Source organism: Bos indicus x Bos taurus, chromosome 26 (genome assembly GCF_003369695.1).
Source record: "Bos indicus x Bos taurus breed Angus x Brahman F1 hybrid chromosome 26, Bos_hybrid_MaternalHap_v2.0, whole genome shotgun sequence".
Taxonomy (NCBI): domain Eukaryota; kingdom Metazoa; phylum Chordata; class Mammalia; order Artiodactyla; family Bovidae; genus Bos; species Bos indicus x Bos taurus.
Window position 1 is genome coordinate 15238982 of NC_040101.1, and position 287827 is coordinate 15526808.

The 287827-nt window shown below is 44.7% G+C and overlaps 1 protein-coding gene across 4 annotated transcripts; it reads left to right on the forward strand.

Annotated features, from left to right (window-relative positions):
* The first annotated feature begins 10146 nt into the window (after window positions 1–10146).
* Window positions 10147–242646, forward strand: GFRA1 (GDNF family receptor alpha 1). 4 transcript variants are annotated; one of them, XM_027528621.1, is made up of 11 exons: window positions 10147–10247; window positions 10827–11120; window positions 11953–12246; window positions 13504–13587; window positions 79618–79632; window positions 170331–170667; window positions 203865–203974; window positions 206782–206916; window positions 210715–210896; window positions 238547–238600; window positions 239530–242646. In XM_027528621.1, exons 2-11 carry the CDS (start codon window positions 11081–11083, stop codon window positions 239683–239685), a joined length of 1407 nt encoding a protein of 468 aa, XP_027384422.1. In that variant the 5' UTR covers window positions 10147–10247; window positions 10827–11080; the 3' UTR covers window positions 239686–242646. The 4 variants fall into 4 exon arrangements, with proteins under 4 accessions (XP_027384422.1, XP_027384423.1, XP_027384420.1 ...); XM_027528619.1 differs by lacking the exon at window positions 10147–10247 and adding an exon at window positions 10417–10526; XM_027528620.1 differs by lacking the exon at window positions 10147–10247 and adding an exon at window positions 10544–10704.
* Window positions 242647–287827: the final 45181 nt, after the last annotated feature.

The following is a 287827-nucleotide window of genomic DNA, read 5'->3' on the forward strand; positions in this document are numbered from 1 at the left end:
GCTGACCACAGGTTTCCAGAAATGAGTCTCTTTTTGGTAAGCTTGATGCTCATCTGCTCCAGGACATGCTTCTCTGCTCCAGAAATGGTGTAATCTGCAGCCCTTTCTCCTTCCAACCAAGTGACCACAAACTCAGTTACATGAAAATAAAATTGGCTGAAAATACTTTCAAGCTATTTCTCCCACGGATGCTGGTGTTTGACAGGGGGCACTAAGTATAGCAAAGCCTTAAAGATGGATCCTCAGCCAACAAAGCAGAGAATCATTTCTGTAGGATAGGAAGCTGTCCTGAACCCTCAGGTGAACCCTCTACGCACTCTAAATTGGAAGCATTCAACAGCAGCCTTAGTTAGTTCACTGAAAGGCTGCACTGACTTGATGTTCTTCACCATTTCTCATTTCTTATTCTTCATTTCTTAGTCTTCACAGTGATTACAGTGAGAATGACTCAGGTTAAGCCAACTGTCTCCTAATATTTTGCAGAGGCATATAGGTGAAGGGATCTAGGGTAATAATTCAAATCCGTATTTCCATTTGTCCATACTGTGTTTGGCTTTGATCATTCTTTAGCATTTCATGAAAGGATCAATTAGACAATTCACCAATCATTGTCACAGACATGTTTATATTCCACACCTAACAATTCAGTGCACTAGGGAGTGTAGAATATAAAAACGTGGGTTTTGCCCTTCAGAACATCATGAATCTTGGATTAATACTGTGGCATAAGGGGAAGGACACAGGACTTAGAACTTGGCTCTTTGACTAAGAAGCTGGGTAGCCTTGGGCTAATCAGTCTTTGGTAAGTCATTAAACAATCCTGAGCTTCAGTTTCCTCATCTGCTCAATCAAAAAAAAATCTTCTCTCTATCACCAAGTCGGTATCAGGATCAAATAGTGTGATTGAGTTCATGTAGAAGTGGTTGATAAACTACGAATTGCGTATGCTTGTGTATATGTGTGTGTGCGTGTGTGCATATGTACTTATAGAACAGGAGAAAGTGATTGCATTTAAGAAAACCAGCGTGTTTAATAAATGATGGCAATAACCCAGCCCCATTATGGGGAGCAGTTACTGCCATCCTTTGCTTCAATGATGGTGCAATTAACTTAATTAACACATACCTCTGCGGTGAGTCTGCTGAAATAACACTTTGCCTTTTCACATGGCCCAGCCTTGCCAGCAAGGCGTCTCCGACTCATGCATCTTCCAAGTTGAGAAGCCAGAATGTTAAATGGTTTTGAGTTGGTATGCAGAAAACAGAATTCCAGAACTCCCAAGTCGAATTACCTAGAGAAATATTAGAAACCTCATTGAAAACTTGTAGAATAAGGCAGACACCTTATTGGGAAAGATGGAAGGCAAAAGGGGAAGAGGGCAGTAGCGAATGAGATGGTTAGAGAGCATCACTGACTCAATGGATATGAATTTGAGCAAACTGTGGGAGATGGTGAAGGGCAGGGAAGCTTGGCTGCTGCAGTCCATGGTGCTGCAGAGTTAGACACAACTGAGCAACTGAACAGCAACACAAGCAACAACAACAAAGGCCGACACCAATGCATCCTAAAGTGGAGGTATGGGATGGTTGTGACCCCCTAAGGAAGTCATCCCCACCAATGCCAGAGTAACTTCCCACAGAGACAGCATCCCATCCTTGCGTGTGAAAGTGAAAGTTGCTCAGTCGTGTCCAACTCTTTGCGACCCCATAGACTATACAGTCCATGGAATTCTCTAGACCAGAATACTGGAGTGGGTAGCCTTTCCCTTCTCCAGGGGATCTTCCCAACCCAAGGATCAAACCCGAATCTCCCGCATTGCAGGCAGATTATTTACCAGCTGAGCTGAGCCACAAGGGAAGCCCAAGAATACTGGAGTGGGTAGCCTATCCCTTCGCTAGCGGATCTTCCCGACCAAGGGATTGAACCAGAGTCTCCGGCATTGCAGGCGGTTTCTTTACCAACGGAGCTATCAGGGAAGCCCTGCATGAGGTACAAACAAAAGAGCTTTCCGCCCATCATGATAGCAACAAAGGCTTTGATAAATGAGAGTAAGTCTGTGCCTAGATAAGGAACAAGTCTGAGGATTGGCCACTTTGGTGTAGCATGGAGCCCTACTAATAGCCTTGACTGAACGCTCTAGAGGAATGCTTTAGGGAGACCTGGGATAAAGGGCATAATACTTCTCTTTGGGGGTCTTTAGTTTCATTCTAGTCCTTCAGAGTAGCTGAAAAGCTCTCAAGAATGTTCCTTCCACTCCATGACCCTCTCTTTCCCCCTTTTCTCAATTCCATGGTTCCACTCATTTTCTATCTTTCTACCTATCTCCTGCGACTCTGAAGAGCTTTATTTTTTATTTCCTTTCATGTTGACAATTCACCCTACACTCCTTTACCATATTGATTATTTCAGGCACACAGCTCATCAATGAGATTACATTTCCCTTCAGCGCCGATGTTCTTCTGTTATTTCCCACACCAATGGAGCAGGTGGCTGGTCCATGATAGAGTCTCAGGAAATAATTGCTGGATTTCTTTTTCTTTCTTTTTCTTCCATTAGAAATTGGATGGACTAGTTCCACCAGATTGGCTGCTTGTATTGGAGACACAAGGGCTTTCCTGGTGGCTCAGCGGTAAAGAATCCACCTACAATGCAGGAGCTGGAGGAGACACGGGTTTGATCCCTCGGCCAGGAAGATCCCCTGGAGGAGGGCAGGGCAACCCACTGCAGTATTCTTGCCTGGAGAATCCCATGGACACAGGAGACTGGTGGGCTATAGTCCATAGGGTCACAAAGAGTTGGACATGACTGAAATGACATAGCACAGCACGGCATTGGAGACCCAATATAACAGTGGCTTAATAAGACACATTTATCTGTCTCTCACATAATGCTACGGAGATGGAAGGTCCAGGGTAGACAGGCAGCTTTGTTTCAGGAGGTCATCCTGGGGACTCAAGTCCCTTCTGTTTGCCGCTCTGTTTCTCTAGTTGCTCTTCTCACCTGCCTGGTCAAATGTAACACACCGAGCAGCAGGATGGAGAACAACAGAAAAATGTAGAGTAAGGATGGCCCTCAGAGATTCTTTACATCCTCTCTGTTACCTCTGATTCATCAGTTCCAGGCCACAGGACCACAACTGGCTGTAATGAAGGCTCAGAAGTATAATCTTTATTCTGTGGGGGTCAGATGTCCAAATAAAAATCAGAGCTTTAATTAATTTCGAGCAGTGATTTTCAAGGTTTTTAACCATGATTCACGATAAGAAACACATTCTACATGACAATCCAATACAGGCATCAGACACATTCAGAAATTAAAAGTTTTTTGAAACTATTTTTACCCCTTCTCTGGGTAACGCATTTTTATATTTCATAAATGTTCTTTGTGACCAATGAATGGAGCATGGCCTGCAATTTGAAAGGTACTACTCTGAAAGGATGAGAGAAGAATCCTAGCGGGTAGTTAGGAGTCTCTATTGGGAAGGAAGTATTTGGGTCTGACCTTAGGCAAGATCAAGTGCCCGCATCCTTTGTAGTGTACATCACAGTACTATTCACAGTCCTGGATGTATACAAGACAATAAATAAGTCAACCAAAGTAATCAGACCACGAATCAATTGGGCAATCAATGAAATCTTAGAAAATAAAGGTGAATCTCTACTGACGCTTGAGACAGAGTACTGAAGGCTAGAGGGGGCTTTCCACCAAGAGACCCTCTAGGGATGGGAAAAGAAGAAATTATTTTTGTCTCTTATTATGGGTTATGTGCAGATAAAACACTCACACAAATATCCATCCTATTGATCCTTCTGTATTTTAAGCTTAACAGATAATTCAGATCAAAACCAAATTGATCTTGTGTTAATTCTTTGTCATGGCCTCAAATTTATGAACTGTGTCAAGGGCAGTCTCACATTTTCATTGCTCTCGTGTATCTCCTAGACCATCCTAATTTACTTTTGTGCTAGAATAATCTATATAACAGATTTGTCATTCCTTCGATACATTTCAAGTCTGGGGAAAACCTCATACCGTGTGATGTTTTCTTCCTTGACAGTTTCAACTGACTTTTGTCAGATTTTTGACAGGGGAAAATAAAACCAACAACGCGAAGAACATTACACTGCATTTGTTTTCTGAGCAACAGTTTTGGATGAGTTTGAAATGACTTTTAAATGATGTCACAATCGATGCTTTAAAACAGGCCCAAATCCTTTGTGCTGCAAGCACTGTTGGCTTAATTAGTTCTGGTGGGGGCCGCATCATTAACTGCCGGCTAATTTTGTTAGTGGGCTCCTACTGCAGCGCTGCCAGAGGTTTTGGTTTTGGTAAACAGTGCATTTCCATGGCATTCATTGAAGGACGCCTGGGTAAGTGGCAGGACAAGGGTGTGCTTTGCTACAGAGCTTTTCATTGTTGCAGGCAGGGCCTCCGAACCACTCACTCCCAAGTTTTTGGTTGTCTTTCCTGCTTCTCTGTTTCATCACTGCTGGGAGAGGCCCCATCCTACCACTTTAGACCTAATGAGTAGCAAAAGAAGTCAGAAGTTTTTACTGCCTTCAAGGCTGCTAAAAGGCTTTTGAAGAAATGAGTCAGTGTTTTCAGGCTTGTTTTCATTCCACGTCCCAAAGCTCATCCGGATCGGCATCTGTGTTTGCTGCCTCCGGAGAGTGAGAGGCTAATTACTGGACAAAGCTGGGGATTAAGCTTCCCTCTTGCCCTCATGATGGAACAGTCCCTCCGGAACAGGGTTTAGGGCTTATCAGGAGAGCGGTGGAGAGAAAAGGTGTTTCCTCAGTGCAGCCCTTCCCCATCCTTTCTGGATAAAGAGGAATGAAATGTACAGGGCTTTTCATCTACCACTTTTGGCAATTGCTAAGAAAACCTCACAAGTCCCCTGCAGATGGGGTATCTCTTGCCATCTAGCCAAGCAATAAGACATGACAGGCACTTTATTGCATCAGAGCTGCACACCTTGAATGCATTTTGTGGCATAAGGCCAAAGTACAAATGACTTCCAACTCTCACAAAATGCAATATTCGTTCACAAATGCATTAAAATGCATTGGCTTATTACTACTAAGAAATGAAAAGTGCTTGAAAACTAAGGAGGAAGTGAGGTTTCCTACCAGAGGCTCCTAAGGGTCAGGCACCTTGACAGCCAATAAGAAGCTTCCATTTGCAAATGATGTTCAAAAGACATACCTTAATATAGTCAGGCTGGAAAAGGGCTCTGAAATCTGAGAGCAACGGGCTCTTTCTATACCCACAAAGGGCAAACGTTGATGTACAGCCCTAAAGGGTGAAATTGGTGCTGCCATATTGACCCTATGCCAGCCTCCTAGATTTGGATGATTTCTAATATCTCATTTTCCTGAAAGACCGCACAAGGTCTTGCATGTTTATAAGAGAATTGCTAACACTCTGGATCAACTTGGCTTCTAAAAATTTGCTTTTGAGGATGAAGCCTACAGGTTAACTGTAATCTGGCCCTTCTAAATTCTTCTCTCCTAGAGACACATTTCTAGATGATTAGAGAACTTCAGGTGGGACTGTTACTCTGCCTCTGGCTTTATGCCTTAAAATATGACCTAAGGCAAGCTATCATTTCCCAGAAATGAAATATGTCATATGTTACTATTAAAATGAACCAGAAAAACAGCATTCTGTTACAATAATGGTTTGTTTTTTTTTAAAGTAAATGTCAAATCCCCAAAGGAATAATACATATTTGATACTATTATTGAAACAGCAATACCAGCAATTGCATGAGGTACTTATATTTAGTATTTTTCCTATAGTAAAGGGATTTTATGTAAATCTTTCAGTAGAATTATTGTGTCAGAGGAAAATGAGAAACAGCCTCACTTATTATGCATGGCATCAGTACATTTCTTGGAGGTGACGGTGTGTCCGTTATCACTCTAAATGGTGGGGATGCAAAAATAAAATGAGTAGAAAATGTTCCTGCCTTCAAGGAACTCACATTCCAGTTGAACATGCAGATATAGCAACCAACTACAATGCAATGTCACAGTAGTTGTGATAAAGACTCCAACTGGTCCATGAGAGGACACATTATAAACAACGATTCTTCCTAACCAAAGTCCTCACTATCCTTAATGACCTGTTAAAGCTTAGCTGGATATTCACATATCAGGATGAAAAGTGCATATGATGGAGATAGAACAGCATGGGCAAGCTTGTAGCAGGAAAAAAAAAAAAACAAACCATGGCACATTTAGGTAATAATGAGCAGTTTCGAGTAGTTACAGAGGTAAGCCTGTCAAACTGCCTAATGTCAAATACTTTGATAGACTAGTCTGAGTTTAAAAAAAAAAAAAAAAACCTTGAGTGATTTGTGAGCAGTATAATTTGACAAAATGAATGTATTTTGCATTATACTCTATAGGACCAAGGCAGTGAAAGTAGGAGACAAAATACTGCATGGAATAAAACTGTCATACTCACCATGACTCATCTGTTAACTTATGAAAATACACTTACATCAAGAAATGCAAGAAAATTGCTCACTTCACGTGCTTATGGGTGGATTGAACCTAATTTTGTAGCATTAAACCAATTTCCCACTGAGAAAACATGTCACAGAGGATGGCATGAACCTTTATAATTATTAATAATATTTGATATTTCAATGTCACCTTTCATCCTGAGATCAGTCCTGTACACATGGGAACAGATAAGCTCCAAAGAAACAGAGATAATACTAATACAGTATTTCACACTGCATTTCTATCTTTTAAATTCCAAGGACTTTTCAGCCATGTATGTTTCTCGCTTTTAGAAAGTAGTGGGTATAGTTGCAAAGCAGAGGTTTTTTTGAGCTCCTACTATAAGAAGTTTTAGGTGGTATAAAGGCCACATCTTTCTGCACACAGCTATCCTTGGCAGATCACTTCCCTTTCCTTAGTTTCTTTACCTGTTGATATTCTTCTGAGAATCAGCAGTGGGCTATGTTCTCATGGATTCTCCAACTTCCTTAGAACGATTAACATCATCATCATCATCATTACAATAATGATGACTACTGTTGCTGCTTATAAAACACTCACTTTAGGCCTGCTTTGTTCTACTTTCTGAGAACTTTATATACACACCACATTAAATAATTTCACACCAACATTATAGAGTAGGACTGTTCAACAGAACTTTCTGTGATGATGGACATGTTCCATATCTATGCTGTCCGATATGGTGGCCACTAGCCACAGAGGGATATTGGGTACCTGAAATATACTTAGTGCTACTGAATAGTAAAAAATCTACCTGCAATGCGGGAGACCAGGTTTGATCTTTGGGTCAGGAAGATCCCCCGGAGAAGGGAATGGCTACCCACTCTACTATTCTTGCTTGGAGAATTCCCTGGACAGAAGAGACTGGCCGGCTACAGCCCATGGGTTCAAAAAGAGTCAGATACTGTTGAGTGACTCACACACAGTGCTACTGAGGAACTGCATCTTTCTTTTATTTAATTTTCATTGAAATACTCACATGGCTAGTGAACTTTATATACACATCACATGAAATAATTTTACACCAACATTGTAAAGTTTTGTTCAACAGACCTTTCTCTGGTGATGGAAATGTGGCTAGTGACTATTGAGTTGGACAATACAGTTATATACTTTGTGGCTCATTTTTTTAAAACCCCATTTTCATCATCAGTAAGAACTTAATGAAGACTAGAGTGAGTGAAAAGTTCAGAAATATCTCAAAGCTTACAAATATTTTAAAAGAAGTTCTATATTTTACATTTGGAGAACTTTTATTTATATCTGCTCCCTGTCAAAATTTGATTTAAAAAATGCCCGTGGAATGGTAGGAAAGCACAGGATAATTTAACAAAGAACCCTTATAAAAGACGTGGATGATGTCCTTAAATGAAATCTCATTGTCCTCCAACCATTCCATATGGTCTGCAATGACAAGCCCTAGTCCATCCATCCGATTACTTCCAAACGGAGATATTCACCACTACTTTTAAAATGGAGTGATCAAAGAGAGTTTTATGTTTTGGGTGTCCATGGAGAAACAGTCTTCAGATAAACTCTTAATTCACGTTTCTGCAATTCTCTCCACTGAAACCACCTCCCCAGGATTTCTCTAGTCTGTGTGTGAAAATATGGAAATAAACTGTTTTGACGTGGAGAAACTGATTGGAAGACTTAATTGCATTTCCGCTTAGTCCACTCTGTAACTTAGACTGTTACCACTGCCAGAGACTGAGACTGCAAGTAGCCTTTGGTTTGAACCATCTGTCGCGAAAATGTGACATATGTTTGCTTTGTTTACTCAACAACCAAGCGTAAACTGATACACTGAACAAGAAATCCGTGTGTGGTGTGGCTGTGTGTGTGTGTGCGCGTTTGTACGCGCGGCGCGTGTGAGGAGGGGGTGTGCTTGTTAAGGGTTTCATACCCGCCCCCGAGGAACACGTGCACAGGAGCGCAGATCCGTCGGATGTCCCCTCGGTTTGGAGCCAGTGTTGTTGCCCCCGCGCACTCCAAACAAAGCGCAGCCCGCAACCCAGCGGCCGCCGCCGCGATGAGGGACACGCCTGACTGATGTGTAGTTGAACGGAGAGCTACGCAGCCCTCCGCTTCCTTCCTCCTTTCCCCCCGCCCTTACACCCCGGCCCCAAACTTCAACCCAAGCCCCTGCCCTTTTCAATTACCCACCCTTCCGTCGATCAAATTGACCGTCTCTCTCTCTCTCTCTCTCTCTCTCTCTGGCACCCCATTGTCTAGTACGATGGGTTTGCATATTTGACAGATGGGCTCATCTAGACTTGATGCAAAACTCGGCTTCCTCAAGAGGTGAACTCAGACATCAGCAAAGATCCCATATATAAGTCCTGAGCGGCTGGATGAGCTTGCCACCGCGAGCTGTTGCCCAGACCCCTCTCTGGACCCAGTGTAGACGTTGGTGCCCCGTGCGCCCCCCGGCGTGTGAAGAGGGGAGCGTGTTTTCGGGGCGGGGTGGGGTGGGGGTAGGGGGTCAGCAGCCTGGCTGAGAATGAGTGGTCCCAGGGGTTGGGGTCGAGGGCTGCGCGTGTGAACCTTTAAATTTATTATTATTTTACATTTTACTCTTGAAACAGCCAAGATGGAGGTCGGCTTATAAATTTCCCAAAGCTAGGTCTAACGCGGTTGAAATGCAGTGGGCCAGGGGGTGCGCTTTTGTTTCCTTGTTTAGGCTCGAGAAGAGAGGCAGAGACTGCGTGTGCACGTGCGAGTGTGAGTGTGAGTGTGAGCGCGTTGGCGTGGATGACTGGCTGGACACATCCCGCGATCGCAGCCCCGAGGGCCAGGGTCTGAGTGTGTGTTCTAACACGCCAAATCTTGAGTCACAGCCGCGGGTGACGTGGGGAGAAACTTTGCGTTGAGAAGAGGCGCCTGGTTTGATTGTGCTAAGAGGGAAGGAAGAAAGAGGCCTTGTGTATTGTGCGTGTGTGTGTGTGTGTGAAAGAGAGAGAGAACAGAGAGAGAGAACAGAGAGAGAGAGAGAGAGACTAGCGGCGCTCGCTGCTGGCTGCATAGCGCTGTGCGTCCTGTGCGCGCTTGCTGGATCCGGCCCTGGGTCCCACGGCCCATGAGTGTGTGCATCTACGGCGTCCTTGCGGGCGAGTATCTGAGGGGCTGGCGGTGTGCTGCGGGGTGGCGGGAGCAGGAACAGGCAGAGGGTCCTCCGGCAAAGAAATCTGGCCAAGGAACCCGCTGTTCGCCGCGCAGCTCCCAGTGACCACTAACATCCCTAAGGGACCTCCCGAGCCGGGGGTCTGCTCGGAAAACACCCTGGCCCAACTTGGTCCTCTGCGCTCTCGAAGATTACCGCATCTTTCTTCCTAGTGCAGAGAAGTGAGATTGGAAAGGGAAGGAGGGGGCGAGTACAACCCCCCCCCCCCCCCCCCCAGTAAATAAATAAATAAACTGGCATCTCGCCGCAGCTGGTTAAGTCCAGGTTGGTAGCATTTGGATAGATTTCTCCCATTCTGTCGGTTTGGGAACCCGTCGCCTCGCCCTCATTCCCCTCTACCCGTCTTGTGGGCGTCCCTGAACTTTGGGGCGCAGCGTCTTGCGTGGCGCGGGGCTGCACCTGCCCTGGCGCTCCAGAGCTGTGGGCCCTGTGCGCTCGGTCAGGGTGACGGCGATGATGCGCGCGACTCCGGGGCGCTGGGCTAGTGTCTACGCGGCGCGGATGCCAGAAAGCCGAGGACAGCGCGGCGGGTAGGGGCGCGCGAGCCGGGTTTCAGCCCCAACCGGGACATCGGTTCCCCCTCTCGCGACTGCCTCTGAATGGAGGCGAGCCTGAGGAGGAGGAGATACGGCAATGGGGGGCAGCGATTGGTGGTTTGGGTGGAGAGGGCCGGCTGAGCCAGAGAGCTGGCGCGAGGAGGGGGCGGTGAACTTCCCGGGAGAAGGGGCTCTTTCCGCGCCAGGGTTGGCGAGAAAGCTGCCGCCGCCGAGTGCTTCGACTCCAGGCAGCGGCCGGCTCGCTCTCGGAAAGTAACGTTATTTATTTATTTGCTTGCGTTCGACCTCTTGGATTGGACCCAGTAGACACCCCCTTGGACTTTGGGAACCCGCGTCTGACCTCTCCAGCCTTTACCCTGCGCGTGCGGGCGGCTCCCGGGAATACACGCACATGCACCCCCGGGGGCCCCCTCCCCGTGCCCAGATCCGGGTAGGGGTGGGCCCTTACCCGGGCGCTAAAAAGTCCCCCAAGGCAGGAGCCAGGGAGGGGAGAGGGGCGGGGGAGGCTCCAGCGCTCTCCGCTCTGGTTTCAAAGCACGCTCTCCCTTCCAGGTTGGGTCGGACCTGAACCCCTAAAAGCGGAACCGCCTCCCGCCCTCGCGCCAACCGCCCGCCCGGAGCTGAGTCGCCGGCGGCGGTGGCGGCGGACGGACCGGGGAGTTTCCTCTCGCCCTGGATGGAGCTGAACTTTGGGCGGCCAGAACAGCGCGACCGTCCGGGGATCACTGCATGCTGAGCTCCCTTGGCGAGACCGAGCGGCAGGCCGGGATTTTCGGGGGGGCGGGGACCAGCTGCGCGCCGGCACCATGTTCCTGGCGACCCTGTACTTCGTACTGCCGCTTCTGGGTAAGTCGAGGCCGCCGCTGGCTTTTTTACCTGCGGAGTCTTTCCGGGAGCACTAGCGGCAGCAAACCACCCCCACCCCCCAATTGTGTTGCTGGTGCGGTGGGGTGGGAGCGGGAAGTTTCGTTGCTGAACCCCCAGCAACCCCGGCTGGGGAGTGGGGCGCGGGCGGCGCGGCACTTGCCCGCAGTTTCTCTTCCTTGGTTTTTGTTTCCTACGTTTTGTATTGACCTAGCCTGCGGGCAATGAAAGGGTCTGAGCCCTCCAGCCCCGAGCCCGACGCTCCTTGCGAATCCACGGGAGCTCGCGGAGGCGCGGCGGGCAGGTTGGGTGTGGACGAGTACCCGACCAGGAGAGCAAAGTTGGAAGGGAAAAACTTTTTCCCCAATAGCATCTCAGGGCTCCCCACCGGGCGGGCCGGGGACCAGGACTCGCCCTCACCGTGGCCAGTGCCCAGCCCGCTGCTCTCGCCTTCCGAAAGCCCCTGGGCTTCAGTCGGGCCGGGCGGAGCGAATGGCTGGAACCGGGGCCGGCGGCCCTGGAGGTCGAGCGGACTCTGAGGCCGGTGGGTCCCGGGGCGGCAGGGCCGGCGCTCGCGATGGGCAGCGCTGGCTCGCGAGCAAATCGCGAGAAACCCGCAAGCTTCGGGATGGAGTAGGGGGAGACCGGTGGCAGGAGGTGCCGGGGCGGGAAGATGGACTCTGGGGCGTAGCGGGGCGGGCGTGCCGGGTTTGCCGGGAGCCCCAGAAGCAGGGTCCTGCGCGCGTCCTCCCTCCCCGCGGGCGCGCCGTGCCCCTGCCCCGCCGCACTCACGCGCCCTCCCCTCCGCCCGCAGACGTTCTCCTGTCGGCCGAGGTGAGCGGCGGGGACCGCCTGGACTGCGTGAAAGCCAGCGATCAGTGCCTGAAGGAGCAGAGCTGCAGCACCAAGTACCGCACGCTCCGGCAGTGCGTGGCGGGCAAGGAGACCAACTTCAGCTTGACCTCGGGCCTCGAGGCCAAGGACGAGTGCCGCAGCGCCATGGAGGCCCTCAAACAGAAGTCCCTTTACAACTGCCGCTGCAAGCGGGGCATGAAGAAGGAGAAGAACTGTCTGCGCATCTACTGGAGCATGTATCAGAGCCTGCAGGGTACGCGCGACCGGCTCCTCTCCCCTCCCCCAGTCCCTGAAGGCAGCGGGCCCCTGGGCCCCGGGGTCTGGCTGACCTCATCTTCCACTCAGTTCTCCCCAGCTGCAGAATGAGGACCTTTCATGGGCCCTCAGGGACGTCGGCAGCTGGTGTTTGCTGCCTCCCTAGCAGCTCTGTCGGGGCCTGGTTGTTGGCAAACCCGTGATGGGGTGGAGGGACATCCCAGGGACCCCTGCTGACCTCTCTGAAACTTGGTCAGAACATCGGAGTTAGGAATCCATTAAAGGCCGCCTCGAGGAACCTGCGACTTCCCTCCAAGGAGGAGCACTGGCTCCACAGGATAATCGGAAAGCTTGCACTGCGTCTTCTTGCACTGCGTCTTGCTTGGAGTTTCTCTCTTCTCCCCTTTTATTCTGACACAAGATAAAGAATTCAGAATAAAAAGTCTAGTGGAATCTATTCTATCTTTACCATCCCTCCACCTCCAAACCTGATCAAAGGCAGATGTGGGGGGAAAAAAAAAATTGTCATCTTAGATGATCTGAGTCTTGAACCAGCTAGTGTGGTTCAGCCTTGGTTCATACAGAAATGACTTAGAGAGGGACAGGTCTACTTGTTACAGTCATTCATTACAATGGCAGTTTTTTGGTCCTTGTGTGCAGGAGGTGGCTCATGTTTGTAAATCTAACACAAACATTCAGTGCCTTCATTCTCCACTGAGACTCTTGCTGAAAATCTGTGATATACAGATTTGACCTCTCAGCTGCTACTTCCTCCAGAACCTGTTAATGAAAACCTATTTCAGAGGCTGACTGTTTAATAGCCAGAGTACCTGCTTTCTGACCGCATGCCATGTTTTGGGAGCAAAAAAAAAAAAAAAAACCAAAATCGGGGGAGTGGGGGCTCTTTGGGGTCACCTTTCTTCCATTGGCTCCTGAAGGCAATCTGGGCTTGTGACGTCACTGATTCCTTCCTCTTTGGTTTCCTTCCTTTGCAAAGAGTGGGAGAGTTTTCTGGCAAGATCAGCCTGGGTTGTTCTCCAATGTTTTCATGGCACTCTGGGGAGAGCAAGGACAACAGAGGCAGAGGGAATGAAAAGAAATAACCAGAGCCAAATAGATGCATTTGAAATCTTTGAAAGTTTCAGCATCTTTTTGTTACACAATCATAACACAATTAGAATTCAGATTCAGTAACAAAAACTGCCTGAAATATGCCTGTTTTCCAATCTGAGCCCAGTCTTTCTGTTGTTTTTAGGAAATGATCTGCTTGAAGATTCTCCGTATGAGCCAGTAAACAGCAGATTGTCTGATATATTCCGGGTGGTCCCATTCATACCAGGTAAGCAGATTCATACTTCCACTCTGATGCCTTCGCCGGCTTGAAATCCGTTGGCTTGCGTTCCCTTTGGCTCTCAAGCAGTGTATAAGGAGATAGTTGAATGGCACAGTGTTTCTGGGAAATTAGAAACAGGATGATGATAATGAAGAGGCAGAATGCCTAGAGATGATTGTACGACTTGAAAGTAATTCTAAATGAAGTAAATGTGGTGTGGTGGTTTGAAAGAGGTTGGAGGGAAGTGACTTGGTTGAATTTCTTCCCCCCGCCCCCCGCAATAAAATATGATTGGCCAACTCTTGCAAAGGGAGTGCCACTTCTGTCTGTAGGTGGCAATCGTATTCCCTTCTTGCTGCATACTGTACACAGTGCCTCCCTGGAAATGGGATCTATTTAAATGATGCTGCTTTACTTTACAAGATGCTTGAAGATCATCTTAGATTGTTGAAGACTTGGACAGACTCACGTGTCTGCCTTTGACTGAAAAGATTAAGCTCTACTATTTGTTAACGTTTTTTTGTTTTGTTCTTAATTTTTCCCGAGCAAGTGTGTGCATATATGAAAGAATATGTTCCTGCCCTTTCAAAAGTGGTCTCACTTCCCGTGGTTTGTTTTGTCTTTGCAAAGCTACATTTGGTTTGGAAGTGAACTTAGTTTTAGAATTAAGTTTTCCATAACATCTGCATTCAGATAGCCCCACAAATAATGAGTGAGGCAGTGATTTCCCTTAATGACATACAGATTCCAGACTGATGTTGTCTTTATTTGTTTACAATTAAGACTTTCTCAAGTATACATGGCCATCACAAATTGTATGTTTCTTGGTGATTAAACGTGGTGGTTCACACTGAATGTGATTCTATGAGATGGTGGTTTGGTCCTGGTGAGCGTCTTCTAGTGTTCTAAATGTTTTATGCTTTCCTGCAGAAAGTCATAGAACCAAGACAGTATGTAAATACTGAAATTATGTGTGAGTGTATTATACACACATTCACTCAAGACATCCGTTGAGCACCTGCTGCATTCTCACCATTGGGAGTTTGGCAGTGAGCCAGATAGAAGGCATATCTGCTCCCGTGAATCTTAGAAGCAGCCAGCAACTGGCATTTATTAAGCTCTTGCTTTGTGCCAGGCACTGTTTAAGATCTTTTCATCACTGGCTTATGTAGTCATCATCAAGTGTGTCTTACATATTGTTATTTCCATTTTACAGATGAGATGATTGAGGCAAGGGGAAGTTAGGAAACCAGCCCAAGATCACAGAGCTCCTAACTGGTGGAACCAGAATTTAAACTCAGATTTATTTGCAGGGTTTTGTAACATTTGTCTCTTACTGCTCAGACTGTGCTCCTCAGACCATCAGCATGAACTGATGTCACCTGGAAGTTTGTTAGAAGTATGGACTCTCAGGCTACTTCCCAGAGCTGTGGGATGAGCATTTACATTTTAGGAAGCTCCCTGGGCTGAGTGCTTTATATGCTCAAGAAACTTGAGAATCACTCTTCTCTATTATTTTTTTGGTTCAGAGAAAAAGTGTGTGTGTATGTGTGTGTGTGTTTGTGTGGCCTCTTTCTGGGATAAAATATAAGAGGACAAGTTTAGTGTCAGAGACATTCATACATGATCCTAAATAATGTTGATAGCTTATACCCCAAATCCCTATTAATGTTCTCTGTCCCTTCGGCCCAGCCAGGACAGTGGCTCAGACAGTGTATCAGGAATGTGCAGACAAGAGTGTATGACCATCAGAGTTTTTGTGTTAGCAGATCAGTAGGAACTAGGGTGGGGTACCAGAAACCTGGCTGACCTTCCTGGTACCGAGAGGGGCAGTGCCTCCTGCTGGCTGCCTGTGCCCTGGAAGCATTACTGCTCAGTCTTTGTACCAATGCCTGGAAGGATATGAACCCTTCTCCCCTGCTGGGAAAGTGAGAGTAAGGAAATAGGTAAGGAAGAAGGTTCATCTGGGTTTTAATTTCAAAACTGTTATGAACTATAGGGCTGTAATAGACTCATTTTACTCTCTCTGGGTCTCTCTTTTTTTGGTATAATGAGACCATTGAAGTAAAAATCCCCAGTCCTAACAGTCCATGATTCTGAGGGTAGATTGAGGTCATCTCCAAAATCCCCCCCTTTTCAATCCTTGCATTCTTTCTCCACTTAAAGTGACCTGGCCATTCTTGGATACCACTGGCTTGTCTGGTTTTTTTTTTTTTTTTGATGGGTATCAAATGCTTCTGCCTGGACTAAGTCCCACCCATTCAGTTTTTTGGATCGCTCTCTCACACAGATATGTTTTCATAACAAATATGTTGTAAGACCCAGCCTGCTGAGGACCCAGAAGTCATAACTCAGAGCCAGGAAGATCTTGTCTGGAGCTACATTTTATATCTCAAGGGCATTGGATTTAGGTTCCAGCTGTAATGAGCTTTGACCTCTACAGTGACTGTGTTCCTTAAGTGGGTATAGGAGAGCCAAATGGAGCCTCGAGAGGTTTCGAGCCATTGAATAATGCATACGATCCAGTTTGGCATTTGTAGGATGGAGAGGGACAGAGGATCGGGATGATGAATGCTGCTCTTCATGGTTTGAACCTGAGTTTCTAGAACATCTCTTCTGTTTTAAGAATGTCTCTGAGGAAACTGGGACAGCAGGGCCTTTGCCTTTTACAGATAGGGTAGCCATCAGAGTTTCCATATTTGGGTGTCTCTGCCCAAGGTGAAGAGAATGTTTATCCACATACGCTAAGGGTGAGCTGAATCCTTTCACTGAACAAGACATGTTTGACGTTCTTGCATTTCCATTTTCCTTGGACTCATCAAACCCACAGCCATCATTGGCACTGTTTACTTGATCACTAGTTAAAAGGCCATATGGAGATATTATCAGTGATGGGAACAAGGAAGGGACCAAAAATAAGGTAATGTTAAAACTGTCATCTGAAGCCTGAACTGCAGAAGGGAAATCAAGCAGGCTAGTGTGGTGAGAATTGAGGTAGGAAGTTGGAGGGATTCTTCTCCTGGAAGCACAATAGCAGAAGTGGAAGCATTGGCCTCCAAGGCACTTTGAAGGGCTCTGGGAAGCGCCCTTTCTGCGGGTGGATGCTGGTGTGGTTTTTAGGGGTCCCACCACACAGTCAAGAAAGTGAATCTGTGAAGGAAGAAGTGAGTCAGTGCAAGAGGACGTCGGAAGAGAGGCCCAAACCCAGGAAAGTGTCTTGGGAGCCGAGAGGGCAGAGCTGTGTGGGTGCTCAGAGCGTCGGAGGTTGGAGCTGTCAAGTGATAATTTCACACTGTGACTCTTAGCCATGCCTTTACTCTTTCACTTCCATTCTGCTTTGCCTTTTCTTCCTCACAAAAGTTCAAATGCAGCAAGAAATAAATAGTAATTTGAAAGGAAGATGAGCCTTTTAGCGCTGTTTTTGGACTCTCTGGAAGGGGAGCGCAAAGCAGTGAGAAATTTGAAAAGTGGAAGTGGAGTGGGTGCTGAGAAAAGCCTGGAGATGGAGGATCAGAGAGTGGATATAAGCCCCTCGAAGGCAGCAAGAGATATTTTTTAAGAAAGGGCTCCAAGGTTTTAAAGTATTGATTGGGAGGTCGGATTTTGAAGACAAGAGTCAAGAAATGTCAGACCTTCTTCAGGGGTAATCAAAGTCAATGGTATTTGCAAACAAGAGTCAAGTGGAGAGATTGTGGGACAAGACTGGTGCCAGTATTTGAACATTCTTTATCTGCTTTGGTGAAAGACAAAGTTCTAGTTCTTTGGCTTTGCAGCCATTTCCCTTCCAAACTCCCAGAGAGTGGCTTAGATTTTCAGAGGAAACCTTAGGATCTTGAGGTTGGTTCCCATGTAATTGGAAATGGCTTGCCGCAGCATCAGATGCCCCTAAGCTGTCCTGAGTCTGGCTCCTTTTTGAATGATGCTGTAAATCATGAGCCAAGTTTAATATTTCTGTTTTAATGCACCATCATATTTATGTAACTATTAAATGAAAAGTTTCTTAAAATGTTTACATGTTGAAGAAGAGCCTTATAAGACCATCTGCTGTCTTGTCAAATCATGACAAGAGAGAAACGCGTGTAAGTACTAGCTGCTAGGGGTGTGTGGTGGTCCTCTCCTTTTCATTCAGCTCTCTAATCGTGTGTCCCTGTGTTGAGAACCCTTATAAGTCTTTTGTTCTCTATTCTGGTACGTATTAAACTCCTTCACGGGGCTTCCAGGCGGTGCAGTGGTAAAGAATCAACTTGGTAATGCAGAAGAAGCAAGAGATGCAGATTGGATCCCTGGGTTGGGAAGATGCCCAAGAGTAGAAAATGGCAACCGACTCCAGTATTCTTACCTGGAAAGTTCCATGGACAGAGGAGCCTGGCAGGCTGCAGTCCATGGGGTTGCAAAGAGTTGGACACGACTGAGTGACTGAACACACAGCATACGACCATCTTCCTAGGCCACCTTGGCTCTGCCCTCCCTCTAGAAGCCACTGCCCCTCTCCAGTCAAGCTCACCGAGTAGACCATTCCCAGGTATTGCATGCATGTTTGCTTTCCCGTGCTTTGCCTTTGGCTTTGCCTCTGTTTGGAAGGTTTCTATTAGTTCTTCAAGACCGAGATCAGGTTTCATCTCTGAGGGCCGTGCTGGAATTCCCCCAGACAGGCACTTCCACTCAGGATTCTCTCACGCTGCAGTTCGCGCTTGCCTTTATGGTAGCTGTTATTCACAGCCTATCGAGAGGACTTATTTATGCGTCTGTCTTTCTCACTGGAAGGTCGGGGATTTGCTTGAGATGCCGGGTGTTTGCTCAGCATCGAGCATCCTTCCCGGCTGTGAGCAGGCATTAGCACAACCATATGTGCTAAGTCACTTCAGTCCTGTCCGACTCTTGCAACCCCATGGACTGTAGCCCGCCAGGCTCCTCTGTCCATGCGATTCTCCAGGCAAGAATACTGGAGTGGGTTGCCATTTCCTACTCCAGAGGATCTTCCTGACTCAGGGATTGGACTGGCGTTTCTTACACCTCCTGCATTGGCAGGCAGGTTCTTTCCCACAAGTACCACCTGGGAAGCCTTTATCAACCATAGGTGGTTGAATATCAGAGAACAGATCTAGTCCAATCCTTTGCTTTTACAAAATTGAAGTTCAGAGATGGGAAGCCATTTGGCCTGGGCCACATTACTTGAGGGTCTCCTCCAGAACCTTTTCTTGGATCTGGTACTGCCTTAGAGCATGTCGGCATTGACCTCTTTCTGTTCTGCCTACTGTCTGAACAGACATCATCTATCTCTGGGACCTCAGCTTCCATGGACACTATGACTCAGAGCCTTCCCTCCTACTCCTCTCCAGCCTCTCCTGAGCTCTAAACCAGCATTTCCAGTTGAAACCCAGCTGAATCCATCAGGATATATATATCTCAGTTACTTCAAACTCAGTGCATCCAAAATGGATCTCATCATCTCTCCCCTTTTCTCCTCCTCTCCCTGAGTCTCTTGTCTTACGTAAAGGCATTGCCTGCCTAACTCGTAAGCTTTGGAATCATCTCCACCACCTCCCCTCCCCTCCTCAACTCCTCGCGCTGGACCCATCACTAAGTCCTCCTGAAATTACTTGCTGTTTTTTGAATTGCCTTTCTCTCCATTCCCTTAGTCTACCTATCTTACCTTTCACTCGAGCTTTGCGTTGGCCTTCTTACTGGCTCCACGCCTGTGTCTAGTTTCTCCTTGTTCAACCTGGCCACCCATTGCCAGATGTTACCTTAGCACCTTGGTGACTTCCAGGAGTGATCGGGTTTCAGTCTCCCTTGTTAGATTCTTCTATTAATCGACTTCCCATCTCACCCCAGTCGCCCGTGTCTAAAGAAACTAGGTTGACCAGCTGCTGTCCCACCAGCCCTCTGGGCAGCTTTGTGCCTCTTTCATCTTTGTATGTGCTGGTGCTGGAGAAGGGACACGTGCTCCAGAATTGCACTCACCTGGGCGGATCTCCAGCTCTGCCGCTTGTTTTGGGCAGGTCATTTGATCTCATGGTACCTCAGAATCCTTGGATATAAGATGAGATGGTGATACTACCTCCTTTACAGGTTCTTGGGAATTAAAAAGGCTATATGTAAAAAGCCTTGCCTCCTGCCTGAAATATAATTGGTCCTCAGTAAAATCTCAGTCATTTTTAATACTGTGCCAAGGCCGTGTTAGCTGTCAGCTCACTCCTGACTCCAAAAGTGGGGCTCGTTTTCGACACACCATATTCCCTGGTCAGGGCTTCCCAGGTAGCTGAGTGGTAAAGATTCTGCCTGCCAATGCAGGAGATACCGGAGACGTAAGTTCGATCCCTGGATCGGCAGGATCCCCTTGGGGAGGAATGGCAGCCCACTCCAGCATTCTTGCCTGGATAATCCCATGGACAGAGGAGCCTGGTGGGCTTGAGTCCATGGGCTCACACAGACTAGGATGCGACTGACTGACTGAACATGCACACGTGATTCCCTGATCGTGGAACCATGATTCTATGTCTAGAAAAGCATAGCAACCCCAAGCTTTCAGAAAGGCTGCTCATCAACTGGCTTGGACAAGAAAGAAGAAATCTATCCACTATCAAAAGGGCCCTGGAGGAAAGCCCTAACTTTTAATAACCCAATATGAGTCTTAAATCCCCCCTGGGGAGGGTCTTCCTTTTGCCTGCTCTGATCCCCCTGTTCCTCTGGGGCCGGATCCTTCCTTTGGCTCTTGCTGCAGCTGGCTGTCACCCCGGGTGGGAGCTCTTCCTGTACTTAAGGATTCTTGTGATCAGCCTACCCTTCTCAGCTTGACTGATTCCCATTCTTCTAACCTCTCCCCATAAATCTTCTCTGCAACGCCCCTCATAGCGGGAAGAATTACTGCTGCCTGAGAAGGGCATGCCTTCAACCTGGGAAAGGCTTCCGTCTCCACAGGCCCTGCTAAGTACACTTCCATTTCACTTTCACAGACCGCTACTTTTGGCTTTTATTCTCTCACTCTCCGGCCCCTCAGCGATCCATGTTTATGGTACAACAGTAAGAAATTACAAACAGGTAGGAAAGGAAAGCGAATTTAAACCATTCATAGTCTCAGCTCCCAAAGATAACCGCTGTAAACATCTGATATGAGCCTTTGCAGCTTTTTTCCTATATATATGAATATATATAACTGTGTGTGTACATATATATTTATCTTTTTTTTTCTTTTTTACAAAAATGAAGTCATAGTCTACACCTGCTTTCTTATTACCTGCCTCATGACCTGAGGAATCTGGGTCACTGACCCCTTCCTAAGGGCAAGCTTTATTATTTAGATGAACTGTCAACCTTGAGAAGTTCCGTGAGTAAGGCCTCAGGTCTTTGCAGTGTCTTGATACTTCTGGCAACGGCAGGAATGTTCCAGTGCAGGCTGTGGAAGTAGAGACAGTCAGATATTTTGCATAGAATTACTGTAGGTCCCGTTACCCAAAGAGGGGAGATAAAACATTGGTGAGTGACAGGTAATTGCATGAACTGAAGATTGTTACAAGGTGCAAAATTATTTATAGCCAATATGTCTGTCCTCATTCCTTCCCCTTAGTCTTCTGAAGTATTTCTTTTTGCCACCTCTTAATTTTTCTGCTGTCGAAGCTTATTTTTTCCAAAGGATGTCCTTTTTTTGTTGTTGTTGCTATTGTCTGGAATACAGTGGAGAATCATCAAGAGACGTCATCAGGATCGTTTTATCCAAAGAGCGCTGGTCCAGGAATCAAGAGCCTGTGTTCTGCCTCCAGCAGCTAGCCAGTGACCTTGGCAAGTTTTTGCCTTTCCAGAGAGACACCTTCTCCTTTTGTAAAATGAGGGCAGCCGCTGAAGATGACCTGTAATGTCTTCCTTCTTTCTCTAAGGGCCTGACTATGGAATCTTGTGTTATTCTGTGACTTACTGTTTTTCTATCCGGCCTTTTCTTCCTACCAGAGAAAATCATCATCTCGCCATATACATTTTCATATTAATGACATTTGTAAAGCATGATTTATTCAATATGTACCTTACTTTGCACCAGAGTGTATTTAAAGCATCTCATTTGAATACATGCAAGAAGATAAAATAAGAAAGTGGAGAAAATAAAGAAGAGGGCAAAACGAGAGTAGGAAAGAGAAAAGGAAGCCAGGAGTGAAGACAAAATGCATGTCATAAGATTATATTTTAACAAATCAAATTATTGGAAGTACAGTGTGAAAACAAAGGGATAGATATAATCCCTGATGGAAGATGCCATAGGACTTTTGGAGGTCATTCTAGTCCAATCCTTTTATTTTACTGATAAGAAAACTGAGAGTTCCATAAATTTCCAGGACGGTGAAACATAAATTGTCGAGGACAGTGATGACAAGTAAAATTAGGTATGTGTTTGTTTTTAAATTGATATTTGAAATTCTCCATCTCCTGGCATTTCCTCACCTCCTTTGAATTGTCCTTCACTCGCTCCTCAGCCATGCACCCTTTTAGTTTGCCAGACTTTGTTCTCACAGTTAGAGCGAGAAGCACAGCCTTTGACTTCAGTTAAAGGGTTGGCTGTCCATTGTTTCGGAATTATTTCAGAACAAGGGTTAATTAATAGGTCTCTGTTTGGCAACAGAACCCAGTGGCCAGAATGTACATTTTCTTATCTTTTGACCCCCTTCAGAATTGTCTGCAATGAAAACTAAGAAATTATTTGTTGCTTGAAGCCTGCCCAGCCTTCACATTCAAAAAAAAATTAATCTTTTGTCTGGATTTTTTTTTGTTAAAGAAACTAACCACTTCCCGTAATTTAGAGACTCAACTAGCTGGGTCAGTGATGAGAACGAATGGGTAATTTGCATAAGGGGCTAATTTATTATGTCCCCTGGGCATTTCTTTCATCTCTCTTCCCATTCTAATTAATGTTCTAAGAGGGTCTATCACCATATCAGAAATTAAGGGTGAAAGCAGCCATTGTTAACCTTTATTCTTATGATTTTTTATCTTCTGTGATCTTTTAACCATTTTCTTTTCATATCCAGGGATTTACACAGATAGAGCTGGGAAGTGCAGGGAGAGATTTTAGGGGTGTGCTCTTTTCTGATCTTTCTTCAAATAGTGGGTTGTTGTAAAAATAAAAATGACTCAGGGTAGCTTTCCAACCACAGAGGGATTTGTAAAACACACAGAAGGGTACAGTCATGGTGCAGAATTGTTACTGAATTTGAGCCCCTTAGAAACATCTATATAAACATGTATATACACACGCACAGATAGAGATATATTTATATATCTGCCTGTTCATGTGTATATGTGTGTATTTATAGCATATGTGAGTGTGGATGTCTGTATTATTAAACATTTCGCCTCTAAAAGATCTTCCTTGACACGTGTTTCAGTCGGTTCTGGCTGTGACAAAGACAGCTGTGTGTGAGAGAGTGTGACACAGCTGAGGAAAGGCAAGAGAACAAGCAATTTCTTCGAAAATCAATTGCAATTTACTCCCACTAAATTGGCCCACGGTCCGCCCCGTCCGAGCATTAGCATATGACAGACTTTTAATCATTTGGTCAAATGGCCTATTTCTGGTCAAACCACAGTTGCCTCTGGGGCTCTGCCCTTAGTCCTAGAGCTGTATTGTCTCTAGAGCTGCTGTCTCTTTAAAGAGGATCTAACTGTGGGGAGAGGAGTTCCTAGGGGAGGCCCCGCTGAGTGCCCTCAAGGCCATTATTTCCTTTTGATTCCCACCTATGCTAAAAGGTGAGCCTTCCTGGTGGCTCAGACAATAAAGAATCTGCCTGTAATGTGGGAGACCCAGGTTCCGTCCCTGGGTCAGGAAGATCCCCTGGAGAAGGGAATGGCAACCCACTTCAGTATCCTTGCCTGGAGAATTCCTTGGACAGAGGAGCCTGGCAGCTTACCAGTCCATGGGGTCCCAACGAGTCAAACTTGACTGAGCAGTTAGCACTTAATAGTATGCGAAAAGGTAGGTATAATATTCTGATTCCTGAAAGGGAAACCTGAGATCAGAGAGGATGATTAACTTTCTCAGCACCACACCGCCATTAAGTAGAAGAGTTAAGTCTCACATCTTATTTCTGCATCTTCAAAGCCTGTGCTCTTTCTACTGTTATGTGATGAAATTTTAAGCACAGACCTGATCCTTTATTAAGGAGGAACCTACGTAGTTCCTGCTGTCTTCCCTTAATTCCCAGTTTCCTTTCCTCTGTCTTCTACCTTAAAGCACTATTTGACAAAAAGCCTTTAAAGTTGAAATATAAACCAATATCTATTATTTTAGTACTTAGCCCTGCATTCCGATGGGTTCTTAATTGACAAGTAAAATCCAGAACACGCGTGCTATTAAAACCATTCCTGCGGAACTGCAGAAATATTAACCAAAGAAGCAATTTCTGGTTTGTATCTTTTTTTTTTCATTTCAGTGTGAGATGGAAGGATTCTAAAGTAGAGCAGAATGCCTAGAGCCATTTTTTTTGTCATGTTGTTGTATAAATAGCATTACACAGTGGTAAAGAAAGGAGTACATACTTTAGTCCCACTTTAAGGTGACCTAATAGGCTATTCATTTGTCTTCCATCATATTGGTACCACTTCCCTTGACGTCCCTCTGATGGTGTAAGAAGCACCATGCCAACTGTTATTCCTGTTGCCCTGTGTACATTATTGTTTTGTGTATAGTTAATAGTGTATGAAAATAAGTATTGATTGCATTCTTTGTAGAAATAGGCCAGCAGGTTTCCTAAAGCCCATGTTTATGAAATGTTTCATTGATTCCGTTAGTATGAGTTTCAAATAAACTCTTGATTAAGAAGATACCAGGAGATCAGAGAATTATGGAGAGTTCTTGATGGAACTATTATATTTTCATATGTTTAGGAATGGCAAGTGGGATTTGAATGGGAGGAGTGACCAGGTGAACTCTAAACATACTCCTGATGGAAATGGTTACCCTCCCCAGGAGACCTTAAGAAAAATAAAAATAATAATTAGCAACAGCTGTGAGAGGCAGTGAGCTAGGTGTTTTACACACAATAGCTTGTATTAACCTTGTTTAGTAGAAGGTGCTCTTAGCCCCACTTCCTGGCTGAGAAGACTGAGACCCAAGTAAGGAACTGGCCCGAGGGCACATGCCTAAGAATGGGTGGAGCTGCATTTTCACCCAGGAGGCCTGCTCCAGAACCCATGCTGTAGTGTCTGTCTGCATCCATGTAACAGGAGAGATAGTCCCTGAAAGTCAAGAGCACAAACTGCATGAAGTCATAGACATTTTGTGCTGAGTTATATATATGTGTGTATGTGTATGATCGGAGAAGGCAGTGGCACCCCACGCCAGTACTCTTGCCTGGAAAATCCCACCGGCGGAGGAGCCTGGTGGGCTGCAGTCCATGGGGTCGCTAAGAGTTGGACACAACTGAGCAACTTCACTTGCACTTTTCACTTTCATGCATTGGAGAAGGAAATGGCAACCTACTTCAGTGTTCTTGCCTGGAGAATCCCAGGGATGGGGGAGCCTGGTGGGCTGCTGTCTATAGGGTTGCACAGAGTCGGACACGACTGAAACGACTTAGCAGCAGCAGCAGCATGTGTATGATATACACAGGTAATATATATTATATATAAAATAAGTACACTATAACGAAGAGAAGAATTGGTTGGTTTCTGTGATCTCTGTTGACTTTCAGTATTTTGGTGTGATAGAGTGGCATTTCTGTCAAATTCATTCATCACATACTTATTGAGAATGTATGATGAGCCTACTGAGAGGCCTAGGTGATTCAGACCCTACTGTTGCCTTTTAAGATTTCTTTTTTCTTGTTTTAGGGATAGGAATAAAACAAAACAAAATAGGTTATAGGTATATAACAAAACAAAAAAAAATAGGTTTTATGGATAGGTATAAAAAAAGCAGATTATGTTGCAAAATGGTAGGCAAATGAGTAGAACTCCGTACAGGCTCAGATGTAGCCCTAAGGAGAGAATATTTGACTAGATGGAGAAAAGGCTTCTGAAGGGGACTTTGAGCTGGGTTTTGAGGAGTGGATAGAAGTTTCCTACCTAGAGATGGTGTGGGGGGAGCATTCCAGGCAGGGGCAACAGCGTGGGCAAAGATGCTGAGTGTCCAGGTTGCAGTTATAAGCTGCTGGAGACGTCAGTATGAGCAGTGCTGGAAGACAAGCTGGGCAGAGATGTGGGTTTTTCACGCTCAGAGGCTTGGCCTTTGTCTCAGCACAACCAGGGAAGGATGACGGCTCGTGTATCTTAGCACAATCGGGATTTTTAGGTTGAATCGTATGAAATTGCCATTTTTGCAGGTCAGCATGGTAGAATAGCACACATTTCATATGGCTCAACCTAATATAGTTTTGTGTCATAAAAGCACGTAGGGTTCTGGATGCTCCCAGACTGGAGAATGACATAGGGTTAGGGTTTGTAACTCCTCATCTCAGAAAGTACCTGTTTATCTCAGCTCCTGATGGACACAGAGCAAGTGTAGGTCAAGTTTAAGCTTCTCTCTTTCAGACCTTCTCCCTGGGGGGAGAAGATGCCAAAGGTACCCATTGCACACAGCTCCCCATTTAGGTGCTCAGGGCGGGCAGAAGAGCTGGAGTCAGTGAGGCCGCCTGGACCTCACAGGGTGGGCTCGGAAAGGGAGTGGGGCGCCTGGAGAGCAGGTCACAGCGGGACTGAGTGCAGGAAGCAGGGTGGTCTGGGGCCAGGTTATGAAAAGTCTTCATGCTGTTATAGGAGACATATTGACTTGTAGCAGGAGAAAGGGTGTCCTGGAAAATTGTTCAGTGGAGCCCCTTAGCCACTGAGTGATCTGGCTGGTGAAAAGGGTTAGCCTGGAGGTCACTGGGATTGTGGACAGTTTTGGATCCCCCAGAGGAATGGCTCCCCACCTGCCTGCTTTTTTTTTCCCCCAAGATTAAATGTATCTATTTTTGGCTATGCTGGATCTTCATTGCTGCACGTGGGCTGTTGCAGAGAGCGGGGGCTACTCTCTGCGGTGCATGGGCTTCTCATTGTGGTGTCTTCCCTTGATGTGGAGCACAGGCTCAGCACATGGGCTTTGTTGCTCTGAGGCATGTGGGGTCTTCCTGGAGCAGGGATCGAACCTGTGTCCCCTGAATTGGCAGTGGATTCTCTACCTCTCAACCACTCCAAGCTTCCCTCTTAGCTCAGTCGGTAAAGAATCTGCCTGCAATGCAGGAGACCTGGGTTCAGTTCCTGGGTTGGGAAGATCTCCTGGAGAAGGAAATGGCAACCCACTCCAGTATTCTTGCCTGGAGAACCCCATGGACAGAGGAGCCTGGCAGGCTTTGTAGTCCATAGGATCGCAAGGGTTGGACACGACTTAGTGACCAAACCACCACCATCTCAACCATTCCAATGCTTGCCGTCTACCTTCTGCAGTGCCTAAATCCAACCCCAGTGCTGTCCTCCAGCCTGGAATCAGGATGGGCTTCTGCTTTTTGACTTGGGGACAGTGGTCAGTCATGGGTCAGGTTTGATCTCCAGGCCAGAGTTGTCCTCCTGGCTGGGAGAGATGGCCCTGCTCACCTTGTCTGTGTCCACCTGTTGGGAGGACTTGATGTATGGGCTTGTTTCTGCATTTCTTTTCTAGATACTCTTTAATCCTTCTGGCTCCCTAGTCCTGGGTCTCACTTGGCAGTTTTCTGTGCCACATTCTTGACTTGCTTCAGAACGTTTTGCAAGAGTCTGTCTGAATAAAAACTCAAAGATTCTAAATGCAGGGAGTTGTCTTAATTGAAAGAGATGCCCGCTAACCCCAGGGCAAGCCCAGTGAGAGAAGGATGAGGAAGGAGGGCCTTTGGGATTGCAGCCAGTAATTGCTGAAGCTCACGGAGTGGTTCCTAAGAAGAAACCAAACCCTCTCTGTCGTTTTTTGAGCCCAGAGTGTGTTTATGATGGTGTTTTAATGATACCGCTGGGGTGGGAGCAGGAAGAGGTTGTACTTTGCCCTTTATGGCTGCTGCTGATCTCCTGTAAGAACGCACCCAGAGCCAGGGACCTTTTTGCTCAAGAGCCACTGGGCAGACCATCTGTATTCATTCCGGAGATTGGGGTGGGGCTGGGGAGGGGCAGGGGAATGAGGTCCCAGTGATCCTAGGAAATTATGGAATGCAGAATAGCAGTGGTAAAGAGCAAAGTCTTGGGGTTAAACACACCCAGATTTGAGTTCCACATGCCAGCACTTACTAGCTGTGGGACCCAGGGTTAATAGAGACTCGGCCTATAAGTGGGGATAATAATAGTATCCAATTCATAAAGTTATTGGCGGTAACACTTAGGATGAGCACTGAGAAGTGCTTGGGAAATGGTAGGTGAATGACTGCCAGGAGCTTCCTTTTATATGTGCCCTAACTTCCTGCCTTCTCCCTCCTCTCCCAATTTATTGGCATGAAACAGGAATAGTAGATTATCTGAGTGGATGTAGATTTCTTTTCTGCTCTGAAAGGAAAAAAAAGACACCAATAGCTATGCGGGAAATGATGATCACCAATTCAGTTGAGTCCAAAACACCAATTATCTTCTCTAAAAATAATAGTAGTTGCATTCTCTGAGAACCTCCTGTGTGCCTGGCACTGGGCTAGTTGCTGGGGGGATGGTGGAACCAGGAAGAGGATGCAGGGCACAGGGATTGGCACAGGGAGCCGGAAGGAAGAGCCACAAAGGGAAGTAGGATGCATTAGAGAGAGGAAAGCTCTGGGAGACAGAGGTGGAGTCCAGGTGAGCCAGGGTGCGCTGGTAGAAAGGGAAAGGAACCCAGCAGAGAAATTAACATAAGATAGGCTAGCCCTGTGTTCAGCAGCTGTGAGCAAGCTGCAAACCTAGTGTGTCTTTTTCTTGATTATTCTCAAGAATGTTTTAAAAAATGTGATGTTTGCAAACAAAGCAGAAACAGTCGAAGCATTGTTTTCTATTAGCAGTATAAGGTTCACTGGCTATGGCTGTTTTTTCATCCTTGTCTTCCAAATTGTAATTTTAAAAGATGAGGCATTTCATATTCAAGAGTTTCCTTTGTCTGAAATAAATTATTCATTTCTACCCACTTTTAGAAACAATGAACATAATACTTAATGCATCACAATTAAGCGGGTGTAGCTTCGTATAAAATTATGTTCTCTGCATCTTGGTGGCAAACAGAGCAGCGTATCCTATATCTTGTCGACATTTGTTCCTCATAAGCAAAACATAAAGAAGGAGAGACTCTGAAATGTGTTTTCTTTCCCCTCCCGATGGAGGAGGGGTAACTTTAGACCCGACCAGTCTTGTTTTTGACATTGCACAGCTGCTGGGGGCTGTGTCACTGCAGAGAAAGTGAAGTTACTGCCTCTATATTGTGCGCGGGGTCAGGTGAGGGTCAGGATTCTTGAGCACTGCCCATTCATCTCAGCCCCCTTTGTCTGGGTTTGCGATCCCTCTAGAATCCTCTCTGAGAAGAGTATTGCCTGGAAATGACTTCCTTCTGGATTTAGTGGCAACTGCTTCCTGAATGCTGGCCGGTTGGTCACACAATGCACTGTTTCTGAGCCTCTGGCATTTTGAAGTACCTTTTTCTTTGTGTATGTGACAAGATTCTACCTTAGGGAACTAGGCATTGCCAGCAAGGATTGAGATGTCCATCGAAAGCCTGTTCAGTCTTGAAGGGGATGGTCCCCAGGAACTCAAGTCCCAGCTGAGAGGTCAGAGTCAAAGCCGGCTATGATTGCCAGAGAGCAATTGTGAAGAACATCACTTGTGAAATGCCTGCTGGCTTCCCAGCAGTAGGATACCAGATGCCTCCTTAGATTATTTCATTTCATCCTGAGTGTTGGCCTGGGGTGGGGTGGAAACATTATTTCCATCTTATGTAAGAAGAAACCCAAACTCAGAAAAGTCAAGTGACGTGCCGAAGGCCACACAGCTAGTTTTTGGAAGATCTTGAATTCATGCCAAATTTGTCCAGCTCCTAAGATCTGGGTTCTGATAAGCTCTTCTGCTTGTTGCTTTTTTTAATTGTTAGGTCAGAAACAAAAGCAACCAAATGCAAGATGGGTTCTCAGTTAACTCTGGTCTCAGCACTATTCGAATAGAAACAATAGTATCTTTCTAATTTTAAAGAGGGTTGAAAGGTAGCTAGTAGAGCTTCCCAGGTGGCTCAGCGGTAAAGATTCTGCCTGCAATGCAGGAGCTACAGGAGATGTGGGTTTGATCCCTGGGTGGGGAAGATCCCCTGGAGGAGGGCAGGGCAACCCACTCCAGGATTCTTGGCTAGAGAATCCCATGGACAGAGGAGCCTGGAGGATCACAGTCCATGGGATTGCAAAGAGTTGGACACAACTGAAGTGACTTAGTTCACACCCATGCACAACTTAGTGACTGAGCAACAGCAACCAGGAAGATGCCCTGGACTTGGCCAAAGGTTTTCCCAGATACTTCCCTGCCCTTGAATTCTGGTATAGTGTGTTGAGTACCTGCCTTGGCTGGACTGACTGTGTCTGGCCTGTGGGTGTTCTCAGGGTCTCTGCTTCCACCTCCGTGCTGATGCAGCTCCTCTGGACTTGATTCTGAGTCCCTTGCTCTGACCAGTATCTCCCTTGGAGTCTTCGTACTCAGTTCGAGGAGCCCTCTTTGAGTCTCTTTGAGCTAAGTCAATCCAACTTCATGCTGGGTGGTGCCGCCAAATATTGGAGTTATTCCGGTCGTAACTCAGATGTGCTCCATGTTAAATTCGCCTCTCTTAAACCAGGGGGAACCAGGAAGAGGCTTATTTAGAACCTTTAGGGAGATACTTTCATAGGTTGGGGAGAGCAGTGCCCAAGTGGAAAGAATGTGGATTTGGAGTCAGACCTGGGTTTGCATCCTGACTTCATCATCTCATAACTTTGGCAAGTTATTTACCTGCATTAAGCCTCCATTTCTCACTTTTTCCAGTGTGGATAATATCTACGCTGCAGGGTCATTGTGAGAACTGAGTTGTGAGACATTGTGTTTAAGTAGAAATGATAGAGGGCTTCCCTGGTGGCGCTAGTGGTAAAGAACCCACCTGCCAATGCAGGAGACACAGGAGATGCAGGTTCGATCCCTGGGTTGGGAAGATCCCTTGGAGAAGGAAACGGCAACCCACTCCAATATTCTTGCCTAGAAAACCCCATGGACAGAGGAGCCTGGCAAGTTACAGTCCATAGGGTCGCAAAGGGTCAGACATGTCTAAAACAACTTAGCACATGCACGCAGAAATGATAGAAATTCTTACTTAAAAAAAAATCATGATTCTTACTAAAAAAAATGAGAACTTACTCCTCAGCCTCAAGACATTGCACTGCACCCAGGGAGAGGGTGACAGTCCTGTGCCCAGCCTTCTGGATTTCCCTCAGACCAGGTGACTGCTTTCTGCGGACCTCCTGGTATATCTGCAGTTGCCACCTTGAGCTGCACGGTGACCAGTGGCCTGGTTCAGCTCATGAAGCCAAGCTGCACTGGCTGTTTCTGTTTTCTTGCTGTTATCTGAAATCCTGCCTTACAGCTCCTTGATTTCCCCAAACATTCTGCAGCCTGGTGGAGTAGGGTCGGTCCTGGACTTGTTCCTCTGTGCCCTTGCCCTTAATTAAGAGAAAGTGCAGCACACACTGGTAGACCTTCCAGAAAGTGCTCTTACGCCGATCCTGTGGCTGCTACTGTCGGGGTGCACCTTGGAGAGTGCTTCGTGGGTTCACATGCCTGGTGAGGATGCTGAGTTGAATGTAGAATTTTCCTATCAGGAGCAAAACCAAAGAGCTTTTTAGATAAGCGCTCTGACGTGGGCCAGAAACGCCGGGCAAATATTTACCCTACATGTAAAACACTCACTAAGTTAAATGTTATTTAGAAGCCCTAAAATAGAAAAATTTACACTCAGGGTTTTATATCTGATGATTGTAAAAAAAAAAAAAAAAAAAAAAAAACCGATTGCTGTTTCCCCTTTCCTCTGAGCTGCTTTTTGTAACGTGGAATGACAGCAGAGCAGTACCCTCCTGGCCTGCCCATTCTGGAACTTTCCCTCTCAGTCCACCTTTATCCCATGCCCCTTTTAGACATGTACCCTTCCCTCCCACTCCCATCCCCAGTGACTCTGCTCTTCTGCTCTGGATGCCCTGAGTTTGGACCTGGCACCACCTCATCTGTCCCTCCTTGTGGATCTCCACGTGCCAACTGTGGGATGCTGGCTTTGGCAGACTTCCCTCCCCACTGGTTTCCAGCTTCTGTTGACTGGGTTGTTTAAACTCCAAGAAGACCGGCACTGGGGGCCTTGAGAAGGTCTATGCTGCTGTCGGACACCTGGGTTTGAGACTGAGCATCCCATTAAAAGAGTTACTTTCCTTTGCTAGGCCCCTCTGTTCCTCTCTGGCAAAGCAGTGAGAGGGCTGTGCTGGTGGTTCTGACCTGGCATCATAGAGCATTACGTACCATCATCGTCCTATGGGGGAGGTTTATGATATCCTGATGGCTCTCCCCACCCCACCCCAGGTGTGCTGTCTTGGCTGAAAATTGTTGGGCTACAACTCCATGATTTCCATGGGAACTTGTCGGTTTTGACCTGCCTTGTGGTCTTTGATGCTTTGTCAGGGATCTTAGGATGACTTCTTCCTTCCATTCATCAACCAGTTTTTACCGAGTCAATTGTCTGTGGGCTGGACACAGAGCTAGGTCCTGAGGACACAGCATGGGTGAGACAGATGGGGCTCTGAACTCAGGAAGCTTATGGTCTAGTGGAGGAGGCGTAATGAGTTCAAAGAAGTTAGTGGTTTTTGATAACAGTAAGTAATATGAAGACGATAGACCAATATGACAGCAAATAGAGGGGAGAGGGTAACCCCACCGCACCAGGACAACAGGAGGGCCTCCCTGAGCAAGTGACTTTGCTCGGAGCCCTAAATGACAAAGAACTACCCATCCTCAGCACTGATCGGAGTGCATTTAGCACAGTGCAGAGGCCCCCGGGTGCCCTCTCTGTGAACAGGGAGGCCAGTGTGGTGGGAGACTTGTACCGTTTTGCCGGTGATGGTCTCTTGCTGCTGCCCTGGGCAGGGGGCCAGTGATGGGGGCAAGGCTGACACTGGGGGTCAGAAGGGAGCCACGGTGGAGGTGGGGGTGCAGGGAGCACTAGGAGGCTTTGGAGCCACGGTTCCTGCTTTGGGGAGGCACATTCATGCACCTTACACGAGAAAGGTTCCATGTCTCCGTTAACTGCTCTAGAATTCTGAGGTATGAGCAGAGCAGCTGCTGGGGTTGGACCTGGAGGCTTTGTGTTTGAGTGTTTCTGACTTTGCTCTGTTGCCCTCCTGATACATGTTTTGAAAATATAATTCTCGAATGAGAGTTCTCCTTCGAGTCTGGATTTATGGTTTCCATTGATTAGCCTCTTTTTTAAAGACAATGAAATGGAAGTTAATTGTAGACCATTGAGGATGAAAGAGTCTTTTCTGATCCCCAAGTCCAGGCCTATGGCTGATGAATTGATGACTGGACTGGAGACTAGAATGGTTGAGGGGCTTGCTAAGGGGGCAGACTGATCCTGGGGCCCAGTCCCACACTCATGCCTCTCCCAGCTGATATATGCAGTGTGTCCGAGTAAGTCATGCCTGAGGATGGGGAAGTTGAAGGCATGATGACTCTGTTCCGGCGGGCATCTGACTTTCCTTGGAAGAAGAATTTTTAAATAACTGAGTCCCTGTCTGCTTCGTCTTGCCCCTCATCTTGCCTTGTTCTCTTCCAGGGAGGGTGATAGATTCTTAAGCCACTCTGCTTTTTTGCCTGTCCCTCAAACACATTGAGTTTGTTCTGTCTCAGAGCCTTTGCTCTGGCTTCCCCTGTTTGTCTGGAGTGTTCTTCTGCGTTATCTTCCTTTGGCTGATTCCTCGTCATTTTCAACTCAGAGGGCTTCCATAACCACCTAGATAAGTAATTCGCTTTCCCCTCCTTCCTTATTCCATCTCCTTATTTCATTATCTTCACAGGTTTTACCACTGTCCAAAACTTTGTGGTTGATTTTCTTGTTTGCCTATTTCTCTCACTTGAATGTTAAGTTGCATAAAAGCAAAGACCCCGTCTGGCTTGTCCTTTTCTCTCTCTTCAATCCGAGGAAGCCACATTTAGGCACCTAGCAAAAATTTGTCGAATGAATAAATGGGTGAATGGATGTACAGCGAGCTAGGGCCAGGTAGGTGAAGACAAATTATTCAGTACTTCTTCCATGCCTAGCACTTGGGTGGAACAGAAGTGTACAAAAACTAGGCTGGGAACTTTAACAGTTTTGTTAAAGAAGTACATCTATTGGATTCTTTGTCTTATAAATGGTGGAAAACTCACCCCTAAGAGGCTTGAATGCTGAATTACTACCTTTTAGATTATGCAAAATATCCAGAGATTAAGTGGGTTTATGTTATGTATGGATATGAGAGTTGGACTGTAAAGAAAGCTGAGCGCCAAAGAATTGATGCTTTTGAACTGTGGTGTTGGAGAAGACTATTGAGAGTCCCTTGGACTGTGAGGAGATCCAACCAGTCCATCCTAAAGGAGATCAGTCCTGAATATTCTTTGGAAGGACTGATGCTGAAGCTGAAACGCCAATACTTTGGCCACCTGATGTGAAGAACTGACTCATGTGAAAAGACCCTGATGCTGGGAAAGATTGAAGGTAGGAGGAGAAGGGGACGACAGAGGATGAGATGGTTGGGTGGTATCACCGACTCGATGGACATGAGTTTGAGTAAGCTCCAGGAGTTGGTGATGGACAGGGAGGCCTGGTCTGCTGCAGTCCATGGGGTCACAAAGAGTCGGACATGACTGAGCGACTGAACCGAACTGAAGTGAATGGCGAACACTGCACCAAGAACATGGCTTCTTGACCTCTGGCTCTTGGATCTGCTCTTGGTATTGAACCGTCCCCTCCAGGGGTTGCAGGGTGACATCTTCCTGCCACCGCATACTCCTCCCTCATGGTCACAGAAGGTCCTCAGCATTTCCAGACCGTAAAGCCTCACATGTGCCATCCCTGGCTAGATACTTGGTATAATGAAGAACACAGACAGATTGGCTCTGTCCTCATGGAGTTTATAGTCTAGCAGGGGAGAGAGACACAATCACATGCATAGAAAGTTCCAGGTATAAAGAATGCTCATAAGGAGAGACAGGTGGGGCTGTATAAGAGCCAGTAATGGGGGTCAGACTTGGTCTGGGTGGGAAGAACATTCTAGGCAGGGAAGGGAGAGGTTGAGGCCGTGTGATGTGAGAGAGCAGGCGATGAAGGAGACCAGTGGGAGCTGAGACTGAGGAGCCACCTCCGGCTGGTTAGACTGGGCGGGGGAGGACTGGCCTGCACACGCAGCCTGTGTGCCTAAACGTCAGAATGCACCGTGGCAGGAACTGTGGGGCTGCATAGTTTTCTCAGCCCACTGTCGTCATTGTCACATTTGGGAAGGACTGACTACAGTCATCTGGGAAGAAGAGGCCCTGAGCCCAAGCTCTGGTTTCCAGGGCTTTCGCTCATTTGCGTTTCAGAAAGAACCCCCTTTTCTTTGATGCCCTCTGCCCTCCCAGGCTTGGTCTCCTCAGTTGTGAACTGGGGTCACACTCCGCCTGCCCTGGGTACTTCCTCGGCCCATCACAGACAGGCGTGAGATGACACGTGGCCTGCGATGCTTTGTGAACTGCATGGGTCAAACCCAGGTTGTTTTGATTTTCCTTCAACTCTGGGGAGAGACTGGATTCAAGACAGCGTGAAATGATGAGCTCCAGAACTCTGGGACCCGAAGGAGCCCGAGGGAGCTTTTTGGTTGACGGCTCCTCTTTTCTCCTCCTGCCCCTTGGTCCCCAGCCCACCCACATTCTACGAGGAATTTGAGACTACAAGTCTGTCTCATTCAACCTGTGGAACACACAAATGGCTCCTCAGTTTGCCTTCTATATTTTTCTTTTTTCTAACTTTTTATTTTGCATTGGAGTGTGGCTCCGCGGTAAAGAATCTGCCTAACAATTCAGGAGATGATGGAGACGAAAGTTCAATCCCTGGGTCTGGAAGATCCCCTGGAGGAGGGCATGGCAACCCACTCTATTATCCTTGCCTGGGGAATCCCATGGACAGAGGAGCCTGGCGGGCTACAGTCCATAGAATTGCAACGAGTCGGACACAACTGAAGCAACATCCACATAGTTGATTAACAATATTGTGTTAGTTTCAGGTGTACAACAAAGTGATTGAATCGTACATATACATGTAACTATTCCTTTTCAAATTCTTTTCCCAGTTGGGTTGGTACAGAATATGGAGCAGAGTTCCCTGTGCTGTGCGGTAGTTCTTTGTTGGTTATCCGTTTGAAGCTATTACATGTAAAGCTGATGTGTACAAAAGCATGACTAAATAACTGATGAATTCTCCAGGTGTTTTCTGATTCTTTCTCTGGGCTAGGCGCTGTTCTGTATGTCGAGGATACAGTGAGGAACAAGCCAGGAAAGGGCCTTGCCCTCAAGGAGCCAGGGGGAGACAGATGATACAGGGATGTAGAATGAAAGCAAAGAGAGGAGAGAGAGATGAGAGGAGCAGAGGGTGAGCACTCGCTTAGACACAGAAAGCCTTCTCTGGTGAGATGTTTGACCTGAAGTAACCGTGGAATCTGATACAGTGTTTGAGGAACCAGCCAATGCCCAGGCCCAGGGCTGGGGAACTGTTGGATCCTGAACATGGCGACTGATGGGAGGACAATGGAATGAGCTGGGGTAGAAGAGCCAGCTGGTGCTGGTGACATGGTTGGAGGACTTGCTGGGCTATGATAAGGATTTTGGGTTTGTACCACCTGGGACGAGAAGCTCTTGGAAGGACTGTGAAGGGTTTGTTGTAGTTGTTGTTCAGTAGCTAAGTCATGCCCCACTGTTTGTGACTCCATGGACTGCAGCAAACCAAGCTTCCTTTTTTTTCACTGTCTCTCAGAGTTTGCTGAAATTCATATCCATTGAGTCAGTGATGCTATCTAACTGGCTCATCCTCTGTGGTCCCCTTCTTCTTTTGCCTTCAATCTTTCCCAGCATCATGGTCTTTTCCAATGAAGGATTTGTGGCAAGATAAAGTCATGATCTTATTTGTCTTAGAAGTAGCACTCTTGATTGCAGATCTTGCCTCTGGTAGGACAAGAGGAGAAGCCGAAAACCCAGTTAGAAGACTGTGTAGCATCAACCCTTGAGCCAATGGCAGCTCACACTGGGTTAGTGATTTGGAGCAGTTAGATTCGAGAGATGCACAGGACTTACTTATGGGTTGAGTATTAAGGGTGGGAGACAGAGAGAAGGCAGGGATGACTTCTTGGCAATGTGGGTGCTGTCATTTAGCTGGGTGAAAAATGGTGTCATTTTCTGAGATGGGAAAGACCAGGGGTGAGTGCTGTTATTTTCTCTGGGACGTGAGGATTTAGGATTCCATTTTGGACATGTTAAACTTTAAAATGCTTTTAGTCTTCTGAACAGAGGTCTTCCTCTCTGGAATTCAGTGTTCACAGGGCTGTTCATCTTGTCCATGTTTTGTGCTTTGCTGTATATGTTTTTTCATGAATGATAGTCCACTGTGGGTGGGCATTTAGGTTATTTCTGTGTTTTTGAGGTTACAAATAATGCCACAATAATTTTTTTTTTCTGGCCTTTCTGTATGTATATGGCAGAATTTATACTTGGAAACAGAGCTACTGGGCTATGGGCCATGTACATTTTATTTTTGGTAACAGTTTTATTGAGATATAATTCACTTACCATATAAGGGGATGTATATTTTCATGTGTTTTTAAATCTTCCAAAACCACTTTCATTGTTTTTACGTAGTCAGTACATTTTTCAATTTACTAACATATTTAACTGATTTATTTGCCAACCCTTCTGGGTGTTCTTTTTGCTGATGCATATCTTTTAATAGTTATTTCATAAAGTATCCATGCCTAGTAATTGCTGCCCTTTTTTTTCTTTCTAAAATCATAGACAATATTTTTAAATTTTAGATCTATGGAAAAGCTAAGCAGATGGTGTAGAGGTTCCTATATAGCTTCCTCTTCCACAGTTCTCTAATTATTAATATCTTGCATTAATGTGGGACATTTGTTACAATTAATGAGCCAATATTGACATGTTATTATTAACAAATGTACTGTTCCCTTTTTCTGTTATGTAGTTCTGTGGGTTTCTGACAAATGTAGAATATCTTGTATCCACAATTACAGTATCATGGCTTCCCTGGTGGCTTAGCAGTAAAGAATCTCCCTGCCAGTGAGGAGATATAAGAGACAGGGGTTTGATCCTTGGGTCAGGAAGGTCCCCTGGAGAAGGAAATGGCAACCCATTCTGGTATTCTTGCCTGGAAAATACCATGGACAGAGGAGCCTGGCGGGCTATAGTCTATGGGGTTAAAAATGAGTTGGAGAGGACTTAGCAACTAAACAATAACAGTATCAAATAGAATGGTTTCATCACTCTAAAAATCCCCTCTGCTACATCTGGTTATTTTTGCCCTTTCTTTGAGCCTGTGGCAACCACTGATCTTTTTACTGCCTCCCTAGTTTTGTCTTTTCCAAAATGCCACAGGTTGGAATTATACAACTTTCCTCCATGTCTTTTTGTGAGTTGGTAATTCATTTCTTTTTATTATTGAATGATAGCCATTGTCTGCATGAGCCACAGGTGTTTGTTTTTTTTTTTTTTTTTAATCCATTCACTTATGGAAGGATGTCTTCCTTCTAGCTTTGGTTGCTTTCAGTTTTTGGAGATTACAAATAAAGCTGTTATAAACATTTGTGTTGAGATTTTTTGTGGTGGCTATAGCTTTTCACACCTGACCTGCCTCTTGAGAAACCTATATGCAGGTCAGGAAGCAACAGTTAGAACTGGACATGGAACAACAGACTGGTTCCAAATAGGAAAAGGAGTACATCAAGGCTGTATATTGTCACCCTGCTTATTTAACTTATATGCAGAGTACATCATGAGAAACGCTGGGCTGGAAGAAGCACAAGCTGGAATCAAGATTGCCAGGAGAAATATCAATAACCTCAGATATGCAGATGACACCACCCTTATGGCAGAAAGTGAAGAAGAACTAAAGAGCCTCTTGATGAAAGTGAAAGAAGAGAGTGAAAAAGTTGGCTTAAAGCTCAACATTCAGAAAACGAAGATCATGGCATCTGGTCCCATCACTTCATGGCAAATGGGAAACAGTGGAAACAGTGTCAGACTTTATTTTTCTGGGCTCCAAAATCACTGCAGATGGTGACTGCAGCCATGAAATTAAAAGACGCTTACTCCTTGGAAGGAAAGTTATGACCAACCTAGACAGCATATTCAAAAGCAGAGACATTACTTTGCCAACAAAGGTCCATCTAGCCAAGGCTGTGGTTTTTCCAGTGGTCATGTATGGCTGTGAGAGTTGGACTGTGAAGAAAGCTGAGTACTGAAGAATTGATGCTTTTGAAGTGTGGTGTTGGAGAAGACTCTTGAGAGTCCCTTGGACTGCAAGGAGATCCAACCAGTCCATTCTGAAGGAGATCAGTCCTGGGTGTTCATTGGAAGGACTGATGCTAAAGCTGAAACTCCAGTAGTTTGGCCACCTCATGCGAAGAGTTGACTCATTTGAAAAGACCCTGATGCTGGGAGGGATTGGGGGCAGAAGGAGAAGGGGATGACAGAGGATGAGATGGCTGGATGGCATCACCAACTCGATGGACATGAGTTTGAGTGAACTCCGGGAGTTGGTGATGGACAGGGAGGCCTGGCGTGCTGCGATTCATGGGGTCGCAAAGAGTCGGACACAACTGAGCGACTGATCTGAACTGAACTGAACAGCTTTTCAACTCATTTGTGGACATAGCTTTTCAACTCCTAAATACCTAGGAGTGCAATTGTTAGATTATTTTTTCGTGTATAGTTAGCATTGTGAAAACTGCCAAACTGTCTCCCAAATGACCATGCGTTTTGTGTTCTCACCAGTGATGCATGAGAGTTCTGTAGCTCTGTATTCTCATCAGCTTTTGACATCGTCAGGTTTTTGGATTTTAGCCACTTTAATTGATGTGGAGTGATAGCTCATGGTTGTTTTAAACTGTAATTCCCTAGTAGCATATGCTGTCGAACACTTTTTCATACGCTTATTTGCCATCTGTGTATCTTCTTTGGTGAGAAGTCTGTTCAGATTTTTACTTATTTTGAAAACTGTGTTGTTTGCTTTCTTATTATTGATTTTTAAGAGTTCTCTATATGTTTTATATGTAATTTTTAAAATCAGTTATGTGTTTCGTTGCATCTTTTTACACTTCAAAATGTCTTAATTTAGTCTTCATTTTTGGATAATTTTCCTGAGTATAATACTTTAGTTTGACAGTTAGTTTCTTTTAGCACTTTTACAATATTATTCCACTGCTAGTTGGCTTCTGTTGTTGCTGATGTGAAGTCTGTTGCCAGTCTACTGATTGTTTCTTGGAGCAGCCTTTTAATTTTTATTTCAAATTTTTCTTTCTTTCTACTGAATCTGAATAGTTTACGGTTTCCCTGTTGTTTTCTATTCACTGATTTCACTGATATTTGGGTAGGATTTGTTTTTAATTTGTCCTGTTTGGTAATAGGTATTATTCTGTCTTTTATCTGAACACCTGTACCTTTGTGTTGTTCTGGAAAATTCAGTGATGATCTCTTCCAGTATGTCTCTGTTCTTTGAATTCTCTTCCTTTTAAACTTCTGTAAGACAGAGGTCTTACTCTTTCCTCAATTTCTCAGAACTGTGGATCCATATTTTTATTTCTGTATTTCTCTGAGTTCTTCAGCCCTGTCTCCCTAGTCATTCTCTCTTCTATGTTTCACTGAACTCATCTATGGAAGTTTTTATTTAAACAGTATATTTTCATTTTAGAATCTCTGTGTTTTTAAAAAATCTTATTTTTTGAGCTGTGTTCTGGTGGCTCCCGTTTCTCTTTCTGTCTCACTGAATGTATATTTTTAAAAACTTTCACACTCATCTCTTCTCTCATTCTTCCAGTTGCTGCTCCTATCTACTTTCGTGTAGGTTTTAATATTTCAACTATAAGTTTATCTGTAGTGACAATGGCTTTCCCTCGAAGTACTGCAAAATTCTTGAAGGCAATGTAACTTGGCATAAACAGAGTCAAGTCTGAAGTTTTGGAAGCGTGTTTTAAAAATTTGACTAAAAACAGAAATCATTTCTTTTAAACTCCACTATCTATAAAAAGTCACTTAAGCAGAGAATGACAATTTGTCCCCTCCCCAGACGAATGCATATTAAACAAAACATGTCCTTAACGGCTCTTCTTTGCTTCTCTCATTATTTTAGGAGAGAAGGTATCCATGCAAATAGGTTTTTTTTTTAAATTGCAATATAGTTGATTTACAATGTTGTGTTAGAAAACAGTTTTTAATAACAGAGAGCCCCTTCAAAAATTGCTGCCTTCTTATTCCAGAAACCAAATTCAAGACCATAGGCTGTTGAGGTAATCTCTATTACTTGGCTGGGCTTTATGGATTTTATGGGTTTGGAACTCACACATCATGTGAAGAGCATTCTTGGGACTCCGCACTCTTAAAAGATTCAAGCTTCTTTCTGTGTCTTGCCCCAGGCTAGTGAACAGAGATACTCTGGGTCTCTTTTCAAGTTCTAGAACTTCTGGGTCTCTGGTTTCATGCAGGGAGGGCTTTCAGAGTTTTCTGGTCAAAGGTCTGTGACCATGGTGGCTGTTCCCTCACATCCCTCCAACAGTGTACATTGCAATCACCAGTGTACATTGGGTTGTACGCTGGAATCATTGGAATTCCATGTAGGTTGTACATGGAATGTACAATTCAAAATACATTGGAATCACCCGGGAGCTTTAGTATCCTGAAACCTGTACCTCACCACAGAGATTTTTTTTAAAGCTTCTAGTTGATTCTAAATGTGCAACCCACATTTATTAAGTTGAAAATTATTGCCTTATAAATATATACCAAGGCTTCCCAGGTGACTCAGTGGGTAAAGAATCCTCCTGCCATTGCAGGAGACATAAGAGATCTGGATTTGATCCCTGAAGTAGGAAATGGCAACCTGCTCCAGTAATCTTGCTTGGAAAATCCCATGGACAGAGGAGGCTAGCGGGTTATAGCCTATGGTGTTGTAAAGAGTTGGACACAATTGAGCATATACACATAAGCATGTGCCCAGTTCCCCAGATTTTTTTCTAGCTTTCATGAGTCTTTGTTGTTGTTTTTGCATTTAGTATTTTATCTTTTGGGGGAGGGTCGGGGAGGAGTTTATATATCTGCATCTGTTCGGGTTATCGTATTGACCGGAAATGAGAAGCACCACATTTAAACCAGTGTGTTTAGATAATCGGACTTAAATAGAAAGTTTCAAGAGGCCTCTCTGGCTTGTTGAATTCTTCGTGCAATTTTTAATTTCTCTGAAAAAGATAAGTCTTTTTCTGGAGCCCTCCCCTCTTCATTCCTTTCAGCATGTGTGCTTATCAAATATCTTTAATTAAAATGAATTTATAGTTTGGGGCTGCATTTGAGTTAGTGGCATTCTCTGCTTCTCCTTTGTGATATGAATATTTGAATATTTTCTGTAGTTGGAGATATATTCCAAAATAAGTTAGATTTGGAGGGGGGACACATGGGAATTATGGACTTTTGGGAGGGGGAAGAAAGCTGATAGTTCAAAAATCAAGGTGAAAAGAAGTGATATTTAGAAAGGAGGTCATTTTTCTAGCTGATTTAAGAAATATATTTTTGAAGTGAAAAAGGAAGCAATTTTTGAAGGGATTCTTTGTTACTAAAGCATTTGCTTTCATAGATAATTTCTCTCCTGAAATAATCAAATTAGGGCAGTTTTAAGGATTTGTTTTGTTTTATATGGATTAGGTTTTGGGGATAAATTGTCATTATCTGTGAAAGTGACTTTTTATAGGAGGTGGAGTTTAAAAGGAACAATCTCTGCTTTTAGTCAGAATTTCAAAACAGGTTTCCAAATCTTCAGACTTGACTGGTCTGGTCTGTGTTGAGTTACATCTGCATATAATTGTAACCGTAGACACTTGTGTCCCTAAGTATGTACATCTGCAAATGATTGTATTTTCAATTGCCAATGCACAGGTTGGGTTTTAGGCTATGTCTAAATAAGAATAGTGGAGAGATGAAGCAATTATCTGGATAATTCAAGCTAAAAAAGAAGAGTCCCCCATATTATATCTTCACTTTTCTGGATATTTCACTTGAGAGGATGTTTTGATTGAAATCATCTGGGTAATTGCCTCAGTTTTCCACTTCACTTTGTATGTGTAAACACAGCTGTTGTATGATTGACTTTTTTCTTCCAATTTCCATTTTGGAAAGCACCATTTTTCAATGTCGAAACTCTTGCTTATGGATCGTATACTTGAACCTACTTTTCATATACTTGGGTACTGTCTGCCTTCTAGGGAAAATGGCTGGGTAGCAGGTTGATTTTCCTGCACCTAAGGTTGAAGGAGCTTCTTTTTGAACCTCGTGATATTTCTAGCTAACCTCTAGAGAAATCAGATGTCTAGCCAGTGCTATCAAGTCCTGCACATTAAAAAGGCTTCGGTCTTCACCTGTATCTAACAATCACAAATAGCATGGCAAATACTCCTGTGTTTAGAAAAATATCCAATTTGACCATCCTATCAGTTCCAGATGGTACCTGCTTCTGATGAGCCTCTGTTTACTGCCAAAGTGGAGGCTCAGCCAATGCATTTTAATTCCGTTCCCAAACTCATCTGCATTGTGCAGCAATACAGATTAATACCCGTGGAGCTGCTGCTTGGATCAGCTGAGGATGCTAACGCGGTCAGGGGGACAATGATGAGATTCTCAGTGAGGAGGTTTCGGAGACCTTCAGAGACTCTGCATTGTTGCATCAGGGTGAGAGCACGATAAGAGCTGAGAAATTGTGTGGCTGAGATCTGTTTTGACAGATTTGGTTCTCCAGGGCCCCTCTGCTTTCTCAGTCTCTTCCAGGCAATTTGAAATGCTCACAACCAGAGAGTTGGACCAAAGCATGGGGACCATGAACCTCCTGGTGACAGGTTCTTGGAAATGTGTGAATTCATTTTTTCCCCCTGTTGTTGATTTTTAAAGTTCTTTAAGTTCTGGCAAAAGACACCCTGATACTACAATGTCTGAGAGTATTGTTTTTCAAAAATGCACATGTTTTAGAAATCCAGTGTATCGTTAAATTATAAATTATCCATTATGTGAAAATAGTTGCATCTTAAGTAAGGACTTGCTTTTGAGGATTGAGAGCCATTTTATTAATCACTTAAGTACTTTAGCACAATGATTGAGAGCATAAGTTCTGGAACATATGCTTTTGTGCATGCCTGCTAAGTTGCTTCAGTTGTGTCTAACTCTTTGAAACTCTGTGGACCATAGCCTGCCGGGTTCCTCTGTCCGTAGGATTCTCCAGGCAAGAATACTGAAGTGGGTTGCCACGCGCTCCTCCAGGGGATCTTCCCAACCCAGGGATGGAACCCGTGTCTCTTACATCTCCGGCACTGGCAGACAGGTTCTTTACCTCCACCACCACCTGGGAAGCCCTATATGGTTTGATAACCAGGTCCCAATTCCTTAAGTCTTAGCTGGATAATTTAAACCTTTCTGTTTCATCATCTGCAAAACAGGATGATCTTGACATACCTTTACGTACCTTATGAGATTGTCTTGAAGATTAAAAGCTTAGTGTCTTCCCTGACATAGAGTGAGCACTCAGATGGTTTCATTCATTTATTCCTTTTAGTCTACAAATATTTGTGTGGTTACAGAGAAACATAAGATTTAGTCTCTATCCTCTGGCAAGCCGCTCATGGCTAATAGGTTTGAAAGGCAGGTGAAAGCTACCTGCGATACCCTATGATGAATGGTAGACAGACATACCCTTTCTAGTTGTTTCCTGCCTATATGAAGACCTTCTTTTTTCCCACTCAAATGTCATTTATGTGTCCATAAACGGAAAATGTTCAAAGTGAGTCATTCACTCTTTGGGTTCTTTGGTTTTTGAGAGAAGCTAGGACTCAACCCCTTGAAGAGAAATCCATCTTTAGGAAACACCTCTTTGTAAATTTAGTTTTGTTTCTGTTTATGGAGAAGAAAATAGCCATGGGTACAAAGATTTTAGTCTTAATTTTTGCTGCCTGGGGAGATGGCTGAGGCATTGTCTGAGCCCAGAAAGAATAATGCGAGGATAAAGCGGAGTCCGTGAGCCCAGGGTTGGGAGGTCTCACCATCCAGCAAGCACAGAGCTGTGGAGCAGTTAAGTCACAAGGATGCGAGTAAAAAGCCAAGTGTGTTAGGTTAGCCTGGCAAAACAGTAGGAGCTTTGTTCTAGGATTTAGGATTATGGCAGCTGCTTCCTAAGACTCAAGTCACTTGGATTTTCTTGGTGGCTTGATGAACCAGATACAGAATTTTTAAATGCAGTGGCTTCCCATTTTTGATAATATACCATAGAGAAATCAAACACCTGCTGTAGACGCCTCTTTTTCTCTCGCTGAAGGTGAAGTGCTCTGATTTCCCAGATCCAGCAAGTCCTAAGAGATACATTGTGGCCTTTTAGTCTGATGACCCTCAACTCATCTGATGAGGATCCCTGCTAATAGGGCTCCACTGTGCAACATTTTCAAGATTGCATTTATGGTTTTGCTCAGACTTAACTCTTCAAAAGTTTTGATAAATCCTGGGAGACTTGATTGTCCGCTTTGCTATTGTTGTTAGATTAAAAAAAAAAAACCCAAATATAAATTATCTTTTAATGAAGACCAGTAACCTTCTTTTGTTGATGATGATACTTGTCTATAACAAGATAAATAATCATTTTAATTATTACCATGGCATGGGAAACTACTTTTTCAAAAGAATTTCATTCTAAGTACATGACAGACTAAATTAGCATTTAGGAAGTATGAAAAGGAATTCATTGTTAAGTTACGTTTTTATCTTATGTCCTATCTGGCTTTCTTTCTTTAATTGAATGTTATTATTTTGGACCACATAATATTTGCTCTGGGTAAAATAACAATAACTCATTAGATTCACTGCCTCTGCATGAGATCAATAACAAAATTTCCATTATTTATTTTCCCAGAAGACCTTTAGACGCTGCACTTGCAGCATGGTATAAAGGAAAGGGATTTTTATAATGATTTACTTTAAAAAGATTTTCACCTCTGATATATATCCGGCAAAGACCCACTAGAATTGCACTGTGATAATAATAATTATAAAACAAAAATGTCAAGAAATTGTTCTGTTGTGATCTGCATTTTGACTATGAATGAAACCTGATAAACACAGGCGTGCAAAGCATAACAGTGTTTAGACACAGGCTTTGTTCACACAACATTTATTAACATGATGTGTTAGAAAGAACTATGTCTATAAACATTTTTAATGGAAACCCACAAATGAAGATGAACGTGTCTGTTGATTGATTGGCTGGATGTCGTCTGTCTCTTTCTCTCTGGACATCTTGGTAAAATGCATTTTTCTGTTTGTTTCTAACATAGCTGAATGTGGCTCATGATATTCCTGCTTTGAGATTTCTGTTCTCCGTGTTTCAGGGTGAGCCCAGTTGAGGAACTGAAAGGCAAACACATAATCTTCAGAAATTTCTCACTTTAGGGGAATTGCAAATGTTAATCCTATAGCTAGCACGCTAGCCTTCAAGATGGGCAAAAATGATAGATTCTTTTTTGGTATTGCAACCTTTAAAAGGAATGGCCATTTGTTTTGCATGTCAATAGTTTGGAATTAAATGGGGAGGAAGAGATTGAACTATTCTGTCTCAGGAAAATCTGTAATGTCGCATGGATTTTAGATTAAATGGATTAGATTAGAATAATTGGAGAGGACATTATTTCTTCATTGAGCAGATGACAACCAATTAAGTTGTAATTCTGAGCCCTTGTTGAATAAATAACTCTTATTATCAAACACGACAGCAAAGGATCAGAGGCAGGATGGGTGTGTGTTTCTCCAGGCAGTCACTCACTTTCCAGAAATTTCACATGTATACAGAATACACAGAGAGAATGTAGACACAGCATGGTATATGTCATGTTCTGAGTCATTTTAAGTCTGGTTCATCTGAAGGCAGGCATCCCATGTCTTTGGAGGGGCTGGAAGGCTGAGTGCAGATGGTGATGTTTGTAATGTTCTCCTAACACAAGTCAGGAGAATTAAACCCTTCTGATACCTTGTGAGGTCACAGGGAGGTTACCTTCCTGGCCAGTTATCCCTGGGGCCTGTAGTGTTGAAAGACACAGCTTTCCTGTTGTCAGATACTGTACCTTCCCAGCAGCTGCTCCCGAGGCCTGTGAAGAAATCAGCTGTGTTTGAACGCACTTAATGTTGTATATAATTCTGGTGTTAAATTTATTGGACGGCTGAGCCGAACGTAAAACAGGGTGTAAAAACAAGGCTACATGTGTCAGCTTTTTGGCACATTTGGAAGGAGCTGAAGGTTTGGGGGATGTCTGCATTGTAGAGGAAAATCGGCTGTGAAGTCCGGGAGTGATCTGGAAGTTGGCTGTCTAATCCTCAGTGACGCTCAGATGTGTCGTTGTGGCCCCCGGGGTCTAGGCGCAGGTGTTGTTTGGCCCCAGGAACTCTCTTTTCCCACCTCCTTGTGACCTTCTTGAGCAGCCCTTTGGGGCTTTTGGCCAACAGAGGAGATGTTGCATCCATTCTAGGATGTCCTTTATCCAGAATCTGAATAGGATTAAACAATGTACAGGGATCAGGCAGGACCCGGGAATGGCTGAAAGTCTTTGTTCTGCTGTTACGATACAGTATACAGAAGTAGATGTGGGTATCTAAGGGAGTGCAGAAGAATAGTGGTTAACAGGGAAGAATGCAGGAAAGAAAGAGTTGCTCCTCTTGCTGTTTTTTCTTTTTTCTTTTTATATTTTTTGCAGTTTTGTTGGCTCATTAATCTACTCATTAAATATTTATTGAGTATCTGCTACATGCCAGGCATTGTGCCAGGCAACAAACACAGCAAATTGCTTAAGAGTTTAGGCTTGAATCGAATCAACTTGAGTCCTCTCTCTGCCACATACCAACTGTGTGACTTTGGACAAGTCACTTAACCTCTCTGAGCCATAAGGTTTCTCATCTGTAAAATATCATAGTGTAAGCATCCATGTGTCTATCAGTAGAAGTGTGGTTAAATATATTCTGGTTCAATCACAGAGTGGAATTCCATATAGCTATAAGAAAAGTATGAGATAGTTTTCTATATAAAGATCTCCAATATAAGTAAAAATTTCCAAGTGCAGAGCAACTTGTATAATATGCTACCTTTTATATAAAACATGAGACATATATACAACTGTGGTTGGATACATAAGACACGAATAATAATAGTTATATGTGAAAGGCCTTCCCTTGTGGCTCAGTGGTAAAGAATCTGCTTGCAATGCAGGAGATATAGGAGATGCAAGTTTATTCCTGGGTGGGGAAGATCCCCTGAAGGATGGAAATGCAGGAAAGGAGGAAAGGGCAACCCACTCCATTATTCTTGCCAGGAAAATCCCATGGACAGAGGAGCCTGGCAGGCTACAGTCCATGGGGTCACGAAGAGACAGACATGACTGAATGACTAAGCATAGCACATGTGAAAGGGGTGTGGCAACTTGGCCTCTGGGGGACTGCAGTGGGAGGGAGACTGTACTATATACCTTTATGTTGGTGTTTTTAAAAATATTTTTATACCATGTAAATATATTGCCTCTTATAAAATAATGATAGTAGAGCCTTGCAAGTTAGTTCTGAGGATTAAATGAGATCATGCACCTCAAGTTCTTATCCAAAGCCTGGCTCAAAATAAGCACGGGTTATGTTGCTGTGGTGGCAATGTTGAAACAAAGTTACATGTAAGAAGGAAGCCTTTCCTATGAAGTGGAGAAAGGATACTCACAGGATATTACCAATGTGGTGCCTGGGAAGGTATAAAACCTTCTGGGAGCCTAGTTGAGATTGTTTCCTCAGTGTCTTGGGGAAGAGATAGGGAGCCTTGCAGAGGTGATGACAACGCTGCTGCTGCTAAGTCGCTTCAGTCGTGTCCGACTCTGTGCGACCCCTGAGACGGCAGCCCACCAGGCTCCCCCGTCCCTGGGATTCTCCAGGCAAGAACACTGGAGTGGGTTGCCATTTCCTTCTCCAATGCATGAAAGTGAAAAGTGAAAGTGAAGTTGCTCAGTCATGTCCAACTCTGAGCGACCCCGTAGACTGCAGCCTACCAGGCTCCTCCGTCCATGGGATTTTCCAGGCAAGAGTACTGGAGTGGGGTGCCATTGCCTTCTCCAGGTGACAACGGTATATACCTTCAAATCCTTTCTTGATTAAATAAATGTGTCATTTAGTTCTAACAGCTGCTTCTTCCCTCATATGGGATACCCACAGTGGATATTTAATTTGTATATATATGGAGGATTTATTCAGTAGTTTTCACTAGTTGCTTGGTTTTAATCATATTTTCCCCCACCTCTGGGTCTGTTTTTCCTCAGATCACCTGTCTCCTGGAAGGCAGGAACCATATTAATTTAGCTTGTTTTCTTCCTAGTGATTTGTTCTTACTTGGTAATTTTTATAAATATGAAACAGTATGTACTTTTCTCCTTTTGTATCTGGTCCTGGCAACCTTCTTTTTGGAATGGAAGGAAAATTTTCCACCCGGGGCCCTGTTCCGTGCTGAAAGGGAATTGTTGTTCTCCGTTCTGTGGTTCCTGGCAAAGGCATTGCCTTCAGGATCCTTCTGGGGAGTTATTTGGTGAGGCAGGGGAGGGAGTGGCAGCCCCATTGTTTTGGGGCCCCTCCCCTCGGGGGACATTGGGTAGGGGTGGTTATTCTCAGCAGACACTAGGGGGCGCCCACGTTCATCTCCTGCTGGTTATGTGTCTCCAACAAATGCCAAAGCAATGGTAAATAGGTTCCGGTCAGAATAGACGTGACCTTTATGGCTCCCTTTACTGGATTCCTCCTCTGTCACTGTCCTGAAGGGCAATGGCAAAGCTCACAGGGGTGATGTCTTTCTCAGTTTACCCTATGGATTGAAGCCCGCCAGGCTGCTCTATCCATGGGATTCTCCAGGCAAGAATACTGGAGTGGGTTGCCATGCCTCCCCTCCAGGGGATCTTCCTGACTCTTATATCTCTTACATTGGCAGGCAAGTACTTTACCTCTAGCACCACGTGGGAAGCCCTTGGGCTGCCATAACAAACACCATAGACTGGGTGCCTTGACCAATAGAAATATGTTTCTCACTGGAGGCTGGGAAGGCCAAGATCAAGGTGCCAACAAGGTGTAGGTTTCATTCTGAGTCCTCTCCTCCTGGCTTGTAGGTGGCTGCCTTCTCTCTGTGTGCTCAAATCATCTCTTCGTGTCTGTTGGTAGTTAGGGGGTGGTTGGAATGTGGGGAGCAAGCTCTTTCCGGTGTCTCTTCTTCGAAGAGCTCTAATCTCAGCATGAGGGTTCTCATCTCTACCTGACTGCCTCCCAAAGGCCTCATCTCCAAATACCATCACACTGGGAAGTGGGGTACCAGCATGATGCCATTTGAGGGGAGGGTGGTCATAGACATTCCGTCTGGTAGAAATGGACATCTGTCAGCTTTGGGGAGGGAAAGTTGCTGAAACTGATTCTGGTGGACTCTGCCATCTTACTCAGTGTGGGGCAGCCACTGGCTGGATCGACTTCTTTGGTTTGGATTGGGGTTCCATGTACTGGGGGTGGGTTATGAGTTAGCAAAATGTTCGGATATTCAATCAGATGTGGTCAGCACCATTTCACTCGTTGTTAGGGAGAGTACATGCACTTGGAGATTTATTTCTTAAAAAAAGAAATCTGTGGATCAGAAAATGAAACTTTGATTAACAGCCTGGAGCTCCTTAGGAAAGGATGTACTTTCAGACAAGCTACAATGGTCCTTTCAGCTACACGTGTCTTCCCTTTGACTGGCCTTGGCAAACCAGCTCCAAGGGTTTGGTGTGGTTTGGTTATCTGATCTCTGAGAGGGGTACAGATGATCCTGACTCAGTGGATCTGGAGCTTGAAGACTGATTTTCCTAGTGCTACTCTGGGTTAGTGGTGTAGGTCCTTGTGTAACTTCAGCTCCATGCAGAGGCCCTGAGTAATACAGTTTTTGTATGTCTGTAGTATAATTTACATTACAGAGTGTTTGTGTATATAAGGGGGACAGTAAGAGATCAAATGCATAATCTAATGGAGGGAAGAGTTTACAGGCCCATGTCTATGAAGAATTAGCTAATCTGGACCCCAATGAGTGGACCTCCCTTGAGTGAAGTCTCCATTGCTATGTATCCTGAGTTTAAGCTCTACTCTGAGGATTCAGAAATATCCACCCCAGGTGAAAAAGGCTGTCTAAATGTTAGGATTCTAGCCCTGATTTCCCCACACCAGTTGGAGCTGGTTTCTTCTTTATGTTTGTCCTTTTATATCGCTAGATCCCAAGATGCTCTCCAGTTAAAATAAGTGGTGTGACTTAGTTAAATGAGAATTCAATGAGTTTCTGTAGCTGGAAGTTCTTCCCAGCTCTTTAAAAGTTACACTGGACAGGGAACAAAACAACTCAGAGTGGGCATTTTCTTGAAAGGTAACCAAAAATCAGTGATCGTGGGGTCATCAGAGCACTTTTCTGGATTAGCACAAAAACTCTGCATGCAGCAGAGTTGTAAATGTAAGTGCAGTTCTACCTATTCCCAAAGAGTAAAGAGATTTAAAATGCTTATTTAACCCAGGGGCTGAGGAGCGAAACAAAAGGAACCATATCCAAAAGTGAATCGATTAGCAGCTGCCCATTCCAGGCATCAGTTATAGTAAATAAAAGACTTTTCCCCAAAGCCATGTTAGTGAAGTTTAGGGAAAATAAATTCTTTTTTCCCCCTTTTATGTGAGATGGACTTTTATACATAATTTGTGTTGGGGGGAAAAAAATGAAAAAGTGTGTTGTGTTAAAAGAAGCCAGGCAAAGTATTTAGATTGTTGAGTTTTCAAAGAGGAAGCCATTTGGGCTGAATAGGAGAAAGATGCTGATAGATTGGGAGTGTCTCATGGGTTGCGGCTCTGGCTGGGAAGGAAGGAGGAGCCAGGTGAGCAAGGGAGCAGGCAGGCTGTGCCTCTGTGGAGCCCTAGGTGTAACAGGGCTTGGTGGGAGAGGGTCACCAGAGAGGAGAGTGAGCCCTGGGTCCTTAAACCAGGGAGACTCAGCATCCTAGCTGGGCCAGGCCAGGTTGCAGCAGTATGCGCCCTGGGCATCTGTGCAGGGAAATCATTAGCTGGATTGCTCTGAGATACTGGGGATTAATCCTGGGAACTCCCTGAGACAAATAATCCTTATAATTTAATATGCTCACACACTGCCAGGTGTACTCAGAAATCTGACTCACTCAATTCAATGTAACTATACTTTTTGAATTATCACAACATAGAACAGAAGGGAGTGTCTTAGAATTCTGGTTTAGGCCAGAACTTAACTTTTTCTTTGACCTGAACAAGCAAGCTGTACTGAAAGGTCAGAGATCTCCTAAGCAGGAAAATACCTGAGAAGTGGGCTTTCCAGGAGTTCCCTCTGAAGTGACTTATCAAGATCAAGATGGCACTTCACACTGATGATGACCCTTAGTTGTAGATCCTGGGAACATCTGAGCCTTTGGGGCCCTTGAATTGGAGATGGTCCCATAACCTTCCTGATTACTTTTTTTTAAAAACACCTTTGAGGAGTTTAATGATTAAAATGTGTTCCACTTCAGAAGACTTCAGAACAAGCTGTAAAAAGTAATTTGCAATTCTTCCTTTCTCCATATCTATGCCGAATGTGGTGTTTAATTACTCCATAATAGCTTTTTGTTCTGGTGATTTGTTACAAAAATAGACAAGTTCTTTATCATCATTAAACACCAGGATTCGTGGTTTTTTTTTTTTTTTTTTAATTTGGAATCATTTAACTATTTTAAAAGGTTTAAAGAAAAATCCCGAGAACTTTTTTTGAGATATGGAATTTTAAACACAATGCCTTGATATTTGCAATAAATGAATTCATTAAAATGGTGTATATTTAAAGAAAAGTCAAGGCACTAAAATACTCATCTCTTTAAATCACCCAATAGCTACTTAAGACAAGATTCTGGAGGGTGGCCAAATGATACTCTGTGATGTATATTCCCTGGGAGGATGAATTCTCTGGTGTTTTTATTCATGGTATTTCTGAATAGTATGGAATATGTTTAATCTTTAACCTGTCTATTCTAACAGTTTCCAGAGTTCAACAGCTGTTCTGGATAGTTTGACATAAAGAGGCAGCCCTCTTATCTGAAACTCTTGACCTTTGAGTCCTCAGATATTTGTTGAAAAGAAGAGAATGTGAACCATTGAGGAAGAGAGAGGTTTGCTTCCCCTCTCTCTTCTCTTTGGCCATCCTTTCCATACCAGTAATAATATCATCATTCACATAGCCATATTTTGGGGGGGAAAAAAATCCCTCTGAAATGGTCCTCTTTGCAGATGGAAGTGCAGTTGATTCATATCTTGGCTGAATTCATTTTAAATAAGCTTGTGTGCCCAGGTCTTGATTTAGGTGCTGTGGAAATGTGAAGTAATGCCTGCCACAGAGCATTAGCTTTTATATTGTCGTTAGAATTTAAATTTATGGGTATATTCCAACAGATTATTTTTCTTCACTAAGCAGGTGAGTTGGGAAAAACTTGGCAGCTGGTTTTAGTTAAGACAAAGATCTTGATTTGGAAAGGGAAAAGGGAATACTACTTTTTAAGGCTGGGAAAGGAAGACATTATTTAATCAAGGTAGCCTTCAAAATAAGAAACTTTCACCTGGATTTACTTAACATATATCATACATTAGAAAAAATACTTTACATAAATTATGTCTTTTGACTCCGCAGTGAGATCCAAGTGATTTTTGGACTAGTTATCTCCATGCTTTTCATGATGCAAAGGCACATTTGCTGTGATGTGTACAGATTTGTAACTTTGTATCATAGCAGTTTAGAGCTAGATGGATTTTTAGCAATTACTTAGTTCAACCTCATCAGTTTAAGTATGTGAGGACTGAGGTTCAGGAAGTTAATCATAAGTTGACTCATGTCAGAGAGTGGTGAACAAGCTGGGACTAGAAATCTAGGCTCCTAGGCTCCAGACCTCCCAGACTCAGGACTGTACAGGGACCCACTGCCATTGCCAATCCCCATACCTGTCTCTGGAAATCTCTTAAAGCACAGCTGGAAACAGTTCCCTGTTCAGAAGGCTTCATGGTTCCCCTTGGAATGAATTTTAAATATATATATATATAACAACATTTTTATAATGGAAAATAATGTCCAAACTTCCCTTAACATCATATTCAGTGCCTTCCCCAACCTGGAATCTAGCCCCCTCTTACCTTTCTAGCGTCCTCTCTGTTTTCTTCTGCCCTAAGAACACTGAGACGCTCTGTGTTTCCACATCCCCGTGTTTTCCTTCGGCTTCTGCTTTTGGAGTGTATCTTCTCTCTGAAGCATACTCAGTTAATTTCAGCGCGTGCCTGGTTGCTCAATCTTTTCTGATCTTTGTGACCGCCTTAAACACTAGTCTGCCAGGCTCCTCTGTCCATGAGATTTTACGGGCAAGAATACTAAAGTGGGTTACTATTTCCTTCTCCAGGGGATCTTCCTAACCCAGGGGTTGAAGCTGTGTCTTGTGCATCTCCTGTACTGTCAGGTGGATTCTTTACCACTGAGCCACCTGAAGCCCAGTAATTTCAGTGGCTGCTGCTTATTTAGAACCTTTCTAGCTGACAGCTTTGATACAATTCTTATTTTCTGTCTTACAATTGTGTGTATGTGTGCACATGTGTGTGTGCAGGCCTGATTTCTTTAGTAGAATGTGGGGCTCTGGCCTGTTTATATGCATGGCTTCTGTCTAATAGTTGCTCAATAAATATTTCTAGAATTGAAACCAATCTTGTTTATGTCACCAAGAACCCGTCCCTGTACTAGTTAGAGAAGCTAGATTTCAACTGAGAATCTCATACACACACACACACACACACACACACACACACACTGTAGCACTTTTTAAGAAATTTCTGGGGAACAAGTATTTTCCATCTGGAAGGCTGTCCAACATAGTGAGAAGAACCTGGATGCTGGCATGAGAAAGGCCTGATTCTGAATTCAAGCGCCTTTATTTAATCGCACTGTGACCTTGAACATGTTATCAGTCTCAGTTTCCTCATCTGGGGATAATGAACTCGTCTTTTAGGGATGCTATTGGGATTAAATCAGAAAACACGTATGCAGTACGTTGAATAGGGTAGGCACTCAGGCAGTGGTGCTGAGAATCCCTTTGGTTAGGAACCATACTTTTGACAAGTTTGTCTGTTCTCAGTTACCCTATTTGCTATTCAGTGATTTGCTCTTTGGGTTGATGAAATTAAACACTGAGACCTCCAGAAAGTTGTCATATAGGTGGATGACTACTTCCTTGGATGGATGATGTAGTCAAGTACAAAGCGGCTCAAAGAAGCTCCAACACAATTATTTTTATCAGTGATAACTGCTTAAGATCAACTATCATCTCTTCCTTAAGGAGAAAAGGAAGAGGGAGAAGGGTGCCCACCAGTCCCTCCATCATGAACTAAGCCCCAGCAGTTAGTTCCAGAAACTAACATATTCCTTCAAACATGTGTGTGTTGGGGGGAAGGGCAATCCTACAACTAACTTTCTGTATAGAAGCATCGTGCTGCTGCTGCTAAGTCGCTTCAGTCATGTCCGACTCTGTGCGACCCCATAGACGGCAACCCACCAGGCTCCCCCGTCCCTGGGATTCTCCAGGCAAGAACACTGGAGTGGGTTGCCGTGTCCTTCTCCAATGCATGAAAGTGAAAAGTGAAAGTGAAGTTGCCCAGTTGTGTCCGACTCTTAGTGACCCCATGGACTGCAGCCTACCAGGCTCTGCTGTCCATGGGATTGTCCAGGCAAGAGTACTGTAGTGGGGTGCCATAGGTTTATGGTATAAGCCAGGAAAGGAGCAACCTCCTCATCTCCATTTGTCACTCCAAGTGTCTGCATTGAACACATCAGGCTACACTTAAGGAGGTTGTGTGTTAGTCGCTCAGTCGTGTCCGACTCTTTGTGACCCCATGGACTGTACAGCCTGCCAGGCTCCTCTGTCCATGGGATTTTCCAGGCAAGAATACTGGAGTGGGTTGCCATTTCCTTCTCCAGGGGATCTTCCTGACCCAGGGATTGAACCCGGGTCTCCTGCATTTCAGTCAGATGCTTTACCGACTGAGCTACTAGGGAAACCCCTTAAGGAGGTTGGGGAGGATCAAAGTCTTAGGAGCAAGACTCTGGGAATACTACTCTTGCTTTCTCTAACCTCCTTCCACACAAGAAGAGGTCTGTCTGATACTATGATGCTGAGCAGGTCCTAGATGAATAATGACTCGACAGTTCTGTAGGGTCGACAAGAATATACAGAATCAACCCAAAGTGTTGGCTCCTTCTCTGCGGCCCAGTGCTTTGGTGCAGTTTACACTTTCAGTCTCATCTTTGATGGGAGTTGTATGGGGTCATTCCATAGAAATGCTTGAGCTTCTTTGGGACAGAATGGACGAGTTGGTTAAGCCAGTTGTTTTGATTGTGCAGTCACTGCCTTGGTCACTTGTCCTCATTGCCTGATATCCCACCGTTTGGTTGGGTGTAACCAGAGTGTTGGTTTTCTTTTGCTGCCCCGACAGATTATTCCAAACTCAGTGGTTTAACCAATGTAAAGTTGTTATCTTGCAGTTCTATAGGTCAGAAGTCTGTTTTGGGTCTTACTAGGCTAACGTCAACTTGTTAATAAGACTGTGTTCTTTCTGCATACGCTAAGGGAGAATCTATTTCCTTGCCTTTTCCAGCTTCTCAAGGACGCTTGCATTCCTTGGCTCATAGCTCTCTTCCTCCATAATCAAAATCAGCATCTTAGCATCTCTCTGGCCCTTTTTTCTGTCTGAGCATCTCTCTAGAGAAAGGCTCTCTGCTTTTAGAGATTCATGTGATTGTATTGTTTCCACCCAGATAATCTGAGATAACCTCCCCATTTTAAGACCCATCATTTAATCACATCTGCAAAGTCCTTTTTGCCAATTAAGGTAAAATAGACACAGATTGCTGGGATTAGAACATGGACATCTTTAAGGGACCATTATTCTGCCCAGCGTACTCAGAGATAAAGGAGAGGGTGTTGGCCCTGGCTATCCTTTGAAGCCATCTGGCTTCCTAGGAGTCTCTAGCTGGAGATAATTGAGATATCTTTGAACAGAGGGCTTCAGACTTAGGATGGTCTACAATGTCATTTCCATCATAATTTCTTTACTTTTCCAAATCACACCATCCAGGGTTTTTCTAAGGCAGGCAATTGCTTACTGTCTGCCAGGCCTGGGAGAAAATGGAAGTGGTGGGAGGAGAATGGTTAATGAGAGCTTTGATTACCCGGGCCCTGCAACAGGCTGTCTAGAAATAGCCATGTTACAGCGGGTTCTTCTGAAACACAAAATCAGGTACATTTGGTAACGACTGCTATAATGTGAGACAACGTCTCAAGCCACAAACCAGCTCCAGAAATGAGCTTTGTTCTTTACAGCCCACTTTGCCCCAAACATAGGCCCTTTAAAATAACTTGGTAGGCACTTACTGAGGAACAGCCGAGAGGGCAGAGGCCCTGTTGTATGCGTCTCTGTATGTCCAGCGCTGAGCACTGTGCACGGCCTGCCTTGGGTGGTAGAACGAGCGAGCGTGGTACATGGCGTGCCCTCCACTTGTGTGGAAGAAGTGGGTCTTTTATGACAGGATGCTGAATGAAGCCCTGTGTTCCCTACTTCTAATCACTGCACCCCCAGAAGAGGTGAAGGATCCTGAGAGATTTTGTCTCTGCTTCCATTATGCCGAGATTGGAGGTAATTAAGCCAATGAAACTTGCCTTCCATTTCAGTTTACTGGAGCCACTGAACAGAAGTAGGTGTAGGAACTGAAGAGCATCTCCCTTGAGGAGGCAGGATTCTGGTGCATATTATCTTTTCAAAACATGTCACCCTAAGCTTCTATTCACACCGCACACACCCCAGAGTGGTGTTTGTGGAATGAAAGGATGACAGTGTAGTTCAGCGCGGAAGAAGGTTGCTCGCTTTGGACTTCAGCCGTCCCAAGTTGGAAGCGTAGCTGTGCCACTTACCAGGACTGCGACTCTGGATACCTTGCATCACCTCCAAACCTTCTCTCTCTCTCTTTTTAAAAAATATTCGTTTATTTATTTGGCTGCCTTGGGTCTGAGTTACGGCATATGGGAAACTCACTGTGGTTCACAGGCTCAACAGTTGTGGGGTGTGGGCTCTCTAGTTTCAGTGCGTGGATTTAGTTCCCCAGTGGCATGTGGGATCTTAGTTCCCCGGCCAACAATCGAACTCACGTCCCTTGTGTTGCAAGGCAGATTCTTAACCACTAGACCACCAGGGAAGTCCCCAAACCTTCTTTCTTAACTCCAGAGAGCCAAGGAATAAAAAGGTCAGTTGGCACACTTCTTTGGGCATTTGCTGAGTAAAGAAGAAACAATAAGATGTTGTTGGTAGGGGGTCTCAGCTACTTTGTGATCTCAATTCATCTCCATAGCCTGCCACATCTGGGGTCCATTTCTGTGTCCTCTCCAGGGGCACAGACATACCTCTGGATTTCTTATAAAGTTTCAACAAGGTCAGAAGTGTAGAGCTTGCCTCTGCCCCATAGGCCCAGTTCTTATTACCCTGGACATGTGGATCAAAAAGGAAGTCAAAGAAGGAGAAGCGAAAATCTCTCTAAACAGCTCAGGGTTTATAAGTGAGGGCTGAAGGGAACCCTCGCAGATGACATGCAAAGCCCCTTGTAGATGGAATTTCTTTCAGCAGAAATTTTCCTTCTGTGAATAGGCGCCTGTCATTTCCGTGTGATCTTTAATCATTTTCAAAAGGCAACCCTTTTGATCGTGAGTCTTAAAGAGTTCAGATGAAATTTTCTGGGCCTGCCTTATTTGGGAAACATTTGTGCTTTGTGAAGACTCGGGCACGCCAATATTTAAAAGGCCAAGCCGAGCATCTTCATCTCTAGTCCAAGGGACCAATTGGCAGAGGGCAGCAAACAAGAGACCTTTTGTGCCTCCGTAATTGCAGAGCAGTGGGCATTTTATAACCACTGAGTGGACTTCAGAGTTAATTACCATTTAGAAGTCTGTAGAAGATAATCTTCCAAAACACTGGGGGTCAGGAAAGTTTCAGTGCTTTATTTATATTTAAAAACCTAAACCAGCACTGCCCCATAGAAATAGAATATGAGCTATAGATGTAATTTTAAATGTCCCTAGCTTCACATTCAAAAAATAAAAAAAGCACAGGTGAAATTAATTTTAATATTTACTCTCACCCAGCCTGTCCAAAATATCATTTCAGCATGTTATTCAGTATAAACAATTATTAATGAGCGATTTTACCTTTTTTGCTCAGTCCTTGAAATTCAGTCTATTTTACGCTTTCAATTCAGACTCACCACGTTTAAGAGCTCGGTAGCCACCTGTGGCTAGGTTACACTGAAGCACTAGGTGGGGATCCCCTGAGAAATGAGGATGTTGTTTTTCATTTATGCACAGCTTTCTCGCTGCCCAGTATGGTACCCAGTACCTAAGCATGATTCTTCAGATGTGTCCATAGGATGAAGTGCTGCATGCAGTTATGAGATTGGCTTGCCCGGCTGTGGCCCAAAGAAGTAGTGACCCTGCCAGTCATTAGAAGTGTAGCCAACAGCCCAAGACTCACTCTTTTTTCCCTCAGTCTGTTTATTGAGATATAATTCACATACCATATAATTCACTCACTTAAAGTGTACAATATAGTGGGTTTTAGTATATTTGCAGAGTTGTCCATCCATCAGTCAATTTTAAAATGTTTTCATTATCCCAAAAGAAATCCTGCGCCCCTGAACTGTCACTCCCTTCATCCTCTCCTGCCGTCTACCCTAGGTTACTATTTATTTTCTCTCTCTAGGTTTACCTGTTCTGGACGTTTCATACAAATGAAACCATACTTAGCATGCTGTTTTTCAAGATTCATCTGTAGCCTGTATTAGTACTTCTTTTCATTGCCAAATAATATCCCATTGTATGGATATACCACATTTTATTTAAATATTTCCCAGATGATGGTCATTTAGGGTGTTTTTAGTTTTTGGCTATTATGAATAATACTATTGTGAACATTCATGTATCGGTGGATGTGTGTGTTCCTTTTTGGGGGTAAACAGCTAGGAGTGGAATAGCTAGATCATATCATAAACTCTGTATTAACGACCTGAGGACCTGCCAGGTTTTCCAGTGGGTACACCATGTTACATTTCCACCAGCAGTGTTCCCATCTCCCCAGATCTTTACCAAGTTATGTTTCTGACTGTAGCCATTCTAGTTACCCTAGCGGTGTGATGTGGTATCTCACTGTGGTTTGATTTGCATCTCCCTGGTGCCTAGGGATGTGGAACATCTTTCCGTGTGCTAACTGGCCATTTGTATATCTTCTTTGGAGAACTGTCTGTTCAGATTCTTTGCCCATTTTTAAACTGAGTTATTTGTCTTTTATTTTTGAGTTGCAATTCATCTTTATATATAGTTTAGGTACAAATGTCTTATCAGATACGTGACTTGCAATTATTTTCTATAATTCTATGGGTTGTCTTTGCACTTTCTTGATGATGCCCGTTGAGACACTGACGTTTTTACTTTTGAAGTTGCTCAGTTTATCTATATTCTTTTTTTGTTGTTATTGTTCGTGTTTTTCATGTCGTACTTAAGAAACTCTGGCCTAATCCAAAGTCAAAAGATTTATCCCTGTGTTTCCTTTTAAGAGTTTTATAGTTTTACCTTTTTGAACCATTTTGAGGTGATTTTTGTATATGGTATGAAATGAGGTTATTTATTAAATAAATTAAATAATCTAATTATTTTGCATGTAGATAGCAAGTTAATCCAGCACTGTTAGTTGAAAATATTATTTTCCCCCATTGAATTGTCTTATCAGAATTCAGTTGATCATAAATGTGAGGGTTCTTTTTATGGATTCTTAATTCTATTTCATAGATATGTGTCTAAAATACATAACCATGCCACAGATCACTGTCAGATCAGATCAGATCAGATCAGTCGCTCAGTCGTGTCTGACTCTTTGCGACCCCATGAATCGCAGCATGCCAGGCCTCCCTGTCCATCACCAACTCTCGGAGTTCACGGAGACTCGCGTCCATCGAGTCAGTGATGCCATCCAGCCGTCTCATCCTCTGTCGTCCCCTTCTCCTCCTGCCCCCAATCCCTCCCAGCATCAGAGTCTTTTCCAATGAGTCAACTCTTCTCATGAGGTGGCCAAAGTACTGGAGTTTCAGCTTTAGCATCATTCCTTCCAAAGAAATCCCAGGGCTGATCTCCTTCAGAATGGACTGGTTGGATCTCCTTGCAGTCCAAGGGACTCTCAAGAGTCTTCTCCAACACCACAGTTCAAAAGCATCAATTCTTTGGCGCTCAGCCTTCTTCACAGTCCAACTCTCACATCCATACATGACCACAGGAAAAACCATAGCCTTGACTAGACGAACCTTTGTTGGCAAAGTAATGTCTCTGCTTTTGAATATGCTGTCTAGGTTGGTCATAACTTTCCTTCCAAGGAGTAAGCGTCTTTTAATTTCATGGCTGCAGTCACCATCTGTAGTGATTTTGGAGCCCAGAAAAATAAAGTCTGACACTGTTTCCACTGTTTCCCCATCTATTTCCCATAAAGTGGTGGGACCGGATGCCATGATCTTCGTTTTCTCAATGTTGAGCTTTAAGCCAACCTTTTCACTCTCCACTTTCACTTTCATCAAGAGGCTTTTGAGTTCCTCTTCACTTTCTGCCATAAGGGTGGTGTCATCTACATATCTGAGGTTATTATTTCTCCCGGCAATCTTGATTCCAGCTTGTGTTTCTTCCAGTCCAGCGTTTCTCATGATGTACTCTGCATAGAAGTTAAATAAACAGGGTGACAATATACAGCCTTGACGTACTCCTTTTCCTATTTGGAACCAGTCTGTTGTTCCATGTCCAGTTCTAACTGTTGCTTCCTGACCTGCATACAAATTTCTCAAGAGGCAGATCAGGTGGTCTGGTATTCCCATCTCTTTCATAATTTTCCACAGTTTATTGTGATCCACACAGTCAAAGGCTTTGGCATAGTCAATAAAGCAGAAATAGATGTTTTTCTGGAACTCTCTTGCTTTTTCCATGATCCAGCAGATGTTGGCAATTTGATCTCTGGTTCCTGTGCCTTTTCTAAAACCAGATTGAACATCAGGAAGTTCACGGTTCACATACTGCTGAAGCCTGGCTTGGAGAATTTTGAGCATTACTTTACTAGCATGTGAGATGAATGCAATTGTGCGGTAGTTTGAGCATTCTTTAGTATTGCCTTTCTTTGGGATTGGAATGAAAACTGACCTTTTCCAGTCCTGTGGAATGGGTGAATTTAACTCAGATGACCATTATATCTACTACTGCGGCAGGAATCCCTCAGAAGAAATGGAGTGGCCATCATGGTCAACAAAAGAGTCCGAAATGCAGTACTTGGATGCAATCTCAAAAATGACTGAATGATCTCTGTTTGTTTCCGAGGCAAACCATTCAATATCACAGTAATCCAAGTCTATGCCCCAACCAGTAATGCTGAAGAGGCTGAAGTTGAACGGTTCTATGAAGACCTACAAGACCTTTTAGAACTAACACCCAAAAAAGATGTCCTTTTCATTATAGGGGACTGGAATGCAAAAGTAGGAAGTTAAGAAACACCTGGAGTAACAGGCAAATTTGGCCTTGGAATACGGAATGAAGCAGGGCAAAGACTGATAGAGTTTTGCCAAGAAAATGCACTGGTCATAACAAACACCCTCTTCCAACAACACAAAAGAAGACTCTATACATGGACATCACCAGATGGTCAACACTGAAATCAGATTGATTATATTCTTTGCAGCCAAAGATGGAGAAGCTCTATACAGTCAGCAAAAACAAGACCAGGAGCTGACTGTGGCTCAGACCATGAATTCCTTATTGCCAAATTCAGACTTAAATTGAGAAAGTAGGGAAAACCACTAGACCATTCAGGTATGACCTAAATCAAATCCCTTATGATTATACAGTGGAAGTGAGAAATAGATTTAAGGGCCTAGATCTGATAGACAGAGTGCCTGATGAACTATGGACTGAGGTTCATCACATTGTACAGGAGACAGGGATCAAGACCATCCCCATGGAAAAGAAATGCAAAAAAGCAAAATGGCTGTCTGGGGAGGCCTTACAAATAGCTGTGAAAAGAAGAGAAGCGAAAAGCAAAGGAGAAAAGGAAAGATATAAGCATCTGAATGCAGAGTTCTAAAGAATAGCAAGAAGAGATAAGAAAGCCTTCTTCAGCGATCAATGCAAAGAAATAGAGGAAAACAACAGAATGGGAAAGACTAGGGATCTCTTCAAGACAATCAGAGATACCAAAGGGACATTTCATGCAAAGATGAGCTCGATAAAGGACAGAAATGGTATGGACCTAACAGAAGCAGAAGATGTTAAGAAGAGATGGCAAGAATACACAGAAGAACTGTACAAAAAAGATCTTCACGACCCAGATAATCACGATGGTGTGATCACTGACCTAGAGCCAGACATCCTGGAATGTGAAGTCAAGTGGGCCTTAGAAAGCATCACTACGAACAAAGCTAGTGGAGGTGATGGAATTCCAGTTGAACTGTTCCAAATCCTGAAAGATGATGCTGTGAAAGTGCTGCACTCAATATGCCAGCAAATTTGGAAAACTCAGCAGTAGCTTTGTAGTAAGTTTTGAAGTCAGGAAATACAGTCTTCCAATTTTGTTCTTCTCTTTCAAGATTTTTTGGCAGTTCAAGATCCCTTACAATTCCATTTGAATTTTAGGATCGACTCACTGATTTCTGCAAAGAAATAATGGAATTTTGATGGGATTGTATTGAATCTGTGGATGAGTCTGGGGAGTATTGCCATTTTTTTCCACCATAGATTAATTTTCCTTTTCTAGAATTTCATATTAATGAAGCTGTACAGTATATACTCTTTTTGTGTAAGGCCTCTTGCACTCAGCCTAATATTAATGAGATTCATTCATGTTCTGTTATTACTATTTATGTTCCTTTATATTGTTGAGTAGTGTTCTATTTGATGAATATATTGTACTTATGGTTATTTATCCGTTCTTCTGTTCATGGACACCTGGACTGTTTCTAACTATTATGAAGATTTACATACAAGTTGTTTTTGAGGAATTTGTTTTCATTTGTCTTAAGTAAGTACCTAGAAGCAGAACTACAGGATCATGGTGTAGGTGTATTTTTAGTTTTATAAGAAATTACTAGACCTATTCCCAAAGTAGTGCAGTTTTACATCCCCCCTAACAATGAATGAGAGTTTTAGCTGTTATTTATCCTCACTGGCATATGGTTTTGTGAATTTCTTTAACTTTAGCCATCCTGGTAAGTGTATAGAGATATGTTATTGTGGTTTTCATTTGCATTTTCTTTATGACTAATAATGTTGGACAATTTTTGTATGCTTATTGGTCATTGGACTGCAAGGAGGTCCAACCAGTCCATCCTAAAGGAGATCAGTCCTGGGTGTTCATTGGAAGGACTGATGTTGAAGCTGAAACTCTGATATTTTGGCCACCTGATGCGAAGAGCTGACTCATTTGAAAAGACCCTGATGCTGGGAAAGATTGAGGGCAGGAGGCGAAGGGGACGACAAGGATGAGATGGTTGGATGGCATCACCGACTCAATGGACATGGGTTTGGGTGAACTCCAGGAGTTGGTGTTGGACAGGGAGGCCTGGCGTGCTGCGGTTCATGGGGTCGCAAAGAGTTGGACACGACTGAGCAACTGAACTGAACTGAACTGATTGGTCATTTGTATATCTTCCTTTGCAAACTGCTGTTCAAATATTTTGCCCATTTTAGTAACAGATTGTTTGTCTTTCTGTTAGTGAGTTGTAGATGAATTTACCTGCTCCTAATCACTGGAGTATTTTGCTGTTTTTTTTTTTTTTTTCTAGAGATGTTACAATTTTAGCATTTATTTGCAGGTCTATGACTTATCATGAATTTTTCTGTGTATGGAGTGAAGTAAGGGTCTAAATTTGTTATTCTCTGTATGGATGTTCTGGAGAAGGCAATGGCACCCCACTCCAGTACTCTTGCTTGGAAAATCCCATGGACGGAGGAGCCTGGTAGGCTGCAGTCCATGGGGTCGCTAAGAGTCGGACATGACTGAGCAACTTCACTTTCACGTTTCACTTTCATGCATTGGAGAAGGAAATGGCAACCCACTCCAGTGTTCTTGCCTGGAGAATCCCAGGGACGGGGGAGCCTGGTGGGCTGCCGTCTATGGGGTCGCACAGAGTCGGACACGACTGAAGTGGCTTAGCATAGCATAGCACATGGATGTTCAGGTACCAGTGGCTGAAGAGACTTGCCTTTCCTCACTGGATTGCATTGGCTCCTTTGTCAGAAATCACATGATTGTAAAGCTGCGGGTCTGTTTCTGGACTTAACTATTTTGCTCCATTGATCTATTCGTCTATCCAAATGTTAGCAACACTCTGTCTTGATTATTATAGCTTTATTGTATGTTTTGAGGTCAAGTAGTGTCAGTCCTCTGACTTTACTCTTTTTCAGAATTATTTTGATTACTCTAGATTCTTATTTTTCCTATACATTTTACAACTGGCTTTTCATTTCCCACCAGAAGTCTGGTGGAATTGCTGTTAGGATTGTGTTCCATATGTAGCTCAATTTGGGGAGAATTAGTATCTTAAAAATATTGAGTCTTCCAGCTGGTAAATACTGAAATGTTTTCTGATTCACTTATCGTGCTGTTCCCTTTTCCCTCGTTTTCATGTTTTGAGTCCCAAGAGGTGCGGTGGTGAGGAAGGGCCTTACAATCAGCTTGCCTGTGGGATCTTTGACAGATTAACCTGATTGGTTAAATGGGAATAAGAATGATAGTTACTTCTTCGAGTTTTGGGGAGCATTATGTGGAATATTTAAGAAAAGTTCTCAGAATTGAGGGCTTCCTAAGTGTTGGATTTGTTTAGGACTGCCCTTCAGGATCTGGCTTAGATTGTACCTGGTCCATGAAGACTGCTCAGAGTCCCAACCTTGAAGTATCTCTTTTCTTCACTGTGCTGTTTTCCTCCCTGTGTAGAATTTAGCACCTTTTCCTTGAGTGTGTATCACTTGCCTTATCGTTATAAGCTCTTTGACTATAAGGTCTTGGTTTTAGCTTCTTTGGGGTCCATTAAGTGCTCATTATAGTGTGTTAGCTCTAGTAGACACTAAAAAACTATCAAGAATTTTAAGTTTTTTTTTTTTCTCAATGTGATCACATCTACTATCTTATATTTTCCTCAAAGAAATAGTTAAAGCAGAGTTTATTCTCAATTACAGATGAGGAAACTGAGGTGGAGCCCAAGAGAGGCTAAGGTACTAACCATAACCATTTAGGGACAGAGCTAGGACCAGAATCTAGCCCTCTGGACATGAAGAGTAATACTGTGATGTTTTATTCTATTATATAATTTGTATATATTCTGTATTATATTATACTTGTGTATATATCATATTTATTATATTGTATATATATATATTTTTATTATGTTATCATGCTTGTGCTCAGTGCTCAGTTGTGTCCAACTCTTTGCAACCCCATGGTAGCCTGCTAGGCTCCTCTGTCCATGAGATCTCTCAGGCAAGAATCCTAGAGTGGGTTGTCATTTCCTACCTTAGGACATCTTCCAGACCCAGGGATGGAACCCATATCTCTTACGTCTCCTGCATTTACAGGTAGTTTCTTTACCACTGAGCCACCTAGAAAGCCCTATTATGTTATGTATGCATATTATATACAATGTGTGTATTACATATGCAATGTATGTTACAGTATTTATATATATATATATATATATATATATATATATATATATATATATACACGTATACGGAGAAGGCAATGGCACCCGACTCCAATACTCTTGCCTGGAAAATCCCATGGATGGAGGAGCCTGGTAGGCTGTAGTCCATGGGGTCGCTAAGAGTCGGACACGACTGAGCGACTTCACTTTCACGTTTCACTTTCATGCACTGGAGAAGGAAATGGCAACCCACTCCAGTGTTCTTGCCTGGAGAATCCCAGGGACGGGGGATCCTGGTGGGCTGCCGTCTATGTGTTCACACAGAGTCGGACACGACTGAAGTGACTTAGCAGCAGCACATATATATAAATTTCTTAAGGTCTATGAGATGCTGGAATCCCTTTAATCAGGGCAAGCCAACCTCACATTGACATTGACATTTCATGACTTTGTGACTAGGTGAATAATATCATACAGGTTTAAATGAACTTCCCCTTTTCCTTTTGAAACTAGGTGAAATATACCATACGGGTTTAAATGAGCACCTTTTGCAAAGGTGCTCAGTGGGATACCGTCTGTGGTAAGCACATTTACTGCCTGCTGACTCTTCAGCAGGATGGACATTTACAACTACAGAGGTTGTTTGTAAGGTGTCCTCAGCTCTTCTCTCTGCCCCCTGATCTGCCTGGCTTCACGGTAGAAGAGCCCAGCGCAGTGTGAGGTCCTGCTGCCCAGCCGTGACTGACGTGGATGATGGAGGGACAAGAGTTGCGTTCGCTCCCGAGCCTGTGAGTGGGTGACTTTAAAAACATGTACTGCCTTCCACGAGAAGGACTTGTGCTCTGACCGATTCATGATGCCTCTAGAGTTCACCTTTAATTACTTGCTCTGAGCTACCCATGAAAAATACTAGCACTTACGTGATGTAGAGTGTGGGGTAATACTTTTAGGCTTTAATGTTTGTTCATGTGATAAGCATTGATCCTGCTTCCAGAGCACACCTGTGACTAGGAGGGATTGCGTGCTCCCCTGCTAGAGATGTTTTCTATATCTCTCCCTGCCCCTCAGCGGCATTTCTCCATGCTGGAGGGTGGTGGACCTGGAGAGCAGGCTCCGTGATATTTTACTGGAGTCTGATCGTTTGATTGTAGAATCCATGCAAGTACATTTTATTCATCCCAATATAGGCTGGGGTGTCAAAGAACTTCGTTGATCTTAGTGATACCCTGAAACTCAATTTCTCCCAAGTCTCTGTCCAGATTACCTGCTTCCAGTAAGTGCCTTCTGTGTGTCAGGCCCTGTGTTGAGTCTTTAGGAGCTTAACATCCTTTAATCCTGACAACAGCCTCTGTCACTCCCACCGTATCATGTGGAGGTGCTGAGACAGAGAGAGGGCTTCTAACTTTGCCAGCGGCAGAGCCGGGATCAAAACGCAAGCACTCGACTCCGGAGCCCACATGCGTATTACCTCCCCTGACTTACCAGTTACTTCCATTCTTTGCCTCCCACCACCTCTCTCCACCTGTCACACCCTCCTTTCCATGAATCCTAGTAAGATGACAGCTGGATCAGGAGCAGCTGCACACATCTTTGTAACTCAGCCATGTGTCCTTGTGTTTTCTTCTTTTCCTGATCCTCTTCTTGGAATTCTCCTCTTTTCATTCAGCGCTGCATCCTTCCCCCTTGCCTTAGCTGTTGCCAAAAACCTATTGAGATAGTTGCTTTTTGTTTTTGTTTTTAAAGAGAATTTGTAAAATTTTAAAAAGGTAAAGGCGCATCTAGGTGGTTTCTCCAATTGGACCCCAAATCTGCAGATAATAAAGGTTAGAACTCTAGACATACAGGGATTATGGTATTAAAAATATTATGGGCATGGCTCAAATTAACTCCTGGGGGTGGGAGGCTTGGAAAGAATGCATGCTAAGTCGCTTCACTGATGTCCCGCTCTGTGCGACCCTATGGACTGTAGCCTGCCAGGCTCCTCTGTCCATGGAATTCTCCAGGCAAGGATACTAGAGTGGGTTGCCACGCTCTCCTCCAGGGCATCTTCCCAACCGAGTGACTGAACCCATATCTCTTACTTCTCATGGATTGGCAAGCAGGTTCTTTACCACTAGGGCCGCTTGGGAAGCCCCAAGAATGTGGTATGTTTGCTCAATCATCTATCCATACATCTACCAACTGGGCTATCATTGAGACAGTGTAACAGTGGTGTAGAGTTAGTCTCTGAGACCAGACTGCTTAGGTTGAATCCCAGATCACTTTCTTCCCTGTGACTTTTGACAACTTTAATTATTACCTTCTCTGAGTCTCTGCTTCCTTATCTGCTTATAGTTCTAACTACCTCTTATGGTGATTGATAGGATTAAAGCAAAGTCTGTCATACACTTAAAATAGCACCTGATACATGAGAAGCTTTGAAAACACGTTGGTTATTGTTATTGTTCAGTCGCCAAGTTGTGTCCATCTCTTTGTGACCCCATAATCTGCAGCATGCCAAAAAGGGCCAGCTATGCTCTGACATTCTTCCCTGGATTTGGACACATCAGTGGACAAAACATCCCTGGAATCGTAGTCCTTTCAGCTTAGTGAGAAGGAGAGAGAGAGAACTGCAAGTGTGTACCTGTGCACTAAGAAGACACACAGGTGGGGTTTGAGTGTATCACAGAGGGTCCTACTGAAAGATCCTGATTGTGTTCACTATACAACTTTAGAGCAGGAAAGAATTGCGGAGACTCTCTAGTCAAACCTTCTTTGGAATCTAGAAAGCTTAGATGACTTGCCCCATTTATTCAGAGATTTATGGAAGAGCCAGGACAGAACCTGTATCTCCTGAAACTGATGTCAGACTAGTGAACATCACGTGGCCAAACCTCCTCCTTGAAGACTTGAGCCAATTTGCTGTAACATTTACTCCAAAATCATTCTCATCAACAATGCTTGATGCTGGGGCAGCTTCTCTGAACTCAGACTTTAATTGTTTCTGGCTCCCGGGAGCTCTTATGACAGTAATTTGTGCCAAGTCATCAGAATAATGATGATGCCATTGTCTTACATTTACTTAAAAGTTGTCCATCCTGGTAATGATCACCTGGCAAAGAAAGATTGTCTAGATTATTCTACTAGACATTTGTAAATATCTAGTTTGGATTTAGGAGACTGGGTAACCAATCAAATTAAAACCCAGATCTCACAGACCTGCCTGAGGAATTCACATATGATAAAACTAATCAGTTGGCTTTGAAATGGAGGTGAAAGCATCTTTAGGGAAGTATATGTTGGATGGGGGTGGAAGTGGATAAAAACTGATTAAAAGAAGCATAACCCTTAAAAGTTTCAGATGATTTATAATTTATCTGTAATGGGAAAAATACTTTACCATCAAGATAAGATCTTGGAATACATTTGAAATCACTAGCCATATTATGGATATGTTTGTGGATGTATGTGAATTGTAGGGAATGAAATTTTTTCTGTGAATGTAATCTAGCGTGAATGAGATGACAAATAAGCTATATGCCATAAAGCCCATTTGATATAATGTGTGTAATTTTAAACTTAAAAGCATCATGTTTAAGAGCCATAAGGGACGTTAGAGATCATCTAATACAAGTCACTTTGCAGATGGAGGAACAGAACCCCAGAGAAGGCAAGTGGCTTGGCCCATAGTGTGAACTGGAATCCAGATATTTAGATTATTGAGTTTGGAGATTTTTTTTAGAACATAAGGTGTGATACCCACACGCTCACTTTTAGTATTTTTTTTTTAACCCATAGTGGTTTTATGGCATTGTTAATCATAGCTATAATTGATTTCTTTTGCAAGATGAACCAATTCTTCAGCCCTTTATACATGTCGGTGCTTAATAAAAGTATTTTCTGTGACTCCTAATTAATGCTGAAATAAATTTAGAGAAGTTAGAACAATATTGTTTGTCAGCATCTTCCTTGGTTTGAGCTATTAATGTGGTTTCTTATGATTTCCCAGCTAGCAGATTTAAAAGAATTCAGAGAAAGTCATATATGCTGTGCTTTTCAAAGCAAAGCCCTGGTTGCTAGAGGGATGGAGTTTAATATAGTTTCATATCACAGAGGTTTTAATAATGCAGTCTAAAGTATTTGTACATGAATTCATTAGGCCCAGATTAGTCTTATTATAATTACTCAAAAAGTAATTCAATTTAAGAGAAAACATTTTAAATGGATATAAAATACCCTGTTAGCTGGGAAGCCATACTGTTCTACTTTATCAGCTCCATAAAGTACTAGCAGATTTGAACATAACTTTCACAGTATACAGAATGCAATCATAAAAAGTATTATTCCTAAATCTATTTTTTTATGTTCTTTCAGTAGTTAAGAGCTTTATCCTTCTGTGCTAGGAATGAGATATACTCGGGATAGAGTGTCATAAAAATGTTAGGGACTTAACTAACTCACAGCCTGTGCACCGCCTCCCCAACTCAGTGTCAGCTGATGGGCCACAAGTCCAGAGCCTCAGATTGATGCTGGTCGCACATTCCAGAGGAAGTGGAGCAGGAAGAGACTTTGGGGCTTTTGCAAGTTCTTTCTTACTCAACAACAGTGACAGGCGAAGGAGGGGTCTTCATTTCTAACATGGTAAAAGGTGAGGGGAGCCAGGAGCAAGGAAAACAATAGAACTTTCCCTGGCCCGCATCCAAAATGGGACAGAGAAGAAAAAGGAGAGCGTGATGATATAGATCATACAAGTTAAAGAACAAGTTAGTGTTTGGCACAGAGGGCAGGAGATGGGGAATGAAGCCTTGCAGTTGGTCCTTAACTACCAAGGCTCACCGGGCTCGGGGCGGTGAGAAGCTGCCTGGGTACCCCTGGGGAAGCAGGAAGGGCAGGGAGATGAGGTCTGTGGCCACGTGGCTGCCTGAGCTGTCTGTGCTGTCTGGCTTCGGAGACACAGAAAACTAATCACAGTCCCCGTGTGGTGCCATCGAGGCCAGGCAGGGGCTCTGGCTGGACTCCAAGAGAGCACAGACCTGCACTCGGACAGGAAGGGGTTCCACTTAAGTGGTTTGTTGTGTTCAAACTTTTACTAATTTATTTGATGAGTAGCAGATCCCTTTCCAGGCAAATTCTTCATTGAACCCCACTGTCCTGAGCAGAGTGGTTCTCAGTTCAGCTGCCACATGCAGTCTTACCTTTTTTAAACCCTGGACCTCCACTCATCACACCCTAGGGCAGGGATGGGTGAGCCCCTTCCCTGGTGGCCTTGAGACATAATGGCACAGGCACTGCCAGAGGGGTGAAGTGGTGCCAAAAATGAAGGCCAGGCTCTGGATTTCTGGAACATCTGGTGCTCATTACAACCCCGTAAAACTGGAGTTTGGAGATAGGATGGCAATAGATCTCTGATCTTAAAGATTAAAAATAATTCATTCATAAAATAATATTTAATAATTCCTTAGAGTTTCTTAATGGTATGTAGCTACGGATGACAAGAAGGAATTAAAACGATCATTTAATTTTAATGGATTTTCCTCTTATGATATTTTACAGTCCTGTACAAGTCACAACTGGTGATTATTGTCAAATAAGAGCCCCTGGAGACGGGAATGGCTACCCATTCCAGTATTTGTGCCTAGAGAATCCCATGGACAGAGGAGCCTGGTGGGTATACAGTCCATAGGGTCGCAAGGAGTCAGACATGACTGAGTACCTAAGCACATTCCCCACATACAAGTCACAAATGATGATTATTTTCAAATAGTAGGCAATCAATAAATGTCTGTTGGCTAGTAATGCTATAAGTTATAGAAGTCTATCTAAATATTAGTCAGTGTGCACTTTATCAGAGAAGGCAATGGCACCCCACTCCAGTACTATTGCCTGGAAAATCCCATGGATGGAGGAGCCTGGTGGGCTGCAGTCCATGAGGTCGCTAAGAGTCGGACACGACTAAGTGACTCCACTTTCACTTTTGACTTTCGTGTATTGGAGAAGGAAATGGCAACCTACTCCAGTGTTCTTGCTTGGAGAATCCCAGGGATGGGGGAGCCTGGTGGGCTGCCGACTATGGGGGCGCACAGAGTCGGACACGACTGAAGTGACTTAGCAGCAGCAGCAGCAGTGCACTTTATATGCTTTACCTCGTTTAATCTCCAAAGCAATTTATGAGCCAGCACAAAAATTAGCTATTTTTATTATCTGCATGTTGCTGATGAGAAAAACAAGGCTTCGGAAGGTTAAATAATTTGCCTGTGATTACACAGCGAGAAATGGAACTAGTTCTGACTTCAGGACCTGAGTTCTTTGCTACCTTGCTACCCTATTCTGTTGCTTATTGTTACACCAACATTAAATTCAGTTATGGAATGTCTACCATAAACCAGCTCCATGTCCTAAAAGTGCTTTACATATATGATCTGGGTTATCCTTATGAATTTTGAAAGAAATTTTGTTATCGTCATTTTTTACATATAGAAACTGAGACTCAAAGAGGTTGAATAGTGGCCCAAGATGGCTAGGATAGTAGACTAGCACGTATTTGAACCTGGTATTATGTGACTTTGAAGTCTATGAGCTGCATGCTGATTAAATGATCTAACTTGACCGTCATGATACTCCTATGGTAGGACAGAAGCTTATCTCTATCAGCTGATTGTACAAGTCAGAACATAGGCTACAGGAAGCTTCACTTTGGGTTTCCACCTGGTGAGGGGCTGGGACCCAGTCTTAGGTCATGGGTTCAGGTGGCCAGAATCATGTGGAGACTCAGCCCTGGACTGTATTTGGGGGAGAAGGTGTTAACCCTGCTCCCTGAGAAAGTCACCTGTCATTTTTGGACCTAGACTTCTTCAGTTTGAAGCTGAACTATTCTGGAGTGCGGGGGAGGCTTTGGTGAGCCCCACTTGTCAACCTTGAAAATAAATTTACAGAGATTTGCAGAGGTATACAGACTGAATTCTAGAAACTCTTCAATATCTGTGCCTAGAGCTTGCTGGTTTTTGAAACTTCGTGAGGGGGCAGCTCCGCTGACCTTGAAATTGACTTTGGTTAATGGTGAACTTGACCCCATCCAAGGAAGTGATGTTCATTCCAACTGCTCCCTACGTCCCTTCTTTTGCCCCTGGTTAGTTAGGTCCCAGTAGCATTTATGGGGCTTTACTGTAATGACATTTGAAAGAGAATGGTACTTGAAAGAGAATGTTCTTTCTGTAGTTCAAACCACAGGAGGACTCATGAGACAGCTCTTTCCCCAGGTGAGACTTCCTAAATGGGAGTTAAGTACAGGCATTTTCAAGAAACTAAACTCCCTTCATACATAATTTAACCTAGAAAAGAAAGCAAAATTGAGAGAGTGGTATGATCACATTGTTCGAGGGCCAGTAACTACTTCCCCCAGTCTTAGAGAAGTCAGGCACACTTTCACTATTTGGCATTTCTTTAATGCTGTGGGATGTGGGCTAAATGTGATTCTATAATAATAGTGGGGGTTTCTCTAACCATAGTTATGAACTGAGCTATGGATTGAAATAGTAAATTATTCCTAGCAGACTGAACGGGCAATAAGACTGCCATCTAGTTCCCCTCATAAAACAAAGCAATAGATAAATAAAGGAGATCCAACTCACTTAACCTGCGTGGCTCTGTGCACCGCTAATTATTAACCCAGGCACAAGAGAAGGGTTCACCCAGAGTGTGGTTAAATCATTTTTAATAGAGGTAAACACGAGCCATGTGGATGAGTAGCACTCAAGCAAGTTTTTAATCAGCAACGTTTAGGAATCACCCAGCCTAATTGCCATAACTTATTAATAATAATAAATAATCTGGTCTTTTTATGGCTCCTGTCTCTGGAGGACTCAGTGCATTAAAGATCTCTGGGGTGTGAATCTCTCAGTAGCTATGGGGGTGGTGGGCAAATATCCTTGATGCTCATTCCTAACAGAAGAAAGTGGACATTGAGGCCAAGAAAGGCAAATCTGAGTTCGTTCTTTCTTACTTGCTTCTTCCTACATCTGAATCGCCAATTTATAGATGCCCTTTCATCTGTCTATAGGACCAGAATGGCTCTGGTGGGGGTGGGGTCGGAGAACAGGCTTTTCTTTGTTGACGTGAATGGTTAGGGTTGAGGTTTTTTCCCTTGGGAAGTGAGTATGAGCAGAGCTTTGTCTGAAGGAGTTCATTTCCTCTGCACAAGTATCCCTGGTGTCCTTTGGGTTCAACCTGACTGTGGCTAGGCTGGGTACTGGAAACTCCTAACTCCTTAATTGCATGATTTCCAGTTCCTGGCGGAGCAGAGAAGATGGCACCGAGTCTTATTCTCAGTCATTCTCTGCTGCAGCGGATGGGGGATGAGGAAAGGTTTCTGTAAATCATCAGACTTAACCTCCCCAACGCAGTGGCATGAGCGTTAAAATCTCTCCAGGTCAGCTTGGTTCAAAGGTTGTAAGTGATTGACTCCCAAATAATTCTTAGTGGTTGGTTAGACTGGACGGAGATGACTGCCCTCGAAGTTTGAGACCATTTAATTCCTATAAGTGACTAGTTCTTGTGGGTTGGAGGTGGTGGACACATGCACCAGAATAGAAGATGACAAAAGGTATTTCTGTGGCTGATGTCCTCTGAGGTCTGCAGTTCGGCAGGTGTAAAATGGCACAGAATCTACCTTCGTCTCACTTATTTTCCATTCTTCTGTCCATGAATCATTTGAACATGAGCCTGGATGGCTGCTTCTGTCTGGAAAAGTGAAATTTTAAAGAGGATACCCAAGCAGTTATTATTCAGAGCAAAGAGCTAAGTAATGCTAAGAATGGAATGATTTATGTCATAGAGTACAAAAGACATAAATTTAGAGTGTAAATTACAAGATAACTCATGTGCAAAATTGTTGTAATATTTATACTAGTGTTTATTAAATTTTACATTTGAATAAAAAGGTGCAAAATGTAAATGAAGCTGAAAAGTGGATTTGAAAAGAATCTGAAATAGCTTATATGAAAATCAGGAGAGTTTTCTGGGATAGAAGATAGGAATAGTACTCTATGTAGGTTTGTCTGTTAAACCATGACATATACAGTGGGATTGGAATGAATAAGGTCTCTGATTCCTGAATTTCTGCCTGAATTTCCTCCCTCCCTGCCCACTGATACTTTCCAGTAACTCAGATCAGTACTGAAAGCCATGGAGAGGAGGTTGAAGTTTCTGGACGGATGTCGAGGCTGGATCCGTATTTGAAAGGCTAATCTCATTTCACTGATGTTTTCAATGTTGGAAATTTTTTTCTGTATTCATTAAAGGATAATGATAAATCTCTAATTTGTACTTTGCTACTAATAGGGATGATTTTGTGCTTCATTAAGGTTAAATGAATCTCATGTCGTCCTGGCTCAGCCTTTCACAGACACCATGTGTGATCTTGGGAGAGATCTCTTCCTTCTCTGGGACTCAGTTTCTTCATCTATAAAACAAGGGGGTTGTAGCAGATGAGTGTTGAGAGAGACCAGCCCCCTGCCCTTCCCTCCTGTGTGGGAACACCCTATGCCAGGCAGTTAGGATCCACAAAGGCCATCAAGACGCATAGCTCTTGTTCTCAGGAGCGCATGGTCTTCATAAATAACTAATTATAGTATGAACTCTAATTGCAACATGCACAAGTTACTCTGGGAGCACAGAGGCGGAAAGAGTGACTTCCTTCTCTGCAGGGATAGGCTCTGAGAAACTTCACAGTGGCCGTGACATTTGAAGGGGGAGGAGGAGGGCTTCTCCAGGTGTGCAGGCTGGTCAGAGGGTGGATGGTTCAGACTGTGCATTGCAGGCGGCAGATGCCCGTGACTGTGGTAATTTAGGGAGCTGCACATGGTCCTTCTCACCGTCTCTGGACCGTCAGGGCATGGGGGCCGAGTAGCTTTGTATACACTGCTGTGTCAGAACTTGGGCCAGTGATGAATTACTGAGGTTAGAGAGTAATGTATGTCATGTATAAATTAAAGCAGGGTTTAAGTTTTCCTGTAATGGCACCAGTCTGGCCCATTTACATTCCAGTTGGCTTTCCTGAGTGTGAGAGAAGGGGTGGTGATTTAGCCAACTCCCTGGGAGTTGTAAGCCTATGTTGGTCTCATCTGTCCTATAGCCACTGGCCTAGGTGTGCCCTGGGGAGCATGTGTATTGCATGTGAGTGACACCCCTTATGAGGGCACATGTGCCCCAGTGGGGGCTTTCCTGGTGGCTCAGATGGTAAAGAATCTACCTGCAATGTAGGAGACCCAGATTTGATCCTTGGGTCAGGAAGATCCCCTGGAGAAGGGACTGGTAATCCACTCCAGTATCCTTGCCTGGAGATTTCCATGGGCGGAGGAACCTGGAATGAAAACTGTTCTCACTGGTTTTCTCTCCTTGCAGTCTGTTTAACCCATTAAGTACATGGTTATCCACACCATTTGTGGCCCCTTGGCTCTTTGTGACCTTGTGGGAGCTGATGTTTTAGCTGAAGACTGACAGCAAATACAGATGTTGATGATATAATTCTCATTTAGTTTTTAAGATGCAGGTAAATTTTAAATTCAGCTTGTAATTGTAGGGCATGTTCATTGTTAAATTTAAAATAATACAGAAATTCTTATATAATATTTAAAATGGTCCCAGATGCAATTACCTGAAGGTTAACATTTCTGTGACCATCATCACAGGTCTCTAGACATACACACCCATACATGCACATACATGGGCTCAGGATACATGTTGCATGTTACTTTCTGATTTCTTTGCTCAAAAATAATAAAAATCTTCTCCCTTTTTAAATGGCTGAACCATAGAATGGATGTATTGTTTTTGATTTGATTCTCTATTGACAGGCAAATAGACAGTCTCTGTTGCTTGTCCTTTATACACAATGCTGTAATGAACATCTGTGTAGACTTTAGGTATTTCATTAGATGACATCCTTAGCAGTGGTGGTGTTAGGTTAAGGATGTATATTTAACTTTTCCATACATACTGTCAAACTATCTTGTAGAAGTTTTGTACCTATTTATAACCCCATGTTGGCTCAGATGGTAAAGAATATACCTGCAGTGTGGGAGACCCTGGTTTGAACCCTGGGTTGGGAAGATGCCCTGGAGGAGGACATGACAACCCACTTCAGCGTTCTTGCCTGGAGACTCTCCATGGAGAGAGGAGCCTGGCAGGCTACAGTCCCTAGGGTTGCAAAGAGTCAGACATGACTGAGCATGGCACAACCCCATGATCAGGGCAGGAACTGGCTTACATCTGCATGGTGGTGTCTGTATTGCCAATGCTATCCTCCATCTTTGAATTACTGGATGAGAAAGTAGGACCAGACAGGAATATTTTGGGGGTGATTGGGAGTCTGTAGAAGCAGGGTGAGCCTGATGTCAAAAAGTACCTTGTAGGGACTTCCCTGGCAGCCCAGTGTTAAGACTGCACCTTCCAATGCAAGGGGTAAGGTTTCGATCCCTGGTCAGGAAACTAAGATCCCACATGCCTCGTGACCAAAAACCCAAAGCATAACAGAAGCAATATTGTAACAGATTAAGTAAGACTTTAAAAATTGTCCACATCAAAAAAAAAATTCTTGAAAAATGTACCTGACTTATGCATTCATGTTCACCAAAAGATATGGACAAAACATCACAGTTTGTAATTGCCCAACAATTGATCTTCAGAAACAATCCAAATATCCATCCACATTAGGATGGAGAAATAAATTATGATAAAATCATAAAATCACCCAGTAGAATACTACCTGGCAGTGAGAATGAATGACCTACTACATGCCACAGCATGGATGACCCCCATAATCATTGTAGAGTAAAGAAGGCAGACAGAACAAATTCGTTTTGGATTAATCCATTTATACAAAGCCTGTTGGCTCAACAGGTAAAGAACCTGCCTGCAATGCAGTAGATATGGGTTCAATCCCTGGGTCAGGAAGATCCCTGGAGGAGGAGGCCATGGCAACCCACTCTAATATTCTTGCCTGGAAAATCTCATGGAGAGAGGAGTCTGGTGGGCTGCGGTCGCAAAGAGCTGACCATAACTGAAGCAAATGAGCACAGAGCCCAGAAGTATACCTAGTGGTTACTACTGGCGGGCGTTAGCCAGTGCTTGTTAATTTATGCTCTTTGCTAATATGTGTGTTTTCAGATGCCAGACCTAGTGCTTGGCATATAGTAGCCTCTCAAATATTTGTTGAAAATGATGAATAAGTATTTTTTTTTCAACTTGTCACAGATTTTGACTTCAGATTTTATATGAAGACCTGGTGTTATTAGTTGTGAATTGTATGTGGAGAATTCATACAGATTTTGTGCTTATTATGATTTAAATATGGAACTGTAGTAGATTCACAGGTCTTTCCTCTGTTTATCCTGTGGTGTGCAGTTGTCACTTGGGTTGTTTATAAACCAGCCCGGCAGCTTAGTAGCAGGCAAGAAGATGGTTTGTGGAATCAGGAGATTGGGTTCAATCCTGAGCTCATTGCTTATTCCTCTGTGGTCTTGGATCAGTTTCTCAACCATCCAGAAGCTCAGTTTCCCTATCTATACAGTAAGGATAATATTGCAACTTGCCTCATAGGGTTGTAGTGAAAATAATAATATTAAAATGAATAGTAACTGGCAACTTTTGTATGTTTACCGTGTTCTGGACACCAGTCTAAGACTTTAAAACACAGGACACAGTTTGTTTAATCTTTCCAATGCAAATGTATTTGTGGTTTAGGAATCTGTAAGCGACAGGGTTAGTAAGCATCGAGCCAGGATTTAAACCCACGCAGTTCCCTTCCAGAGCTCAAGCTTTTAACCGCTGCCTCTGAGTAGAGGAAATATTGTACTAAGAGTGTTTAGGACAGTCAGTGTGTGTTAGCTGTGATGCTCATCACTGTCATTTGCAACATAATTACTAATTTTTTTCTCCTTTCTCTCTGCCTTTTTCCTCCTGCTTTTCCTTCCTCCTGGCAGATGTTTTCCAGCAAGGTAAGCTCATTGCCTCCTCTCTGCTTTTCTATTGCTTGTGCTCTTTTGGGAAAGAGTATCACCTGTGTGCAGAGGGTTATGGGGCTTTCCATCCTTCTGTGGACGTGCCACGGGGACTTTAGGACAGAGGTACCGTGAGGAGCATGGCCCGGGGTGGCCTGAAGTGCCATGAGCCTTCCAGAGCCTCTGCTATCCAGCCTCTGCCCCTTCCTCTGGACCTTGCTTGGGGGTAGAACGAGGACTGGACAGTTGGGACAGGGACATTGGGCACGGGTTCATGCCAGGCACCTGTCCGAGGGCAGGGCTGCTGTGGGCTTGTGAGACAGGTGGGGAGCAGATGTCTCTGGAGGGCATCAGGTGGAGGCCCCTGTTTCTCAGAGCTCCTTCATCCAGGCCAGCTTCTGCTTCAGGTCTCCACACGCCACCTCCACCTGGGGGCTTCTCTGTCAAGCAAAGGTGTGGGCAAGACCATGGCTGGCTGGTCACTTTGTGCCCTTTAGCCCAGGGGAACCTCACAACCCCTCCAATTGGGCCAGTGATTGAGAGGAACCCAGCAAGGGTATGCAGTGTCTTACACATTTTCCCAGTCAAGTTTATATGTTCTGGGGAGCTGGAGAGGGACAGCGTAGGCTACGTGTCCTTCTGCCTCATTTTTAAGTCCCCATTCAGGATACACAGCTTCTGCGCTCTGGGAGTCTCGCGGGCATGGCCTTACTGAACCCACTAGATACACATTCAGGGCAACTGCCTCTTTCCGTTTTTCATCACCATCTCAAACTACTGGAAGAAAGTGGACAGACCGGATTGTTTATATATTCAAGATGGGAAGCATGTGTATTCCACGCCTGCCACCTCATTCTCGAATCCCAGGCTGCCTTAGGATAAAAGAGACCAGTGTAAAAAAAAAAAAAAATCCAGGCATCCCATAAGTAGCTTCCAAATGATTTTATGGGCTGGATATTTTCTCGACGATTATTTTACCCCAAACATGCAGCGTGTGATGGAGAAGGTCTGTCTGCTTTCTCTGATCGAAGTGCAGTTGTGGGTAACAACGAAGGGACTTGTGTTGTCTTTTAAGAGTGCGGAGTCATAGACCTACTTTTATAAATAATTCATAAATCTAAACCAGCCTGAAGTAATAAGTTCCATTTGGCTGGAGACGAAGCGATGGGCAAAATTGAGAAGGTGCCATGACTGTGGGTGTAAGGCATGTGCTGCCGTCAGGGTCCTGGCTACAGTGCGTTTTCCTCCTTGACACATTGAGGGTTCAATGACATGCTCTGGGAGGCAGTTTTTATTTTTTTCTATAAACTAGAGAGCCAAGCTCTCCCCAATGCCAAACTACATGTCTTCTTTTGAGACATAAAATGCGTGAGTTTGGAAAAGTCTCGCTGGAGCCGGTGTGCCGAGGCCCCTGGAGAATGGAGAGAGAAAAGGTTGGTATCAGATCTGGCTTTTCTACCTAAAACCATGAGCGTTCAGTTATTGTATTCAGTATAAAAAAATGGCTTATCAGGCTGCTCATGTCAAGTTTGCCTCCTTTTTAATCAGTCATGCCATTCCATTGATGGGATTTGACTGTTGGTAACAATGATATGCAAAACTTATAATCACCTGCAAATCTCGGACTATTGAGACTTAATAGCATCTTCCACAGACAGAAGCTGCTAGCTACCCCTGGCCCTGTGAGATAGTACTAGGATTACAGATGGGGAGAACTGAACTTGCTTTTGTGAATTATTTACATGGCTCTGGCCTTGCAGGACTGTTTCATACAGAGGGACATTCTCTGAAATGATGGCCAAGAACTCACCAGCTGGTACCCCGCCTTACCTCTGCTTCTGGCCATTCTGCCTGTGAAATGAATGCTCAGTAAAATGTGACAGTAAAAATGTGTCAGTGACAGTAACCTCAGGAAAAAGACAAAGCTTCTGTGTCTTGCAGACAATGTCTGAAACGTGACTGCACAGCTTCTTCTTGGGGCGGGGGATGGGGGGTGGGTGCACGGAGACTCTGCTACCAGATTGTGCCATTAACTTGAAACGCAGGGGCCATGAAGTGTGCTAGAAATAAACAGCAGAAAACTATGTGGTTTCAGGTGAACAGGAGCCACAGGGCCATTTCTGCCGCCCATCTACACGAGGCCACTGTGAGTGGCTCTGGGCTGGCCATGCCATGGGCATCAGGCCTGGCTTGCTTTGGTTTACCCAGGGACTGAAGGGCAGCTGGGTTGCGGGGTGCTGGTCTGCAAAAATGTACTCTTGGCTGTGAGTGAGTGAGGTCTCTTTGACCAGAGGAATCCTTGCATGTTGGGGCTGCTGTGCACTAGGGCTGGCAGAAGAGGGAAACAGACTTGCAAGTTGACAACATCAGATGTTCTCAGAGGAAACAAGTTTTTTCCTCTGGATAGCATTATCTTTTCTTTCACTACAGATCAATCTTGTTATAGCGGGTGACAGCGCAGCAGCTACTGCTGGCCTTTCTCTGCTGGTACTGTGGTGTGTGCACATGGGAGCCGATTTCTACCCTCAGAGCCGTTTCTGAGCTCGTCTCGGTTCTTTCATCTGTAAATGCCACTTGCTGTGACAGTTAGACCACAGGGCCCGAGGACAGTCAGGGACCAGTGGGTCCGCAGCTGGGTTTTCCGTGTGTAGGAGTTCTGGGGACCATGGGCCCACATGTTCAAGGAGCCTTAATTGACCCACATTCTCTGGCATCCACAGAGCTCATGAGCCATTGGATGGCTCTCAGGAATTCTGAAGAGCCACAGAATTGCTCTTCACAACATCAAATGCAATTGAAAATGCTGTACGTGCGCATGTGTCTAGAATCTTGAGTTTTAGGGCACTTTTATACTGATCGTTTAATAATGAAGTCAAGACTGCACACACACACCGCACAGCTCATTTGAAGTTACTGAAGCACCTTTGAATGCTCATCCATGGGCTCAACCTTGATTCTGAAATCGAACAGAAACTGAGTGGCTTGGAAATGAGAATACCACCACTCAGCTGGGCATTTGAAAGCGTCAGCAGGCACCATATAAAGATTTCACCATTGAGTTAATTCTCTGCTCAGTGAACTGAAGTCCTTTATAGACTCTGTGCCTGAAGAGGCATAGCCTTCCCTCCTCCTCACTTCTCACCTGGAGCTGGGATCTTGCTATTAGAGAGGGTTTTCTTCCAGCTCAAGTAATTTTTGATACCTTTCAAACATAGCGCACTTGTTTATCTTGTAACCGGTAACTGTGTGTGAGGTACTTTCTATGAGGATAAAGGAGTGACTGAGACGGCGAAGTCCCCTGTTCTCATGGAACTCATGGTCGAGCTTGGGGAACATTTGGTGCCAGGCATGCAAATTAATAAACAAGGTAAATTTCAAGAGGGATACAAGAAGTAAGGGCTTCTCTAGTAGCTCAGCTGGTAAAGAATCTGCTTGCAACACAGGATACCCCTTTCGATTCCTGGGTTGGGAAGATCCCCTGGAGAAGGGATAGGCTACCCACTCCAGTATTCTTGGGCTTGCCCTGATGGCTCACATAGTAAAGAATCCGCCTGCAATGCGGGAGACCTGGATTCAATTTCTGGATTGGGAAGATCCCCTGGAGGAAGGCATGGCAACCCACTCCAGTATTCTTAGCTGGAGAATCCCCATGGATTCTCCATGGTCTGTAGTCCATGTGATTGCAAAGAGTTGAACATGACTGAGCGATTAAGCACAGCACAGCATAAGCAGTGAAGAAAATATCATGGATGGTACGCTAGGTGCTCAGAGGGCCAGGGATGTTACATGGATGTGGCCAGAGAGTGACAAGGAAGACCAGCTATTGGAGGATCTGGGGACCAGCAAGAAAACTTGCAAGGGAGGGGCCTGGTGGGCAGGAATGCCCCCATATTCCAGAATCAGAAAGAGGCTGGTGTGAGAGAGGAAGTTGTATGAAATGAGCAGAGAGAGGAGGGCAGGCATGGTCTAGGGATCAGAGGAAGGAAGTCCATGGTGGTAGTGGTGAGTTTTAAGTAGAAGAGTCACATGGTCTTAGTAACATTTAAAAGCACCACACTGACTGCTGTGAAAATGCACGAGAACAGCATGTAAGAAGTTAAAACCAGGACCGAGGCTGAGTGCTGAGCATGCTCGAGCCGGGCTGAGATGGGGCCCTGCCCTCAGGCCCTAGTTGCTCCCTTGAGGAAGTGTGGTGGGTAGTGGGAACTTCCACCCAGCCAGCTCACCTCTGCTGAGCACCATATTTTGTGCCTGTGTGAAGTCTTGTGCCATGACTTAAGGCTCGCAAATTATACTCCTCAAAGACACCAATAAAATATTCTTCTATGTGTCTTCAGATTGTAAAAAGCCACTTTGCTCCAGTGCATATGTATGTGTTCATCATCTGTATTACATATACATTATTAATGTATGCGCTTCCCTGGTGGCTCAGATGGTAGGGAATCCGCCTGCAATGCAGGAGACCTGGGTTCAATCCCTGGGTTGGGAAGATCCCCTGGAGGAGGGCATGGCAGTCTACTCCAGTATTCTTGCCTGGAGAATCCCCCTGGATAGAGGAACCTGGCAGGTTAAAGTCGATGAGGTTGCAAAGAGCTGAACACGACTGAGCAACTAAGCACAGCACATTACTGTGTGTGTATAAATATGCCTAGTAGACATCAGTTTTTCCCCCAGTCGGGCTGTTGCTTTGTTGAGGAGGTTGTGCCAATAGCTTTGCCCAGCAGCCTCGGTTTTCTTATCTGTAAAATGAGAGTTGGGGAGATCCTTGACCCAATGTGGCCTCCTGCTGACGCTCTGTTTTAAGAAGTGTTAAGTGAACTTGAGTTAATAAGAGTACAAAAATGTCCCATGCTGCAGATTTTGAGTATTGCCCAGAGAACATGGGTGGAAACAGGTTGAGAATGAGGTGGCTGAGAATTAAGGTGAAAAGAAGCACGGTTGCAGAAGTGTAACGTATTCTCAAGGCTTTTTGGAAACATCAGTTCTTGCCTATGTGTGTTAATAATGGAATTCACACTGGGTGGCATTGCTTTTACTAATCTGAAAAGAACAATAAATCATAGTTTGCTTTCTGGCAGCCCAGCCCAGCTCGTTAATTGTTGAGGTGGGTTTGTGATGACAGTGACCACTGCCATTTATAATGTGCTTGACTTAAGCTCTTTTGCATTTTTCAAATGTGTTGGTCTAACTGCTGGAGTTGGATCTTAGGTTTTTCCCAACCACTTCAGAAAACCCATCTGTTATAAAACTCTGACCCTTTAGCCATGAATTATGGTCCCCCTGGTAACATTATACATTATGAAATATTGTTTTCTTTATGAATGTGGGATTTGGGTGAATAAATTAAATCTATTGTTACCACCTCCAGGGAAAAACTCCAAGTTGTCATATGATGCTAACTAGTAAATGAGAAAAATGCGTGAACATTCTTATGGTGGAAAGTGGCTGGTTCCCTGGTCACACTTTTCTATGCTAATATTTATGTTGTATATATATCATCCCCCTTTCTGTTCAGACTCAGTAGAATATTCCGAGTCATGTAGGAAATGCATTCATCTTTCCAGCACAAACTGAACATTACCATTTAATTTCACGTAGATTCACTTTGTGTGAGTGTGTTGTGTAGGAAAACGAGAGGCATATTTAAATAATCACATTCTCTGAGATGCTTCATAACATTCTGCGTGGGCTCTGCAAGGTGATCTGTTCCCTGCCAGCTGGCCTCGAGTAATGCTTTTCCTTGTAGCAGATTCTGTGTCCTCACTCCAATCCTGAAGTATGCATTTCATTTGAGGTCTCAGAGTCTCCCTCCCAGTTACTTGAGTTTCACAATTGCCAGATCAATGAAAGGGGGTCAGTTTTATTGTTGAGATGGTTGCTAATAACAAGAGGAATTTTTATTTTGCAAATTTTATTTTATTGGGATGATAATAATGATGATGATGGGACCATCAGTATTTGTCCACGTCCTGTATTCCAGGCATTGGGACAATTGCTTTGTACACATTTTCTCGTTGAATCTGTCCCCGTATTTTTTGAAGTAGGTTTTATAACCAATAATCCCACTTCACAGGGGAGAAAACTGAAGCACAGAGTAGAATTCATCTAGTGATGTTTATATAAGTAATGAGTAGTAGAGGCAGGATTTTATTTTATATTTTGTGGGTTCGAATCCCACCAGGGTCAATTTTATTTTTTCCTTTCCTCTTTTTCTGACTTTTTCTTAAAGGCTCCCACCCTTCTCCCCCTACACTATCTCAGTGTTTTCCAGCTGGTTTCAGTTCCAACCTCAGCCTCTGCTCTGCTCTCTTCTTTACTTACCTGTCTGCCCTGGGGGGCTTGGGCCGAGGAGAGCAAGACTGGGAGTGGGAGACAAAAGGGGAGGGAAAGTGGGTGTGAATGCTGAGATAAAGGCAGGGCCCTGGCTCTGGGAAGGAGAAGACAATGGCAACCCACTCCAGTACTCTTGCCTGGAAAATCCCATGGACGGAGGAGCCTGGTGGGCTGCGGTCTATGGGGTTGCACAGAGTCAGACACGACTGAGCGACTTCACTTTCCCTTTTCACTTTCATGCATTGGAGAAGGAAATGGCGACCCACTCCAGTGTTCTTGCCTGGAGAGTCCCAGGGACGGGGGAGCCTGGTGGGCTGCCATCTATGGGGTTGCATAGAGTCAGACATGACTGAAGTGACTTAGCAGCAGCAGTTGGCTCCGGGATACATGGGGATTTAATAACCACTTTATACTATGCACTAGGGACTCAGGAAAGGACTGGGACTGGACTGGGGGCAGAGGGTACAATCTTAGACACAAGAGACTGGGCACAGGGAGAAGGGACAGGGACCAGGGAAATATATATTTATTTATTTTGGTTGAAAGACCTTATTCTACAGTAAAGTTTTAGATTTTCTGAAAAATTGTGAAGCTAGAGAGTCACCATATACCCTGCATCCCATTTCCCCATTACTAACATCTTACATTAACGTGGTTCATTTGTTACAACTAATGACCCAATATTGATCCATTATTATTAGCTAAACTCCATGGCTTATTCAGATTCCCTTGCATGAGTGCATGTGTGCGTGATCATTCGCTCAGTTGTGTCTGATTCTTTGCAATCCCATAGACTGTAGCCTTCCAGGCTCCTCTTTACATATAATTTTTTCAGGCAAGAATACTGGAGTGGGTTGCATTTCCTCCTCCAGGGGATCTTACCAAGCCAGGGGTTGAACCTGCGTCTCCTTCGTCTCCTGCAGTGGCAGGCGGATTCTTTACCACTGCGCCACCTGGGAAGCCCATTCTTATTCCCGTAGTTTTTACCTAAGTTCCATCTCTTTTCGGGGATCCTATCCAAGACATCACATTACTTTTAGTATCCATGTCTTCTTAGAGTCCTCTTGGCAGTGACGGTTTCTAAGACTTCCCTTGTTTTCGATGACCTTGACAGTGTTGAGGAGTCCTGGTGTTTTGAGAAGTCTCTGTTGTAGATGTCCCTCTCTGGGAATTTGAATGATGTTTTTCTCATGATTAGACAGAGGTTATGGGTTTTGGGGAAGATCACAGAGATAAAGCTCCATTTGCCTGACTTCATATCAAAGGCATTTCCTGTCATCATGATCTATGACTCTTGATGTTGATCTTGAACACCTGGCTGACGTAGTGTTTGTCAAGTTTTTCCACTGCAAAATTACTTTCTGACTCCTTTCCACACTGTACTCTTTGGAAGGAAATCTATGCATAGCCTAGTCTTAGCGAAAGTGCGGAGCTATGTTCCATTGTTCCATCTTATTATACAGAGGCTAGCTACTCAAGTTATTTTTCTACAAGGGAGATTTGGTTCCTATGCTTCATTTATTACTTTATTCAATCATATATTTAGATCAGGATGGACTTATGATTATTTATTCTATTTTGTTGTGGTCATTTAGTCGCTAAGTTGTTCCTGACTTTTCGCAAGTCCATGGGCTGTAGCCTGCCAGACTCCTCTGTCCGTGGGGTTTCCCAGGCAAAAATACCAGAGTGGGTTGCCATTTCCTTCTCCAGGGGATCTTCTTGACCCAGGGATCCGACTCACAACTCATGCTCTGGCAAAGGATTCTCTATCTTACGTGATAGTTGCTCAGTTGTGTCTGATTCTTTGCGACCCCATGGACTGTAGCTCACCAGGCTCCTCACCTCATAGAATTTTACTCTAAACCTTGGGTTACAATGTAATACACATTTAATTTATTTTCTTGGCTTGTCCATTGGAAGCTCTTTCAGCAGACTCCTTGTGTCCCTTTGACATATCACTGTCAATTATTTTTTGAGGCCTTCTGCAATACTTTCTGATACTATAAGATGCTCCATGCTCATCTTGTGTATTTCCCATCTCTGTCCTTGACTCAGGCATTTCCTAAAGAAGCCCTGCTTCCTTTTATTGGAGAATGATGTTAGAAACCAAGATCTGGGTGCTGGGTATGCTTATTGTTATTGGGGTGTCATTTCTTTTAGGCCATCTCAGTTAACAGAGCAAAAAACACATGTGTGTATATTCTAACCCATGTATATATGCCTGTCTGTTTCTATGTACAACCAGTTGTATCTATATTAAATGCGAGTTCTTACTGGTGTGTCTAGCTCTCATCATTACCACATGGATCATTCTAGGCTTCTCCCCTTGCTTATCTGCACATTCCTACTCCCAAGGTTAAGTCAGGGTTTTCAACTCACGAAGTCTGACTTAGGTTTTACAACACACTGTCATGATTCCCACTGAAGGACTTTCTTCTACTCCTGGTGAATTGCAGTCGCAGATCCTTGACCTTCCCTAGGCTCAACAGGACCACCCAGATGCAGAGGGGTGAGTTTATTAGATACCTATCTATGTCAGTTCCGGCTGTTGTAACAAAATGCCATAAACTGGGGAGTGGGGTGGGGTGTCGAATAGCAAGCATTTATTTCTCATGGTTCTGGAGCCTGAAAGTATGAGATCAAGTTGCTGGTAGATTCCATGTCTGCTGCGGGCTAGTTTCCTGATCTGGAGAAAGCTGTATTTTCTCTGTGTCCCCAGGAAGCAGAAGGGATTGAGCTCTTTGGTCCATGCTGATGTCTCCAATGAGTGTATGTGTGTGTGAGAAGCAAGCTTGCATTTTCACAGTCTCCTCTAATGTCTTTATTAGGATCATGCTTACAATCCCTGCAATGACATTTTATCTTGAAATGGTTGTGAGTTCAGCTCCCCTCCCAGTTCCTCTCCTAGATATGTCCCTGCTCCTGCTCACTTTGTAAAACTCAGGATAACTCTCTGCTGGGTTACCCTGACTCACTCGTCCCAACAGGTGGGGAATTTGCCTTCTACTCTGTGGAGTTTCGTATCCCCCCCTCCTGCCTCCTTCAGCACTTCTCTCAACTCATGTTGTTGTAATGATCTGTTTGAGCAAGTCTTCCCACCCCAGATTAAGCCCCTGGACAGAAGGAACTGTGTCTTTTAATTTGAATTCCCAGCACCAAGTGCAGTGCTTAGCACATAGTGGGTGCTCAATAGATGTTTGATGAATAACAGTGGACTAAAACGACAAAGCTCAGAGGAACTGCATTTTGTGTGTATGGTTTATGTGTGTGCACATGCATGAACGTGCACACACATGTACACACACTTCCTTTTATATTCGACAATTTAAGTGCTTAGTAAGGTTGAAGCAGATGCTGTCACTGCATCAGTTGGATGTTGACAGCAAAGCCAAATCTTTTCTTATCCATGAGTCCAAAAGTCTTTTTTCCATTCTGTTTCCTTCACCAGTGTTTTGTTTTTGTTTTTTTTTGAGGGGACAGGTTTTGGACCCAGAATGAATCAGTAGGTATTACGTACTGTGGTCTGTGTGGGTATGAACAGAAACATGAGGTATATAGCAGACACATTTCTACCTTCCAAGAGTTGACACTTTATTGGAAACTCAAAGCCAGTCTGTCTAGGGGCCAATGGGCACTACCCTTTCTCAGTGCTGGAGGAAGTCATAGAGGGTGGGGGTTCTTCCGCTGAAAGAGCGGGGCTGGAGATGGTTTAAAGAAGGCGGAAGACCTGAGTGGACAGGACCAGGGCAGACCTGTAGGTGGGCAGATGGAAGACAGTCTGAATGGAGGTGGAGGCAAAGACAAGTTTGGTGTTGTGCTTGTGGGATGTTGAGAGTGCAGTAAACTCACCAGGCTCTAGGTTAGGACTGGGTGGGACCAGTGATGGAGGCTTCACAGACTGTCAAGGGCCAAAAGCCTCTCTGCTTTCTTGTGCCCCAAAATCTACCAGTGTGATTGAAAAGATTTTGTCTACCAAGTGCATAGTATTGTTGTTGAGTTACTGCACTTCCTTATTCATTTTATTATGCCTTTTGCTGTTTAAGGTTGACCAATCGGTGTTTCTAATCTTTACAGTGAATTAGTTATGCCCTTGAGTTGATGGAAGTTTAATCCATAAAAAAACTAGCTTGATATTTTAGATAGCTTGAACAATAGTTTTCTTGGTTATTTTTAAATCTAGGCAGCAAAATTTAGATTTGTTCTAGGAACCACAAGAAAGCCATTGTAGCTTTTTGAGCAGAGAAATAGCATGTACTGTGTACACGATGAAAGTGCTATGTGTTGGGTGGCAGAGGATAAAGACGGCCTCTGCTTACTTGTGTACAATGTGCCAGGCACATACTTTAACGCCTTTCTTCCCCAGAATGACCCTAAGAGTTTCACGTACTCATTTATCTTCATTTTTTATCCCCATTTTTCATATGCTGAAATAGATTCAGAAAGCTCACGTAGCTTTACTTTGTAGAGGGTCTCCCATCTAGTAAAGAACAGGGCCTGAATTCAGAACCAGGCAATTGGACTTAGTTCAAATTCTTACCACCGTATCACAAAGTCATTTTGGAGGGACCAGATTAATGGTTAATGTAGGTGTTAGCTATATGGGTGTTCATTGCAAATTATCTCACCTCTGCTATATGTTTGAAGACTTCATAATAAAATATGGAGAGAACAAAGAAACCTTAGTTGGGTTCTTCATAGGAATAGAGATCACATGGCCTCCACAGTCATGGATAACGAGAAGGTCAGTCAGAGGTTGGGCCTCCCTAGAGGAGTGGGCCGGTCCTGGGGTCCAGCTGTGGGACTCCAGGTGAGGTGGGGACCCAGGTGAGAGACAGGTGGAGAGCAGGCTGAGTGCTCTGCTAGTTTCCTGGGTGCTCTTGTAATGAATAACCAAAAACTTAAGCCCTCAAGGCTTAAAACAACAGAATTTTATTCTCTCACAGTTTCAGAAGTCAAGGGTCTGAAGTCAAGATGTTGGCAGGACCCTGCTCTCTCTGAAGGTTCTAGGGGAGGGTCCTTCCCTGCCTCTTAACCAGGCTGCGGAGGCTCCCAGAAACTCTTGGTTTTCCTCAGCTTGTAGCTGCATCTTTCCAATCTCTTCTTTCACCATCATACAGCCTCTTCTCATAAGTACAACAGTCACTGGATTTAGGGGCCACTCTAATCCAATGTGACCATGTCATAACTTGATGACATCTACAGAGACCTTATTTCCAAGCAAGATCATGTATTGAGGTTCAGAGTGGACATGAACTTTTGAGTTGGGGACACCACTCAACCATGACAAGTGACCAGCCAATCTGGGAGGTCCAGTATAAGGAGAGGGGATTATGGGAGGACAAGGTGGCTGAAAAGAAAGTAAAGGGTTAAAAGATAGGGAGGGAACCCTGAGCAGAGTGGAGAAGAAAATTGAATTAAATTTGGTAAGAGAAAGAAACAAGGGCTCCAGAGAGAGGAAAACAAGGCAAGTAGGTTTTCGAGGAAAGGGCTGTGTCTCAACCATGGGCCTCTCTGTTTATTTATCTCCTGAATATCTTAAAGAATTAAAATGTAAATCTCGGAAATTAAATCTACAGGCACAATGTCAACAGAGAGGGCTTTTGCAGAGCAGACAAAGCTGTTCTTTTTCCTTGTGAAACAGCCATGGTGGGAAACCACGTCTGTATGCACAAGATTTATTTGAGATGGATTAAGGTTCGTGATGAGCGAATCTCTGAAGGATTGGAGGTGCAGTTCTCATAAGCCTGCAAAAGTTCAGCTCCTTATCTGAGGCTTATCCAAACCTGACGAAACCTTTTAGGCCAGCATGGAGGTTAGGGACCTCCAGCAGCTGAAAGCTAATATCCTGCGTCAGGAAACCACCTGCATTGTGAGGGGCAGTGGGGAGAGAGGCGTATAAATTAATGTGCTCTTGGAAGGGAGGCCCTCTGTGGCTTGGGGCTTCCTGAGCGTGGACCACCCACTCTCTTTGGTGGGGGGATTACAAGCTCAGTCCTTTGAGCCCTTTGGAGGAGGGAGGTAATACCTCCTGGTTCTTGAGATCTTTCACCACATTCAGTTCTCATGTCAGATTCAGTTCTCGGTCACCTCCTTAGGCATCCTTTTGGGCTCTTGGACCCCAGAACATTCTTCCTGTAGCAGGCTGCTCTTTGTTAGGCAATCACCTCTTCAGAGACGCCTTCCCTGGCCATCTTTGTTGAAGATATTTCCCCAGACACGTTCCTCCATTGCCTCATCTATTTCCTTAGAGCACTGAACAAGATGGGTATTGGGGTAATAGTGTGCCCCAGGGAACTTCCTGGTGGTCCAGTGATTAAGACATCGCACTTCCAAGACAGGTGGTGCCTGTTCAATTCCTGGTTAGGGAACTAAGATTCCGCATGCCACAAAGGACAGCAAAATCTTTTTCTTAAAATTTAAGATATAAAGGGTACAATTAAATGGTTTAAAAATAACTAGTATGCCCCCCAAATTCATGCTCCCTGAAACCTCACAATGTGACCTTATTTGGAAATAGTGTGAGTGAAGGATCTTGAGATGAAATCGTCCTGGATTTAGAGGGGGTCCTATAATGACTAGCTATTCTTGTAAGAAGAAGAGAGGCCCCAGAGAACTACAGAGAGAAGGTCACATGAAGATGCAGGCAGCAATTGGGGTGATGCTGCCACAAGCCGTGGACCACCTGGAGCCACCAGAACCCGGAAGAGACAAAGAAGGATTCTCTGCTAGAAACTTTAGAGGGTATGCGGCTCTACTGATGCCTTCATTTTAACCTTCTGTCCTCCAGAACTGCAAGAAAATACATTTTTGTTATCTTCATTCACCAAGTTTGTGGTCATTTGTTGTAACAGTCCTAAGAAACTAACATAGCACCCAATACTGTCTGAAATCATTTGTTCATTTTTTTGTTTGCTTATGGTTTTCCTGTCTCTCCAGCTGGAATATAAACTACTCAGGTACCAGGGCCTTGCTGTGTTGTTCATCCCTACATCCCAGTGTTTAGAATAGCGCTGAGCAGAGTGTAGGTGCTCAATAAGTATTTGTCACATTAATGAACCCTGTGGGATAAGCGTTGTCTTGATCTCTGGGTGATAAAAATGTCACCCAGAGAGGTTTATTCACTCACCCAAAGTCACACATTTGGAAGAGTCGGGATTCAAACTCAAGCCTTCTGGTCCTCAGGTTGAGGTTTAGTCTACTACATCACAAAAGCTTTATTGAAATTAAAAATGTTATCCTTAGAATCTTTATGACTTATTTGCAATGCATCTCCCCCAAATAGTATAGTTTTATACCTTACCAAGCCAGAGCTGGAACGTTCCCTGGGAGGTTTGGGGTCTTAGCCTGTCCTGGAGCAGAAGGAAGTCCTCACAGGCACAGGGACAGGCAGCCTCCATGCACACCCCACCGGAGCCCAAGGCTGGACTCCCCTGGGGCCTGACCTTCCATGAGTGAGCTGGATGCTGTTCACACCTGGGCCAGATGAGTATGCCGCTATAGACAGACCGGGAAGGCACAGCACTCCGGTGGATTGTAACTCTGATGGTCACCCCTCCTCTCCTCTCCCCGCAAAAAGAAAACAGAAAACTTGGATTTGACTTTTTTTTCTCCTTTTCACTCAAACACATCTCTTTCACCCAGTAGGGCCTGCTGTTTGTCTTAGAATTGATCATCCTGTGGATTTGACTCCTGATGAATCTCTTGGTGCCTGATCTTAACCCTCACCTCTAGTTCTCAAGGCCAGCAGGCTCACGTCACTCGTCATTTTAGTTCCTGAGGGTCTGCTTGTGCCTGCATCTTTTCTAGCCCACCCTAGTGCCATTTACCTGCTTCTCTCTGTCTCTCTCTTTCTCTCACACATACACATGATTTTAACTTTTTTTTGGTAAAAATGTACATACTTTGATTTTTTTATTGAAGGAGATATGCTTTGATGCACCCGCAGACCTTCTCTAGCCTCTCTGTACTGTAGGACTATGTGACTTCATATTTAGTATCTACAAACAAATTTTCCAGTTTTTACAGTTTTTAGCCAAAGGGAGTTACATTGTAGGACTTTTGTATAAAGCTTGTCTTTCCCCTTATTATAACTTTCTCTCTCTCTCTTTTTTTTTTTTTGGTAAATAAAACGTGATTCTTAAGAAAAAGTAGTATAGAATATAGGTTTTCTAATATCCTTTCCTAGTGCATGTCTGGTTATATGAGGATGACTGGATTTTGGAAATAAGTTCAAGGTCACTCAAAGTTCATATCGCTAACTGAAGTGAGCCAGTCATCAGCTGTGGTATTGCCAGTCTGGGTCTGAAATAGAATGTAGTGTTAAGGGTAGCAGAATGGCTTTCCTGTCTCCTCCACTAGACTACAGGCTTCTTGTTGGGGGAACCCATCTTAGTCATCCTTTTATTTCTAGGCCTGCTACACAGTGGGTATTTAATGGGAGTTTGAATGAATGGATGGGTGGATGGATGACTAAATAGCTTTATGGTGAGCCTTATTCTGAAAAATAACCTTGTATAGAATTTAGAAAAATGATTATATGTGTGGCCACTCTAAAGGTACATATTAGCATTCTGTTCTGTTCAAGGAGGCCCCTGGCGGTATGGTCATGGCTTATATGTTTGAGTGGATAAGTGTTCGTCGCACAGTCGTTCCCGACTCTTTGCGACCCCATGGACTGCAGCCCACCAGGCTCCTCTGTCAATGAGATTTTCCAGGCAAGGATACTGGAGTGGGTTGCCATTTCCTTAAATTCTTGTCTTATGTTTTCTTTGGGGAAGGGGGTGATGAAGTATAAAAGGATAGCTTTATTGCTTTGCTAGGTAAAGGGAGACACACCAGGCTTCTGCTTCAAAAAACTATGTGTCTCAACCTCAGAGAACTTGATGAGGGTTTTTATAATGATGGATCAAAGGTGTGGTTCTTATGTTTTCTTATAGTCACTAAAGTGTAATTGCTCTAAAATCTTAAAAATGTATAGAGTGAAAAGTAGAAAATTCATGTCATAGTACACTGGCATTGAGGAGGACTTGGGGACTTTTGGGGGGATCGTACCTAACTACTGTGTTATCAGGGAAGTTAGCTTCAATGCTTGAATTTTCTCATCTATGAGATGAAGGGATTAGACAACATCTTGAAGACTAACCCTGTGTAGTCTATTATTCTATGAAATGATGACTTCCAACCACTTCTGCTTTGATACTGTAAGCTGTTTATACCTTGTCTCTCTCCCCAACCCCACCCCCAGTTTGAATCTTTCCTTCTTAACTAGCTTTTAGGCCTCTCCTCCATCATGGCATCCCCAGGGGCATGGTGAGCTGTGTATGTGTATTTCATCTCACTTTGAACTAAGTGTTAATCACCCTGAGACTGCCTTGGTTTTTTCAACAGCTCATCAGGACTTTATCTGTTCTGTGAACCTGCTTCTTGTTTGAAATAGTGGTATTCAGGTTTCCAAAAAGTCAATCCGAATTTTGGGGGCAGCTTTTGAAGCCTTACTCAAAAGGTTTCTCTGTTTCTGGTGGGGATTCCCAGTGTGGAGCAGCCCGGCTGGCAGCACAATGCTCCTTCAGAAACTAATGCCTGTCTCTTTCTCCATTCATCCCCTATTCTTTTAGATTTTAAAGATAGTATGGCAGACAGAATATTGGCCCACCAAGGATCTGTGCCTCGAAATCCTTGAAACGTGTGAACTACGTTATGTTGCATGGAAAAAAAGACTTTGCTTAGGGCACCCATGTATGCAGGGATGAGGGGTGCTCAAACATTATCAAATATGGTTTAGAAAAGCCTATAAGACGCTTCTTAAAAAAGAATACAAGATATATATGGAGAAGGTTGTTTGATGCATAGTTTGGGATAACTAGAAGAACCCTAAAGGAACCCTCTTCCTTGGTGAGGCTTAGGGTTCACTGAACAGAGTTTGCAAGTTTGAGTCTGAGCTGAATTGCTGGAAACTAAGTAGGGAATCTGAGAGCCCCACTGATGGTCCCGGTTACCCTCCCCTGAAACAGCACTTGCCTGCCTCCTACAAGAATGCTGAGATACTGTTTAAAGGCTGTCAATTTGAAGGGCACAAAATTAGCAGTCCATTTGGAAGGCTGTGACACTCAGTCTGACAGTGAAAGTATAACAAAAAAGGTAGAAGTAAATCAGTAGGTCAACTTAAAGTAGGGAAGAAGTTCTCCCCAAAGACTCTAAGGAAGGCTCAGCGGGGGATTTTTTTTTCTAAACTTGGTCCTGAAGGAAATGAAAGTATTATTTTAGTGTAGGGGGGCTCATAAACTGTGGCCTGCTAGCTGGTTATTTTTATGAATAAAACTATGTTGGAACACAGCCACACCCCCTCATTTGAATGTTGTTTATGGCTGCTTTCGTACTGTAGTGGTGGTTGAACGGTTTCCACAAAGCCTATGTGATCTACAGACTGAAAACATTTAGTATTTGCCAACCCCTGTCCTCCTTTCCTCCGCAGCAGGTGTTTGGTCAGCAGACAAAATGAATCAGCGGTTTCAGAGATGATTCTCAGTCTGTTGAGGGAATTAACATGAAGATGTTGATGGACTGATGAAATGAGCTTCTCAATGTCTCAGAAGGGCTCCTAAAAGTTGGAGTATCTTCTTAATTCAGTCATGTAGCAAAAAATTATTGATGCTCCTCTATGTGTGAATCAGTAGGCTAAGGGTTGGTTATAAAAAAGTTTCTGAGTGTTTTTGTTTTGGTTCTAATTGTTAAGCATTGGTAATCCATGGATATAGGGTAATTCTCTGTCAACCAGAATACTTCATTATTCAGAAAACTGGTCCTTGATCCCGCTGAATATTGTGCACTTAGTTAGATATCGACAAGAGCTATACTAGAAATTTTAATTAACCTTTCAAACTCCCTTTCGATTTCTTCAAGATAATTTAGAGAGCATGGAGAGTCTACTGGGTTCACCCAAAGTAAGAAGTAGTTTAAAGGTGACCCAGAAAGGTGAGCTGGGTCAGGAATGATTCATTGGAGATGGCTTTGTTGTCTTGACTTTCTGGTGGGAAAGAATTTCTGTGGTTATTTTTAGATTTTCTGTTCTCATTTATCAGTCAACTTTGGCAACATTGATTTACCTAACAGACCCAATTTGTAAATAGTGAAATAAGTCCACAGGAATATTTAGAAACTAATGTCTGCATATACAGCAGGTTGAGAGACGGCAAATTATTAGTAACTCGTTCACCATCCTAAAGCTTCTCATTTAAGAGTTTATAATGAGCTTCCTTTTTATAGACTGTTGACTGGTTGACTTTGGCACAGGGCTGGCACAGGTAAATGGAGGGAGGGAGTGAGTGCTACCTGGAAGCAAGTTCAAATGTAAGAGGACCCCCACTGGACTTGGCTTTGAGACTGTCTGCAGCCTCTTTGCCTGTCTTCTCAGGTGGCAGAATACAGAATTTTTCCAACAAAGACAGGATTTGTGTCTCTTAGGAGACCAGTCCTTCTCTGCTGGCTACATCAGAAAATACAAGACAGATGTGATTGATGGTGAGGGATTGGTGACATTTCCATGAACTTGGGACTTAATGAAGCCCTTTATCTCTTATCCCCAACGTAGTTTTTTTTTTTCACTTCATCTCCCCAGAATGTATTTGGTTTTAATTTCCTTTGAATGGTAAAGAATAAGTTAATAGATTTTTAAGAATCAACTCAAAAAACCCCAACGTCTTAAAAATCTTTTGTGTTTCCTGCCCCTCCCCAGACTTTAATAGCCCCTGGAGTGGGTGTGGAGGTGGCAGGAGTCTTTTGTACTTTCTAAACCTGCTGTTTGCAGAAGTGGCTGTTATGACTGCCACAACATAATTGCTCTTAAAATGCCTCAATAATGAGAAAAAAAAATCTATTTTTATTTCATAATCTTGATGCTCCTTGGCTTCCATTTTTTCAGGCCACTTTTGTAACTTCCGAAAATTAGCCTGACAAATATGGTTTCCCAGCTTGATCAGAGAGCAGCTCTTTGTCATGGGGGTTGGCTGTGTGAGTGGAGGGGAGCTGGGGAGAGATGAGGGTGGAGGGGTGAGCTGTGAGAAGGGCGGAGGGACTTGATTCCTAGGTGGCAGCTGTTTCTGCCTTCACTTGACCACTTTAAAACATAAAGGCAGAAAGTGTACCTTCTCACACTCCCCTGGGACTGCCTCTGTTTCTCCAGGCTTGGTTGAGAAAGAAAGGAAACATTTCAAATTCTCTGACTGTTCTTGGTGCCCAGAACTGGTTGTTGGGACGGCCAGTTTGGATCTTGAGCACTGTGGAGGGCCCAGCCACCTTCATATGGAGTTTTCCGTGTTTTTATAAGCCCTGCTTCTAAGAGGATGTGCTTGGGCTGAGGCTGGATGGACAGAAACTTATCAGCTTTGAGAGAGAGGTTTTCTTCTGGGGTGAAGGTGCGCTAGGCAGGTTCTTCTGATTCTCAGATTCTTCAGTTTGACTCTTCGTGGATTCAGCCTCCAGACAAAGCCAGCTCTGTATTTGCCTTGGACAGTTCACTCACCCCTCACTAGACCCTTGGTGTTGATCTGACTTGGGATGCCCTGGAAGCAGGGACTCCATCTACTAACTTCCCTGGTGGCTCAGCTGGTAAAGAACCCGCCTGCCAGTGCAGGAAACTCAAGAGACCTGAGTTGGATCCCTGGGTCATGAAGATCTTCTGGAAAGGGAAATGCAACCCACTCCAGTATTCTTGCCTGGAAAGTTCTATGGACAGAGGAGCATGGCAAGCTACAGTTCATGGGGTCCCAAAGAGTTGGACACAACTGAGCGCATATGCACAATCCACCATCAAAGATGGAGGTGCTGGGGACAGGTAATTGAATGGTGGTTCCTGGGCATAACAGCCCCTAACAACTAGGTGCAAACAGAGACCTACCTCAGCTCTTTTCCTTGATGAGAGGCCTCAAGGCACCCAGCCTGCAAACCCCAACTCCCAGTCTCTGGTCGGAATGCGGATGTATTTGTTTGCTTTAAGATAGACATTCTTCACCCAGAGGGACAAAGAATTGCTTGGGGGTGGGGTGGGGCATTCAAAACAAGTTCATTTTATCTCAGTACAGGCAAGAAGCCCCAAACCACCAAGTAATGAAATTATTCCTTTACTCATAGGGACGAACAAAAGAAAGGATTCATTTGTGCTCTACCAGACAATTCCTACCCTCCTGTTGGCTGCAAACTAACTTGGATTTGTTCATGTTATCCTGATCACCGAAATATCATCAGGCCTTTAGTTTTCTTTTAAATGCTTTAGCTTATTTCAAAATGTTTTTAGGTACAGTCCACCTCCCAACCCTGTCCCGGAATTGTAGAGGATCAATTCCAGGACCTCCCATGGATACCAAAATTTGAGGATGCTCAAGCCTCTTATCTAACATGATATAGAATTTGCATATTACCTACACCCATCCTTCTATATATTTTAAATTATCTCTAGAAATCTCTAGATTATTTATAATACCTAATACAGGGTAAGGCTTCCTTGGAGGCTCAGTGGTAAAGAATTTGCCTGCCGTTGCAGAAGACACAGGTTCTATCCCTGGGTCAGGAAGATCCCCTGGAACAGGAAATGGCAACCCACTCCAGTATTCTTGTCTGGGAAATCCCATGGACAGAGGAGCCCGGTGGTCTATAGTCCATGGGGTCACAAATTGCTGGACAAGACTTGGCAACTCAACAACAACAACAATACTAGGTAAATAGTTGTAAGTACATGTAAATGCTATGTCTCACTTTATGGAACTTTTGTAGAATTTTTTTTCTTTTTTCTGAATACTTTTGATCCGTGATTGGTTGATTCCACAATGTGGAACCTGTGGCTCCAGAGGGCCAACTGTATTTGGAGGAGACAGCCTAGTCAAAACCTTGTCATCTTTCCCTGGCAATGTGTGAGTTGTCCCTTCTTGCAGGGTGAAAGGTGTCATTAAAATTAAGTCAACTTGCAGGATGCTGTGTGGTTTAGAATGTCAGTTTTTCATGGTGTGGCTGCTGAAAAGTTTATTGCCTTGTGCCAAAAAAAGTCATTGTGATTTCATTTTTGAAAGTTGAATTTAAAACTCAGAATACACTTTCTTTATAATTATGCTTCTTATTTGGCAACATATGGTGAAAATTTATACGGCCTATCAATGTAAAAGAACAGAGCTGAGGCTCTAGGCTTTTATGGTGATTACATCTACCTGTATGGGGGCTTTATGTGCTTACAATTTGAATCATTTATAGATGCACACTCAACAGAGTTCTAGCATAACTAGTACTGTGAGTTTTTTTTGCTGACTAAATGATAGGCAAAGCAATTTTCCACAAATGTCTCCCAGTAGGCTGTCATCATAGAAGCCTTGTAATATTGTTTTTAACCTTCGCACTGGCAGCTATCCAGAAATTATTGCATTGATACCAAACTGCCTTGCACCAGGCAGTTGCCCTTTTCTCCATGGGAACCCCTGAATGCTCAAGTAGGTGCCTGCTCCCCCTCTCGAGTCCCCTTGTTTTTTATTTCAGAGAGATCTTTTACCTGTTCTTGTTCAGCTGTAGGTAGCCGGGCACACGGAAGTTTAAAAATATGGCAAAACAATTCTCTGGATTGTGTTATTATGCCTTTAATGCATTCAATTAACATTCAGGGCTTTGTCACCAAATAAATGACGCACATCGGTGGCACAAAGGGAATGAAGGGAAAGGCTTTGTGGGTTTTTTTTTTTCCCCCCTTAGACAGAGTCAGATCAGACTTCCTTTTTTCTTCCTTCTCTCCCAGCTCTTTGCTTTCCGCTTTCTTTCAGAACCTCTCGTAAATGGCTTTTGGGAATTGGCAGATCCTGATTCTGTGTTTGGGGGAAGGATTTTTGAGACTTCTTTGGAAGGACTGAATGAGACATACATTCTGCAGTTTTCCTGCATAGGAGGTGGAGCAGAGGGTGGGATCCAGGTGGCAGTCTTCAGGTCTCTGCAGGAAAGGAGCCCCCAGTGGGAGGAAATGATAGCTCCCCACCCCAACTTCCTGTCTGGGAGCCCTGGCTCCAGTGGACCTGACCTCCTGGGAGCCCACTGCTCTTGAACCTCAGTAAGTGGGGTGCAGTGCTCAGCTCTTCTGTCTAGGTTGAGAGAAGTACAATCTGGGGATGATTCGGTTCTAGAAGTTTGATTTCAAACACCCGTGAAGTTTTGGGTACACCCACTGTGTGTCGTGGTGGGTGCTGGGAACCTCACAGAGAATAAACGATTCTGATTTATTCGATGGGAGCCAGCTGTTGTGTTTGCATGCTGTATCAGCTCTGGGCCTGACTTTTGACTGCTCCCCTCAGCTGCATCCCAATTATAAAATGTGAGCCCTCCCCAGCTCTGGTTTCTCTGCCTGCCTTGCCTGGGGGCTCTCATCAGGTTTGAAATGCCTCCATGGCGGGTATTTGTCTCCTTCTAGAATGGCACCCCACTCCAGTACTCTTGCCTGGAAAATCCCATGGATGGAGGAGCCTGGTGGGCTGCGGTCCATGGGATCGCTAAGAGTCGGACAAGACTCAGCGACTTCACTTTCACTTTTCACTTTCCTGCATTGGAGAAGGCAATGGCAACCCACTCCAGTGTTCTTGCCTGGAGAATCCCAGGGACGGGGGAGCCTCATGGTCTGCCGTCTATGGGGTCGCACAGAGTTGGACACAACTGAGGCGACTTAGCAGCAGCAGCAGAAAGCCTATGCCCACCTTCACCTTCTTCAGGAAAAGAGTTCTTTCAAAAAAAAAACAACCCCCCCCAAAAAAAACCCCTCTAGCCTAATACATTTGCCTTGACCGTCTAAAATGATGAGTGCTATAAGTGGAGAAATGGATAACTATTATATATCCCTGGTTTTCAAAGAAAATTCTGTCTTTGGCTTGGAAAGAAAGCATTGTACTGGATAAAATTGGAACTGTAAACTGTAATAGAAAATCAAACTCAAAGCGTTGAATATAATTGGGGAAGTCAATGGTTTTCAATCTACTTTCTTTATTTCTCTTGCCTAAGAGACGTTTCACTCAAGAAGTATCCATGAACAGCTGTATGACTGAATTTCAGAACCTGTTTATGTACTAATTCTGCTGCACCTGATACTTGAAGGGAATAAAACTTAAGATGGTTAATGTATCTAGTTGCAGATGTAAATGTTGCCCCAAAGAGTAAAACAGACTCGGGGTATATCCGGAGTAGGGGTAGGAGTGTGTGGTGGCAGGACAGAGGGACGATGCATTCCGAGGCAGAGCGGAAGGTGAATGTGTAGATGAACACAGCAGAGAGCTCAGTGGAGCTGAGGGGGTGCTAGTCCTTCGGTAACAAGATATGTTGGTCAAGAATGGTCCTTGGAGGAAATGTTTCTTGAGCTGGGACTTGGAGGAACAGAAGTATTGTGTGCCGGTTGCCCCCCGAGACCCTCCGCCTCAAGCACTTGCCCTCTTTGGGGGGAAGGACGTTTATTCCACCTTTAAATCAGGGAAGAGGCAGAACCACATCTCTCCCTGCAGGTGGATTCATTAACTGGCCCAGGGAGCATGCTTTGGTGCATTAAAAATGCCCAATTGCCTGCCCATCTATCTTTTCCTTATAATTCTAGTAATATACATGTTACTTGTTCAATCATGTCCAATTCTGTGTGACCCCTTGGACTGTAGCCCATCAGGCTCCTCTGTCCATGGGGATTCTCCAGGGAAGAATACTGGAGTGGGTGGCCATGCCCTCCTTCAGGGGATCTCCCCGACCCAGGGATGGAACCCACGTCTCTCGCATTGCAGGTGGATTCTTTGCTGTGTGAGCCACCAGGGAAGCCGTATTTAATGCCTCTGAACTGTACCACATAAGTGGTTACAATGGTCAATTTTATGGTAGGTGTGCCTAACGTTTTAACCATTTTTGTGTGTACAATTCAGAGGAGTTAAATACATTCACACTGCTGTGTAGCCATCGCCACTGGGCATCTCTAGCACTTTTTCACATTCCCAGATTGAAACCCTGTACCCCTTATACAATAGCTCCTCTTTCTCCCCTACCCTCGCCCCTGAGAGCCTGCCTTCTGCTTTCTGTCTCCGTGAATTTGACAATTCTAGACACCTCATATAAGAGAAGTCATACCACATTTGTCATTTCGTGCCTGGCTTACTTCATTGTTGTCTACTTTTTTGGAGACTGGTTTATCATAACCAAGAGTCTATGTAACAGGTATTTGTTCTTCTCAACCTCGGCTCCTATGGGCATATTTTCATGTGACTAGATCCCTCCCTCTGCAGATTTTTTGGCTTAAGTGGTGTTGCCTCAAAAGGGGCCCCACACCCCAACCGTCCTACGAGGTTCTGTTTCCCCATCTTGGTCTCTGAATTCTCCTTGTTGCCCTGTGCTGTGTGCTAGGGCTTCCCAGGTGGTGCTAGTGGTAAAGAACCCGCCCACCAATGCAGGAGACATAAGAAATGCGGGTTCGATCCCTGGGTCAGGAAGATCCCCTGAAGGAGGGCATGGCAACCCACTCCAGTATTCTTGCCTGGAGAATCTCATGGACAGAGAAGCCTGGTGGGCTACAGTCCATAGGGTTGCAAAGAGCATCCTATCTTTGTTTTTTTTAATTAATTAATTTATTTTAATTGGAGGCTAATTACTTTACAATATTGTGGTGGTCTTTGCCATACATTGACATGAATGAGCCATAGGTGTACATGTGTCCCCCATCCTGAACCCCCTCCCACCTCTCGCCTTATCCCATCCCTCTGGGTTGTCCCAGTGCACTGAAGAGCATCCTATCTTAAGATCCCTTCCCCCTCTTGGCCCCTGTATTCTGCTTATTGCTCTAATTTTTCCTGTCTGCCTGAATTATGTATAGGTTTATGGTTTCCTCCTCATTGTCTGATGGCTCCACCAGCTTACAAGATCTGAGAGGGCTGGGGCGTCTAGGCATCTAGATGTCTATCTGGAGCATGACCTAGTGCTCACTTATCACATGATAAGTGCTCAGTAAACATTGTAGTGTAGTGTAGTGGACGGAGGGTGAAGGAAGGCGTCTGGCTCTAGCCTTGGCTGTGAACCCTCATGAGGTCATACATGTGTCTGTGTTTTGAGCGCTTCAGAGATAAATGCTAACTCTTCTCATTAGAGTCTGCCCAACCTTTACAAAGGAGTTTCTAGCACAAGCACTTGGATTTCAGACTGCTCCTTTTCCTAGTGCAATAAGATTGTGAACGGCTTTGCTCTAGCCCTTCCATGGGTATGTACTCGGAGAAGGTTAATACCCACCTAAATAAAACACAATTAAAAGCTAAAACATTTCTTCTACAGAAAAGTCAATCCCCACCTTCCTGTGCCTGATAAAATGATAAAATGCCTTATGGCTGTGCTGCTTCACTGGATTATTCAAGCCGCTAACTCTTAGATTATTATGCTAATTAGACTTTATTAATATTAAAAATAAGATAGCAGTATTCAGGCCTGGAGAATTCGAATATAACTCTTTGAAGAAGGCTAGGAAGTGTCCGAGGGGCCTCACTGAGCACCTAGTCCAACTGAGTCACTGTGTGAAGGAGATACTGCAGGAGGTGACTTCCGGGGACACCCAGAGTTCTCCAGAAATGCTGGCCGAGCAAACACTGGAACAGGGTTCTGAGAAAACAGTGTGTAAATACTAAACACTCACAGAGTATTTGCATTCAGGAAGAGTGAAGTCTTCTTCTAGAATTCTTGGTACTTTTTAAAACAAATATAAGTATTGCCCTCATTGTTTTTTACACCTCACTGCCCTGAAAACCTCATCTTCACTGACATGCAATGCTTTAAATAGCAGTCATCTGAAGGCACCTGTGAAAATCCTCAAGGTGCCTGTACATTGAGTTCTCACGTTCAAGTTCCCAGGAATATTACTGGTTCTTGAGAAAAGTGCAGAGATGTGACCCCGTGTGCACAGGTCATCTCTAGTTTGGGGGAGTAACAGCTTGAAGGGACATTAGCTTGAGCCTGGCTGGTGAGTGGAAAAAGCATTTGATGTTTGCTTAAACTCACATGGACTTGAGACATGAACTGCGGTTAATATTGTTCTGTTTCTTTGAGGAAAAAAGTCATATTCCTTATAAATACCATACTTTCATTTGCTGGGAAAATCTCATTTCTTTTATGTTCTGTTCACCTGAAATGCAAATAGGAGTTTGCTTGCGATTAATTAAGCGGATGATAGATGGCACTTAAAATGAACATTCAGCATTTCCCCCCATCTGTATACAGAGTACAGAGATAATTGGATGGGAAACAATATGGCATTTAAGTGTAAGTTTTTTTAAAAGAGCCTTTCCCCTTTGACTTATGCAGATAAAGAGTCTGGCCTTTCAGAATTGTGTAGTGTCACTGGCATATGTGTGAACCAATCAGTTGGGCCACATGCCCTCATTCTGTAAGTGTCCCGCTCACTTGGCTGTTGGCAAGACCTTGCTTAGTGGCGCATCAGTAATTAGGAACTGCCACCACCTCTGCGGGAAGTAATGTGGCTTCTTTTCCTCTTGTCATTTGGTTCCTCGGAGGAGGTATGGGGGAGTTACATTTCATCACTGGTAAAATGCAAACCTATTTGGAAATGACGAGGTGGTCCGGAACTGTTTTAACTGCATTTGAACCTTCAGCCGTCTCTCTCTTTCCTGGGGACTGTCACTGGGCTGGTGCTGCTGCCACTCCAGTTAGCACTAGAGGCTTTCTTGCAATCCCATGCTGGGATCAAACCACAGAATAGGTACTGCTGGCTGACCCAGTGTCCTAAGGCCCTGAGAAGAAATTCCCTGTGGTACTTTCTCCATCACACCCCCCAAAAAAGAATAAGGTAAAATAAATTTAAGAGGTTCAAAACGGAGTGGCATTGACATTTATACACTACCATGTGTAAAATAGGTAGCTAGTGGGAAGCAGCTGTATAGCACAGGGAGCTCAGCTCGATGCTCTGTGATGACCTAGAGGGGTGGATTGGAGGGGTGGGATGGTGAGGTGGGAAGGAGGCTCAGGAAGAAGGGGATATATGTTTACATACAGCTGATTCACCTCGTTATAGAGAGGAAACTAACACGACATTGTAAGCCAACTATGCGTGCCCAGTCGCATCCAACTCTTTGCGACCCCATGAACTGTAGCCCGCCAGGCTCTTCTGTCCGTGGAATTCTCCAGGCAAGAATACTGGAGTGGGTTGCCATTCCCTTCTCTGAGGGATCTTTCTGACCCAGAGATTGAATCCGAGTCTCCTGCATCTCCTGCATTGGCAGGAAGATTCTTTACCACTAAGCCACCTGGGAAGTCATCCCCAAAATAATGAAGTTCATGAAAAAAAAAAAAAAGAGGCCCTAAACTGCAGCTTTCCTGATGGTACAGAGTTCGCCTGCCTAGATATCAACTAGGGGAATTTAGTCCTATAGGACATTGTGAAAGGTACAATAATACCTATAGTTAAAAAAGTAACGATAACAATGGTTCCCAGCCTTTATTGTCCAGCTAGCATTCAGAGAATGTGTGTGCAAATGATTCCTTAAGGAAGAACTGCCTGAAAAACTGGGAAGGGAGCAGGGGAGGCAGGACAGAGAAGCGGGAGAAGCCAGGACAGATTTGGATGAAGGCCTTTTGGCATGTGGGCTCCTGGGGAAAGGGGTGTCCCGCCAAATACGCTCTCCACATGGGTCCCCGCTCCAAAGCGAAGAAGCTTCTAGTTCATCGGCCAGGGCTCTGGTTAAACAGCCAAGACCCCAGGGTGTAACTGATGTGGCCAGTTTTCCCTGAGCCTCCTGCTTTGAGAACTCAATCCTGCCGCCTGCCATGGCAGAGAAGAGGCACCGAGGGGGCCTCGTATCTCTGCTGTGACCTCTGAGAAGACGTTTCAATTAGTCCTGGGGCAGCCAGCCAGGGAACCCGGCTACGGTGCCACCTCCTGTTGGAGGTCAGGGCCTTGTGAGAGAGCAGCCTTCTCTGGTGGCCAAAAGCCACCCCAGCCTGTCTGGCGATTGGTTTGGGGCTGTACCCAGAAGCTGCAGGTCCCTGCCAGGCCCAGTAAAGGAACACGTTGTTCCTCTGGGGAAATGCTGTCACTTATCATTAGCTTGGTGAGTTGAGGGCATATTTGAAAATTAGGGAAGCTGATGGATGCTGGCATGTGGACCTAGAGAGAAGGAGCCCGCCTGCCCTGTCTTCCTCTAAGCTGGGTTATTTCTCATTCTTCTAGTTGCTCAGTTGTGTCCGACTCTTTGCGACCAGGTGGACTATATAGTCCATAGAATTCTCCAGGCCAGAATACTGGAGTGGGTAGCCTTTCCAAAACCTCTCCTCTAACAGCCAGTCAGGAGGTCCTGGCAGCCTGTTCTTTTGAGGGGCTCCCCTGGTTGTCTGGGGGCTTTGGAGGGCATCTCATTGCTTGCCTGGCAATATGACAACCTGGTTAATAGAAAGTCAGGAAAGCTTCCCCTCTGGGCCTGTGTTTACAGGATACGGAAATCATAGAATCTGTTACAGGTGTGCATTTCATGACTAGTTGGGCTTAGGCAAAAGCAGGTGACTTTCTTGGAAGGCTTCCTGGTGTGGTGGGCACCACACCTTGTGAAAATGATCCATGCGACCTCAGGAAGCACTTTCTGCAGCCGGTGCCCTGGGATGCTCCCGAGCACTGGCCCAGGCAGTGACGCTCACACCAGTGAACTTCCCAGGGGAGGCAGTGGTGTGACGTGAAGAACATTAGTCTGGTGATCTGGAAATCTGTCCCGGATCCTGATCTTGAAGTCAGAGCATGTCCCTGGGGATGTTGAGATGGAGAAAACACTCTCCCAGCCTTCAGGGATCTCGAGCAGAAACTGGATCTATAGGTGGGCAGTGATGCTCAGATCAGCCCTGATGGGTCACCAAACACAGAGCAGCCTGGCACCAAAATGCCTAGTCAAGGACATCAGCCCTTGTTACCTTTATCTGAATGAGGGACCCAGTGACCATCGAGAAGGAGTAGGTGAATGAGCAAAGGAAGAAACGGGGACAGGGTGAAAAGAAGAGGGAGGACCATGAACTGGACGTCTCTTCCCAGCCTGAGGAGCCCTCGGCCTTTCCCAGAGTGGAGAAGGATGGGAAAAGGAAGAACTGCTAGTGTCTTCCTCTTCCTGCTTCTCATGCTTTTACCAGTTTATGGCATATAAGCACCTTGCCCTCCATCCACTGGGTTCAGCCCACTTGGTGCTGAAAGTGGGGGTGAAACAGCATGACCCACCAGTATTCAAATCCAGCCTCTTGATCTTGAGTAAGTTAACCTCTCTAAGCCTGAGATCCTCCATGGAATGGGTATAATAAGGGGCACCTTGTGGGCTGTTGAGACAATTTCATAACATAATGCATTTAAAACCCTTAGTAGACAGTGGCAAGGGATACACACTGCAGGCAGTGAGTATGAGCTGTTAGAATGAGGATGGACCAGTTGGGGTGCTCTCTGAATGGTGGGTAACCTCCCAGTGTGAGGTGCTGTTCTTGCCCACTTGGCTTTATCTGATCCGAGGGGATCAATCAGCATTGAACTCCAGTCCCAGGGAGCAAAGCTGCTTCCTTGTCTTTCCAGAATGTACCGATGAGATGGTATTGAAATAGTGAAAGAAAAGAAAATTGATCAACAAATGCCATGCTTGTTCTCTTAGAGGAAAAGAATACATTTTTTTCTCCCTTTAATACTCAAGACTTGGGAAAGTCAGGAAGTAAAGAACAATGAAGAGGGAAAAGTGTGTCCAGACAGATATTTGGGGAGGCCCTTGGACTTCCCTGGTGGCTCAGATGGTAAAGCCTCTGCCTACAACACGGGAGACCCGGGTTCGATCCCTGGGTTGGGAAGATCCCCTGGAGAAGGAAATGGCAACCCACTCCAGTGTTCTTGCCTGGAGAATCCCATGGATGGAGGAGCCTGGTGGGCTACAGTCCATGGGGTCACAAAGAGTCGGACATGACTTCACTTTCACTTTCTTTCTTTTGGGTGACCTTGATTCTGATGGATAAATTGCCCTGTGCTGTCATCACAAACTCCTGGGCTACTTTAGGCTGGAAGTGTGGGGGAACCAGGGTCTCAAGATTGTTGTGAAGTGTATTCCTGGTGGGCTCAGCCCTTGGTGAGACTTGAAGGTGGAGGTCATTGCCCAAGTGACTACAGCCATCAGTCCTAGACTTGGCTTGCTGCCTGCTGCGCTCCAAGCCCAAGCCTGGACAGCTCTCACAACCGGCAAAGTGGTAGCGACTAGTCCTTTGCATGTCTTTCCATCTGTGGTGCGTGAGAATGGTATGGGTGGGGTTTTCTAGTGGCCCAGAAGCTGGACAGGAGACAAATGGTGGTTTGTTGGCTCCTGAGTCACTGAGTCACGGACCTGCTTCTGGATCATCTCCAGTTCAGAAGATGGGGAACAACTTGGTCTGCTGTGATACTGGCCTTAGCATCTAGGGTGTTCCTGAACGTCGGGCAGTGACTGCTGCTGGCCACAGAGTCGAGAGCGCTGCAGATCCGCTTACTCAGCAACTTTGGAAGTGCTTTTTAAATTAGGCTTTGACTTCTGGGGCTTGGGGGCAGGGGAGTGATTACAGACAGAATGATGTTCAGTCCAAACTCTGCCACTTAAAACACGTTTGCTTTTTAAGTGAACATATAAGACATGTTCTCTTCCTGTGGTTCCTAAATGAAATTCAGAGCCAGAAAGAAAATTCTTGTGTTATTATTAATATCATTTTGTCAGTTAGTCATCCTCCCTGATTTATAGAAGACAGTTGTCACTACATTGTCAAAGGGGCAGCATCAGGCCTTTTGGTTTATCTAGGTTTATCTAGCTTTGGTATATCTAGGTTTCCCCCCTTCCTTTCTCATCTGTGCCCTCCTTCCCACCCCTGACCCCCACTCACATGTGTTTAGTCTGTGTTCTTGAATATGTGTGTTCATGAATATATGTGTATCCATGAAAAAGATGCTTTTATGTGCCCATTTTTTAAAAAGCACAAATGATATTGCACTTCAGAGCTGGTTCAGTTTCTTATATTTCCACACAAAACTTTTTAAAAGATCAACTCGTGTTTTTAGAGGTAGAAAGAGTTCATAGCTTCTTCTGCAGGAGCATTTTAATAAATTCTTGGAGGGACTTCCTTGGTGGTCCAGTGGTTAAGACCTCGCCTTCCAATGCAGGGGGCTTACAGGTTCGATCCCTGGTCAGGGAGCTAAGCTCTCACCATGCCTCGCGACCGAAAAACTAAAGCATAGAAGCAATATTGTAAAAATTCAATAAATGCACTTTAAAATGGTCCATATCAAAATAGTCTTTAAGAAAATAGTAAATTCTTGGAAAAAGTTGTGCTATTATGGCTATTTTGCAAATAACTAAGCTGAGACTTCGAGCCTAAGAACATATATGAAGGTGTACAGCAGAGCTTCCCAGGTCGTTCTAGTGGTGAAGAACCTGCTTGCCAGTGCAGGAGATGAAAGAGATGTGGGTTCAGTCCCTGAGTTGGGACGATCCCCTGGAGGAGGGCATGGCAACCCATCCCGGTATTCTTGCGTGGAAAATTCTATGGACAGAGGAGTCTGGTGGGCTACGGTCCATAAGGTCACAAAGAGTCAAATACGACTAGAACGACTTGGCACACATACACGGCAGAGCCAGGCCTCACCTCTAACTCCCGTTCTGTGCTCTTTCCACCACTGTGTCCGTGACCTCAGTTTTTTAAAACCTCTTGGTGACTTGAGCCTGTTAAAGGGTCTGATCATGGTCATCTTGTTGATTACATCCTTATCAAGCCCTTGGACAGAGGCTGAGCACCCAGGCTTTTGGCCTCTCCCCTCCTGTTCTATTAGTCTCACAAAGGCTGTGCTCACAGACACAGCCATTTCTACCCATGTTTTCTGCTCTTTGCTACTCAACAGGAGCTAGCAGTGCCTCCCATACTCTAGTGCAAAGGTAGTCTTCCCAGCATGTGATTATTCTTATGGGCATAAGAATAATAGTGTCTTTGTTTCTAGGTTCTCACAAATGGAGTCCAGTGGGCTTGTTTCAGTTCATTATTAGCATCCACCTCAAGAGCTTCATCAAAATCGGCGCTCTACCAGGAAACACATTACTTATGGATGACAATAGTTGCGTGCGATGATTTAGAAGGGAGGAGAAGATTGGGCTTCTGGACCCAAGGCTTTTCCTTATTAGAATTGTGGCTCTGTGAAAGGCTTATAAACACTGTTCAGAAATGGAACAAAGATCTCAGAAGAGGGATGCTTTTTCTAAAGAGACTACAGACACAATTTACAGACAAGTCTAGAAAGAATATTATTTGAAGAGGGTGATGATGGAGCTATGGAAGCTGAGAAGGGATGGAGCTTTTAATTGGAACAAAAAAAGAAGCTTCAATCCCAGAATTCAAAACCGAAACAGAGCTTAGAATCCTTAAAAGAAGATAAGAAGGAGGGGAAAAGCAGGTAGAAAGAGGCCAATGTCTGTCTGTTGTTGGGGATAGAAGCTAGAAAGTAAGGATGAGGGACAGGCACACCTTGGAAATACTGCAGGTTTGGTTCCGGACCACCACAATAAAGCAGGTATTGTAATAAAGTGAGTCACACAGTTTTTGGTTTTCCAGTGCATATAAAGGTTATGTTTACACTATAAACATATATTTACTACGCCTAGCCTGCTAGGTGTACAGTAGCATTATATTGCTAAAAAAAGTACATACCTTAATTCAAAATACTTTGTTGCTAAAAACCATCTTCTAACCATCATCTGGGCTTCCCTGGTGGCTCAGTGGTAAAGAATCTCCCTACTATGCAGGAGACTTGGGTTCTCTCCCTTGGTCGGGAAGATCTCCTAGAGAAGGAAACGGCAACCCACTCCAGTATTCTTGTCTGGGAAATCCGATGGACAGACGAGCTTGGCAGACAAAAGAGTTGAACACGACTTACTAACTAAGCAGCAACAATAACCATCATCTGAGCCTTCAGTGAGTCTTAGTGGTCACATCAAAGATCAGTGATCACAGATCATGGTAATAAAAATAATAATAATGGAAAAGTTTGAAATACGGCGAAAATTACCGAACTGTGACCCAAACTGAGCAAACGCTGTTGGAAAAAATGGCACCAGTAGTCTTGGTAGACATGAACTGTCAAATTTGCAAAAAATGCAATATCTGTGAAGCACGATAAAGCAAAGTGCAATCAAACCAAATGAGGTCTGCTTGTAATTAGTTTTGTTGGGAGGAAAAGTTAAGAAGTTAGTGACAAAATTTGTAGTGACTGAATATTGGCTGAAAGTTGATACATAACTTTAATTATATCTTTCTGTTATTTGTTACTCTATTGTTACAACCCTTATTATTTAGCAACTGAATAATGAGAGAGAGCATTGATATTGATGAAGACCTTCAAGCCGAAATATTTATCACGGGCCCCAACTTTCTTGGAATATGTGTCAGGGAGCATAGATTCACAAAAGAAAATTTCATATTTGTGAGGACAGTATAAGTATTTGGCTTTTATTTATGTTCCCACACGCTACACAAATAGGTTTTCTGTCCAGTGTGCTGGAATTTATGCTGCCAAGTCTTATTACAGTATTGTAAATTGAACTACGTATGATTTTTCCTTTGGAAATACCATTATTTTTCCTGCATGTTCACCTCAGCCAAGCACTTTAAAAACCTTTGAGTCAAAAAGGTGTTGTCTGAATTAATTCTGTATTTGTTCAGGAAGAAATATTTGCTGAGTGGCGTGGATGGGAATAATGATTATTAGGGAATTGAATTCTTTTGACAAATTGTGGATTAACAGCATTACAGGAGTCAGGAAATAACATGTCTCCTTTGCAAGGTCATCTTGGTGGGTGACTTCAAGTCTGGGGGACAGTGCATAGGGCCAGCCTCTCTGGACCAATGACTCCTGAATTCTAGACTCTGCCCCTTGCTCTTCTGTTCCCATAAAACATGTGTCTCTCTAGAGTACCTGCTCACTTCCAAACCCCTGTGACTCTTCAGAGCCTTCAGGACTGGTGAGTTGTCTCCAGCTGCCTCGTGCAGGCAGCCTTTGCCCTATGATGAGCACAGGACACAGTCCAGCCTTCTCTCCCACTGACTGTCCCGCTGTCCCCAACACTCCAGCCGAGCGAGTTTATTCAGGATCCCTCAGCACTTTCTGGGCTCTCTTTCTGAGCCTTTTTCTGCCTGGAGTAGCCTGTTTCCAGCCCTCTCTTTCTGTCTAAATCCCACTCCTTATTCCAGGCCCACACCGTGCCTCTCCATCTCAGACCATTCTCTCAGACCACTGGCCCCAAAGGGCCGGCTGTGTCTTTTGTCTCTGGAGGCCAGTTCTGGTGTCTGCATGAGTGAAGGACCATGTATTGTGATTGCCAAGGGGATGGTTCAAATGCCAGCTCAGCCACCTACCAGCCACGTAACCACAGCTGGCCACTTATCCTCCATGCCTCCGTTTCCTCATCAGCAAGAAGGTGATGAAAGTATTTACCTCATAGGTTTTGTTTTTTAAAATTTTAAAATGTATTTATTTTTGACTGAAGGATAATCGCTTTACAGAATTGTGTTGGTTTCTACCAAACCTCAGTGTGAATCAGCCATAGGTGTACATATGTCCCCTCCCTCTTGAACCTCCTTTTTACCTCCCTCCCCATTCCATCCCTCTAGGTTGTTACAGAACCCTGGTTTGAGTTCCCTGAGTCATACTGCAAATTCTCATTGGCTATCTATTTTACATGTGGGAATGTCCTTATAGGGTTTTAATGAAGAGTTAATTAGTTACTCTTTATGAACTTAGATCAGTACCTGACATATCCTGGGCTTAATATGTTAAATAGGGTCCTGAGAGTATAGCCATTTGATACTGAGGGCCTAGTTGGTTAGGTTGGGGTTGCAGTTGGTCTTCTCATCTGGACCATCATCTTCTTGGGGGCCAGCCAACCCCATGCTTCTGTGTAGCTCCGTCTCCATCTAACACTGTATAACACATCAGCATGGTTGAGGAAGGAAACAGATGAGAGCTGGGCCTGGCTGGGGAGAGCTTTGGCTCTTGCAAACAGAGGTGGTCCCCCTATATACAGAGCGCTCCAGTGCTTATGAGGGCTTCAAAGGATGGACTTGAAACTCCTCTTAGTGACCCCGAGGATGACCCCTTGGGGGAAGGGCCCTAGAAGAGCACAGGGGAGAAGGGGGAAGGCACAGGGCGATGCTTCTCTATTTGTGCGCCTCTGTTCCTTTTGGGACAGTGTTTCTTTGGTTCCACTCAAGGCTCCCTTGGTTTGAGTATATTTACTGACTAGCCAACAAAGGTCCATATAGTTAAAGCCATGGTTTTTCTGGTAGTCATGTACAGATGTGAGAGTTGGACCATAAAGAAGGCTGAACACCAAAGAGATGATGCTTTCAAACTGTGGTGCTAGAGATGACTCTTGAGTCCCTTGGGCTGCAAGGAAATCAAACCAGTCAATCCTAACGGAAATCAGTCCTAAATATTCATTGGAAGGACTGATGCTAAAGCTGAAGCTCCAATACTTTGGCCGCCTGATGCAAAGAGCTGACTCACTAGAAAAGACCCTGATGCTGGGAAAGATTGAGGGCAGGAAGAGAAGGGGGCAAAAGAAGATGAGATGATTGGATAGCATCATCAACACAATGAACATGAATTTGAGCAGACTCTGGGACATAGTGAAGGACAGGGAAGCCTGGCATGCTACAGTCCATGGGGTTGCAGAGTTGGTTACTGCTTAGCAACTGAACACCATCAACTGACTTCAGCAAAGACATATACCATGAAGGACCTTGATCAGATCACAGATGGTAATTAACCCCAGCCCTCTTCTGGGTGTCCAGTGCCTATGGTTTCTCCCTCTTTTAGAACTTGGTGCAGTTAACTCATCGGTTATGGATGTGTCTCCTGCACCCAATTTTGAAACCTTTTGGATTGCTTCTCCAAACTGCTAAATGACATTCATGAAGCGGTGAAGTTGTTGAGTGCATTCCTGCATGGGAACTCACAGAACAGTGTAAATCTGCCCATCTTAAGAAGCCTGACATCTGACTAAATGACAATTAAATAATAATAAATCAAGAAGTAGTTAATTAACAATACATTCTGTGTGAGTTTTGGTGGGGGAGAGAGAGCCCCTATCCCACCACACACACACCTTGTGGGCTGGAGTGCTCCAGGGGAGGGCTCCTGGTGCTGTGAAGATCTGTGTGTTTATAATTCAGCTTTATTTGAAAACTTCGCAATTTACCAGTTGGGAATAAGCCAAGCCCTGACAAAATCTATATGCAGTTCAAGGAACACTGCAGGCAGAACTGTCCCTGCTTTTGAAAGTGTGCATTTTATAAGTCTAATGTGCATACTTTATTGTAAGAAGTGCCAAAGTGCAGATTTTGAGAATGTAGTTGTAGCAGTAGGACCTGTTATTAGTGATTATGGCGGAATGGGCTTAGACTGGGGTCTCATGGCTGCTCTGATCCTAGGCTCCTTGGTGGAGACTGTTTCGTGGTAGCTCAAGAATTGGAAGGACTGATGCTGAAGCTAGAGCTCAAGCTCCAATACTTTGGCTACCTAATGTGAAAAGCCAGACTCACTGGAAAAGACCCAGATACTGGGAAAGATTGAGGGCGGGAGGAAAAGGGGAAGACAGAGGATGAGATGGTTAGATAGCATTATCGACTCAATGGAAATGAGTTTGAGCAAACTCCAGGAGATAGTGAAGGACAGGCAAGCCTGGTGTGCTGCAGTCTATGGGGTCACAAAGAGTTGGCCATGACTTAGTGACTGAACAACAAAAACAGGAGTCGGGACATTTGGCTTTGTCCTCAATGCTCCCAAATACACAGGTGTGTGTACTTACTTGTCAAGAGGAATAAATAGGAGGAGGTGAGTAGAGGTGTTTAATATCTATAGTGATATGATGTAGATGTTCAGGAAGCAGTTTTATTGTTCCTTGTCCGTGTGATACATTTTCCAGGGTAAAGTACCATCTCGGTGGTGCCTCATGTTCCTGTGGAGATTGGGAGTGAATGCTTGCTCCCTCTTTTTTTCCCCCCCCCGCTTTCCTGCATAGTCTCATCTGCCCTCCTGGTTGCAATCACCCACCTGTATTCTGATACCTGCCAACTGGCCCAGGCCTTCCTCCCAAGCTCCAGATCCTCATTTCTGATGCTTCTCCCTCAGCCTTCTCTGCCTCATCCGTGCCCCAAGCCCAGGCCTGTGCGCTTCCTGTGTTTCCTATCAGAAACACTGTGTCAGCCCTGAGCCTGGACTCAGCCTATTTCCTCCTGTTTCTCCCCTCTCCATTCACCACGTGGATATTCCTTAGGATCCGGGATTCTTCCTTCTGGGTCAATTTTGAGTCCTCCTCGTTGGTCCCATTCCTGTATCTCCTCTCTTAGCCCAGGCCCTAGTTATGTTGCCTGGACTATCACACATGCCTCTTGATGGCCATGCTCTCTCTGTCCTCCGCACTGCCGCTGTGGTCACCGTCATCACACACAGATATGCCCCTATAATTGTCTAGTTCAAGAAACCTGGGTGACTCCTTATTGCTGGAGGAGGAGGGTTACGTTTCTTATAAGCCTTTGATATTCTTCACAGTCAGGGCTCCATGTTCCTTTACACCTTAGCTAATCTGGCATCCTCTATTTTTAGTGACTTTTTGCCTTTCCCAAACAAGCCAGATTTGGTACAACCTCTGTGCTTTTGATCATGCTGTCTGTTCGTCTCTGTCTATCTTGTTTCCTTCAAGAATGACTGCTCAGCCTTCAAGCCTCAGCTCAGAAGTCTCTTCTCTGTAAAGCTCTGTACACAGACCCCAGCTCTACATCATCACCTGCCATACTGCCTGGCAGTCTCCTGCATGTCTGTTGGTGCATTAGTAGAAGGTAACTTCTTGAATCTTATCTTTGTATCTCCAGGGTCAGTCCATGGTAGGCTTGATATCACTGGTGCAGGGATGGTTTGAAAGATAGAAGGAGGGATAGCTGGATAGATGGAAGGATGGAAGGAAGGAGAGTTAGGGAAGACAGGAAGGAAGGGAAAAGGGGGAAAGGTGGAAGAAAGGAATGAATGAATTCCGTTTGGTATTCTGTTCTCCAAGCAGACGCTTCTGTCTCGTCTCCCTGATGCCTGAGGATGTCATGGACTTTTTGTTTGCTGCTCCATGTCTAACCAGGAGCACTGGCACATTGTAGGCTCTTAGTATTTATCGATGGATGTGTTTATGAAAAATGTGCTTTAAAACTCTTGGGCTATGGAAAAGAAAAGAATAAAAGCTGGTTGGTAGTTTTTTTCTGCTTATAAATTGAAGATTTTGTTTGTCATCTTTTTAAAAAATAGTGCATTTGCTGGGTTACTTGTGGTGGAAACAGTCTGCCCGCATCAGACATTAGTAGCCCCTATATTTTTTAAAGCCTCCACTTAGGAAAAAGCTAAAGGAAGGGCATTTGGTAACCAGCTGGGAACTCCACCTCCCATGCAGGCCTGCTTTTTAACTTAATGCTTAGGCCCTGCAAAGTTGAAATGGCCAGGTCCCTTTGGAAAATAAGGCAATGAACTTAACAAAAAGAGAAAATCAAGATTTCCATTTTCTCCTGAACATGGAAAGCAGCATAACTAAATTCTTTGTTTCCTTTTATTACCGTATTGATGGTTACATTTTGTAACTATGGTTAAATGGAGCAGTCCCGTGGTGAGGGATGCAGGGTAAGCAGTGCCCCGTAAACATAGGGACCCTGAGGATGGGAAATGTCTGTGCAGTTACCTTTACTCATTTTTCTGAAGCTCATAATTTAGCCCACAAAGTCAAGCTAAGCAAGGGAATCCTAAGATGAGGTTCCCCGGCAAGGATTGTAATGAGCGTAAAATCAACCCGCATTCATCTCGCCCTTTAATGATCTATGCGTGGTAATCTAACTTTGCATTTTTTCCCTTCTCTGTCCTTGGTGGAAGGCAGCCTGCTGGGCTCTCACTTGCCCACGCTTTCTGATAAATGTCAAGCCTATCTTGTGGAGCTGGCACGTAGTTAGAAGTCACATGTTTCCTCCAAGTCATCCTTTCTCCCAAGGATAAGGCTCCATGTTGAGGATAAAACCCAGTGCACATTCTGCACTCAGCTCAGAACAAACGCTATTAACCTGGAGGAAAGCTGACATTTCTGCAGGCTGCTGCAGCGTTGGTATTTTATTTGCTTCCCCTGGGGCCTGACTGTATCCTGCCTTTCGCCGTGATGTGCTCAGGTGAAGCTTGAATGCCGTGTGCAGGTTTTCTAACAGGTTGCGGAAGAAAGAGATTTCGTTTGGAGTCCTAGGACCAAGGGAACCAGGTGCACCTGCCACCCAAAATTGATTAGGATAGTGCATTTGCAGGCAGGACCCGTGGTTGGGGCTTTCTCATCAGTTACGGGAAATGGTCGTGCAAATCTTTTGGAAAAAAAAATACGATAAATCCATAGCTCTCTCAGAGCCATTTATATATTATATTTTGCTTTCAATATCGAGAGAAAAATCATGGTTTAAAGCTTATTAAAATGTTACCCATATAGATAGTTTTAAAAGATAATTTATATTAGCACTGGTGCATAGCTTTTTAAATTAATAATTCAGAACTGTGACTAGAGGTTTCAGTAATCTCCAGTAGTATATTATCTGACTGTTCCACTGAGAAATTAGCACTTATGGACTAAGGAATAAAATTGAAAAATCTAACCCATTTGGTGAGTCTGTTCTCAGTTACGAGAGCCTTCTTAAATGAAAGTCTATTAGTGTGAGAATTCTGATTTCTAGAATCAAATCTGTTTTAGGTCATTATGGAGTTTTATAAAGAAAAGCCTCCTCTGCTCAGCCTAACAACACGTTGAAGTCTTAAAAGTAGGCAGACTATTGATTTTTAGCAAGAGTTTTACTGCCCCAGACACTGAAGAATGATTCTCATGACTAAAATTTATAGGTTATTAAGGAGAAGAATGCAGAGAAAAGACTAGTTGAAAGATTCAGAAAATTAGCTCATTTTGTTCGTTAGAATTCACTAAGCACCCTTTCCTGAAATATAGATATATCAGAGTCTGGAAAGGGCCTCTTGGTTACATGGTAAATTTATATGGATCAGAAATATAGTGGAATCGTATTTTAGCCCACAAGGACACGATCACTCTTTGGAGGTTTGCGAGGAAAAAGCAAAGTGCTCTTTTTAAAGAAGCTTAATTCGAAAAGATCAGGGTTGGCAGATCGGACCACTGGCGGACTTTTTTTTCACCTGCCAAAAAACCTGTTCAGTCCAAACTAAACAGACATAACAGAAAGCTTCTTCTAGATTAAGGAGGTAGTCATGCAATGTTTTGTTTTTAAAATATCAAATTCTGTGCTTCAGTTTCGAATAGGGGAATCGTTCTGAATCCTTGGGGGTACTAATCTGTCTGGTACCTTTCAAAGGGAATGTGTAGAGTTACTGGAAAGCCAATCGTGTGAAAGCAGTAGGGGTACTCTTCATTGTACTTGGATTAAAATATAAAATGTGCCTTATGTCAGAGGCAGGGCAATATAGGAGAAATCACTGCACGGGGAGGTTTGAAAGGGGCATCTGGTCTCAGCTCCATCATTGAGCTTCTGTGACACTGGACACTCTGAACCTCAGTTTCTGTATATGTGTGATGGGGTTCGTAGCAGCCATCATGCCTCCATCATACCCACCCTCAGAACTGTGATCCAGCCTTTCCTATAAAGGAATCGAGACCACGTGGCTCAGCAACCGGAAAAGCACCGGTCCCATAGCACCCGCTCCAGGAAGTGAGGTAGAAGTTCTCACTACCCAGGACTGCAGGGGTGAAGTGTGAAGTGTTCGTCAGTGAGTCATGTCTGACTCTTTGCTACTGCATGGACTGTAGCCCGCCAGGTGCCTCTGTCCATGGAGTTCTCCAAGCAGGAATACTGGAGTGGTTAGCCATTCCCTTCTCCAAGGTATCTTCCCGACCCAGGGATCAAACCCAGGTCTTCTGCATTGCAGGCAGATTCTTTACCATCTGAGCCACCAGAGAAGCCCCAAAGAGGTGATGGTGGTGGTGGTTTAGTTGCTTAGCTGTGTCCAACTCTTTGCAACCCCATGGACTACAGCCCGCCAGACCCCTCTGTGCCTGTGGAATCCTCCAGGCAAGAATACTGGAGTGGGTTGCCAACCCAGGGCTCAAACCTGGTCTCCGGCATTGCAGGTAGATTCTTTACCCTCTGAACCACCAGGACGGTGTTCTCAGTATCCAGGGCTGCAGGGGTGAGGATGAGACCAAATCATCTATACGAAAGTACTCTTTAAAGTGTATTGATGTACAGTATACTAACGCATATATATGGAATTTAGAAAGATGGTTAATGATGACCCTATATGCGAGACAGCAGAAGAGACACAAATGTATAGAATAGTCTTTTGGACTCTGTGGGAGAAGGCAAGGGTGGGATGATTTGAGAGAATAGCATTTAAACTTGTATATTATTATCATGTATGAAACAGATCACCAGTCCAGGTTCGATGCATGAGACAGGGTGCTCAGGGCTGGTGCATTGGGATGACTCTGACTCTGAGGGATGGAATGGGGAGGGGGGTTCAGAATGGGGAACACATGTACATCCATGGCTAATTCATGTCAATGTATGGCAAAAACCACTACAATATTGTAAAGTAATTAGCCTCCAATTAAAATAATTAAAAAAAGAGAGACACATGTAACCCAGTGTTCATTGCAGCAATATTTACAATAGCCAGGACATGAAAGCAACCTAGATGTCCATTGACAGATGAATGGTTAAAGAAGATGTAGTACCTATATGTGATGGAATATTACTCAGCCATAAAAAGGAATGGATTTGAATCAGTTGTATTGAGGTAGATGAACCTAGAACCTGTTATACAGAGTGAAGTAAGTCAGAAAGAGAAAAGCAAGTATTGGAATACATATATGGAATTTAGAAAAATGGTACTGATGAGCCTAGCAGAGAACAGACTTGTGGCCAAGGTGAGGGTGAGACGAATTGAGAAAGCAGCGTTGACTATCATGTGTAATGTGTAAAATAGATAGCTAGTAGGAAGTTGCCGTATACACAGGGAGCCCAGCCTGGTGCTGTGTGATGACCTAGAGGAGAGGGATGGGGGGAGGGGAGGGAGGTTCAAGAGGGAGAGGAGATATATATATATATATGATTGATTTACGACAGAAACCAACACAACATAGTAAAGCAATTTTCTACCAATAAAAAAAAAAGTGTGTTGATATAAGAAACTGAGCCTGTAACAACTTATGATTGTAAAGAGTTATGTATCCAATACCAGAGACACAGAATATATTCTGCAGATGTGTGTATATGTGTATATATATGTGTATATATATATTTATATAGCATGAGTGAATGAATTTACGTATCAAAATTGATAGTGCCTCCTTCAAAGTAACCCCTGAAAGGTGCAGCTCACGGCCCACTGAGGATGTTTTTGTATCAGATATCTTGTCCTCACGGCTCTAGATGTCGACAACAGCTAACCAATAGGCTCTGGGTCTCTGAGCGCGCCCTTTCTTAAGCCCGCCTTCTCACAGAGATGCCTTCCGCCAGCACAGAGCTGAGCAAGTCGGTCTGTCCAGCAAGCAAGAGGGTGGGGATTGAAACCCTCAGGTGGTGACTGCGCAGCCCTGTTAGAATAGGGTCCCCACACCTCGTCCTACACGCAGGCCATGCGCTTTGTGACTCCTGCCAGCTCTCCAGCCTCCTCCTACACAGACTGCGCTGCAGGCCGGCTGGAACTACTCAAGTGCCCCCTAAGTTCCAGTCCCTGTGTGGCCTCCTGCCTTCACAGCTGCCCCCCTTTCTGCCTGGCCCTCTCTCTCTGGACCTGTCCCTTTCGAGAAGGGACACAAGTACTACTTTTTCTTGAAAACCTCTGCATCTTCTCTTCCACCGATGTCTGGGCTTCCTCCTGTTTCCCACTGACAACCTTACCATGTTGGACTGTGATTTTTAGGATCTGTGTCTGCCTTCCTTACTAGATTCTGAACTTAGCAAGAGGAGGATTCCTGGGTCTTTGTTTCTCCTCCCTACCACCTCAGCCTCATAGGCTCTCACTAAACATCTGTTGGGAGGGTGGATGGATGGATGGATGGATGGAGATATGAAAGCTTCCACGTCTTACCTGGTAACTTCTAGTATATCAATTCCCAGGATCAAACAGCCTGGCAAAGAGATTGGGGACTGCATATTCTATTAAGATAGTGAGTCATCCCGGATTCTTTCTGCTCTTGTTCCAGCAAAACCCCAAAGGCTTTATAAGGCTTTTGGCAAAATCTGGCTCAGAAACATTTGACCTGGTCTCAGTTTCCAAGGGGTTCTCAGAGCTGAGGATAGTCAAGGATAATGTCTTGAAATGCAGCTTCTGGACAAGGAAGGCATTCAGTTGGTGGGGGGCAGGGGGCGGGGGGAAGTTGCTGTTGGAGATGCAGGAGAAGGGAAGAGGTGAAACCACCAAGCTGGAATGTGAGACATTTGCGTGGGGACTAATCTGAGTGTTTTTTTCCTTGACACACCTTCCCCTCTGCTTCTTTCCACACCAACACCTGCAGGGTGACCCTTCCTGGGGACTCTTCTTTAATTGCAAGTAGGAGGGAGTCAGTAGGCAGAAACATTCGAAACCTCAGAGTCCATGGGAGAGGGCATGTGAAACTGATGAACTCTTGGTCTGAGAAGCAGGGAGGTTCACGGAGAGCCACTGCCAAGATGTGATTGTGGTTCAGCATCTGCCAGCAGTCACCATTGTTCCAGCTGTGTGTGTCCTGCTTCAGGAAGCCTAATAAATCTGGTGATTTAATTACACTAAATTACTTCATCAGAGAACTTTTTTATGCTGCAAATTCTTACTTTAATAAACCAGAGAGAATAAAGAAAAATTTCTTGAATATCTTTGCCAAATCAGTCTAGGCATCCATTTTCAATATAATAACTAATAGCGGAGGAGATTGAAATAGATGTTATTACAGATTTTTACAAGGCAAAATATATTTAAACAGGATCAGAAGGTTAATTAAAATTATAGTTGGGTCTTGTCATTACCCAGCCACCCTTTTTCTTCTGCACAGTTGCTCCCAGTTTAGCGTCTGTTTGATAAAAATGCTTAAAATGGAATCCTCATTTAAAAGAGAATTAGGCTCGGTATTATTTCTGAGCCTGATCTCATGTACCTACGTCGGAAATAAATGCATAATTAACCCTTTTTCATGATAAATTAACATTCATTTTCCTAGGATTAGTAGGAAATAGCATAATACAGGGCAGGGTTTGCCTTCATTCCGACAGTCTCCCGGGACCTCTAACACTCTTAACGGATTAGTGAAGCCTATGATTCACAGTGTGTCTACGTACATGAAAATACAAGGCAGTTCCTGACTGTCAGAGAGAGAGCGTGTTTCCTAATTGACAGCTTTTACAACTAAACATGGAAAGATTAGCCTGCAAATATTGTGAGGATGACTTTGGAGTCCTGGCCAGGGTGTGTTAGCCAAAGGAAGTGTCCTGTGAATATTTAACATTGAAAATGAATTCTTCTAGAACTTTTCGACATCAGGTTAACAGCAGCCATGCAAATCACGTTCCCTGGAGAACAGATAAGCTTTCAGGAGAAGCTCTTTGTCTGGTGCCTTCTCGTCTAAAACTCTTGGGGGTTTTCTTTGCTATCTGAGCCCAGCTTTATCAACTGATAGGTTTAAATTTACATAAACAGTCTAGCTTGTTTCATTTGATTTATTATGATCAGGTTGGAAAAAGCAGGGGCCTGTTGGAGAATAGAATCCCAAGCCTTGTTGAGTCTTTAACTCAAAATTTCCAAAGCCTTGACCAACATGAATAAATTGCCTTCAGATATTTATTGAACATTCCAAAGTCACAGCGTCAGATCTGCTTTTTATGTGTTTAAGGGAAGAGGTGGGGAAGGAGAGAGTGGAAGAGACTTCTGCTATTGCAGTCAGTTACAAAGAGGTACAGGTTTTCTTTGATTTGGCCCAAAATATGGGAGTTTAGCAGGGCGAGTGGAGCAGCATCTGTTGAGTAACTATGATTTCCAGGTCATATTCCTAGCATTTTGCATGAATTATCTGTTGAGAACTTGAAAGTAGAGTGAGATGCTTGTGAGCCTTGTAGCCCAGAGAGAGCACAAGGTTAACCTCTCCCTCTTCCTTTGCAATGTCACATACCCAGTGGATGCTAAAAAAATGGTTAAGGATTCTTCTCAATGTGTCCTATTCACTTGTTGTCGTTCAGCGACTCAGTCGTGTCCGACTCTTTGCAACCCCATGGTCTGCAGCACACCAGGCTTCTCTGTCCTTCACTATCTCCTGGAGTTTGCTCAAACTCATGTTCATTGAGTCAGTGATGCAATCCAACCATCTCATCCTCTGCCACCCCCTTCTTTTCCTGCCCTCAGTCCTTCCTAGCATCAGTGAGTAAAAGTCGCTCAGTCGTGTCTGACTTTTTGCGACCGCATGGACTATACAGTCCATGGAATTCTCTAGGCCAGAGTACTGGAGTGGGTTGCCTTTCCCTTCTCCAGGGGGTCTTCCCAGCCCAGGGATTGAACCCAGGTCTCCCACATTGCGGGCGGATTCTTTACCAGCTGAACCACAAGGGAAGCCCTTCCCAGCATCAGGGTGTTTTTCACTGAGTCAGCTCTTCATGTCAGGTGGACAAAGCATTGGAGCTTCAGCATCAGTCCTTCCAGTGAATATTCAGGGTTGATTTCCTTTAGGATTGACTGGTTTGATCTCCTTGCTGTCCAAGGGACTCTCAAGAGTCTTCTCCAACACCACAGTTCGAAAGCAGCTCGATACTTCAGCGCTCGGCCTTCTTTATGATCCAACTCTTCACTTAGTAGACTCCATAACAAGACAGGCTCAGTGTCAAGTTGTGGATAACTTGGTCATTTTCCTCCTAGTCTATCCTTATAGTGAGTTCATTGAGGCCTTTGATGAGTGGGTAGTTAGGGTCAGCTTTGGGGGAAGGAGTATTTTATTTCACTTTTTAAAGTTTAGGATACAGATGAGCCTTTGAAAGGCAAAGAATGAACTATAATACTCAAGTCAAGGAGAATCTTAATGCCCACATGGGGCACTGGGTGAATCTGACAAAGGCCCTGGAGTTCATCCTGTGTTTTGAATTTGCAGGCAGAACTTCTTAGTGGAGAGAAGCACCAGTGCAGGGAATGGGTACAAAGTGAGTAAAGGTCAGGGAATGAGACCCAGCCCATGGCCTGCCTCGAGAAATGGCTGCTCATTTCCCAGGGGCAAAGGCTGCCCCATCTGGATACCCCCTGAAATACCACTTGGGGTTTTGTTTTCAAAGGGAAGCTACTGATGTGATCAGAAGTACTAACAGATTGTTTACATAGCAGAGGCATTGTGGGTTCTATCTCTGAAAGAAAATCTAGTATGTATGTAATCTGCACGCTGAATGTGGTTGGCGTCAAGAAACAGTTGGATCAAATAAAAGTAACAATGAATAAAACAGCTCTAAAACAGCAGCCAATACACATGAAAGATGCAGCACCCAGCCCCACAGCCTCTGCCTGCCAGACAGTGGAAGAGAGGCTCTCTGGGGACCTTAGGAAAACCCCTTGCCCAGACCCCTCAGGGCTACCCTGTCCTCTCCCTCCCCTGCCCCCCTGCCGTGTCACCCGAAGGGGGACCGAGCATTTACTTCCACAGGGCAGCCCCTCTGCTCTTCCTTCAAAGGCCTTCTGAGCAGGTGGGACCGGACCAGGGCCAAGGATGACACAGCAGCAGACAGACATTTGGGGAAGGAAGTAGCTGATGCAGGTGGATCTCGGGCCAGGGCTGCCCAGTGTGGAAACTGGTTTCACAGGCTCTGGATACACTTGTGGTTTGACCCTATGAGAAACTTTGGAAACCAGTTTTTCCCTGCCTTGTCCTCTCTTGAGACCTGGTAACAGGTTTGGGGAGAGCACTGATGCCCAGGCTCCTCCAAAAGTCAAGCCTCTCAGGTGGGCAGGTTTTTTGCTTTGTCTAACTCATTGCCATATTCCAAGTACCTAGAACAGTGCCTTGTACCTAGTAGGCTCTCAAGGAATAATTATCAGTGGACAATCACGCTTACCTGTTTGACCTAAAAAGGTTATGACCACTGACTCTTAATAAGAATTTCATGAATCAGGACTGAACTTTGCACCTGATCCAGAGGTTCACTCTCATGGGTATTTCATAAGCAGGGTTATATTGGGATTCTGAGTAGAAAGCAGGCTTCCTCGAAGTGTGTCATGGTATCACAGAATGCTTGATGAAGATACAGGTTTTGGAGATCGGGCCTAGACCCACTGCTTCAGCTGATCTGAGGGGCAGAGCCTGGTAATCTCCATCTTAAACTCCAGGTTCTCTGAATTATTCTGCACAGTACAGTCTGAGAGCTTTTGGTCTTCCGGGGCCACCAAATGAGATTCTAACAAAGAAACTGGGAAAGGAAAAAAACGACTTGGGTCACAGCTAATTTTGAAAATGAACTCCTTCAGCATGCAGCAGGGGTTCCATACCAGGCACTGGGCCAAATGCACAGAGGTTTTAAGAGGATGGAGACAGTCTCCATCAGCAACAAGGTTAGGATCTGGCCAGGGAGGGAATGATGTGAATAGAGATGACCTTGAGGTAGAGAGGAAGAGGGTGGCATCAGATAAAGTGTTAACAGTTGTTCAGGGGAGAGAAAAACAGAGGGGATCAAAGACAAAGGCATCATGGAGCTGGACCTGCAGTGGTGGGTTGGAGTCAGACAGTTGGTGACAGCAGGAAGACAAGTTCAAGTCTGAGGAAATTTTTAGCCTAAGTTCTGATATGGGAAAGACTTGCAGAGCAGATGGCAAATTAGGAAGACCTTGAGAGTCTGGTGTCAGGGAGGGATGCCCATGAAGGGAACAGTTGACAGTCTCCTGCTATTTCAAGGTTAAAAAAAATATGTCTGAGAACACGCTGTTGGATTTGAGATTAAGGAGGGCATTGGATCTTTCAAGGGAGGAACTTCCATGGCCGGTTTTGGCTGAAATCAGAGTTAAAGAAATGGGTTGGTCTGTTAAGGAAAGGATAAGAAAAGGGATTGAAGTGTTAGCTCTACTCTTTCCAACTTCAGGACGGATCTGGGATTGTCCATAGTACCATGGCAATTTGAGGAGCTGAGGGGAGGTGTTTTTTGGAGAGGGGATCTGAATATATTTATGCACAGAAAAAGACTTTGTGGAGAGATCGAGATTAACTGAAGGTGAAAGATATAAGGGAAGCAGCCCCACAAAACAAGGCTAGATATGGGAATGGGTTTAATTAGCCATGAGGTCACATTCCTGTCTCTGTCTCTCTTTCATGTGTATATGAGGAGGGTGTGTGTGTGTGTGTGTGTGTGTATGTTAGAAAGAGACAGAGATAGAGAGACACAAACAGACAGACCAAGACCAAGGCAGTAACTGGAAACTTCATAGCTGCACAGTGGCTTCCAGAATTGTTCTGTGGGCTGGGAGAGTAGCAATAATTCCCCAGTCTTATCCTGGCTAGAAGTGATTTCAGGGACCAAAGAAAATACTATTAATAACTGTGGGTGGGTAGTTGATCTGAAGCACTACTGAGAGGGCAGAAAGAAGGGGGAAGCAGAGGATGAGATGGTGTTAGATAGCATCACTGATTCAATGGACAGGAATCTGAGCAAACTCGTGGAGATAATGAAGGACAGGGGAGCCTGGCATGCTGCAGTCCGTGGGATTGCAAAGAGTCAGCCAGGACTGAGCGACTGAACAGCAACAATCCACGATAGGAGATGCATATTTGAGTGATAAAAACAAAGTATCACAACGCAGAGTCTTTATATGTGTGCTCTTTTGAGCATTCTTAAGATGTTTTTGACCACTGGGACATGTTGAAGACAGGCCAAGGTACTTAAGAGAGAGCCACCAAAGAAATTTAAGACTAGTTGATTCAAAACTTAACGCAGGTGCAGAGACTTTAGGACTAAAAGCTCTGAGAAGCCTGGTGTTTCCAGAGAAGAGAGTCTGAAGACCAGTTATAAAATCCAGTAACTCGTTATTAAGAGCTGTCTGTCCTTGAGAGGTAGAATGCGAAACACAATATCAGGAAGTAGTGTCAGTAACATCTGTGAAAAGAACAATAGTTTTTTTTTTTTATAAGAAATCTTCCAAAAATTTCGTATGAGTGACTTCATAAGTGAGGAACAAGATGTCAGCCATACTTTTAAATGATCTTTTTTGACACTGGTCGTTGGGAAAAAAAACAAGGGATGGTTTTTGGAGGGAGGACAGGTCTGGTCAGGCTTCCACTTGCTAAAGGGTGACACTGAGTTGCTGCTGTTTGGAAGTGGAGTAAAGATCTTATTTTTCAAGTGCAAATCGTATCTGACTCTAATAGTACGAATTCTGTCAAGTAGTCCATAGAATAAATTTGCACACAGTTTAACATAACACAAGTACATTAAATAGGATTTGGCATTAAAAGACCCAACACCAAATGGGAATCCGAAAATAAATGCCCACATTCTCCCCAGAAGACCATTCACCCTGAGGCCTTGGGCATTAATTTAACTGAATGAGGAAGCCACTGGGGCAGCTGTCAGGAGCTTATTTGATTTGTGAATAAACAATGCCTTCATTTTAAATGCTGTTCACTCTAGCCCAAACCCAAGCAGGACCTACAGCACAAAAGAGACTAATTGGTTACACAAAAACTACCAAAAAAACCAAGCAGTCTGAGGGTTTTAGGGGGCCAGTGTTGAATTTTTATTCAAAGGGAAATACAGAATAGGAGAGGTGCTGGAGGGTTTGATGCTCTGTGAGTGCTGCCTCGCCCCAGGTTGTGCCTTGCTGTTCGTGGATACGGTGCATTCAGACATCCAGTAATGAGGAGCTGGGGTGTGACGGGCCATCCAGGAGAGTGTGATCTTTGGGCTTGTCAGTCTGAATTAGCCAGCATTCTGTCTGGGGCACACAGAACCCGTGTGACAAGAGGGGCTAAGAAGCACGGCTGTCCTTTGTCAATCCCCTCAGGGGATCTAGGGCTGTGCAGACCTCTTCAGGGACAGGAATGATGTCAGCTGAACAGGGGTTCAGTGGGAGCATCTATGGAGCATCCGCAGCAAGGACGGTTGACACTGTGTAGGGACCACTGGCGTGCAACGTCCGGATCACCCTGGTGCTGGGGAGAGGGACTAAATTGAAGACACAGACCCTCAAGGGCTCACCTGAGTCAATCCCTAAATGTGAAGACCTGTGACCAGCGTTGAAGGAGAGTATGAGGCTGTGGCTCACCCAGGGTCCCCCTGCCTCTATGACCCCCACAGTCACCATGTGCCTTCCAGTCTGCAAAGGGAAGGTGGGGGGTCCAGGACCCCTAAGTGAGGGCCATGTGCTTTGCGTTCTGTGGACCTGCCTTGGGCTATCTCATACGGGGGGCGGGGGGTGGGGAGGGACGAAGCCCAGCCCAGCGGGGAGGGAGGCCTCCTGGGAAAGGCCAAGGCCTGTTTCCAAGGAGCAAATTGTATTTATTCATGAATTCACATGAATTTCAAGATGCTGCCGGGCATTTGCACTTAGCAACTGACAACCAGCAATGAAATGGGCCTTGAAGGATTGTGATGCTAGAAATTTTGGACTGTGGATAAGTTTTTTTTCAACAACGTCTTCCATGAGTTCAGAACAGATAGCTCATCTGGGGTGTGGGCCTCTGCTTTGGCCCCTGGTGTTTCTCCAGCAAGTACTGGCTTGTAGGCACGTAGTGAATGCTGAACCCCAGCAAGGGTGGTGGTCATGTACAGAAACGAGACTGAAAGTGTTATTTAGAGTGCTCATGAGTCCTTTTTCTCCCCAAGTCACATGTGTTAATGGAGCGTGGGGTTATGCCCTATTCACAGATTTTTATGGTATTCTCTTTCCTGAAGAGCCAGCTAATAACCAGAGGTGTTCAGTGACCTTCTTTATGAGTGGGCTTCTCTTATGGGTCATTACATTGATTTCCCCGTCCAGGCCCAGAGAGGTTAAGAGTGGGGCACTTGGTCTTTCCCACACTGGACCAGGGGTCGCATGCCAGCAGCAGCCTGTGGCATGAGAGTGGTCAGTTGCCTTGCGACCATTACAATGAGGAGGTGGCTGCTTCCCATTCTATTCCACATGAAGGTATATCTTGCCCTTTGTAAGACAGAGCCTCCAGGTCCAAAATCTGTCTTTGTGAATCTAGTCACCTTGTCCTTCCACTCAAGGCAGGCGTAGCCGTGGCAAAGAAGTCTTTTCTAAGTCAGTGTCTTTTTTTAAGCAAGTGGGATATAATTTGCATACCATTGACGTCACCCTTTGGGGTTCCCCCGTGGCTCAGCAGTGAAGAATTCGTCTACAGTGTAGGAGTCGCAGGAGTCGCAGGTTTGATCCCTGGATGGAAGATCTCCTGGAGGAGGCAGTGGCGCCCCACTCCAGTACTCTTGCCTGGAGAATCCCTTGGACAGAAGAGCCTGGCAGGCTACAGCCATGAGGTCCCAAAGAGTCAGACACGACTAAAGTGACTTAGCACACAGGCATGATATCACCCTTTAGAGTGCCTGTTAGTATATTCACAGAGCTGTACAACCGTCACAGCACAGGGTCCTTTGAAGGATGGAATAGTTGTCTTTTAAAAAATCTATTTTGATGGTTGAAAGTTTTAAACATGAGATTTTTGCACTCCTGTGAGCTTTTTGCGTTGTGAAGTGTCCGTGTGTGTGTGTGTACGTTGTGTGTGTGTGTGTACGTTGTGTGTGTGTGTGTGTGTGTGTGTGTGTGTTCTCCAGAGGCTCTGTAGATGAACTTTGGGATGGACTGTGAGGCCTGACCACGTAGCAAGAAGGGACTGTGAGCCAGCTGAGCTTTGGAAGTCCTACCCAGGAAGGCAGCAGTTTGGGGAGGCCATCAAGATTGCCTCAGCCCCCAGCCACTTCCTCACTGATTAATTTGGTGTTCAGGTATTCACCAAAGCTGATGGAGAAGTAATGCTCTGAGCTCTGAGACTAGAGTTAATGCTACTCTGTAGGCTCTCTGATCTCTGCCTCTCTCTACCTAGACCTAGGTCCCTGGCCTTCTCTGGCTTGACTTTCTCCCACTCTGATCCATGACATGGGCCAGGCCAGGCCTGGCTGCAGAGACTCCAGGTCCAGTTACTGCTGGCTTAACCCAGTCTTGGCGCCTTTGGATTCTGCCAGAGCTGATAAGACATGATGTGGTCAGAACTCAGGAGAGTCCCAGATAACAAATTCAGGAAGATAATCCTACGAACCTGAGGGGGAAAGTGGTAGCAGGAAGCAACATGGAAAACAAACCCCTTCTTAGCTGAGTGTTACTATCTGAGGTTGTGGCCTAAGGGAATTCTGAGTGTCTTAAATGGCCCTCTGCTGCTGCTGCTGCTAAGTCGCTTCAGTTGTGTCCGACTCTGTGCGACCCCATAGACGGCAGCCCACCAGGCTTCGCCGTCCCCAGGATTCTCCAGGCAAGAACACTGGAGTGGGTTGCCGTTGCCTTCTCCAACGCATAAAAGTGAAAAGTGAAAGTGAAGCCGCTCAGTCCTGTCCGACTCTGAGTGACCCCATGGACTGTAGCCTACCAGCTCAGTACTTTGTTAACAAGGGCCATTTGAAAATGAGCTTATATGTGAGCCATTTGCAGATGAGCTTACAATTTTTGTGCACAATAGTAGTGGATTTTGCAAAGGATGCCCTTTTTTCATGGTGTAGTTGTAATCGGCTTCCTTCTTGACATAGGCGGTTTCCAGGCTCTGTTACAGAAACGCCACTATTTCCAAATTTGTTCTTGTACAACATGGTGGGGTTTATCCTACATGAGAATCTGCAGGTTTGGGAGTTGGAAGGTGAGAGTCTTGGATTCCAAACCAGCAGGAGAAACAACACATCAGATGCTGTTAGTCATGGGAGAAGCATCAGATTGGAGAATTGATCTCTCAGTGACCTCACTGAAGAAAACTTGGAGTTTCAGAAGACCATGCAGAGTATGTTTTCTAGAGGGAAATTTCCCCAACTGTGCTTAAAGATGCACCCTCCCACCCTAATTTTGTTTGTCTTATGAATGAAGCCCGAGGCACTGGGGCTCACCTCTCTTCTCCCAGTTGGCAGCTTAGCTCTCATGCCTGTACTGAGTTCTGCCTCCCCAGCCCATCCTGCAGGCTGAAAACCAGCCTCTGTCTCTGGTTGCCTGCTGAGAAGGAGACACAGCCCCTGGTATGTCCCGGTTTCTACTCTTGCATGGATTTCCTATGAGAAAATGAGCAGTAAATTAAGATCCTGTAGCCATAGAATTAATAATTCATTGTTGTTATTGACAGGTGTCCTCCTTTCCGAGTAGTTCAGGAACCCATGGTGGCTTGCGTAGAATTGAACGTGGCATGTGAGTGGAGATTCAGATCTATTCATGGCCGTGTGCCTGGTGGTCCCTGCCACTTGGGGGTTGTCTAAAGGCATGATTTGTTAAAGGCAATACATCCTTTTGTGAAACTTATATTGCCCATTAATTGGTCATTGATCTCCAGCCCATTTAGGACAGTTATTCTTACAGATAATTGTATGCCTTTGTCATGTTGTATAACACTGGATCTTAGTTTATTGCTTGTGGAATATGGTTTCATCCCAGGCACTTGAATGATGTCTAATGATTTCTTACTGACATTCATCCAGCAAATATTCCTTGAGCATCTAGTGTGAGTGAGATGAAACACCATGCCTGTGCTACTCAGATGCATAAGTGATGCTTGCTGCCCGCTAGGCATTTTCTAGACTGGTTGTGAAAATAAGACATACACCCAAATAACTATTACAGGAAAGTGCTCAGCACCCTTCTATAGTGTTGGCAGGTATGTAAAATGGTTACATCAGTTTGGGAGAGTAATTTGACAATGTCTTTTAAAATTAAAAATAGCCTTTCCTATGACTCTGCTATCCCGTCTCTAAGAATTGAGGGTAAAAACGTGATGCCTAAAGACATAAAGTCTGGAATACTTATTGCCACATTATTTGTAACAACAGAAAATAAAAGCCAAAAGGAAGGAAAAAAAAAATCTTTTATGTTCAGCAACAGAGGACTGGGGAATAAGTGACAGTTAATTACAAGGGGGTAGAGTGAAGATGGCGTGGATGAGGAGGTTGTGTGATGACCAGGAAGGATGTCCTTAATATACTGGTTGGTGGGGGGAAAAAAATCACTTAATTGTTTTTGTAAAGAAAATCAGTGTTGCGTATTTGAATCTTTAGGGTTCAGTCATCAATGGGAGGTGGGATTAATTAGTAGCTTACATGATTTGTAAGGGCATCCCAGGTGGCACTAATGATAAAGACCCACCTGCCACAGGCAGGAGACCTAAGAGACGTGACTTTGATCTCTGGATTGGAAGATCCCCTGGAGGAGGGCACGACAACCCACTCCAGTATTCTTGCCTGGAGAATCCCACGGACAGAGGAGCCTGGCGCACTACAGTCCACGGGTCGCAAAGAGTCAGACAAGACCAAAGCGACTTAGCACAGCCCAGCGTGCTGTGTAAATTGCAAATTGGTGTTCTCTTTGTTTTCCAAATCTATCTAAATGCAGCTCTGGGGCGGAGGGGTGGGGAAGCATGTGCTACCCTCTGGCCCTCTGTACATGGCCACCTATGGCCCGCACGCCGCAGGAGGGCACCTAGGGTCAGCAGAGCGGGCTGGCGGCTCCTTCGCAGCCACAGTCTCTCACCTCACCTGTCTGCGGACAGTGTGAACCAAAGCCTTGCTGGGTACAGAGAGCCTTCTGAGTTCTCACTTCCGGCCAGCCAGACCCAAGGGTCTGGGCACCATGGAGCTTTAGACCCTGAAAGGAGCCCCGTCCTGTGGGGAGCTTTCCTGTGACAGAAAACTCTGGCTTCCTCTATTCTGGGGCCCATTCTGGGAAGGATGGTGGGGGACACGTGTCACCCGCTTGGGCATCATCCACACGGTAGCCTCTAAAGTCTCTGAGGAGGTCTGCAGTGACAACGTGTGCTCACGGGAGAGGGACTGGGCCCAGGAGGCAGGAAGACGGGGTAGGGGGAGGAAGGGGAACAAGAAAGAAATGTGCTCCGCTTCTTTTGAACCAGGATGGCCCGGGTCTTTTGGACTGAGGAAACCTTCTTCACGTGACCCCCTTCCTCCAGTTCTGAGGGGCACGTGAGGGAAGCGCTGGGTTGGGAGATCCACGGGTGTAGAGGGAGTTGGGGACAGTGGGGTTCCGGGTTACCCTGCCCCCTTCAGAGAGGCTGGGCCAGAAGGTAACCTGGGGCCCTGATCTTTGTGACTTTGAGGTCAGGACAGAGACTGGTTTGCTTTTCCTCCACCATTTTGGCCTGCGCTCGCTCATTTTGGCCCATGGCTATGTCATCCGTATTTGAATACCGTCAGGACACACGCTGGCGTCTGTTTTTAACGCAGCTGTTTCTCTCAGGGTGTGAGAGTGCACTCCTGCCTTCCAGCGCAACAGTCTGCTGTGGACGATGGGCCGCCCTGTGTTTGGTGGCGCCGAGGGGCCCAGGGTGTGTGGGTGCATCATTTGTGGGGTGCAGGTTGTGTCAGTGTGGGGCCTTCAGCACTGCTACCGAGCTTGGAGCACCCTGCACCCCCGTGAGCTCGCCCCTGGGCGCCCGCTGCCCTTGCACCAGGGTAGCCCCCAGGACTCTGGGTTCTAGCTTTCTGCAGGAACCCTCTTTGTTTTGCTCTCTCTGAGTGTTCCCTGGGGGCAGAGGGAACAGGTCTCCTCTCCCCCTTCCTCATCTCTGGTGGATCCAGCATCCGCTGAGCATTGGTTAGACCCCAGTGTCTTCAGGCTGACTCTGTCCTCCCAGCACTGCTGGCTTCTCCTCTGGACTGATGGTCTCCTGTCTGTTGGCCTGGCCCCGCTCCAGGACCTTATGCCTCATGCCTGCCTTGCATTACATGCCTGATGTTCAACTGCAACTTGCATAGAGCCATCTCTTTGGGCCTGCAGACTTTCCTCATGAGTAAAATGCACAGCAAACCACCTGTTTTGCCCACCATCCAAGTGTTTGCCTGAATCATTCCTTCGACAAATATCTTTTGAGCCTGCCACCCTGCCCATCATTGATCCCAGCCGTCAGGGAGTTTTCATTCCAGAAATCTGGTCATGGCATTTCTGAATGCGCTTGATCACTGGCACAAGGGAGAGCTTCAGTCATGGGGTCACTCTGACTACATTGCTCTCTGGGCAGCATGCTGACCAGGAGTAGCCCTCTCACCTTCCAGCCCATGGATGTTGACTCTTGGCAGAGTGTACTTACTGCCTCCACTGGTGGGTAGGAGAGGGGATGGATCTGGTAGGGATTCTGCATCAACATAACTCAGGGACAACTAGTGAAAGCGGGAATGACAGGTCACACACCACCAGGACTAGTTAGTAGAAGTAAATCCAGGATGGATGATGATCTTCCTAGTTGGAGGTTTTCAGACCTGCCGAGCTTACTCTGAGGAACAGAAGGTTCCGGTCAGTTCAGGTTTGCCGTGTTTATGCAAAGCTAGGGGCTTGCCTGGTGGCTCTGATGGTCAAGAATCCGCCTGCAATGTGGGAGACCTGGGTTCATTCCCTGGGTTGGGAAGAACCCCTGGAGGCGGGCATGGCAACCCACTCCAGTATTCTTTCTTGAAGAGTCCCACGGACAGAGGAGCCTGGCAGGCTACAGTCCATGGGGTTGCAAAGAATTGGACATGACTGAGTGACTAAACACAGCACAGGGGAACCTCAGAGCACATCAGAGATGCCCCTCATCACCACCCCGAGATTCAAGACGAGAACTGGACTCTGTGGCCATCTGTCTATCCATTCACTCAGTCCTTCATCAGGAATCACTGCTGTATACGGCACTAGGAATGCAAAGCTTATGAAGGTAGTTCTGTAGTAAAGAACTCTCAGTTTAGCAGGACAGACAGACATGCCCACAAGTGCGGGACAAGGGTCACCGGTTCTGTGAGAGTGTGGCCTGGCCCAGAAGAAGATCAGCCTCATGGAGGACAAAGGCAGCATGGTAAAGCTGGCAGGGAAGGCTTTTTCTTTAGGGACAAGGAGGAAATTGGCAGAAGAGTGAGGAGGTGCTAAGGGCATAGGGGCGGCGTGTTCAGAAGCATGAAGGCCTGGTCAAGCAGAACCCTAGATTCTATGGAAAGTGGTAGAACAGATGGTGTCTCCTTTTGCCATTAGTGACCTAAGAGCAGGTGGGCAGAGTATTCCCCAGGCGGCTAGTTCAGAAATGTGCAAGAAACAGCATATCTGCCTCTCCTGGGCATTTGACACCCTGATCTTGCAGCTTTTGCGAATCAGACCCTCAGAAGAAATCACTAGAACCCTACTTTGGAATCCACCTGGAGAGGAATTTGCATTCAGGTCAGCCAGCAAGATTTTCTCAATAAACTCTTTGGGAATACTCTCCCTCCAGATTTTACTGTCCACTCACGTAACGCATCCAGAGAGCTGAGGCCAGAGGAAGTGTTTGGATTCGCCTTTCCTTTTAATGTGTGATGTTTGAAAGCACCTTTTCACTTAGTTCTCACCTGAGTCATTAGACGTGGGAGACCACCGCGGGTTGAGATCGAGTCCATTGTCTCATGGTTTGAAGACAGTTTCTGCTGCTAAACTGCAAAGGAGTTATTCGTTAGTTGAGAGTAGTTGGTTATAATTAGCCAACGTTGGCAATGTTAAATTTATAAATGAGGGCACTGTAGTGCCACACATTGGAGGAGGAGATAATGAACCCTCCCCTAGTTTGGTAAAACAATGGGTGTAACTCAAATTAAAGAACAAAAGAGAAACAGTATAAAGCCTACAATGAAATATCGTCTCTAATTGGGTTTTCCTTCCACAATAGCACAGTTGAAATGCAGAAGAGTATCAACGTAACCTTTCCATTTGCTGCCTTTGTCAGCCAAAAACAGATGGTTAACATGATTTAGATTTTTGTTCTTATTGTAGTACTTAGCCGTTTAATTGGAATCCGATTATCAAACCACTTTGTAAACAACCTAGAATTGAGGTGTTTGTTTTATCACTGAATAAAATAAATAAAGAATCAGTTGGGATGGAACGTGTGATCGATGGAACTGGAAAAAACACTGTCTGGCAGACGTGCGGGGCAAGACAGAGTTTTGAAACAGTTTTAGTTGTATTTCAGCATTCCGACTACCACACGGTTCTATACACGGACAAGGTTTGTAAAATCATGTAAATATTACTTGTCTTCTGAATGAAACATGCAAAATAAAATTCTCGGTAAATTCTGTGGAAAACTGAAGAAAATCATTGAAACCCATAACTTAATTTGAAATTACTCCTAATGACCTGTAATTTCCTCCTTTTGAAATAGTCCCATTACATTAATCCGATTGATGTGGTGGTGATAGATTATTCTCATTAAAAGGAATCTTCTTTTGTTGTCCTTGCCAATCTACCATCTAAGTTCTGGAAGCAGGAACTGTTCAGAAAGCTGTGGTTCTATCCCACCCTTCAGTTTGGTTGAACATGGAGCCCTTTATCGCTTTCTTCCTTGACTCAAGAGACCCATTTGTAGATGCAAATAATCTCGTTAGGTACCAGCTTCACACACAGCCAGTTTTTCGGGGCCACCCAGGTCTGCGTGGAATGGTGGCCTTCTTTGTTTTCTAGCATTTTCTTTCAGCGGGTGTGCTGGAAAGCCTGTTCCAACAAAGGGCTTCTCCCTTTCCAACGGGCTAGATTCATCACCCAGGGTTGGTCTTTATAACCATCTATTTTTTACCAAATCTGTAAAGCGTTATGGCTCTGGCACAGCCCGTGGCTCCACCATGCATCTAGCGTGATGGCTTTGTGGCACGGAAGCAGGGCTGTTTACACCCTGACAGCCAAACCTTCAATTTTTCATGAGGTGCTAGAGAACTAATTGTGCCTTCTCGCATTTTCCCCAGCACACTGCTTTCAGAGCTTGCCTTTGTTCACTGGGTTTCCTTGAATCTGACTGTTGATAAAAATTGCCCAGCAAATCAGTGAATCTGGGCGGTGAAATATAAAATCATATTTTATCATCTTGTATTCCATTAATGTTTGATCAGTTTCTGGGCTCTGGAAGAGAAAGGTCTTTGTTTCCATCAGGGCCTTCTCTAGATGTTGATGGATGACTTGGAGCAGATCGTTCTTACCTTGGGGCTGCCTGTCCGCACCCTGTGAGTGACAGGCAGGTGACAGCTGGCCTCCTATGTTTACCTCTTCCCTACCTCGACTAGTGGGTGGAGGATTTAGAGGGAGAGTGTGTCGCTGTGTTGCTTTAAGAGCCACCAGTTCTTGAAAGGTATGCAAGCACAGGAACCTGCATTGAATTCGTTTTGTTCTGCCAGTCCTCGGCTTCGTGACCGGGGGGCAAGTTACTTCACCTGCTTTAAATCTATTTTCGTATTTTAAGTATGGGAATAATAAGATATATCTCCTCAGATTGCTGTGAGGATTAAATGACGTCAAATTCCTGACATATAAGAGTTCTGAGAAACTCTTTAAGAGGAGACTGAAAGTAGCAAGTATTTTCAGCTTTACTATATCTAGTAAATAACCCCCGACTCTAGAACACAGGTAAGGTTCTGGACTGTTGATTCTGTTACTCAGGGTGATTCCCTTTTCTGAAGAACTGGTAGAGTTGCTTTCAGTTGGATATCTCCTGGTTAGTGTCTGGTTAATTGTCTATTGATTTAATAGTCTCCACTGATTAGGCGGCAGCAGCCAAGGCGGTGGGACTCAGGGACTTCAAAGCTGGAAGTGAGGGGACCTGGTCTTCTGCAGGAGCAGATCTCCTTTCCTCTCTGCTGCAGGCCAGGACTTGGTATATTGTAGGTGCTCAATAAGTGCTTGTGATGAAGGTGTTAGGGGTCGGTATTTTTAAAGTTAACTTTTCACTGAAGTTAACTATACAGCTAGGTGCAGCTGTGCAGAGTGAACCCAGCCATGGAAACACCACCTGATGGAGAAATAGGGCATTGCCAGCATCCAGGAGCCCACCTGTACCCTCCTGGTCACTGTTCCCCCAGAGGTGGCCACCCTATTCTGCCCTCTTTCAGCATGGATTGAGTTTGCCCGTTTGCACATTTCATACGTGGAAATTGTATAATATGTACTTTTTGAGGCTTGTTCCTTTTTACACAACTTTATTATGTTCATGAGATATATCCGTGTTGCCACATGGAGAGACAGTCTATTCATTTTCATTGCTATATAGTATTCCATCTTGTGACTACATCACACCTTGCCTGCTCTATAGTTGTTAGACATTTGGTCATATTCAGTTTGGGGCTATGGATAATGTTCCAGTAAAACTCTGCTCAATGTTATGTGGTAGCCTGGGTGGGAGGGGAGTTTGCAGGAGAATAGATACATGTATCTTTTTGACTGAGTCCCTTTGCTGTTCACCCTCAAGTATAACAACCTTGTTAGTTAGCTATACCTCAATACAAAATAAAAAGTTTTAAAAATTCTTGTATGTTTCTTTTGGTGAATATGTACATACTTTTATGCTAAATAAAATGACAATGCTTATATGCAGTTTTATGTTACCAGTTTATTTTTCCAAAGTGGTTGTACCAATTGATGCTCCCACCAGTAGGCTATAAGAGAACTACAACTCCAAAATCTCCCTTACATATTTTTAAAAAATTTGTCCCTTCATTTTAGTTATCTTGGTGGGTTTGTAGTGGGATCTCATTGCAGTTTTATTTTGCATTTCTCTGATGACTAATGATTTTGAGCACTTTATATTGTTTTTTTCGGCCACTTGAAAGTTGTCTTTAGTGAATGCATGTTTGAGTGTTTTGCCCATTTTTCAACTGGTTCACCTGTCTTTCTGTGATTCATTTGTAGCGTGCTTATAAAGCCCTGACACAAGCCCTTTGTCAGATAAATGTATTGTAAATATCTCCTCCCACACCATAGATTGCCTTTCATTTTTGAAATGATACCATTTGATGAACAAAAGTTTGTTTATTTAGTGTATTCCAACTCATCAGTTTTTTCTATGATAACTGCTCTTTGTGTTTAGTTTTAGAAATTTTTGCCTATCTCAAGTCATTAATATATTTTCCTATTTTCTAGAAAGTTTGTTATTTACTTTCAGAGATAGTAGAATTACTACTTTTTAAAGAACTCTCAAACAGGGAGTTATCCAAGGGGACATCGTAAGGTGATGACTCTTTAATTTCCAAAGCAGCAGGTAACACCCAACTTGTCAGGAACTCTAGCATGGCTTAGGTGGGATGGGTTTTATAAAGTCCTGTTGCTCCACAAAGGACCTGACCCTGACCAGGTAGCCATAGGAGATTGCTGACTTTCCACAACTGTCCTAGTCTTCCTCTGTAGTAACCCACTTCTGCTCTAGGAATTCCAGATAGATTTATAAAGGGAGAGGGCATGGTGAAATGGTAGCCGTGGGTGCTCTGAGAAAGTCTTAATTTTTTGTTCAGAACTCCTCTTACTTACCTTGTCTCTGCATCCTTTGAAAATCCTGGCGTCCATCTTCTAACCAGTTCCCCTGGCTCAGGAACTCCATAGATTGCTGGCTTTGTACTGTTAAACAGATTACTTAACTGTCCTGAGTCTGTTTCTTGATCTTTAAAATTGGGACAATAAAGAGGACCTCTTAGGGTATTTATTTGTTGGATGGATGGATGGATGGTTGGTTGATTGATTGTTCTGTCCATTACATAAGACTAGGTTTATAAAGTACTCAGTCCAGTGTTGACATATGGTTTTGTGTTCAGTAAAAGAACTTACAGGGCTTCCCAGGTGGCTCAGTGGTAAAGAATCTGCCTGCCAATTCAGGAGACACAGGTTAGATCCCTGGGTCTCCTGCCAATTCAGGAGACACAGGTTAGATCCCTCCCTCCCTGGAGGAGGAAATGGCAGCTCACTTCAGTATTCTTGCCTGGAAAATCCCATGGACAGAGGAGACTGGTGGGCTATAGTCCATGGCGTTGCAAAGAGTTGGATACCACTGAGCGACTGAGCACCTGGAAAAGGACTTATTTTTCTACTCCCTGCCTAACTTCAGCAATAGTTATTTGTTCAATAATAATGTCATCAGCTTAGCTTATCTAGTGCAGCAGGTACTAATATAAGTTTAAATTATGTAAGACGTCCACTTTGTCCATGTACAGCTTTGTCCTGTGATCATGGTAGCAAAGGTGTGCGATTTTGAGATAACATCCAAATAAATGCATAAAAGACACTGCATATTTAAATTGGAGTATAAGTGACTGCAGAAAGTTCTTCTTCACTTCTGCACTTTCTGCAGAAAGCGAAGAACTAAAGAGCCTCTTGATGAAGTGAAAGAGGAGAGTGGAAAAGTTGGCTTAAAACTCAACATTCAAAAACTAAAATCATATCTTCTGGTCCCATCACTTCGTGGAAAAGAGATGGGAAAACAATAGAAACAATGAGAGACTTTATTTTTGGGGGCTCCAAAATCACTGCAGATGGTGACTGCAGCCATGAAATTAAAAGACGCTGACTCCTTGGAAGAAAAGCTATGACCAACCTAAACAGCATATTAAAAAGCAGAGACATTACTTTACCAACAAAGGTCCATCTAGTCAAAGCTATGGTTTTTCCAGTGGTCGTGTATGGATGTGAGAGTTGGACTATAGAGGAAGCTGAGTGCCAAAGAATTGATGCTTTTAAACTGTGGTGTTGGAGAAGACTCTTGAGAATCCCTTGGACTGCAAGGAGATCCAACATGTCAGTCCTAAAGGAGATCAGTCCTGAGTGTTCATTGTAAGGACTGATGTTGAAGCTGAAACTCCAATACTCTGGCCACCTGATGCAAAGGACCAACTCATTAGAAGAGACCCTGATGCTGGGAAAGATTGAAGGTGGGAGGAGAAGGGGACAACAGAGGATGAGATAGTTGGATGGCATCACCAGCATGATGGACTTGAGTTTGAGTAGGCTCTGGGAGTTGATGATGGACAGGGAGGCCTGGCGTGCTGCAGTCCATGGGATCGCAAAAAACCGATACGACTGAGTGACTGAACTGAACTGATACCTGACTGCTACCAAGTGGGTGAATATGCTGTTAGAGAGGGGCGTTTGGATGAACATTGTTAAATGGTGGTCATGAAGATGATATTGTGATATTACATAGCGTGGAGGGTACAAAATAATTGCAGTAGCCTCCCAGCTGGGATTCCTGCTTCCTCTCTGGTCCACCTAACACCACCATGCCCATCCACTGTCCACCCAGCAGACGTGAGTTGGGTCTTGTCACTTCCTTGATGAGAACTCTTCAGTGATTTCCCGTTGCACTTAGGATATTATCCAGATGCTTTCCTGGGCTTCTGAATCTGCATACCTGACCCTTGCCAGCTTTTCCATCTTATTTCCTACCTCTTCTCCCTCTCACATTGTGTTCTAGACACAATAGTCTCCTTCCTGGAGTCTCCAAGTCACCAAGCTTGGCTTAATCCTTGAGATCTGAGAAAGCTCTTCCTTGACTTCTCCCCCTATAGTTGGGTGGTAGAATTGATTGTTTCTCTTAGCACGATATTATATATCTCTTAGCACGATATTATATATCTTGTTTGTGTATTTGTTTGTTTTTCTTGCTTCTCTCCCTCACCAAATCTAAGCTGTGGTTCACTCCTGGAACACAGCAGATGCTCAATAACTGAATAAATAAATGAATGACCACCTGTCATCAGCCTCTGCACATCCTGGATTCTAGGGCCCCCAGCCTGCCAGGTGGTCATCATGGATCTGTTCTCCCACATCCTACCCTCACCAACCACCAGGCCGGCTCTCTTCCCCTTTCACTGACAGTCACAGATTCCGGGCAGGCTCTCTTCCTTCCATTTTGCCATAGGAGCTTGAACCTCTCGTCTTCCTGGCAGATTCGTCATTTCCATTCAAGTATCATCTCCAGTTCCATTTTATCCAGTGATAAGTTACTGCTCCAGTCCCCCATTAATGATCATAGGCTACCTGCCCTTACAAAGAGTCGGTGGTTGTGACTTAATACGTGCCCTTCCCAGTTTGGCCTAATGCGTGCCCCTCCCACTTTGGCCTCGTGGTGGGTGTGTGTTTGTAGCCTCCCTGTCTGAGGGGCTTCCTTCATCAGTAGCATAAAGTATCAAGCTTCCCCTTTGAAATGTTTCTTCCTCCATGGTTTCAGTGGTTGGGGAAAACAGAAACCAACTCCACCTGCTTAATTCATAGAGGGGACTAGGAACCTGGGTGTGTCTTTTGGAAACCCAGGCACTGAAGGCCCATTTGGGGCTTATAAAAGGGTCTTGCCTCAATACCCTTTTTTGGTTTTAGCAGTCAGCGGAGAGCACTGGAATCCTGTTCATCAGAATAGAGAAAGGAAGAGGAATATGCTGGACTGGGAATATGCTGGCCTGGGGTGGGGGTGGGAGCAAGAAGGACCTTCAGGAATGCAGTGGACTGAGAGGTGAGGCCTCTGCCTGAATTCAGATCGCAGCCCCAGCACCTCGCCTTTCTGGGCCTCCATTTCCTCATCTTTAAAATGGGAAGAACAGAGTAGGATGATGCGGGTAGAGTGCTTAGTTGACACCAGGCTAGACATATAGTCAACCCTCCATAAATGTTAACTGATATAACTAGTAATCTTCAGAAAGCTGTAAATATTAATTGATGTAACCAATAATCTTTAGAAGGCTGTAATTGACCTGCCCCCAGTGGGTCATTCTTGGAGCACTTGGAACATGTTAAGAAGGAAGATTCTATATGAGTCTCTCTTGGCCCCTGGGACCCTGATTCCAAACTTTAGAAGAATTTCCCAGGCAAGAATACTGGAGTGGGTTGCCGTTTCCTTCTCCAGGGGATCTTCCTGACCCAGGGATCGAACCTACAGCTCCTGCACTGGCAGGTGGGTTCTTTACCACTGAGTCACCAGGGAAGCCCTTTAAAATGGTAGTGGCTTTATTTTTATAAATACTAAACCACTCTCATATGTGACCCACCCGGAGGATTTAAGGGACTTATTTTTATCTTTACATAACTGGGAATGTGCATAAGAGGGTCCTAGATCGGGTCCTTTTTTTGAATGCCCTCAATGAACATGTCAGAAGGTACAACATTAAGGATGGGCTGAGTCCTTAAGTAGATTAGTAATGAATCGACCTGGACTGATATGAAATGCTTGGAAATTATAAAGCAGTGGAGATCACGTACCAGAAAAAGAATACATTTTCTACTTCTCAAATTATCGGTGCCTTCCTGCAGGGGGACACGTGTTTTCTCCCTTCAGTGTGTAGTAGGCAGTTTGTGTGCACACAGCTTAATACCCCTTCAGCTATGCATTTTCTTTGATCCTGAGCTTATTAAAAAATGCAAATCTAAATTGTATCTTATTAATGTGATCCTTTGTGTTAAAGCTGTGGGGGTTAAAAATCCCAGTTTCTCTGGCATATTTGGATTTTTAATGTGCAAAGTGCGACAAGAGCCTGACTATCTGCAGGCCATATTTTCTAATCAGCTGTTATATGAAAGATCTTTTATTGTGCTGCTATTTCTTGCTTTCTTGGAATTCAGGGAGATAAAGAGTAATGACTTCATTGTTATACCCCAAGTATTCTCAGGCATATTGAGACCCTTATTAATTTGCTATAACTTCTCCAACATGACAGTGGCTCTTGTCTTCCAGGTGCACACTGGAAGCATATTTTAAAGATGCGTGTAACATGGGAGATGGTTAATCCATATAATTTGCTAGTGACTCCCCTAAGCCTGGGCTTCCCAGGTGGTGGTCGTGGTAAAGAACTCACCTGCCACTGTAAGAGATGCAAGAGACATGGGTTTGAGCCCTGGAGGACAGCATGGCAACCTATTCCAGTATTCTTGCCTGGAAAATCCTATGGACAGAGGAGCCTGGTGGACTGCAGTCCATGGGGTCACAAAGAATCAGACACAACTAAAGCGACTTAGCATGCACACATGCTCCTAGGCTTCTGGGGCACGCGCGTGGTGACCGTGCCCAGATAGACCTTTGTCCAGGTATGTGCAGTCACCCTTAGACCCAGTGGGTTCTTATTGTTAGAGCGATTTCTTTCCTTTAAAAAATACCGTGTTGGAGATTTTATTTGAATCGAGTCAAAAATTGATTCCATGAGAATAGAGATGCATTTTTCTCACTTGTCTTATTTCTAGTTTACCAGCTTCTCATCTTCTCATCCTTCCTCTCTTTTCTCCATGTCTTGAGAAAAAGCTGCATCCTCGTGTTTAATCATTTTTTTACTTAAGGTCAAAGCCAATTATTTTATAGAAGTCATCATATGGAAATGCTCATTTTCTGTGTATTAGTCTGTCAGTAGGTACCCACAGTAAAGCTCTTTCTGGAACAAGGCAGGTGACAGTGGAGTCATGGCAATGTGGAAGAAGTAAGCGAACTAGGTAATGATAAAACTAGAACAGGCAACACTATTGGCGGGTCTGTGTGTGAGGCAGACATTATCTCATTTAATCCTCACAACACCTCCAAGAGGTTCCTACTCTGATAGCATGTCCCCATTTAACAGATGAAGAGATGGCAGAATAGAGGTTAAGTAACTTGTCCAGAATCATGTGACTGTAGGGGTCTGGGTTGAAAGTCTGTGCCCAGAGCCACTCAGGTTCCTGCTGTGGGAAGACTGAGTGCTTGTCCTGCTTCTGCTCTTAGCTTTGCTGTGTGGCTTTTTCTCACCTTTAAATGAGAATATTGGACTAGATGATCTCCACACTGAGCCTTTAAGTTTTAAAATTCACCATAATTATTACAATAAAGTGCTCCAAGCTTAAGCCAGAAGACAAAAGGCACAATTCTGAAAACATCCTCCCCGCCTCCTCCCCTTTACCTCCCACCAAATAATTTGCATCAGTATCACTTTTGATGACAGCACAGTGGAAAGAATTCCAGCAGTCCCATGCTATAATATCCATCGTTTCATGAAGAAACTGTTACACAACTCATATTCCAAAAAAGGCTCCGCGTGGCTTTCTGACACCTCCACGGTGGTCCCCAGGAAACAAGTATCTGGGGAAGGAACGTTCGTCGGCGGGGAGAGTGGAGGGTCTATTTTTAACTTGAGATCTTTTTGGAGGGTTGCTTCCTCCTCTGTCACCTCCAGTTGGAGGAGGCGAGATTTCACCTCGCTGTCATTCACTGAGGTGGCCATCGTGGTTCATAAAGGAAATTTTCTGTTGCTTGCTGTTGAAGTGTTTTACAAAAGGAGGTTTGATGTGCTCTGTGAGAGCGTGGCAGGTGGCAGCTTCTTGTGTCACCCTTTGACATGTGCTAGCTGATGTGAAGTGACATGTGGTGAGAGTCACGCTTGGCGCGGGCGCTTTCTTTTGTGTTGATAAAAACAGGTAGCCTTTCTGTGGGGAGTCAGGAGCAGGGACAAGAGCCGGCCTCTCCTGGAAGAAGGATGTGTCACCGTGTGCATTTTTAGAGGCATCTCAGACACTCAGGCATCTGGATAAGGGGAAGCTGATGTTGCAGATACGTTTAGTTTGAGTTTAGCAGGATATATTTAGGTGTGAACCCCCAGCTGTAGCCAGTAGTGCCCGTGAGCTTGACCTTTGGCGATGGTCAGCTGTCGCAAGAGCCGTCAGGCTTTCAGTGCCTCTGGAGCCGTCAACTCTCATAGCTGTTTCTGCAGGGCTCTCTGCCACCCTTCCCCAGGAGACTTGGGAATGCAGGCACATTTAGTGGGCTCCATGTTCCCCGCCAGTATCTCTTAATGGAACATTTCGCTTATACAAACATAAACAGTAACATAAATGTAATATACAAGTACCCACCAACCCGGCTTCCTCAAATCTTAACATTTTGCTGTATTTGCATCTGATCTGTGTGTGTGTGTCTCTCTCTCTGTCTGTCTCACACACAGACTCAGACAGACACGCACATGCAGATAAATAAATCATTGCAGATCCCTTCATCATCCCCAGCTCCCCAGGGACGGATTTGCTGTGAAGCTAATGAAACTTAAGGTGACGGTCCCTTTCTTCCACAATCTCTAAGAGAGGCCCTAGCAAAGTGTCTCAATAATTATATATTTTTATAAAGCTTTGCAAAATTCACACAAGTGAGAGATTTTAGCGGCAATTGGTGAAGATTGCAGTCTCTTTCCACCCTGACCTTTCTTCCATCACATATTCCCTCCTGTGTCCAGAGGATCAGACGTGTCTCAGACACTCAAGCATCTGGATAAGGGGAAGCTGATGTTGCAAATACCTTTAGTTTGAGTTTAGCAGGATATGTTTAGGAGGCTCCCAGTTACTTCATTGTATTTTTAAGTTACAGCAAGACATCCCGGTGGAGGCATGATGGCACAGCTTCCAGGAATACCCCACTGCCCACTGTTCCCACCCACTAGCAACACGACATGAGGGCACAGGACCAGAAGTCATAGAGTAACATGGATGTGTCCTGTGGTGCCCACACCTGATATTTGTGGGTAGAAGAGGAGAAACAGTTTGAGATGTATAGAGTCAGAAACTAGCCTCTGAAAAAAATGTCACATCATTCAACATGTTAAGTTATAAGCAAACTGTCCTACTTTGATCAATCCTAACTCACATTGGAAATACTCTATTAGAAATATATTTGATAATGTAGCATACACAGTGATAAACACATCGTGATTTCTGCTCAAAACTCTGTGTTCATGTTTCAAAGAGCTCCTCCTGTTGTGTATGCTGTGGCCTCCAAGCCTGTGGTGTGCTTAGACTCTACATTCTCTTCCCCTCTTGATTTGGTGTTTCTCATTCTCTTGCATGTTTTTCTTTTTTAAAAACATATGTGTTTGTGTGTGTACACTTTTTAAAAAATTATTTCTTTATATAAATTGTTATTGAAAGAAAGTGAAAGTCACTCAGTTGTGTCTGACTCTTTGCAACCCCATGGAGTTCTCCAGGCCAGAATACTGGAGTGGGTAGCCTTTCCCTTCTCCAGGGGATCTTCCCAACCCAGGAATCAAACCAGGGTCTCCTGCATTGCAGGTGAACTCTTTACCAACTGAGCTCTCAGGGGCGACCCCATGGACTGCAGCCCACCAGGCTCCTCCGTCCATGGGATTTTCCAGGCAAGAGTACTGGAGTAGGGTGCCATTGCCTTCTCCAAAATTGTTATTAATTCACTACAAATACTTCTACAACTTATTTTCAGACATTGTTTTGAGAGTTATACATTTTGATACATATTGCTCTTGTTTGTTTATTTTCACTGGATTTATAGTTTTTATATGGGGTTCCCTGGTGGTTCAGATAGTGAAGAATCCTCCTGTAGTATACAGTACAGTGATCGAATCTGCCCAGGTTCAGTCTCTGGGTCAGGAAAATCCCCTGGAGGAGGAAATGGCAACGCACTCCAGTATTCTTGCACAGGAAGTCCTGTGGACCCAGGAGCCTAGCAGGCTGTAGTCCATGGGGTCGCAAAGTCAGACACAACTGAGCGACTAACGCTTTCATAGTTTTCAAGGTGTGAATATACTATAATTTATTTGTCCTATGTTCTGTCTATGGGCACTTGGGTTATAATAATGACGACATGGAAGTAAACAGCACACAATGAAAATCTTATTCATCTGTGTGAGAGATGCTCTATAGCTGTGACCTGTAAACTCTTTTTGCTCGGATATTTCCTAAAAAAATTTTGAAAAACTGTGTAACTCTTCATACATTTTTAATTGGCATCTAAAAAGTATTTCAATCTAACTTTATGTAGTTGGAAAGGATTAATTTGCATAACATTGTAATATAGATATTTAAAAATAAAACTGAAGATTGAAAAAGAATTCAATGAAATGGAAATAGTATAATGATTTGACTCTCGCTAGCATCCATTTAAACAATATACTATTAAGATATCCTTTAATAGTTAGAAAGTTTATATTACTTCCTTTGCCCTTTGAATTTGAAATTCTATTTTTCCATTCTCAGAATTTTATCTTGATGCAGTATATTTTTATGTTTGACAGTCTATTATTGATAATCCCATCATATTTCTCTCTCATATTGATTCAGAGAAGTTCTAAATGATTTTTGGGTATCATTCTGTTGTCATTTTTTGGGTTTAAGTACCTTTTCTAGTCGTGGCATGTCTTTGTTCTGTGTGTTTGGATATTTTTTGTTCTACTAGGTTTTAAATTTTAATGCAGTTAGTTTATTAACATTTCCTTTATGGTCTGAGGATTTATGTGTCTTCTTTAAAAATTTCTTATCTTAAAGTGATAAGTATAATTTATGTTTTCTTCTAAAGGTTTAAAGTTTTGTTTTTCATATTTAATTCTTTCATTTATTTAGAATTTATTTTTGTAAATGGATGCCTTAGATATCTAATTTTTAGTTTTTTTCAAGGGAATATCCAGTTGTCATAGGACTGTTTTTAAGTAGGTCAACTTTTGCCTAGTGACAGTTTTTGCTAAATTCAAATATATATATATATATATACACACACACACATTCATATATATATATATATATATATACACACACACACATACATACAAACACATATATGTGTGTGTGTTTTATTCCTTGGGTATGCTTGTTACTTGAGATTTTTAACATGAAAGGGCTAACTTGCTTAGCTGGCATTATTTTGTAGTCTTCACAGGTAACCAGCACTACAGTTAAGCCCATGCAATTTGTTTAGCTAATATTCACTAACTTGACCTAAATGTAAGTGAATAGTCACGTGCATTTCCTGTCTTAGAATAACAGGGGCAAAATTTAGGCAACTTAGCCTCATAGTAAACACAATAAATGTTAATGTTAAAATATGAGTGAATGATTGAATGAGTGAATTGATGAAGGAGTTATATGATAGAATTCTTAAAGGATACTTGTTATAGCTTAGATTATTATTGGTTTATCTTATACTTTAGGATGCAGGAAATTGATCTCATTAATGGACTTGGCTTTCTAGGAAGCCGTTTTCTCTTAGGAGAGCAGTACTTCTCAAAATGTGGCCTTGCAGAATCACATGGAAGTGTGTTAAAATGCACATTACAGGATCCCACCCCAGATCCACTGAATCAGACTCTGTAGAGTGGGATCCAAGGTCTCCAGGAGATTCTTAATCGCTCATCAGAATTTTAAGTCACCTGTTTAGTGAAATGTCATTCAGAATCCCTGTTCAGATATTCTACCCGACAGAGCAGTGTCATTTAGGCCAGCTCACCTCTTTTAGCAAATCCATCACACTCGCAGGTCAAAACACATTAGAGTGGAGAAAACATTAGCTTAAGATTGGATCCTGGAGTCTCATATTCCTGGCTTTTTCTGAGGTCATGTGACCTCCTCATGCATGTTTCTTATTTCCCTGTGTGTTAATTTCCCCATCTGTGGCTCTTCCTGCTCGTTGGAGATACAGTTAAATTGGCCATGTTCATTGTAGGGGAGAGAGAGTTAAACTAGGACCAGAAGCCCTGCCAGCTGCTATCTTGTCCTCGGCCCGTAAATCTAAATAACATTCGGGTAGCAGTTGCAATGTACAGATATTTTGTTATGAGTTCAGAGCAAAATGACCCTTTCTGAAATCTGGCTTGGGGTCCAACCTGGAAACCACCATCACTGGCATTTGTAGGTTGTTAGCCACTCAAACAGTTGTTTACACAGAGTGCCTGAGGGTCAGTGGACCCATCGTGCTATGCTAAAGACAACCAAAGAATTTTATTCAATCCATCCTTCTTAGGAGAGTCATTAGGACTTCTAGGTATTAAAAAAAAAATAAAAGGGAACTGACAGTTCCTGTTTGTCTGAGAAGTGCTTTGCCCAGTGTCCTAAAACCCAGCCTCAGGAACTAGTTCATCACAAGTCTCCAAAATACTCCCAGCCTTTTCTCTTCACAGTAATTCAATTTGAATGAACATACACTCAGAGTATATGAACCGAACAACTGGTTTTAAGCAGGGATAAAGCTGGGATCATCCTCACCTCCATCCTGAATGGTACAATCATCTTTTATTTCATTCTGCTCGGCAGTGGTGGCAATTAAAGCTCCCAAAGTATGAAATGTTTTCATCAAGTCAGGCATTAAAAATACCGGCCTGTCAGAGAGGGCAGTGGACCTGTGCTTAACTGCCGCTATTCTTCAGCTGCACCAGGGCATGGAGTGGTGAGAAGCATTCATTTCATGCAGTGGGGAAATAAGGCCAACTTCGGCTTTAATCTTTATTATGAGGAGGCGAGTCTCTGTTGGAGGGTAATGAGTGGATGCACCCCATTTAGCTTAAAGTAACAGATCTATATAGAGTTGTTAATTTGTAGATAAATATGGGGTTTTTTTTTTTTGTACCATCGATGTCTCTTGATCCACACAAAGTGGTTATATTAATACTGAAACATTATTAATCAATAGTTTGCTCTTTAAAAATACATCAGTAGGACTACCCAATTACCTTTAAGTATATATCAAAGAGCACAAAGCAATCTGATGTGTACTCAAAGTCCATTAGAGGCCACCAGACATATTAATTAAAATTTCTAGTTACAATGAACTTTACAATGTGCATAAAAATTTTCTGCTTTGAGTAACAAATAGGTATGGGCTAGCTGAAAAGCTGGAGCTTGTAGATCTATTTGAGGGCAGGGGAGGGCCTTCGTGGAACCTGGGAATGATTTTATTTTACTTGAATCCAACATATAAAGGGCTGTTACTCAGGATTGTGAATGGAAAGGGACAGGGTCCTCTCCTGTGTGTGTGTTGAAGGGAAGGGAGGAATTCTCATAATTTGAAATTAAGCATTACCAAAATGGTGCGTAGGCCTTCCCTCATAGCTCAGTTGGTAAAGAATCTGCCTGCAGTGCAGGAGATCGGGGTTCAATTCCTGGGTCGGGAAGATCCTCTGGAGAAAGAAATGGCAACCCACTCCAGTATTCTCGCCTGGAGAATCCCATAGATAGAGGAGCCTGGCAGGCTACAGTCCATGGGATCACAAGAGTCGGACATGACAGCAACTAAACCACCACCCAAAATAGTGCCTGTGTGAGTGCTGAGTTGCTTCATTCGTATCCAACTCTTTTCGAACCTATGGACTGTAGCCCGCTAGTCTCCTCTGTCCATAGGATTCTCCAGGCAAGAATACTAGAGTGGGTTTCCATGCCCTCCTCCAGGGGATGTTCCCGACCCAGAGACTGAACCCACGTCTCCTGTATTGGCAGGCAGGTTCTTTCACTACTGCCACCTGGGAAGCCTGCGAAACTGGTGGGTGCAGTGAAACTTCACTGGAGATTAAAGACGAAACTAAACACTAAGATGTGTGTCATCCAGCCTAGCCGATCCTGCTGTGTGGCCAGGCAGTGTTGCATTTGATCAATCTGGTTGTGGCAAAGGCCCACAATGAATGAGCCCCACAGCAGGGTCTCTGCCCTGCAGTAGCTATTTGTACTAATGGACACCTCTGAATTTGTACTGAGAGGTAGATAATCTACCATTTTGTCATCTAACAACAGTAGTGAGCTTTCCTTTCAGACTTCGGTTCTTACTGCCAACAACCCAGCTGTATCTCCTGTCCAAGGAGAAGACTGATTGAGAAGACTCAATCAGCTAAACTATTTACCAGACTGGCCCCCAAATCACAGACAATCTAGGCGCTTAAAGAAAAGGAGGAGAGAAAGCCAAGACATGAGAATGCTGTTTCCCCCGCCTCCCCTGCCTTGCCCACACCACCCCCACCCTCCCCCACACACATCTGGGTTCTGTGCATCTGGTTATTGCAAGGAGAGAGAGCATAAGCTCTTAAGGCCCAGGAATGGGATTTACAGTAATATGCTCACTAAACAAAACTCAACAACTAAGACCTGGATGCCCTGAGGAACGTGCTGTAATGGTTCTGGACTCTATAGCCTCGTACATTTCTAATGACTTTGTCAGAAAGTGGCAGCCTCATCAGATCTAAGGAGGTGGCATTTAGATATGAGATCCATATTTAAGCATCACATACCCGAGCATCGCTGATTTAGGGATGTACTCTCCCCCTACCCCTTGGCGTCTGTCCCTGGGCCGTTATCCAGCACAAGTCATCCACCGAGACTAGTGTCAGGTGTAACTGATTGTCATTCAACGCAAGTGAAATCTTTAGGTGGATATTAGTCACTGCTTTAGACATGTTAGCTTCAAGTGGAAGCAGTCAATTACAGACCAGAGGTTTTATGGCTACATTATTACCATCATACGATTAGGTTTTCAGCAGTAGCATTCTGTCTGATCGATCTGTTCAAGGACATTGATGGATCACTTTGTTCTTCAAATGTCAAATATGTGGGACTTCTGTGCTTTATGTATTTACTGACACGCTCATCTCCTGTGGATAGCTTTTCCCCTCTGTGGTGTTCAGTTTTAGCAGATGATTGCCATCCCTTTCCTTCAAAGACAGTGTGGATTATATGTAATCACGTTTATAATTTTCTTCCTATTCTCTCTCCAGTGAGAAGCACTTCTGAGTTAACAGTACTATAAAGAAGTCTTTACCACACTAGGAGGATCTCTCATTGGTGTCAAGAAATAGATTTAGACAATTTTATTTAGCTTTCTAATATGCAGAGATTAATTCCCAATTGCAGGGTATAGGTTAGACTTCCAAAAGTTTGATTCTCTGTTATTATGCTATCATGCTATGTTTAATTTTTGCTTTTTTTTTTAACAAATGTATTCCTAAGTCAAATCTCCAAACTGCATAAGCCACCACTATCACCTTCAAACACCAGTAAATATGTTCACACTTTTAATATTGAACAGGATTTCTTATGTGAACTCCTTGACGGGCTCATAGAACAGAGAGGGAGCTACTTTCAGTAAAACTGTTAGGTCTTAAATCTTACCCTGAAGATCATCAGTCCTATGCAATAGATAAAACAAAAACTGGGAAAGCTTTATTCCCCAAAAAATAGCCAACTGGGCTTCCATTTTGTTTTAAGAACTTCTCAGAGTGCACACGATGGTCCTGGGAATGCCAGCTTTCTTACTGAGTCAGAGCAATCCCATTTCTACTTTAGGACTTATAGTTCTACCATATTTCTCTTTATGTTTATTTTGTTTATTTGGCTGCTCCTGGTCTTAGTTGCTGCATGGCACATGGGATCTTTTAGTAGCAGCACACGTGATATACTTTGCTGACCGGGGATTGAACCTGGGCCTCTGGCATGGGAGCGCAGAGTCTTAGCCACTGGGCCTCTACGGAAGTCCCCTCTACCAGATTTTCTACTTTAGGAACTTTCCCAACTCTCTTGGGTCAATTTTATTAGCTAGTACCACAGGGAGAAAACCGTCCAGTTTTTCCCAGTAAGGGAGGCAACTCTAGACACATCAAGGGAAATTCTCAGGAGTTGTTCATTATTCATTTTTTTAAGGCCAACCATGTGTTTGGCAATATTGTGGTGTGTGCTTAGTTGCTCAGTCGTGTCTGACTCTTGCAACCTCATGGATTGTAGCCTGCCAGGCTCCTCTGTCCATGGGACTCTCCAGGCAAGAATACTGGAGTGGGTAGCTGTTCGCTTCTCCAGGCAATCTTCCCAATCCAGGAATCAAACCCTGGTCTCCCTCACTGCGGGCAGATTCTTTACCATCTGAACTACCAGAAGGCTAAATCACAGACCTAAAAGGTCTGGCTTTGTGTGGTTGGCTCTTCTTGTGTCTTGAAACAAGATTTTCTGCAACACAGAGCTTCTTCCATGAATGCAGGGGTGTTTGGGGCCCAGGCCTTCCTCCCATAAAGCAGAAATTCACAGCTGCTTTTCTTCTCTCTATCCCTTTCCTACCAGAGAGCAGCGTGGCTGGCCACTCTGCAGCTGGCCTTTCTCACTTCTGTTGTCCCTGAATGCCCTTGCAAAAGGGTGACCCTGTACCTCTGGCGTGTCCACGGGTGCTGAGGACAGCATTAGCAGCTGGCCTGCACCCTGGCACTTACGCTGAATGTCATTCTGATCTCTCCAGGCATAAAGTTGATGGAATCATCTTGACCCCAGCACTCACATCCAGCTTCAGCCCAGGGTTAAATGTAACCATTTGAGTGGCCATTTCTTGAAAAAAAAAAAAAAACTAGCTAATACACAAAACTGGATCTCTTATCAAAAAAGGCACATTTTGATGCTTGAAGAAGTTTTAGGGTAGAACACATGTATTTTGCCTAAACTGTATCTTTTTTTTTCAGGAAGGGGGCTTCCCTGGTGGCCTATATGGTAAAGAGTCTGCCTGCAATGTGGGAGACCTGGGCTCAATCCCTGGGTCAGGAAGATACCCTGAAGAAGGGAAAGGGCACCCACTCCCAGGTGGCGCTAGTGGTAGAGAACCTGCCTGCCAATGCAGGAGACATTAGAGATGTGGGTTGGACCCCTGGGTTGGGAAGATCCCCTGGAAGAGGGCATGGCAACCCACTCCAGTATTCTTACCTAGAGAATCCCGTGGACACAGGAGCCTGGTGGGCTACAGTCCACAGGGTCACAAAGAGTTGGACATGACTTGAAGTGACTTAGCACACACAGTACCTGTTTTGATGAAGTGCATGTTGTTTAGTTGCTAAGTCGGGTCCAACTTGCAAAAGAGTTGGACACCACTTGGCAACCTCATGGACTGTAGCCTGCCAGGCTCCTCTGTCCATGGCATTTCCCAGGCAAGAATACTGGAGTGGGTTGCCATTTCCTTCTCCAGGGGATCTTCCTGACCCAGGAATCGAACCCACAACTCCTGCATTGGCAGGTGGATTTTTTCTTTTTTTACCACTGAGCCACCCGGGAAGCTCTCTGAAGCACAAAACTAAGTGGAAATATCAGGTTCTAGGAGCTGGGATTGCTTTCATTGAGCCCAGTGTTCTTCAGGAACACACTGTGTGTGTACATCAGAGACACAGCCGCTCTGTAGCTGATACGCTCCTGTGAGACAGTGAGGAAGGACGCGTTCTAGAAGCAGCCTGAGACTTCTGGGTTACCCCCTGCCTCAACCTGCCTCAGCAGCCTTGCAGCATCCCATGGATGGGAACCAGGTGGGAGAGCACCTCCAGGGAGGAGATGTGGCTAGGTGCCCACTAACCACCATGCGGAGATAGCTGTATTTACTCTGCCATTCCTGCAGGAGACAGAGCTGCAGATTAAGTTGCACAGACACAATGGAGGTCCTGGCTAAGGAATTTTAATGTAAACATTCCCGGGTTTTAAACTTAATCCTTGAGCTCACTGATACAGTCATTCAAATGGGGATCTAAGGAAAGTTATGCTGGGGCTCAGAAGGGTAAACGTGTGAATGCATTTGGAACCAATTTAAAGCTAGAAATGAAATGAACAAGGACGCTTGCTAATACACCATTAAAATAAAACCCGTAGGTTCACTGAGGCACGTACATAGACGGACATACACGCCCGTTCTGGTCCTGCTGTCTGCTTTCTCTGCAGCTCATGAGAGGTTGTGGGGGACATGGGGTGGGAGAGGCCTTGTCTTAGCCCACCTTAGAAGTATCCGGGCTGGGACTCCCTGATAAATCTATTCTGGGCTTCATTATGAAGTTACACTGGAAGCACAGTCATGGAGGATCCTCTCCTCAACAAGGTCTTCATGGAATGAGGCCTGAATGAGCCACCCACTGGAAGGTACCTCTTGGGGACTGCACTCCTGAAAATGTGACCAGAACCAACCAGAAAGTCTAGATGTCCTAGGAAAATAAATGGAGGTGCAGGTGGATAGTAAAAAGAAATGTTTAACTGACTGAAGACCAAGGAATTCCAAGTCTGACCATTGGTAGTACCTGCTCCTGCTGCTGCTAAGTTGCTTCAGTCGTGTCTGACTCTGGGAGCTTTATAAAAATACAGATTTTCAAAAACAAAAAAACAAACAAAAAAAACCCAGATTCTTGGGAGGATAGCACAGGAAAAACTTAGGAATCTGTGTGTTTGGGGCTTTTTTTCCCCCTTATTTCTTCAAGTTTGTTCTCCAGAGGATTCTGAGGTCCCTGAGGTTTGTCACTGCTTGAAGCAACCAACTTTTCAAACACTTAAAACCTGTTGGCAAAAAAGAGAGAAGGTGTGCTAATTTTCATTGAAATAGGTCACCTAAGAATCTTTAACCAAACAAAATTTTATTAACCCAACTTGATATGAAACACTTTCTTGAATAAAGCAAAAACATCATTTAAAAATATGTATATAAATAATGATGAGCTTCCCTGGTGGATTAGCAGTAAAGAATCTGCCTGCAATGTAGGAGCCACAGGAGACATGGGTTCGATTCCTGGGTCAGAAAGATTCCCTTCAGAAGGAAATAGCCACCCATTCCAGTGGGGAATTCCATGGACAGAGGAACCTGGCAGGCTACAATACAGTCACAAAGAGTTGGGCACGAATGAAGCAACTTAGTATGCACGCATACATATAGATAAAATCCAGATTCACAAATCCAGTTAAGATGGACGTCCCTTCTCCCCATCATTTTCTGGAATGTGGCTACACTAAGTCTGGACGTTTCTGCCCAGCTGGTGGCTTTCTGTCCCTGAAACCAGCCTCAGCGTCTGGCTACTATCTTTTGAGAAAGCACACCCTGAAAATACAAAAGCCTGCCATTATTATTCATGCGGCTTTTGTTTATCTTCCCCAAAGAAACAATTGAGCTGTAGCAGATGAGTGATGGTTGCCGGGCTGTGGCAGAGGTAAAAGCCACTGCAGGTGGAGCGGCTTAATGGGGTATTAATTGGGAAGCAGGTGAAGGCAAATAGGTAGCACAGCAGGTATGTAAATAGGCTCGTGGGAAGAAAGGCATTAGATTTTATGCTCTTTAACTAAAAATAAAGACCTGATATTTAGCTTATCTTTGCTGAAATCCTGCACCGTGAGGGCCCTGACAAACGCCAACATCATCAATGATTCATTATTATCTCAGCATCGTCCAGGGGACTTAATAGGATCTTCAGCCTCTTCATTTTTCATTGTTTCAGCTGATTCTTTGGCTTTAGAATGCATACTTTTCTTCTCTGTTTATATATCAGAGGTCAGAAAAACTGTTATAGATTGTATAGTGATGATGACATTTAAGCCTCCAGCCTGCCTTCTGGTAGCATCCTTTTGCTGTGTCTCATTGGAGAAATGCAGCACATCGGTATGAGTATGGAAAGTAAAACTACCAAGAGCACATACATCCAAATTCATCTTGTCCTTCCAGTAGTCACCTCGAGGAAAAACACTTATTCCAGGCTCTCATTGGCTCAAAACCTGTTCAGGAAAACCACTTCAATGGTCATTTTCATGACCAATTTGTAAGTGCCCCCATATGAAAAAATTCTTACATATATTTATCACTTATTTTCTTCCCCTAAACATTACCCAATGGCACCCCACTCCAGTACTCTTGCTGGAAAATCCCATGGACGGAGGAGCCTGGCAGGCTGCAGTCCATGGGGTCGCTAAGAGTCAGACACGACTGAGTGACTTCACTTTCACTTTACACTTTTATGCATTGGAGAAGGAAATGGCAGTCCACTCCAGTGTTCTTGCCTGGACAGTCCCAGGGACGGGAGAGCCTGGTGGGCTGCCATCTATGGGGTCGCACAGAGTCAGACACAACTGAAGCAACTTAGCAGCAGCAGCAAACATTACCCAGCATCATCACCTATTTCATGACCACACTTAGTGCTATATGACATTTGGCTTTTAAAATCCATCCCTGTTGTAGAGGTTCGTGGCTGCTCAGAATATTCCAGAGAACACGCCTCCTCAGGCTTCTAGGGAAGAGTTCCATGAAACGTCCAGAGTGTTGGCAGCCTGTTTGGGATAAGTGTCCAGCTTCTCAGAGCAAAGACTTTCCATGGCACACACTTAGAAATTTCTAAATTTGGGCATGCTAGTTTGAAAGTTCAGGCCCATTATTTTAAGGCTTTCTTATTTTATAGTAACTCAGAAAACTGTTAAACAAACCACTCCATGTTTCCTTTCCAGTTAGCTCTCTTTGGCATGTTGGTGGAAAAGTGATGGGAAATTTAGGTTCTTGGTTGCTTGGTTGGCCCACGTTTATTGTTTTCTCAGGGAAGAAGCAGCAGTAGTTTTGAAGAAGTGTTTAGCACTTCACTGTTGAAACGACTAGATATCAGTGAAGCTTTCACAAGCTAAATATTAGTGGAGCCACAGTGTATACCCCGTAAAATGAATTAGGTTTACATTATCATACAGATCTTTTCCTGTAGTTGAAGTACTCATTAATTTTACTGCTAAAGAGATGTTAGTAATTAAATACCTCTAATTAATGAAAATCAGACAAAAGCAAGGGCTGCTCTTTGTATCTTCAAAGATAGAGATGTTTGTAGATCCATCTCGTTGTGACTTTTGTCTGTAGCAGGACCACAAATCTGAGCTAGTTGGGATCAAGTGTTTGGGTCCAGAGAAAGTCATTTAAAGACTTTGCTTTTGGAAAATTAAAGGAGTAGGCATTTGAGGATGTTATAAAGATGATATGAGATTCGGGGGAAAAAAATACTCATAAGTGAGAGTCAGTCTACATGTAATAGCAAATTTCATGGTTGAAGATACAACAGCGTTGAAGACAATTAATAGTTCTGAAGCAGTGGCTGAGTTCTGGGGTAGGCCCTCGAACACATAATTAGATTATTAAAAATGGCCTGTCTTAGGCTGACTATTACTAAATTGAAATCCAATTACGGCTTTATGATTTTGCTGAAAAATATTTAGCTGTTTTATTTGAATCCTTGTAAGAGATCATTTCCTCTTTGCATCAGCGTTTGCACATGTCTTAATATATTTTCCAAACAAATCTGACCTCAATTATCTTGGAATCTATCGTACATTAGATAAAATATATTTTAATGAGTGTTTTTATGTCTAATATCATACTTGTGCCTCTCCACACTTGAGGAATTGAAAGATGGCAGTAGAAGACTTTGCGAGTATCTTTTTAATGAGAGGCATGCATATTTTAGAAATAACTAAATTGTGCCATCTTAATACACAGAAAGGCATTATGTTCAAGTATGTGCCTGAGTGTGCTGCAACGCAGACTTGGTTCAATTCTCAGTAATTGGCGTTGGAACTGAAATAAAGCAGTTGTTTGCAAAGAGATGGGCTTGGAATTTTCATGCACTCCTGCAGTGTGGATTTAAATGCTAAGTTAAATATTTATGAACCCGAGATTTTTATAATTGATCATTGTATGATTTATACACAGTAATTATAATTAGGTTGAAAGAGATTTTAAAAAGCCAGTTTCCTGGTAGCCAAGGCCATTAAATAACGCTAAGCTGCCAGAACAAAAATTAGATGGGAACCCAGCCATCAAGTTCCGAGTGCCTGTCCCCAGGTCCGGTGTACAATGAGGCACTGCCCCTCACCAGCCACCTCACCTGGGCACCAGCTCCTGCATCACCTGCTATCGTTTTTCATGCCTTTGTTTCAAAGCTAGTTGAACATAAACAAGTAGAAAACTTCAGAGATCCAATGTGTAACAAAAGGAAAAGGTGGAGGAGGTTGGAAAGGTTAATTAAAAATGTAATGATCCCATTTGCTGAGACAGCACTATTAATCATTTTGCAGCAGCAAGCATGTGACTTACTTACACACCACTTATAGGAGGCATCTAATTTTTTAAGATATGGATGGTGTGGAGGGTGTGGGCCACAGTGTGTTCTTTATGGGAACAGAAGCTCTAATGGGTGAACTTGGAGTGAGCAAGCATGGGGCGAGTGCCTGACTCGTGGTTAATACAGGGCACTGTCTTCACCAGGCAGAAGAATTATATCCAAATTCACAGATATTCAGAATAATTCAGTCACTGTGAACCCTAGAGAGAAATCTTGGATATGACTTGAGGCTTAATGTAGTTGGGGAAGGTGTGAAAAAACAGGGCAAGGAGGAAATTCATCATTGTGTAATACAATATGTCTCAAACGGTGTATGAAGGACAAAATGGGCTCCAAAGAGCCAACATTGCCTTTTAAATGTAATTTTTAGCACCCCAGCTGGAAAAGGCCAAGCTCTTGTAGGATCGATTACAAGGGTCACAGCCTGTATGATCAGATTTGCCATCTGATCCACGTGGACAGCAGAAGACCAGACTGTCCATGTGAGCTTCCAGAAAAGCCTGCTCTACCCCTGTGAAGAGCTTGGAGCTTTTTGAGTATTTTTTATTTGCTGGGATAACACGTTAGAGGGAGCCTATTAGGAGAAGAACAGTAGTTATGTCAACATGGTAATTAATCAAGCCAGAAAGTAAGAGGAAACTGGTTGTGAATTCAATTCTGCAGCCTTAAAAAGAAGGGCAGAAAGATACCCGGAAATTGGCAAGCATTTGTAAACAACGGTCTTTCACTATGTCTTGTGAATTTTCTGCTTAATAAAAACGCATCTTCATGCGAGCCATGCAAATTTTAATATAGTTACTGTTCTATTCCACCTCATAACCTATAGAAATGATTTCTAGATCCTTGCATCTGTGTTTCATCCTGAATCATTTTGACTGGTTTGCTGGTCTGAGCATTTGCCAATAATGGTGGCGTTTTCTAAGTGTAAATAATGAAGGGCTGCCAGACACAGCGATAGCCTCTTTGATTTGGGACAGTGTGAGGATTGTACTTGAGATAAAGGCAGATCCTTGCACCAGAGGAATTTAGAATGTGAAAACGTCTCCCAGTGCGTAATTCATCCTCGACACCTCCACATCTCCCTGTATTGCAGGGACTCTTTACATTTGCTTCGTCTGAAGGTCGGGGTGGAAATCGTTGGTTCGTATACTCTTTGGAGCAGCAAACAGCTGAGAGGTCAAGAGCTGGCTTGGTTTTGGTTTTCGTTTTTTATCTTCCATCCCTGATCAAGTTGTATCCTAAATACTCGATATTATAATCAGAAAAGGCAATTTACATTATAAGCATCAAATAAAAAACCCTGAGGCTTGAAGGGACCTTAGATATATCATCTTTAAAGTGGGGAAACTGAGGCCCACCCAGGAAAAGCACTCAGGTAACTGGACCATGTTTCAACCCCCTGACTCTGAATTCATTGCTCCTTTAGCAACATCTTTTTATTATGGTCTGGGAGCTGGCCCTCCAGTTGCTGTGAAGGTTATACCTCCCAAGAAAACAGGAAACAAGTCACATCAGATGTGATCACAGCCAGAAAAGCTTAGAATGATGACAGAGAAAGCCATATGTAACCCGCAAAGTAACAGTGGGGTGATGTGTAACTTTGAAAGGAAAAGCTGGGTAATGGGCTTCTCCATCACACAGTACCCGGCGGGTGCTGGAGGGAGTTCTTTAGCCCGCCAAACCCACACGCACAGGCCCTCCCCCAGAAGAAAGAATTTCTAGTAAACAGCCTTCATTCTGAGAATGCTTCCCATTCAGACAGCATCCCAGACATTCTACCGAGTTAAAGAATGAGTAACAGCAGATGGAGGGGGAGATTAGAGTTGGAGGAGGAGGGGGGTAGCAACATTTTAATGCTGAGCTCTAAAATGAGCTGTGGAGAGGATGGTGCTCAGAGTTATGGTAAAGCTGTTCCGAAGCCCTCCCACACAGGCGAGAAGGTGCGCGTGCCCAGCCCGTAAACCAGGCGCGCGCCTGCGCCTCCGCCCTCCCGTGTGTGAGTGGATGGGATGTTGGGTGTGACTCAGTGCCCTAAATCCACGTCTTCTGGCCACTTCTCCGTCTGCCCTCAAGTCTGTGAGGTCGCAGTGTTGTGCACTGGGAAATGCATTTAATACATATGGGGCATCAGTCTTCCCACCAAGTAAAAGCTCACTTCTGACTGCTATGTCCTGTGATTTCACCTCTGCTTATTGTGAACTTCACTGCAGCAGGGTATCTGAGAGAGAGCTGGCAGTGAATTTGTGAGGACTCTTAAGAGGGAGGTGAAAGTTTTCGGTGCTAAGGGTTGTTGTTTTCCATATTCCGTGCATGTGAGACTTTTCTTTTAAAAAAAGAATAAGGTATATACATGAATCAACTTTTTTCAATGTTTTGTTTGCACATTTTCAAACATACAGTCAAGTGGGAAAGGTTTTACATCAAGCTGCCTTCTAGAAGCTACCATGACATTTGAATGTAGTTGCTCTGTAAGTATCCATCCACCCATCCTTCTGTGCATCTAGCAGTTCATCAAAGTTTTAAAAATGCAGATATCAATATGCTTCCCCTAAATGCTTCAGGATATTTACCATTAACCAGTTTTTAATATTTATTTTTCTTTGAGGTAAAATTTCTGTATGTACAGACGTTGTGTCCCATTCTCTGAGTTTTGACCAAAATTTCTACGGAGATAGAGAATATTACTGTCACTCCAGAAAGTTCCTCTTGCCTTTTTCCAGTCAGCCCCCACCTCCATCCCCTAGAAGCAACCACTCTTCAGATTATTTTTCTATCATAAATTAATTTTGCCTCTTCCAGAACTTCCAAGTACATGTTGAGTTGGATAAAAAGATGTTATGAAAAAAAAATCCAAACGAACTTTTTGGCCAACCCAAAATTATTCAGTGTGTACTTTTTTCGTAAAGCTTCCTCCCTCCCCCTTAGAACAGTGTTTTTGAGATTTATCCATGCCATTGTGTGTATTAATAGTTCATCTGTTCTTATTTCTGAGGGTTATTCCATTATGTGGATAGACCACGGATTGCTAGGCTTTTTCTTACTGATGGATACATAAGCTGTTTCTAGTCTTTGGTTATTATCAATAAAGTGCTGTCATACTCTTGTCCTAATATTTTTATGGACATATATCCTCATTTTTGGGGGTGAATACCTAGAAGTGGAAATGCTGGGCTATAGGGTAGGTATATGTGTAATTATAAAAATCTGCCCCCAGCTTTCCCAAGTGGATGGACGATTTTACTTTCCTTTTGGAATGTATGAGATTCCAGGAGCTCCACATCTTTGTAAACATTTGAAGTTGTCAGATTTAAATTTAACCACGAATATAGTGGTTGTAATTTGCATTTCCCTGATAACTAATGATGTTTGACACTTTTTATGTGCTTACTGACCATTCATACAACTTCTTTTATGAAGAAAAACCCATTTTTCAATTGGGTTGTTTTTTATGTTGGGCTTCTCATGTAGCTCAGTGGTAAAGAATCCCCCTGCCAATCACCCCTGCAGAAGACATGGGTTGGATCCCTGTGTTGCAAAGATTCCGGGGGAAGGAAACGTCAGCCCACTCCAGTATTCTTTCCTAGGAAATCCCATGGACGGAGGAGTCTGGCAGGCTACAGTCCATGGGGTTACAAAGAGTTGGACATGACTTAGCGACTGAGCATGAATGCAAATATGTTTTAGATATTTGTCCTTTGTCAGATACATGTTTTGCAAATATTTTCTTCTCGTCTGTGATTTGTCTTATTTGTTTTCTTCATTTCTTAAGAAATTAAGTGTCTTTTGATGAGTTTTTAACTTAGTGAAATCTAACTTACCAGTTTATTTAATGTTGTTTTTTGTACTTTTTTCTAAGAAATATTTCCCTGTAATTTTCTTCTTGTTTTGCATTAGATTCTACTATTTGGGTAATGCTGGCTTCATGTATCAATTTGGGAAAGGTTATGAGAATGTTTTGTGTGAATGAGAATTAGAAGCAAAAAGTGACTCATTTACCTGTAAGCTGGAAATCAGTTAGTGGCCTCTTGCCTATCGTAATGTGCCAGGTTGCACACTCTGGAATCTGGCTGAAATGATGATAAGGAGATGGTGCTCTAGCAGTGTTATTTATCAGTGAAACCAGAATCAGCTCAAAGTGAGGCTGAAGCATGCCAGGTGCTGAATGGAGTGAACTATGAGCCATTGGTTTGGACATAAAATGATTCATCCTATTCCCACTTCATGCAAAACTTTTCTTTGGATTTCACATATAAATGTGATCAGACGATATTTGGCTCTGTCTGACGTATTGTACTCAGCACAGTGCTCTCCAGGTTCACCTGTGTTGTTGCAAATAGCAGTATTTCCTTCCTTTTATGGCTGGATAGGGTTCCATTGAAAATCTACACCACATTTTTGTTATCTGTTTGTTCCTTGATGAACACTTGACTATTGTAAATGACGCTTTAATGAACATGGGAGTGCAGATATTTCTTTGACAAAGTGATTTTGTTTCCTTTGGATATATATCCAGGAGTAGAATTGCTGAATCATATGATAGCTCGCAGTCGTGTGAAAATGTTAGCTCTATTTTTAATTTTTTGAGCAATCTTTTTACTGTTTTCTCTGTTTTCTGTAGTGACTGTACCAATTTACAGTCCCACCAACTGTACACAAGGCTTCTCTTTTCTCCACCATCTCACCAGCACTTATTATCTCTTGTCTTTCTGACAAGTTCTCTTGATGACAGTTATTCTAACAGGCCTGAGGTGATATCTCATTGTGGTTTGATTTTCATTTCCCTACCAATCAGCATCTTTTCATGGACCTGTTGGCCTTTCATATATCTTCTTTGGAAAAATGTCTCTTCAGGTCCTTTGCCCATTTTTAAACTTGAGTTATTATTATTATTGTTGTTACTTTGGTGATTGAATCATATAAGTTCTTTATATATTTTGGAAATTGACTCCATATCAGAACATGATTTGCAAGTATTTTCTCCCATTCCATAAGTCACCTTTTCATTCTGTTGATGGTTTTCTTTGCTGTGCAAAAGCTTTCTAGTTTGGTGTAATTCATCTTGTTTATTTTTTGTTGTTATGGGTTATGTCATACCCAAAAAATCACTGCCAAAACCCATGTCAAAGAGCTTTTTTCCAGGCCAATTTTTAAAAACTGTATTATATGGATAACTGCCAGAGAGAAGTAAATTTTCTGGACCTTGGGTGTTAAGTTTAATTATTTTCATTATAATTTTATTTGAAGTTTATAAACATAAAACCATCAGCTCTTATTCTTTGCTTTTATACAAACTGTAAAGACAACACACACAAATTAAGTGTTAACAAAACATTAAAAACTATGAAATGTGAGTTGATAACATACATGTAATATGAGAAATAATACTGTCTGCTGAAACTTACAGTTTGTATGTAATTCTCTGTTTCAGCATGTACTGTTTTGAGTTTGACAGTTTGAGTTTGACAGGCCTACACTTAATTTTTCTGTCATTTTTCTCCATTTGAACTTACATGAACTGTTTGTTCCTGTGTCCCTGGCTACATCATGTAAGTATTAGGTCAACCTCTGCGCCTATATTCCTTTCATTTTAGCCAGAGATCATAAAGTATATCCACCTGATGCAAAGAGCTAGCTCATTGGAAAAGACCCTGATGCCGGGAAAGATTGAGGGCAGGGGGAGAAGGGGGCGACAGAGGATGAAATGGTTAGATGGCATCGCTGATTCAATGGATGTTAGTTTGAGCAAACTGTGGGAGATAGTGAAGGACAGGGAAGCCTGGCATGCTGCAGTCCATGGGGTCACAGAGCGGGACACGACTTATCAACTAGCCTTAAGGGCCTTATCCGGATGATCCAGAGTTTGGTCATATTCCTTTATTTTAGATCATCATTCCAAAATGCATAACTTAGAAAGCTCCAGGACTTCCTTTGGTAGTCCAGTGGTTAAGAACCTGCCTGCCAATGCAGGGGACCTGGGGGGTTAGATCCCTGGTCTAGGAAGATTCCAGATGCCGTGGGGCAGCTAGGCCCATGTGCCACAGCTACTGAGCTCACACACTCTGGAGCGCACGTGACGTACCTAGAGCATATCCCCACTGGCCGCAACCAGAGAAAACCCAGGCACAGCAATGAAGACCCAGACAGCTTTAAATGAAAATAAATAAAAGAAATCTACAATTGTAGTCCTTCAGGATTATCCGTCACTGCTGCCAGCGGGCCCAACAGCACCACCTCTCAAAAGAGGAAAAAACCAGAAGTGTCACCAGGGCCTGGTGGAGGCCCTGGGGATCTGTTGGGGCATGTGGTGAATATTTCACTCCTTGGGTCCTGAAATGCCTGAGTGTGAAAACAGAGGCGCAGGAGCGAAGCCACTTTGGGAAGATCATGATGGAGAAAGTGCTTCAGGTGTGCTTGTTAAACCAGCAGGATGTGCGTGCAGCTGCTGGCGTCCTGCACTGCTCACCTAAGAAGGGCGGAAGGTCTTGTTTATAGCCTTGCACGTTAAATTGTTGAATTCGCATGTCATAGAAACATGAACCCGGGGCATCATAAGATACTGCTGGTAGTGCCCGAGTATATTTTTGTGATTTCAGATATTTACACATAGTTCTTTCTTAAAGTGAGGCACACCATCAGTAGACCAAAGAGAATTTTTCATTCCCTGAAATGTTGGACTTATTGTGTCTGTTCTTGTATAAAATTTTGCTTTATAACAGTAGAATATTTAACATGAGATCCCGGTGGCTCACATGGTAAAAAGAATCTGCCTGCAATGCAGGACACCTAGGTTTGGTCTCTGGATTGTGAAGATCCCCTAGAGAAGGAAATGGCAACACATTCCAGTATTCTTGCCTGGAAAATCCCAGGCCCAGAGGAGCCTGGTAGGCTACAGTCCATGGGGTCACAGAGTCAGACTTGGCTGAGTGACTAACACTATATTCTTGACATATTTCTTTTTTACATTTTATTGATTTACAGTGTTGATTTATGATGTTGTGTCAGTTTCCATACACATATATACATTCTCTCCCATTTTTCTCCACCATGGTTTGTCACAGGATACTGAATATCGTTCCCTGTGCTATACAGTAAGGACCTCGTTGTTTATCCGTTCTATATATAATAGTTTGCCTTTGCTAATCCCAAACTCCTGTATCTTCTCTCCCCTAACCCCACTCCCCCTTGGCAACCACAAGCCTGTTGTCTTTATCTGTGAGTCTGTTATTGTTTCATAGATATGTTGATTTGTATTGTATTTTAGATTCCACAAATAAGTGATATCATATGGCATTTGTCTTTCTCTTTCTGACTTAGTTCACTTAGTATGATAATTTTTAGGTACCAGTGGTCAGAAGACCTAAATAGACCTTTCTCCAAAGAAGATATACAGTTGGCCAATAGATGGATGAAAAGATGCTCAACATCACATTAAGAGAAATGCAAATCATAACTACAGTGAGGTATCACCTCACATCAGACAGAATGGCCATGATTAAAAAGTCTACAATATGCAAATGCTGGAGAGGATGTAGAGGAAAGGCAACCCTCTTCCACTGTTGATGGAAATGTAAATTGGTGCAGTCACTGTGGAAAACAGTTTGGAGGTTCCTCAAAAAACCTAAAAATAGAGCTGCCTTATGATGCAGCAGTCCCATTCCTGGGCGTATACTCAGATGAAACTATCATTTGAAAAGATATATGCACCCCTATGTTTACTGCAGCACTATTTACATTAGCCAAGACATGGAAACAACCAAAGTGTACATGGACAGATCAATGGGTAAAGAAGACGTGGTTTATACACACGGTGGAGTATTACTCAGCCATCAAAAAGAGTGAAATCATGCCACTTAGATTTTAAGTGCACAATATGGTATTGTTAACTGTAACTGTGATGCTGTACAGCAGATCTCTAGAACTTACTCATCTTGCATCAGTGAAACTGTATACTTCTTGAATAACAACTCCCCATTTCCTCCCTTGCTGGAACAAGGGAGGAAATGGGGAGTAGGACCACTTATACTATTGAGTAGCAGCAACTATCATTTGTACTGTTGAACAGCAGTAACTGCCATTCAACTATCTGCTTCTGTGAGTCTGAGAGTTTTAGATGCCTTGCACATGTAGAGTCATAGAGGATACTGTCCTCCTGTGACTGGTTTATCTCACTTAGTATCATGTCCTTAAGGCTCATTCATGTTTTTGGACATGGCATGTTTCCTTCTTTCTTTAAGGTGGAAAAACATCCCAGGTGCCCTTTATATGGACACTAAACGCACTGTCCTGTCTTTCGGTCCCATCCAGTCCGGCCGAACTCTCTTTCCTCTCGTGCTAATTCTCAAATGCTGTCATGGTCCCCATCAATGGGGGACATAAAGAGAATGAAAGGGGGTTTCAGGACCCAAGAAGGGACTGAGGCCTGAACGGAAACTTCCTGGGCTTTGAATCCCACAGTTGTAGGGTGCCTGCCTGTTGCCTCCTAGCTGTCTCCAGAGGGTCACTGCTGCACCTAATTGTTAATTTTCCATGGGCCATATTATATATAACTTGGCTCTCGGAGGTTTTTCCATCACTTTCCCCTCTCTTTAGTAAGACCTATATTGTGAAAAATAGGCTTCGTTTCCCTTGTCCGTTCATTTTTAACTTTGCCCATTGGACTTGGCCCTGCCAGCCCACCCAGCCACCCCAGTGGGCCCCACCTCCTCTGTGTTCTGTCTCCAGCCTCACAGAAGGCCTCCTGGCCGTGGATGGCCCTGGTTTCTCTGAAAGCCTGAGCACAGAGGGCTTGGGCAGAAGGCAACCTATGTTTTGCCAGCCCACCCAGCCACCCCAGTGGGCCCCACCTCCTCTGTGTTCTGTCTCCAGCCTCACAGAAGGCCTCCTGGCCGTGGATGGCCCTGGTTTCTCTGAAAGCCTGAGCACAGAGGGCTTGGGCAGAAGGCAACCTATGTTTTGTGAGATTTCTAAGGCCTATGGTTTGTAAGCCCCCTGAAATTCTATCCAGGATACTAACTGAATTTTTCTAATCTGCAACCTCAGTACTCATAGATCCCACATTTTCTATGTGGTAAGTTAAATGGTAATTGAGGTTTGCAAATTTTTACATAATTTATGCTGGTTTCCTTCCAGTGGCCTGTGAGCTCAAACTTAAATACAGCTTCGATGTAGTGGCTTCTTCCTGTTTAGAGAGCTGGCATAATATTTTGTCTTCTGGGCTCAAATAACCATGCAATTACTCTGTAATCATATAGTAATTAGCATGTGCTATGTGCATTTATTACATAATTATATTCCTGGAGGATCGCATGGCAATTATACTTACATTCAGCATATCATTTTATATACTATATAATAAACAAGTATATAATTTGCTGCCTTTTTCTTTTATCCTAATTTCAGTTTACCAGCCAGGAGCTGGAAACTTGTTCTCCTGTTGCCTTGTTTAGACCCAGGCAGGCAGGTGTCTGAGCTCCTTTGGCCTCACTCAGTACCTCCTAATTATACCTCTGAGACAATGCTAGGAGCTTGTGTGCAGCCTCGGGCTCCTAGCCTCTGTGCCCCTGATGCTTCCTCATTGTCACAAACTCATTAAGTTATTAGCTTCAAAACACAGAGCTGAGGAGAGCTGCCAGGCCTGCCAGGTGGTGAGAGGCCAGGTCTCCGTGCAAGCAGAGGACCTGGGCAAGCTGCCCCGGCACCCAGCCCTGTGGTCACCTGCCTCTCTCTCCTTTCCGCAGTGGAGCACATCTCGAAAGGGAACAACTGCCTGGACGCCGCCAAGGCCTGCAACCTGGACGACACCTGCAAGAAGTACCGGTCGGCCTACATCACCCCGTGCACCACCAGCATGTCCAATGACGTCTGCAACCGGCGCAAGTGCCACAAGGCCCTCCGGCAGTTCTTCGACAAGGTCCCGGCCAAGCACAGCTATGGGATGCTCTTCTGTTCCTGCCGGGACATCGCCTGCACCGAGCGGAGGCGGCAGACCATCGTGCCCGTGTGCTCCTACGAGGAGAGGGAGAAACCCAACTGCTTGAACTTGCAGGACTCCTGCAAGACCAATTACATCTGCAGGTAAGTGAGCTGGCAGCTGCGTGATGAATGAGGTGGCGGAGAGAACCTTTTCGCAGCTTCAGTGGCCCGGTTTCTGTTTTCTCAATTTCTGCGTGGTGTGGGAGAGGGGAGTGGTTGGGATGGATGGGGCCAAAACTGACCTCTGCCTCCAGTACAAGGTCCTTCAGAAACTGGTCAGGCATCAGGCTCTTGCACTCAGGAAGGTTTCCATCTTTAATGTGAGAATGAGGGAATGAGGGAAATAGGACTGTGCTCAGTAAGTTTGGAGAGTCACCTGAGGTCAGGTGAGCTTGAAGGCATGTGCCCTCACTACTAGAACTGAGATCTGCCAGGGGTCCGAAAGGGTTAAGTAAGGGGGATGAGGGCTGATAGAAATATAGGGGCTCTTTGCATCAAGATCACAAAGCTGGAAGACAGCAGCAAGAGGGTGGAGCTGTGTCCAGCCCTGAAGAGAACTTCCAGAATGCCTGGGTCTGTTCTGGGCCATTTAATCATCAACCTGTCTGAGAATAGATACTTTCCATGCTTCTGGATCTTAGCCCCGATCAGAGACCTGGCAGAGTCTGGGCTGTGTTGCCGAAAACAGGCACTTGCTTTTCCTTTTTGGCCATGTATTAATTTATTTTAATGTTTCGGGGACTCCATGAATATATTCTATATATATATATATTTTTTTTTTTTTTCAGAGCAAAAAAGCTGTAGAGAATTAAGTAGAAAGAAAGGAAAGGTTTCTTTTCTTTCTGTTCTCACTTGCTCCCAGCCGTCACTGTCGACAATTTGATGTGTGTCCTTCCAGAACTTCGGGTTGAATTCATTGCTGATGGAAGCCAGTAGATTTTGATTAGCAGAGGCTCGAGTCTTCGCAGCCTGAGGCAATGCCGGTGCTGCACTCAGAGCACAGGGTGGATGTCAGGTTAGAGATGCAGACGGGGGCATCGTCGGTCAGCGCCTGTACTCTGCCCCCGGGACAGAGTCAGGAGTCTTCAAATACGGTCGCTGACAAAATCCCACGCACTTGATGAATTTCACGGGCGGACAAGTAGGTGAAGGTGTGACTCTATGCTTGTTTTCTTGTAAGTTTCCCCTTTCTCAGGAGCAGAAGGCAGAGAAGAATCTGTCTGATTAGTTGGGAGGATTCTGGTGAGGGAAAGTTCTGGTCGGTTTTTCTTCTGATAGACTGGAGTCCCATTCTTTCCTTAGACTAGCTCTAATAGTGACCAAAGGAAAATAGAAGTGCTCGTTAATCGTAGAACCCACCTCGTGCTGAAGACTTTCTGGAAGTAGTGTCTCCATTTTTTTTCCAAGACGGAAATTATATGAGGAAGAACTCAAATGACTGAGCTCGTTGTGGGAGAAGTCAGGTGTTCAGGCAGTGAGGCCCTTCCTCACCTGTCACCCCTGTTTCAGTGAGACCCTCCTAGCTGAGCGCTGCGAGCAGGGATGGCTGTATTCTAAGGGTCCTGAGGAAGAGGCAGGGCCTCCTTGCAGCCATAACCTGGGGAAACCAGTCATCCCGGGACTCTGAGAACTCTCTAGTGCTAAGTCACTTCAGTCCTGTCTGACTCTTTGTGACCTCCATGGACTGTAGCCCGCCAGGCCCCTCTGTCCATGGGATTCTCCAGGCAAGAATACTGGAGTGGGTTGCCAGGCCCTCCTTCAGGGGATCTTCCCCACCCAGGGATCATACACACGTCTCTTATGTCCCCTGCATTGGCAGGCAAGTTCTTTACCACTGAGTGCTATGAGGGGCCAGACCAAGGGAGAAACTGCGGAGCTTCCTCTCGGATTAGAATGCCAGGGAGCTGAAAATCTAAAAATTATCACCTGAAGACCCTGCACCCGAATCCCATGTTCCTGGTCCCCTTCAGTCTTTGGTTTGAGCAGAAGGAATCCTTTTGCTAAGAGCAGGACTTTCCAGGGTTTTCCTTGGCTGGAAGCCAGCTACAGCCATCCCTGTCTCTGCAGGAAACATTACCTTTTCACTGATGGTTCAAGCCAGGAGGCCTGGAGATGGGAGGCTGCTATACGCGGGGAATGGAGCAGTGAGTCAGCCCTCTGTCCACTGGGCCACGGCTGGGAGGAGGGAGAGAGCATGGTGATGGAGCCTTCCCTCCTCTTCTAGCAAGGTGTGTCTTGCACGAGAGGTCCAGAGGGGGTTCCTGATACCCCCTCTGCAGCCTGAAAGCCTATTCTGAGGGTTCGTTTGTATCACTTGGCCTGCCCTATGAAAAGAGAGACTCTTTGGAGGGTTGGTGAGAACTAGTCAAATCAGACTGCTTCCCTGCTAAGCTGCAGTGAGAAACAGCAAAAAGTTTGGGAACTTGCGAGTGTTCCGAGGAGGAGGAAGGAAGAATCTGTAGGTAAGGGGATGGTTTGGGTGCTGTTTAGGGACCAGGTTGGCTCCAGGGACCATGTGTGTTGCGGCAGCCCCGGTGGCATGGAGTGACTTCAGCTGATGGAGTGACAAGGAACAGGGGACAGCTGGACAGCCCTCACCTAAGGACTGACTGTGCCCGGTCACTCCGAAGGTTGGGCTGTGGTGACAGCAGCCACCACTGGACTGGAAGTGACAACCAGAAGCCGCTTTTGTGTGTCTGCCGTCTTTCTGGCTCTGGGCTGTTTGGGAGTCTAGATCCTAGACTGTTGGGGGCCCTACCAGGGGAAATTGGCCTCAGTGTGATTGATGGGTTTTATACCCCTGTCTTGAGTCCTCTCTAGGAAGGTGATTCAGTGACTTCCCCTGGTGTTACCTGTCGTTATTTAGGCTGGAATTTCTTTCCCTAGCTGAGCCTGGACTTATTACTCATGATTACCCCCTCCCTGTCGCATGTGGTAAATGTAATTTAAGCTGCTAGGTAGGCTGGCAGTGTTTTCTTTCATCAGGTTTTATTAATCTTGTCTTTAATTTTATGCCTTTTATTGCATCCCTGCTCGATCCATCTCGGTGAAGCCATTGTAGTTACTACTACCCACAGCAGCAGCTGGAGCTTTGGCGGAGGGGGATTCCTGTTAAAGTAGCTACAATGTTAAAGTAGCTCTGACCTAGATCCATTGGAGGAAGGGAGGTACCCCCAGTGGGATGGCGAAAGGCCCAATGTGAGGATCCCCAAAGGGAAGGGATGACAAGAGGGGAAATCACTTCCTAAAAAGCATATTCTTTGAAAGCTTGCCTTTCAAATGCTCCATTGCCATCTCAACATCAGCCATTATCAAAGAGCTGCTAAAGCTCATTAAAACTTCCCTGCACTTAATGTTTTCCAACTCGAAGCACACAGGTTTCCTTCCCCAGGGATCAGCAGTGCTTCTGCACAAAACCTGTCTCTCCGGCCTTACGCCTTCAAACAGAGCAGATGCAACTTCAGCGTTGCCTTTTGACTTTATTTGCCTTTACTGCCTTCCCCTTTTAGAGAAGCTGACAGGTTTTTTTCCTCTTGGAGCGGTAAGGGAGAGGCGAGAGCTTGAGTGTTTAGTCCTCCTAAGCTTGTCTGCAGAAAAGCAAACTGGGAGGCAGTAGCAGGAAGGGGGTGATGAAATGTAACAGCCTCCAGGTCTTACCCTGAAGCGCAGTATCTCCCTTGCCAGTTTTCTCTGGTTGTCTTCCTTAGTGCCTGGAAGAATGTCAGGACTGGGTTTGATCCTAAAGGGAGCCGATTCCTTTATCCTTGATGCACCTGGTTATATGTACAAAATTTAAACTGGCAACTCTCCTCCTTCCCCCCAAACTCTGACATACTAAGTAAGCTCAGCACTTGGACCCTGGCTCAGTTCAGTTCAGTCGCTCAGTCGAGTCCGACTCTGCGACCCCATGGACTACAGCACGCCAGGCCTCCCTGTCCATCACTAACTCCCAGAATTTACTCAAATTCATGTCCATTGAGTCGGTGATGCCATCCAACCATCTCATCCTCTGGCGTCCCCTTCTCCTCATGCCTTCAGTCTTTCCCAGCATCAGGGTCTTTTCAAATGAGTCAGTCCTTCACATCAGGTGGCCAGAGTATTGGAGCTTCAGCTTCAGCTTCAGCATCAATCCTTCCAGTGAATATTCAGGACTGATTTCCTTTAAGATGGACTGGTTGGATATCCTTGCAGTCCAAGGGACTCTCAAGAGTCTTCTCCAACACCACAGTTCAAAAGCATCAATTCTTTGGCACTCAGCTTTCTTTAGAGTCCAACTCTCACATCCATACATGACTACTGGAAAAACCATAGCTTTGGCTAGATGGACCTTTGTTAATAAAGTAATGTCTCTGCTTTTTAATATGCTGTCTAGGTTGGTCATAACTTTTCTTCCAAGGAGCAAGCGTCTTTTAATTTCATGGCTGCAGCCACCATCTGCAGTGATTTGAGAGCCCCCCAAAATAAAGTCTGTCACTGTTTCCAGTGTTTCCCTGTCTACTTGCCATGAAGTGATGGGACCAGATGCCATGATCTTAGTTTTCTGAATGTTGAGTTTTAAGCCAACTTTTCCACTCTTCTCTTTCACTTTCATCAAGAGGCTCTTTAGTTCTTCTTTGCTTTCTCCCATAAGGATGGTGTCATCTGCATGTCTGAGGTTATTGGGTGCTACAAACAAATATGTTCATAGCTCTTTAATTTTTCTAATTAATCACTCAGGCACCTTCGCTGTTCTTCATTATCAAAAGGACTAGCATCTTCCTCTTGAGCAAGCCCCCTCCTGTTTTCATCTACAAATTATAGACTTATGTGCCAGAACTTGTTCTGCTTCCAAAGAGGGAAGCCGGAGGCAAAGAGGGAGCCGGAGGCTACTGACCAGCGCTCCTGACTTGTGACTCTTGCAGCCGCCTCATGGTGTCGCTGTTGCGAGCAGCCTGGACTATGCTTGGTGGTTTGGTGGCTGTGCCCTTCTTGGTTATTCTGCACCTGCAGCTCAGGTGCCACATCCTTGGGTGCAGACTAACAACTCTTAGTTCCTACTCAGTCTGCACCCACTATTTCCCAAAACGTGACATTTTGCCCTGGGGGCTGGGTCCTAGGGGATTCCCATCAGATCCAGCCCTGCAGCTTGAACACAGCATCTCAGACTCTCCCTTGACTGGCAGTGCATCCTAGGTGGGATTGAGTGTTGTAGTTAACATTTTCCTTCTTTTCTTGAAGTTTTATTGTGTTCAGTTCAGTTCAGTCACTCAGTCGTGTCCACCTCTTTACGACCCCATGGACTGCAGCACGCCAGGCCTCCCTGTCCATCACCAACTCCCAGAGTTTACCCAAACCCGTGTCCATTGAGTCGGTGATGCCATCCAGCCATGTCATCCTCTGTCATCCCCTTCTCCTGCCCTCAATCTTTCCCAGGATCAGGGTCTTTTCAAATGAGTCAGCTCTTCGCATCAGGTGGCCAAAGTATTGGAGTTACAGCTTCAGCATCAGTCCTTCCAATGAACACCCAGGACTGATCTCCTTTAGGATGGACTGGTTGAATCTCCCTGCAGTCCAAGGGACTCTCAAGAGTCTTCTCCAACACCACAGTTCAAAAGTATCAATTCTTTAGCACTCAGCTTTCTTTATAGTCCAACTCTCACATCCATACATGACCACTGGAAAAACCATAGCCTTGACTAGACGGACCTTGGTCGCCAAAGTAATGTCTCTGCTTTTAAATATGCTGTCTAGGTTGGTCATAACTTTCCTTCCAAGGAGTAAGCGTCTTTTAATTTCATGGCTGCAGTCACCATCTGCAGTGGTTTTGGAGCCCAGAAAAATAAAGTCAGCCACTGTTTCTACTGTTTCCCTATCTATTTGCCATTAAGTGATGGGACCAGATGCCGTGATCTTAGTTTTCTGAATGTTGAGCTTTAAGCCAACTTTTTCACTCTCCTGTTTTACTTTCATCAAGAGGCTCTTTAGTTCTTCTTCACTTTCTACCATAAGAACACTTAATATGAAATCTACTCTCTTAGCAGGTTGTTAAGTGTGCAATATGGAATTGTCTACAGGCAAAATATTGTACAGTAGAACTCTAGAACTTACTCATCTTGCATAATTGAACTTTTGTTCCCACTGATCAGAAACTATCTGCTTCTGCTTCCCCTAGTTCCTGGCAGCAGACAGTTCTGTTCTCTGCTTCTGTGAGTTTGATGATTTTAGGTACCTCATGTAAAGTGAAATGATGCAGTATTTGTCCTTCTGTGACTGTTTTATTTCACTTAACATAATGCCCTTCAGGTTCATCCATATTGTTTCATATTGCTTTTTTAAGGCTTAAACAGTGCTTGGTCAAGGGTATCGCATACCTTTTCAACAGATTCTGATAATATTGAATTTTAAAAGGAAAGGGATCGGGACCCTCTGTCTCCAAGGCTTTCTCGTCCACACCTACTCCAGGATTGACTTGCTTCTCTGCCAATGCAGGGGCTTTCTAGGGGGCGCTAGTGGTAAAGAAAGCATCGACCAATGCAGGAGACATAAAAGACGTAGGTTCAATCCCTGTGTTGGGGAAGTCCCCAGGAGGAGCGCATGGCAGTCCACTCCAGTATTCTTGCCTGGAGAGTCCCATGGACAGAGGAGCCTGGTGGGGTCACAAAGAGTCATTGGGTCACAAACAGTTGGACATGACTGAAGCGACTTAACATATACACACACGGCCAGTGCAGGAGACTGGTTTTCGATCCCTGGGTTGGAAAGATCTCCTGGAGAAGGAAATGGCAACCCACCCCAGTATTCTTGCCTAGGAAATCCCATGGACAGAGGAGCCTGGCAGGCTATACAGTCCATGGAGTTGCAAAAGTGTCAGGCACAACTTAGCAACTAAACAAAACCGACTCAGTACCCAGGCTCTGCCTCCCCATAGTTGCTAAGAGTGGTAGCTTTGACCAAGTGACCAAGCATATACGGATTTACCTTTCCCCGGAACTAAGGATCCTATAATTGTATCCTGGAGGCCTGGTTGTGTTGTGTTTTGTTTTGCTTTTTTAGCAGAACCATGAAGGTCTGCTTTGGTACAGCTCCAGAGGAACAGCATATGTAACGTTCAAAATTCTGCCCTAGCCAACACCGCATTTTCCACACTGAGGCTGACCCTGTTATACGTAGAGGAAATATGTTGTTGTTAATGTGTTAACTGGACAACTGGGGAAGCATGTTACAAGACCATGCAGCGAATTTCTTCTCCAGTGACTTACTTGGTCTGACAGTGTTAATATATCTTTAAAAGAGGAGAATGTATTTCCTTTGCTTGGAATCAAAGCTCTTTTGCATAGTAAACTGCGACTTGTAAAGAGCAAGGACATCCTCCGCTCTTTGGGCTACCTTCCTGAGTTGAAAACTAGATTCGACATCACGCGATCTCCGGGCTTGTGTTGACATGTGGCAAGCGCACGAGAAAATGGCTCAGAGGATAATTAATGCCTAAAACTAGAAGGGGAGATTAATTTGGCACTTAATTTTATTTTACGCTGATTCATTCACAAATGGAAATCAGCAATTAGACAATGCAAACTTTTGAACCATGGAAAGAAAGGTTCAGGAATATGAGAAAACACAAGTAAAACATTTTCCAGTTCATTTGAGCAGTTTTCATTTCAAATGATTACATGGGTGTCTTTAGCGATGCAGGGTGGGATGGCTCATTTTTTAAGGTGCCCCACCTGCCTGAACTGCCTGCCACCCAGTCTGGGCTGGAGCCCCCCCGGGACTCCCATGGGGTCGGGGAAAGCTCCTGTATGTGTAGAGATTCATCAAGCAGAGAGTAGGGCTGTCTCCCCCCAGCATCTGCTGAATGGTGGGGAGGAGCGCACTTCCTGGTGGATCTTCCAGATCTCCACCCCCAAGCCAGCGCATCCACTTGGCACCAGCTAAGCAGGGTCTGAGCCTGCCATGTCCCTGTCTCACAGGAGTAACCTGAGCTGTGAATCAAGTGGAAACCCACTACAACTTTCTCCGTCTTGTCGCCTCCTATCTCTCTCCTTATCTCAACTTTGGCAGAGGCGGGTGTGAAGCCATTTGTCTGTTCCTGCTGGAGCCTGTTGTTGAAAAATGCCTGTCCAGATATACTCAGCTTTCTGGCTCTCCCCAGCCAGGCCCTCCCTGCGCCTGCGCAGCGCAGGGGCTCCGCTTCCTTCCCCCCACCCAAGATAAGAGGTGCTTATCTTGTCATCTCACCATCAAAGAGTGGGCTTCCGCCACTGAAACCTGTTGGGAAAATCCCAGTCACAGACTTTAGCCTTGTTTGGCTCGTGTGCCCATCCCTGGACCAGCCAGAGGGCCCATGTCCTCTGGCCCAGTAGAAGCCACCGTTGGCAGTGTCTACAGCAAGAGGGAGGGGAGAGTACCAGCCTCAGGGAAATGAAATGGGGTTCACAGTGCACGCTTCCACCCACCTGGAAGTGCCCATACAGCCAGGCACTCGGAGATGAAGGCGCAGGCCTTCTAATGATCTCAGCGTCCAGCATGAACTGTCCCCTTGCCCTTGCCTGTCCGGCCTCTTCTCTGGCTCCCCTGTCTCTGCTTCATCTGTTTCAGACACTCTGGGCCCTTTGCTGGTCCTCGAATGCACATGCGTGTCCACCTCTAGCCTTTGGTCCAGCTGTTGTCTCTGCTGGCCCACTCTTTCCCCAGATGCTCCCAGACAAACTCCATCACCTCCAAGTCTCCTTAAATCTCCTTTTAATGTGTTCACACTGGTCACCTTATTTAACATGTAAGTCCTTGCCCACTCCCCTAATCAGCTTCTAACATACTATATAATTTATTTATTTGTTTTGATTATCATTTGCCTCTTTTGTCCACTATAATGTAACTTCCCCAGTTAGGGTTCTTGAACTGTGATATATCCCAAGTGCCTAAAACTGTGCCTGAACAGTATTCTACACTTAGTATTTGCTGAATGAATAAATGAGTGAATCAGTGTAAAACTTGAGGGAAGGTCCGAGAAGGGGGTTGGATATAGGGATAGATTTGAGGATTATCAACATAGAAGTCATGAGGGTGTAAATATGATAGAATTTATTCCCCAGAGAAAGTGGGTGAGAGGAGAAATAGGCCAAAGACTGAACCTGTGGAACACCAGGTTTATGGTAAAAAGTATCTGTAAAGGCAATGGCACCCCACTCCAGTACTTTTGCCTGGAAAATCCCATGGATGGAGGAGCCTGGTGGGCCGCAGTCCGTGGGGTCACAAAGAGTCGGACACGACTGATCGACTTCACTTTCACTTTTGACTTTCATGCATTGGAGAAGGAGATGGCAACCCACTCCAGTGTTCTTGCCTGGAGAATCCCAGGGATGGGGGAGCCTCGTGGGCTGCCGTCTATGGGGTCGCACAGAGTCGGACACTACTGAAGCGACTTAGCAGCAGCAGCAGCAAAGGCCTTACGGAGGCAGGAAGTTGGAGAGTTGGAGAATCCACAAAAGACCTCAGCAGAGCTGAGGGAGATCAGGTTCTTAGGAATAAAAGTGGGGTGAGCCTTGTTGTGTCATTCAAAGGTATAGAGGGTGGAAGAGGAGAATTCAGAATGGATTTAGCATACAGGAAATCTACCTGCCCATCTATCCATCCATACCTATATCTCTCCCTTCCTCCAGTTACCCATCCATCCATCCCTCGTCTATCCATCCATCCTCTTATCCGTCTGTCTGTCCATCCGTCCATCCATCCAGCTGGTCTGCAGTTACTGTGCCAGGAGTAAAGACCTGGTTTCTCACCAGCCAAACAAAAAAGAAGACAGCTGCAAATACAGTTATTTCAGCCTGGTGTGGGAGTCTGTGGTCAGGAAGACGCAAAGTGCTACGGGAGGGCAGAGATAAGAATAGCCGACTGGGCCTTGGCCTGGGTGGGGGTCAGCAAAACCTCCTGGAGAAGCTGCCCTCTGAATAGGGCTGAAAGAATGAGCGGCATGGAGGAGACCAGCGGTGGTAGAAACGGGATAGAGGCCCAGGGCTGTGGATTTGAGGAAGACGTGGGAGCAACAACCCATTTGCTGGGTTTTAGTGATGAGAGGCACTGGTCTCTGTGATCCCAGCCCACATGGAGGAGCTGGATATCAGCCTGGTCTCGCTCACTCTGAAACCTGTTTTCTGTCATTCTTTCCAAACGATTGTCTTTCACGACAAGAATGTAATGTTCTTACATCGTTCAGCCTTACTACCTTTCGTTCCAGACAGGCAGAATGATCATCCCGGCCAGCCTCTGGATCTCGACGCTCTTTATGGCTCAGTAACTAAGACAGCATCGGTTTTAAAGACAGTTTTCACAGAGCTTAGGACATAATGTTCATCACAGCCTCTTAGCATCATTCGAAACATTAAAAAAAAAAAAAGTGCTCCTCAGGTAATACATGTTCATTAAGTTCTTACTTTATCTAATTTCCTTTTGAGCACTCATTGCTTATTGTAGAGTGGTTTCTCTGTGACAGCTTACTGATGGCAAAAGTTGTTTTTACAAATAGGAAAAAATCTTTCCAGACCACACTGATTTTCTTAGTATTAACTCAACCGCTTACTCGGGCGCATTCACTGAGCGCAGTCTGTCTGACCCGAGGGTCCCAGCTGTGTAAGTCACGTGACTGTTACCCAGGAGTTCCCACTCACCTGGTTGCCTGGGCTCCCTCCATAACTCCTTGCTGAACTGCCGCCGGAGTTTAGAGTCCTTGACCCTCACCTTGCCCTGGGCAGCAGATACCAAGGACTTGGCTGTGTATTTCAGGGGAGATGAACTCTCTGCTGTCACAGAGTGACAGCTGGCTCTAAACAGTCCATGGTTTTGTCCCCAAGTTGGGGTCATCCAAGTGCTGGTCTTCCTACGTATGTTCTCCTTGCCCTCTGGCCAGTTCATGAATCATAGGAAGACCTCCATGCTGTGGCTTGCGTCTTGAATGAAGTGCGGATAAAACAGGCGGTGGGTGAAAAGTGATGAAACGGAGGTGGGTGGGGGACTTGCAGGGAGCTCTGGGACCCTAGATTTCAGCCCATTTTGTTGAAGATCCCAGTTGGTCCCCTCTGCTGCTTTGTGCAGATTGTTGCTCTTCCAAGGGGACTCTTCTGCTCTGCCCAGTGACCTTTTCAGGTACTAGGGCCCATGAAGTTCCCAGACAGCATCACCTAGCTCCCCTCTTAAGTCTAGACCTAAATCCAACATACAGATTTTGGAGTCTCTCTCTCTCTCTTTTTTTTTTCTCTGTTGTTTCAGAAGGGGATGCTTTCATTTCATACCCTTCTTTTTTTCACATGTGTTTTATCCACAGAGCAAACAACTGGGGGGAAGAGAGGTCCTAGTAGTCCCAGAGGGCTTTCCCCTTATCCAGACCAACAGCCTTTGGGGTCCACGGGTACCCATTCTGGCGGGCATACTGGGCCCTTAAGCTGAGGCTGCTCCTTCCCATCCCAGCCTCCACAGGACACTCAACTTCTTTTGATCACGTGAAGTTTGTTGCTGACAGTGGTTCCCTTAGCCTGTGACCCAGAGCCATCTCATTTTGTGCAGGAAAGTCCGCCCCCCACCCCGCCCTGCACCAGGTGGCTGTCACGTTGACTAGTGCCTGGCTCTCACACCCAGACTTGGAGTCCCACTCCACCCAAGAACACCCCAGATCCCCACTCAGGCAGTGCCCCAGCTTAGACATCCTGCAGTCACGTTGGCATTTGCATTTCTACGAGGCATTTCCGGCTCAGTGAATGGGAAATTGCTCTGTGATTTCCGAAAGCAATTAATTATGCAGAAAATGTTGCATCAAAAAAAAAAAACCAAGCATTTAAAACAACCATCAATGTGAAAAGTGCCACCAAGCTGGAGTTGGGCCTTTCTTCCCCCTTCAGTAAGCTGTCAGTGTGTTTGTGAGTGAGGCGGCCCTGGGCTCTCATCTGGGTTCTGCTGGTTCAAGGACATGAACAGCTCATGGCCTCAGTTTTGCATCTATAAATGGAGGTAATGACTCCATCTTCACAGGGCAGCCATAAGGGTTAAATGCAATATCTAGGCAAAGGCGTTAGCACAGAGCCTGCCACCTAACAGAGCAAACATTCAATAAATCTTTTTTCCTTTCTCCCTCCCTCACGCTTTCCACACATTTTGATCATAGAGGACAAAGGAAGTGTAAGATTCCAAATGCAACATTTCCCACCCCATCCCTGCTCCATCAGCAGACGGAGACCTTTAAAGTAGGATTTGTGGGTGGAAAGGGTAGATTTTTACTGCTTTACACTTTTATGCACCCACAGCATTAAGCAGCACGCGGAAATTCCAACACTGTTACATCCAACACAGCACTGAAGCTGTGCTGCTAAGCTTCGTATTGATACATCACCATCTTTTCAGTTGGTACCATTAGGGAAAAGTGGGAGGCGGAGGTGGGGGTTGACAGAGTCCAGAGGTGTTTGGAGCATGCGTCATCTCAAGAACGCTTCTGTCTATAAGAGAGAATTATCACCATACAAAGATACCCACTGAGATGCGGATGGAGCTGGCCACGAGTTTGTTGGGCCTGGAGTCCTAGATTCACTATTGTTTAAACTGAATGGGCAGTGGGGGTGCCCCTGGCAGCCTCTCCGGGCACGTGCTGCTTCAGTGACCCAGAGTAACCATGAATAAAGTGTCCTTAGAGGTGCTTGTGTCTGAGTCAGGGATGTGAGGCACCCAGCAAAGGGCAGTCACTGACTCAGGGCTGCTGAATCTGACCCTTCGTCTTGTCTGCGTGGTTCTGTGCCATGATTCATCTGATCCTCCTGTCAGGAAGCAAGCTCCTGCCAGGCGCAGGATGGCTCGTGCAAGACTCAGGGGCTCAGAATCCGCAGAGCAGGGGCATTACTGCAGGAACGTGTGGGTGACAGCGATGATGATGGAGGTGATGACAAAGAGGGTGACATTTATGTGACATTTGCAGTGCGCCAGGCACTGTGCTGGGCACTCCACCACCCTGGAAGTGGGGGCTGACATCCTCCTCCCTGGTCCACAGAGGAGGAGGCGCGGTCTTGAGCAGCTTCTGCAGTTTTCCAAGTGGTGTCACTGGAACCAGAGCCCAGGGGGTCCAAGGGGCTGCAAAGCCAGAGTTCTGTCCGCTGTCTGCCCGTTTCTGGTGCGATGCGTGTGTCTCCTGAAAACCACCCGCTCGGGGTATGTGGAGTCGGATATTACAGGTGATTTTGTTTCTAACTCTTTATTCATTTTAAAGCAAAAATTTTAAATAAGAGACCTTGGGATCTTGATAAGGCATAAATGCCCCCTCATTAAACATTTTGGATTGGCCAAAATGTTCGTTCAGTTTTGCATACGATGTTACGGGGGGTGGGGGAGGTGGAAGTGGAAGAATCCCTGAAAGAACTTTTTGGCCAACCCAATGATTCACTTCTCATTAGGACAGTGGTTTTCAAACTTTTGGTTTCAGAACTCCTTTATATTCTTAAAATCACTGAGGATCCCAAAGGGCTTTTGTATATGTGGGCTGTCTATCTATGCTTACAGTATTGGGAGTCAAAGCTGGAAAAGTGTTTGTGTATTTATTACTTCATTTAAAAATAGGACCAAGATACCCATTACAGGTTACCAGAAATAACAGAACGTAGTTTTATTTTTTAAAAATCCTTACATTTTTCCAAAACAAAACAAAACAAAAATTCAGGGAGAAGTGTGACATCGTTTTACACTTTCAGAAATCTAGTGTCTGACCAGAGGACTGCTAAGTCACTTCAGTTGTGTCCAACTCTGTGTGACCCCATAGACGGCAGCCCACCAGGCTCCCCCATCCCTGGGATTCTCCAGGCAAGAACACTGGAGTGGGTTGCCATTTGCTTCTCCAATGCATGAAAGTGAAAAGTGAAAGTGAAGTCACTCAGTCGTATCCGAGTCCTAGCGACCCCATGGACTGCAGCCTACCAAGCTCCTCCATCCATGGGATTTTCCAGGCAAGAGTACTGGAGTGGGGTGCCATTGCCTTCTCCTCTTGCCTTACTAGATCAGGGGACATGTGGATTCTTATATCTGCTGTGGCATTCAGGCGGTTTCAGTATTGCATGTCACCTCTGGCCTCTGGAAAAACTCCGCAGTACTCTCGTGAGGACATGAAAATGAGAAGGATAAACCAAGACTTAGCGTGGCTGGGAAAATAGTTCTGACTCAAGAACACCTAAAAGGCTCTCTGAGATTGCCAGGTTCCCAGACTTCACTTTGAGAACTGCTGCACTAAGATCAGAATCGTCTTGGGCTGGAAGACGTGTGCCCACAAGTGTCCGTGTGGTCTCCTGGAACTGAGACAGTCTGAGTGTGTGTGTGGCCGCCTCGTATCCAGCCTGTTCACTCCAGCAGGTCAGGATGGTGAGGCTGGAGGAGGTGGCTGGGAGCCGCTGACACAGCCCTTCCAGGTGGAAGTGGGTACCAGTAACCAGGAAGCTGCTGAACTTCCCGTCGGCTGCCACTCCGGGAATGTGTGGCAGTGAGGGAGTCTGGCCCAGCTTGGTTTCCTGCCCTGGGAGATGCCTTCCCTACAGACAGCACCTCCCTTCTGGTTTCTAGTGCAACAAAGCTTTTTAGTGTTGTATTCAGCGCAGTCAGGCAGAACTCTGGACTGACGTGTAAAAATACATTGTGTCCAAGACTCAGTGGTGCTTTTTTCTCCGGGAAGGGCTTGGTCAGAGTGTCCCCGGTAACCGTCTGGTCCTTGCAATATGTGGACTGTGGACCATGTCAGAGGCAACCCTTCTCTGCTTTCTGCTCCATCATCATTTGCTGTGGGGGAAACTAAAGGATTGTAATGGAATCAGGCCCGAGATAACCCTTAGAATAAGAGATGCTGGGAAACTGGCAGTTTGAGCGTCCTGTGAGCACCTAGACATTCCTATTAGATGGTTAGCTGGCTCCATCTAACAGCTTTAAACTTCTTAGAACGGGGATCTGGGGAGATGTTCACTCCAGCAAAGGATCCTGACATTGTCTTGTGGGAAAACCTTTCTGTGGAAATAGACCAAAGCAAATGGGAAATGCCTCTTCCATGTTCCAAGTTCAAAAGTTCAAGTTGAAGCATTTTTAACTACAAAGATGGTTTGAGAAAGCTGACTTTCTGCTCAAGCCTTCCAGCAGGTGGTTGGTTCCTTCAGTGGCTCAGCAGGGCTGGGGTGCCCGGTGCTTTGTGGGGCCCAGAACATTCCCAGTGATGCTGATGCTGATCTGGGGCCCACACTTGGAAAGACACTGTCTTAAGGAACGTTGCTACAGGAACCTGGTAGGCTACAGTCCATGGGGTCACAAAGAATCAGACATGACTTAACAACTGAACAAAAATAAGGAAGATTGACCAGGTGATAGCCAAGGCTGATGGGCCTCACCCTGCTGTCGGGGTCTGCTAGCTGAGGATGAGAAGGAGTGGGCAGCCGGACGGGCCCTGTGGGGCACTGGGACTTAGGAGGGGCCCTAGAAGAGGCCAGCACACTGTGGCTGAAGTGTGGACTGTTAGCCCAGATTTGGGGGGTGGTGCATAGGAGGAGACAACAGCTGGGCAGTTTCTGTGCTGCCTTAAGTTGGACTCTATCTGGATGGCTGTGGGACCCACTGTGGAGGACTCTAAGGTCTTCTCAGGCCATAAGTGAGCCATGGATGGTTCAGAGGATGAACCATGGCCAAGGTGAATCTATTTAGTTCCCGCCTGAACCAGTCCAACAGCAGGGCAGAACCCTGCCGCATTGATTGTGCAGAGGAAGTAGACAGTCTGGTCATCCATAGGCTGAGCTTGGCCTGAGACTGGAATTCATTTTGCTGAGTTATGCCAGAAAAAAAGGAAAGCAAAGCCAAGCGTTTTAAGACAATTATCTGAATAGAAATCTTCCTTCTAAAATGCCCTTCGGAGCACTCTTCGGCATGAATGATTCACATGAGGAAAGCTGACATGCGTATTCTGCTCTTCTTGTTGCTTTTTCCAAGTGGAAGTGTCTCTGGTTGTCAGGAGGGAACTCGGATGGGCTGTGCCTTTGGAGGAGCTGTGACACAGGTTACTCAACCACACATGGATGTTCAAGATTCAAAAGTGCTACGATTCCATGAGCAAGATCACCGTGAACCTTGACTTGTTCAAATAAATAAGCAGGCTGTCTCCCTGCCGCTAGCTCATTGCTGGTCATAGGGCAGGTGCGGCTGGTGGGGGACCAGATGCAGTGTGCCAGCGGGGCTACATCTCCATCTCTGTCCCTGTTCCACCAGGGCCACACCTCACACGCAGCATCTCGCATCATAGGTGCTTAGTGACTGTGGTCCTTGGGAAGTGGGTGTCTTTGTTGAACCCAGTGCAGCCTGTGCCAGCCACTGTGCCAGGCGCTAGGTGATCAGCACCCTTGGTCTTGGGCACCTAGATGCCGAGGTACCTTTGTTAGTCTGTTAGTCAGATGCTGGGGTTCTGTCTAGGCTGTTCCCCAGCATCCCTAGGCTCGGAGAAAGCAGGAAGGGCTGTTTTCTGGATTTATAAGAGGTGCCACTAAACACTGCCTGTCCATGGGACTCTGTCTCAGGCCCCTTGGGAGAGCATCCTCTTGAGGGAGCCAGGCTTAGTGTCCTCGTCCACCTGGGAGTGGAGGGTGCTGGCCTCAGGTGCCTCCAGAACCCAGCTGATGTTGTGACTGTCCTAGGCTGGGGTCCTGGAGAACACGCTTGCTTCCTCTCTACCTGTCCCTTCACTTAACTCACCTGCCCTGTTACCTGCCCCTCAGGATTGAGACTGGAGACACAGAGCCGGCCTTGAAAGCCCTTTGGTAGTAGTAACAGCTGCACTCATATCCGGTCCTTCGTGAAGTGCTGAACTCGGTGCCAGGCACTGGATTCTGGGCCTTAATCCTCCCACAGCCCTGCTGCCAAGCGCTTGTATTTCACACTCAGGGAGCTGCAGGGACAAAACGCAGCAGGGGCTCTTGGGATTGGAACCATGGTCTGACTTCAGGACTCACGCACACCCTTTTACACTATACCCAACACCCACCAGTGCCAGGGAGGGCCCACATGTGTGTCTGCTCTGCTGGGCAAGGCACCCAAAGAGGGTCCCGGCCAGACCAGTCCCTGTCTCCTGTCTCCAGACTCAGGAGTGGCCTCTGTAGCCAGAAAAGGGTGTTTAGGGAGCTGCTCTCTTCTCCCTGTGGATCTGGGGAGCCCCACGTATTGCACCCCTCCCTTGATGAGGATGACCGTCTTTACCGCCTGGGGAGGTGAGATGCTCAGGGAGGGCCCACCTGGGCCAGGATGACTTCTCCACATGGCTGTGTCCTCGGAGTGCATTTGGACCTTACTGAGCAGTAACAACAGATATTATTTTTTATTTTATGTTTTTAAACTGCAAGCACTATTAAACCAAAAGAATGCCCACTAATTCTGTCATTACATTTTATTGGGCCTAGTAAAGATCACTTATATCCCTTTAAATCAGATTTTGGCTTCTTATGTGCACAGTTCACAGCAAAATGGCAGCAAATGTCCAAGAGCTAGAATGAAAAGATGGAACATTAATTCTTCTTTCATTGCTACAGGAGTAAGTGTAAGCTGGAGGATCCCTCATCTTCTTTGCAAAATCTGGCTCTATCCCTTACCAGCTGGATGTTAGCCTTTCTGGACCCCAGGGTCCTCCATTGTAAAATAAGACTAAGCTGGCTGGTCAGGTTATGGGGTGTTATGGGGCATGGTGACAGGCTGTGAATAAACCTAGCTGTTTGTGCAGCGCCTGGAGCAGCTGGACGTGGACTGCTGTATCCCCTCATCTGAACCCAACTCTTAACACCAAGATGTCCATGAAGAATATTGACCAGCAGGTGACTGGAGCCTGTGGCGTGTGGCACTTGGATTCATTTGTTCGCTCACTCATTCAGTGAATGTTTTCTGAACATTGCCTTATTGTTGTTCAGTCGCTCAGTCCTGTCCGACTCTTTGAAATTCCATGGACTGCAGCACGCCAGGCCTCCCTGTCCTTCACTATCTCCCAGAGTTCTCTCAAACTCATGTCCATTGAGTCGGTGATGCCATCCAACCGTCTCATCCTCTGTCACCTCCTTCTCCTCCTACCCTCAATCTTTCCCAGCATCAGGGTCTTTTCCAATGAGTCAGCTCTTCACATCAGGTGGCCAAAGTATTGGAGCTTCAGCATCAGTCCTTCCAGTGCATATTTGCAGTTGATTTCCTTTATGATGGACTGGTTTAATCTCCTTGTTATCCAAGGGACTCTCAAGCATCTTCTCCAGCACCACAATTTGCAAGCAATTTGCTCAGCCTTCTTTATTGTCCAACTCTCATTTGAGTACATGACTACTGAAAAAAGCATAGCTTTGACTATATGGATCTTTGTCAGCAAAGCAATGTCTCTGCTTTTTAATACACTGTCTAGGTTTGTCATAGCTTTTCTTCCAAGGAGCAAGTGTCTTTCAATTTCATGGTTGCAGTCACAGTCCGACTGTGCCAGGCCTAATCCCAGTTGCTTGCCTTCTCATGGCGGAAGCAGTGTATCATTAAAGTGAAGAGGTGAAAAAGAAACTGATGGAAGGGAGATGTGGATGCAAAGGCCAAAGCCAACACGCTCCGTGGGGCTCAGAGCGGGGAGGAGAGTTGGTGGGAGGGCTCAGAGGAGACCCTTGATGTCACTGTAAATGAGTCAAAATAACTCTTCAAGATCACCCATTTGGGTGGAGTGGTTGAGGGAACAGTTTATTAGAAAATGGTTTATGAGAAGCATGGAAATCAGCTGCTCTGCTCCGCAGGGGGGAAAAAGGTGGAATGTAGTTTTAAATTCAACTGAGAGCATTAGGTAACATGTAGAAACTGGGATTGGGAGTGTGGGTGCAGTGGGGTATGGAGTGAAGTGGAAGTGTGCTGTTGAAAGGAGGATGTTAAACATGAGAATAGGTCCCTAAAAAGAGGATGTATTTTCTGAAATCTGGGGGAGTCATCATCTGATGGTAGTGGAATAAGTGATTTATTCTTTTGACATGTAACACCGCAATCCCGTCTCCTGAACAGTGCCCCATCTAGGAAGGAAGATATTAGGGACTAGTTGTTTGCTGAGCTCAAAGTCTTTGTTGACCTTAAAACAACTTGCCTGGAAGAAAAATGACCTCGTGTGTATTTACTATTGAACATAATTTTCCTTAGGAAGTCTGCAACCCTATTAAAGATTAATAGGAGATCTTCTTTTCATATGTTTCTGCTTAAAGTCTGTTTGTGCAAGTGCAGGCTGTAACCATTCAGACATCCGTGTGCCTTTCCCCCTCTCCACCCCCTCGAAGGGCACAGAAACTAGGCTCCTTTAATATGTGGCAGATTAACATTCAACTGAGCGGAGCTTGGACCTTGGGGCTCAGGTCTCACAGGACAGCCGTTTGGGGGTAGAGAGGAACAAAGAGGGAGCTTTGCAAATTGGTTAAGTCAAGAGAGCCTGTGTAATTTTAATTTTTCATTTTTTGGGAACCCTTGAAGCAGCAAGGTTTGACTGAAGAAGCTTGGCAGCATTTGGGAGAATTTCTAGAATTTACCTGTGTTTCATCAAAGAAGTATCCATAATTATTGTTCAGTTTCTCTGGTCATAAACATTGTCGTGCAACATTATGTCCTTCTGGGGGTGCAGACAGCACCTCCTTAAATTTCACTGGCTTGATGCCAGCCAGGCCAGTAGAGGATATCGTATGGGGATCATGGGTGGTGACCTGTAGAATTGCCTTGACCTGTTTCTGTGGGTGTGATTCCACTGCCCTGTAAAACTCATTTCTCTGCTTGAAGATGTAGAGGACTCACCAGAAAAATCTCTCTTTGGTCCTAATGGAAGGAAAAAGCCTGATGTTAATCGTGAGTTTATCGAGCACATACAGACCCTGAACAGGTGGATTAGTGACCTCAGGACAAAGCATTTCATCTGCCAACTTATTAGCAGATGGATTCTAAGGGAAGTATCTGTGTGGTCATCTCTACCCTCGGGCTTCACAGAGGTCTCAAGGTCAGAGCAGAACAGGAAACAGCAGCGCAGATGAGTGCTCCCCTCATCTAGGAATCTGCTTCGGTTGTAAACAGGTGATAGGTGCCAGGTACACATAATCCTTCAGGAACACTTGGAAGGACTTCCTGTCATTCAGCCAGAGTAAATTAAGCTTCAGGACAGTTAAGGTACTTGCCCCAAATGTCATGGTTTAGTAAGCGATTGAATTGAAATTTAAGTCCTGGCCCATTTTCAAATTCTATATGCAAAACCTTTACTGAGTCCTGCTTTTTCATAGTGTTTTCATTTTCTGTTGCTGCTGGAACAAATTACTATAAATGTGGTGGCTTTAAATAACACAGATGTATTCTCTTCCAGTTTCTGGAGGTCAGAAGCACTACCTGGATCCCACTGAGCTGAAATCAAGGCATCTGCAGGGCTGAATTCCTGCTGAAGGCTTAAAGGGAAAATATACTCTATCGTCTTGTCTCATTTCTTGATTCACGGCCCCTCCCTCCGTCTTCCAAATCGGCAGCAGCCAGTCGGGTCTTTCTCACATGGTATCACCCTGACCTCCTCATCCGACTCCCTCTTCCACTTTTAAAGACCCTTGTAATTACATTGAGCCCATCTGGACAATCCAGATTAATCTCCCCACCTCAAGGTCCACAGCTTTAACCGTATCTGCAAGGAGGCACTATTACTGTGGCAGCTGACATAGTCTTAGGTCTCAGATTCCAGCGTCTATCTAGCACGCATCTTCATGGACCACTGTTCCGCCTCCCATAGTAGTTTCTCTCCTGAGCATCTATCTTGTTTTTAATTTTTGGTGTACCATGGATTGTGGAACCAGATTCCCACCCTCCACCCCTTCCCAGTGGTTTCTAGAAATCACAGAGCCAGGTATCTAGCTTTAATCTAGCCAGGACAATGTGTGCATTTTGTACTAACCACACCACTGCCTCTCTATTATCTTTCTTCGGCCCCAAATACCCACATTAATTTTTGCATTTATTCTGTTGCTTTAAAGCTACATCTGAATTCATCTCAAAATTCTTTCTGAAGCAAGAGTGGGCATAAATAAATGAAACCATGGTGGGTGACCTTTGCTGCCCTGGGTACCTAAGGCAGTTGACTTAGGGTTTCTTAGATTCCAGGATGAATGTCAGGCCACTTCTGTAATTCACTCCTAAAGATGGAGGTGCCTGCAGAGTTCTTGATTTTGTTTTTTAGTTTGCTACTTTGTGTCCAACTCTTTGTGACCCCATGGACTGTGGCCCACCAGGCTCCTCTGTCCATGGTGTTTCCCAGGCAAGAATATTGGAGTGGTTGCCATTTTCTACTCCCAGGCATCTTCTTGACCCGGAGATCAAATGTTCATCTCCTGCATTAGCCAGAAGATTCTTTACCCCTGAGCCACCTGGGAAGCCCCACCTGCAGAATTCCACATGAAGTAAATTCACAGCTTGTTGGTTTGAAGTTTTTAGGATGTGGTTCTATTGGCGATAGATTGGGTGAACATCTAGATTTCTGTTTCTCCTAGTGGCCAAAAGTCACAAAACTGATTACTGAAGTTTTCCTGCAGAAATATTAAAGGAAAAAAAAGTATTGGATAAGATTCACTTCAAGAGGTTTAGCATCTTTGTCACAGACAGCTGTTGGATACTTGAGAGCATAAATGATACTTTCATTATCCAGAAAAAAAACTCCCAATTTCTTTTCTACCTCCATTTCTTCCTGTAAAATCAAGTACCACCAAAGTTAGGTTTTCTGCAATAATGGGCGTTCTATAGCATGGATAATACAAAACAGATCTATTTGATTTGACTATGCAGCTTAGCGTTGTTTGTGATGTAGCTATACTCCCATCATGACTGAGGTCTGCTTACTGCATGACTAGCGGTGTGTGCATTGGAGAAATTTGCTGAGGGAGCTGAAGGGAGGAGTCTCAGCTGAAGGACAGCTCTGGGGCATCGAGTCAGGGACTGCAAGGAGCCTCTTCTGGGTTGGGATGGATCCCCGTACCGACTACCCTAGCTTGCTTTTCAGATTTGCCACGTAGAGATGAGCTGTCAAGCCCTGTCAGCCCTCTGCAGATGTGGATGGATGGCTGTTATTGTTGATGCTGGGTGACTTGGTGAGGGGTGTGGAGATTGAGCTGATGCTGACCTGGACTTCCTCTGGGGGCTGCTGCAGTTCAATGTGAACAGAAAGGCTAAGGAGGCATCGCATCTCTGCCCTGCAGCCTGCTTTTACCAAGCCCACCACCCACAGATAGACCCCAAGCCAGATGCGTGGACTAAAATGATGCATGCCTCCACCTACATTCGCTCTTGTTGTGGGTCAAGCCCAGAGGGCAGTGACCACAGCCTCCTGGGACCCATATGCTAGACTGGGAGCCGCCAAGGAGCCAGCAGAGCAGGGCCTCCCCAGGATGAGGGGCACAGGTGCAGGGCGTTGGGTTAAAGGGGCTGGAACCTCCCCAAGAATCTGGATGAACCTGAGCAGGGATTTGAGGGGGAACAGGCTTGACTTCTGCTTGGTCACAGGGGCCTTCCTGTTCCAGGAAACACAAATATTAGGCAAGCCTTGAAGACTGCTGGGACCTCACACCTCCCTTTCCCAGTCACATGTGGCTGCGGTCTGGCTAAGTCACCAAGAAACACATCAGTTGGCTGAGGGTGGGAAGCCGCATCAAGGGGCCGAGGAACACAGCGGGGCTTTGGCTTTCTGCGCCTGGGGCATGCAAACCTGCCCCCGGGCCTTTGCTCCAGGGAGGTCACATTTGCTCCCAGGGAGTGGGAGGACCCGGGCTTTCTGAAGGACAGCCTGAGCCCCCCTTCCCAGCCCGTCCCTGGCAAACACTGGGCCTCTGCTTCAGGAAGCCAGAGTGTACTGTCCAAGGAAGGAAGGGACCAGCAAGTCAGGAACCACCACCCCAACCACCCCGCCCCCCACCGCCCGCCCGCAAAATCTGTTCAACATAGACTCTGATTTGCTGAAGGATGCTTTCCAGATGTGTTCTCCAGTAGGCTGCTGGAGAAGAAGGGCTAAGGTAATTTTCTAAAAACAGAAAGAGGAAAAATCTGTTTTGTGTCACTGTTCCAGAAAATTACCATTGCCCTGCTCTTGCTTTGTCATCCTAGGCAGCGTGTTTTTCTAATTGATTTTATTCTTCATAAGAGATCAGCAGTTTTAACAAACTTACTGATGTTTAGTCATTTAAAAAAATATGTTTTCCCCCTAAACTCCTGGGGGGAAAAAATAGCTTTTCTTAAAATGCTTTTGTTCTATGAGCTCATATGGCTGAGAGGTTTTTAAGTAACACCTCAGGATCCCTAGCTTCAGATTTGTTGAGTTTGTTTTGGTCAGTCTTACTGCCCTCAGTGACACAGGTTAACCTGTTTTAGGCACAGATGTGTTAATACTTCATTTTATTGCACTTTGCAGAAGCTGCGTTTTATACAGATTGAAAGTTTGCAACAACCCTGCATTGAACGAGTCTGTCTGCACCGTTTTTCCAGTAGCATTTGCCCACTTTGTGTCTCTGTGTCACATTTTGGTAATTCTTATACTAGTTAATACGTAAGTGATTTGTTGTGGTGGTCTGTGATCAGTGACCTTTGATGTTGTTACTGCATTTGTTTTGACATTTTTAACAGCAGAGTATTTTTAACTAAGGTATGTACATTTTTTGGACCTAATGGTATCCCTCACTCAATGAGAATGCTATATAGTAAGAGCAAAACTTTTACATCCACGGGAAAGCCAGAATATTCGTGTGACTTGCTTTATTGTAGTATCCGCTTTACTACTTGCAACATCTCTGAGGTCTGCTCGTCTGTCATATAAAGAGCAGCAGAAGATAGATTAAGATACATATTTCTCTGCGTTGAGCTTGCTGTATTTTTTTGTGGCAAGTGCTTCGCATTAGAATGGACCAGAAATTGGGGAGAAAAGATGAAGGGGTGGGAAATAAAAATGTGTTGCACAAAGTGTATTCTAGGCTCTGAGCAAGGTGCTTCATATAACTGTTAGTAAGGTATCACGGCAGCCGTTTAAGGCAACTCTAGTTCCATTACCCCATTTTCCTGGTGATGAAACTGAGGATTAGAGATGTCCAATACGTAGCTAAGTTATTTAACCATGGAAGGTAGGACTGGGATTAGAAACAGGTGCATGCCACTCCCAGGGCCGTCATTTTTTGGCTCCGCCAACTGACCCACTGAGAGTGCTCTTAGAAACTAAATGCCTTGAGTTGCGATCCAAGACTTTAAAGCCCTAACACTCATGTTGGATTCAGAGCAAAACACCAGTGATTTCTAACACAAGCAAATTAATGAATGGATTCTATTGCTTCTGAGTTGCTAGTGGGTCAGCAAGTCTTGTGGTCCTGTATGGGCAGTGGTGTTGCCCCAAAGACTCCTTAATAAAAGGTAGCCTCGTCCATGGACAGACTCACCACCTTCTTGGGCAGAGTCCTGCACCCTCTCTGACCCCTCCTGAGCCCCAGTGTTGCCTGCAAAGTGCTCACTGAGGCTGTCAGTGGAATCTTAGGAAGAGGACTGAGAACACTCTGGTCAAACAGTGGGAAGGACAGAGCAGTTATACACTGCTGCTGCTGCTGCTAAGTCGCTCCAGTCGTGCCTGACTCTGTGTGACCCCATAGATGGAGCCCACCAGGCTCCCCTGTCCCTGGGATTCTCCAGGCAAGAACACTAGAGTGGGTTGCCATTACACTAGATGACTTTAATTCAATTGCAGGGAAATTAAAGTCCAACACCCTCCTTACTTCTTCCTTCCTGGGCTGTTATAGACAGCTAGCAATTCCTCTTCCAGTGAAAGCCCTCTGCCACCACTCACCATGTGACAGTGAGCAGGACCTTAACCTCTTTGGCCCTCAGCTTTCATGCATGTGAGATGTGGGGATCCCGTAGAAAGATCTGGTCTCTAGGGACTTCGCTGGTGGCCCAGTGGTTAAGCCTTCACCTGCCAGTACAAGAGTTCTATCAGCGGGGAGCTGAGATCCCGCATGCCTTGGGGCCAAAAACCAAAGCACAAATGGAATCAGTATTGTAACAAATTCAATAAAAGACTTTAAAAAATGGTCTTCATCAAAAACATCTTAAAAAAAAAAAAAGACGTGATCTCTATAGTCAAAAGAAACCAAATGCCTTGACACTAAAATCGTGTGTAATGGTGGAGTGGAATCATGGATGAAAATAATAATAACGCATGGAAAACAAGTGGGTTTCTTCTCCAAGTAGCTTCAAGTGTCCAACAGACTGTTCTGAAGTGGAAGGGAAATCCAAAGTCGTCAAACATCATATGATGATGTTCAGGAACTCTGGTTAATTAGTGTCAGAGCCTGGATCCCATTCAGGATCTCACAGTTCTTTGCCCAAGGCTCCATTCCATCAACCACACAGCTTGTGTCCAAGTATGGGATTTGCCCTGGGGAGAAGAAAAAAAAACACAAACATTTACAGGATTAGAATAATCCAGGATGAGTGAAACTGGGCATTACTAGTATGTTTTTGAACTGTTCCCCATAACTCTATTTTCCTAAAAATGTTAGCAGAAAAAGTAGGTAAATGATTTTTCCTCCACTGTCAAAAGACCATCTGCTGTTTGAGAAGACTCTCCTAGATTTTATCATTATAATCATTTTTCTATTTCCAGTTAGCAGCATGCTTCCTTTAATACGATATTTTCTGCATAAACCACTGTTTTCTCTTCAGCAGATTTCCTAAGGCCAACTTGGCATTTGCGGGCATTTTTCTCCTCTTTAAGGGTGGGAAATTTCTCCTTTCAGAGGGAGATACATTTCTACATTAGTGCCTATTCATTTTCTTTTCATTTTCTCAGAGAAAAACAATCAGGTTCATCACTGCTGTTGTCATGGAGATTTCATGTCTCCAGAAGACATGCACTTGTGGAATTTCTTTGTTAATCCCACCCTGGCCGTGTAAGCTTTCTTGTTTGGATCACTGCAGCCCAGGCAGAGGAAGTCATTGAAAAAGGTTATCGTGTGGTTCTTTACCCAGGGTGGGCAGGAGGATATGTGTACCGGGCCGTCCTGGAATGCGGGGCTGGTTGGCCACTGGACAGATGGAGGTCTGAGAATCGTGCAGCCTGCTAGATGCTTGACTCCCGTGGTGCCACGACCTCAGCACAGTCACAAGCCACCTCTCTTATCTTCCCTGCAAACTGTCCTCTCCTGGGTGCCCCGCTACACTCTGTGACTCCACAGTCTACTGAGCTGATTCTGCCCCCTTCTTTTTTGCAGTCTTGATTTTCTTTTTTAAAAATATTTATTTATTTGGCTGTGTCGGGTCTTTGTTGTGGCACTGAGGATCTTCGATGCATCACTCGGGATCTTTGGTTGTGGCACACAGGCTCTGGAGCACGAGGGCTCAGTACTTGTAGCACTAGGGCTTAGTTGCTCCATAGCATGTAGGATCTTGGGGCCTTTCAGGTGGTGCTAGTGGTAAAGAACATGCCTGCCAATGCAGGCGACATAAGGGATGCGAGTTTGATCCCTCAGTCAGGAAGATCCCCTGGAGGGGGACACGGCAACTCACTTCAGTATTCTTGCCTGAAGAACCCCATGGACAGATGAATCTGGCGGGCTACAGTCCATAGGGTCACACAGAGTCAGACACAACTGAAGCAACTTAGCACACAGGCATGCGGGATCTTAGTTCCCCAATCAAGGATTGAACCTGAGTTCCGTGCATTGTAAGTCAGATTCTTGGCCACTGGACCACCAGGGAAATCCCTAGTCTTGACTTTCATTCCATCAACACCCACCATGAGCTTCCCTGGTGGATCAGCTGGTAAATAATCTGGCTGCAATGAGGGAGACTTGGGTTCGATCCCTGGATTGGGAAGATCCCCTGGAGAAGGGAATGGCTACCCACTCCAGTATTATGGCCTGGAGAATTGCATGGACTCTGTAGTCCATGGGGTCACAGGTTGGACTGGACTGAGTTGACTTTGACTCACTCACTCAACACCTACCATTCAGGGCATCCTCCTTCGCTCCTTCTCCTCTAGTCCTCAGTTCTTGCCTCTGGGTACTCACTGGCTCAGCCTCCTTCCTTCCTTTGGCCAGTTTCCTGCTCTTCTCATCTCTGCTATTGCAGGGAGGGCACAGAAGAAGCTTCAAGCAAATCTTTGCTTAAGAACATAAACACCCAAGAGTCCTTCTCTTCTGCAGACCTGATCGTGTTATTTCTCTGTTTAAAATCCTTTGGTGGTTCCCTCTGCTTTCAGGATAAAATCCAGCCTCTTAGGTCATTCAAGGCCCTTGCTGATCTTGCCAGCACCATCTCCTGTCACTCACCTGTGGCCCCGCCATCCCAAGTGAACAATTGACAATTTTCTGGATGAGGCATGTGTTAGCTGCTGCTGCTGTTTTTGTTTAGTTGCCAAGTCATGTCTGAGTCTGTTTGACTCCGTGTGTTAGGTGTAGTGGTTGAGAATGTCCTATGGCTCTGGAGTCCCATAGAATGTGGTCACATTACAGCTCCAGCACAGAGTTCTACAACCTCCGAGGAGTTATTTAATCTCTCTTTGCCTCAGTGTCTCCATCTGCTAAATGGGACTGGGAGTATCAACTATTACAGTTAAAATTAAATATGTGAATAGATGCCAGACACTTCAATCAGTGCCTGGCAGGTACAAATACTCTATGATTGTTCTCCTGGGATTTTTATGAATGTGGTTACTTTATCACTTACTGCTTCCTTCTGCAGAGGGAACACCCTCTTCCACCTTTACCTGAAGGATCCTACTGATCCTCCAAGCCTCAGTCTCAATATTACAACTTTTCTGAAACTAGTTCCTGCTGTGTTAAAAGCTTAACTTGTAAAGTAAGAATTTGTTGTTGTTCAGTTGTTAAGAAGTGTTCAACTCTTTGCAACCCCATGGACTACAACATGCCAGACTTCCCTGTCCCTCACTAACTCCTGGAGTTTGCCCAAGTTCATGTCCATTGACATGTCCATTGATGCTATCCAACAGTCTCATCCTCTTCCACCTTCTTCTCCTTCTGCCTTCAGTCTTTCCCAGCATAATGGTCTTTTCCAATGATTCAGCTCTTCACATCAGGTGGCCAAAGTATTAGAGCTTCAGCTTCAGCATCAGTCCTTCCAATGAGTATTCAGGATTGATTTCCTTTAGGATTGACTGCTTTGATCCCCTTGTTGTCCAAGGGACTCTCAAGAGTTTTCTCCAGCACCACAGTTCCAAAGCATCAGTTCTTTGGCACTCAGCCTTTATGGTCCAACTCTCATTGAGTACATGACTACTGGAAAGACCATAGCTTTGACTGTACAGACCTTTGTCAGCAAAGTGATGTCTTTGCTTTTTAATATGCTGTCTAGGTTTGTCATAGCTTTTAAATCCTGGTTCTGCTATTCACTATTTCACTCTAGTCAAAACTCAATAAGATGTTGTTTCCTCCTCTGTGAAATTAAGATAACAGAGTAATTGTCCTTACCTTATTAGAGTTGCCAGGGAAAAATATAAAGTATATGAAGACGTACCTAACATATTCTAAACACTTGATTCATGTTGTGTTACTTTTATTAGCAACTTTTCCTGTCTTTTATTGAGAACTAGCCATAGTGGTATTATCATCTTTTTACTTGTTTCTCTCGGCTTCTAGATGGCAGGTTATTTGGGTTCAGGGACAGGGAACTCATTCATCCTTATTAACACATGCATTTGACCCGTCATTCAGTCAATACAAAGGACAAGAAGTCAGCTGCTTTGTCAATACCTGTAATCATTTGCACACGTTGCTTTGAGAGATTTCAGTGGCTGTGTTGTTGGGATGGGAGCATCTTTAGAGAGAACTGTTTTCTTTCTTTGGAAGATACTGGAGACGGGAGGTTAATTTATGACACCATTTCACATGTCATTTGACACAAAGGTGATTAGGGATGGGAGAGGTAGCTCATCCAGGAAGCTCTGAAATTCAACTCCCAAGAACTTTGAGTTCCCAAGAACTCGAAGGAAGTAAAGATACTTCCTTTATCTGTGGGATTGACTACACCATGCCGGTATTTTGAGAGCATTGTGCTAGTAGAGGAAAACAACAGAATGGGAAAGACTAGGGATCTCTTCAAGAAAATCAGAGATACCAAAGGAACATTTCATGCAAAGATGAGCTTGATAAAGGACAGAAATGGTATGGACCTAACAGAAGCAGAAGATATTAAGAAGAGATGGCAAGAATACATAGAAGAACTGTACAAAAAAGATCTTCACAACCCAGATAATCACGATGGTGTGGTCACTGACCTAGAGCCAGACATCCTGGAATGTGAAGTCAAGCGGACCTTAGAAAGCATCACTACGAACAAAGCTAGTGGAGGTGATGGAATTCCAGTTGAGCTATCTCAAATCCTGAAAGATGATGCCGTGAAAGTGCTGCACTCAATATGCCAGCAAATTTGGAAAACTCAGCAGTGGCCACAGGACTGGAAATGGTCAGTTTTCATTCCAATCCCAAAGAAGGGCAATGCCAAAGAATGCTCAAACTACCGCACAATTGCACTCATCTCACACGCTAGTAAAGTAATGCTCAAAATTCTCCAAGCCAGGCTTCAGCAATATGTGAACCGTGAACTTCCTGATGTTCAAGCTGGTTTTAGAAAAGGCAGAGGAACCAGAGATCAAATTGCCAACATCTGCTGGATCATGGAAAAAGCAAGAGAGTTCCAGAAAAACATCTATTTCTGCTTTATTGACTATGCCAAAGCCTTTGACTGTGTGGATCACAATAAACTGTGGAAAATTATGAAAGAGATGGGAATACCAGACCACCTGATCTGCCTCTTGAGAAATTTGTATGCAGGTCAGGAAGCAACAGTTAGAACTGGACATGGAACAACAGACTGGTTCCAAATAGGAAAAGGAGTTCGTCAAGGCTGTATATTGTCACCCTGTTTATTTAACTTACATGCAGAATACATCATGAGAAACGCTGGACTGGAAGAAACACAAGCTGGAATCAAGATTGCCGAGAGAAATATCAATAACCTCAGATATGCAGATGACACCACCCTTATGGCAGAAAGTGAAGAGGAACTCAAAAGCCTCTTGATGAAAGTGAAAGAGGAGAGTGAAAAAGTTGACTTAAAGCTCAACATTCAGAAAATGAAGATCATGGCATCCGGTCCCATCACTTCATGGGAAATAGATGGGGAAACAGTAGAAACAGTGTCAGACTTTATTTTTCTGGGCTCCAAAATCACTACAGATGGTGACTGCAGCCATGAAATTCAAAGACACTTACTCCTTGGAAGGAAAGTTATGACCAACCTAGATAGCATATTCAAAAGCAGAGACATTACTTTGCCAACAAAGGTCCATCTAGTCAAGGCTATGGTTTTTCCAGTGGTCATGTATGGATGTGAGAGTTGGACTGTGAAGAAGGCTGAGCGCCAAAGAATTGATGCTTTTGAACTGTGGTGTTGGAGAAGACTCTTGAGAGTCCCTTGGACTGCAAGGAGATCCAACCAGTCCATTCTGAAGGAGATCAGCCCTGGGATTTCTTCTGAAGGAATGATGCTAAAGCTGAAACTCCAGTACTTTGGCCACCTCATGCGAAGAGTTGACTCATTGGAAAAGACTCTGATGCTGGGAGGGATTGGAGGCAAGAGGAGAAGGGGACGACAGAGGATGAGATGGCTGGATGGCATCACTGACTCGATGGACGTGAGTTTGAGTGAACTCCGGGAGTTGGTGATGGACAGGGAGGCCTGGCGTGCTGCGATTCATGGGGTCGCAAAGAGTCGGACACGACTGAGTGACTGATCTGATCTGATCTCTAAGAACAGCATAGGGTTGTGATTTGTAGAGCTGGCAGATTACCATGATGAAAATTCTCCTACCTAGTCCACTTTCAAGCTACCACTTTGAAGTTAACCAACTCGCAGAATTCATGAAAATGTACCAGTCCACCTGCTTGTGCAACCACCGTATAAACTTCCTCTGCCTTCAGTTTTTGTATCTGTTAAATGTGAATCCCATAAAGTGATCATCGTGTCTCCAAACATGAATGGCAGAGGGAGGTGGATCAGAGGTGAAGGAACCAGCGAAATGTTCATGTTTCAGCAATGCCTCGTGGGCTCACTGTTATTTTTGAAACTCTTGCCATCCGCTGGCTGGTTTTGTCTTAGTACTGAGATCTGGGCTGACAATCTTCTCTCCAAAACCAGCCTGTTCAGGGCGATGCTCAGAGCAGTATATCTAGTTTTATCCTCCCAATCAGGGTTATGTTCTCTGCAGCAGACTAACTCAATTAGCCTTTCATTCCAGAGTCCAATTGTGAGTCAATTCTGAGGTTGTTAAGCAAAATGAGTCTGGTGGCATTAGCCTCCCGCTGGAGGATAGTAATCCGAGTCACGGTGCTGTTCAGTTAATAGTCTGCTCGAGAGACTACGAGAAGCAGGAGGCTTGGAGACAGTGCGACCTTTCATCCCTCTCTGGGGGGCAGCTGGGAGCACGGGGCTGCCAGGTCAGGGAGCTGATCAGCTTGTGTGCAGAGCTGGAGTCCCAGCTGCCTGAACCACACAGTTGGCCTCTGCAAAGTTAGAAGCCCAGTGCCATGAGATCATTAACTTTCATGACCAGGAAAACTCTTCTGAAATTGACACTCGATCCAAGATGGATGCCATTGGTGCCAGTTGAGTAAGTCTGAGTCACCTTTAGGGATTTCTTCTGAAAGATAAATCCTTTAACCAGGCTACAGAAAATGGCCAGGTTTTACGCCCTTCGGTGTGTTCAATTAGAGTCAGAAAACACCAGCTAGGCTCAGACTGTGGGAGGGATGCGGGCACACACACACACACACACAGACGCATGCACCAGCCTCATTTGGAGGATTTTTGCCAAGCCACTTAACTGCACCACATGGCCCCGCTTGGGAAGCATTCTGAGGAGTGTCAGGTGCTGTGCAAAGAAAATAAAACAGAACTCCAGCACCTGCCCCGGGGAGTCACAGTTATGGAACCAGGCACACGACATACGGAGTGTACAGATCGGTGCAGATAGGAAAGCTCAGACACGCCTTGTTTACATGGGTTCAAGGAGAGACCAATCCCATAGGAACACTGTGCAGCCTTTCCAATGTGCTGTGCACACAGATCATTTCATCAGGCCTTTTAATCTTCTTCCAGTTCAAATTGTAGGAAAAGGGCCCAGAATATGCTTCCTACAGACCCTTTACAAACCCCTGTGATCTCCACACATTCTACCTTGCTCAGCCCCACCCAGGCAACCCTGTTTATACCATTAGAGATGCTAAGTAAATACAATTTCTTGGGTGGAAAGAGGTAAAAACAGCCCTGGGTATGTTGGCTGCCAACTCGAGTGCGCTAAAGAGAAGAAGCTAAGACAGCCATCCATTGTCTCCTGTAATCGCCAGATAATTTAGCTTCTCTTGAAGTCTGTTGTGTTCCTCACATAGAAACAGAGCTGTTGTCTGCTCGGATGACCTCAGAGATGGCCCAGTTCTCATTTAGAATTTCTCCAACAATATCCTCTTCAGACTGAAAAACAGCCGGTTGGCCACAAAGAGCCCCTTTCCTCTGCAGACCAGTGATGTCTGCAGCCCCTTTGTACTTCGGCAACTTCACCACCACCCAGGGCTTCTGGGTGGACTGCGCTGGCCCGTGGAGGCTTCCCGAACTGCAGACAGATGCTGCACTTCGACCAGGGGACCCCCTACAGCCAGTCGCATCCTGAGCCAGTGTCACCCGGTTCCTTTTGCCTTTCCCTGCAGTGCTGGAAAGGCGAACTTCCCCCTCAGCATCCCTTGGCTGGAATATACTACTGCCCTCCCTGGGGTGGTAGATGAGAGATGACTTAGAAGACCAGATACGCATATTTTTAAAGCCACTAGGAACTACGGGAGCAGATGGGCTGTAGGATCCTATTTGGACGCCAGGGACATGTTTCTGTATAAAGTAAATATTTTCCCACTGTGGATCTCCGGTGAGTGTGTGCAGAAGCATATTTCCTAAAGATGCAAATAAGTCTAGTCAGAAATAAATATTGAAGGGAAACTTCAAAGCGTCAAGATTTCTCCAGTTGCAGGCCCTGAAGACTTCTCTGCAAAGAAGGTGGGCGAGAGGATGGCCGGGGGCTTGTATATAAGAGAAGATGCTAACCTTTTAAGAGTCTACACTCTCTGTATTTGGGGATGTTGAAAAAGGCCTATCGAGAAAGGAATAAGGAAAAATTATGTCTGTGCAGAAGCTTGGGCTATTTTGAAACACATCCTCCCCCCTCCCCCAACTTTCTTCTGTTGCAGATCTCGCCTGGCCGATTTTTTCACCAACTGCCAGCCAGAGTCAAGGTCTGTCAGCAGCTGTCTAAAGGAAAATTACGCTGACTGCCTCCTCGCCTACTCGGGGCTTATTGGTAAGATGGGGAGACATGGGATGGGAGAAAATGCTGGTTCACAAATACCCAGAGTCCTTCCATTGTAGCCTGTAGCCTCTGTGGTTGTAAAAATCTCCCTGGAACCCTCTGTGCTGGCGTTTTGATGTTCAGTTCTTTAGGACTTGTCTCTAAAAAAGTGGGGTAAAAGAATAATGAATGCACAAAGGCAGGGATTATTAAAGAGCAGGGAGGCAGCAAGTGTGAAGACCGGGGACACATCTCAGTTGAAGAACTGACTGCACAGAACAGAAGTAAGCAGGGAAAGCATGGTTATGGAGGAGGAGAGCAAGTCAAACCAAGTGAAGTACATAACTCTGGAGAGGGGGAGCTTGGAAGTCATGCAGTCTGGGGAAGTCAGAAAGGCTGTTTCCCTGAAATGGCCCTTTGGAAGGAAAATCCCTAAAGACTTGGTGTTCTGCTTGCCATTAATAATCTGGGTAATTCAGCTCCTGGTGGCGGGGGGAGGTTTCCCTAATATTTTTTCCCTGAGAACAAACATAGCAGAAGTAGTCTTGTTCTGTCTTTTAAAACCTGAGGTTCTTGGCATTCAGGAGAGCAGTGCAATTAGGCAAGGCACTGGTGAGTTGGGAGAGGACAGGAGTGAGGCAGGTTCATGCCCAGAAATAAAGAGGGCAGCAGGAGAAAAGGATGAGGCTCCTGGTACCGGGGCTGTGGGAAGCCTTGGAGGCAGGGCTCCCTCACAACTGTCGTGTGAGAAGGAACACGTAGTGAAAGCTGGGGAAGGATGAGGGAAATCACAGTTGTCAGAAGCCTGATGGCTCAGCCAGGGCGCCAGCTCCTGCCACTATCACACTAGTCCCTGGGCAGAAGAACGTCCTATCAAGAGTGACAGCACAGACCAAAGTCTTTGTTGCCAGTATGTCTTCAGTAATAGTCACCGGGAAAATCACTGGCCATACTGAATGCTGGGATATGCAGGTGCTGTACACTAGCCCAATTTTATTTGCAAGGATACCTGTGCTGTCTTGGGTAATACCTTTCACCAGCGACTGACCATTCGCACTGATAGGTCCCATGAACTTGTCTTCCTTAAGTCAGCCCTCCATTTTTATTTATTTTTTTATTTGGCCATGCTGTGAGACTGGCAGGACTGGCATGCGGCTTCTTAGTTCTCTGACCAGGGATCAAACCCATGACCACCCTGCAGTGGAAGCCTGGAGTCTTAACCACTGGGCGGCCAGGGAACTCACTCCTCCAAATTTGCATTCAGTTTTTCCTTCTCTTAAATAAAGTAGTCCCTAGTAAGGATTATTTATCAACGATAGAATTACATGTTTAAGAAATAACAATGAATTAAGTCGTGTTCATTGTAAAGAGTTTTTTAAAATGCAGAAAAACCCACAGTGTTAAAAGATCTCTAGCTCCACTCGCAGATATAATCACTGTTAATACCTTAGTCTGCACATTCGAGGTGCACATGCTCATTGAAAACTCCATGTGGGTTCAAGCTCAACAAACCTATTACATACCTGAGGATAATGAAATCACTTAAGGGAAGAACTAGTTGAAACAGTGCATTCTGTGAGCCAAAATTTATTTCTCTCTTGGGTCCAGATCTTTCCCTCCACTCTGGTCATTGGGTTCTAAGATCTCTGAAGACAAAGCTAGTTCCTACCTTTTCCAAATGTCAGGGATCCATTCTGGAGCCAGACATACAGTGGGTGCTTAGCAGACATACTCTAACCTCTTCCTTCAGTGTTGGGGGTGCCTGTTCTTTCTCACCTAAAGGTACAAGCTTCTCTTTGCTGTGGGTCGAAGTTTTCCTCCCAAGGTAGAATGGGACATTGTTTAGTTCAAGTCAGTAAGGAATGTACAGCAAAGAAGATATTTCCTTGATCCATAAGAGCTTAAAAAGAATTCTTTTTTTTTTTTCTGTTTCTGAACCAAATATATCCTGTGGCTCACTGGACTGCCTATTACTTCTTACTTCCAATAAATATATAAAAACAGAAGGCTTCTTGGCATGAGTAGGCATTGCCTGGTGTGAGCCACCTGGGAGAAGACATTTGGGTTGTGTTAAGTGTAAGTGCATTGTTTATTTGCACCAATACAGAACTCATCAGAAGAACAATGGATACACAGGAAGATGTGGGCAAGAGACCACCCAGCATTTCTTTGAGGATTTTTGAGGACTATTAAGACAATACTGGAGGAGCCACTGGCTTAGGAAATTTCCACTGTTTGTTTCCAATTCCATCACAACTTGGAAGACCTTGTTTAAATCTGTTGAGAGTCTAGCGAGCAGAGGCGTCCTTGAATACATCTAGAACATGGGGTAACCCATAAGGAAAGCTTCTAAGCTTCCCTGGGTTACTCTGAAGGAGCCATTTGCTTCCGAAGGAAGTAGATGGCAAAGTCCTAAAAGGCCTTTTAAGATATGTAAAACCAGCTCTATCTATTTGTGAAGATTAATGACGTTTTCAAGAAAATGCAAGGGATTTGGCAATTCATGCATTCTAAGTTAATTCTCTCCTGCTCCATGACATCCATACCATTTGTGCAGAGAAAAATACCCTAAGCGCAGCTCAAGGAGTTCTGTTAGAATTTTTTAAGTAAATGTGTAAATTATTTTATGTGCTCAAGATAAATTGCCGAGAAAATGCACTGCTTAACATAATTTCCCACTCAGCAAACACAGTGTTTGTAATTATCCACGGTGTTATCCACGGCGCATCCGTAGTCAGAGGAACATTTGTTTCTTTTCAGGCTATAGGAAAGTTTATATCATCACACAAGAATAAAACGCCTTGTTTTTACTCTTTTAGGTACAGTCATGACCCCCAACTACATAGACTCCAGTAGCCTCAGCGTGGCCCCCTGGTGTGACTGCAACAACAGCGGAAACGACCTGGAGGAATGCTTGAAATTTCTGAATTTCTTCAAGGACAACACATGTCTTAGTGAGTTTGAAAAAATAGACAACAGCCACACAAACGTTTTCCCCTAAGTTCAAACTGTACTTTTGTGTTTCCTATGTCCGCCTCGTCTGTGTGTGTGTATCTCTCTTTTTTTTTTCCCTGATCGCTCATGGTGAATCCAGATCCTTTTAGCCACACTGCATGTTGCAGCAGGACCAGAGCAAGTGATGAACGGGGTGCTGCCAAGGTGGCGAGTCCAGAGGCCCCAGGAAGCGAAAGACTCAATAGCCAAGGGCACAGCGTGTGGGGAGGAACACTTCCACCCACAGATGAAACGTTGATCTTGGCAACCAGCCCCACATCAGTTCCAGAGGTTTTTAAAACCTGGGCAGCATACACAATGTGAAAGACTCGGGCAAGTTAGATGAGGGTAGGCCTCCAAGGGCTCTGTGAGAAAAATTAGAATGTTAACATCAATAGCCCCCTGGATGTTCAGGGTTGGCTCAGAGGAGAAGCAGCAGTTCTTGAGTGGAATGGGCTGGTGATGCAGCCAGGAGCTTCGAATACCTCCGGAGATGAGATGAGCTGGGGGTGGGAGTCGGGGGGAGGTTTCTGCTTGGAAACAGTACCATTATTATTGCAGGGTCCTTTAGGCAATTTGGAAACACGTTTCCCAGGGGAAGAGGGATAGAGAGAAATGTACGAGTGTGAACGATGAGCCTCATCAAATGAACTTCGAAGCACTGTGCCAGGTCTCCCTCCTATCCACCGAGATGTGTGCGCCCCAGGCAAAGATCCAGCCGAATACCTCATTCGTGTCTTGCAGCAGCCACCATTCATTTATCGGCTGCCTCCTCTGTGTGCAAACTCCCTTTTAGGAGGAGTGTAACTTATATCCGGTTGGCCAAAAAGCTTGTTCGGGTTTTCACGTAAGATGTTAGGGAAAACTTGATCAAACTTTTTAGCCAGCCCAATACATTGTCTCATTGACTATAACCTGCACAAGAATCCTAGGAGATGCACTTAATAGTATCTCCATGTCACAGTGGAATAAGCGGCTGGTATTCACCTAGACCAGCCACGCCAGAGATAGGATCCAAAGCCCCACCCAGTTCCTTCCTCTGCAGCCCCTGCACCCCATGGGCTTCTGCATCAGGCCTGAGATTGAGGGGCTGGTGGATAAAAACACAAGCATGAACATCAAGGACCAGGTAGAACTTCCCAGTGGGAAGCGTGGGCCAAGGTTCACCTACCTCTGAGCACTGTGCCCTTAGGTGACAATTTCTCCATGGTACTCTGACTGATTTTTAAAGAATTAGCAAACTTTTTACTGCTTGTACACAGGAAAGTTATTAAGTGATACTTCAAAAACCTCCTCATTGTTTCTTTTGTTGAAAAGAGAAATCTAAGAGATTCACTCAGTGGGTACTTGGCTATAACCAAATGCTTTGATCATCTTAAAATGAAAACAAGCTTTTGGATGCTGAAGTGAAATTTCAAACCAGTCTAAAGTGTGGAGACATTTGCCAGAATAACATTGGGCACTATATCATGGAACTATACCTTAAGCCTCTTCTTTGGTCTTGACTGAAATAAATCATGTGTGTGTGTGTTTGTGTGTGTGTGTGTGTACCCTCTTTTTCACGTCCTGCACACTCTTCTGGCAGAATCCAGGTTTTAATGAAGATAAAGCAATGACAACAGAGGTCAGTGTGAGAAAAAAAAGATTATACTCACTTGGGCTGGAAAACCACTGCCTCAGAGAGAAATTAAAGTGGTCCCTGCTTAATAATATTTTGGTGAAGGGAAGAATGGCATCTTAATGCTAATGATTTTTTAATAAACATAAACACATTTGGTCTTCAATGAGGACCAAAGCCAGCCAGAATTTTTCATAGTCGTTCCATTTATACTTTGATTAGATGGAGCACAGCCTACCAAAGACAAAGACTAAATTCAGCCTCTTGCAACAGGCCCTAGGGTAGAAGGAATTGGAATCTGTAGGTTTCAACCCAGATGTAATAACCCAGTTCCCCATCCCTTCAAATTAACCAGACCTCTCTAATTCCCCTAGCACAAGCATGACGCCAATCTATTGCTTCCCTGGTGGCTCAGAGGGTAAAAGAACCTGTCTGCAGTGCAGGAGACCCGAGTTCAGTCCCTGGGAAGGGAAGGTCCCCTGAAGAAGGGAATGGCAACCCACTCCAGTAGTCTTACCTGGAGAACCGCATAGACAGAGAAGCCTGGCAGGCTACAGTTCATAGGGTTGCAAGGAGTCAGACATGACTTAGCAACTGAACAGCAACAGTGTATTGTATACTTCCTCTGTTTGCCTCCTCAACCAGAATATAGCCTCCAGGAGGACAGGGACTTCTCTGTCGTGTTGGTGTCGTTCGTCCCCTGCTGATTCTCAGCACAGAACGGTGCCTGGCACTTAGTAGGTATTCCATTGACACCTGAATGACTGAGTGAGCAAGTGGACAGTCTTCCCAAATGACAAGGCAAACATGCTGGAAATCACAGTTCCAACAAATGACGTGGGTCTCCTGAATCTACGTGCCTTAACAGGACAAAGGAAGATTTTGTTTTATTGTTGTAGTCCGGGGTCATTGAAGGAAACTGGTTGCCCAAGTACCACCTTCTTTACCCTCCACCCACCCGTTAAGCTCTGTAACACAGCCGGGAGCTCAAGAAGCATTGATATTAATTTGAAGCTGTTTCCTACAGACTAAAAAATGTAAAGTTTTCAAAAACAAGCTTCCAATTTGCTGAACTTCAAGGATAACAATTTTAGAACAAAATGTCACTTCTGAGAGGAAGATTAGGCTTAAATTATTCTGTCTCGTATATCGAAAAATGCCAGCTAAGAGTCATATATTAACAATTTGCACATTCAGGTCCCAAATGGAAGAGTTTGATTTCTTATACAATGAATATGAAATAAAAAAAAAATTCCTAAATCCAGGCCAAATCCCTGAGGACCTGATTAAAACCTGTTTTTTATTCATCTCGGGGAGGGGAACAACACACAACCAATTTACTCTTGCCATAAAAAACAATCTAATCCCATGAAATTGTAATAAGCTTTTAAAGTTTTACATTTTAAACTTTTCATTTAAGCAGGGCTGCACCTTCCTAATTATGCAGATTTTGTTCAGAAGACTGGGAGCAGAAAGGAAAAAAATAATCTTGCTTACATTTTCATGATATATTATTGATGAGGTTTGGGATATATTTTTCTTTTAAAGAAATCGGTTGTGTTTATACTTTGAGCAATGCCGAGCTCATAGTAGGTGCTCTTTGGTAGCAGATCACTTTTTTTTTTTTTTTGCTGTTTGATTTCACTGCCTGCTGAATTCGTATGAATGCTACTGAGTCACCCCAGTCTCATAATTAGGGATGTGGTACTTACTAATTAGCTTGCCTTTAGTATAAAATTTTGACACAAGCATTTTTTTGAAAGATGGAACAGTAATTATGATCCCAAATAGCAGATCTGAGGCTATTTTGAGTCACGTTTCAAAAGACTTGACTGATGGATGTTTCAGGGAAAGGATCTTATTCAGTACTTGGTACCTGAAGAGGGACATGGTAAATATTTGTTGCACTTACAGAGCATAGCTAAGTGTCCAGTTCAGGGTTTAATGAGTGAATTGATTTTAGAGCACCTGACCCATGGCTGGCTCTCAGTGTGTAGGGGGTGGATGGATGGATGGGTTTTGCTTAGAGAAGTCCAGTGCTCTCATCAGAATTTCTAGTGTGCCTCTCTGGCTTCACGTATCCTGTCTGTTACATTTGCCGCTTGACTTTGAAATTGGATTTCCTCCTGTTTTACTGCAGAAAATGCAATTCAAGCCTTTGGCAATGGCTCGGATGTGACTGTGTGGCAGCCAGCCCTCCCAGTTCAGACCACCACTGCCACCACCACCACAGCCTTCCGGGTCAAGAACAAGCCCCTGGGGCCAGCAGGCTCTGAGAATGAAATCCCCACTCATGTTTTACCACCTTGTGCAAACTTACAGGTAAGAGAAGAGGCCCGAACTCTCCGTCGGCTCGGTCTTCTGGGTGGGGACGCAGACTCGTTTTCTGAAATGCGTTGAGAGATGGTTGGAAAGAGATAGAATGCTGCTCAGGTTTAAATCTTAAAAGTGCATTTTAACCACAAGAGGTGAAGATCATGATGTACTGTAGAGTGGAGAGACAGATGGCCTCTGGGACCAACTCTGCCATTTACGAGGCGTGGGCCTTTGGTCCAAGCAGTAAAATGAGGGGCTTGGGCAGATGAATCCTTAAGCTTTCTGTTTGCGAAGTGGTAGATTTGAGCTGGCTATTTGTTTATTTAGTATGCTTTTCAGTGTTCTGTCCAAAGCAGCAGCATACAGAAAAGGAAGAAGGAACTCTTGGCTTTCTAAAAAGAATTTTTTTTAATTTTATACAACTGTTAAAGGTTACTCTCCATTTACAGCTATTACAGAATAGTGTCTATATTCCCTGTGTTGTATAATACATCCTTGAACCTATCTTCTACCCAGCAGTTTGTGCCTCCCACTCCTGTATTGCCCCCCCCAACCCTTCTCTCTACTTATAACCTCTAGTTTATTCTTTCTGTCCATGAGTCTGCTTTGTTTTTGTTATATTCACTAATTTATTGTATCTTTTAGATTCCACATATAAGTGGTATACAGTATTTGTCTTCTTCTGTCTGACTTATTTCACTTAGTATAATGCCTTCCAGGGTCATCCGTGTTGCTGCAAATGGCAAAGTTCCATTCTTTTTAAGGGCTGAGTGGTTGTCCGTTGTGTGTGGGTGTACCTTCTTTATCCATTCATCTGTTGATGGACACTTAGTTTGCTTTCGTGTCTTGGCTATTGTAAATAATGCTTCTGTGAACATTGGGGTGCAGGTATCTTTTCAAATTAGCATTTTCTTTTCCTTGTATATATACCCAGGAGTGGAACTGCAGACTCATGTGATAGCTCTGTCTTTAGTTTTTTTTGAGAAACCTCCCATACTGTTTTCCACAGTGGCCATACCGACTTACATTCCCAGCAGCAGTACTCAAGAATCCCCTTTTCCCACATCCTCCACATGTTGTCCGTGTCCTTGTTGATGATAGCCATGCTGACAGGTGTGAGATGATATCTCCTTGTGGTTTTTATCTGCATTTCCTCTTTGGAAAAATGTGTATTCAGTTCTTCTGCCCATTTGTTAATTGGGTTGTTTATTTCTTTGATGTTATGTTGTATGAACTGTTTATATGTGCTGGATATTAATCCCTTATCAGTCATATCACTTGGCAAATATTTTCTCCTATTCAGAGGATTGTCTTGGGAGCCCTTGGCTCTGTCTCCATCACTAGCATTTAGACTCAATGTGGAGTATTTAACTGTGTCTAAAGCTATACCAGAGACAGTGTTATTAGTGAAGTATTAAGGCAAATGTAGCATCCTGGACAGCTTCATTCTTCAGGAAGCACAAGAAGATACTCTTTCGTTTGAGTTGCTGTGAAACACTGCACTGGAAGCCCCTCGCGTGAACAGAATCCAGTGAAAATGGCCCAGAGGCTTCTTTGGGGTTGAGGCAGATCTCTAAGGGCCAGGACCACAGTGACCTACGAATGGTCATTTCCTGACTTTAGTCAAAGCAGAGTGCCTATTCTGCCTTTTTATTTTTTTCATCATAATGAGTATTCAGCTATTTGGGAACCTCTTCACATCCTCGCCAAGGATTTCCACACACCTCACCTCCTCGGATGCTACCCTCCTGGGGCTGGGGGAGGGATGGTATGATTGTGCTCTTACTGCAGCATTTTCCACCTTGTTCTTTCATCAGACGCTGTGGGGCTCAGTGAGGGGACACTTCGGCTCGAGCCCACAGAGCTGGCAAGTCATAGAACCGGCCCTGGAATCCAGAGGCTTGTGTTCTTTCCACGGTTCCTCCTGGATGTGAGAGGCAGTGTTGACCACATGGCGACTGCTGCCTCCTGCCATGCTAGGGGAAGGGACATGTGCCAAGCACAGTGCTGTCCCTTCAGCCTTGTCACAGAAACATGTCCTCCCACCTCTCCACCACCCCCGCCCGGGGCCCCACCGAGATCCCCCTCACCAGAACACTTACCAGAAACTTCTCTGCGAATACCTTCTCGACTCACCGCCTCGTCTGTTCCCTAGAAAGTATGGGGGCAGTTTTTCTTTTTTTCTGTTTTACACTATTTATTCACTTATTTGGCTATGCTGGGTCTTAGTTGTGGCACATGGGATCCTTCGTTGTGGCGCTCAGGCTCCTTGCTAGTTCTTCTCTCTAGTGCAGTCCTCAGGCTGAGTTGCCCTGCTGCATGTGGGATTTTCATTTCCTGAAATGGGTCAGGGATCAAACCTGCGTCCCCTGCATTGGAAGGCAGATTCATAATCACTGGACCACCAGTGAGGTCCCGGGGGCAGTTTTTCTCCTTCTGCTTTGCTTGCTATCTTCTCGCCCCAACACTGCCCTCTTCTTCTTAGATATCCCACCTGCCATTCAGCTGAGCTATGTTTCTGTTCTCGTCCTCCTGGGTCCCTACCAACATCACACTCTCAAATGCACTCACACAGAAGACTAAGGAGAAGGTGGGTGGGAAGGCATCCAGGGTCAACCAGATGTTCTTCATACTTCTAAAGCATTCCCTGAGCTGTCCCCATCTTCAAAGCACCATGCATAAAATGCCAGAAGTAGGAGGAGGCTTGGGGAATACTGTGGCATCTAACCACCCTGCAGCAGAGCCCTGCAGTTCAGGGAGGGGAAGCCGCTTGCACCAAGTCACCAGCTGGTTAGAGATGTGTCTAGAAGCAGATGTAGCACCACAGAGCAGTCTCTTCTTTCTCTGTGGCCAAGCCTCAGTGTCCTGCTTCCTCCTAGGTCAGCCTTCAGTTCTTATCGGGTCCGCTCAGACTCCAGCATCAATAAAGACTGGTGGCCAGATGAGGACAGGACCCTGTTATAATGAGGTGATAACAGTGGCCAGAGGTGGTTCCTCACCACAGGAAGAGGCAAAGCTCTGGCTGCAGCAGAAACAGGTTCTTCTCTGCTCGTGTCTAAGTACATGGAGCTTGACGGCAGAGGCAGTGTCCAGCCTGCTTATTAACCTCCTTTGGTGTTCTGGAAACTTCATGGAGGTGGGCATTCAAAACTGAAATTCTGTCCTCTGTGAATGTACAAATAGTAGGCAAGATGCAGCTGGTCAGTGTCTTTGGAAGTTCAGACTCTGTGAATAGGTGGCATCTCAGAAGAATAGTCATTTTGGAAGCTCCTTGAAATCAGTTTTTCCCCATGGGAGAGCAGTCTGCCAGACATGAGGAGGTGTTCTTCTCTGCATCTCCCTGCCCGCCCCCACCCCACCAGGTCATCTGTCCTCTGCTTTTTGGGGTGTGGTGCTTGGTCTGGCCACCAGTATTTACCTCCATCTAGATCTGCTCGACCATCTCCCCTGTAAGGGGAACCCTATACCAAGGCAGGGTTTCCCTGACAACGTCAGGGGATCCATGAGATCTATTCCCAAGAAATAGCCTTTCCTTCTCCTATATTAGTGGTAGGGACTCTGCCTCATAAACAGAGGGACAAAGTACAATTAAAGCGTGATGTTTCTCTCAGGATTGCCATTTAACTTCTCAGCAGAGTGGGGCAGTGGAGACGGGGGAATACAGAGGAAGCAGGGGGACAGGTATACCTCTCTTCCTGATAACACACGCACAATCCACCCACCTGGGAGCTAAACAGCATTTTACTTCTAGGGAGCTCTTAAGGGTTCCACGAAACCTCACCTTACCTCCTAAGATGACTCCCTATCAGAGCTCATTTTTGCACATGTGAGGCAAGGGGTGAGGGCTTGGGTTTTGCAGTCAAGCATGTGTGCAGACCCACACTCTCATCCTCACCAATGCTGTGACCTCTCCAAGCCTCCACTTCCTCATCTACAAAATGCTAGGACTTCTTTGGAGAAGGAAATGGTAACCCACTCCAGTATTCTTGCCTGAGAAATCCCATGCACAGAGGAACCTGGCCAGCTGCAGTCCACGAGGTTGCAAAGAGTCAGACTTCCTAGCTGCTAGATTGAGAGGATTAAATGGTGGTAATTTTTCATTGCCTGGGGTAGAGTAAATGTTCCAGAATGTCACATGTGATGCTTAATCCCAAGTCAGCTGGCCATTTAGTCCCTTTGCAAGAGATGGATGGTGGCATTGTGCTTTGCTTGGGGTGTTACACTGGGGAACGGTGGTGTGAGTTAGCACTAGCAGTTGTAGAGTGAGTTTCATTTTGTGAAACATTTCACATGCATTGTGCTTTTTAGTCCTCACAGCATCCCACAGTCAGGTATGGTAGTCATCCTTCTCTTTTACAAATGAGGCAACTGAGGCAGGGACATGCTAGGAACTTAACTGAGATCCCACAGTAATTCTTTGGTGGGGCTAAGATGTCTGACTCCGAGGCCAGTGCACGTTCACCTTGCTCCATGACCTGGGCTCTTTCTTTGAATTAGGACTGGATAGAGAGGAAAAAGTAAAAAATAGAAAAAGAGGTCATGCAGTATTTGTCTGTGTCTGGCTTATTTCACTTAGCATAATGTCCTCTAGGTTCATGATCTCATTTATATGTGGAATCTAAAAAAGTTGAACTGTTTAAAGCAGAGACTAGAATGGTGGTTACCAGGGGCTAAGAGTGGGGAAAATGGGAAGATGCTGGTTATAGGGTACAAACTTTCAGACATGCAAGATGAACAAGATCTGGATATATATAGCATGGCGACAGTACTTAGCAATGCCATATTACATGCTTGAAATTGCTTAGAGAATACATGTTAGTTGTTCTTACCCCGCCCCACGCCCAAAACTGCTAACTATGTCAGGTGTGTAATAATATGTTACTCAGCTTGACTGGTGTAAGCCTTTCACAGTGTATGAAAGTGAAAGTGTTAGTTGCTCATTTGTGTCTGACTCTTTGGGACCCTATGGACTGTAGCCCACCAAACTTCTCTGCCCATGTGATTCTCCAGGCAAGAATACTGGAGTGGGTAGCCATTCCCTTCTCCAGGAGATCTTCCAGGCCCAACTATCATACCTAGGTCTTTTGCATTGCAGGCAGATTCTTTATCATCTGAGCCACCAAGGAAGCCCCCAATATACACATATATTGAAACATCAAGTTGTATGCCTGAAGTCAATACAATTTTTATTTGTCAGTTATACCTCCATAAAGCTATAGCAGGGTAGGGAGGATAGAAAAAAAGGAAAGGAGAAGCTGGATTTGACAGACCCATGTGTCCCAGTGCTTCCTGAAGGCAGCAGTTCGAATGATGGAAAAAACAGAAAGCTCATGCTTTAGGCAGGGATGTTTCAAGACTAAATCCCAGGAGAGAGAGTATAAAGGAAAGACAAAGTTTGCCAGTGAAACTTCTTGCAGCTTGATGATCTCTTTAAAATGACCTACATTAAGAATGGTTGAAAGAATCAGTGGAAGCCAGAGGATCGGGAGGGATGAGTGACTGATGAGAAATGGGACTTAGCCCATGAGAACGTGGTCCCTGGCGTTGATTTAGGACTCCTGCTTCAACATAGGGCTCCCAGGAGACTCATTCTTCCCATCTGTCCTTCCTTTGCCTGCCTGGCTGTCTTCAGACAAATTACCATTTGCCAGGGGGTCCTAGAAATATCTTAGCATGGCGTTTGTCCCAGTGCATGTGTCATTACTCAGAATAGAACTGACTTAAACCAGCTTGGGATCCATTGGTAACAGATTTGGAGAAAGTCAACTATCTTTGGCAGCTTTAAAGTTCACTTCCCTTGAGAAGCACCCTCTTGTAATATTTTTAAATATACAATAATATGAGAAAACTCGGAGGGACTTGGGTTTCTGTCTTAACATTTGAGATAGATTTCCCCCTTGGAAGGGAAGAAATAAGAATAAACATTTTCAAAAGTCGGTTTCAAAGTGTAATTATCAACAAACCAAACACAATTCTGTTTGAGGAAAAGAGTAGCTTTGGGTGTGGTGTGCATAGGGCTCATCTGCAGTTCCTATGAAAGGCTCAGCTTTAAAAAAAGCAAAATTGATTGATTAGTATAAAATGTCATAGAAACATCCAAGAGCTAACCCCCTGAGGTGATAAAATACCAGGTTTTGGGTAACCAGCCAAGCTCCCATGTCAGGATTAATTGGCAGGCATATTAGTAACAAGCGTGACACAGGCTGTGCTATTGTTGGCATATCCCTTTGACTTGTACAAAGTGGTCACATGATAAAGAAACATTAAAAATCCTACCAATTATTTCATCTTCTGTGCATTTGAGTGGCCTGGGAGCTGGAAAAAGCTCAGCATATTTAAATCAAATGGACTGTACTTGTCACTTATTTAAAGTAAATATCTTTTGGAAGTGTAGGTGTTAGAAAAAAATCTCTACTTTGCATTGTTGAACATCACTTAACTCTGGTGGCTTAAAGTGACAACCTCTTAAAGTAGCCTTTTTTTCGGCCCTAGCTTACAACGATCAAATAAGACTGTACAGATTGGGGGATATAGCCTTGGGACTAGTGCTGAGGATCCTTGAGAAATCTTCACTGCCTCTGTCCCTTTTCTTGGAAGGGGATGTGATGTGTGATTGAGAGAAGAAAATCTGATAGGTGGGGACACACCCTCAGAGCCAAAGCTGCAGGATGGAGGTCAGGTGGTTGTGGGCACTTGGTGGGGACTCTTGGGAACACGGCTAGTGACGTCCAAAGTCAGTTTGTTTTTATGAACCAGAAAAACATATCTGTGAGTGAGACATGGAGGGACAGCAGTTGTGCATCTTGGGTTTAAGTCCCCTCCCCTCATCCTAGTGGGACTTTTAAGGCAGCATTCTAGGGGAGGATTCATAAAAGCAACTTTTTCAATCAGAAGGGAGATGTGAGCAGGGTCTAAATGAATAATTTTTGCAAGAATGCTTATTCCTAAAGTCAGCAATGCAAAGCCTGGCTGTCCCTTCCCCACTTCAACAATCGTGTCATTTTCTTTGGCAGTCAGACTGTGCTAGCCCTGAGAAGGACTGTGCTGGCCCTCTGTGGGCCACGAGGGCAAAGACTTTGAGGTGGGCATTTTTTTTCTGGAGCAGACCACCTGGATTCAGTTGATTTCAGGCTAGGTCTGCACCTGCCTGGCCGCTCAGCACAGTCCCTTCTCTTGGCCGAGTACAGTTTGGAGTTTATAGAAATATGCTGGGCGCTTGAATGTTGTTGTTTAGTCATTAAGTTGTGTTCAACTCTTTGCAAACCCATGGACTGCAGCCCAGGTTCCTCTGTCCATGGGATTTTCAGGCAAGAACCCTGGAGGGGTTGCCATTTCCTTCCCCCGGGAATCTTCCCAACCCAGGGATCTAACCCACGTCTCCTGCATGGGCAGGCGGATTCTTTACCACTGAGCCACCAGGGAAGCCCCTTGTTTGCTGTAGCACAACATTTACAGATTGGTAGTAGGGGCAGGAAAGTGAAAAGTGAAAATGAAAGTCGCTCAGTCATGTCCAACTCTTTGTGACCCCATGGACTATACAGTCCATGGAATTCTCTAGGCCAAAATACTGGAGCAGGTAGCCATTCCCTTCTCCAGGGGATCTTCCCAACCCAGGGATCAAACCCAGGTCTCCCACATTGCAGGTGGATTCTTTACCAGCTGAGCCACCAGGAAAGCCCAGTAGGGGCAGGGGGTGATGCAATTTGGCTGTCTTTAACCTCTGCATATAACCTCTTTAACTCATACATATTAGAATGTTTGAATATTGAATATTAGAATATTGCAAAAATCTCTATCTGAAAGAAGATCTTCCATCTTGGAAAAACAGCATGCCTTACCCTTCCATTGCCCCAGTACTTCATCAGACCTTAAACAAAGTCCATCTGCCCGGATAGGGCCAGACCAGACCAGAAATGATTTTGAAGCTCTTCCCAGACAGGCCAAACCCCAAAAGTCTCAATATGGCAAGAAGGCAATTATCCAACCCTGCTAAATACCCAGGACTCTGCTGGCTGTGACCAGTGAAAATTTTAAGTGTTGAGTTTTAAAAGGAAAGCTGCCAGTGGGTGTTCTGTAAATCATTTGTGCCAGCAGACTGACCCCATTATGTCAGCTAATCCTGGAAATACAGGAGGTAAATTTAAATCTTCTAGCATGAAGCACTTAATCAATATTCTAAATGTTTTCCTTGCAATTTATGCTAGCAGAGCAATGGGGTGCTTTGGCGTCCCGTTAATCTTCTGGAGAAGAGGCGCTGGAGAGCAAGGCCAGGGTGGTGGGGTTTTGCACAGGCTGACTGCTGGGAGAGATGCTTATTCCACACTCAGTCCCTTGCATGGCGGACTTGTCCCCTGGACTCATGCCATGCTTGCCAGTGGTTAGAGCTGCCTTGCAGGTGCCTCCTTTTCAGCCTGTGGTTGGCAGCCTAAGAGTTGCTTTGCTGGGAGGAGCACCAGCTTTGGAGTTGGTTGAACTTGAGTGAGATTCCTAGTCACTTCCCATTGCTCTCTGCCCTGGGGCATATTTCTTACTGTCTCTAAATGTCTCCTGTAAGTTATCACCCACCTCTGAGGTTTGTTGTGAGGATTAGAGAACCAGTGCCACTATGCAGAGGGCTCAGCATGACTAGCCAGCCCTCTGCACTTGGAGGTGGCCGCTGTTACCATGATTGATGAGCTTTAGCTCTGGATCTTGGAGCCATACAGGAAGGTTGTTCTCTGGTTTGGGCTGGGGGTGAGGGGGACATGGATGAGGAAAGATGGAGCCCTTTAGGTTTTGCCTCCTTAACTTGTAAGAAGGGTTTGAACCTCATGATACCCTGCTGCTTTCTCTATGTGGTCATTGTAGGATGTCCCAAGGAAGGAGGGGAAGGGAAGGAATATTCTATGGACAGCCGGCCAAGAAGAAAAGGAAACCCAAGGCAATAAAGAAAGGACCTGGGATTAGAACTGTTTGAAGCTCCATCCCTCCATGCCCAGGAGTCTCATGAGAGAACTGCCTAAAAGCAGATTCTCGGGGCTGTGAACTTGGAGCTGTGACAGTAGTCAGGTCTTGGTCCAGCCTGGGTGTCAGAGTAGGACTGTCTGCCCTAGGCCGTCGCCACATCTCCTTAACTAGTGCTGACACTGGGAAGAGGTGACACGCTGGTAAAAAGGAAGCACTCTTATTTGCTAAAAAGATAGTGTTTGAGAGCTAACCCTGCCTCTTAGCCTCAAAGACCAAGAGTTTGCAGTCTTTCCTGTTTCTGCATTCCACCAGCACTCTTATTTGCCTAATATTTATCTTTAAACTCAATGTCTATTAATAGGTATACCGTTAATAACATTTGTGAAACCAGAGTCAATGCAATAGCTCTCTATATTAAAAAAAATCATTATATATATTAAAGTAATAAAAATGTTTTTATGCTACTAAATAATGTCCCATATGCAAGTGGTTCCCAAACCCCACTTTAGGAAACATTAAAATCTATTCATATGACAGATCCTAGAGCTATTTTCTTTGGTAACTTGCATCACCTCTGCTTTTTATGGTTTTGTATTAATAAAGCAAATATGCAAATGGTTCTCTCGGCGGGTCAAGAACTATTCTAAGCACATTGAATAAATATATTTATATGCTATATGATGCTGGAAAAGATTGGGGGCAGGAGGAGAAGAGGGTGACTGAGGATGACATAGTTGGATGGAATTATTGATTCAATGGACATGAGTTTCAGCAAACTCCAGGAGATGGTAAAGGACTAGGAAGCCTGACATGCTGCATTCTGTGGGGTCACAAATGGTCGGACATGACTGAGCAGCTGAACAACAATATGTATGTGTGCATATATATATATGTATGTATATAAACTCATTCAATTTTGATAGTAACTTCATGAGGTTACTACTGTTATGATTCCCGTTTTTCAGATGATAGACCTGAGACACAGAGAGGCTTGATCAGGAGAAGAGAAATTGAGCAGCAGCCTATTTCTCCTCTGTGCCTTTTTAACTGGCTATACTGTACAATACGTAAATCAGAACATTTTACCTTTTTGTTTCTGGATAACATTTTTCATTCAGTAGAGACTAAATCAGTCCCTAAATTCTTGTTGAACATCTGGCAGATTGAGGTGCCAGACTGGTTCATAAACCAGCATAAAGAAAGGTAATGATGCTTATTCTGATGCCAACTGGTGTCCTGCGGTACAACTCAATTCCAACGCTAGCCCCCTGAGTTAGCACAGATGCTACAGGTTAAGCGCACGGTCCCAACAAGACTGCCCACTTCAGATGCCAGCCAAACTTCAGGGGTCTCCAGGCCACCTGCTTTTCTGACCAACTGGCTAAAAATTCAGTCGTGGAAACTTCCGTAAAGGCTGTTCAGTGACCTCTTGGCTGTGAACGGAAGAGTTCTGTAGGTCAGGCTTACTCAGTTCCAGCCCTATTAACCTGTTGGCCTGGTAATGCTCTGTTGTGGGGGTTGCCCTATGCCTGGTAGGTTGTTGAGCAACACCCCCGGGCCTCTGCCTTCTAGATGCCGGGAGCCCCTTTCCCCAACTGTGACAACCAAAAGTGGACCCACACACCTAGCAAATGTCCCCAGCAGGACATACTCACCCCTGGTGGGGGACCACTCAGGCGGCTCAGTGGTAAAGAATCCACCTGCCAGTGTGGGAGACACAGAAGACTCAGGTTCGATCCCTGGGTCAGGAAGACCCCCTGGAGGATCTTCAGTATTCCTGTATTCCTGGAATACAGTATTCCTGCCTGAAGAATCCCATAGACAGAGGAGCCTGGTGATCTGCAGTCCACAGGGTCGCAAAGAATCAGACACAAATGAGCATACACACTCGCCCAGGAAATGAGGGCTGCTTCAAAAGCCCTCTTTCTGCTAATATGGGAGATGGCGGTATGTGAGAGTCTTTTCGGGTTTCTTGTGTGTGGTGAGGAACATCAGGAGATGGAAGAGCAGACGGGTGCGTTGGACCAAATCTTTCTAAGTTGTGCCAGCAAGAGCAACGAAAAGGGGCTCTTGTGACCACCACATGCCCAATTTGTGACACTTAACTCCCCCAAGGCCACACTCGCCTCAGAGTGAGGCCCGTGATAGAGTCCTAAGCGGTGTTAACAGAAGTATTTGACCTGCTTCTCATCATTCAGGGACCCGCAGGTGACTGCGGCCTTCGGGCCTCCTCTGAGGCCTCAGCCCCTCTGAGTGATAATTTCACCCAGCCAGCATCCCAGATAAGTGACACATCAAAAGACTTTTACTCTGCAACCAGATTGGATAGAAGTGTTTAGACCAAACTGCAGTTGGGTTTCTCCTGCGTGGACTTTGAGGCTGGGGGAGTTTTAGGAAGGGCTGGGACCCACTGGGATCATGAGGCCAGTACCAGACGGATCAGCACTGAGCCCTCAGCACATGTGCTGAATCTAGATAAATGTGACTTCTGGGTGCCATTTCCCGGGCCTTCTGTTTAAGAAAACAGTCTTGGTGCGGTATGTTATTTGTGGTGCTTGGTTTATGGTTTCTGTGAGGCTGCCGTCATTTCTGTGTAATACACAGTGTTTTCTAGCACCCACTGTTGTTTCATGTGTCATAAAAAAAGAAAAAATCCAAATTTTTGCTGCACCTGGAGTTTCCTTTGCAGAATGCTCTCCTGCTCAGACGGAGTTTATGTCCTGGGAGAAATGAGCTGCGGGGAGTTGGAAGGGTGGGGGTGGTCTTCCCTTAGCAGAAGCAGGAAACCTCAGGGCCCCCCACCCGCTGCGGCCCCTGGGTTCCCCCAGCAGCCTGGTGACAGAGCTCGGGATCAGACTGCCAAGTGGCCCCAGGGCCTGTGTGATGGGCCCAGCTACTCACAGCGTGGAGACTGACAGTGACCTCCTGGGACTTAATCTTCCCGGCTTCAGGTGCCAGAATCCACCCACGGTAGCCCCGGGAGGAAATAGGCTTTTGTTGTAAAAACGCTTTTGGAAATAACTGCTTGTAGAGCGTTTTCAAAGCCCTTCATCCAGGAGAGTGCTTGAATTCAGAGTTCAGAATTGGGGAGGACTCTGTTAAGGCTGCCATACAATCCAGCATGCCAGAATGCATTTTCAACTGTGTAGTCAAAGCCTATTGGAAATGGAAGCTTTCAGGGTAAAACAGGTACCAAAACACAGGAATTTCATCTCGGAGCCTAGGCTTCCTAGTAGGTGCGTATGCACATCACCCTGTCGCCCAGAGTGCAGCGTCATGCCTTTGTTCATTTGCTGGGGCAGCCTTAACAAAGTACCGTAGACTCAGCGGGTAAGACAACAGAAATGTATTGAGTAGGGAACCCGAACAAACTTTTTGGCCAACGCAGTCATTCCCACAGTGTTGAAGGCTGGAAGTCCAACGTCAAGGTGTCAACAGGTTTGGTTTCTCTGGAGGCTTCTCTCCTTGGCTTGTAAATACGTTTCCTTCTTGCTGTGTCCTTACTCTGTGTGTGCACACCCTGGAGTCTGTGTGTCCAAATTTCCGTTTTGTATAAGGATGCCAGTCAGACTGGGTGAGGGGCCACCCTAATGGCCTCATTTTAACTTAGTATCTCTTTAAAGACCCTGTCTCCATCCACTGTCACCTATGTGACCACCCCACCGATAGTCATATCCTGAGATCACTGAAGGTTAGGAATTCAATGTATGAATTTTTGAGCCTGTAACATAACACAGATGGCAGGTACTCAGCAACAAAACATTTGGCATTTTAAAAACCTCACCTATGGAGTGACTTTAAGGGGAGAAGTTTGCTGTTACCATAAGCAGTTCTTCAATCCCCAGGGCTCTGCTCAGTGTCCCCTGTGTAGCCTTTGAACATGAGAGGCTCTGACTGTTGGTGGTTCTGTGGTTGAAGGAATATGGGGAGAGGAAAGGCACCTCCCTAGGGGACCAGCTCTCCTGAGAAGCCTACAAACATCAGGTGTTGTCTGCCGTGCTGAATCAGATGCTATCAGATTTTGGGCTTCTGCAAACTTAATTCAAGTAATGATTTCTTTGTGATTGGCATATTTGCATGGTAGCTGACTTCAGTTCAACATATTGTTGGAATCCACAATACTGTAATTTAAGATTATTTTATCAGCAGTAAAGGGTTTTATAATTCATTTAAAAAGTTGTAATGGGCTTGAGCATCTTCAGTATAGTTTAATAATATAGCATTTTATAGCTGGCTGTAAAATTTCAGATTATGATTTTAGCAATTGCGCAATTCTATTTTATAGTTTAATAATTGTTCAAATGAAGGAGAGTGTAAAGTTCCTAAAAACCAATTTAATGACTGAGAAAAATAGCCTTTATCCAAATCTATTGTACACCTTTAATGAACCCAGATGTCACCTTCTCAACAAAGGCAGATCGCGACATCTATTTTTCTCAGCCACAAAGCCCTGCAAATTAAGCGCACAGAGTACACTATCTCTGAGTTATAATTTTCCCCTTTTTCCCTCTTAAATCCCTAATCTCCTAGAGCTGGAATAAGCCTGTGGCCCCCACGGGGTGAATGGCAGCCAGGCCAGTAAAGTTTCAGTAGGAACAGGGAGTGAATTGGCTTTCTCAAATAGCCCCTTGATCTCACCACTTCAACCCCAACTCTTAACTCTAAGAAGTTCAGAACTCTAAGAACTCTATGAAGTCTTGTGTAAATGCCTCCAGATAACCCCCTACTTCACCATTCTGTGGTGTGAGTGGCAACATGGGGAGCCCTACATTATTACATTGCTCTGCTGTGCTTGGTTGCTCAGTCATGTCCAACTCTTGGTGACCCCGTGGACTGTAGCCTGCCATGCCCTCCTCCAGGGGATCTTCCCAAACCAGGGATCGAACCCATGTCTCCCACATTGCAGGCAGATTCTTTACCATCTGAGCCACCAGGGAAGCCCACATGATCATACAGTTGTACACTATTGTTGTTGTTCAGTTGCTCAGTCTGTCCGACTCTTTGCAACCCCATGGACTTTAGCACACCAGGCTTCCCTGTCCTTCACTATCTCCCGGAGTTCGCTCAGACTCATGTCTGTTGAGTTGATGATGCCATCCAACCATCTCATCCTCTGCCGCCTCCTTCTCCTCCTGTCCTCAATCTTTCCTGACATCATGGTCATTTCTAGTGCATCGGCTCTTCATATCAGGTGGCCAAAGTATTGGAGCTTCAGCTTCAGCATCAGTCTTTCCAATGAATATTCAGGATTGATTTCCTCATTACACATAATAAAAGTGTTGACATATGATGTCAGGGAGAAGGCGTTGTGTCATGTTATCATTGGAATTATAGTTCGTGTTATTGTATTTCTGGGGTTTTCCAGGGTATATCGTCCCACCACTAAATCAGTAGATAAGAGGTCCTGGGCCAGGTACCCAAACCCGGTAACCATGGAGCATGCAGAGCATACCTTGGGAATACAGTCCCAGAATCCTTGGGTGCAGTGTGTTTCTCTGGGGTTGTGAGGGGGGTGGAGCTCTGGCTCAGAGCCCTGTTTCTGTTACAGAGAAATGGCATCAATCAGAGGAAGCCCTGTGTGGCTGGAATCCTTTCTCTCTGAGATGCAATCTGAGGACTTGGGCCCCACAGCCTGTTTCTACTCTGTTATAAGCAGCCTTGTCTGTGAACAGTGGGGAGGCTGACTCTGAACCGCCCACCTGAGAAGTAAAAAGGGAGTGGTCATCCACAGTGACTGCAGCCGTCTCCTGCATCCCCTGGAGATGATGCAGCCTTAGCTCCTTTTCTGTCTCACACTCAGGGCTCTAGTTGACTGTTGTTGTTTAGTCCCCGAGTCATGTCCAACTCTTTTGCAACCCCATGGACTGTAGCCCACCAGGCTTCTCTGTCCATGGGATTTCCCAGGCAAGAATACTGGAGTGGGGTTGCCATTTCCTTCTCCAGGGAATCTTCCTGACCCAGGGATCAAACCCGCATCTCCTGCATTGGCCCACAGAGTCTTTACCAAGGAGCCACCAGGGAAGCCCTGCTCTAGATGACACACCCTTCTTAGTCAGCTCCAGAGAATTTCTATTTGAAATTTGATGTTGCTTAGGAGCAACATAAGGCTGTCCATTATCCAATCGCATTTGGATATCTTTTGCCGGGTCAGGGTCATCTCAGCATTGATGCCACAGCTGAAGGGCATTCTTGCTGCCCAGGGACAGGCATGTGCTCCAGGCTTCAGCTGCTATCTGCACTTATTCCCCACCCCAGCACTTGACAACCCCTATGTTATATCAGGGGAGGGTATCACTTAGTAATTCTGGATTCCTTTGGAGAGTCAAGGCAATGCCACCATTTGTTTTTCTCCAAAACCAAGTTCACTTTCAGGTAATGTACCTCGAGCCTTGACCGTGCCGATGCTGGACAAGGGATCATGCAGATAGTATATCAAGAGTGGCATGGTTGTTTCTCAAAGTTGCTTTTTTAGGAAAAAGAGGCCATGTGCTTCGAAGTAGAAAATACTGAAGGACCAGACTTCTTGCTGCAATAAAACCGGGCCTTCCTGTGGACTGCGGCAGACAGTAGTTTCAGCTCCTCAGTCCTTGGATTCATTGTCTGTAATATGGGGGAAATGTGCAGACCACCTGGGAGGGTTGTGATAATTAAGCAAATTAAAATTCTTAAGCATAGTAACTGAGCCTCCAGCACAGTAACCGTTTATATCATTATTTTATCCTCTTGGTTCATCTTTGCTGACCATGAGACAGAAGGAGCCTCTATGGAGGGACCATTCAGTGACTTTTATCCCAGAATAATCTGGGAAATGAACGTGGGCATTGTACAGGGTGTGGACCCTGTGGGAGTAGGTGTCAAGTTGAAATAATTTCATATGGTCACTCATTTATGATGTGTTCTCCTAAACTTTTTTTTTTTTTGCTACTTTTCTCAAAAAGGGAGAATAACCACTTAAGGATGGGGAGGGGAAGAGTAGGCCCCCTCAGTGCATTCTGGGAAAAGCTATCAGGCCACCAGCCCCTGTGGTCCAGAGGGCAGTGAGGCCGGCCCATCAAAGGGATAGTAATTCAGCAGTTGGACAATTGCTTAACCCAATTGCTGGGTAATAAACATGCTTAATAAAAAGGAATAGGACGTCTGTACCATCTTGGCTATAAATATGTTCTCTTGTTCTGGGGAACCTACAAGAATACCTCTGAGCACACTTAGATCACATACTATAAATAAATCCAATTTCTTGTATCCCCTACTGACCTTTTATCCTTTGGACTTCTAACCAACGGTGCTTCCCTGAATAATAGACTGTGCCTTGTGTTTGAACCGTGGAGCTCACTTGTGGGAGGAAACTGGCTCTGGTTCTCTTGGGGGGAGGTTCAATGAAGGGCTCCCCTCCCCTGCATTGTTTGAGGCCCAGTCACATCATGGATAAGGCTAGAGTGTGAGCTCAGGATGGTGGGTACTGAGAAGACATCACAGGATTTTCCCCCACGGCAGCTGTCCCCTGCCTGCCCCTTGGCTCCAGGGACCTTAAGTGTGATCTGACAGATGCTCACTTCTGGGGGCTCTTGGGGGAGCAAAACCCACCAGGCCTGGCTTGACCTCTGACCCTTTGGGTTGATTCTAGGCTCCCTCAGCTGGCTCTGTCCATGGTGGCTGTGTGACCCCAGACATCTTACTCTTATTATTCTAAGCGTTGATCTAAGGATTATGGGTGATAATAGGTAATGTGTGCCCCGGTGGCTCAGACAGAAAGAAGCTGCCTGCAATGCAGAGACCCAGGTTCGATCCCTGGGTGGGGAAGATCTGCTAGAGGAGAAAATGGCAACCCTCTCCAGCATTCTTGCCTGGGATATCCTGTGGACAGAGGAGCCTGGCAGGCTACAGTCCTTGGGGTTGCAAAGAGTGAGCGACTTAAAACTTCAGTTTGCCCTGTCTGGCATGGAGTTATATGCATGAGTTTTACATTCGAAGAGACTGAAATCAAAGAGATTCAAATCTCAGGACAGCCACTCAGAGCTGTGGAAACTTGGGCAGATCCCATCCTCTCTGAAACCCCTGTGTTCTGATCTGTACCAAAGGGGAATGCCCCCTCAGAAAGTCATCTGAGTTCTTGGAGAGCATTCAGTACCATGTGGATGGAATCATTATCAATGGAGGCTATACTCAAGAGTAGCAGTCATGATCATCACAGTCATTATCACTATCAGTCCACTTGGTTTTCCTCTATTTTCTAGAATATTTTTCTCTGGCTACTAAAAGCACAGTTTTTTTAGAAAGTTTTTCAGTTTTTTGCCTTTACTTGTTTCTTGCTGCACCACGAGTGCTCTGTCTTGCCATCCAGCAAGTGAACAAAAGCCCAGGGTCCGTTCTGTCTCCGGACCTGGGTGTTTTATATCGAACCTTAGTTGCCACCATAAGTCACAGAACCATTACAGGGACACTCTCAGCTGCACATAAATGCACAGGAGAATGAGAGGCTTAATAAATATTATCTGATGGTGATGAGGGTGCGTGTCTGATGAGATCGGCTTTATGCACTTCTCATCAGGGACCACGATGAATCTTTTCTGCTGCTGTCTGCACACTTGCATTTCTGAATGCACATTTGAGAAAACAGATTCTTCCTTTTAGGGCTTCCCCCCCAGTCACTGTTACAGCATGATCACTGAATAATGGCTCCACAAAGCTCCTCCCCGACCCCCAAACCAAAACGTCTGTTTCAAGCAATGTTTGGCATAATCTTCCTGTTAATTGGGCCTAATTTTCTAAAATGCAGCTCATAATTGCTTCTTGTCTGAATATTTTACTAATCAAGCAAGTTAAGCATGAATGAAAACGCACGGTGTTCTGATGTAGTTGGCAACCTGTCTTTGCCCTAACTTGGGGGAAAGCGAAATAGATGTAAGATGATCCGGTGAAGTTAGGGAAAGAAGAAAGGCCAGGCGAATGCCACGTTGAGCTCCCTGCTGTAGACAGTGTCTGCACACAGCGCTACTTGCCATCCTGCCATTAGTGTTAAATTACAAGCGCCAGGCTGCAGACATCCTTTTATGGTGTGCGGTAGACTGACAGGCCAGCCCGAGGGACTGCTTAGCTAATGGAGGACTGTTGATATATCTTACAGGACTGTATCTCTTTCATCACATTCATTTTTAAATCCGAGGAAACACAGAAGATCACGAGCCAGTTCTATTCAGTGTCACGTTCACAAGGCAAATTAGCTGAAGCTTTTGCGTTTTTCCCACCCCTGCCTGAATCCGAGAACACTCAACGTAGGGACCACAGAAGAGCTCAGAGATCATCAACAGCAACTTGGATTTTAAAAGCACTTCCAACACGAGTATCACGTTTGATTCTCACAACTCTGTGAAGTGGGCAGCAGGGTGCGGTTATTATAATTATAGATGATGGTTGAAAAGCCAGGACACGATCTTCCTAACCTGTGTTCTTTATAGCATACCATATCAATCAAGCTGGTACCAGGAGTGATTTCTAAATCATTCAATTTAGAGTTCTCAGTCAGTTCTAGAAGTTCTAACTGACCCACATTTAACCAATTCACCACATAAGCCAACCTCTCCACCATTCCCCTGTAAATATCCGATGCCTAAGGCAGGCTGAATGCCCCACACTAGGGGCCTCTCTCCTGCTCACCTGGGCCCCTTGCTTTCTCCAATGGAGATGCAGGCTTGAAAGATTCAGGATCACTTGTTCTCAAACCTTTAGGTGCCGTTGTACTTGGTATTTTGCTTACCTATTTTAATTAAATAAGCTGGCTACAGCGTAAATTCCCCTTCCATTGAAAAATGGCTTTGGATTAGGTGTAGGACAACCAATAGTAAAAGACTGAAAAAAAAATTTAAGTATATGGAAATTGTGCACTGAGATTCCCCGGTGGGTATCAAACAAAAGTCATTCCTGTTTTAAAGAAATGAAAACTGGATGTTGCAGATTGTAAATGATAGGTGTAGCTTAGGCAGAACGTAAGCCAGGGAATTCCAGTCAGCAAACTCTTTCTTTAAAAAACTTTTCAAAGTGGCCTTGATTACGTATCCAAAAATCAGTCAATGCATGACATTCAATGTTTGATACAATACAGGCAATGGAATATTCAGTTCAGTTCAGTTCAGTCGCTCAGTCATGTCCAACTCTTTACAACCCTATGAATCACAGCACGCCAGGCCTTCCTATCCATCACCATCTCCTGGAGTTCACTCAAACTCACGTCCATCGAGTCAGTGATGCCATCCAGCCATCTCATCCTCTGTTGTCCCCTTTTCCTCCTGCCCCTAATCCCTCCCAGCATCAGAGTCTTTTCCAATGAGTCAACTCTTTGCATGAGGAGCCAAAGTACTGGAGTGTCAGCTTTAACATCATTGCTTCCAAAGAACACCCAGGTCTGGTCCCATCACTTCATGGGAAATAGATGGGGAAACAGTGGAAACAGTGTCAGACTTTATTTTGGGGGGTTCCAAAATCACTGCAGATGGTGACTGAAGCCATGAAATTAAAAGACGCCTACTCCTTGGAAGAAAAGTTATGACCAACCTAGATAGCATATTCAAAAGCAGAGACATGACTTTGCCAACAAAGGTCTGTCTAGTCAAGGCCATGGTTTTTCCAGTAGTCATGTATGGATGTGAGAGTTGGACTGTGAAGAAAGCTGAGTGCCGAAGAATTGATGCTTTTGAACTGTGGTGTTGGAGAAGACTCTTGAGAGTCCCTTGGACTGCAAGGAAATCCAACCAGTCCATTCTGAAGATCAGCCCTGGGTGTTCTTTGGAAGGAATGGAATATTACTTGGCCTTTTTTAAAAAAGGATAAGATTCTGCAATATGCAAGGATGTGAACCTCTTGATAAGTGAAACATCTGCATCACAGGGACAAATACTGCATGATTCCACTCTCGTGTGGTATTTAAAATAGTCAAACTCATGGAAGCAAAGAACAGAATTTGTGTTTCAGGGGCTGAGGGAGGGGAGCATGAGATGTTCAGCAGTAATGCAGGGTCACTTATGCAAGATGAGTAAGTTCTAGAGATCTGCTGTATAACCTCGTGCCTGCCCATAACAGTGCTGTGTTGTACTTAAAAATTTAGGAGGGTAAATCTCATGTGAAGTGTTCTTATCACAGTGATTTAAAAAAAGGAGTTTCTAAGTTAAAAAAAAAAAAAGGATACAAATGTGTAATTTTAAAATGATTTAGTGATTTTGCTCTTAACTTAATTTCTCAAATGACCAGGGGCCCAGCCCCCAGTGCTGTCAGGTTAGGAAGTTTCTACTCTAGGCTTGGCCGTGCGTGCTAAGTCAATTCAGTCGTGTCCGACTCTTGGCAACCCTGTAGACTGTAGCCCGCCAGGCTCCTCCGTCCATGGGATTCTCCAGGCAAGAACACTGGAGTGGGTTGCTATGCTCTCCTCCAGGTGGTTTTCCCGACCCAGGGATTGAACCCACATCTCTTATATCTCCTGCATTGGCAGGCGTGTTCTTTACCACTAATGCCAACAGGGATTGAGCCTGCACCCCCTGCATCGCAAGGCAAAGTCTTAACCACTGGACCACGAGGGAAGTTCCTCAGGCTTGGCCGTAAACTCAACCTAAATTGCCATGTTACACTTGGAACAACCCACAGGTCCCAAGAATCCAAGACCTTCTAGACTCTAGAACATGAATCCGCATCACCTTCAAGGCTACCACACACACACACGCACGCACACACACACACACACGCAATCTGGCCTCATTTGAGTTCACTGCACTCTGCTTGTTGGAGGCCTTGTCTAAACAGCCCAACTGGGATCTGAGCCTGCGCTTTCTTGGGGTGAGGAAGTATGCCTTCAGGCCTCCAGTCCTCTCCCCACCCACTTCTTATGACCGGCCTCAACCTGCCCAGAGCCTGCCAGACTAGCTAAACTTGGCACCCAGTGAGCCTTCCGAAACCTGTACTGAGTGAAACATCTTTATAAGGTCTTCTTAGAGCTTAATATAATGAAAGCCTTTTGGCTGAGGTTCAGGGAATATGCAGACACAGTGTCTTGCGGGGAGTAGGTAGACGAGACGTGGTAGGAAAGCTGCCCAAGAATTATTTCACTCCTATCTCATTTGTACCCTCCTCACAGACCCTCCTCCGCCCCTTCCCAACCCGTGGGGCTGGCAGAAATCGGCGTGGAGGAAACAGCCGAACATAGGCTCTGAAAGACAAACACCCGAACCCAGGGGCTTAGAGCAGACCTTATTTATGTGTCCACTTGTTTTACACGCTGACTTGACTACACATTATTCAGACCAGTGGTTGCAAGCGGTTGTTACCAAGTTCGTAGCAAAAGCAAATCACCTGGAAGGTGAGTTTCAAAACAGACAGGGACAGGGATTTTAGAAAGCCTAGCCAACTGCTTGTGACCTGACCAGAAATAAAACATCTCCTGCCTCTCCCAAAGTCAACAGGCAAAATCCGAAAAGCTGAAAAGTGTGCCACTGGGCACACGACCGTTACTTTGCTCAGATCCGCTAAGCAGGCAACTTCTTTTCTCTGTCTTCTGTGTGTGTAGAAATTAACTTGGGCAAATATGTGTCAAGTGCACATACAGAATTGTTATATAGTAAGATGTACCCATAAATGTCTATAATCGGGTGAATCCATTTTGTTAAAATGCAGTGTGAAAAATGAGAAAGTAATAAGTGATTGCTCTGTTATCCTTCAAATTAGGTACACAGCCTTCTTAGGCTTTGTCTTATGAGAAAATATAAAATGTGCAGATTTAAATTGAGAAGTGGCTTTGAGTTCTGGACTATTTCAGAAAGAACTCATGCGATGGTTTTCCCTAGCAACGGTCCAATTTGTGCTGCAGAAGAGGCTCGTATGCTGATAAACTGGTATTGACAAGTGTGATAGATACAGCTTGGTACTTAGTGAGTGCTGGAGAGCAAAGTTGATTGCATTTTACAGTCTGTGTATTTCTCTGTTTATTGCTTGTATTCTGTCATTAAGCAAACAGGTTCTTAATATAGCAAATCTCTCTAATCAGTAAAGCAAGGGAGAAAAGAACCAGAAGCATCATTAATTATGACCATTTGGCTGCAGCCTGGGCAATCTGTTGCTATTGGATTGAGCAACTTCCTCCAGTTTTATTTTCTGGAGGTAGAGCAGAAACTGGCTTTTCTTATACATGGAGGAGAGTAGAGAAATCTCCAGAAAATAAAACTGGTTAAACACTGGCTTCTCTACAGAAATGGAGTCCTGGGGCAGCAAAAGCCAAGCTGCAAGTGGGTATGGTATTAAGCCTCCAGTTCTATAAACAGAGCAAGTGTGCAACTCCAAAGCCTGATCCCGCCCGAGGCTCCGGGAGAGCCCACTGTGGCCAGAACGCGTGGGGCACGCGGTGCCTGATGAGTTAGCTTGACCAAGAGTTCTGGACTCTATGTGTGTCTGAGCATTCTGTACAGGAAAGCAGTCGGCACCAGGCAGGCTTTCCAAATGTTAATCACAGGGTTAAAAAGCAGGAGAGTCATTGTCTGACTCCAGGTAACAGAGATTAATAGCATCTAATGCATTTATTAACCCTCTAGTGCCAGGGACTGGCGGAGTCCGGCAGCAATTACAGTGACATGAAAATTCTATTATGTGACGTGCCTGGACTTGGGGATTACTGCCAGTGACAGTCTTGTAAGACTGTTGGAGGGACAAGGGTTGTGAAGAGCCTAAAGACCAAGTTCCAGAAAGAGAGAAAAGCTACTGGTTTGTGGATGGATTTCTCCAGCAGCCTGTTCACTGTCTCAAGATAAAACCTTGTAGTCCCATGTTTTGGTGGTGTTTTCCCCAAGTTGGAGGCTTCTCCCATAACCACATAACTATCAGTTAGGTGATAGGAAACCCTCTTTCACAAAAGAGATTAAATAATTCATTTTTCAATATGCTGGAACTGTGGTTAAAATTGACTTTTAGAAAAACTGAAATCCATTCTCTTCCTGTGTATCCCCCCTTTTTTTTAAAGAGAAAGATAGCATATTTTAAAGCCACAGACGGTATGGTTTGGTGTCTAGATAGATCTAGCTAGTCAAGCTCTATGTTGGGCCCCTTCCTATCTTTCTTTCTTTCTTTCTTCCTTTTGACTGCTTCACATGGCATATGGGATCCTAGTTCCCAGACCAGGGATAGAATGGCGACCCCTGCAGTGGAAGGCGGACTCTCAACCACTAGACCACCAGGGAAGTCCCCTGTCTTCTTAATAAGCAGGGCTTGGCAGATGGGATGCGTTCCATTATAACACTCCTGCTTTTATCAATTTGGGACTTGGAAATGGTGCTCTTCCAGTTTCTTCTACCTTACCTTATACTTTGCAAAGTCTCAGAAATTTTTGTTGGTTTGTTTTGTTTTCAGTTTTCCTGGGACTGTTGCAATTTTCATCAATTGAGGCCATGTTCAAAATATGTAAATAATCTTTGTAATAGCTAAAAGTGGGAGATGCCCTGTAATTGTATCTGTTTGCATTTATCAGACCTGACTAGTAAGGCAGTGATAGCTGATGTTTTAAAAAGCACTCAGGATTGTTGCCGTTGTTGTTCAGTCGCTAAGTCATGTCCAACTCTGCGGCCCCGTGGACTGCAGCGGGCCAGGCTCCTCTGTCCTCCATTGTCTCCCTGAGTTTGCTCAGACTCCTGTTTATTGAGTTGCTGATGCTATCTAGTAATCTCATCCTCTGCCATCCCCTTATTCTTTTGCCTTCAATCTTTCCCAGCATTGGAGTCTTTTCCAATGAGTTGGCTCTTTGCTTCAGGTAGCCAAAGTATTGGAGCTTCAGCATCAGTTCTTCCAATGAATATTCAGGGTCAATTGCCTTTAAGATTGACTGGTTTGATTTCCTCAAAGTCCAAGGGACTTTCAAGAGTCTTCTCCAGCACCAAATTTGAAAGTATCAATTTTTCAGTGCTCAGCCTTCTTTATGGTCCAACTATCACATTCATACATGACTACTGGAAAAAGCTTTGACTATATGGACCTTTGTTGGCAAAGTGATGTCTCTGCTTTTTAATATGCTATCTAGATTTGTCATAGCGTTCCTTCCAAGGAGCAAGTGTCTTTTAATTTCATGGTGGAAGTAACAGATTGCTCAGGCTTCTAAAAGGGACTTCCCAAGAGCTGGATTTTCTTAAGTGGGCTCTGGATACGCATAGGGGGATTTCTGACCCTTGCTGGTCACAGGAGGGATTCAGAATGAATACAGGACTTATAAGCATGCACACTGCTAGTGCATGCACAGGTATAAATTCCCAGGCTCTGCCCCTCCACCTGCAGCTCATGAACCCTTAGAGGCATTGGACACCCAGCTGACACCATTGAGTCCAAGCAGCAGACCACTGGCCCTCCAGCCCAGGTTTGGTGTGGGATTTTAAAAGATCTCATGTCTGTGTGCAATCTGATTCGTTTATGCAGGTGTTATCTTCCCTCCACCTCCTAATCACATCACAGATCTTACTGCGGTTCTCATGAGGTTCTGGTGGAACTCAGGGTCTGCTCTGCCCTGCCTCTGAGGTTGTGAGGGTTTCTGGGCTCCTGCAACCTCTCGATGGGAAGCAGTGTCAACTCAGTATATAAGCAGAGTATTTAGAAGCCAGCGTACATGGACTGCTAAGCTTCTGGGGTGCTGAGTGCTTCTGTGGATTGGTCATGGGTTTGATAGGAGAGAAAGCATTTTCTCAGAGACTCTGCAGAAGCCTGGTGGCACATGGTTACTTTCCCTCAGCAGTTCATCCAGTTCTGCCCACTGAATAGTTCTTGAAGCCAGATGAGCTTGAAGTTTCTGCCTCTAGCTTTAATGAAGCCATCGGACTGCAGGGAGACAAGGCCAGAAGTTGACTATTTGCTTTAGACAGAGGCCAACAAGAGGCCCGCCTTGCAGGGAAGAGGAGCTCAGAGGCTTCACAGGCTTGGAGTTGATCTCCATGTATTTTCCTGTGTGATTTGACCAGTCATCCCAACCATTCTCAGACAGAAAGCAAGAGCCTAGGAATTTAGACCAGGGCGTGTCTACCCAGTTGTACAACTGTAATCCTGTACACAGTTGAACTCTCAGTGACTAGTTGAGGACCAGAATTTACCTGTGTCAATGCAGAATCCATTTAAGAAAATTAGTTAAAGTAGCGACAGGGTTGCAAAGAGTTGGACACGACTGAGCGACTAAGCATAGCACAGCACAAAGACCTTTTAAACTCCGTTGGTGGTAGCGCCTTTACAATCAGGTAATATAGACGGGCATTTTTTTCTAACACATCAGCAGGTTCCTAAAGTGACTTAGAAGTGTAGCCAGTGAGTCTCTCAGATGGTGCAAACAAAGAGAAAAACACTGTAGTCTGTTGCTAATCATAGAGAACAAAATAGGAGGGAAACCCAACCAGCCCTTGGATCTCTTGGTGGGCACTGCAGTCTAGGACACGGAGGTGTAGCTTAACTATGACAGTAGCACAGAAGCAAATGGAAGGATTAATGCATCCCAGACAAGTCAGGCTGCCTTCTCTGCACGTTTTAGTGAACTTCTGAGTTATGCAAAGGCGCTTGGCAAGGCTTTACGTCTCTTACAGATTGGGGGCTTCCCAGGTGGCACTAGTGGTAAAGAACCTGCCTGCCAGTGCAGATAGATACTGGAGACATTGATTCCTGTGTTGGGAAGATTCCCTGGAGTAGAAATTGACAACCCACTCCAGTAGTCTTGCCTGGAGAACCCCATGGACGGAGAAGCCTCGCCAGCAGGCTACAGTTCATAGTGTTGCAAAGAGTTGGACGTCTTAGTGAACTTCTTACTTATGCAAAGGTACTTAGCAAGGTTTTATGTCTTTTATAGATTACCACCTGGAAAAGAAAAGACAAAATGTGATGTTTTAGGGCCATTTTGGTGTGTGGCACAATTCCAGTTTTGAACAGAAATAAAATGTGCAAAGTTCTACATATTATTCTCTATAGGTTACAATGCAGTGGACCAGATTTGCTATTAATATAGATTAAAAGTAGGCTTTTGAGGAAGGCTCCATCCCTCTTCTGATTTGCCCTCTGATCTTCTTATACGTAACATTTAGTGACCTTTGAACAGCCCAGGGGTGCTTCACAGTGTCTTTTTCTTGATGCCTGTTTAAAGGTTTCAATTTCATATTCACAGCTGGCATATGCAAATATAGGTAAAGATTATGATGCCTCCCAAGTAGCATTATGGTCAATAAATTACTCCTTGTGTGACTATACCATGATCTCAGCCTAGCATGTCTTCAACAAGTTGCAGAAGTTGTCCTGCAGCAGGCAGCCTGCCAATGCATCCCCATAGAGCTGGTTGCCCAGATGCTCCTAGATTCAGGTGTGATGCTTAACCAGGGCCATCCTGTTGACAAACGAACTCTCTGTCTTTTGCTACCAAAGGGCTCCTAGTTTCAGGGGGAGGGGGTACAGGAGGGTTTCTCTGAGTGGATTTGGGGGGCAAGTAGCGCATGAAGAGTCAAGCATGCTAGTATCTCTGGGAGAAACACTGGAAAGCAGGAAAGAGCACGATTCTGTTCAGAAGTTTCAGAGCCCTGTATTCTAAACGTTGACTGCAACTTAGATCACTCTGTGACCCTGAATAAGTCGCTTAACGTCTCTGGTCTCTAATTTGTCTTCTTTTATAAAACAAGAGAGCTGTATTGGGTCAGCAGTTTTTATTATAATTGAGCAATGGAGTGTTTCCTCTAACTTGATTTCTCAGGTAGAAACCCAGTGGAAACTTGTTCCATTTGTGAGAAAACAGGGAGCTTAAAGCCCTCACAGCTCAGGAACTTATAACTTCCCAGGAAGCAGTTTTAAGATGGATAGAGCTGGGGTCTGTGATACCCTTCATGATTCTTGGAAGGGACCTGTCAAAGGGTCCCTGCCCTGTGCCTGAGCCCCCCAGCACTGAGTGGTTTACCCACCAGAAGGCAGGCCCAGGAGCCCAGGACCACAGCCTTTTTGTCATATCACTGTATGCCCAACCCTGGAAAATTGTTCAATAAGTATTTGTGGACTGGAACAACTAATAAACAAATGAACAAATACACAAGATTCAGGAAGACCTATCTCTATATTACTGATGAATGAGGATTTTTATTACAACATTTTTACCTAGAAGGCACTTCATAAACATTAATATTCAGAACTATAAATGAGTACAGATTGCAAATGACTTTAAAACTTTTTTCTTTTGTAACCTGTGCAGTGGCTTTGAGAGGGGGCGGGTACAAACTCAGGTGTATTTTGTCCAACACACCAAATTTTTTTTTCACACCAAATTTTGAAGACTTAGTATGAAAGTTTAACGAATGTAGAAAAGTATCTCATTAATCATCTTTTATACTGGTTACATGTTGAAATGGTAATATATTGAGTTAAAGAAAATGTCATTAAAATTTTCTTTACCTGTTATCTCTTTATTTATGGGATTAGTAGAAAAATTTAAATTATGTATGGGCTCACAGTTGTGACTCACATATTTCTAACAATGACACAGTCTTATACTGTTGATCATCAATAACTACTCTTCCATAATGGTTTCGTCACTCAGTCGTGTCCATCTCTTTGCGACCCCACGGACTGTAGCCTGCCAGGCTCCTCTGTCCATGGGATTCCCAGGCAAGAACGCTGCAGTGGGCTGCCATTTCCTTCTCCAACTCTTACATAGTATGTACAAATAATTGTGTGTGTTTGTCTTTTCCCAGGCACAGAAGCTGAAATCCAACATATCAGGCAGTACTCACCTCTGTCTTTCTGATGTAAGTTGTTTCTTTCTGAGTCTCCCTACATCTAGAAACAGAGCCTTTGGGTCCCTGGAACAGGGTGTGATGGGAAAGGGCTCAAAGACAACAAGGTTTCAGGCCCAGAAAAAAAATCTAAGTCTCCCTTGGTGTCCCTCTGCCCTCAGAACCAGGTGCAGATGCTGGTGTACAAAGCAGCACCAAGTGTGGGACCCTCATCTCAGAACTGGACCAGCACAGATACCATTGTCCTGGTACCATGAGAACCTCTGTGATCACAGTCACATAAGTTCAACCGGCACAGAGAAGATGCATAACACCTCTTGCTGCTTACCAGATATCCCCTAGACTGCTCCTTTGACTTTCACAGCGACCCAGAAGTAGCCAATGCAGGCCACGTTACCCTGCCCAATTTACAGTTACAGCTCATCATGGCAGGATGTGATTTTCTGGAGTTGAGCAGGTCCTAGGGATGGGAGTGAAGGAATCCATCCTGGGGAAGAACAGCTGTGCTGACTGAGAGTTCAGGAGCCTGGGTCCTTGCTGGGACTCTGACAAGCAGGGCAAGATCCTCCATCTATAAAGTCCAGGGTTGAACCAGCCGGTGGAGGGAAAGGCTACTGCCAGGCTCCAATGCGATTTATGACCCATCTCTATGTGAGCCCGTACTTGCCTGGGCAGGCTTCCTGAGATGATTCTTCCTGCCCTCCTTCATGACAGAGAGAGAGGGCGAGCATCCCTTCTCAGTCAGTGATACCCAAAGGGAGGATGGTTCCATGTTGCACAGCTGATGGGTGACCTTAGGAGCAGGGGTAAAAATCTTGGGCTTTGGTAAACCATATAGCTAGTTGGGGGCAGGGATCGAAGAGGGAAAGAGTGCAGCTAAAATATGCCGTGATAGAACAAATACATGCAGTGGGTGATAATGAAAACGTTCTTTCTTACAGCGTGATTATGAAAAGGATGGTCTCGCTGGGGCTTCCAGCCACATAACCACAAAATCAATGGCTGCTCCTCCAAGCTGCGGTCTGAGCCCACTGCTGGCCCTGGTGGTAACTGCCCTGTCCACCCTATTGTCTTTATCTTTGGCCGAAGCATCGTAGCTGCATTTACAGAACCATATGGACGTGTGAAAAGACAAAAACCAAGTTATCTGTTTCCTGTCTTCTTGTATATCCGAAATTTTAGGAGCTCAGTTGAGACACTGCTAAAACAGTTTCATCCAACTGGAACTTTTTTCTTTCTTTTTTTTTTTTCTAAGAAAGCTTCTTGTGATCCTTAAGGCTTTTATGGGATCCCCCGATACAGTGCTACATTCCACACTCAGAAGGCTTTGGGGCATGCTGGATTTTAAAGAGATGGTTTGTTGTTGATGTGGCTGTGAAGCGGACTGGAGCCTTGGCTTTCAAGATCCTGATAAGGATGATGATTTTTAACAGTTTCACTCTGGTCTTGACTAGCTAGAGAAGGAGTCAGTAATCCTAAAGAATCTTCTATATCTCATGGAATAGGTTTGCTTTCCGATGACATGACCATACCATGGCAGTGGTACGTGGAAGCCAAACTTTTTTTGTCACAAAGCGAAGATTCTCATGACAATCTTGATGGACTTTGTGCAAACAAGCTTGTACCAGTGTTCTTTCTATACGTACTAGCGTTTGCCACACTAATGTTTATGTACAGTAAACAGCTCTGCACTCTCTTATGAAAACAAAAAACACACCTGCCACATTCAATGTAGTGTCTGTCTCCTAGTCAAAATAGAGAATGAGAGTGGGTGTGAGACTTCGCAGAACCTTGAGCATTGAGACAGTCTCCAAAGCCTTACTTGAGTGAGAAGCCCTTACACTAACAAGAGTCAAATATAGCTGAAGCATCATTCTAATAATCTTTACATGTATGAGGTTATATGTAGAAAAAAAATTTTACTACTAAATGATTTCAACTATTGACTTTCTATATTTTGAAAGTAATGATATTGTATTCTTCTTTTTTTTTTTTTTTTTACCAGTGGTTTAATACAAAATACATGGAGCTTGTTTTCCTCTCATAAGTAGCGTTAGCTTTGATGTTGACTTCTCGAAGACAGGTCTTCAACAGCAGACTCTGAGGAGCCTCATGCTTTAGCAGAAAGCTCTGCATCACGTTACTGTGGACAGGCAGCAGGAAATAGAGCAGCCAAGCATTGTCTTTTATCATTTCTGGAAACACAAGCGTGCATACCTGTGGGAAAACTGGTGGCCACTCAGTGTTCTACAAACACTACAAATGGCACCGTTGCCAGCTGACACAAACCAGGGCCTTGGTTTTCATGTTACCTGACAATGGCAGCTTTGACTGGGACAGGAGACAGGACGTGCTGCCCTGTCTTCTGAAGCAGATCCATGCCCAGGATACACAGCTCTTATCCTAAGGATTGTCTTGACTTTCACCTGTGATGGCTTGGCCGCTCTGTGGATCGGTTTGGTCTGAAGTCATCAGATATCTGCTCGCACTGTGTTCTGTGTCCTCTGTGATAGACTGTGACTGACTCTGCGAAAAAAAAGTTTGGGGGATCAAGAGAGTCACGGTCACCATTAGGTCCATGGAGATAAGTTGGCCCAGAGACACAGAACAGGGACTCTGGATATAAGGCATCTGACTTGTTAACTGCACGTCCCTTCCATCATTCTCTTCCTTCAGTGAATAGCCCCGAAAGTGCACTTCTGAAGTCTGGTTGAAATGCTGAGATTTGAAATCTACAAGGATCGAGTGCTAGTGGCCATGTTTCTTTGCAACTGAACAGAGGCGAGGAAATTTCACCCAATAGAGTATCTGAAAAGTTGGCTTTCTTCTGACATCAGTAGAGTGGATGGAGGAGGAAACCCACAGTGCCCATTTCATCCTGATTCCCTTTGCCCATGGATGTTTGCCTTGTAAGAATTAATCTACTTACTAGGGCGGGAAATCTGTTAAACCCAAGATGAAGGCATAGTCTTTTAGCTCTGTTGGTGTTTGAAGTACATTTATATCCAAATGTTAATAAACATAAATGTATAATACTAAGTACCGAGTTTTTTCACTTCAAAATGTTTTCAAGGGAAATTCATCAAACAAATTCGATTAGTGAAAGGTTTCATAAAGACTCATACTTTAAATAAACACATTAAATGTGTTGAAATACTTGGAATTCCAGTCATCTGTGAAAACATATCTCTTCAGAGCATATTTTGTTTTAATTAAGGTATCTGTGTATCTACATTGGACTAATTGCATAGAGGTCTGATTCTATGTAATCTACTGTAGAAAGCTATTGATTACTTCTGTAATAAACAGCATCTCTAATTAGTTTCAAATGACCAAATAGGAAATGGAAGTTACCAGAGCTAACAAGGGTAGCCTTCAGTGAAGAATGCGTGGATGTGCAACACATAAATTAAATTGTAAACAGCCTCATTTCTCACCAACATAGATCGCATTTTTCTTCAGAGATAGAAGCACATGAGAGTTACCAAATCGTCAGTCTGAAAATAAATCACTGATAAACAGGGGGAAGGATGTTCCATGACAACTCATTAGAGAGATTCTTATAAACTCATGCCAGGACTTTCCTGGTGGTTCAGTGGTTAGGACTCTACATTTCCTGTGCATGGAGTGTGGGTTTGATCCCTGGTCGGGGAACTAAGATCCCACCTGCTTCTCGGTGCAGCCAAAACAAGAAAAATCACGCCAAGCAAGTGTTTAGGCCATTTGGGGTGATCTCAGTTTAACACGGTGACCCAGAAACACGATCATTTGCCCCAGTACTGGAACAGGCCAAACCTTTTATCTTCTCTGGCTTTCTCTGGCTTCCTCTGGCAGCACTAAAAGCAAAAAATGATTCACTACTTCCTGTCCTTCACTGCCCTGCATTGAAAGTGCCACCAAAATCCAAGGACTGTTTGCTGAGGTCTGGGCCTGTCGCAGAAAGCATCTTGTAGTTGATTTTGGCAAAACATAAAATAGTAACTTAAATGCATGGAGACCAATGGCCTCCAAATCGAGTCTAGCAATGCCCCACTCCTTTCAGAGAGGAAAAAAAAAAAGCAAGATTGCAAAACCGATTAGAAGCACATTCAGTCCACTTGAGAATGTTGAGTATCTTTGACCAAGAGGTGTTGGAGTAAGTGTTGGAGGTGTTGGAGCATTTAAAATAGAGCACATGAAAGAAGAAGGGCACAATAAAGAGAGGAAATTCAGAATGCCACCGAATATTTATTTTTCCATATTTGATTTATTCCAAGGCTCTAGTAGAAGCAGTGTAAGTTGAGAATGACATAGATTATTTTTCATTAAGTATAGCAAACTGTATCCAAAGTGTGATAGGAGTGTTGCTTCCATTTAGAAAAACAAAATTTTTTTTAATAATTCTTAATCCTGTAGTAAGAAATGTTTTAAAAGCTGTGTCTTCAAGCTCATCAAATATAGGCCACGGCTCCTCCAGAGCTGCTGTGGCCTTTGATCTGGTCTATATTAAGATTGTTCCTATCCTGCACATGCTCCAAGGATGGGTTGTCTCCAGCTGTATCCCCATCCCCCACCTGCCCTTTGTAGTCTAAATCAGACACTCCCAAACACTCCATCTGCTGAGCTGGGGAAGTGGGGGAGCGGAAGCATTTCTGAATCAGTGTTAAGTGCTTGGGAAAAGAGATGTAAGAGCAGTGGGAGTTTATATAATTAGCAGATTCTTTTCTTAGAATCCAGCTAACATGTATTTCTGTTGTTATTATTTACAAAATAGTGGCCTCCAAGGAGCTGTCTTTTGGAAAATAAGTTTTCATTCATGTAGTCAGGCATGCACGACTTATTTAAGTCAATAAACTGCAGGGCCAGAAAATGCCTGTTTAAATGAACACACAGTTTCTCATTCTCTTTCAAACTGTCTTGATCTCTTGGATTCGTACACCCCTGATCTTTGTTGCTCCTGCTCTTTGATTAAACAAATGAGACCATGTCAGACCCACCGTTTCAAGAATGACCCCAAAGCAATGACAACACACAAGAGTGAATTATCAATGGCCCGAACATGATGTTGGCCAAAGGGCCTGTCTGCCCTGAGCTTGGAGAGTTTGAAGACATGGAGCAAAGATCAAGGTGCCACAAGAGACCACGTGCTACGGCTGAATGGAGCCTGCCGTCTGATCCAAATAGGCAACTTGTCCCAACCAAACAGCCAGAGTTCCCTGAATTAGATACCAGTGCCTTTGCAGAAAGCAAGCCAGAGCTAATATCTCGAGAACAGAGGAAGAAATTCCTTTTTAGAAATTCTGAAACAACAAAACAGCTGGGAATTTCATTAGACACCCTTACAAGCTATGTTTCTCTCTCCTCCCTAAGATAAGCACCTCATGTGTTTATCTGATACTTCTTGACTTTGACACAGCTTTTATTTCCAAGTGACCATTTGTTTGAAGTCTGTTGTCTAGGATTTTCAAGACGACTAAACCTCTGAACTTCATTCTCATTGCAGAGGCCTTAAATCTGTGGATTTGGCCACTGCCTCCATCCTGGGATGTATTCAGTGAGACACCTCATTGCCCAAGGGTCATTAACTTAAGATACTGGCTGATTCCCTTTTCTTGCATACTGATTATTGATAACCCCAGTCCCTGCCCTTGTTACTTATTGCCCAAGTAATTAACAGAGTCTCTTCCTATCAGTTCTTCATTGTAATCATTCTGAATTTAGTCCTACCCAAATTAATTCCTGTTCAGTCAGATGCTGGTTCGACACGTAACCCTGGCTTTTTGAAGCCGGAGAAGTCTCTCTGAGGAGCCAGGCGATTTGAAGATGATGCTAATCCCGGAGTAGAAAGTGCATCCAGCCAGCCCTCTCCCGAGCTCCCTCTTCTGAACTCTGGGATTGTCTTGTCTGCTGCATCCCTTTGTTGCTCCCAGAGCTCTCTGTCGAGCTTCTCCTCCCTCCCGGAGTTAGCCCGGCTCGTTCAGCGGGCTGCACCACCTGCACTTGTGATAGCTCTGAGACCCAGCCTGGAGGGGTGGGGAAGGCACGCAAGCCCTGTCTCAATAAACTGCCTGCAGAGAACGCAGCCTGCTCACAGCCATGGCGCTCCCAGCCCCCTGAGGGCTCCAGGCTCATTTGACCAGCACAGCTGCGACTTCGGCGATCTGCTGCTGGCAGGTGCCCGTTTCAGCATCTTGTCCCACTGCCACGGGGAGTTTATTTTTGCTCAAGGGCAGCTGCCAAACCCAGCACCAGCATCAATAGAAGGTTTTCTCCGATTTTTTTCTCTTCATCCCAGACCCAGCTTTCTTACCCATCCCCGTTTTTCGTTTTGCAGAAAATGCCAAGGCATTGGCCAGAGACCATCACCTCCTTCTTTCTAACATTTTTTTTCTGCACCTTACCAGCTTCCCTAGCAGAAACTGTGACCCATAGTAGGAAGTTAAACACTGCTGGGTAAATGAAAAACTTCAGGACGTCAAACGGTTTCCTCTGTAATACAGTAGTCAGGACTGGCCCATTTAACATCCTCTTGCAGCCATGAAGATGCTGCAAGGTATCCTCCTGAAGCTATTGAGGGTGACCTGGGAGAAAGGGTGAAAAAAAGCATTAGAGTCAAAGTGACCCTCAATCTGTCTGCTGCGTTTTCTGCTGAGAGATGAAAACCTAGCATTTGTCCCCAGGAAAAGCTGAGCGTGATGGACCAGTGTCACCAGAAAGGAAGGACAGGACTCCACAAGGGGTGGACTTTGTGGGAAATAAGCCAGTGAGTCTGCTGATGTTTTAACCTTGCCTCAAATGCAGGATGCTGGCAAGAAAGATGGAGCCTTCCACCAGTCTTGACCAACCCCAGGGATACAGCCTCTGCCAGCATCCTGAGAAGCGAACTCGGGTGCTGAACAATTCAGCATGTGTGTGGAACATCTACTGTGCTTGAATGAACCATCATTTGGAGCCGAAGCTAAGTTGAGAATACAAGACCCTCTGACAGCCACTTAAGGGAACAACCATCATTTCCAGATTGGCATAATCTTTCACTCTGATATCTCTTGGAGAATCTAAATTGTCTTTGTAGATAGTCCATAAAGCTGTTTTTCAGACTCAGTCTGTAAGAGGTAAGTCCCAGTCCACATGCCTACAACCCACCCAGCCTACCCATCATGAAGAAGGCAGATATATCCACTCTCAGCCTGTACCCAAAAGGCCACATGGAAAATCCAATGGAGTCACCCCTCTGAGCCTCCAGGGGCTGTGAGCATGGGAGCACGGCCAGCTCCACAGGCCAGTGGAAGTCCCAGCTGCCAGGCATCAGCCATGGTGCTGGTGGGAATGGGAGACCCCAGAGCTGTCCGCCAAACACAAATCTTAGAACTAGCGAAGAGCAGAATGAGAAATCAGAACACCCGGTGGATACCCTGGGTGTAAGGCTGTTAGAAGTCAGTAAAAGCCTGCCACCTGTCACCAGGCTGGCAGGATGTCTGCATGGGTCCAGGTGAAGGTACTCTGGGCTCAGCGGCACTTAAAGCTCCATCTGTAAAGCTCCCATTCTCTTTCTGTGTCACAAGTGCTGCAGGGCTGGATGATCCAGCTTTATCTTCCTGGTGTGCAAAGTGTGCTTGGTCTAGAATTTGGTTTTGTATTTTTTAGCTTTAGCTGAAGGCGTTTCTGAAATGGGGGGGGGGGGGAGAAAAAGAGAATGGAAACGATAGAACCAAATCACAGATTGCCTGCCTGATTTGGCTGTGGTCTTCTGGTAATCAGACATTCCTGATGTGTTTTTCTGGATTCAGAAAGAGCTGATTGTCCTCAGAGGGTTGAAGCAGTGGTTTCGGAAACCTGAAATCCAGGGCCTTAGAGTTCTCCTAATTATCTGTCTTTTCTCTTTTTCTCCCTTCTCTCCCCCAAGGGAGGTGGGCAAACACTTTTTAAACCAGAGTTTGCTTTAAAGAGTTTTCTCATCCTCTGTGCATTTCCCCTTGATATTGAAATTATTTTCTCTTGTTTAATCCAGCTCCTGCTGAGAAGCCCTGTAAGCTGTAGGAAGTGGGGCTGTTTTACTGTGTCTTTTGGATGGTGTTGCATTTTTCCTCTTAACTGGAGGGTACATCTCAGTTATGTTAGTTCTATTTCACGCAAGTTAACGATACAGGTGGAAGAGAAGAAGGATTCTGGGTTTTAGGATCATTATAGAATTCTGTCCTGGGAGAGGGGTTCAGATACCCATCCTCATCAGAGCTGGGGTGAGGGGTAGAGTGAGCCCTGCAGAAGCCCCCAGTTAGAAGAGGGTATGGATGAGCAGCTTTCTTTCTGGTCTCCTTTTCACATTGTGTGTTTCCTGAGTTTTTCACATGTAGAAGATAATGTGTTTATTTCATCATCTCATGTATCTGCTTCTTGAGGAACCTGGATGTTCTCCTGGGGTCCTTCCCATGCAGCATCCTCACGCAGCTGTTTTGCACCTTGCTTTATCACCACCACCCACACAAGACCATCTCCATGCAGAAGTACACCTTTTTTTCTTTGGACTTTTGGAAGTAGCTTTGTGATATTTGAATTTTCTGTTAGCATATTGCTCAAGCATTACAGAATGTACGTACGGAGTCCCTTCAACCATCTCCCCTGCCCCAGAATATCCTAATAAACATTGTTTTCTTTCTTTTTTTTTTTTTAAAGTGACTATCGTGGTGCCTTTTTCTTTTATTGGAATTCATTGGAAAGTGATACTGAAATCTCCCAACACTAGAAGTGCCCAGTGTCATCACATCGAGGGGTTTCTGGTCCTATGCTTTGTAAGATGTTTAGCAGCATCCTTGGTCTCTACCCACAGATGCCAGAGGCAGCCTCTCCCCTCCACCAAAGACACTGCAAGTCCCCGGGACGGTGCAGCAGCAAATCGCCAACATCACCACTTGTTGAAGCCACAGTTTTAGACCCAACCTAATAGCTCCTTTGTGCTATACCATGAGGAACCTGGTTCTAGTGTGAGGCCACAGCTGATATTTATCTCGTGTCTTCAGTGTGCAGTTTTATATTAAGAGGATGAGGTTGGTGGGTTCTCTGGTTACTATCATACATGTAATTTTTGTGAAACAAAAGTGAAAGTGAAGTCGCTCAGTCGTGTCCGACTCTGCGACCCCATGGACTATAGCCTACCAGGCTCCTCCATCCATGGAATTTTCCAGGCAAGAATACTGGAGTGGGTTGCCATTTCCTTCTCCAGGGGATCTTCCTGACCCTTGGATCGAACCTGGGTCTCCCGCATTGCAAGCAGGCTCTTTACCGTCTGAACCACCAGAGAAACTTGGTAAATTATTTGTATTCAGTTACAAATTGTAAATATTTTGATAAAAACTAAAGACAGAATTTCAGCAAACTCCAGGAGATAGTGGAGGACAGAAGAGCCTGGAGTGCTACAGTCAAAAAGAGTTGAACACGACTTAGTGCTCAACAACCACTGAGACAGACCATTTTCGGCATGTGGGATTTTAGTTCCCTGACCAGGGGTCAAATCCACACCCCCTTTAGTGGAGGCACAGAGTCTTAACCACAGGCCCACCAGGGAAGTCCCCCAGGGACATTTTCTTATTTCCAGCTTCTAACTCAGTGCTGGGGCAAGGAGAAATCACTTTATACCACATAAGGCTGGATTTTTATCATGATCATGGTTGCTCAAAATATGACTTCCTCACTTCCCTGGGAAAGTTATTTCTGGTACCAAATCACCACCTGGCTTTTTTAAGATAAATTATTAAAACCCAAATCACAGCAATTAATATCACCATTGTTATTTGCTTCAGTCTAAAAGCTGCAGCCCACTCAACACCAAGAAGACCTTGCTGTTTGTTAGGACAGAGAAGGCTGCATTTTGCTTGAGATTCTGTAGAACGTATTTTTATTCTTTGTGAATTTTCATTCAATTGTGTTTTCCTACTCCCTTTCTGAGCTGCTTTCAAATGATCAAGTTTAGGGTGATTTCTGCCAGACTCAATAGTTTGGATTCAAAAGTTTGGGAGCCTTTGGAGCTGAGCCTGATATTTTAAAGATACAAGAAAGCCCTAGACCCCAACATATCAGGCTTGGGGCAGCCTGATCAAAACTCCAAGCTCAGTCTGAGACCAGCAGCAGCAGGCCGGCCCCCCAGGAAGGACAGAACTCTGCCGTCCCCTGAATCACCAAACAGAAAAGGGGAGGGAGACCTCAAGCTTCTTCCAGCAGTTCTTAGTATTCTAATCATCTCCTGAATACAACCAAATCCCCAGCATGCAGGTGATCGAAATTTTAGGAGCTGGAACAAGCAATGACTAATAAAACCCTGAGAGAAATACCAAGAAAGTGAATAAAAGCGGTGGCAGAAACAAGATACAAGACTGCTTGTGTTTGGTGAAATAAATAAAGCATAAACGAAAACACAATGATGTGAAGGATACGAGAGGGGTATCCATAAAAGTCACATAAACTGGCGGTGCTGCTGCCCTGATGGGCTTTATCCTCGAGAAGGTTTCTCCCTTCCCAGCTAGTAGACAAAGACTTCACCATGTTTCAAAGATAAAGTGAGCGCCTGGCCTAAGAAAACCTTGGGTGGGTACATAAAAAGGGGCCATCTTTTTCTAGAAAACCGTTTGCCAATACACGTCATAATTTAAAATCCACATCCTCTTTGAGCCAACAATTCCACTGCAGGGAGTTTCCCTGCATTCTTACACGGAGTGCCAAGATACATGCAAAAGGATTTTCATGGCGAATAATTTGCAATAGCAAAGCACTTGAAACCATTTGATGTCTGTCAACAGTGAACTGGTAAAAGAACTCATGGTGCATTTGGATAAGGGGATATTAGGGCACCTGATGCAAAGAGCCGACTCATTGGAAAAGACTCTGATGCTGGGAAAGATTGAGGGCAGGAGGAGAAGGGGACGACAGAGGATGAGATAGCTGGATGGTATCACCGACTCGATGGACATGAGTTTGAACAAACTCTGGGAGATAGTGAGGGACAGGGAAGCCTGGTGTGCTTGTGCTGTTCATGGGGTCACAAAGAGTCGGACATGACTGAGTGACTGAACAACAACGCAACTATTTTTAAAATTAGATGTACATCCACTGAAAAGGAAAGTGGTCTATGGTATATGTTAAATAAAAAGCAAAGGTACAGAACAATGAAAATACAGTCCTATTTGTGTACATTTAAAAACATGATAGATACATAGATAAGACAGAAGGTGTAAATAGGCGGATAGATAAATAGATGATGAATAGATGGATGGATGGATAGATATTACCTAGATTCAGCATTTTTACCATGTCTGGATATTATTTTTACCAATAGTGTTAAAGAATAAAAGAATAAAGTAAACTGAGGTGTGCAGTGGCTGGAAACCAGCTCAGGGTTCCCGCCCTTCGGAAGAAAGAGGCAGGTGCAGCCTTGTCTCAGCCCACACTCAGGACTGGAGTTTTTCTATTTGTCCAGCAAAGCCCCACAGAGCCCAAGAGGCAGTGAGCATCCGCCCCGCAGAACCTCTTTAGAGATGAATTGCCACAGTTTGGAGAAGAAGCACCTCAGAGGTGCTGTGTACACTCTGTGCATAGGAGGGTTTTTTAAATAATTCCTCATTCTGGTTGGTGACATGGGATGAAGTCCTCTCTGTGCAGGGCCCATCCAGACAAGGGGAGGCTGGGTCGGCTCTTCTGGTGACAAGAGCGTCAAGGGTTTGCCTACCCTGCACTGTGGATAGTGCCCTCAGAATGCTCAGGACAATAATGGCCTGGTAATAACAGCTGGTGGGACCGGATGCTCACCACGTGCCCCCCAGACCAGGATGGATGGGCTCTGTGCATGCGATCTCATTCAGTCCTCACAGTAACTCCTAGATAGAATTAACCTCATGTTGCTGCAAAAGCCACTGAGGCTCAGAGAGGGTGAATGACTGATGCAAAGTCACACAGCCACAGGAAAGCTGGACAGGAATTCAGATTTTCGAGGGCTGTGCCCATTCAAACTCTTCTCTGCCCTCCAGCCTGTTGGGGGAAAGTCTCCTGACTTCTGAGTAGGAAAGCTCACAGATCCACCCGCATTCCCACTTCATTTCCCTCCACCCACACTGGAGGCCATGTTATGAGAGCAGCCCAAGCTGACATATTGCAGCATGCGTTCGTCTTCAAAAGATAATTACATTCCCTCCCTCGCCTTAAGGAAAAGAACAGCAGATTAAAAAAGAAATGTAACAAGCCATCTGAGCGCCAGGACCGCTCCCCCAAGAGTCCCACTTCCATCTCGGTCCCTCACTCTAGACATAAAACCAATTAAAGTCGCTGCAACATACACAGTTAACAAGTGACAAAAGCCTGCCTAACTGCTTTCAGGATCTCATTTACCCGCAGACTGTGCCCAGAAAAGCATGGCTGGCCTGTTACTGTGAGATGTTGGAGGTACTTGACCCAGTACCAACTTCGAGGGGCGCCCAGTCACATCCTCAGAACACACCACCCCCAACTCCCCCAGCTGTCACTGTCAGGGTGGCTGGCTCAGGAAAACCGCTTCATCCCTCATACCCTAAATTTGACCTCTCCCACTTCTGCCCCCATGACTGGAAGATGTGTGGGGAGAGAGAGCCTGTGGCTTTAGCAGCTGCTTTTATCTTATCTCAGGCCTAGGGTATCTACTTTCGAAGTGGACAGACCAAGAGTAGTAATGGAAAGTGGGTCTTATTCCTTGACTTGCCAGGATTCCATTCCTACTCCAGGACAGGATCTTCAGAAAATGGTACCCAAATTGAGAAGAAAATGGACAACAGGCAGAAAGAAAAGGTGATTTCTGCAATGCACGAGCCTCATCTAGGCTTGCTTCCCTTGAAGTCAATCGAGAATGAATCCCCAAGCCTCTCCCACTAACCGTGGGAACCAGTATCGGAAGAGGAAAGAAGCCACTGCGCTCTGATGCGAAGCTCCTTGGTTTCCATTCTTCCAGAACATTTCTGTCTCTGGGGGACCCTTAGGGTATTCAGATAATATCTCCTTTACCTGCAAGTGCTTACAGCTTACCAAGCTCCTTTACACACATTCTCCTTCCGTTCTTCTGCTGCCAGGTGGGGAGTTGTTGAGCACCTCCATTTTATGGATGTGAAAATAGAAGCCCAGAAAGGTCTTTATCCTGCAAGTGATAGAGAAGCCCCCCTTCCCCGCCCTAGTTGTCACTCAGCCCCGCCTCCGACAACATGACCTTCTCCTTAGCTTCCCTTCTCCTTTGCTGGCATCTTCTCACTCACTGGGGAATAGCAAACTGTTTTGACTATCAGCTTTTGCCGAGCACCTCTAGAGTTTATTTTTTAATTCCACTGAGTTTTTCAAGGCAATTTTTAAAGGGTATTAAGTGTTCTGTAATCTGTGCTGTGTGCTTAGTTGCTCAGTATTGTCTGATTCTTTGCGACCCCATGGACTGTAGCCTGTCAGGCTCTTCTGTCCATGGAATTCCCCAGGCATTAATACTGGAGTGGGTTGCCATATCCTCCTCCAGGGGATCTTCCCAACCCAGGGATCGAACCCAGGTCTTCTGCATAGCAGACGGATTCTTTACTGTCTGAGCCGCCAGGAAAGCCTAAGAACACTGGAGTGGGTGGCCTATCCTTTCTCCATGGGATCTACCCAACCCAGGAATCAAACCGGGATCTCCTGCATTGCAGGCGGGTTCTTGACCAGCTGAGCTACCAGGGAAGACCTTTTCTGTAATCCAGAACCTTCGCACCCATCTGCTAGGTGATCTGTGCTCTTCCCTTACTCTGAAGCCTCGGCCATGGTGGACCAACAGATGAAGCCGAGGCAGGGGAGGGTGGCCTCCGTTCCAGGGATGGTGGCAACCTCGATAAAATGTCTCAAGGTTGCACACCAAGAGCAAGGTGTGGAGGCAGGGTGACGAGGGCTGTGCCCAGGCTGCCCGCTGGTGGACCCCGTTACCTCTAGGTGCTGATGAGCTGGCCTTGCCTCGCCCGGCAGGGAACCCCCACATCCAGCGTGGCTGCATCCTCAGAACTCAGCACTTGCACAAAACCACAAAGCCCAGGCACCAGCTGGAAACTGCAGATCTGTCTCTGGCCCCAACTCCCAGCCCCTCCCGTATTGAGCCCATTTCTTGTCTGGTCCCTGCTTGCTCCTTGCCTTTTCCTATCTTCAGTAGAAGACCTGCGTTTCCTTGCACCCTTCATTTATTGAGCACTAATACTGACCCTGTTTTTGGATCTTTCCAGCAGTCCTGAAACGAGAGCTGCTGTCCCAGTTTTGCCAATGAAGAAATCACCTCAGGGGTTAGGTAACTTGGCTGGGAGACCCCAGCATTCAAACCCCAGCAGCTCAACCTGAGGGTCTGCCTGATACCAACTGGCTGTTTATCCTGCAACTGCGTGGCTCCTGAAGTGGCTTCCTGCAAAATCACATCATTTGTAAAAGCCACAGAGGGATTAGGTCTTTGGAAACCTGAGGTTTTAAATTGGTAATCCTCTTGTGATGTGAAAAAACCAATGTATGTGTTTGGATTTTTTTTTTTTTTTTTTTAATTTGGGATTTACTGACAGTAAAACAGAACTGTCCTTTAGGCAATGAACTTCTGTCATACAGAGTGAAGTCAGAAAGAGAAAACCAAATATATGTTAATGCATGTACATGGAATCCAGAAAAATGGTACAGATGAATCCATTTGCAGGGCAGGAATAGAATTGCAGATGTAGGGAATGGATGTATGGACACGGTGGGGGTTGGGCTGAATTGGTAGATTGTGATTGACATATAAACATCTATACCATGTATAAGACAGATAGCTAGTAGGAACCTACTGTCCAGCACAGGAAGTTCAGTTAGGGGCTCTGTGATGACCCAGAGGGGTGGAATGGGGGCTGGGGCGAAGGTCCAGGAGGGGATATATGTACTGCTGCTGCTGCTAAGTCGCTTCAGTCGTGCCCGACTCTGTGCAACCCCACAGACAGCAGCCAACCAAGCTCCTCCGTCCCTGGGATTCTCCAGGCAAGAGTACTGGAGTGGGTTGCCATTTCCTTCTCCAAGGATATATGTACACATATAGCTAATTCACTTTGTTGTACAGCAGAAACTAACACAACATTGTAAAGCAACTATACCCCATTTTTTTTTTAAAGGCAATGAATGAAATGGTGGCATTTTCATGAGTTCTGACTCCAAACTTTGTGTATCTATACAAGCAACTTCCCTGCCCACAAAGGCTCGGTCTCTGTTCCTCTGCTCTTTCTTGCTGCCCTGTCCTCTTTGGCAATTTTATCCTTTGCCCTGGCTTGGCTTTAGTTGCCACCTGGAGTGAGGACCCAGGATGGCTTTCCCTATGCCCCCCCCACCCCCACAGCTTCCAGTATTTCCCGCCTCCCTGGGAAGAATGAACCTTCCTCGAACCAGCCTGCCCACAGGGGAGGTTTTCCTCCCTCCAACTCTCGCAACCCACTGGCTTTTTTGACTTCTGTCAGCCCTACTCAGTACCAGGCATCCTTCCCACAGGGGATGGTTGGAGGATCTTTTTTGTGTCTGCTCAGTCGTGCCCGACTCTTTGCAGCCCTATGGACTGTATGCACCAGGCTCCTCTGTCCAGGAGATTCTCCAGGCAAGAATACTGGAGTGGGTTGCCATTTTCTCTTCCAAGGGATCTTGCTGACCCGAGGATGGAACCCAAGCCTCTTACATCTCCTACAGGCAGGTTCTTTACCACTAGTGCCACCTGGGTGGCTCAGGCTGGAGGATATGAGAAGACAAACTTTTCTTCCCATTGGCCCTTACCCAGGCAAGGGAAGAGCATTTATGATGGTAAACAAAAAAAATGTGAGCTGGCCAGTTCTCTGATCTCCTCATCTGAGAAATAAGGACGATAATACCAGGGAGATGCTGAGGATTATGTGAGCTTATTCAGGCAAGGTATTTATAATATGGGCACTCAGTGAAGCACTAAATACATGGGAAGTGCTTATTGAGTTTGTGTGCCCAGTCGCTGCAGTCATCTCCAACTCTTTGTGACCCTATGGACAGCAGCCTGCCAGGCTCCTCTGTCCATGGGATTCTCCAGGCAAGATTTCTGGAGTGGGTTGCCATGCCCTCCTCCAAGAGATCTTCCTGACCCAGGGATCAAACTCATGTCTCTTATGTCTCCTACATTGGCTGGTGAGTTCTGTACCACTAGCACCACCTGGGAAGCTCGTCCTCAGATGTAAAGTCTAAACGTTAAGAATGCACCAGAAGTGGGGAGGGAGTGCTCCAGGCAGGTGAACGGCAGTGTCAAGGCCAAGAGGTGGGAACAAATGTGGTCAGTCCAGGGAGGCTGGAGGCTGTCATGGAGGGACTGAGGAGAGAGATGGGGAAGCTGGAGATGGGCAGGGATGCTGTGCACTAGGAGAGGGCACAGAACTGTAGGCAGGAGGTCTCCCATACCCACGAGGCCAGCAAAGGGCCAGAGAGAACAGTCAGGGCCAGTACAGGGCCTGTGCAAAGGAGGGTGGGGCAGGTTCTGAGGGCAAGAGAAGTGGACAAAATTAGAGGGTAGAAGTCCCTTACTACCATATGTTAGGGGCTTCTCAGGTGGCACTAATGGTAAAGTACCTGCCTGCCAATGCTGGAGACATAAGAGACACAGGTTCGATCCCTGGATCGGGAAGATCCCCTGGAGGAGGGCATGGCAGCCCACTCTAGTATTCTTGCCTAGAGAATTCCATGGACAGAGGAGCCTGGCGGTCTAAAGTCCATGGGGTCTGAAAGAGTCAGACACGACTGAAGTGACTTGGCATGCATGCACCATATGTTGGATTCTGCCAAGACAAGCTCCTACTCCAGTGACGTGTCTGCACATTTCCCCAGCCAGGTGGATGGTGTTGCTCTAGGACTTGACAGAAAAGAGCCACCTCTGCATCTACTCACCTTTTCTCACTTCATCATCATTATATAGAAGCTCATTGACATTCCCTCAATCTGTTGTGAAGAGTTAAGATGGTTTCAAATCTAGTCAAACTCAAAACTAGTTTATTTGCCTTTTATGATGATTGAAATGATGCAAACTGTAAAAAAACCTTATGTTCAACACTCAGTGATATTAATTTCACTTGACTTTATGACTTAAGGTCAAATATGTTAATCAAAGCCGCCATCATTAGCACAGTTTCCTTTTCTATTAAGTGATTATGATCACTTACTATTAATGAGTCGTGAAGTTTTAATAAATTTTTGCTGGTGTGAAATTGCAAAACAGTAATTATGACACATACGGTATGGATGGCTTGTTCCACAACGTAAATTTGGTCTAATGTTGGTAAAAATGCAAAAGAACATTAGGTAATTAATTAGTTCCTCTATGGAACCAAAATAAGCTTTCACCACGACGGTAAATGAATGAAAAAATGGAAAGCCTTTTGCTGTTAATTGTGAACTGTTAAACAGTGAGACCTAGCCATTCAAAAAGACCCAGTCCACCCCAACCCCAGATAATATCATGACTTAAGGAGAAATAGCTTTGCAAGAATTTCTTGTGTTGAATCAATATTTTTGGCATGGGGCTGATTATATGACAGTATGGGGCAGTATAGGACAGTATGGGGAGGCTTCCCTGGTGGCTCAGCTGGTAAGAACCTGCCTGCCAATGCAGGAGACTCAAGAGATTTGGGCTCGATCCCTGGGTCAGGAAGATTCCCTGGAGAAGGAAATGGCAACCCCCTCCAGTAGTCTTGGAGAATTCCATGAACAGAGGAGCCTGTTGGGCTATATCCTGCAAACGGTCAGACTTGACTGAGCACACACACATCATCATGGGGCAGGAAGAGGATTTGGAAATAAAATTAAATGTTGATACAAAGGAATTGATGGGAATGGGACCGAAGAATCACCATCTCAAAGCTGAGAGAGGTCCTCCAAGCCTAGGATAGAACCAGAGGCAAGGATCAACACGCACATTGGTTTACAGGGCGCATAAGAATCTCTAGATGTGGGACTTCCCTGGTGGTCCAGTGGCGATGCAGAGGATGCAGACTTGAACCCCGGTCAGAGAACTAAGGCCCCCATGGCTCTGAGCAACTAAGCACACACACCACAACTAAAGAGCCCACACGCAGCAAGTGGAGAAACCGTGCACCGCAGTGAAAGATCCCCCATGTCGCAACAAAGGGCCCACAACTAAGATCCATGCAGCCTAATTAATTTTAAAAAGAATCCCTACATAAATATGTTGAAATGCAGATTCCTGGGCCCTGGGAAGTCTGAAATAAGCTCTCGGCAGTTCCACACGCTCGGGATGATTCTGATACAAGTCATATCTGACCCACACTTTGAGATAATAATCTATCAGTCCAAAGCCACAATTCTGAAAAACTATATAGAAAGTCAAAATTTTCACTGAGCAAAAACATATATGTCAGGCCACTTATGAAGCACTAGATTATAAGTCTTCTGGGTTAAATTTGTAATCGAATAAGAAAAGCATGAGATGTCTTTAAATAATGAATAGATTGTCATCTAAGATTTCCTGAACACTATTCATAATGTGCCAGCCATAGAGCTGAGGATTTTTTATGCATAGTTGGATCTGACTTCACTACAACCCCATTTTACAGATACGGAAACTGAGATGCAGAGAGACTGAGTGGCACACACTGACTTACCCAGTGTCACACAGCCAGCAATACCAAGCTGAGCAGTGGGTTGTATTAGCAGTAGACAGTTTAGGCAGGGAAGGAACATAGCCGGAAGTTACCAAAGATACCCCCTGTGACAGCGGCATGCAGCAGGGGTTGGGGCCCTTTGGAAGGCAGTCACAGTTGTCCAGGGCAGTGACTTTCAAACTGTTCCCCAGAGCTTTGGGGTGAGCCCCAGGGTCAGGGCTAAAGGGGAGGGTTAGGTGCAGGTGCTCATTCTATTGCCCTCCACTCCACACTCCCCATTTTAACTTATATATTGGCTCTTGGGAAATGCTGTCATATTGAAAGTCCCTGGCTTGGGAAAGCAGGGAAAGAGGCAGTGGATGCAAGGAAGGTTCAGAGATGCTTCCAGGGATAGGACCAGGCGAGGAGGGGTACGGGGATCATGTTGGATATCGGGGCCAGGATATTTAACTTGCTGGCAGAGTTTTGGTGAAAAAGTCTACCGAGAAGTCAGGCAATTGAGTTGGCAGTGAGGAGATGAAAGACTTGATGAAAAGTGAAAAGGTGAAGGTGTTAGTTGCTCGGTCATGCCCAGTTCTTTGCAACCCCATGGACTGTAGCCCACCAGGCTCCTCTGTCCCTGGAATTCTCCAGGCAAGAAGACTGGAGTGGGTTGCCATTCCCTTCTCCAGGAAAGACTTGGTAATTGTTTTTTAATCATCTATGGCCAGTGATTCCTCCGGAAGGCAGTATAGTCAACCAATTCACCTCAGAGTGAAGCTGAGAAGGACCCCAGTGGCAGGGACATTCAACCCCCATCTCCCACCCTGGGAGCTCCTCACTGTTGCCCTGCCCACTTGATAAGAAAACACTCACTGAGTGCATCGACCACCATCGGCATCTTAGCTACCCTCACGCAGCAGCCCCCGTATGTCAGGCACTGGCAAAGCGCTTTACGTTTCATCTCATTAACTCCTCGAGGCAGCGCATAAGGAAGACGTGATGATTTCTCCCATTTTACAGATGAGGATTATAAATGCATCTCTCTCCTGACCTAGCATGTTGGGAAGTGAGATCCCTAAGCTCATGTTCTTTCTCTCCACCCGTGATGACATGGATAAGACTCGAGCCATCTTAAGAAATCAGTTTTAAAAATACAGAGCAGCATCACTTTCACAGTGTAAACTGGATAAATGGGCCCTGCCTGTTATAATAATTTACAACAACATAAAGGACTGATCTGATCTGATCTGAAAGGTCATTCAGGCACTTCCTAAAGCTCACCCCATCTTGGAATCACCCTACCCGCAAGAAGAGATAGGCTGTCTAAACACAAGAATAAGTTAAGAGTGTCTAGAGACCAGAAGTCCTGGAACTGGGATACAAAATCTCACAGAAAATGGATGAGATGTTTCCTGTTACCACCAAAGACTTTCCCTGGATCACTTACCTAGGAACTGATTCTTTCCCCTTAAACATCCCATATGTCAGTATGAACCCATGAGTCCTATAAGAACTTTCTGTTGACTTCTTCACTAACAGGTCTCAGACCTCAGAACCTAGGCATGGAATCCCTGCCCTTGCGATGACTGTCATCCAGGTTTGCCAAGAGCAGTGTGAGAACCAGACCCCAGCTGGCACGCACTCCTCCCCATGTTCCTCCCAAATAGGGCCCCCTCTTTTATTCTTGGCAAGATTGTGTCATCTGACCTTCACATCATTAACTTTTTCTCAATCTTTATCCATGTAGGAGGCAAAACTGGTAAGTGAAGACAAGACCGTGCCAACACAGGAATGAAAATAATGAGTTGATAATCTGTAATTCAGCAGCTTACTCTCAAGAACTTCAGAACAGAAAAGCTGTTTGTAGTGTCCTTGTCAAATTTTGGGGTAGGTTTGAGATTGTTTTACACACAGTTTGGAAATCACTGGTGTACAGAATGAATGGGCTGTATATCCAGATTCTGAAATAGATGAGGAAGCCACTCCATCTCCACTTGGCCGTGATGAAAGATGCCCCTGCAGACAGACCCAAGATTTTCCATAGCACACTCTGTTTTAGACAAATAGGGTTTCTTGCCTAACATTTTCATGTCATAGAACTGTAATAATTTTATCTCAAGATGTCTTTGCAATAGGAAAACTAAGTATCTACCTCATCCATGAAAATACACCATTGAAACACCTATGGGGTGCAGTGCTGAGAGTTTCACCCACCTACCTGAGCAAGTTGCCAAAATTTAATGGCAAGGTGTGTGAATGAGGTGAATGGCTGAGGTGGTTTATTAGCCATACAACAGCTCCTGATCAGTTTTGACTCTGGCAATTATTAAACAGCAGGGCCAGTTGTTCTTGAGATTAATTAGATGAGATCACCTGGATTGCTAAGTCTGGGTAAGTCGCAAGAATGGTGAATTGTACAAAGTTAACCCCCCAATGTCATCCTCTAGCTCATTATTGTTATTGGCCACTCCCAGGTAGTAATAACAAACTATCTCCCTGGCATATTTTTCTATTCTTTATTGCATCCAGGCACTCTCCAAGCTCATTCAAAAAAGTGCCCTCAATCACTAAGGAACAGGTTAAAAAGATGCGGATGCCAGAAATTGTTTCCTTGGTGCTGGAAATTATTAACTGATCATTCTGGCAACCATTTGGGGCTGTGACAGTGATACGCTCAGTGGTATCCCAGAGCATGGTCTGGACAAGCCTCAGTAACAAGACTTTGTTAGGTTCACACATATTGGCCTATAATTGATTGTAGCCAGGGAATCAACAGGGAGAGAAAGGTCTGTGAAAACAGCTATCTAATAGTACTCCTGACTTATTTTTCCATCTGCATCTCCTGTAAAACACTGACCTAAGAAATCCAAGCTGGCTCTGCACTGTGTATAAAACATGTATAGTTATAAGTGTCATGCCCAATACACTAATTGGTCTGTAACCAGGGAAAGAAAAAAACAGGGAACTTGATATTCATTTCCAGCAAAATAATAAACGAGGTACCTTGACCAATTTTCCCATTGAAAATTGTTTGAAATGTTAGCAAAAAGAAAAATTGTAAACACCTTCTGAAGTGCATGATGAGCTGGCAAGAAAATAAGGAGCATGAACACACACACACACAAAAAGCAAAGGTATGAACCCAAGAGGTAAATAGAAAACCGAGCAGCTTTCATTCACCCTGCGGGTATTTGCAGAACTAAATATAGTGAGCTTAGATTTTTCACAGCTTCACAGGGTGCAGAAGACAAGAGGGCAGGGTCCGTCTGGGAAGGAGTTGAATAGGAGACACTAAGTAATAAAACTAGGATCCCAGGAGCCACGAGTTCCATGTAAGGCTGAATCAGAAGTAACTACTACCAATGGCATTCCTGGAAATGTTACCTTGAACTTTGGAAAAAAGTATTCCTGAGAACTGATACCCACAAGCAAGTCCACGCTCAGATCTGCAGTCAGAACTCTTATGACCTGGATTCTGAAAATCCTCAACCCCACAATTTAAGTGACGCTAGATTAGCAGTGATTCCAGGCATACAGCTGAAGCCAAATTAGACCCTCACTAAAGGAAGCCACCTTTATTCCACAGATAAGAAATCCCCACATATAAAGTCCCAAGGAAAATGAACACCTCATTTGCTCAGCATACACAGAAACGAGGGAAGAAAAGTGATGATTGGCAAAAACAAAAATCCGTATCAACTTTGAATACTAAAATTATCAGAGACAGAACCTAAGAGAATTATGTTTATTCATATAAAATATAATATTGAATATAAGCAGAGATAAGGAAACTATGGGGCTTCCCAGGTGGCCCGGTGGGTAAAGAATCCACCTGCAATGCAAGAGATGCAGGCAGATGTGGTTCGATCCCTGAGTCAGGAAGATCACCTGAAGGAGAGCATGGCAAGCCCATGACAACTTACTCCAGTATTCCTGCCTGGAGAATCCCATGGACAGAGGAGCCTGGTGGGCTACAGTCCATAGCATCAAAAAGAGTCGGACATGACTGAAGCGACTGAACACTATAAAAAATGACAATATAGCTTAAGAAAGTGGTAATGAAGAAATTATCCAAATTACTGTCAAGAAATGACAAAGATTTAGAATATATGAACAAGACATTAAAAAATAAGAAAGATAAATTAAAATGTTTAATATTAATATATGTCTAAGTCAGCAATTCTCAACCAGGGGTTTGGGCTTCCAGAAGAAGTTCTTAGTTGTAACAACTGGCAGAGGTAGAGGGTATGAGTTATTAGTATCTAGTAGTTAGAGGTCATGGGTGCAGGTCCATTCAGCTCACTTCGGTTGCTCAGTTGTGTTCGACTCTTTTCAACCCCATGGACTGAACATGCCAGGATTCCCTGTCCATCACCAATCCCAGAGCTTGCTCAAACTCACATCCATCGAGTGGGTGATGCCATCTAACCATCTCATCCTCTGTCACCCACTTCTCCTGCCTTCAATCTTTCCCAGCATCCGGGTCTTTTCCAATGAATCAGTTTTTTGCATCAGGTGGACAATTTATTGGAGCTTCAGATTCAGCATCAGTCCTCCCAATGAATATTTAGGACTGATTTCTTTCAGGATTGACTGGTTTCATCTCCTTGCAGTCCAAGGGACTCTCAAGAGTCTTTGCCAATACCACACAGTTCAAAAGCATCAATTCTTCTGTGCTCAGCTTTCTTTATGGTCCAACTCTCACATCCATACATAAATACTGGAAAAACCATAGCTTTGATTAGATGGACCTTTGTCAGCAAATGTCTCTCCTTTGAAATACGCTGTCTAGATTTGTCAAAACTTTCCTTCCAAGAAGCAAGTAGATTTTAATTTCATGGCTGCAGTCTTAGACAGCCTAAATATTTTGGATAGCCTTGCACCACAAATAATTGTGACAATAGTGCTGAAGTTGAGAAATTTGGATCTATGTTAAGCTCCAGAATTAGAGTTAAAAGGAATGGAGCAAAAGTAATATTTGAAGAGGTAAAAGAATAAATCACAGTGATCCCCACAAATATATAAAAAGAAACACACATGTATGAAACTTTAATACACCAAAGATAAAGAGTAAATATTTAAAAAGCCAGAGTACATTAGGCTTCATTATACAGTTCTGTGTTCTTTGAAATTTTCCACATGGAAGATCTGAGAATAAAGAAGGAATAGAGGAAAGAATATGCTTAAACTGAAACATTGATTGTTCAGAATAATGATGATAATAATACTGTTAATGGTCGTGTCCTAAGGTTTAAATTCTAACCAAGTCTCCACTGGGAGAAAGTTGAGGGACTTCCCTGGTTGTCCAGTGGTTAAGAATCCACCTGTCAGTGCAGGGGACAGGGGTTGGATCCCTGGTCTGGGAAAATCCCACATGACTTGGGCAACAAAGCCCGTGCGCCATAACTACTGAACCTGTGCTGTAGAGCCCACTAGCTGCTCAAGCCCTCGTGTCATTGAGCTGGAGCTCTGCAACAAGAGAAGCTGCTGCATTGAGAAGCCCACGCACCCCAACGAAGAGTAGCCCCCACCTGCCGCAACTAGAGAAAAAGCCACAACCAGCAGCAAACACTCAGCACAGCCAAAACAATAAAGGAAGAAATTCTAAAAGAAAATGGATGTAGTTGTATTAGTAGCAGATTGTCCATTTTGGATTTTGAGAAAAAATCGTTAGTGGAGGTTAAGGTCTTGAAAATGATAAAAGTAAAACACAAAGAAACCTATACAGATTGTTTTAAAGATCTGCATCATATCTTCAAAATGTGATACAAATATTGACAGTCTACAAGGATGACTAGATGTATTTATAATCATTTGGAATATTTTGACACATCTTCCAGCAACTGAGAGATTAAAAAAGCAAAAATTCAGTAAAGATAAAGAACGTTTGAAAATAATCAAGTCTGGTCTAATGGACATGCAAAGAAGACTGAACTAAACATTCCTCTCAAACGCACATGAAATGTTTAAAAATTTCATCACATACTCAGCCGTAAATAGGATAACACACATTCTGGTTTCTAGGACAGTACCAGTTTATACATCTTGTCTTCCCATCTATTCAGTTTGGCAGTTACTCCAGATAAAATTGTCCCTGTGTGTACATTACATTATATGATCATTCTAGCTATGAGTCTGAAAAAGTTCCATATAACTGTTATCATGCAAAGCATGTTTTCTCTGTAATATGATTAAGTTGAAAATCAATAATTAATGTGACTAAGAAGCATTGGCTTTCTCCTTTCACCCAGCCTGCTCTCAAAGGATGAAATCTCTACCTTGATCAAGACACCAGTAAGAATACTGGGTCCTGGCCATCATCAAAAAATCTACAAACAATAAATCCTGGAGAGAATGTGGAGAAAAGGGAACCCTCTTGCACTGTTGGTGGGAACGTAAAGTAATACACCCACTATGGAGAACAGTGAGGAGGCTTCTTAAAAAAAACTAAAAATAGAACCACTATGTGACCTAGCAGTCTCACTACTGTGCCTATATCCTGAAGTGAAAGTGGCTCAGTCTTGTCCGACTCTTTGCAACCCCAAGAACTATACAGTCCATGGAATTCTCCAGGCCAGAATACTGGAGGGGGTAGCCTTTCCTTTCTCCAGGGGATCTTCCCAACCCAGGGATCGAACCCAGGTCTCCCGCATTGCAGGTGGATTCTTTCCTAGCTGAGCCACAAGAGAAGCCCGTATATATGCTGAGAAAACCATAATTCAAAGGGACATGTGTTCCCCGGTGTTCATCACAGCACTACTTACAGTGGCCAGGACAGGGAGACAGCCTAGATGTCCATGGACAGATGAGTGGATGAAGAAAATGTGGTGCATATATACAGCGAAGTGTTTACTCAGCCAGAAAAATGAACAAAACTGGGTCATTTATAGTGATGTGGATGGACTTAGAGTCTATCATATAGAGTGTAATAAGTCAGAAAAAGAAAAAGAAATACAGTATATTAAAGCATATGAATGCAATCCAGAAAGACAGTAAAAATGAGGCTATCTGCAGGGCAGAAATAGACATGCAAGACGGAGAGAACAAACGTGGGCACAGTGAGGGGAGGCGAAAGAGAGAGCGCTAAGTCGTGCCCGACTTTTGCTATCCCATGAGCTGTAGCCTGCCAGTCACCTCTGTCCATGGGATTCTCCAGGCAAGAATAGAGTACTGGATCAGGTTGCTATTTCCTCCTAGGGGCGGGGAGGGGAGGGTGGGATAAATTGGGAGAGTAGGATTGCTAAAAATACATGTGTAAAACAGAGAGCTAGTGGGAAGCTGCTGTAGAGTACAGGGAGCTCTGCTCGGTGCTCTGTGATGACCTAGAGAAGTGGCATGGGGGGCGGGGCGGGCTCACGAGGGAGGGGATATATGTATACTTATGGCTCAGATGGTAAAGCGTCTGTCTGCAATGCTGGAGACCTAGGTTCGATCCCTGGGTTGGGAAGATCCCCTGGAGAAGGAAACGGCAACCCACTCCAGTAGTCTTGCCTGGAAAACCCCATGGACAGAGGAACCTGGTAGGCTACAGTCCATGGAGTCGCAAAGAGTTGGACACAACTAAGCTACTTTACTTACTTTACTTTACTTATGGCTCATTCACTTCATTATACAGCAGAAACTAATAACACTGTAAAGCAATTATGCTCCAATGTAAAAAAAAAAAAAAAAAAAGAATACTGAGTCCTAGTCACCCTTGTCCTGGCTCACAAGACGATGGTTCCATGTCAGGAGCAGCAAGTTGAGAAGTTCTGAGTCTATTGCCTCCCCATCCCATCCGCCTACCAACATAGGGTTGTCACTTGGCTCCTAACATAGGGTTGTCACTCAGATAGAATCACACCTTTGTGCCCTCATCCAACTCCACAACTGTAGAGCAGAAACTTTGCTTGGGGGAAGAAACAGAACTCCTAATCTCTCCCCAAAGTAACTGACTTCGTCAGCAACAGAGTGTGAAGTCTAAGAGCACTCTCAAAAACTGTGGAATTTGTAGTGAAAGGCATTTGAGAGGAGACTGGTGGATTCCCTGGAGATACAGGCTAAATTGTAGGCCAGTAAGTTTGCTGGAGAGACCCAGGGAAAGAGACAACAGGGAGGAGCCCTCCAAGGGTCAGAACAAATCTAAAACACCAACTGTGGGAATTATCCCTTCCAAGAAGCTTGGATTTGATTGAGTTTATCAGTTTATGCCCTCAGGGCAATGTTGAAAAAGTAGAATAATCAGATGGCAATTAGTGTAATTTAACAGCTGAGTATGGTCAGGGAGAGAGACAGCCAAAACCGACCCTGTCAAATTTACTGTCGTCCCTGGATGATTGTAGGCTTACTCTAAGCCATGCCCTCTGACAAGTAATGTTGGCAGCTTCACATTTTGGGGAGGGGAGATGAAGTTCTCAGTCACGTCTGACACTTTGTGACCCCAAGGACTGTAGCCTGCCAGGCTCCTTCGTCCATGGAATTTTCCAGGCAAGGATACTGGAGTGGGTTGTCATTTTCTTCTCCAGGGGATCTTCCCAACCCAGGGATTGAACCCAGGTCTCTTGCACTGCAGGCACTCTTTACCCTCAGAGTTACTAAAATCATCCAGCCAATCACTCAACAAATAAAGATAATAGCAACAAGTCCCAGGGAGGGGCCAATAACCAGAGTGGCTGTGACATTATCTAAAATGCCTTCTTTCCAACAAACTTATGAGACATACATAGATAGAGGAAAGAATGGCCTGTACACTAAGGGGGAAAAAAAAAGACGCTAGGTGACAGAAAATACCTATGAAAGTGTCTAGATGTCCTATATCTATAAAAGAGAAAAGATTTCAAAATAGCCATTGTAAATGTGTTCACAAAACTAAAGGAAACCATGCTTAAGGAAGTAAAGGATGGCAGTATTATATCAAATAGAGAATATCAATAATGAAATAACAATTTATAAGACAAGGACCAAATGGAAATTCTGGATTTGAAAATTCAGTAACCAAAATTAGAAATTCATTAGAAGGACTCAACAATAGAATGGAACCAAAAGAAAGAATCAGCAAATGAGAGAGACAAGAAGTCTCTCACCTGTGAGGTTGGTAAAGTTTAACTTAGAAAGGTATAGTTCTTGATGAAGTCTACTGATGAGAAATCTTACCCAGGCATTTACGAAACTTTAGGTTTTTGACCAGTTACACAATAAAAGGCGACATTATGTGGCTTTCACTAGTTCCACAGCGATAACTGAACTCTGGTTTGTAAAGCTGTGACTAAGCCTTTGAGGTATCCTTCAGGATCTGGGTCTATACAGCCCTTGCAACGTGGTCACATCAGCTAAGTGAAAGTTCTCTCAGGACCAGATCTGACTGCCAAACTTAGCCTCCCCTGGAGGTTCATTTCAACTGGCTTCTTTGAGAGCATGAGAAATACTAGCTAAGCTTTCAATTTTAATGAGATCCTAATAGCCCCTTCTGATTTTTATTTCACTTGCCATAACAAAATCTTGGCACATATTTCGTATTTCATTTGTTTGTGATTATTTACTACTCAGAAGTTCTTATGAAAGCCTATACACGTTGAGGCGATGTAGTGTTTCTGGGAAACATAACAGAGAATTGGTTTTAGCTCATCCACAAGCCATTGAGAAGCTATGATAGAACAAACTTTAATTGCCAGAGATAGTTAATAGAAGATCCTATACTGGAAACGGCAACCATCAAGCATAAAGGTGCATGGTCAAGTCCTTTTAAGTCTCTTAACTTCCTGGTAAGCTCTGGATAAGTTATAGCAAGGATTAAAATGAGAAGAAAAGAAGTACCTCCAATCCATCCTTTATATATAGGATGGTAGATAACAAAGCAGGTCTGGTTAACAGTAGCGTAGAATAGCTCTTGCCCCAAAAATCACCCTACTGTATTTCATAGAAATTGTTTTCATAGGAGGCAATAGTGTTAACTAACGCTATGATCCATCTCCCCCTTGTGTTTCAGATATTCTGGGACCAGGTGAGCTAAACCTTCCACCTCCCTCCTGTCGACCAGGAGGAATTTAGGTGATGGCTCTAGAAAAGCAGTTTTCTATTCATATGCAATCCTGCTGCATATAATAAAATCCCATACCTCCTGTACCTGTGCCTTTTGTAAAGTAACTCTGCATCTCCTCCCTCAAGACCTGGCGTCTATTTCTCCACCTGTGAATCGGGACTGGCCTTGTGACCTGCTCTGCCTGGCAGAGGACAGTGGGAGTAACTTGCCAAGAGAGGACAGTTCTGAGTCCAGGTTCCGAGAGCCTTGAGACCTTCTCCTGTCCCAGAGCGTGTCATCGCCCTGTGAACAAGCTCAGCTGGCTTGATGTTGGGTGGGAGACTGTGTGAGCAGAGCCCAGCAGTCCTGGCTGAGTCCCTTTTAGATCAGTGAGGCCCCAGCTGGCCCAGCAGCTCACTGCATGCATGAGCCCAGCTAAGACCAGAAGAATCATACGGTTTCAACTAGCCCAAATGACCTGCCTATGAGTTGTGACCCATATCTAGATGGCCCCAGACTTAACCATAGTTCAACTTGAGATTTTTCATCTTCATTTGGTGTGAAAGCCATTGTAAAAAAAACCCAAACTTCAAATTTTGAATTTTAATCTTTTCCTGGGCTAGTAATATTCCATATGATACTGCCTCGTGGTGCTGGGCAGATGCCTCACAATCACGAGGCTGAACAGCCTATCTGTTCCCAGACAACCATGCCTTTTTTCACTTTCAATACAGTATTTAAAAGGGGAGGGGGTGCTTCCCTGGTGGCTCAGACAGTACAGAATCTGCCTGCAATCCAGGAGACCTGGATTCAATCCCTGGATCAGGAAGATCCTGTGAAGAAGGGAATGGCTACCCACTCAAGTATTCTTGCCTGGAGAATTCCATGAACAAAGGAATCTGGCGGGCTACATACAGTTCATGGGGTCTCAAAGAGTCAAACGCAACTGAGTGAATCAGCACATACACAAACATTCAAAAAATTACATGAGATATTCAACACTTCATTTTAAAATAGGTTCTGCCTTAGATGATTTTGCCCAACTGCTGGCTCATGTGAGAGTTCTGTGCATATTTACGGTGGGTGAAGCTTAGCAATGCTGTTTTGGGTAGGTTAAGTGCATTAAAGGCACTTTTGACATGATAATTTCAGCTTCAGTTCAGTTCAGTTCAGTTCAGTCGCTCAGTTGTGTCCGACTCTTTGCGACCCCATGAATTGCAGCACGCCAGGCCTCCCTGTCCATCACCAACTCCCAGAGTTCACTCAGACTCATGTCCATCGAGTTGGTGATGCCATCCAGACATCTCATCCTCTGTCTTCCCCTTTTCCTCCTGCCCCCAATCCCTCCCAGCATCAGAGTCTTTTCCAATGAGTCAACTCTTCGCATGAGGTGGCCAAACTACTGGAGTTTCAGCTTTAGCATCATTCCTTCCAAACAACACCCAGGACTGATCTCCTTTAGAATGGACTGGTTGGATCTCCTTGCAGTCCAAGGGACTCTCAAGAGTCTTCTCCAACACCACAGTTCCAAAACATCAATTCTTTGGCGCTCAGCTTTCTTCACAGTCCAACTCTCACATCCATACATGACCACAGGAAAAACCATAGCCTTGACTAGATGGACCTTTGTTGGCAAAGTAATGTCTCTGCTTTTGAATATGCTATCTAGGTTGGTCATAACTTTCCTTCCAAGGAGTAAGCATCTTTTAATTTCATGGCTGCAGTCACCATCTGCAGTGATTTTGGAGCCCCAAAAAATAAAGTCTGACACTGTTTCCACTGTTTCCCCATCTATTTCCCATGAAGTGATGGGACCGGATGCCATGATCTTAGTTTTCTGAATGTTGAGCTTTAAGCCAACTTTTTTACTTTCCTCTTTCACTTTCATCAAGAGGCTTTTTAGTTCCTCTTCACTTTCTGCCATAGGATGGGTTTATACCCATCATAAGGCAAAGAAGATCTGTAAATAGTGGTTGCAGTCAGCTACGACTGTGGAGCAGGTTGTAACACAGCAAGAGTGGGTTCATACCATTAGTGGGGATCAAGGCTGGGAGGTGGTAAGCACATCAGCAGCCAGGAAGCACAGGCCATGCAGCGGGCATGGGAACCCAGCCTTGGGGCTGAGGGTTCTGCCCAGGTGCAGGGAAGGGCAGCGTTGGGAGCACTTTCCCTTCCAACCAGATGGACTTGGAGGACCTGATGGCCTCTCCAAGGTGCAAAAACCCAGCCCTTGTGTTGGTCTGTAATGTTCGGGAGATAAGAATACTTGGCACAGGAAACAGGGGAGGATGTGGATTGGGGTCCCCAGAGGGGAGTGGGCAGGTTTTCCACATGTGCCAGAGGCAGCCAACTCACACTTGACCCCCTGGCCACAGATTCAGGTCGGGTCCAAACCCTGGGCAGAGGGCGTGGGGAATGTCTTCACTAAGCAAAAGCGGCAGAGAACTGGGGACACCGCTGGCCACTCACTCGGGGACACTTCCTGCAATTAGTGAAATGGAAATGTGCTACTAACAATCAGCGGGATCAAAAGAGAGGTCTGCCCCTCGCAGGTGCTCTTCTGAAGTGCCATCTGTTGCCACTGGCCTCTCTTCTTTAGGGCTCAGTGTTCCAACAAAAAAGATGCCAAAAAATGAAGAATCGGAATGGAGTTGAACTCGCACTGTGTTTATGATTTAACGCAAGCAGCAGGCCGGGTCAGTCAAGAGGTGGTGAACGGGTGTAGCCCTGATGAGCAGGTGGAAGGATCTTCCCCCCTGCCACCAGGTCTCTCACTTGTCCCTAGCTGGTAGCTGGTGGGGCTGGGTGTACGGAGGGTGTGGTTAGTCAACCTTCCCTGGGTCCCAGCCTCAGTCTCCCAGCTCTCCAAATCACCTGATGGACAGCCAGCCCCAGAGGGCTTCTCTCCACCATAACGCATCCCATTCCCAGACACCAGTAACCCCAAATCAGCCCAAGGTACTGGATGCCTGCCCGCCCACTGGGCAGTCAGACACCCTGGGTTTGAATCCTGGCCCTGGCAGGTGTTAGCTGAGGGGCACTGGGCAAGTTGGTCTTCTGTCTTCCTCATCTGTTCCATAGACATGAACTCGGCACTCCCTTCACTTCCAGGGGCTGAGGTGAGGTGTGAACGGGGCAGCTGAGGACACAGGCTCAGCACAGGGCCAAGCACAGAGGAGGGTGAGCAGACGGAATTTTCAGCTCCTGTTTACCAAGGACCCACCAAGGGCCAGAGTCAGGGACATCTCAGTTGTGGTTCCTGCTCCTGAAGGACTCCCCTGAACGAATGAATGATTTACAGAGCAGCTGATTTACAAAGAGCCACCCCTGCTCCGCGAGCACCAAGGGAGCCATTCTGGAAATCTAAGCCTGAGCTCCCCTCGCTCTGGAAGCAGGGTGAACAGACAGAGCCGTCACTGGGGGCCTCCTTCTCTGTCTTCCCCCTTTGCTCCCTCACTGCTCATCCTCTCAGTGGATGAAGACTGGCAGGAGGGTCATCACTTTTGTAAATGAAAATGGCCAAAGTACAATACAGATGTTTCCTACAACATGTAACTTCAGGGAAGCTTGGAGAAGCTGCCCCACACATCCGGGAATCTCCAGGATGAGGCTGTCCTAGTGGACAGAGGCCTGGGGAGGTCATTACCGTGGCTGCTTCCCAAACTTGAACGTGCACAGGAAGCCACTGGTACTGTTGTCAAATGCAGCCTCTGATCCAGCAGGTCTGGGGTGGGACCTGAGGATCTACACTCCTAACAAGGCCCAGGTAAGGGAGACGTGCCACTGCTGAGCCTCCACGCGGCAACTCCTGAAGCCCGCGCACCCTAGAGCCGGTGCTCCGCAACAAGAAGTGCTCAAATGGCAACTAGAGAGTAGGCCCGGCTCACCTACACAGCAACATAGATCCTGCACAGCCAAAAATAAATGAATTTAATTTAATTTAAAAAGAAGCCCCAGATAAGGCCAGGACTGCCACTCTGTGGCCCATGCTTCAAGTGGCAAGTGTTTCTCAAATTCAGGTCATAGAAGAATCACCCTGGGGAACATTTTAAACAGGTTGAGATATAATTCACACACTATACAACTTACCCATTTAAAGTATACACTTCAGTGGTTTTGTTGTATCCACAGTGTCATGCAACCAACACCTAACTGATTCTAGAACATTTCATCACACAAGAAGAATCCCTGTATCCATTAACAATCCAGTAAACTAGAATCCTCATTTCTCCCCAATCTGTCCCCAGCCTTAGGCAATCATTAGTCTGCTTTCTGTCTCTATAGGCTTTCCTCTTCTGGGCATTTCACATAAATGGAATCATATGTATGTCCTTGTGTCTGTTTTTTTATGCTTAGCATAATGTTTTCAAAGGTCAACTATGCTGTAGCATGTATCAGTACTTCATTTCCTTTTGTTACCAAATATAGTCTATTGTATGGATATACCACACTTTATTTATTCCTTCAAGGGGCTTCCCCAACAGCTCAGTGTTAAAGAATCTGCCCACAGTGTAGGAGACACGGGTCAATCCCTAGGTTGGGAAGATCCCCTGGAGTAGGGAATGGCAACCAATTCCAGTATTCTTGCCTGAACAATTCCATGGATAGAGGAGCCTGGCAGGCTAGTGTCAATAGGGTTGCAAAGAGTCAGACACAACTGAGTGACTGAATACACATTTATCCCTTCATCAGCTGATGAGCATTTGTGTGGTTTCTGCATTTGTCTATTGTGTATAAAGTTGCTATGAATACCCATGCACACGTTTTTAAGTGAATGTATGTTTTCATTTCTTTGGAGTTTATACTTAGCAGGGGAACTGCCAGGTCATATGGTAATTCTACAGTTAACATTTTTGAAATGTTCAGGCTGTTTTTCAAGCTGGCCGCACATTTCACATTCCTACCAGCAATGGATGAGGGTTTCAATTTTTCCACATCTTCAACAATACTTGCTGTCATCTGTCTTTTATATTATAGCCATCCTAGAATCTCATTGATTTTCATTTCTCTGATTGCTACCTGGGGAGCTTTAAAAAAAAAAAAGAAAAAACACTGATTTCCTATCTCTACCCTGAGTATCCTGGTGGGCTACAGTCCATGGGGTCACAAAGAGTCAGACATGACAGCACTATACTTTCTATCTATACCCTGACCAACTAAATCAGAATATCTGATTATGGGGCCCAGGAAATTAGTATTTGTTTCAAAATCCCTAGAGCGTCTCAGGAGGTTCATGTTTAAAAATCTGTTAGGTCTTGTACTAGTTAAGGTTCCCCAGAGAAACATAACCAATAGGAGATAAAGAGATAGAGACAAGATATAGAGATAGATAATAGATCTATGTGTGTGCTAAGTCACTTCAGTCGTGTTCACCTCTTTGCTATCCTATGGACTGTAGCCTGATCAGCTCCTCTGTCCATGGGATTCTCCAGGCAAGAATACTGGAGTGGGTTGCCATGCCCTTCTCCAGGGGATCTTCTCAACCCAGGAACTGAACGTGTGCCTCTTACATCTCTTGCATTGGCAGGAGTGTTCTTTACCACTAGCGCCACCTGGAAAGATAGATGCCTATCTATCTATCTATCTATCTATCTATCTGAGAGATTTATTTTAAAGGATTGACTCCCATGATTGCAGAAGCTTGCCAAATCCAACATCTGCAGGGTAGACCAGCAGGCTGGAGGCCCAGAGAAGCATTGCAGTTCTAGCCCAAAGGCAGTTTGTTGAAAGAATTTTTTTTTTTTTTTTTTCTTGTTTGGAGAGAGCAGGCTTTTTCTATTAAAGGGTTTCAACTGATTAGATGAAGCACACCAATATTATGGAGGATAATCTGCTTTACTCAAAGTCTCCCAGTATAACTATTAATCTCATCCAAAAAAAAAAAAAAACCTTCACAGAAACATCTAAGAATAATGTATAATCAAATATCTCAATACTGTGGCCTGGCCCAGTTGGCACATAAAATTAACCATCACAGGTTTGTTATTCATTATTCAGCAACATTGACTAACCACCTATTATGAACTGCCCTACACACTGGGGACATGGAAATGAAGACATGGTCTCTGCCCTCAGAAAGGTCACAGTGTAAAACAGGGACTTTCACAATGCCTTCCTCATAGGAAGAGCAGGAAGCTTAGGTAGAAAAATGGTAAGCGTGGCAACCAGCATCAAGCCTGGCATCAGCGGGGGCCCAGGACAGTGTCTAAACATTAGGACCCAAAGAGCAACAGTTCTAAGTAGTATTTCTCCAGATGATAAGACTAGTCTTATTTTCAGAGCAATTTCATACACTAAGCCACCGCCAGAGCTGTCCCCTGGTACAATAGAAGAAGCCCTCACCCGAGAGAGATTTACTGCTATAGAAATATTGCCCTGTTGGCCAGGAAGCCACAGTGCCTGCTGCGCCCAATGGTGGCCTGCTGCCCACAGCCACACATACCAATCTAAGCAGGATTATTAAAGCATAAATCCCCATCTCTTGTCTCCCTCTCATTGGGCAGAAGCATCGCCATGTTCATTAGTGGGAAATGTGAGGTTATATAATCTAATTTTTATAACTCTCCAAGGATAGCATGGGTCATACATTAGGCTGAGATTTCAACCTTTAAAGATAAGGGGAATGTCATTTTTATTAAAAAGGTTCACAAAGCATAAGAAGAATTATTACCCCCAAATAGACAAAATAGCCTAGGATCCACAGAAAAGCGTGTTTCTAATTCTAACACTCAGTCTCTGAAGCAGGAGTGCAAATTATGCAGCTCAAGGGCATTGACAGAACTGTTCAGATGCATCAGGGCCTGGAACACAGGCTGAAGGGGGTGTGGGGCCCGACTCCTGATGCCTGGATAGCGGGAGTCTTGCCGCTACATTGCCGCTACATGTCTACATTCCCTGCTTGAGCATGTGGGGCTTTGAAAGGAAGTGAGGCCTGTAAAGGGCAGATTCCATGGCTACCACGAGCAACCCCCATTCTGGAAGACATGGGCAGGCACCCAGGAACATGCAGCATGAGAAGCCCATGCTGTCCATGAGAGGAAGACAAACCACTATGTCCACTCCAGACCTACAAACGCCAGTGCTGGCCATTCCCTCCTGGCCCTGGCGGTCCCTCTCAGGCTTCTGTGAGCTGCTGGGGCAGGGGGCTGTGCTCCCAGGAAGAAAGTGCTCTGGAGTCAGAAGTGACCCCATAGACATGGGCTCAGAGGCATCAACAAAAGTCAGCAGCATCTAGTTCTGTCTGTTCATATAGTCAAGGATCTCATGATAGTTTTAATTAACTGTGTACAGAAGTGCAAATCCATCGGTGGTCAACATGTTCTCAAATTTCACAGCTTCAAGAGATTCTAGAAAACACTTAAGATTCAAAAGCTTTGACCTCAAATGGAATACAAATCATTGGTTTCCTTGGTAATCCCATGGATCTGCCAGGCTAGTTGCATGTCCCACCAGGCTCAGGAGGTAAGATCTCAAACATAGAATGCTTCCTTCTTTGACTTTTCCTGTCCTCACCCCACAGCTCTGCAGGCATGGATGGGGAACCCACTGATTCAAATCCGTCTATTCCCCCACCATCCCACTGCCCCCGTCTCTCCTTGGTCCCCTGCCTATCCATCTTTGAAACCGTCCTACCCAGTGGGTGGAATCATTTCCTAAATGGTCCTCACTGTCTGCCCTTTCCACCCTCTCATTTTCCTGAAGCTCTGCCTATGGATGAGATTGTTGGGTGCTTACGGATTGCTTTGCTGGCCAGTTGATAAGATGTTGAGTGTAGCCACCCAGCAACCAGAATGGTGCCCAAGGTCATCAAGCTGGTCTCAGTCCTCCTGCATTGGTTGACTCCATCAGAATCTTTTACAATTGCACACATGGGAAGTGAGGAAACAAGCTAAGTTCCTTGAAATTCACTTTACCATATTTCCAATTATGCTGGAGACACATCCTGTCTACTCTGCAGCTCAAGGAGAAGTTCAAGTTCCAACAAGGAGATGTGATGGAAGTCTGAGGACAGTAAAGCCCATCTAAGAGTCCTTCACTCTCATAACCCAGGTTGGTCAGGCAGGAAATCTTACCTCAGCTAATCTACATCTTTCTTGTTGCCGTTTAAGCCAATTTCCTGGGCAGCATGATGCACTTTTCATCAAGGATACATGGGTGGCAATTAACTTTGAGAGTGGTTATTACGGGCAGGCTTAGCAGATGACAGCCTTTTAAGTTTTCAGAAGTGTGTGTGTCTTTATTCCGTGCCATATGGACTTCCTGCTCTGTTGCTCTGCCTATTTAAAACCCCGTCTTCTAGCTTATCTATTTGAAATACATTTAATCCATTGGAACGGTCAGGACATAAAGTAAAACCATATATGCAGCTTCTGATCAATACCCCACCAAGATAAGTGCTTAAGGCAAGACGACTTACCCACCAATCCAACTGAGGCTCTCTCAGAAATGTTCCAGAACTTCACTTCTCCCCAAAACCTAAAACTCCAGAGATTTCTGATGAAACACAGAGACAGATGTTTATAACCAGGCTATTCTAACTTCAAGGTATGTTTCCTTAAAAGATCATGTGCTATTTTGCAGTGTTTATTATCAGGTTATACTAACTTTGAAAGTATGCTTCCATAAAGCACCCTGTGCAATTTTAAATAATAAACTTTTATGTACAATTTCTAAAGTCATCCAAAAGGAACATTGTAGCTAGGATTTTGGTAGCTCCTTTCCCATAAAAAGATCTAGACCCTGAACCCAGACTCTGTGGAAATAAATATTAATGGAGATTCTGGTGCTGAGCTAAACCTCATGTTATCTTTTCAAACTATCCAGAGTGAAACCAAACATTGCAAAAAAATTTTCTCTGTGCTTTAACAAAGATCTGGATGAAGACTGAAACTTAATTAGAAATGTCTCCTTCACCCCTCATTTTGTACAGGAGACATGTTTTCTGTCCTGGTGGTCTGCTTTGGGATGGTATTAATTTTTCATAATATGTGCTTATAGGAACTTTGTCTCTTCCTATCAGCCTCTGCTTCTCATTAGTGCTGGGTATGAGGAGAATACTCAAGTTTTGAAATACTCCCTCAAGTTGGGTGTGTGCTCAGTCGTACAGTCATGTCTGACTCTTTGTGGCCCCATGAACTGTAGCCTGCCAGGCTCCTCTGTCCATGGGATTTCCCAAGCAAGAATACTGGAGTGGGGTGTCATTTCCTTCTCCAGGGGCTCCTCCTGACCCAGGGATCAAACCACGGGATCCTCCTGACCCAGGGATCAAACCTGCATCTCTTGCATTGGCAGGCAGATTCTTTACCTCTCGTGTTTGATGCAGGAGGAACAGACAGCTCTTTGCCGAACTGTAACAAATCTGTGCTTATGATTTAAAAAGTGCTCATTATTTCAAAACAAGTTTTGGGGGTTCACCAAGGCAGGTTTCTGGATTTCTAGATGCCAGACTCACTAGACCCTCAGGACAAGGTTTTCTTCTACAAAGGCTGGAGCCCCTACAGGGAAGATGGCTTTATTGTGACCCAGAGGAAGGGGAGATTTTTGTCGGGTCAGGGTAAAATGGCAGGGTGTTCTGGTGACAGGGTGGGGTTGGGAATGGCTTTTGGACCTCAGTTCTGGGACTTGTGGGTCATGGAATGCTTCTGGGATGAAAAGCCAAAAACACAACTTTAGCTTCCACGAGTGACTGACCTGTTCCTCCTAATGGTTTCTTGGAACAAAATGCCAATGGAAGAGGGGCAGAAGGAAAATCAGTTCTGGGCAGGAAATCAGAGGGATTCTCAAAGGGGATGGGAGAAAGAACAGAAAGTGTTGTTCATCCAGTTACAATTGTTAAAACAGACATCCTAAGTGTTATGAATAATCAAAAGAGTCATTAGTCTCTTTGGAGACACCATTGTCAAGTTTCAGAGCTGAACAAATCAACTTGGTCTTTGTCAGTTCAATAGATATGTGTTTAATTTTAGTGACAATTTTTTTTAAAGATATGTGTATTATATGGGTTTTTTTCTAGTCTTCAATACTTTTTCTCCTTCTCAGATGAACAGGAAATCAAGACATTAAAATAAAAAATTCACTTCCAAACCCCTCAAAAAACTAAGTGCACTTTTGTGTAAAAATTCTAAAAGCTAAGTCTATCTGTTAATACAGATAGAAAAATATTAAAATCAAAATCACTTTATACTAAAATATCCCATTATACCCTCTCAGCCTCCACCCCCTTTCACTTTACTTTATTGTCTTTATTTTAATAAGCACAAGAAGAAATAAGATGTAAAAGCAAGAAATCCTGGCTCCAGAGAGGCAATTGCATTTCCAAGCATAAGAATTGATCATCTAGTCTTCCTTTTCATGCTGTTCAAACTCATATTGGTCTTTCTAATTTTAACACAAAAAGTCAGCCTAGAAAGAATGATTTTGTGCATATTTTCACAATATGTTAACAATTCCAACTGCGAGGAGTCAACCAGTTACAACATACATCATAATCATCGAGACTGCAGTAAGAGGAGATAATTATGAATGGAAAAAATATATATTATTTGTGTCTAATAGTAGCTCCGGATGATGAGACAAGGGCCTTGCTCATGAGAACACATGTTTGGTAATTGAGATCTCATTTTGAAGATTAATTGTTCAGTGACAGCTGTCTGAGACATACTCCCTTGTCACTGACAGAAAATGGCTCCTCTGCGTCTGTCCTTCCGGAGTCCTCGGCTTTGGGCTGACAGTCGAGCAAAACCATTGAGGGCCCAGGGCCGTGGTTTTGAAGGGGCCTTTGGTTAAGGATCTGCCTTAAATCAATATTCCTTCCCACCAGACTCTTAGGGCCAGAGCCCCCCAAAGGATGCCCTGTGTTCTAAAGTTGGTGGACAAGCTCATTTTAGGTGAGACACATGTAGACTTCATTTTAATCTCTATGGAGTTACTTCCCTGGGTATTATTGAAAGTACAATTAGCGCATCCAAATGTTCCAATAATTTTAGAGGTAAGATTACTTAGAATGAGGCAAAATAATAAAAGTCAGTATGTTTGAAGTGAAAGTGTTAGTCGCTCAGTTGTGTCCTACTCTTTATGACCCCATGGACTATTGTAGCATGCCAGGCTCCTCTGTCCATGGGATTTTCCAAGCAAGAAAACTGGAGTGTGTAGCCATTCCCTTCTCCAGGGGATCTTCCTAACCTGTGCGTGTTCAGTAGCTCAGTTGTGTCCAACTCTGTGACCCCATGGACTGCAGCCCACCAGGCTCCTCTGTCCATGGAATTTTCCAGGCAAGAATACTGAAGTGGCTGCTGTCTTGACCCAGTGTGTTTGTACAAGTTGGTTGCTCAGTCATGTCTGATTCTTTGCAATCCACTGGACTGTAGCTCATCAGGTTCCCCTGTCCCTGGGATTCTCCAGGCAAGAACACTGGAGTGGGTTGCCATTTCCTTCTCCAATGCATGAAAGTGAAAAGTGAAAGTGAAGTCGCTCAGTTGTGTCCGACCCTCAGCGACCCCATGGACTGCAGCCTACCAGGCTCCTCCATCCATGGGATTTTCCAGGCAAGTGTACTGAAGTGGGATGCCATTGCCTTCTCCGAGCCATTGCCTAGTATGTTTAGGTAAATATAAATAGCAATAAGTCAATCATAGGACTGGTATTACTTAGATGCTTCCTTGGTGACTCAGTGGTAAAAAAATCCACCTGCAATGCAGGAGACTTGGGTTTAATCTCTGGGTCAGGAAGATCCCCTGAAGGAGGAAATGGCAACCCACTCCAGTATTCTTGGCCTGGGAAATCCTATGGACAGAGAAACCTGGCAGGTTACAGTCCATGGGGTTGCAAAAGGGTTGGACAGGACTGAGTGACTAAACAACAGCTACATTACTTAGACATGGCAGGAGACATGAAGACAGTTGGAGAATGACTGAGTTTTGGAAACCACTGCTGTGAAACTTTGTCTCTCCCCAGACAGATAAGACAGAAGTTCTGACTCCTCTTCCTGGGAAAGAAGGCTGGGATGTTGGGAGGGTGTTTAGATGGCATGTGTCCAACACTCACATTGAATTCAGATACGTCAGTGTTCTCTAGTGGGCTTAAAAACAACACCAATTAGCCTTCCCAGGACTGTCAACACATTGTCCTCAAAATTACAATCCAGACTTCGATTTTGGCATCAAAATGGGAACAGCAGAAGCAAAACAATGTGTGCCTCTTTGGATTCTATGCCTTTAAGTCTCCCAAGCCCTGCTTCCAGGAATCTTACCCTCACAGATTCAGACTCAACCAATTATAGAAACACTGAGACCTGCAGCAGCAGCAGCAATGCCCAAGCTGTACAGGGGCAGGCCCTGCTCTAGTTCCTTAACCGGAAGTACCTCATCCCAGCCTCCCACTCCTGGGGCAGGATCGTTAGTCCCATTGTATGGTTTCCATTATTCATTTGGCTGCATTGGGTCTTAGTTGTGGCATGTGGGATCTTTTATTGTTGTGTGCAGGCTTTTCTCTAGCTGTGGCCTGCGGGCTCAGAAGATACGGGGTCAGGGCTTAGTTGCTCCACGGCATAGAGGATCTTAGTTTCCCGACTAGGGATACCCATGTCCCCTGCATTGGAAGGCAGATTCTTAACCAGTGGACCACAAAGGAAGTCCTAGTCCCATTTTAAAGATGCAGAAGCTGAGGCATAGGAAGTTCACCCCTTGTACATGGAAGAACCTAGATGTGAACCCAGATCCAGAACCCTCACTGATAACCATCACAAGTGTTATAAACACCTCAAACTTTCGGTCACTCCATGCTTCCCCCTCATAAGGTGCTCTGAAATGTGAAATTCACAGTGAGGCCCAAGTCCAGACCTCCTGAGCCAGGCAGGAATGTGGAGGTTGCTGAGGCATCACCTATGTAAACAATTATCTGTCCCATTTTCTGAAGGCTGTGTCCTTGGCTGATGAGCCATTTTCAAGAAAAGAATGCAGGTGCTGTCAATAAAGAGTGATGCTTGCAAGAAAGTGATAGGTAATTGTTTTCTTTCTTTTTATTTAAATTTCTGGTAAATAAGAAATTTAATATTATGGTAGCATGATAGAAAAATATCTGACCACTGTCTCAACTTTATCAGGAAAATGAAACTCCTTTAGTCATCCTTTTCAATCTTTAAAAAAAAAAAACTTGATCTTCTCTCCCAAACTCCATCACTTCAGGATCAGATATGCCTTTTGAGAAAACATGATTGAAGAGCATCTGCACCTCATTTCTCAGCTTTCCTTGGCTTTTCCCAAAGAGAGTGCCTGTTAGGAGGCACAGAGATGATTTTTCAGCTCTGCTGTCAAATTGCCTATGAAAACGACTCTTCTTCTCAAGGTCAAATTAGTCTTTGAAGAATATTTGGGATCACCGAAGGAAAATTATTCTTAGGCATCCTAATGATAGGTAATAGAAAGAGAACTCCAATCCCCTTTTAGAGTTATGAGAATGAATCAAATGCTAAAATTAGGTAATAAGAAAAATAAGTGCTGTGTGGAGAGACACACAGTATTTGAAGTGGGTAGGGAGCAGGCTAGGAGTCAGTTCTACTGTGGCACTGACGCTGGTCAATGTCAAGTTTCTGACATGCACATGGGAAGCTGCTGGACCAAAGCCCTGGGTATATTTGCAGGTTACAATAAATTTGTTACCTTAGGTTGCAAGAAACCAATTGTGCTTACCAGGGGAACAAGACAAAAAGCCGTCTAGAAGCTCTTATCTCCTTCCCCCTGTCTGAACAAAGGCATGAAAGGAAAACTTAAAAAAAAAAAAAAAAAGTCGAACTGTTTGTGTAGTTAAAACAAACAGCCTAGGAGAGAACTCCCTAAAGCCAATCAGTCAAGATTCACCTAGGTTTTGACATTGGATTTCTCTCCCGTTTTCTTTCTTTTCTTCCATTATCTCTGTGTCAGATCAGCACCAGCCAAAGGCAAAATCAGATCTACCACCCTCACTTGGAGCCTGGGTTTTGTGAGGCAATCAGATGACTGGCGGAGAAGGCGATGGCACCCCACTCCAGTACTCTTGCCTGGAAAATCCCATGGATGGAGGAGCCTGGTGGGCTGCAGTCCATGGGGTCGCTAAGAGTCAGACACGACTGAGTGACTTCACTTTCACTTTTCAGTTTCATGCATTGGAGAAGGAAATGGCATCCCACTCCAGTGTTCTTGCCTGGAGAATCCCAGGGACGGGGGAGCCTGGTGGGCTGCCGTTTATGGGGTCACACAGAGTTGGACACGACTGAAGCGACTTAGCAGCAGCAGCAGCAGATGACTGGGTTTCATTGAGGGGCACAGCCAAGTTCACGGCCCCAGTGCTTCTTATCAGGGCAGCTGACTGACGCCCTATAGACCCGTCATTGAAAGCCCGTTCCCAGAAGGAAATGGCAACCCACTCCTGTATTCTTATCTGGGAAATTCCATGGACAGAGAAGTCTGGCGGGCTACGGTCCATGGGGTCACAAAGAGTCAGACAAGACTTAGCAACTAAACAGCAACAAAGGCAAATTGAGTCTTACGATGCCTTGTGGCAGAATGATTGTCACTAACACATCTGTTTGTGAATAATTGTAGAGAAAATCATAGGAAGAAGGGAGAAAATGTGACAGAATTCTGTACATTAAGATGCTTTTTAACATCCAAAGTTAGAGATTTCTTTTTCATACAGAATTCCTGAAAATGTGACCCCCATCATGTGAGCACAATTTGACAAAGAAATAAAAGTATGGGAAGGAAGGAAAAAAAGAAAGTCCATTCCCAAAATTCCCTGGCAGTTGAATGGTTAGGACTTTTTTTTTTTTTCTGTATGAAAAAGAAACTGTAGAAAGTTAGCACTTTCACTGCTGAGGGTCCAGGTTCAATCCCTGGCTGGGGAACTAAGATCCCTATACTCTCTGACATCTGCATTCTTAAGAATTCATGAATTAAGGACATTCATAGAGTCCACACAAGCCCATTGTCTACACTGCCTTTCTCATGGCCAACACCAAAGAGTCAACCAAAGCCATCCATCCAGTTCAGTAATAACTGACATTACCCAAGCTTTTCCTGTGTGTCAGGCACTGGGCTACCAACTTTGCTGAATTATGATTTTTCTTTTCTTTACAACAATAAAAACGCATTTTGCAGGTAAAGAAACCAAGAGAGAGAGAGGTTACCTTGCTATGAAGAATATGACTGGACCTGGCCTGAGACTCTGGCAGGGTAATAAACCCCAGAGCACACACTGTCAATCCTGGTTAGTTCAAGTCTACCTGAAGGTGGGCTCCTGAGCATGACACTGATGCCCACTGCTGTGCTGTACAAATCCTTCAGGAGGGACCCACCACAATGGCAGAGTTGCCCTGCAAAACACATTTTTTCTATTCACTAACTCCATGCAGATATGAGCGCCTCCCATGATCCAGACCCTGCTCTGGATACTCAAGATATAGCTTGGTTAAAAAAAAAAAAAGTCTGTGAAGCCAAGAAGCTTATATTCTAGTGAGGGGTGAGAGACAGCCCCCTCTGTCTGAAGAGCAAAGAATAGGGCCAGTGGTTAGTGATAAAGAAGAATGAAGTCCAGTAGGGAGTGGTGGTGTTTCACACCAAGTGGTCAGGAAGGTCCTCTTCAATGAGGAGACACTGAGTGAAGACCTGAAGGAAGTGAGGGAGGAAGTTACGCAGATAACTGAGACTGGAGTGTTCCAAACGGTGGGAACAGTGAGCATCAAGCCTCTGAGCAGCAGTGTGCTTGGAGGAGCCTCACAGAAGGATAGAACGGCTGGGGTTAGAGAAGGTGGGACAGTGGGACCCTGTGACCACTTACTCACTGAAAAACACACTGAGCACCTCCTGTGAGCTATGAGGCCAAGGAAGAAACAACAAGGAGCAATCCAGCCTTGAAGGAGGAAACACACCCACTCGTGACTCAGGACACAGAATCCCGGAAGAATTACTTGGGGGGAGCAAGACAGAATAGTGCAAACTGAGCTGAAGGAGGACACAAAGGAGTCAGGAGAGATTCCTGTGGCCTGGGAGCATCTGAGAAGGTATAGGAGGAAGTGGAAATGTTCTTTGACCTTGCAAGGTGGCAGGATTCCTATAGGCTGAGAAAAAAGGGGACCAGGCTTATTCAACACAAGCACAGTGCCTGGCACATAGAAGATACTCCATGAACGCTGGTTGCACAAACTGAATAAATTAATCAACAAACAGGGAAGCAATGGGACATAAAATTGGAAGGCTAATTGGGGTCATCCTTTCAAGAGAGCTGAAAGCCACCCTACCACATTCCAAAGAGAATTAGGGCCTTTCTGTTCATTTCAGCCTTAAGAACAATTATTAATGTACTTTTAAGATTGCCATCTTATTTTTATTTCCACAGGCAAACATTTAGAACATATTGTCTAGGCTGCTAAAAAGGTATCAGCACATGAGTTTAAAGGTTTATTTTCAGTGGTTTTGGCCCAACTGTCATTAACAAGACCAGTCTGTAAAAACTTGTGATGAAGTTGTATGTTTCATAAAGAGATGGAAGGCCAGGCAGTGCCCAGATCTTGTGAAGGAGAAACTCAAAAATTCACAGATAATTGCTTCAGTAACCCCTGATTCTTGTTAATGTTAGAGTTGCATGCCAGTGTAGATTTAAAGTGCCGATGGGCCTGTTTCTTGGGAAATGGCAGCAGTGTTTTACCACGATCCCTTATTGCAGCAAAGCATTTGAAGGAGACTAGTAAATTACATCACACTGGTTGGGGGAAAAACCTTTGTTTTATTGTGGACAAAGTCTCAAGCTAGGTAGCTGTTCTATTTTCCCCTCCAGAATTAGGGCAGCATGTAAACTTCAGAAATGGATCATCTGCATCCAATTGTCAGGAGAATCGGTTTTGATGTGAAATTGCAATTTGGACTGAAGACCAATATCTTATATGCCATATTAAATAAAACATCACATACAGCTTAGAAGCAGTAGGAGAGAGAGAGAAAAAAAAAAAGTTTGAAAAAATTTAGCAGAGTCATAGATGCCAGTTAAACCCGAGATAGAAGCTCTCTTCCCAAGACACTGTACAATGGCCTATTGCTTCTAGAACAATGCAAAAACAACACAAGCAACTGAGCCACCGTAGAGCTCAGAACCATTATAGGAAAAAAGTGATTTGTTTATATGATCAGCAGAACTCTCCAACAGCAGCAGCTGCGCTACAAGAGGTAATTCACAATCAACCATCACTTGGCACTGTTGCTGAATTTATTAAAAATTAAAATGAAAATCAACCCCTCCTTTTGTTGACTTCTGAGAAAACCAGGCCAAGGTTCAGCATTTCAAGTTGAAATGAGGGATGATAATGTTTCCTCAAAGAGGGACAGGTAGAGGGCACAGAACACCAACTCTCAACTTCGTTCTTTCATTTCCCACGAGCTCACTGCCCCTCCCGCTCTCCCTGGCAGTGGAGATGCGCACCATACCAAAGGCTTTGGCGTGGGGTTGGATGAAAGTGAGGGGAGAAGGTTTTCTAGCCTCTAATTTCTACACACCCTTTCATCTTGGCAGCCAATAAAGGAGACGGTACTTCTTTCACTACATTCTGCTCTCACGTACCGGGCTTCCTAGGTGGCTCAGTGGTAAAGAATCTTCCTGCCAATGCAGGAGAATCGGGTTTGTTCCCTGGGCTGGGAAGATCCCCTGGAGAAGGAAATGACAACCCACTCCAGCACGCCTGCCTGAAAAATCCCATGGACAGAGAAGTCTGGCAGGCTACAGTCTGCGGGGTGGCAAAAGAGTCGGATATGACTTGCTGACTGAACAACAACAAGCTCCTATTTCCACCCTAAGAGGGCACTTAGAGGAAAAGGTCTCAAACCCAAAAGAAAGTTCAGCTCCCTGGGAAAGATGAAGTGGCTCCCGTTTCTTTAAAAAAAAAACACACACACACAGGCCAATAAATGAGCACCTTCCTGTACCTCCTCAGGGCGATGACTCAAGCCCCAAACCCAAGAGAGACAAGTTTGATGAATTTTCAGGAGATTAGGGCAGGGACTGCTGTGATCGATTCCCCAGAACTGCACATCTTTAAGATGGAAAACAGGCGTGTTTCCTGTGCTTGATGAGGACTTCATCTTCTCAAGTCCGGGAAGAGGAAGAAAAGCATGACTGATCTTTCTGATGACGGCATTATTAAAACTTTCTGTCTCTCATCATTCCATTCCTTTCTCATTGTCTAGTGACCTTTTTTATTGGATGGTGAAGACAGAGCCTTGTTGCCTGAGACTTATGATCCATTGCCTCGATTTAGTATTCTATTTACTCAAAAACATATCTATTGCCCAGAACCTCGGGCAATATGTTGGAAATATAGATGGGAAAAATATGACTCTTATCGGCTCAAGTGCTTGGCTTAAAAAATAGCCCAAAGTATTATCTAGCAGAAAATATCAGACAATGCACACAATGTGCTGCATCCCAGGCAAAAATGTCAAAAAAGTGGGAAGGTGGCCAGGTATGAGGCTTCTGGGTTTTCCAAGGACATTGGTAAGGTCCAAATCATTGGCTACCAAATTGAAGTTTCAAATCTGCTCAAAAATATGGGTAAATCTTTATGTCCTAATTCTTCCCTCCTCGATGTAGTTGTCCCATTTATAGATTTGCTTTGATGAATTACAGTAATGGTTCTGAATGGTACAAGACTGCTTGCAACATATATTTATAGAAGGCTAATTTATTCATCAGATAATCTCCAGGGAAGAGGGTTTGACTGATGGTATAGGAACCTATGTATGGGAGAAAACAGCTTTTCTCCTTTCTTGTGGAAATAAACATCCATTTCCATTGCTGACACAGGGAGTTAGAAGCTCCAAATAGAGAAATGTAACTTAACAAGTCCAGCTCTTCATGACTGTCTGCCGTGGCATCTAAAACTTGGAAATGTGTGGTTTTCTAGTTAGTTCAGTTGAACTTCTGGTGACCTCAGAGAGAAAGGCAGTGGGTCGAGATCATCATAACATCTGGGTCTGGGGAAACTGTGATCTTCAGGGGCGGCCAATGAGGAAATGAAACCAAAGATTAAAACTCCTGGAGGTCGTCAAGCCTCTGTTTAACATCAGCTCTGACAAGCATGTCTCAAGTTCTCAAATGCCAGTGGTAGGAGGTACTACAAAAACAGAAGTTCATGGCTTTTATTCCTGCCCTCCTGGTGATTATAGTGTTAGAAAAAAAAAACCTACTCAGGTTTTCATTTCATTTTCATTTCATTCAGGTTTTCATTTTATTTTTCCCTGAATAAAAATTTGGCAAAGAAGAAGAGAAGTTCTTTTTCCAAAACTCTTCCAACTCTACAAAACCTGTATGTACCACATTTTAAAAAGTTTAGTCAACTGTTCAAATCATGTTAGGATTTGAGAAGCAAACACCAGTTGAGAAAAAAAGAATAAAAAGGTCATTTTTCCAAAAATAAAACTATTCCAGATCCAAGATCCAAAGTTAAAGAGCCAAATGAAATTTCTAAGAAGAAAGAAAGAAACTAGTTCTAAATATTAAGAGTTCTAAAAATAGTGGCAGAGAGAAAAATGGTGGCATGAAAAGTAATCACAGTCCAGAGTCTGCAGCCAGCAGGCACTCCACTTAGAAGACTAGGTGAGATCAGCACTGCTCTGCTGACCTGGAACTCTGCATCTAGATCTGAAGCTATCCCTGAGGACACTGTATCAGCAGGTAAGAACCCCAAATGAGAAATACCTGAGACCAGAGACCCTCCTGGTCTTCCCACTGAGGCTGTAGCTAAATCTAAGTCTGACAAGTCCTTCAGAGAAAAAGAGCATGTGAGTCCAGGACTTCTTCACGGAGTAGTTGCATTTAAAGCGCTACATCAGGAAGTGAAGTTCAATTTCTCTGCCAGCATTGGGGCTGGTCCTGTGGCTCCTTTACCAGTGGAAGGCTATGGAAGTGATGATGAGCAGTTTCTGAACCTAGGCTTTCAGGGGACTGGCAGCCTCAGATTCCTTCCTCCTGGTACACATGTGTCTCAGAGAGACTGAGCCCCCAAATCACAAAATCTGGTTATCCCACTGGAGCAAACATAGCAAGAGACTGCGCACAGAAAGAGGTCTTGAGGCCCGGTGGAGAGAGAGAGAGGCCCAGTCATTCTAGCATCCCATCGGCCTTCATACAACTCCAGCCCCATTTTATTGCAGCCACCTGTGAGGCTCAAGACCAGCAAAAGAACTTCCAGGTTGAACCCACTCAATCCACAGAACTGTGAGATGTAATAAAATGGTTGTCATTTTAAGCAACTAGGTTTAGGGGTTATTTGTCACACAACAAAGGAAAACTGAAACACAAGGACATCTAAGTGTTTTGTTTTTTGTTTTCCATTCATTCTTACATTTGTCTTTTGACAATACTTGCTGAGTACCTTAAACATACGAGGCACTCTTTGAGTTGCTGGGGAATCAGTGTATGTGAAAGTCAGTCGTGCCCAACTCTTTGTGACCCCATGGATTATAGTCCATGGAATTCTCCAGGCTAAAATACTGGAGTGGGTAGCCTTTTCCTTCTCCAGGGGATCTTTCCAACCTAGGAATCGAACCCAGGTCTCCCACATTGTGGGCAGATTCTTTACCAGCTGAACCACACGGGATGCTCAAGAATACTGGAGTGCATAGC

Excerpts from the sequence above, each read along its gene's own strand:
- GFRA1 (XM_027528621.1), top strand. The coding sequence starts at position 11,081 with ATGTTCCTGGCGACCCTGTACTTCGTACTGCCGCTTCTGG. Across the intron at positions 170,668-203,864 it reads AAGACCAATTACATCTGCAG|ATCTCGCCTGGCCGATTTTT; the intron begins GTAAGTGAGCTG and ends CTTCTGTTGCAG. Across the intron at positions 238,601-239,529 it reads CTCACCTCTGTCTTTCTGAT|CGTGATTATGAAAAGGATGG; the intron begins GTAAGTTGTTTC and ends TCTTTCTTACAG.